Genomic DNA, 236829 nt, shown 5'->3' on the forward strand with positions numbered 1-236829 from the left:
ATTTTTAAAAATATTTAATTGCATATTAAAAAATTGGGGCTACAATAACATTAGCGTGCACCCATTTATTAAACAATTAATGTGCAACAGATATCTAATTATTAAGAAATAAAACTTTAAAAAAGTTGGTATTAAAACTTACATAGTAGCACACAAAATGTTCAAGGACAAAATTGAGATTTGTCTGCTGCAACCACCAAAGAATAGATATTTACATTTTAAATTTACAGATGTGTGTGTAAATATTTTCGTCCAAAATGAGTGGTTTCAAAAAGTTAAATCGGAGAATTTCTTCGAGAAAATTTCTGATACACACATACTAAATTATATTCACAAAATACAAAAAAATGAAATAAAAAAGATCAACATACACTATTATTTTTGTATTTGAATAAGTATTTTCTTGGATGCAGAACCTGAGGAATAATTTTTTTTGCACCGTTGGTATGATAAATTTCACAGAAACGAAGAAATTAGTTTTTTATTAACGAGAAGTATTTTAAACCCATATAGATTTTTTACGAAAATTGTCCGCAAAAAATTGACAACTAATATATTTTAGCTCGCGGGTCCCAAAAAAAAGGCTCCGAGGGACGGATGCGACCCCCGGGCCGCCAGTTGGAAACCACTGTTCTAGAGCAATAAAACTTTTTCTTGTGTTTGGTAGACGCAAACAAACCAATCAAAGTTTTGGAAAACAAAAGGAGTTTTTGAACTTGCCGAACAATATCTGAGTACTGTTTAATTACCATATTCCTAAATTCTCCAAATTGCATCAAACGTTTTTAGCTATCTATTTTTAAAGGATGACTTAAAAAAGTTTGATAAAAGGTGCTTTTAATTTCTGCAGTTATATTTCTCAACCATGTAGCTTTAAAGTTAAAGATACTATTCTATGAATAAATTAAACCTAATTTAAGAAAAATTTTCATTTCAAAAGAAAATTTTCTAAAAATATTAGAACAAGGAACATAATATCAACATTTTTAACCCTATATTTTAATTACTTACATAGAGGTTGTGTTTTTTTTTTTCTTCAATAGAATAAATAGTACATTTTATGTTATTTAATGTGAAGTTCAGTTTCTAAATGCAAGCTATTAATGTCAAATGAAATGTAAATGCTATTAATGTATTGTGATGTCAAATGAAACTTTATGATAAGATGGTTAAATGAAATACAGAAAGAAGAGAAAGGACCTCCACTGTGCGGAAAACAAGATACCAAAAAAAAAGATACCTAAGAGTCATGACCCAGGTTCATTGAAAGTAATAAAAGAAAAAATAATTAATCATAAAAATGAAAATAAAACTGGTATTAAAAAGGGATTAGAGTAATCAGGAAGCGTTAATAAAATAGAAAATTTTCCAGACCTACAAATCCTCTCCCCCCCCCCCTTTTTTTTTTTTTCTTTTCCTTAATTGGACTTGACTAATCTTTCTGATAATCGTTGATCTTAAAAAAAAATTTATAATTTAATAACAATTAATTTTTTTATCACTTGTTTTTCACGTAAATGTTGTTACCTCCAGTTTTCTAAAACATTTATTGATACTAAAGGTCGTTCGTAAATCAATCAGACTTCAGCAATTTCCTTCCGGAATCTTACATAGTTATGCGCTTTTCTCTTGTTCGGAAATCTCCTCCACTCATACATGTTTAATCTTTTTGGCCATAATTTCGTAGCAGTTTCATTGGCAGTAGTGAAACGATAGTAAAAGATCATGAAAAGAAATAAGAAAAGCACATTTTCTTTGTTTTTCTATTACTTAATCAGTATTCCCGTTTTTGAAATACTGTCCCTATTTTGAATTCAAGTTTCTTTTTTCCCCTGAATTCAAATCCCCGCTTTGCTTGTGTGTGTATTTCTTACTTCTTTTCCGGTGATTAAATTTCAACATATCAATTTACACAGAATTGGAGGCAAGATCAACGTTTACAAAAGAAGGTCAATAAAAAAATTTTTAAACAAAATCAAATAAAATCTTATTGATTTCAGGATTCTATTTTAAAAGAACAATAACAATCCCCACATTTTTGTTACTTCAATTCCTTAATTTTGTAATTATTTAAGTAGTTTGCAAAACTTTAAGAATTTTCCTCCTATGCTTGTTAACCGAACAAAGCTTTGTGTTATGTGAATGCAAACAGAAAATTAGTTTAAATTTATTAACCAAAAAGGACTCCATTCGATAATGAAAATCTTTGAAGATACTGGTGAAGGTAAAAACTGGTGATGATAATGGTCTGAAGATAACAGGACCTCTACTAAAAATTTGAGTTTCTTCTTAGTTTGATAGATGGCAGCACCAAGCCCTTTAAAAATATAGTGAAAAAATTTTTCGACCTCTCTGCATGCACTTTCATTATAGAAAAATATTTAAACTGAATTATTTTATCGATATCAAAGATTTTTTTAGTTTTTATAGTAGATAAACTGATTTTAAGTCATTCAATTCAATAGAAGTTCAATTAGATCATTGAAAACATTTTAAAATTACTATTCGCCACTTAACGCTAAAAACAAAAATAATAAATGTATTTAAATAACAGAAACTTTTTAGTCAGTTTGTTTCTAATTATAAAATAGTTCTAGTTTTATACATATAATGGCATGACATAATGACCTAATTATCCAGAATTCGAACGAATTAGCAATTTCTTCTAACGGTAATACAGATGGCAGCACCATAAAATAGTTTCACATTACATATTAATAAATATGTGAAAATAAGCAGTACTGCTTGTTTTTATAATTCAGATAAATTAAAAAAATAATTCGAAAAGACGAAGGCGCTCAACTACAATCCCATATGGTCACCAGCTAAACATATTTTTTTATATTTATTTTTAAATATTTTTATTCGACTTGAAATTTATGATTTTAATAGTTAGGTTATTTAAAACTTTATACTCAAATATCACATTTAAATTATTTCGGAAGTATATCAATTTTGATATATTTACAGAAAGATTAATATAAAACACTCTTTTAACTTCTCCTTATTAGCAAGCAAGTTTATATGCAATTTTTGAAAGGGAGAAATAAAAAGAAAAATTGAATATTTAGAAATTTTATTTTCCCTCTTTCTTTCCTCTCTTTTATATATATATATATATATATATATATATATATATATATATATATATATATATATATATATATATATATATATATATATATATATATATATATATATATATATATATATATATATATATATATATATATATATATATATATATATATATATATATATATATATATATATATATATATCATACTAATTTTTACTAATTTAATGCGTTAGTTATTACTTGTTAGTTTTATAAAAACAGGCAACATTGTTTCAATAAAACCTCAATTTTAAATTTAAATTAGCTATCGAAACGTTTTTTCGTCTTACTTTAATTTATTTTTCCTACAAAGAAAAGAAATAATTGAAAATTAATGATTTTATGGTACTTTCCGGTTATTTGGACGCAAGCAAAAAATCGTCAAAAAATGTAGACATCCACCAATTTTTTTTCCTTTTATTTATTTTTAAGCAAGTAAAATTAAATAAAATTAAAAAAGTATGTAAGTAAAATAAAAATAAAATAAAAATAAAATAAAAGATAGTTGAATTTTTTATCCCGCAACTAACCGAAAAGTATTTTTATTTATTTTTTTTACAGCTATGTCATTTATTATTTTATGATATAAAATCTAGCTTCGGATCTTATTGATTTTTTTTCCTTCAGAGAAGGAATCAGTTATCAAAATTAACTGAAAATTAAAATTTTTATCTTCACATTTCAAGGGAATAAATTAGTTTTTGCGAATTCGCCGTATATAATATGACACCCATTCATTTTAAATCAAGCGATTATAAATGGTTATCGTCTGCTTCAAGAAGATATTATTTTCCATTAAAATGACAACATTAAAACCTCTTCACCATGAAAAATTTTTTGAAATAGATTTTGAGCCAGAAAATTGGTTCCTTATTCATGCAATAAGACATGCTCAGATAGGATGGTACTGTAATCAATCTATTAACATAAGATATTGATTGCTGGCGCTATCTATTTTGGTTATAAATCACTAAATAAAAGTAGCCAGGAAAATGACAGATTTTCTTGTAACAAACAAATTATTGACAGAAAAAAATCTTTTCAACAAAATTTTTGCCTTTATTCTAGAAATGCTTACAATGGTTGAGATAAAAAAAATTAGATATTAAAAAATTTACGGGATGTTTTGAAGCTAGTTATTATTGGAAATATTGTTTATGACATATAAGGAAAATGACATTCTGAAATTCAATTAAATTTTTTAAATATACAAAACAGTCAATGTTAGTACAAGGTCATTTCAAAATACTAACAGCAATGCTATTTATGAAATTTTTTTTAAAAAAAAGTTCTTTTAGTAGTATAGTATTAGATCTTGAAGCAAGAGAGTGTAAATTGTCATATGTCGTGAAAATCACCCGTTATGTCATATCTGAGCAATGCAGAATTTTTTTACCCGCTTCGTATCATATTTGCATCATCGTCACTATTAGCAACATCTGAGCTTACTAAATAGAGAGACAAAGACAAATTTAAAATTTCTAAAAAAAAATTATTATTATTTTTTTGTATATGTATATGCTTTTAGAAATTTTTTTAATTTATGCATATGTTTTTAGAAAAACGGGATTATTTAGCGGAAAGATTAATGATTTTTTATAATATTTTGGTTCGAAACAGAACTTTAATATTAATATCAAGAAAAATGATGGGTGTCAAAATTTTTAAGAAGAGCTTATATTTACTGTTGTCTATATTGGTTATGGGTATTGTTCTTCTTTGTTTTCTAATTATTATTTACAGTTGTGTTTAAGGGGATTATTTGATGGAAAGTAAAATGATTTTTTACAATTTTTGGTTCAAAACAGAACTTTAATATTAATATCAAGTAAAAGGGTGGGTGTCAAAATTTCTAAAAACATATATATATATATGCTAAAAATATTTAATAAAAAATATTTTTATTATTTTTATTTATTTATTACTTTTTTTTGTCTCTTGATTTAATCACAGATGTCGATAAAACCGATATTTACTGTTGTCAATTTTGGTTATAGGCATTGCTCTTCTTTATTCTCTAATCATTATTAACTGTTGCTCTCAAGGGGATCATTTGGCTGACAGTTTAATGAATTTTTCTACTTTTTTGCTTCAAAACACAACTTTAATATTAATATCAAGTCAAAGGATATGTGTCAAAGTTTTTAAAAACATATGCATATCCTAAAAAGTACTATTAATTATATTTTCCGAAATTTTTATTTTGTTTTTGTCTCTCTATTTAGTAAACACAGATGTCGCTAAATCGTTGATCGATGTTGCAATTATGAAATAAAAGTAATAAAAAATTCCGTGTAGCCTACTAATACTCTACAGTATTGTCTATAAACCGATATTTACTGTTGTCAATTTTGGTTACAGGGATTGCTCTTCTTTATTTTCTAAATATTATTAACTGTTGCTCTCAAGGGGATCATTTGGCTGACACTTTAATGAATTTTTTTAATTTTTTGCTTCAAAACACAATTTTAGTATTCATATCAAGTCAAAGGATATGTGTCAAACTTTTTAAAAACATATGCATATCCTAAAAAGTATTATTAATGATTTTTTCCGAAATTTTTATTTTGTTTTTGTCTCTCTATTTAGTGAACACAGATGTCGCTAAATCGTTGATGTTGCAATTATAAAATAAAAGTAATAAAACATTCCGTGTAGCCTACTATTACTCTACAGTATTGTCTATAAACCGATATTTACTGTTATCAATTTTGGTTACAGGGATTGCTCTTCTTTATTTTCTAATTATTATTAACTGTTGCTCTCAAGGGGATCATTTGGCTGACAGTTTAATGAATTTTTCTACTTTTTTGCTTCAAAACACAACTTTAATATTAATATCAAGTCAAAGGATATGTGTCAAAGTTTTTAAAAACATATGCATATCCTAAAAAGTATTATTAATTATTTTTTCCGAAATTTTTATTTTGTTTTTGTCTCTCTATTTAGTAAACACAGATGTCGCTAAATCGTTGATGTTGCAATTATAAAATAAAAGTAATAAAAAATTCCGTGTAGCCTACTAATACTCTACAGTATTGTCTATAAACCGATATTTACTGTTGCCAATTTTGGTTACAGGCATTGCTCTTCTTTATTTTCTAATTATTATTAACTGTTGCTCTCAAGGGGATCATTTGGCTGACACTTTAATGAATTTTTTTTAATTTTTTGCTTCAAAACACAACTTTAGTATTAATATCAAGTCAAAGGATATGTGTCAAACTTTTTAAAAACATATGCATATCCTAAAAAGTATTATTAATTATTTTTTCTGAAATTTTTATTTTGTTTTTGTCTCTCTATTTAGTAAACACAGATGTCGCTAAATCGTAGATGTTGCAATTATGAAATAAAAGTAATAAAAAATTCCGTGTAGCCTACTATTACTCTACAGTAATGTCTATAAACCGATATTTACCGTTGTCAATTTTGGTTATAGGCATTGCTCTTCTTTATTTTCTAATTATTATTAACTGTTGCTCTCAAGGAGATCATTTGGCTGACACTTTAAAGAATTTCTTTAATTTTTTGCTTCAAAACACAACTTTAATATTAATAACAAGTCAAAGGATATGTGTCAAAGTTTTTAAAAACATATGCATATCCTAAAAAGTATTATTAATTATTTTTTCCGAAATTTTTATTTTGTTTTTGTCTTACAGATGTCACTAAATCGTTGATGTTACAATTATGAAATAAAAGTAATAAAAAATTCCGTGTAGCCTACTATTACTCTACAGTATTGTCTACTTTGGTTATAGTCACTGCTCTTTTTTTCTAATTAATATTAATAGCTGCATATGAATCTTTCATTTGATTGGCACTTTAATGATTTTTTTTATAATTTTTTGGTTCAAATGAGAATTTTTATATTAATATCAAGTCAAAGGATAGCTGTCAAAATATCTAAAAATATATACATATCCAAAAAATTATTTAAATTTTTTTTAAATTTTTAATTTTAAAAACTTATAATTTAAATTTTAAATTTTTTTTACTTAAAATTTTTTATTTAATTTTTTAAATTTTATTTAATTTTTTTAAGTTAAATTTTGTCCTTGTTGTTGCATATAATAAACACAGATGTCGCTAAAATTTATGATGATGCAAGTATGACACGAAGCTGTTAAAAAAATTCTGCGTTGCTCAGATTTAACGTATACTACTGTCTCATTCAGTTATTGGCATTGCTCCTTATTTTCCAATTATTATTAAGAGTGGAGGTGAAGGGAATAATTTTGCGGACATTTTAATGATTTTTTATAATGTTTTGGATCGAAACAGAACTTTAATATCAATCTTAAGTCAAAGGATTGGTGTCAAAATTTCTAAAAACGTATTCATATGCTAAAAAATATTTATAAATATTTATTTTGAAATTTTTCTTCTTCATCGCTCTATTTAGTAAACACAGAGGTCACTAAAATCGATGATACTGCTATTATGACATGAAGCGAGTGAGAAAATTATACTGAAAAAATTATACTAAAAAATTATACTGAAAAATTATACTAAAAAATTACTGTATTGTATTGTCTATTTTGGTTATAGACATTGCTTTTCTTCATTTTCTAATTATTATTAATAACTGCATTGTTGATGGACATTTGGAGGATACTTTAAAGATTTTTTACAAATTTTTACCTGAAATTAGAACTTTAATATTAATATTAAGTCAAAGGATAGGTGTCAAAATTTTTAAAAACATATACATATACCTAAAAAATATTGATAATTATTTTTTTTAAATTTTTTAATTTGTCTTTGTCTTTCCATTTAGTAATTCTCTATTAAGTTTTACTTAAAGTTAATAGGGCTTAAGTTAAATTTTAATACAGCTTTACCAATTCATTTAAATTCTAATACACAGAAATAATAACACAGAAAATTTCCGGAAAAAGTTTTTTTTCACCTGTCAACTTAAGAAAGGGGTTAGCATTACATTTCCTAAAACATATTGATTATCATGACTTATATCAGCTGTCAACATACAAGATAGACAGGTGATCAAGCTATAAAGGATTTGCTTTCTTTGATTATATAGGATAAATTCGGTTCTTTATATTGGAGGTCAACTTAGGTGGTCAACGCATACAAGAGTGCTTAACTTGACAGGTTTCACGGTATATGTAGGCTTCCATTCTAGCAAAAATTGCTTTTCTAACTTTAAAATTGAATACGTAATTGCTGTCTTCTTTCAGCTAACATAACTTTTTTAGCTGACTTCACAAAATGTAATGCTAACATTAAAATACTATTGAAAAACTCATACTTCAGCCTTAACACGACAATACTAAATTATTGATTAAACCATGAGCACGCAGATTTTCATACTGCAATGATGTGAAAAGCAATGTTATAAAAAGAGTGGTAGAACCTTAATATTTAAATAAATTTAGTAATTTCTTTTTAATAGATATCACCTAATTAAAAAAAACGCACAATCCCACTACTATGTTACTCTTGATTTGCTTATTTTGTATCTTAAATATAAAAACTTATAAAGCAATAATTATGCTACCAGTTTGTATCATTTTGAAGAAAGGAGCTGTCCACAAATAAGGTCACGGGGCGTTAACGGGTTGAATAAAATTCATTATAACATAAAAAAAAGTAATGCTTCGAAGTTCTTGGAGAAAAAACATTTACTTATGTTAAAACTACAGAAAATTTTAATGTAAATAGTAGAATTATAGTTACATTTTTAAACTATAGAAACTTTTAAATTCTCTCTCCATTTTGTGTTGTTGTTGTTGTAGTTAATTTGCGTCGCACTAGAGCTGCACAATGGGCTATTGGCGATGGTCTGGGAAACATCCCTGAGGATGATCCGAAGACATGCCATCACAATTTTGATCCTCTGCTGAGGGGATGGCATCCCAGCTTCGGTAGCCCGACGACCTGCATGCGAAGTCGAGCACTTCACGGTAGAACAGTTTAACGAGGACCAATACCGCACACCCTCGGTCCCTACGCAGACTAATCTAAGTGGTCACCCACCCGCACACTGGCCGCAGCCAGTGATGCTTGGCTTCGGTGATCTGTTGGGAACCGTGTCTTAACGATCAGTCCACTGCCATTAATTTTGTGTAATTTTTCAAAATGATAAAATCTGGAAACTCAATTATCTCATTTTTTAAATTTATTTCGATGAAACAAATACATTCGTGCTCCCCAAGATATATTAGTAATACAAATAGTCATATTTTTAACTGAAATTATGCATTCGCAATATTTTTTTTAAAGTGATCCCCTCACTAGATATTATGAACTTAGCTTAAATTCGCAACCATTTTTTTCAATGATCTTGCGCAAAAGCAAAATCATAAAGGAGTGGGTTAACAGAGTTGAAAGCAAAAGATATAGCAACTTCCGATAATTGCAAGTCAGATCGCATTTCCTCTTTGCTCTTACAAGGTAATCCCACATTGTCAAGTTTGAGGACATACTCTTTCCTCCGTAAAACAAATAAGAAATAGAAAGGATAGTTCCGACTTCCTGGTTTCACGCCCTTTTCAAGGCTTCCGTTTTTTATGTCTACTCAAAAAACACATCAACTTTAACTTCAACTCCAAAAATACAAAAGTAAAAATTGTTTACCCAAAGCCCCAGTGCCCTCTTCCAATCAGTCTCGTTTAATGGGAGTAGGATGGCGATGAATTGACGCTAGAGGCAAGTAGCCACTGGCTTCCTGGAAATGGATTGTGATAGAAAGTCTAATTAACGAGGTCAAATTCAACAACGCCCTTTATGTTGTTCTATGGCTAGTTGGCGACTTTCAGGATCAACATCGAAAGTTCAATCCACTCCGATGTCCTAAACGTGTTTGATCTTGTTTTTGGTTCAGTAGAACATCCAGAATATCGTTGTTTGGTAACTTGTGCTCTCACCGATTGCGTGACAAATTGCGTGATCGAGGTTCACCCCCGTGATCGATGGGTTAATTAAATTAGGTTGATTAAGAAAGCAATGGATGGGGTGATGCAACAGTATTAGCCAATATTGCTCTGTTAGATAATTTATTTTTGAATGGGAAAAAAATTGGAGCAATTATTGAGGTACTCTTTGAACTTTTGGGAAAGTGATTTCGTTGATCTTTGCTTTAAACTGAATCTGTTGACTTTCTGTTAATATTTTTCTGTCGTCAATTCGCTAAAATGATACTTTTAAGCAGAAATTGATGTGATATTTTCTATTCAATTGGTTAAAATAAAGTTACTTTACGTAAGTAATTTACAGTCAGTAGAAACAAAATCATGTTGTCCCTGTTTCGAAATGTCAAGAAAGTCTTTAATAGCGAAAATTGCAAAAAATACCTAAAAATTATTAGCTAGACATAGATGCCAAAAACTTAAAAACCTTTTGCTAGCTATGTCTTTCATAGAATGTATTCCTCACTCGCCTAATATGAGAACTACATTAATCAAATTATCAAATTTAAGTTCTAATATGAATTGAAAAAATAATATTTCTGAACTAACTTATTTATCATTCGGAGGCAAAAACGAAGTTTTGCCATTTTGTTACACTAATGCTTATGATAAGAGAATTTTATTTAAATAGGGCAAACTAACCAGTGAAGGAACACTTAAGGTCGCTTGCCTTTTAAAAAATCATTTTAATTTCAAAATTCGTAATTTTAGTTAAACGACAGTGTCAACATATTTGTTACTAATTGCAAATTATGTAAAAAAATTGTAGAGAACTTACATAATATTGTTTTAAAGTTTTGGAGGTTCAAATAACAAGTACTAAGAAGACCCAGTGAAGGAACAGCTATTACCAGTGAATGAACACCCAGTAAAGGAACACTTAATTTTGGTTATTTTTTAATGCTCTTTATGAATTTATAAGCCATACAAGTATTTAAAAACAAGCCTATTCTTGAAATTATAACATATAAATACTTGGAAAATGTTAACTTTTTTTTGAAATCATGAATTGAAAATTAAAGTGTCAACATATTAACACATACTGTTCATTCACTGGGAAATCTATGCCCAGTAAAGGAACATGCCTGTTCCATCGCTGGTTAGAAGTTGTTTTTCGTATTTTCAACATTCTTTTGATGCGGAACATCACTAAAGGTACAAGAAAACTAAAGTTTGTCTTTTATTTTCATTAACTTAGAAGAAATCCCAGTAAAGGAACACTTGCTCCTTTACTGGGTTTTCTAGCTAATAAACACCCCCTTATCTCAGTACTTTATTATGTTATGATGCTTAAAAAAATAAAACGTAACTTCAATAACTATATTTTGAATTCTCTTTTTCACAGTGAGAAAAATAAAACTATTACATGCAATTAATTCCACTTCAAGCATATAAATATAAACACTCACCTTATAATTTTTTCACAGAAGCAAGGTGTTGCAGAGATAATAACAAATTCAAAAATTTTTCCAGAGAAGTCTATTTGACCAGGTAATCCAAAACATTGCTAGATGACTTCCTATTGTTTGGCAGTAAGCTATTGTTACCAATCAATCGAAAGAAAAACTTTCAAATTCTTATTTTTAATCAATATATATGAAATGTTCCTTCACTGGTTGGTTTACCCTATATACGGTTAGAACACATTCAGTAGGACTGTCGGAATACGGTCAATTAAGTTTAAATGTAGAAAATATAGATTTCAATTTAAAATTTAGAAACTGATATTAATCGATTCAGGAAAGGGCACATTCACCAATGAGTAAATAAATAGGGATTTTTTTAATAAAAACGTTTTTGTCGTTATCATTTATGATTCCATCAATCACGGGTACTCTAAAAACACATATCACACATAAACACAATCAATCATGTTTCGAGGGGATTACCTCAAATATGCCAACTAGTTAGTGCAGACGATATTTTAAGTTACGAAATCAGACGCAAAAAAGTACTTTCTCTGAATAAACATACCTTTTTTATCAACGGATTTCGAATTTTATATCCCAAGCCGCAATCTGGGAAATATGGTTTCCATAGTTTGCTCAGGAGAGCGCTCCAAAGTTTAAGGACTTCTTAATGTTAATATTAATTTGTGCTTATTTCGCTATATCTCGAGAACTTTTTAAGCGAATTGAAAGAATTTTGTACACAATTATAAATTCGTTTACAGAAAGATAATTCCGTACAAAAAAAACTTTTAGTAAATATTCATTGTTTCTAATTATTTTATTTAATGATGGTCGAAAAATTTTTAATTGTAAGGTATATAATTTTTGCATTATTTTAGAATATAATTTCACATGGCATAATACAAAATTTGACCAAAACCAGTTAAATAGCCAAAAAAAGTCAGATAGTTAAAATTTGATTTCTCAGGAACTATTAAACCAATTTCACTCAAATTTTGAATTTTGCCATGTAAAATTTCCTACCCTAAAATGATGTAAAAAATTCCATAGCTTACCATTCGAAATTTTTCGGCAATTATTTATTAAAATAATAAAAAATGATGAATATTTACTAAAGCGTAGTTCTTGTATAGAATTATCTTGAGATATACAAATTTTATATCTTTGAGCTAAAATCTTTCAATTCTCTTAAAAAAGTTCTCGACATATAGAGAAATATGCAAAAAGTAAAATTAACATTAAGGGATCAAACTTTTGGAGCCATGTTTCCATGGAGCCATGCTATTGGGACCATGTTTCCCAGATTACCGCTAATCCCTATATTTTTGTGGTCAGAAATTCGAATCCGTCAAGAAAAGGTATGTTTCTTCAGAGAAAGTACGTTTCTGTGTTTGATTTCGTAACTTAAAATATCGTTGCACTTATTAATTAGCATATTTGAAGTCACCCCTTGGAATCATTAAGATTGCGTCCTTGAACATGAAGATCCGATTGATTACATCAAAAGTTATTCTGGGTGGTCCCTTTTTTATTTTACAAAAATTAAAATATGCAAAAAGTAAAATTAACAATAAGGGGTCCAAAGTTAGGAGCGCTCTCCTGACCAAACTATGAGGACCATATTTTCCAGAATGCGACTATCCCCTACATCTTGGAATTCAAAAATCCTAAGTCCGTTGAGTCCTAGAACTTGAAGATACGATAATTAGATCAAAAATCATTCAGGGTGATCAGTTGTTTTTTGTTGCATGGTACTTCACGATGGTGCAATTTTGGAGATACAACACTTACGAATCTTCAAACGTGCAATCACGTCTTCTTTGAAACTGTATTTAAAATTGGTTTATTGATGCTTTAAAAACTAAATTATCTATTTGAATTTTGTTATTGAAATTAAAAATAACTGACTTTCCTACAATGCAAAATAGGTTATTTTTGATAACTTTATTTTTTTAAATTGTTTTTGTCTTAAGTTCATTTTTTACGCAAAAATTGACTGTAGTACAGAAAACTTTCCCTTTTCCCCGATCCTCTGAACTCCTGCAGAAAATAAAAATTAGGAAAATGATTTAAGCACATTATTTTTCATAACTTTCATAAAATGGAAAACTAAATAAATAAAATAAATCTTTACAATATAAAATTTCGTAGTTCTATTCAGTCTAAAGAGTTCTGGGAGAAATTAAATTCAGCGGCATTTACGATATCTTATTCTTAAAATCTATTTCAAGCTCATCAAATATGAAAAAACAGCAATTTTTTAAAAAATAGATAATATATCAAAAACTGCTCATTTAATTATTACAAAAAACCATCCAAGTCTTTTTCAAAACACGAGAAGTGAAAGGAAGTTTAGTTTCAAACTAAGTTGTTTCAAACTAAAAGTATGGCAGAAATTTAAACTATATTAGTAGATTTCTATCTTGGTACATTAAATTAAGTTAGTTTTATGAAACAAATATATGCTCGAATCAATGAAAATGAAGCAATAGTGTGTTTAACGTATGTAGTACCATCATCATAATAGTAACAGAAAAATATACCGAAAACTCTGAAATAAATTATTAATTAAGAAACTAAGGAAATCTTCATTGTTTAATTTGTTTAATTTGTAAACAATGAAAATTTTATGCACGGTCGATGCAAAAATGTTTCATTATGCAAAGAAAGCAAATTATTCATTAATATAAAATCCTGCAGTAATCGTAAAGACTCGGTTCCGAATCGAACACTGAATTCATGCCTCTCTAGCAACGGTCAGTTAGTGGGAGGGTGGCCACTTTGATCAGCCGGCGTAGAGATCAAGGGTGCGTTAACTGTTGCTCATTAAACTGTTTCACCGTAAAGTGCTCGACGTCGCACTCAGATAATCGGGTACTAAAGCAGGGGAGCCATCCTTTCTGCAGAGGATCAGAATTGTGATTGCATGCTCTCAAATCATCCTGAGAGTTGTTTCCTAGACCGTTGCCTAGCCCATTGTGCAGCCTTTAGTGCAATGTAAATAAAATACCTATTTGCCACTCATATTAAATTCCTTAAGGAAATTAATGAAATTCTTGGCATTAGTTGGTATGTGCCGAGACTATAATTAGATCACGTTAGTTTGTGTACGAATCCGCATATTCCCAAAAAAATTATGGTCCAAGACAAAATATTGAAACCACAGAGAAGTTCTTAAAGAGATCCTACTCTAATGTACGTAAGAAAGTGACGCATTTTTTACTTCCGAAGCGACAAAATGACATTATTCTAACTTAGCTTGCAACATTATCCAACTTAGAGCTCATCTTAAAATTTGAGAATTCTAGCTAGTCCGGAAGTGGTCAAAAATTTGATTAACGATAAATTCCTTTGCTGATAACATAATCATAAATTCTGATTTTAGAGATCAGAAAATGAAACTTATTTTGCCATCCAGGGCAAAACTCCAGTTAAAATTTTAGCATTCTGGCTAATCTGAAAAAGATCAAAAAGTTGATTGACAATAAACTGTGTTTGGAGTGGTCCAGAAACGGTTGTAACTCTTGTTGTCTTCACGCACAACGCTCCTATAGAGACTTGACTGCTCTAATCGGACGGAAAATAATCGAACTTCTATCGCAAGATTATTTTATGATAAGAATGAAAACTACGTACATTTTACTTTCACTTTTGTTGTATACATCGAAATACATGAATTGCGATTATAGCAATGAATCTAAGAAACAATAATTTGAACTTATAAAAAAACAACTTTTAAAGTAACAAGTAACTTAAATAAAAGAATAAAAAACATCTATACTTAGTTCTGTTGTTAAAGCAATAGTCCGTCAAAATAAGCCAATAGCATCAGATGAAAATTTGATAGAAATTTGAGAATTCTAGCTAGTCCGAAAGTGGTCAAAAATTTGATTAACGATAAATTCCTTTGCTGATAACATAATCATAAATTCTGATTTTAGAGATCAGAAAATGAAACTTGCTTTGTCATCCAGGGCAAAACTCCAGTTAAAATTTGAGCATTCTGGCTAATCTGAAAAAGATCAAAATGTTGATTGACGATAAACTGTGTTTGGAGTGGTCCAGAAACGGTTGTAACTCTTGTTGTCTTCACGCACAACGCTCCTATAGAGACTTGACTGCTCTAATCGGACGGAAAATAATCGAACTTCTATCGTAAGATTATTTTATGATAAGAAGGAAAACTACGTACATTTTGCTTTCACTTTTGTTGTACACATCGAAATACATGAATTACGATTATAGTAATGAATCTAAGAAACAATAATCTGAACTTATAAAAAACAACTTCTAAAGTAACAAGTAACTTAAATAAAAGAATAAAAAACATCCATACTTAATTCTGTTGTTAAAGCAATAGTCCGTCAAAATAAGCCAATAGCATCAAATGAAAATTTGATAAAAAGGGAAAATATATATGGGTCATTCTCACGAAAACTGTCATTTTTCAGTTCATAAAATCCCGAAAAAGTAAAGTGAATAAAAAGCTCTGAAACTTTTTATATTAATAGAAATATGTAATGGCATTATAAAGAAAGTATATATCCTATAAAATATACTTAATATTTAAATTAATAAATTTTTTAAATAATTAATTTATAATTAATTAATTTATAATAATTAAATATTTAATAAATAAATTAATTGATTTAATAAATTAATTTATTTATTTTTTAATTTATTTTTCAAATTAATTAATAAGTAAATTAATTATTTTCACTATTTAAAAAGTGAGGGAATGACACTAATAGTGAGGGAATGATATTTTATTTTAATACATGTTTTTATCTAAGTTACATCTACCTAAAGTTTGAAAATGATAACATACTAAGTATATCTAATATTTATTATAATTTACTCTTATATATTTAATAGTTTTTACAGGTTTGGGAAATAAAATTGGCTGGCACGATTGAACAAAAAAAAAATTTAATAATATACTCATCTTGAATCATTCCCTCACTTCAGCGTCATTCCCTCACTTTATACACTAGTGAGGGAATGACGAATTCAATAAAATTTAAAAGTAGCAGTTAGGCCTAATTAATTTCTGAAGTCAATCACATACAATTATATTCATACAAGAAAGCAACATATAATTATCCACTTTCTCGATGAAGTTGTATTTTATTTTACTCTAAAAAATGACATGAGGGAATGACAAATGTAAAAAATTTTACCTGGTTTGATTCATTCAAATTTATTCCACAGCTAGGCTTCTTTAAGTTGAAGATGGAAACATACTGCAATTTTGTTCTATGATGCCAGTTGTTAACTTCTGAAGTTTTTATTAAAATATTTTTATTCTAAGAAGATTGCAGGTGAGAAGAACATTGTTGTGAGGGAATGACGCGAAACACTGGGGACAAAGTTTAAAATAGTGCTGTGTTAATATTTTTATCAGAAATTAAATTTAAAATTGATTTTCTGAATTCTATATTTTAGTATTCTGAAATAAAAAACACGAATTTGTAAAAAATGTAAAAAATGTGTTTTTTTTATTTCAGTAACAATTTTTTTCTTTTTTTAAATCAGCAGTGGGGACAAGTGAGGGAATGACATATTGGTATATTTTAATTACCTAAAATAAATAAAAAATAAAAATTGATAATTTTATTTTTATTCCTTTGTTAGCTTGCATTCCGAAGGACACTTTCCCTGAATTTTTTTTTTTCGTAAGCTGTAAAACAAACATAAAATATACTGGGGACATGAAAATGACTGTTTTTGTGAGAATGACCCATATATGCTACATCTATAACACTTATCATTACTATAATAACATTATATGCTGCGGCTGTAACAGCCAGTTTTATTTTTAATTACATTTTCAAGCTTAATAAAAATCTTAATAAGTGTAAAGGATATCTAAAGTCATTTAAGCGAAATGGAAATCCGATCCACTACGAATGTCGTATTTGCAAATTTTAAAACCATAAAACTCAGAATAAAAAAAATTCAAGCAATTCTAATAATTTTTGTAAACGTAAGCCTTGGCGTAATTTTCCCTTACAACAATATGTAAAACGTTTCGAGATTTAAACATTTTTAAAAATTTAAAACTAGCTGTTACAAACAAAATACCTAGCTTTTAGTTTTTTAATTTTTTTTAACCAATGAAAGTTACTCAAAATTGGAGCATGTTTAAATAACAACAATATTTATTTTCTCAAGATTGTCAGACCTGCTTGAACTTTTTTTAACAGAGTTATATGCTTTTAAAGTCAACTACGACATTCTTAAGTGGAATCACCCAAAATTTATTAGAACTGCTTACTTTTTATAAACTAAAAACATATATGGGTGATTCTCACGAAACATGACAATTCGGACCAAAAAATTTCGTCAAATTTAAAGTCTTCAAAATAATCTAAAATTTTTTTTGTATACTTCTTTAGTTACACTTATTAATATCTTACATACAGTAGTGTAGTTTATTGATATTTGTTCGAGAAAAAAGAATATAATAGAAATTCACCAAATCTTGAATACCAGAAAAATGACATTTTAGCTGAGAAATTCAAAAAACAGTCATTTTAAGTTAATAGTGAGTAACTTAACTTAAGCCTTTATGTTAGATGGATCATAAATTGCTTAAATTAATTCTTTTTGTCCACTGTAGAAGGAATCAAAAATTTTTTGCTGCTGATATGCACAGAATAAAATTTTGTATAACAATCAGTCATTAAATAAATAAATAACTTTGATTACATCCAAGCATATTACAATCATACATAAACTTGCTATTAGGTTAATATTTGCTTTCCCACCTTACAGTATTAGCAGTTTAAAAAAATTTCTTTTAACACTTCAATATCCTGGAATTCATAAGCCAGGAAAATGACGGCCAGGATAATGACAAATTCGCCATTTTATAGCATATAATTTTACTTTAATTTAATATTTTGGCCTAAGACGTTTATATTCTGCAGAAAACAACAGGATTTCTTAAAATAACTCAGATAAATTTATGTAGTTTATGTTATTAATGATTTCAAGAAGCCAGGAAAATGATAACACAAAAACCTACTCACCTTGAAAAATTTTTTGAAATAGATTTTGACCCAGAAAAATTGGCTCTTTATTCATGCAACAAGCATATAATTCATGCAACAAGCATTTTATAGCATTTCATGCAACAAGCATTTTATAGCAAATAATTTTACTTTAATTTAATATTTTGGCCTAAGACGTTTATATTCTGCAGAAAACAACAGGATTTCTTAAAATAACTCAGATAAATTTATGTAGTTTATGTTATTAATGATTTCAAGAAGCCAGGAAAATGATAACACAAAAACCTACTCACCTTGAAAAATTTTTTGAAATAGATTTTGACCCAGAAAAATTGGCTCTTTATTCATGCAACAAGCATATAATTCATGCAACAAGCATTTTATAGCATTTCATGCAACAAGCATTTTATAGCAAATAATTTTACTTTAATTTAATATTTTGGCCTAAGACGTTTATATTCTGCAGAAAACAACAGGATTTCTTAAAATAACTCAGATAAATTTATGTAGTTTATGTTATTAATGATTTCAAGAAGCCAGGAAAATGATAACACAAAAACCTACTCACCTTGAAAAATTTTTTGAAATAGATTTTGACCCAGAAAAATTGGCTCTTTATTCATGCAACAAGACATGCTCATATAGGAGGGTATCTAATCAATCTATTAACATAAGATGTTGATTCCTGGCTCTATCTATTTTGGTTATAAACCACAAAGTAAAAGTAGCCAAAGAAATGACAGATTTTCTTGGGACAAGCAAATTATTGACAGAAAAAATTAATTTAAAAGAAGTTTTTGTAAATAATATTCTCTGCGTATACTCTAGAAATGCTTACACCGGTTGAGATAAAAAAAAATTAGATATTGAAAAATTTATGGGAAGTTTTGAAGCTAGTTATTATTGGAAACATTGTTTGGTACATGCCAGTAAAATGACATTTTGATATTCAATTAAATTTTTTAAATATACAAAACAGTCAATGCTAGTGCAAAGTCATTTTAAAATGCTAACAGCAATGCTATTTATTGATTTTTGAAAGAAAAAGTTATTTTAGTATTATAGTATTAGATCTTGGAGCAAGGGACAGTGAATTGTCATGTTTCGCGAGAATCACCCATATATATATATATATATATATATATATATATATATATATATATATATATATATATATATATATATATATATATATATATATATATATATATATATATATATATATATATATATATATATATATATATATATATATATATTAATAGAAATATGTAATGGCATTATAAAGAAAGTATATATCCTATAAATTATACTTAATATTTAAATTAACTAACTTTTTAAATAATTAATTTATAATTAACTAATTTAATAAATAAATTAATTAATTTAATAAACTAATTTATAAATTTTTTAATTTATTTTTCAAATTAATTAATAAGTAAATTAATTATTTTCACTATTTAAAAAGTGAGGGAATGACACTAATAGTGAGGGAATGATATTTTATTTTAATACATGTTTTTATCTAAGTTACATCTACCTAAAGTTTGAAAATGATAACATACTAAGTATATCTAATATTTATTATAATTTAGTCTTATACATTTAATAGTTTTTACAGGTTTGGGAAATAAAATTGGCTGGCACGATAGAACAAAAAAATTTTTTATAATACACTCATCTTGAATCATTCCCTCACTTTATACACTAGTGAGGGAATGACGAATTCAATAAAATTTAAAAATAACATTTAGGCCTAATTAATTTCTGAAGTCAATCACATACAATTATATTCATACAAGAAAGCAACATATAATTATCCACTTTCTCGATGAGGTTGTATTTTATTTTACTCTAAAAAATGACATGAGGGAATGACAAATGAAAAAAATTTTACCTGGTTTGATTCATTCAAATTTATTCCACAGCAAAGCTTCTTTAAGTTGAAGATGGAAACATACTGCAATTTTGTTCTATGATGCCAGTTGTTAACTTCTGAAGTTTTTATTAAAATATTTCTATTCTAAGAAGATTGCTGGTGATAAGAACATTGTTGTGAGGGAATGACGCGAAACACTGGGGACAAAGTTTAAAATAGTGCTGTGTTAATATTTTTTTCAGAAATTAAATTTAAAATTGATTTTCTGAATTCTATATTTCAGTATTCTGAAATAAAAAGCACGAATTTGTAAAAAAAAAAAATTTATTTCAGAAACAATTTTTTTCTTTTTTTAAATCAGCAGTGGGGACAAGTGAGGGAATGACATATTGGTATATTTTAATTACCTAAAATAAATAAAAAATAAAAATTGATAATTTTATTTTTATTCTTTTGTTAGCTTGCATTCTGAAGGACACTTTCCTTGAATTTTTTTTTTCGTAAGCTGTAAAACAAACATAAAATATACTGGGGACATGTAAATGACTGTTTTTGTGAGAATGACCCATATATATAAATTGTTTGAGATTTTTTGCTTCCTCTTAGGGAATTATAATATTATGTTTCCGTAAAAATTTACTTGAAATACATCCAAGCGTTCAAACGTTAATACCTATACAGCATAAACTTCCAGAGAAAATTTTACAATCTTTTAACGTTACTATTTGATTCAAAGTGGCATAACCGAACGTGCTGCATATAAATAAAGTTTTGCGTCAACGTACCGTGTAAACATCTTATCCTTTCAAAACGACATACCAAGTTCAATTCAAGGGGAAAGACATGATTCATGCAGTTGATCAGATCTTATAGAGATCTGAATTAAATCTGATTATGGTTAGGTGGTATGCTGACTTTAATGATTTGAATCAGTTATACCAATCACTTGCAATAAATATCATTATTATTTTGAAAGTATAATCTTGTTATTGCGAAAAAAGTCTGGTTAGAACGATCAAGTGGTTGATACCTCTAATGATAATATAGAAACATCGTAATGAGCTTAATGAATAATAAAATGATCTGTAGCTGTAAGGGTATTAAAAGCTGGTATCATTATTAGCTCTAAGCTGTACAATTAAAATAGGTCTATCTTGAAACTCGTATGTGTTTATACCACCAAAACGGTTGTGTCAAATTTTCATTTGTAATCATTGGTTTTTCTTTTTTTTGCCCTTTATTTCTCCTTTCTTTGTACTCCATTAATGCTCGATTTTGTTTTCTTTAAAAGAGCTTTTTTTGTCAAATATATTTAACTCAGTATTTTACACCTAAAACTTTAATTGATCTTTTATTAAACTTTTTTTAACGAATCGTTTCATATGCTTTCATTTTTTGTTAAATTACACTAATAATCAGATATTTGTGAATGGCAAACTAAAGGTTGATTTATCAGCTCTCAAAAAGGTTGCAATAAGTATTTATTATGCCGGTTATTAGTTTAAATTGCCTAATTTCGTTCTATGAGTATTAAGTCAGAGCGAACAGAAAAACGCGCGACAAGAAAAACATAAACGTGAATGGAAAACCTAAGAATGACTTACGTAGTACCATTCTAAATTTTTTTGGCATGTTCATGAAATTAAATTGAATCAAAACTTTGCTCTGGAAATATCCATGAAAATTTTATTCTTTGGTTATAAAATATGTAAAATATAACAAGTTATAACAAAACAGTTTCAAACTATAAACAAATATAACAAATACTTGTCTTACAACAAGCTTATAAAGTACAAACGCATGAACCCAATGCATAAATTAACAAAAAAAAGACCAAATCACATTAAAATCAGTACAAATTAGAACCATAAATCGACTGATCTTCTCTGTAGGACTGAGGCTTATCTCCACGAGCTATATCATAAGTTTTTCCATAGCTAATTCCTCCCAGTAAACTGCTTTGATCATCGTGTAATGCTCTTCGTGCCAATCCAGTTCCGTATAATCCCGAAGAAGGCCCCAAGGAACCGTGTGGGTCTGAGCTGCTCCCATATGTTTCTATGGTTTTACTATATTCTTTTTTGGTAACTGTGCCATATGAATTTCCATATTGTTTAGGTGCTTGAGCACTCGAAGCGTAGCTGTTAGAACCTGATTGCCTTATGGCTCCATAATTTGCAGGTGCTGAAGGAGCAACATACCCACGGTGGTGCTGTGGGGAAGAATAACTGCTGGATGAATATTTGTTTGGTGAAGCGTAACTTGATTGTTGTCTTGAACTGTAAGCACTTGAGCTTGAATGTCCTGTATAAGAAGGAGCAGGACCGTACCCACTATGGGAAGAAGGAGCATATCCACTCTGAGAGGACGAAGCATATCCACTCTGAGACGATGGAGCATATCCACTCTGAGACGATGGAGCATATCCACTCTGAGACGATGGTGCATATCCACTCTGAGATGACGGGGCATATCCACTGTGGGCGGATGGAGCATACCCACTGTGGGCTGATGGAGCATATCCACTGTGGGAAGACGATGCATAACTGCTTGGTACTTTTGGAGCATATGCGCTGGATGATGAAGAACTTGGTGCTGCTGGCCGATATGGGCTAGGAGCTGGTTGAGAGTATCGACTTGGAGCGGGAGGAGGAGGGGCATATCCACTATGGCTTGAAGGAGCATATCCGCCTGATGGTGCGTATCCACTTGATGAAGCAGGAGCAGAATAGGAACTATGAACAGGGGCAGAATATCCACTTCCAGAAGCTGGTGGAGCATAACCACTATGTGATGGTGGGGGTGCATAACCACTGTTTGAAGAGGAATACCCGCTATAAGGTTTATGAGCTTGATGTGAAGATAGGGGTTTAGAATATCCAGAGGAACCATAACTGCTAATAGGAGCCGGATTGTATGAGCTACCATAGCTACTTGTTTGGGGCTTAGAGTATCTATGCCCTCCAATGGGTGATGGTTGAGAGTAAGAGCTTGGGTGTTTAGGAGCACTTCCATAACCACTTACAGGTTTAGGATATCCACTTGATAAAGAAGATGAGGGACTGTGGTGACCACTTCCATAGTTAGTAGCAGGCTTTGAATATGAACTAGATGAGTAACTGCTTGGGGGTGGTGGAGCTCCATATCCACTAGAATGCTGGGAGTAGCTACTAGGTGGTGGCGGTGGTGCACCATATCCACTTGACGGCTGAGAATAGCTACTAGGTGGTGGTGCTCCATATCCACTTGATGGTTGAGAATAGCTACTAGATGGCGGTGGTGCTCCATACCCACTTGATGGTTGAGAATAACTGCTAGATGGTGGTGGTGCTCCATATCCACCCGAAGATGGTGAGTAAGAACCACTGTAAGGACTAGATGCCCCACTGAAATAAACAAGTATTTCTATAGTGAATCGTTTCAAAATATGTATGCAAAATAAAATTATATAAAATATATGCTCCCCCATATATATATATATATATATATATATATATATATATATATATATATATATATATATATATATATATATATATATATATATATATATATATATATATATATATATATATATATATATATATATATATATATATATATATATATATATATATATATATATATATATATATATATATATATATATATATATATATATATATATATAGCAATACATCGAAAAGGCATTTCAATTTAGGGTTAAGCAAAGAATAGCCTTTGAAATTTTTACAACTTATTTATTTGAAAAGAAATACTCTAATAGGTGAAGCAACTTTCAAAAAAAAACCTATGGCATATCTATCTACGTGAACTGTTCACGACTTATAAACTTTAAAGCATCATTTTCATCTGTAACAATATTAGTATTCCTCGTTTCTAAAATTTAGTATTAGAAAAAAATTACTGAGCTTACCGAATTGAAATTTTTAGGAAAAGTTTATCAACAATTAAATTGTATGACAAACCAAGCATTTTTTTTTATTTCTAAACTCTCACACCATGTTCATTGAAACACTTAAACATATCACATTAATTTTTGCTTAAAATAAATCTTTATATAATTATAATTCTTCTTATTTATTTTTTGTAAATAATTATGTAATTATACATTTTTATTCAGACAAGATTAAATAAAACTATCTATTTTAACTCTTTCTATCTTTTAAATTTAGAAAAAATATTCGTAGCTGATATTTTTTAACTGCTGTTATATAGATTTATTATCCAAACATTGATACCCAGAACATAGTTGTTGATTATATATAGTTGTTGATATTATAATTATCCATAAAAGAATTCTAATTAAATTACTACCTAAATAAATGAAAGTATTTTAATGACCGAATTTAATTGTGTAACGTCGATAACATAAAAATTAATGCTCATTTACAGACGATATATTCTCCTGGATCTACTTCCTGAATAGAATATTGATCTAAATGGAAATATTCTGCACCTTCGCGTAGCATCTCACACACTTTCGTACGTAAATTCTACAAAGCGAAGTTGGAACAATGCTTTTCAAGTCCTCTTCAGACTTTGAACATGCAGGATGCTACTTAAAACTGCAAAATCTCTCTAACAATATTTTTCGGCTTACCTTTGTCCTCTGGGGGGCAAGAGGGGTCCTCGATTATCGTATCCTCCTCCATATCCGGACTGGTATCCAGAGGAGGGTTCTACTCCTTTTCTGTATCCTCCTGCATCGCTGGACGATTCGTCTCCAAGTTTGCCATAACCATTTGAAGGGTAGTCGTGTATTAATCCGTATTCAGCTTTCGCAGGGGCTGGAGGTGGTGGTGGAGGAGCTGAGTAGCTATCATATGGTCTAGCTTCTTCAGTGTCTAGATCACCCGATGTTTTCTTTTCAGCAACACTTTCCTTTTCATCTTTTTTCAGTTCGGCTGACACCAAAAAGGTGCATGCAGCCAATATCACAAAAAGTTTCTATAATGTTAAGTACAAAGCTGTTAGTTTGAAAGATTTATCAGCAATTAGAAAACAGAAAAATTGAGTAAAATTTTTCCTTAAATGTACAATTTTTTTATTTTGAAAATACTTGATTAGTATTCGTAATTTTGCCTGATGGTACAATTTTTACTCAATAATGATAAAGATACATAAAAAGATTTCAAACAAAAAATTATTCTTTTGCAAAATCGAATGATTGAGAATCTTAAATGCTGGCAGCTTTTCTGAACATTATTGAAAATATCTACAATTCTGAAATATTTTTAATATTGCTCATGTTAAATCGAACATTTCATCAAAATTTCAATCTGTACTAAAAAATTAATATAAAGCAAAATATGATCATCGTATTTTCAATAATGCTTGTATGATTATTATATCTAAGAACTTTTAAAATAATATTCAAAAATTTGTTTTAACTATTTTCTTTAATTTTCTCCATTGAATAAAAAAATACAATGAAATTTTTCTTAAAAAGTTTTAGTTCTTTTTGCTATTTTAACTTGGTATTAAAAATATATGAGTCACCTGTCGCATTACTTAAGTGCAATCCAGATATTTTCCATTAAGCAAAACTCATATTCTCTTACATGTTCTTGCAAAAAAGAAAGCCACTTCTTGCACATGAACTACTTTCACTTAAAGTGAAAATATCTGGATGACATTGAATTAGTTTGGAAACTTAAACTCATATCTTGTTTCCTTTAAAAACATATTCCAATCTCAATGAGTGTTTCTAAATATCTTTACCGAAAAAAGCTCAATACGTTAAAGGTAGTTGCAGCAAAAAAGTTTGAAGTTTGAATGAACGAGAAGACTATCGTTCAAAAATTAACGTAATAATATTCTAAAATTTATGTTTCGAATAATAAATCATTAAAAAAAATAATGAGTTATCATAATGCCATATCCAAATTTTCTAAAATTTTCTATTTTAAGTTATTATACATGGCATTGTAATTATTATGAAATTGGTTCGAATTGATTTAACAATCATGATTCAAATACGATAATATGGTTGCAGTAGCAGTTTCACGGTGTTCAGCTTTCTTAGTTGAAAATATTTGAGAAATTTTAAATGACTAAAATCTCCGAAAAAGTTTTTCTCTTAGCTTTTTCTGAGTGTGCTGTAAAAGTTTGGTCTTAATTTTTAGTTTTACCACAAATAGAGATCCATTGTAATATCTTATTCAATTTAAATCTAATTTAATAAAATAGAAATCCATTGTAAAATCTTGTAATATTTACAAAATATCGGAGATGTCATGAGCTAGTAATATAAGTAATTTTTAATATGAAAATAACTATATGATATTATTCCACAAAATATTTTCCATCTACTCTGCAAACATAGAAAATTCATCAAAATTCCTTTATGTATAATGTGAGAAACTGGTGATTACATTTCAAATTCATTTTATTCATTTATTAATTAAAAAAGAAAAAAAAAATTTGAGCTATCCTTAATAACATAAATTTATTTAATATTTATATTTTGATACAAATTTAGATTTTTAGGGACACATCAAACTTATTAAGAACTTGTGGAAATGAGTGAAGGAAAAACTTTTACATTAATCATTGATGCAATTCATTCATTTCAATCTCGCTCTCAACTAAAATTAAATTAATTTCCGATTCACGCGCTTAGGAAAAGAGTTTCCGAGATCAGTCATCTGTAAAATCAATTAACAAAAATGCAGATTCAAAGGTAAAAGACATCGTTTACTTTTCCTATTGCATAATAAAGTAATCAAATTTCATACTAATTTTATTTTAATTACTTTTAATATTAATTCTGCCCTATTTTATTCGCAATTGTTTTTATCCAGCACACTGTAAAAAATTCCAGATCAAATTACGCTAAATAGTACCGGCACTCAGATTACCTGTATTTTTTAACGGTACTTTTCATCATACTTTAATCATATAATCCATTTCTACCGGAACATGTTACGAAACAAAAAATCTGATGAACCGTAATTTTTACGGAAATAGTTACCGTTAAATCCCTGTATCAATCGAATGAAATAAATATTACTGTTCAAAATTGCGGTATACTATTTTATTGTAAAAATAAATTTTATTGTAAAAGGAATTTATTCCAGTGGGAAAGGAATTTTTTACAGTGAACTTATTCCGTACCTAATTTGCACTATTATGTACGTGCCACAATTTTCAATGCATTTCAACATTAAACAAAACTGTGACACATTCATATATCGTAATGTTAACCAATAATACATTTATTCAAGTATATTTTGCAAAACTTTGTTCATATTAATGAATAAGGAAAAACTCTACTTTTAATTACGCATGATTTTAAACATATGGTATTTTTTATGTTTCAATCGTTTTCAAAGACACACTTAGAAGAAGAAAATTGTAAACTGATATTTTTATCAAACGAATAAAATTCAAAAACATTTAATGCAAAGTTATTGGATTTATTTAAATGAGATTTTATTAAAAGAAAATCTAATGCGGTCATTCCGAGAAAAAGACGCTTTAAATTGTAAAAAATTACTTTATCTGTAAATAACTTACTGTAGGTTTTATTGTCTTTTTTTCATAAGATTTTTTTATTAAAAATATTGTTGCAATTAATTTATTTTCAAAAACTATAAATCAGCTTAATTGAAGTCTGGAATTATAATCAATTTAAAATTACTTGTTTTGTAATAAAATGAAGTTGAATTCGTAACTAATATCAAATTTTAATCGTATACTTTTTACGATTTACAGCCCTAGAAATATTCAGTATTAAATTTTATATTAAAGGCTAAATTATATATAAAAATTAAAGGTGCAAAACGGTGAAAAATACGAAAAAATTTATTAAAGTTTTAGCTAAATTACATTGAAAAAGAGCATTATAACCTAATAATAATAATAGTTCTTACTACTTATTTTATAGCTACAAATTCCTTTGAATCAAATGATTTTATTTATTCTTTGAAATTGAACGGTAAAAAATATAAAGCACATGCTATTCTTAATCTGGACCGGAATTTTTTTAAAAGAATAAATGCTAAATATATTTCCATAATATTGAAAAAGAATTATTATTTTAGCCATATTACTTATTCTAGAAAAAATATTCTTAACATTTCTATAAAATTGGTTTATTCTATAAAAGGAATGACAAATCCTTATGTACATAATTGCGAAAATAACAGGTATTAAGGATTAATCAATGTATTATTAACAATTTCTGAAACTAAAATTCAATAACTAATAGTGTAAAAATTTTTTGCATGATTTATTAAGTTTTTAAATTTTTTTTTTCAATTTTATTTGAGTAATTCTGAATTGAAAGTGCTTTCAAGTTGGTAATAACAATTAAATTAAATTAGGTCATAAACATGAATACTCTGACAAAAATAAATACCAAGTAAGGAAAAAAATAACAAATGTATCGATAATAGCGATGAATGTTACAATTTTAATGTTTTGCTTCTTTAAAAAAGATGTAATAGTTTGATAATTTACCTTTAATCAACAATTCATATGAAATTAAAAAAATTATTTAAATAAAACAATATTTAAAAACATATTTTTCTTCTTCGAGTTCAATTAACTTACAAATATGAAACTTATGCATAAGCAAAAATATTAGCTTCTTAGAATCGCTAAAAAAATGAGTAATAAACTTGTTGCATTCACTGCATTTATGAAAATATGACCTGTTTATTTTTTTATAAAGGAATAAGAACTAGAAAAGCTTATAATGTTTCTTAATATGAGGTTTTAAGAGCATTATTTGAGGAGATCAAAATTGTGTTTAAGATTATAAATAGGGATATAATGATTTGATTTACAAAAATGAAAGGGAAAGTAGATATAAGTCATTTTATACTTTTCTGCTACTTGTCTAATAATAAAATAAAACAAGCGTTTGTTGAACATTTTTAATGCAAGATTAAAGATTGATTTTTCATTATATACGAAAATAAACGGATTACAGCTTTTGGGTTTAAATAAAAATAGATGTTGAAAATGCTTTCTAGTGTAAGAATTACTCATTTTAAAATTTCCATGTTTAAAGAAAATATAAAATAACGTCGCAAATATCTCAGAAATTGTTGACTTGTTTAATGCTATTTTTTATGGAAGCAATTTTTGAGTATTTATCTTCCTTTCAATCGGATGATATATAGTTTTTTTCAAATTTTAAGATACATTCGTCTTTAAACTACTTAAATAATAAATTGTTTTATTTAATAAACTTGACTTTATAAATATTACGTTATTTGATAAATGTTACATTATAAGGAAATGCTGTCACACTGAGCTTCGATACTTTTTAACATAAAATTTAACAGAACAAAAAATGTCACAAACTGTACCTTTTATGGCAATATTTACTGCAAAATCAATAAATCATTCATTTTAAATAAATAAATATTGCTGAAAAAACTAAGGTATAAAAATTTTCAGTAAAAAGGTATTGTACGGTAAAATTAAATCTATGGATTTTGCACTCAGTGTGCCAGTGGTACTTTTTATCGTAATTTGATCCCGAATTTTTTTCAGTGTATATATTTGAAATATACATAGTGAAGTCAAAATGTAATGTGCTATAATTTTATTATTATAAAGAGATAGATAATTCAAAATTTTATGGAATTTTACTAAAACACAGTCGAGGATAAAAAATATTGCGCATTAATTGACAGCAAAGTCATGCAAATATTTAATGATTTTTTATACAATAAACTATTCGAAAATGGTTATTATTTAAGGTTATTTTTACATAAATAGATTCTCATTCTTATGACAAAACGCAAAATCCTATAATAAACCTAAAATTTACAGCACTTACAAAATTCTCCTGATCACGAGAAAAAAACACATTCATCTAAGAATCCAAATTTAGCCGAAAACCGAAATAGGATATGAAAGCTCCGAAATCGGATCTTCATTGTGTCGTAACTTTCAAAATAGGTCAATCACTTCCACCTGGGTGGAATCATATTGGTATTTTAAATGCTGCTGCACTGTTAAAGTAGGTTTTACATAAAAAAAATAAGTCAAATTTCTTTTAGTAATCATCAACACTGAGTTGTGTTGTACTTACAGCCTCCTACAACACGAAACATAAGTTCTGCCCTTATTTACATCTCAAATTGTTTTTCACGGATGTGCTATATATTGGAACAATAATAGAAACATAAGTATCCTGTTTGTTTCTTTCAATTAGTTGATATTTTAAAGGTTAAGCTTAAAATTTTTGCAGAAAATATAGTTTCATTTAGTAATTGAATTGTCATTCGCACTGTAAAAACCTTTGGTTTAATATTTTTCCAAATTTGATGCTAAACAATCCTAAAAGTTCTGGGACGGAACAATTTTTCTTCAAGCTAACATCAAATCGAGCTTTCATGTACAGTTAAAAGCGTGTATGAAATCTTTAAACACCGACAAGGCTAAAAGTTTACACCAAGATCCCTTTGAAATCCAAGATCACTCACCTTTACACCATACATTAAATATTTTTGTTTCCGAAAACTCCCATATCAGAACGTTTTGATTTCGTCTGTAATTCTTTACAATCATTAACGAGTTGGCAATAGCTTGCAGCTGTCTTCAATGTTGCCAGAAACTAACTGTGTCATTTCAAATATGTATGTATGTTTTTAGTTGTATAATAAGAATATTTGCATTTTAATTTTGAAGTCTCTGTAATTTTTTTCCCAATGTTCACTAGTGTTAACATCCGTCAATTCAGGCATATAAAGGGCGATACATATCTCTTTCAGGGCACCATATTAGGTGGGCCAACGTCGCTCCCACAGTGAGGACAGATAGTGCAGAGAAGGAAAAAACATCCCTGCCTTGCCCGGGATTCGAAACCAGAACCTTTCTAATGCAAGGACAGTTCCCTGCCCCCTACACAGGCCTGTCGGTAGTCTCTGTAAATTGTAATAAATAATTTTACTATGTCTAACTTCCATCCGCTCCTTCTCAGATAAGCTTAGTTCAAATTCTTCTCAATATAAATGCTACGCGTATATTTGATTTATGAACTCATTTCATTTACAGAAGTTGTTATATTATTGAATTGCTTTATTAGCTAGATTTAGTTTATAAATAAAGTCATTAGTTTATACAATATTATAGATTATAGATTTAGTTTATACAAGAATTGCATTGAAAACTTCGTTCTACGAAATTTCATTTCACAAATTAAAATTAAACAGTAGTAGTAAAAAATTAACAATTCAAAGCAAAAACAATTACAAAGCCGAAACCTCACTGATCCTCGAAAGCAATACAGTTATCGATGGAGTTCAATTTTAATTAGACTATCCCATTTTTATCGAGGTTATGAAACCGAAAGCTGGAGTGTTAATAAAAAAAGCATCTACAAGAGAAATAATTCTTTTTTATTTGGTGAAAGTATATAATTATTATTCATGCAAAGTGTTACTTTTTACAATACTTTCACCTCAGAACAAGAGGAAAAACCGCTATTCTTAATTGATATTTTCCTTATTCCTGTTCAAAAAACCATCTTCGAATATTTGAAGAAAAAAATATATTTCCTCTTTTGAATTTATGAAACCTTAAGTAGCAAAAGAACATCTTGCGTATTACATAAAATGAGTTGCAGACTCTATTCTCTATGTTTTTTTTTATCTCTTAATAGCTTTCTTCAGTTAAGTATTTCGTGACATTGTATAAAGTAACCTTAAGGAATTTCCCTTTTTTTATGACCCAGATTAGAAGCAAACAATACTCGCCATGATGCTTACATTATATATAGTTCGAGAGATGCTATCTATGGCTATTTTTTTATGTGTTTCACCCTTTCGTATTGTGTAATTTTCCGGTGAAAGTTAATTCATCGATTCTTTATTCTTTGGGCAGATGCGTATCGTATCATTTTCATATATATACGCATCACTATTCATATATATATTTTAAAAGGAATCGATTTAAGATGTTGCAGTTAAAAGTAAACTACTGCACAGTGCAATGAAATAATAAATATGAAATATTTTTACTGTCTAGTATTATTTATTAAAAATTGTTATAATGTTTAATTTTGAAAATTATGTTTGCGTATTTATTGTTACACTGAGAAAATACTATATTCAAAACTTCCAGAAAATGATAACTCTTACCATGTTTCTGGCTCTATAGGAACACCAAAAAAAAAAACGGTGATTGATACCAAAACACTTTGGTAATGATTTTGGTAAAATTAAAAACATAATATGGATATATAATAGGCGATAAAATTTTGTAAACGTGGTAAAATTTGGTAATTTTATCATAATACCAGAGAGAACGATATTAAAACAATTTATTCGATTAAATTAACTTTTCATTTTTGCATTTTTTACTAAATGTGTGGTAAAATTATAATTTTGAAAACTAGAATGTTTGTTAAATCGTTGCCATATGAGTGGGTCACGAATAAATGGTTTAAATATCTCATATTACTCACAGGAATTATTTTTCTTTTACCAGAAATGCCGTTACCATACGATACTGTAATTTTATCAGAATTTTGTCTCTGTTTAATACAATACTAGTTTCTAGTAAAACTAAAATCTTTTGTTACTTACAAAATTTTTAAAAAAAAGAGTTAAAAACTTTTTAAAATTTTTTTCGGTTTGTCGCTAAAATTCTTCCCCTTGACAATTTCAAACTTTTAATACTTTTAATAACTTAATTTGCTTTTAATATTTTTTCTAAATTTAAATCTGAAGTTTTGATAGATTTTAATCTTTAATGAAAAAAAAATATACCATGATACATCGGAAAAGTTAATTTTTGAGGTTTTAAATTAAATTAACGCAAAACACTTTATTTTAATTATTATTTTTATAAATCAGTAAATAAATTTTTATCAATGACTAATGCAATAAGGTAAGAAATAAGTGTCTCTTTTAAGCAACGCTGTGTTTAAAACATATTTCTTTTAGTTAATTAAATTTTTATAATCCAAAGAACCTTACATTATTGAATATTTAAAACTTCTATTTAAATAAATCTACCGATAATCACTAAATTTACCCTATAGTTTTTATATAAATACCAAAGTTTTGTAAACATAAAAAGTAAAATACTCAAATTGTAAAATCATGTTTTAAAATAAAATGTGCTTATTTTTAAACATTGAAAAATACTAACACAAAAAGTTAATAATAAATAATTGTAATTTTAATAAAAAAAATTAATTAATTATGATACGTACAATAATTTATTGAATTTTTATACTGTATATGAATTAACATGTTTTACTGATGAAAGCGCATCTTCATTACATTGTATCAGAAATAATTGATCCTGATTGGAAAATACTTATCTGTAATGTTTTAGTTAAAAATAAACCATTCAATATCGTTGTATAATTAATATTGAATTAAAAACCATTCATACAAATTTAGAGACAAACTGGTGAGTTTTCCTTATAGACGTCTTAATGATTGCGTTTATTTTAGTTATTCGAAGTAGGAAAACAACTTTATTTTTTAAATTAAAACGTTTAAATTTTTTGGCATAAATTTCATTAAGGAACTAAGTTTACATCTTCGTACTAATCGAAACTATAAAAAAGGAAATTTAATTTTCTATAAACTAAATCTTTGGTAAAAGGACGAAAAGAATATTTTAAACTATACAATCGTAACAACAATAAGATACTCAGAGTTCTTTGATGATTCGATTTGATCGAAACATAAAAAGGCTTAATAAGTTTTTCTCAAAACCAAAAGAAAAAATGGTTACATTAGCGAACAATGATATCTGGACTAGCGGTTGGAAAGTTAATAATGAGTTCAAAGCACGTCCATTTGATACTCGCGGCTATTTCTAAGATAGGATATCATCACGGAACCTTTAGATATATGTCAATAAGAATCATAATCACGTATCTCGGTATAGTTTTTAAAAATAAACATTGATGTCTTTAAAAAAAGCTTTTAACTATCACAAATGTTTCGATTTTTACACTGTTAGAAATTTCTTGGTGAAAATGGTTAAATAACAGTTTATTTAATTGTTATTTTACCTTATTCACACCGAGCTGCCGAATAACCATCAATATCAGTTAAAGTATTCAAACTGTTAACTGTAAGAAAAACCATTTATTAACTGTTTTCACCTAATATGGTTTAACAACCTAAATTTTATCGCACCAACTAAGCCCACCTAATGAAGCCACTTAGTTGACTCTTTTGTCCAACCGATAGAGGGTTCAAGTCCCAGCATTGACACCACTATATTTCCACTACACACGTTAATACAACATTCACGCATAGATGGCAGCACCAAAAAGCTGTTTAACACAAAAATGTTTAGTTCTTCCCATCTCTTACCAAAGGTGAAACAACCAGATAAACTAATTAAAACACATTCCATGGTTAATTTGATGAAAAAATAGTCAACCACGACCTAACTCCAATACCCTTTACCCAATTGGAAGCAGAGCTCCATTGTCCAGTTAAATTACTTTTTTACAGTTTTAAAATCATGTTAGTTGTAAATATTTAAAAAAAGTAAAGTTTTATGTTCATGGTTTTTTTAACCAGGCAAGTTGTAAGCGGTTTCAGAACCGTAAAGGTAAAAAATGTTCTTTACCATAAACTTACGACTAATGGGATAAACAGACTTCTGCCGGTTATGTTACCTTAATTTTAGAATGAAAATCCTAACAGTGTAACTAAGATAAAAATTGTGATAACCTTCAAACAAATTAGAAATTTTTTTAGGAATTTAATGATTAAAATTATTCTATAATGAAAATTATCAAATAATTAAAAGAAGGCTGTAGTAGTACATATTTTTTTTAGAAATTTAAAACAAAAAATATTTAAAACGTAGTGGACTCTTGATAATCTGAATCCTGATGGGAGGAAGAAACAGTTCCAGCATTGGAAGCTCGACTTAACAAAAATATGTATTGATTAACAAATAATAATCAATACTTTTACACTGAGTTTTATATAGGAAAAAGATTTAATAAGAATTAAAATTACATTAAAGTTACTTATTTTTAACAAAGATTTACAAGATGGATAGTATTATAATAAATTATAAATTCATAGACACACTGCAAACAGGGACACTTCTTCTGCACTCATACTATATTTATCCATTAAAAAAATTTTATGAAAACCATTTGCTTAAGTTGGTTTAAATTTTCGTTACTTATAAAATCTTTTGTTTTAAATTTATTTGCAAAGCAAATCAGACTTGGAAAATTTTAAATTAAGGAACTGATTAAAATATTAATATAAATCAAAAATTCAAAAGGAATTAATATCATTTTAAACTATCCACATTTGAATTTTAAGAAAAAGTCAGCTGTATTGAATTTTTTTTTCTGTTAAATCTTATAAGCAACAAAATGTAACAAAATTTTCTTTAAGTAAGCAGTAACTAAGGTTCTTTTTTAAATAATATTTATTTATCTTTTTTAAAGTTCATTGATGAAGTGTACAAATCGTAAGAAGCCAAAGCTAATGAAAGAAATAACAACAATAGATATTTCCCAAAAGAATTTTTCTTACAATAAACTTCTCAACTTTTTTCGAAAGACTTATCACCTTTTTTTTCTTCATTTTCTTTTGATAATCCAAAGAAGATGCGCACTTTACTTGAACTGATGTGTAACTATTACATTTATAACACTATAATAATTATAAATTATTAACTTAACGATTTATACACAAATTTTAAGGAAGCTTACGAGGTAATACTTTTGCTTCATAGTTGAGAGGAGATAGAGATGATCAACCAGGTGGGAAAGGAGATATTTGCCGAGATGAGCGTGAATATAATTATTCAGCTATGTATCGTGATATTTATTTACTAACACGTTCAAAATAATTCAACTGCACATGAACGACAAATTATGTTTGTTTTTAACAAGATGATCACCAATTCTTTCGCATACGTAATAAAATTACAAAGATATATCAGCTGGGATCATACACTGTATCCAGGTTGCCTATAGCTATGCACAAAATATCACTGTATTGCAATAGGCTATAGTAATGAACACAAAATGTCCCTAGTATTAGGTACCATAGATTACGGTTCCTGTCTTCAAGCTAACCGTGGGAAGTTTTAGTGTTTTTTAAACGCAGCACAAATTCTAGTTAGCTTTTACTCTAAAAATACTTCACGATAGCACATATGAACATGCTATAGATATAAGATAGATAGGTAAAATAGAGATAAATAAAATGGAGAAAGAGATATAAAATAGAGATAGAGATATAAGATAGAGTTATAGATATAAAATAGAGATATAAATATAAGATAGAGATAAAGATTCTGGTGTTACTTTTCCTTCCTAAATTTTTGTTCTAGAACACTAATATGCATTGTAAATATTTTCGAAATTTTGTGTATACTTAAATTACAATAAAACTACTAAAATTAATAAATGGGATTTAAAAAGTATATTAAACTTTCAAGTTACATGATTTCATCTATTTTTATAGTATTTTGTTTAATTTTCCTTCGACTTTTTAATACATTGTTATATATAGAAGCATTTAAATATTTCATTTTATAAATAAAATTGCTTAAAAATTCTTTAAAAATATTTTTTAAAAAACAAAACTATATTAGTGAGGATCTGAAAAACAACTTAACAAAAGTACTTAAATGCACTAAAAGAAACTCAAATATCTTTAAATTTCAGTGAAAGAAACTTTATGTTAATTTGAGTAAAATAAAACTAACTTGAAGTAATTCAAAAATTTAAAGTTTTCGTTGAAAAATATTTTTAATTCTACTTATTAAAACTGTTCAAATTTCCAAAGAAAAATATTTAAAAAAAAACTTAACATAATTTTAAAGCAAAAATTAAGTAATAGTTATGAAACTATAATCATTGTTTATTACTGAAAATCACTGTTTATCACTGTTTATTGCTATAATCATTGTTTACTACTTTAATTTTTTTTATACTCTTCAACAATTTTCAAGTTTATTGTATTTGAATTGAAATATTTTTTAACTACATTATTATTCTAATTAGCTGTTGCCCTCTCGGGAGAGCTTTTCAGCCAATTTCACGCTAACCAATTTAACTATTTTAAAAAATGCCCACGATTTTGCCAATGAATTGAAATTTAGTAATAATTTTAAATTTAAGTACAACTTTAATCATTCACTAAAATAAGCTCAATAATTTATTAAAATATAAAATTATCAATACATTTAACTCTTACGGGTTTTATAGTCTTAAGCAATTCACTTTCAAAGTTTCGAAAAGTTTTGAAACAACGGAAGTCACTCGTTTATAACAATACAATCTATTTTTAAAAGAATACAATCACAATAAAATTATTCATACTTTTAACTATTGAGGCGCACTTTTTTTAAGTTCCAGTTTATATTTTTTTGAAAATTGAAAACAATGTGTGTCATAGTTTAAACAGCACAGTAATCGTTTTTAAAATCATGTTTTATTGACAAAAAAAATATTATTAAACTTAATAATGTAGCCAGCGGTTCTCAAATTTTTTTTTGGTCCTGAAACGCCGTATGATCTACTTTCTTTCGGCAGAGTCCCGACTTTATTTATTACTACTTTATTTATAACTTTATTCTTTAGTGTATAAAAACAATTGCGAACGTAATCATCAATAAAAAACTACTTATTTTGAAAAAACTAAGTTAAAGGAATCGAAGTTTTTCTTCGTTTTAACATTAATATTCTAAAATGAAATAGGTTTTATGCTCGATGGTTGGCGATTAAAAGACGGTTGAATGTCCGACAGTTGATTTAATTTTCATTGCCTTGAAATGAAAACTAAAAAGTGCTATAAACGTTAAAAATTGCTATTTGGGAAATTCTAAGTTAACGGATTTAGTTATTTTATTTTTATTTTAAGAGCGCAATGTTTTATAAATTATTATGTTGGTTTATCATAATTTATTTAATAGAATATTATTAGAAAAGTTATATATATATTTTAAAAATATTGCCATTTCTTTTTTTATTCTAAGAAACTTAAGTACTAAGTAAATAATGGATAATTTTTTATATCTAAACATTATCAAAAATATTTAAAAAAAACTGCTTAAAGAAAAGAAAAAACTCTCGGAACCCCTTAACTCCTCCTCGGAGCCTTAGAGTTCCACGGAACATGTTTGGAAACCGTTGATCTAATCAATTAACTTACTATTAAATATCATATAATTCCACGAAAAGAATTTTTTCTAAGTTTAATTGCTGATGACTTTTGTCAGCCATTTAAATCAACACAATAATGTATAAAATACAATCAAGATATTCTTAAAACAATTAAGGATTTAAAAGATTTTTTAAAAGTAACTTTTAAATATACATATTTTTTTAAATTTGAAACATTTTGCGTCAGTACAATAATGCATTTTAAAAATAAAATTAAATCTAAATAAAATTAATATTAAATTTAATAATCTAACCAATTAACTTACCATGAAATATAGTATGGTATAACCCAACTGAAAGGCAAACTTGATCAAAAATGATCCGACTTCGGTAAAGAGGCGGCGTTTTTATACTCTTTCCCGTTAACTGTGAAAGGGGCGCGGTCATGCTACACTGATCCTGCTTCATGTTCTTTATTTCTAGTTTGTTTCTACTTTTAATGATTTTAATTCTTTATTTTTATTTTTTCCCCCTACGTGAGAGACTCTACGCTTTAGGGTTCAATGGAATAGTGAAAGTTGTTTCTTTAGTAGGCTTCCTCACTATCGTTTTACCAGATTTGTCAGTTAATCCCCAGTACAACTTAACGAACCGATATTCCTTCATTTGTAAAGCTTTTAGAAGTTTCGCAAATTTTAAATTCAAAAACAACTTTCAATTTCATTTATTTGTTTGAAAACTTTACGAGTAAACTTGCAGGATGCATTCAACTTTATTTAATCATAACTGATCAAGATGAGAAAGCAACTTAATGTTCTAATATTCCTTGATCTCAGGTTTTTATTTCAAAAATAACTTTTGATTTTATATAATTGTTTGAATCAAAGAAATATTTTCAGAGTAAATTTTTGCCGGATGCATGCAATTTTATTGAATAAGTGATTTAAGGAAGAAACTGTGTGAATATCGTAGTTTGGTTGCGTGAATATCAATGTTTAGTTGCTTAAAAATTGATTTTTGGTTACGTATATTCCATTATGATGTATCACGAAAAAGAATAGAAAATGTACTGATACACATGAGTGATACATACACATATTTTAATAACATAGATATTTTTAGATGCCAAAATTAATTCATGTTTTTTTTATTTACGTTAAATAAAAGGTGTCCTACAGTTATTCTGTTGATAATGAAACTAAATGCTAGGAACATTTAATGTGTTCAAGCAAAATATTAAGAGATAAGGAAAGTAAATAAAGGATAAGGAAAAAAATGCTGTTACACGTGATTTCAACTTAATTAAAACTACAAACCAACTACAAGACCTTACATTTGATTTTAGATAGTGTGTGGCTACCTACTCAAGTAAGTGAGCGATGTGTTTTTCTCATTTATGGTCAGGTGGCAGTATTTATTACTGTTTTAACGCATTTATACCAAACGCACCATTTTTCAGAAGATTATAAAAAATCATCAGAGTCCCCTGAAAATGAGTCTCTTAACATAAATTTAACACACATTATTCTGAAGTATTATATTTTCTTTAAATTTTATCAATGTATTTTCATCGAATTTCCAGTCGTACTCCTAAGTAGTATTTGTCAATGTCGAAAAAAAGAGTTAAGTTTGTTTAAATATTTTAATATATTACAGTGCAGAAAGTATTTCAGGAAAAGCATTTATGAGAATTCTATTTTTCTTGAAATAATACATAATTGTAAACATTGAAAAATTTTAGAATTTTTCATTATGAGCTTTAAAACTTTATGTGATTTTATTATGTGCTTTTTTTACTTCATAAAATTTAATAATTGTGCAGTTTTTTACAAGTATTTATAGTAAACGAATAATAATTTAAAACATGAAACTTGCAACATTGTTGGAAAATAATGGATAAAGAATTTAAATCTCACCTAATCTAGTATTAAGAAGATTATGTTTGTGTAAAATTAATGAGTATTCTTACATTACTCAAAATTACACTAATACCAAATCATTAAACTCTTCCTGAAGAGAAATTAAGGATTACACATGGAATGTATACCAATAAGAAGCTGCCGTTGGGGAAATTTTTGAGTCAGTTCTTGTAGACAAAGCAACCACGAAAGAGGATACAAATTAAATTGACTGAATTGAAATTCGAACTTCCTCAGCTCAAATAGAGAATTCGAAGTTTAAAACAGAATATTGCATATATAGAACAGTATATAATAAACTAGTTTACTATATCAGTAAGAGTTTTAAAAAACTGCTTTGGAAGTTGTTGTTTCTTGCATTCTAATAATACTTGACATTTTTATCAAGTTGTTTATGCTGTTATATGCTAAATAAAAAAAAATTGTTAAATTTGTTAAAATTTGATCTTTATTTCTGAGAAGTTGCTTCCTATGGAAATAAACTAAAAACAAAGTTTTATTTCTACTTTGAATGGGCTAAATCTGCAAATCAATAATTTACACAAATTTGAGTAGTATAAAATCAATATCCTTTGCTCGGTTTAAAAATTGAAATTAAATATAGATCAATAAAAAAGAAACCGATATTCGAATTCAAGGTAAACTTCATCAAGTGTGTTAACCCTAACGACTTCACTATTTTTCTTTTAGTGAATAATACTAATATGCTTATCATTACTAACTACGTTCGACATAGGAATTCTATATTTGCTATACTACTTATGAATTTTACGACAATGCTAAAAACTAGTATCTCTTGAACTAACAATTAAAATTTAAAATTTTTTCGACTAATAGTGCCTTCTTTAAAATTTTCTACAGAATACTTCAAAGCGGGGCATCCAAAACAGTGATAGCTGTGTGACTGTTACTTTTTTTTAGATAGAAAAACGATTCTGTTAGTTTGGAAAGATGCTCAGAACAAAATACAGTAAATAAAGATTTTCTGTTATAAATCAATGTTCTATGACATTATTTAGGACAGAAGTGATTTCCTTAACTTTATTTTTTAGTACTGTAACACATTTTCAAATCTATTGAAAGTATCATTTATCTTTATAAAAAGGATTTCGATATTTATTTTAACAAATTTTCATTGGAGTTGGAATATTACAAAACAGTATAAATTATATTGACACTATAAGTAATGCATCGAAATAAATAAAGTATAAATAAATTATGGGTCAGAAGTTTAGAATTTTACTTCTAACTATCTAAACTTTTTATTTGCCCACCTCCTATTTTGAAATAATTAAAGTTTTAATTGCATCATTATCCTCCAAACTTTTAATCTTCTGATTGTCCTCTTTCATAGAAGGTATGATGTTAGATCTTGTAGATATTTCACTTAGTAGAGCAAAAAAATAAAGAAATAACTTAATAATTTTTTTTCGCTATAACTGTAGGCTAAAAAAGATGAATTGATAAAAACCGATTGTGATTAAATAATGCGAATTAGTTTGACAAATTGCTCTCATTCTAGGTCTACAAAGCGATTTGCATTAACTATTGTCCATTCGAAATATATTATCGCCCGAAATGCTACATTCAGAAGCCATCAAGGTAATTTTATCGGTTTTAAGGCAACTAATTTACTCGTGGTAAATTAGTAAAAGATAAAATTTTTATTTTTCACTTATTTTTGCTTATGTTCTCTAGACAATAGTGAACTTTTGAAAAAAAAATAACATTGTTAAAAAGTTGCAATTTAAATCAAATTTTGCAAAAGTTGTCTTATTTTAAACCGATCTTTCTTTTTTTTCTCCCTCGCATACGGAGAAGATTCCAAGATGCTCAAAATCCAGAGACTCTCTGTATCTCTCAGCAAAAGTTACTGGTGAGCTTTTTATTCTTATCATAGCTCAAAATGCATGCATGTTTAAGAAAAGTCACATGGCTTAAAATGTATGAAAAAATGTCCATTTTCTTAAATACACTTTTGATTTCTTTCCATTTTCTTAAATACGCATTTTGAGCTCTCTCAGATTTATTGTTTATGCATTTTGACGTATGCCTAATTTACTAAATACGCCTTTGAGCTGTATCCATTTTTTTAAATATACATTTTGAGCTATGTATAGAATTAAAAAAAATCACAGACGAGCTATAAAATTTACGAAGTTGCTGTTTCGAAAATGCTGTAAACTTTGCAGTAGACATAGGACAATTTCACGAATTTCACTTAATCATGATGATGTGAATAATGTTGCTTTAACTTTCTCAATGTGTTGCTTTTGACAGAGCTATGAATATTACATTACACACTGCAACTAATGTTTCCCGGTGATGTTTCTGAATAACAGTGTTGAGCATTGTCAGCAAAAGCACTTTGTGAAATTTAAATCAATCTGCTGTAATATTTACAGAACTGTTCAAAACAAAGTTAAACTGTTCAAACAGTTGTAAATTGCAGCCGTGGTGCAAACAACTTTTGCTGTAAAATAAATAGTTTCATTTATTGTGTATATTCATGTCTTTTTATTTATTGGACAACAAATTATTATAATATGCCTCTTTTTTTCTCTGGGTTAAAACTTCAATAGTTCATATAAAATTTTAATTTTTTTACATTAAAAAGCATTGAGAGTTTGTTCAAACCTTATAAACATTATTTTAAAGGATTAAAAAATTTCAAAAAAGTCAAATACATATGCATACATTCATGTCATTTATTAGTCTTGTGTTTACTTCTTTCACATACTAAACTCATTTTTTGCATTTCTTCACATTTAACTCTTTTCAAAAACCAGAAAAATACTAAACGAACATACGCATTATTTGTTTGCAAAATGTTTATCATTTTTACAGTATATTTATTAACTCACTATCGTGTTTGCAAAGATAAAACCTTACTGTCAAAATTTTGACCACTTTCTGATTGATCGAGCTCTTAAATATCAACAGAGCTCTGTTCTGGATGCCAATGCAAGTTTCTGATCTTTTCTGATGGCTACAAGCAGATTTTATTGCAATTTCTTTTGTGGGAAGATATATAACGAAATATAACATTTTTGACTTAACTCCACAAGCTAGATTTATCAAATTATAATTAAATAATCCAAGTTTCGGCCGTTTTTTAACGTTTTGAAACGGAATTTATCGTCATATTATCGCCAAATAGAATTTATTGTCAATCAAGACTTTGACCACTACCCTAATATCTAAAGGGCTCAAATTGTAACTGCAACTCAAACATTATCCGACAGCTACAAATAGAATTTAATATCATATGGTAAAATATAAATTATCTACGATAGAAATATTGAACACTTCTCGAAGAGCTAAAGAATTTTAACTGGAGATCTACACCTGATGGTATTATAAGTTTCAATATTTTTCTGACAGCTACGAGAGCAGAAATTGTAGCAATATTATTGCTAAATAGAAATTATCATGTGTAAAAATTTCGACTTTTTCTCTACTAACATTAAAACTATCACACTTCAACTTCAGTTCTACGTCTGAAAATTTACACACTTATAAGAGATTTCCTGATCGATACAACATTGCAAACAGTATTTATCTCCATAATATCGCCCCAAGGAATTTTTGTCATTCCGGTTTTATCAACCTTATTTATTGTTTATTATACAAAATAAGCTGTACAGTCCACCGGAAAAAAACAGAACACAACACCCTAAATAACTTTTGATCTAATAATCGAATCTTCTAGGAATCGATCTTAATGGTTTGAATGGGTGATCTCAAATATGCTAATTAATTACTACAGACAATATTTTAAGTAACAAAATCAGACACAAAAATATACTTTCTCTGAATAAACATATCTTATTTCTTACGTATTCAGATCATTGACCCTTAAAATATAGGGGTAGCCGTAATTTTGGAAATATGGTTTCGTTAGTTTCAAAAGTTTGGACCCCTTAGTGCTAATTTCACTTTTTGCATAGTTCGCCACATCTTGAGAACTTTTTAGCGAATTGAAAATTTTTTCCACACAATTATAAAATTTGCTTATCCGAAGACAAATCCATGTAAAAAAATTAATTTCAGTAAATATTTATTATTTTTTATTATTGTATTAAACAATAACCGAAAAAACTTTTGAATTATAAGGCATATAATTTCTGCGTCATTTAATAGTATATAATTTTACATGGCAAAATACAAAATTTGTGCGAAGTCGGTTGAAAAGTTCTTGAGAAATCGAATTCTAAATATCTGACTTTTTCGAAAATCGAATTCTCAGGAACTATTAGACCGATTTTCAAATTATGTAGTTTGCCATAGAAAATTACGTTCTTTAAATTGATTAAATTATGCCTTTCTTTCAATTTTCTTCTTTTTTTTGCTATTGTAAAATAACGCAGTATTATTTAACAATATTCCGGTTGCCATCGATATTCTTTGGATCAGAAATCATAATCCAGCGAAAAAAGCGCATATTACTCAGAGGAAGTACTTTTTTATCTGCGATTTCGTAACCTAAAATATCGCTTGCGCTAATTAATTAGTATATTTGAGCTCCCCCCCCCCCGAACCATTCAGAAGAAGTCCTAGAACGTAAAGATTCGATCATTAGATCAAAAGTTATTAAAGGTAGTCCATTTTTTTTGTACTGTACAATTTTTGAACCGAAGTTTGTTATCAGTTTAAAAAATGCATCCGTGTGATGTTTTTCTCTCATTTTTGATATTTGTTGTTCAGCTGAAAAGGTATATAAGCCGCCTTCGCAATAAGAATGCAAGCCTGCACATGATTAACAAAGAATAAATTAATTAATAACAATGCAACCTTATAATTTGATGATTTAATTAGTGCTGAGAAGACAATTACAGACATGGCTGTATATTTTCATGCATTGATCTATTACATAAAAAAAAGTAGCGAATGTTTAAAAAAAATTCTACGGAAGTAAAAGTGTGAGGAAAAACAATAGTATTTTACAAGTATCGAAGTATGTACCAATTTATAGCACTCAGCAAAAGTAAAACAAAAAAAAACACTTAAATACATTTAACACCTCATCAGTAATCCATTTTTATGAATGTGTTCATTAAAAGTATTATCAGCTAATAAAGCATTTCGAAATAAAAGAGTTTAAAAAAATTCCATTCATTGGGAGGAGTACACCACATTGTGTTTGGGGTCGAAAGGTAGGTTATTTCTAAAACATTTATTTAGTCTGGTTATAAAAACTATTCATTTACGGTTGATTTGATATACACTGTCGGAAATGAACCTTAGGCGTTGTCTTTATAAAAACCTTTTAACTGTGTTAGAAAAATCCTTTCTCTGTTATGATACGCCTTAAAATTTATTTTGAAAATACTTGCTGAAAACTTTTAAGTGACGTTTATTCACGAGTAAGAAAAGTTACTTTTTTTAAAAGAATATGCAGTGAATAAACAGGAATGTTTAGTAAAGACTAAATACTGAATTTTAGCATCACATTTCAAATTGATTTAATATGATTAGTTAGTATGAGTTAATTAATTAACTAAGTATGAGTTAATTAATAGTTTTTGATATTATTAAAAGACTCCTCCCTCTGTTTTCTTCGCAAACCAACCCCCATAACTTCTTCCTAGTCTACACTAATTCTCCCTAATATACCAATAATTTTCCCGAAAAATAAACAAAATTTCGTTAATTCAATATTTTTAAGCAAAGATAATGTAATAATGTTAGTTAATGCTGATAATAATGCTAATTAAGCAAAGATAATTTTGTTTATAAAAAATTTTTAATATACATTTAATTCCAACTTTCATTTTATGTCATTTATCTTTCATATTTGTCACATCCTTTACGCAATTTCGTAAACGAAATAATAACATGTATTAAGACAAACTCAACTTCAGTGATAACAATTGGGAAGTTAAGCAGCATCTCTCCGTTACAAGGAGAGGAAAACCATTAAAATTCCCCCTCTTTTCCAGCGGTAACAAAACTCAAACCATCAACTTCAACGTTTTTGCAAAATACAAACTTCTTACACATCAAATAGTGCTTTAACATTAACTGAATGCAAAGTAACTTTATTGACCATGAATGTAACACAAAGCCGTTACACTTTCGGAAAATTAGAAGGATAAAAGCATGCTGAAGTAATTATTTAATTTTTATCTCTAGTAACATATTTATCCTGATAAAACTCTTCGTTATTGGGTAATAATTACTCACGCGTGATGTCTCAAAACTCACGATGAGCTTACGTTGACTTTCTTCCTCCGTTGTTTCATAACTTTTCATTTAAATTTAAGGAAGCGGTATTTGAGAGGAAATATATCTAATTACTTTTAATAAATGTTAATCGGTATTGCTTTGTTCACATTTGTCACATCCGCTTCTCACGCTACTTTATTTATTTTTAAACACTAATATTAAAAAAGATGGAAATCCATTTAAAGAGCAGTTGTCGTATTTTAACCATTAACTATTAGGATTTTGATAGTTAATGATAATAAAACACTATTAAGATTTTAATAGTTATCCAAGTTTTCTTTCAAACTGTAATTCTTTTACCTAAATTCCTAGCAAAAGGCAATGAACTCATCACTAGGTGGATAAACTAAGGATTGAGAATAATTTGAATTATTTTGAATACACTTGTGTGATTAAGAAATATATTAAATAAAATCACTCTATAAAAAAAAATCTCCGACTTTCGGAAGTTTGTCTTATAATCAATACAAAAATTATTGAAGAATTACCCATTTCAATACGACAGTAATCTACATGATTGTCATTTATGTACAGTGTGCAAAAAAATAAACAGACCACCTTGAATAACTTTTGATCTAATGATTAGACCTTCACGTTCTAGGACTCAATCTGAATGGTTCGAGGGGATGACCTCAAATGCGCTGTAGAATTAGTGCAAACGATAATTTAATTAGAGAACTTTGATACAAAAAGGTAGTTTCTCTGTATAAAAATATCTTTTTTTCGACAAATTCAGATTTCTGACCGCCTAAAATAAGGGAAATATGATTCCAATAGTTTCGTCAATACAGCGGTCCAAAGTTAATTTTAATTTCACTTTATACGTACTTCGCCATATCTACAGAAATTTTTAAGCGAATTAAAATAAAATTTTCATACAATTATAAAATTCGTTCATCTAAAGGTAATTCCATGCAAAATATAAATTTTAGCATATATTACTTATTTTTCATTGTTTTTAAACTATATTGTTATTTAAACTATAGTTTATATTGATATTAGATCGGTGCTTTCGTTTAATTATTTTTCCTCGTTGAGCAAAGTTGAAAAGTTAATTAAAGTTACACCAACCATTTTCCTTTAATTAATACTTGTCAAAACACTTCCTTGAAATAAATTATTTTATAGTCATAGCGTAACACATTGTAAAAAATAATAGATCAAATTATGGTAAAATTTTACGTAACAAATTATCTTATAATCCGAAATTTTTGCAGTAGTACTTACTGTAAAATCACTGTAATTAAATAAATATTATTGTAAAAATTTCGATTTAAAATTTTATGGTAAAAACTGATTTCACGGTAAAATGGATTTCACGTATGATGCAGTCAAAGTTCCGGTACTTTTCACTGTAAATTTATCCAGAATATTTTACAGTGCATGCGCAAATTTCAAACGCTAATTAAAACATATTTGTTTAACATTAAATATTTCGAACGTAGAGTTTACCCATTATTTGAGCTCAATTATTTATGCTTAAATAATAAGAAATAATTATATTTATTAATAATAAAGAATTTTTTATACTTAAAGTTGGACAAAATGTAACGAAATTTTAATTTTTTTGCGATCAAAACAAGAACAAAATATAATATTGTACTGAATTTTATATATTTCAGCATGTTATTTTTTTTACAAACTGATCAAAGCTCAATTTTTATTATTGGATTCTCAGAATTATTACCAGTTAATTTTTTTGTAATTGTCTCTTATCGTTTTTAAATAAAATAAAAATGTGTGATAATTGAATGTGATATCTGAATTAATGTGTAAAAATTGTTGAATAATATCGCTCCGAATTCAATGTTGAACAGTTGTAAATGTTGTGCGAAGGAACACTTTTCTCAAGTTAATACCAAATTGAGCTTTTATATACACTCTAGAAAGTTTTCGCGTATCTGAACTAATGTATAAGGTGATAACTACTGTGGTTTTCCAAAGTGGAGTGTGGTTTTCAAAACCCACTCACTTAAAATGAGCGAGTGAAAATAACTCAACTTGAGTGCTGTTTAACTCTTTCATCTAGAAAAAAGCGGACTTCTCTTCTTGAGTTAAAATCACTCAAGTGAAAGAGTTATATGGAAATAGCTCAAGTTTGAGTGGAAAAAAAATTCACTCAAACTTGAGTTATTTTAATTCGTGTTTGAGTGATTTTCAGTATTACTTGAGTGATTATGTGTATCACTTGATTGGATCCTTTTAACTTGAATTTGTGTGAACTTCAATCATTTTTTATTCAAAATTAGCATCATTTAAGTGAATATATTTTAATCATACTATCATTACTTATTCATTTGACTTGAATTTCACTTAAATTGCATTTGAATTAAATTGATCCTTTTCCGACTATTCAATGAATCTTTTAATGTTTATCATAAATAAGATTGTGAGGGGAGGAGTTGTCGACAATGCCCACCTTCATCTATCAAAAGGTATTGCAAGAGTGATTCAAGTTAGCACGTGTTATATACTAGTGAATTGATATTTAATTTTCGTAGTGGTAGTTACGCAATTAAATAATAAATTAATTACTCAAGTTTAAGCTAAAAGCACTCAAATATTTCTTAAATAAATACCACTCAAGTTTGAGTAAACGCAAAGTCTAGAATTTTGCTCAAATAAAAGTGTATTTCACTCAAGTTGAGTTAAAAAAATTTAACTCTTTTTTGAGTAGGGGAAATCACTCTTTCATTTTAAGAGAGCAAGGATAGTTTCTCATACTGAAAAACATTTAAAATGTTCTTTAGCGCTATTTGGCGTACAGTAATCGCCACCAAACATAATGTATTTGGTTTAGTAACGCACAGAGAACAAAGGTATGGCCAAAAATGCCAGACTATGTTAAAATTTACTCTGTTTCTGGCTCTGTGGAACCACCAAAACCAGTGATTTTTACAAAAGTTCTTAGGTAATGATTTTGGCAAACTTAACAATAAATTCATTTATCGGTTTTCTTATTTTAAATGGAAAACTCAAAGTTTGGAATTATTGTGTTGTATTTTAAATTAGAATACTTTTAATTACTATAGTGTACTTTGATTAAAATAGAATCACAAACTAAAAGACAAAAAGATCACTTTAAACATAAATGTAACTTCTATTCATAATCTCAAAATGATAGTTATTGAATCTTACAGCATGCTTTCCCAACAAATTTGAGCTTTCAAAACAGACTTATTGTTTTCCTATTGTATTGTCATCATATAAAATAAACTTATAATGCATGAAAACTAACAGTTTTCTCATTCTTAAATGCTATAAAAATTGCTTTCCAGAATTAAAAATATTTAAATGCAACGTTTTCATACATAATTAAAATCTTCTTTAGCATTGCTTTAAATTTTTGTTACACTGTATAATAAATAACGTTTTAAATGCTCTAAATACATCCTTTGTATTGGTTTATTTCTTATTTCTTTTTCCTTCGCAAATAAAGAGTTTTAAAGATTATTCAATGATTAAATATTTCTCATATATTTTTCCTGCTTCTTACTGATTAAAACGTTTATAAGCAATAATAAAAGAGCAATAATTAAAATACTTCCTACACGTTGAATAAAAAGCTCTGCTAATAGTGACCGCAATTCATAAGATGAATGTCTTCCTAATTTTCTTTATGTAAATATTTCTAAAGTTATGTAGTTAAAAAACTATGTAGCATTTATCTATGTAGCAAATCTTTTACTCAAGGTAATGCTTACAAGATGTATGTTATTATATGCTTAAACAATACTCTTCAATAAAAGAATGAAAACTAAGCATACTATCTTCACATTTTCCACTTTGAAGCCGAAGCGTTGAGGTATAACATTATAATTGAACGCAAGCGGTATATTCATTTTTTTCAACTATTGAATGAATTTACAATCACTTAAATATCTTGTTTATATAATTATTTCACGAATGAAGACATATTATTTAACAATGATCTTTAATTTAAAGTCAAGTTCTAATTTATAAATAACGTGTATTTGATTTCTCAATTCTTCTTGCTTTCGTATAACGTTATATTATAATTTTTTAAATAATTTTTAACTGCTTGAGAGAGGATATTTATTAAGTATATTTTTAAAAGTTCAACATTACTTTAAAATAAATTAGAATACATTTAGTATATCATAGGCTATGTATAGATTTTTAATAAGGATGTGTTATATATCAATATCTCACGCGCTTGACGGCAAACCTTTGAAATTTAGCCAATACGCCAAGGAGGTGAATGAAAAAATCCCCAATATTCTCAGTGTAATTTCCCTTTCCCTATTTTAACTCTTAGGCGAAACTCTAAGTTTTTAACATTATGGAATCGTCAGCCCCCTAGTCGCTTGTGCGTTGGACCGACTGCTGACGTTGAGCTAACTAGGGCCTGGTTTGTTAGGACAGGTTGGCGTCAGCGTCCCGCTGACGCCCAGATAAGGCGTTTGTCTTAAGAAACCAGACCTTTAAGTCATTTTGGTATCTTTCAAATTTGTTTTACTATTCTTATTAATTATAAAGAAATTGACAAAATACAAATATAATTTATGGCATGCAAAAAAAATGGGATAATATTTGAATATAAACGAATTCCAAATTTATTTTCAGATTTGGCGAAAATGATCGACGAAACCACCATTTTTTATGATAAGTATAGAATGCAAGATGGCTATAAACAACGATAATATCGTGATCATAATTAAAAGCAAGAAGTATCAAATATGATGGTGCAAGTATAACAATATATAGTGTATATAGTGTTTTATGAGTATATAGTGTTTTATGAATGTTAGGTTTTGTAAAAAATTTTGTTTTCGTTTTATAAATGTTAAAAATAATGATTTTAGTTGGTTTTTAAGGCGATGATAGAATTCATTTAAATTTAAACTAAATATTTTAAAATACTTTTATTTCTGGTAATTTGGTTAACATCCTTAATAGTTATGCATTATTTGTTTTTGACTTAAAAATATTTTAAACCCATATTTGAAAAAAAAAATCATAAATTTGAAAACTGTTACAACGATCTTAAGACTTGTGACGTTCTCGTGTTACTGAGTATAAAGCCTTATGCGCAAAAGCATGACCATATCAAATAATTGTATATATTTGACAAGTTTCATGTATCATTCGTTTTTCGGTTCATTCACAGATGCCCTTCAATTTCGATAAAGGTTATTTCGGACTCTTAATTCAGTATATTAAAGAAAAGGTCTATGAAAATCATTTGTGTTTACAAGGAGAAACATTATAAAACCTCAAACTGAAATATGAGTTTCGTGATTTCTTAAAAATTGAATGATGAAAATGACAAAATATAAAATGGTGGATAATTAATCACAATGAATGATAATAGAAGAATGTCATTACTATTGCCTTGATCTTGAAGATTTTATTGAAAGAAATTAATTGAGAAGAGCTACGCCCTTCCGATAGCTCTTCATTAAATCAGGTTGCTATTCATAGTTATTACTGCGCATTCTTAAGGTCATAAACATTTCAAGTGCGAAATAAATAAATAAATAAAAATGAAACATTTATTTAATGTTAAAAATTATTACGATACGTGCTTTTTTATTTCCGTTATTTTATTTATTTCATCTTAAATTATATAGGTTCTTTTTAGCCTTTTTTTAAAATTTGAAACTCGATGGAACGTAAAATCCGAACTCACAGAAAGTACAACCATTTTTAATTTTATTCTTAATTAAAATGACGTTTATTTGTTTTTCTTATGAATATTTAATTCCTATTTTGAATCTCAAGTTTACTATATAGAAAGAAAAAAGTATGAATAGAATAAGTATTTAAATAATTGTAATTTTTTTGAGGAGCTAAGTTTATAATTGACTTTTACTCATAATCCAGTTTAATAAAAGTACAGCTTTCAGAATTATTCTCTTTTAAGATAATTTCGCAAAACTGACGCATAATTATTGTAAATTTTTGTTCTAACGATCATTCTTCCTCACACAAAACTAACATTGGAATTTATTAACGACTTTTAACTTGAAGTGAAATATTCCCTAAATATTATTTAAAATTAAAACACTTTTCTTAATATTAATCTACGAAAAAATATGTAAGAAAAAAATACCCATTTTCAAACCACTAGTTGAATGCAATTGTTTACAACTTGTCAATAAATTATTGGCTAACGAACTACATCTAAATTAACTCATAAAATTTTGAAGAATTATAATAATACCTCTTTAGCTAAAACGTTTCTTTTTTTAACAGACTAGTATTCGGGTACACATTATAAATTATTTAAAGATGAATTTGGACAATTTGTAAATACAATGAATATAAAAGAAATAAAAGAATTTAGAAATATCTCTAATTTTAATTTCAAGTGAAATTTGCAACTTATATAATAATTACATTGTATAATATCAAACATTAATTATTATAGTCTTAGTTAATGGAAAATTAGTAACAAACACTTTTGATTAACTTTCATACCAAATTTTTAAAGCGTAAAAATAAACTTATCATCATATTAGTCCGTATTTCACTAAATCTAGAAAAATTAAATTTATTTTTAACTAATTGTACAATAGAGGCAATAAATTTTATAAATAATAAGTACTCTAAGTTATTTTTCCTACTCTGTTTCTTAGGTAACGAATTTGAAAGACAAATAAATATCCCTTTTAATGCGACTGAATTGCAAGAAATAATAAATGTTCTAAATAAGTTAAATATTTTCAAAGTAAGTAAAATTCTTCATTTAACATGCTTCTCCAAATTCTAATTTTTCAAAATTAAATAAATAATAATTAATGTAACTTTAATTTTGATTGATAATTACAAGTTTTAATTTTCGCTAACATTAAATATTTTAAGTTACATAATTTATCAATTATAAACAGGCATGAAACGTAGCAACATTAAAGGTAATTAATAATTATTAAGATTATTTAACACTGCAAGAATTAAATATTTCTCTTCAACAAATCTAGAGTAAGAATAACTTTTTCAACGGCTTGATGAAAAAGAAAGTAAAAACTATCGATTTATTTCACCGTGACATTTATATTTCTTACTATTTACCAAAATTTAATTGCAACCTTCCATATGACTAAAAGAGACAAATAGTCTGCACTAATGATAATAGTCATCAGTGTCATATGCAAATTAAAAGAGTCACCCATTAATCCACTTAAAATGTCTGTTATGAGAAAAAGCAATACTTAAAAGGCGAACTTATGAACTCTTTTAATTAAGCGTTAATGATGTCTTTCCATTTTTTTGAAAAAAAAGCACTTTTTAAATCAATTTTAGTCAAGGAGTCATTAAAATAACCTTTATTTTCGACCTGCCAGAGTTGATATTTTAAAGTCATAAAATGACGCTAATCATACAGAAATAGCTACCTGTCGAAGTTAAAACTTTTTTGCAAACCCTTCACGTTCGATGGAGGAAAAATAATGCCAAAAGGCCACCCAAAAGATGTGAAAAAAATATTAATTATGATAAATGTCGAATAAAATATAAACAGACTTTTAAAAAAAAGTGATCTATATTTGTGAACTTGTATTCGACAAATCAGCAAATTACGGAGTAAATTACAAGTAGTTGAAAAAAAGTAAACCACATCATTAAAAAAAGAGGAACATTGAACTTTATTATGGAAAAAAAACTTGCTGTTACGAGTAATAAAAATATGATAAATAGAGAATTAAAAAGAGAATTTGTATTTCTAGAAACCGTTAAATGACGAAGCCGTTTATAATGATTAACAGTAAACGTTTTAATAATTTTATCGAAGATATTTTTTTTAATAATTATATATATATATATATATATACACATATATATGTTAAGGTGAAACACCGAAATCTAGAGAATGTCGGTGTATGTCTGAAATATTTGTTATATCCAATTTCATATTAATTCACTCGTTAATATTATTATATTTATTTGTTATATCTATATTTATTCTATATTTTAATACTTACTGACGATAGATTAGAAGAAACATCAGTGTAGGGTATACCGGGCAATGGCACTTAACCTTAAAAAAGCATAAGTGTGGGGTTAAAATAACGAATAAATGTAATTATATCCACGAATAAATTCATATCAAATCGAATGTAATAAATATTTCGGACATTCACCAAAGCATATCTGTAATTTTCGACATACACCGGTGAGGGTCCGAATGTGCAAGAATGTAATGAAATATTCAATCTTTCACCGACGTATTTAGTGTTTGTCGACATTCATCGGTGAAAGTCAACACAACCACCGATTTCGGTCTTACGCTGTGACATACGTATATATATATATATATATATATATATATATATATATATATATATATATATATATATATATATATATATATATATATATATATATATATATATATATATATATATATATATATATATATATATATATATATATATATATATATATATATATATATATATATATATATATATATATTAATAACATAACAAAGACGAAAAGGATTTAAAAAAGAGAGAGTTTAAAGAAGAAAATTAAGTTACTGTCCGTAAGCAACAAGTACATAGAACTCATAAAATAAGATATAAAGATTTTTAACGGAGATGGAAAAAAAATTTAAAAATTTTTTTAAAAAGCATTTTTACATTTAAAAAAATTTTAAATGTAAAAAGAAAAACGGAAAAGTTATAATCTCGTCATTAGCTCACACGATAATATCCGAAAAAATAGTGCTTTCTAATATTGTTTTAATGTAGTCAAAACAAAACTTATCAATACCATAGTGGGGAGAGCACCAAAAAATTGAATAGAACTTATTAAGCAAAAAATTTGAAATAAAAATAAGAAATGCAAAATGAAACAATCAAACAAAAATAGAAAAAAATCAAGAAAATATAGAATAAAACTCAAAATGTAATATATAAAGCGAGTAGCAAATTTCTTTTTTCGGATATAATCGTGTGAGCTCATGACGAGATTATATATTTTCTTTCTTTATTTTATTTTCTAATTTTTTTTAAAAATTTGAAAAATTTTTAAATTGGTGAATATTTTTAAATGTATTTTTTACTAATTTTTTTTATTCTCCATTAAAAATCTTTATATCTTTTTTTTTCTTGTTTTCTCTATATTTTTAACTTTGAAATTGCTTTTTTTTCGTCCAATAGCATATGAATTATACCCTACTCAAGTTATGGCTCAAGACGTGAGTGTGGAAATGGTTCAGCACGTAATGGAGCGGTGGTGATCGCGGTGGTTTGCATGATTTAATGACTGCTTGGGAGATTTTAAATTATTACTAAAATTCAATACATAAAGATCCTTGACAATATCGCGTACTTCTCTTAAGAAAAATTAAAAATGAAATCAAAATGCTTCCGTGCTGTCAAAAGCTAAGCATTGAAAAGATTTGGTTTGTATATTGTTTAAAACGCATTAAATTATTAAGATTGGATGAGAGAATGAAGAATTAGAATATTTAAAGACAGTTGTGCTGTACATTCGGCTTAGTTTTTTCGATTTATTATAATAATTAAATACACGATTCCGTTTGTATTTCGAACAATGCCAAACGGAAATTTCATAGAAAATTATTATTATTGTTATCGGTCTCTAATGCTAATTGGTAAACATTTTTTATTGAAATTCTGTGAACTGAATCATAGAGTGTTGAAAAGAATCCCGAATATAAGAAATGCTAATCCGGATAATTTGTAGAGAAGGAGAAATATCCTAACAATGAAATTTCTATTCGACAAAAAAGCTACTTTGTTTTAATTCTGAAGTTAGTGAATAATAACAGTATGATTTGTAGTAATTTAGAACGAAAAATGAAAGAAACTTCTGAAAGGGAAAAAGTTGAATACATTAAGTAATACTCAAAAAAATACTAAACAAGTAAATGATATTTTTGTAAGATAGTCATAAACATATAATAATTAATGTGTTTAATGTTTCATTTTGTTTCGCTGCTCAAAACCTATAATATTTAGAAATTTGAAACTGCAAAGGTGTGTAGACAAATGTGCAAAATTTGATGAAATACAAAATTTAATATTGGATTATTCGTTCGAGAATGAATAAGTGTTAACTTGAAATTTAAAAAGAAACATGTAAGCAGCTGAAATGCAACAACAGAGTGTAAATTTGACGTGTTGAAAGAGACATTTTCAATTATAAACTTAACACAATGTTTCTTTTTTCGAAAGTTATTGCAATTTTAAGTGCTTATTTCCTAGTTTTTTCACCTCTTTTGTTTTAAATAAAGACTTTTTATCCATTGTTGTGGAAAACTTTATCTCTCTCGAGATTTTAATTTTAAAAGCTTGCGCTTGACTTGATGTCAAAAGTAACAAAAATATTAATAAATAAAATTTTAAAAAAATTTAAGAAAGAAAAAGACTAGATATTACCAAAGATAAATCATAACATTATCGAAATATTTTAAAAATATAAAAAAATCAAGTGACTGTTTCTGGTGTTAACTTCTATAGAAACGTCTATAGAACTGTTGGGCTGAGGAGTAGTTACCGACAATGTCAACTGTCATCTATGTAAAGGTGCCCCACCATAGAATCGAGTTAACATGCCTTATATACTAGTGAATTGTAGTTGTAATTTTGTAGTGGTAGATACGCTACAGTACTCCCCCACCAGAATTATATCTGTGATAGAATTCGATGACTGGATACCACTGGTTGATTCATAGCTGTTTTGTGAGAAACCGGGAGAGCTGTATTAAGATCACCGTACTTTTTGAGTGCTGAATGTGAGAGGTGTATTAACTTCACGGTCGTAGTCGCTCCTGTGTTGCCTTTAGCAGTCGAGTGTATGCAGGCCGACGTTTCGTTGAATCGAGACTGAGTAGCAACAGTGCGAGAAGGTAGATAAAGGGGCAGTCGCAAGTAGCAAGTCAACTGTTCAATGTGGACCATCCATCGAAGTTGGCTCTTCCAGATCAATGTGGGTGTTACTGTCAAGATAGGCGTGTTCATATCGAAGTGGGTGCTACTGCCAAGGTGGGCGTGTTCACATCACGTCCGGGTCACCAATGAGGGGCTGAGGAGTAGTTATCCACAATGTCAACTGTCATCTATGTAAAGATACCCCGACATAGAGTCGTGTTAACATGTCTTATATACTAGTGAATTGTAGTTGTAATTTTGTAGTGGTAGATACGCTACAGAACTATAGATTTATCGCTATAGACAGTTAACAATTAAAATTACTCCTCAATATTTTATTTTTTATTTTATCACACGTTCTACACTCCGAAGTTTGATTTTTTTTTTCAAAATGCAGTTGATTATTTTCCAAATTCAAAAGTAATAGCTCTTTTTATTACAATTAACATATATTTTACAATTATTATATATATTTCACAAACAATATCATCGCTTTTTTAAGTGAAAAAAATATGGATAATAAAGAACATGGGGGATAATGAATGAAGCGAACAGGGGGCAATCCTGTAAGTATTTCATAAAATCATCGTGCAATGTCGTGATATTTAACATAAAATGTGATTTTTCATATTCAGGTTTAAGGTTTGGTTAAGATTTTCGTGGGTGATTACGTGGATTTTTTTAAAGTTATCCTTAACATCTGTGACTGCAAGGCGGGATATCAGCTTAATAAAGCTCCATATACCATATATAGTAATGGAAACCATATTATTTTCACGCTGTGTATTACAAATCCAAAAATTTAATTATTTTATTTTATATCATCCACCAAACTTTTTAAGGGATCTTTTAAGATTTATAAGTAACATTATTATAAGCTAAAAATAGTATAACATTAAATCTCGAGTGTGCTAGCTATTAATTATTCAATCTAATATTTTAACTTTAGTACAAACGCATCCCATCCATGAGATTGTTTCCCGTTTTTGAAATAAAAAGTTGTTGGGAAATTATTACAGTTTTGGTAATAAGTATTACATAATTAGTTGATTTGTATTCAGGAAAAATATTTGTGGATGAAATAATTGAAAATCTTTTATCAGCAAGAGTATCGTGTTTTTGAAAAAAACTTGAAAATCAAAACAAAATCACTCAGGTGGAAAGTCACGTAAAGGCCTGTTAATTAAATTTTTAAAAGCTTGTGAGAAAAGAATGATTTTTTCAGTGCAAGTCTTAAAAGTCCAATCATCTTTTAAACTATATTTAAAACTCTAAAGTTGTGAAATAAGTTGTTTGAATGACATAAACCAACTATGTATGTGTACATTTTGTTCCTGAGCTATAATAAAATAAAACTACAATTTTTCAATAAAATAATGAAATTTCCAAATTTTTTCTTGGAAAACACAAAACCATTATTTAAGAAAAACATGTTAATATCTATTATGTTAATAAATATTTTTTTCTTTAATTTGAACTGACTTCGACTTAAGACAGGCACTATTATTTATCCAAAAGGTATTGATAAAAAATTAAGCAAAAACTATTATTATTACTGACATCCTATAATTATTTGATTAAACTACAATGCTAGACATTCATAATAATCATGCATTTAGCCGCTCCCATGAAGAAGAAAAAATATTTTATTTGTAAATTAAGCAAGTAAATTGCTTGCTCTGAAATCGCACCCAATAGTAAGTTTTCGTCTATGAAAATCCATTTAACAAATTATCGATACATTCCGTTAAAGATTTGCTCCAGATGTCGCGCATCTTATTAAAATTTAGACAAATCGCTTTGATAACTTTGACGCATCCACCACACCTGTGCCTCCAGGGAAACACGTTTTGTACTTGGGAGTTGATAGTCATTTGTTGGGATTTACTTCCGCTATTTGAGATCGAAAGTATATTACAGAACTGTCAAATTATTCAAAATACCCAAGGAATGAAAAATATTGGAGGTGGATGATTGAGCATTTTTGAATGGATGGAAATGGAGCAACGATTTTTATTATTGCTGTTATAATTATTGTTAGTTTTGTTTCTTTCTTAACTGTGGAAATGTATCCGTCTCAGGCTTCTTGGAAAATCCGCCTCCTTGTAAATGTCGCAGACATTTTACAGAGTGGCAGACTTATTGGAAAAGTGTGCAGTATTTTTTATTGAGTCAAGTATATTTTCGGCTGATTTCAATCAGTTCTACATATAGTCATACAACATACAACATTAACCAGACAACGATAATTAATGACGGTATAAATTCCATTTTAGGGTAGCCTTGATTTTAAAAAAAAGCCCTAAAATAATAAATTTTACTAATATACGGATAAAAGATTATGTATTTTCTTATTTTGGCGTTTGACGCTTTAAAAACTGATGTCTGTTTTTTTATAAATGAATGACTTATAATTATGGCTTAATATTTATTGCGGAATTTTGTTCTTCGTCTGTTTTAGTTTATTCTTGGCATTTAAATACTTTAATATGCAATGCCGTTCAGTATTGTACAGCAACCCATATAGAGAGATAACGAGATAAATGGGCCATGGAAGCCCAGTGGTTAAAAATCAAGCTCCGGACAGAAGGGGCCGGGGTTTGATTCTCGACCGAGACCCACCTAGTACGAGCTAATAAAATCACTGGAATCTTAAGTCCTGTGGTTGGTCACATAGCAGTACCATGGATATAGGAATCTGGAGAGAACTTCCCATTCAGATCTTTAAATTAAGGAAGTGGACTCACAAATGAGTGCTGCCATCTATTCGTGAGGTTCTGAACTAAGACTTTCTTTCACCCTTATTCTGTTCTCTTGTTAAACGAAAGGTGTACCTTCTTGACTTGCAAAAAACCAATAGCTGGCGAGTTTAGCTTGTCCAAGTGTCATTAGAGGCAACAACAACGTGGTAGATTCATAGCATGAACAACCATTTCACTGTTTTACTAACAGCATTTCGACACCATCGTAATCTTGTGAATGATGTCGAAATAATAATCTATCTTCTGAGTAATTATTATTTGTGAGAAAGAGACCCAAAACGTGTGTTCAAGAAAACAATACTCAGCCATTTCTTTTCTTGTCCTACGTTTATAACTTGCTTTTGAAAATTAAGCCCTATGTGTGTGTTAATCAATTTTTATACTTATCAAAATATTTCAGTTCTGGCAAACCCTGAGTAAGCGTTCATTTATGTCAAGTCAAACATGAGTAAGACTGATAATTAAGATATTCTCATCTTGTCTTTTCAGGTGCATGTTTTTATATTTGACTGAAATATTTTCCTTTGGATCACCAATTGACTCATTCATAATTTTGAAAAATTATAAAAGACAAAGCCAAAAAATTAAAAATGGTGATCGATGCAAAAAAAAAAAAATCGCTCATCTAGAGTTTTTTTTTTTTTCTTCTTTTTTTTTCGCCATTTTGTTTAGTTAAATGGGGGAGTAAATGTTTTACTCAAGTTTGCTAACAGCGAAGTTTTTTCGGTGGATATTAGACTCGCATAGTAAATAAAATCCAATGAATAATTTTTACCTTATTTTATGTTTCTAAACTTAAACTAATCAATAAAATAATATGAATAACTTAAATGAAACAAAATGTAGATACAGCCGATAACGGATTTCCTTAATGAAATTCGAATTTTATACTAAATTTACCAGCTTAAATAGCATCGATGTATTTTACCTTGCAATTACGACTTCTTTTTTTTTTTTTTTTAATTGAAAGACGTGACAAAGTGCAAAAAATGTCTTACAGGTCGAGGTTTGATATTTAATTAATAAAAACTAAAAAATTAAATCCAAGTAAACCTAAGTGAAATGGAACTAACATTAAAAAGTAGCAGATGTCTAAAATATTTTGAAATTATACTTTTCGTTCTTGTCTGGGCACATTATAGAAAAAAATTAAAGGTCGTTATTCAATAAAAATTTTCTTTATTTTAAAAACCTATTTTGCAAAAGTTATAAATTTCATTTTTTAAGCATTTCTAATGCAAATTTTACGAAATTTCTTTAAGCATACGCAATGATAATTGTTTTGATACAGAGTAATATTACTACATAAGTGTCAAAGTTCAGCTAGTTAGAAGAAAGTATTGACCTAGAAACTATCCCTTCATTCTATATTTTGTAATATTTACGCCCTGATTTGAGTGAAAATGAATCATGAATGAATAATAGGAAAAAAAATGAGAAGGTGTAGAATTTCTATTCATCCACCTTTCCCTAAAGGCAGGAAAGTTAAATGATTAGAAAATTTTTCATTGAAACGTTAATAGTTGATGAAATGGGCTTTATTTCTTGCCATGCGAATTACTTTAATTTATTGAGGAAAAACTTATGGTTGTGTAGTTTATTTTATTGTAATTATACTACCATGAAATCCAAATGAACATTATTTAACATCGATCAAGTCTTTTTTGCATTTGTGTTACACTGATATACTGTCAAGCAAAGGAAAAATCAACGCAAATGAACACAAAATTCAAAATTGCAATTTTTATAGATATGGCATATAGTATATGGCTTTAGCTACATACAGCAAAAATAATTTTTCTTAAAAAGTTAGATTTTGTCAATTTTATGAAATTTAATTTTAGCATTAAATACAGAAAAAAAATTGAGAAAAAAAAAAGGAAAAAAGCTGTCAAGACGTTTTCTTGAATATAAGAGATGAGTTATTTGAGTATAATCGGTGACTACAAAGCATGTTCGTAACCATGAAGTGTTTCTTTCATGCATTCTGAAGCGGGAATATTACGTCTTCGATTCCATAATGACCCTTGTCGCAGCTTGTGCATCAATTGTTTGCTCTTAACACAAATTACTGAAAGATGACGCAAATTATTCGCTCGTGGAAGTGTAAATAAGTTAATTCATAGATGAACAAAGCATCAACCGTTGATTTTCTCAGTTGCTAATGAAACCTTAGTAGCTGGACCTCATTATCTTAACTATTCAAGGGGAAAAAGTTAAAGGGGCCTCCCAGTCCGAGCAATATCGCAGTTCCTCCAAATGCTTTGAGGTAGCGGGTTCTAATCCCACCGTAACACTAGATATATCTTTGTGCTGTTCTCCTCTAAATTTTTCTGCATGTTCTTGGGGACCCCCTGGCCCAGCGTTATCGCAATACCACCTAACGCTCTTGTAATCTGTAGGTAGCGGGTTCGAATCCCACCCTGTTCCTGGATGTATCTTTGTGCGGAACATAATTTTGGATTTGCATACAAGTTTGTATGCATAGTTATGCTTATTAAAATAATAGCGTAATGTATTTAGGTTTATATAAAAATATATTATATAAATATAGATATTTGTTTTAAAAACAAATATAATTATATATATATATATATATATATATATATATATATATATATATATATATATATATATATATATATATATATATATATATATATATATATATATATATATATATATATATATATATATATATATATATATATATATATATATATATATATGTATATATATATATGGAACAATAACAGATATAGATGTATACATGTTTATTTTTAGAACAGTAACAAATATATATGCATGCATATTTTCAATTTTGGAGCAACAACAAATGCATAAGTATATTTATTTATTTTTCGAACAAGAGAAAATATATATGTATGTAAATTTATTTTTGTAAGAATAACAAATACATATATATACAATAACCATAAACATAAAACGTTCATAAATTCAAAATATAAAAATATAAATTCTTTTAATTATAAAAAAAATAATGTAATTTCAATTTTAATAAAATTTTTAACTTAAACTTACAATTAGCTAAATAGTTAATTCGTAGTCATAAAAGATTTAAAAATAGATTTCTTTTTTCCTTTTGGTAAAATTGAACTTTTGTAAAATTTTGGAAATTTTATAAATTGAAATTTTACTACAATGCAATATTTTACTTTTTTTTCAATTTAGATTCTAAAAAGATTGTAAAGCGAAATTATATCCCCGATACTCTTTCAAAATCTCAGCATAATTTTTATAATGCATTTATAATTGTTATGAACCTTATAATTATAAGATTTCCGATGTCCAGTACAGTGCACAAAAAATAAACGGAACAACCTGAATAACTTTTGATTTAATGATTGGATCTTCGTGTTCTAAGACTCCAGGATAAATGACTCAAGGAGTTGACTTTAAATATGTCGATTAATAAGAGCAGACGATATTTTAAGCTACGAAATCAGACACAAACCGTAATTTCTCTGAATAAAATACCTTCTTTTCGACGAATTTGGATATCTGTCTCACAAATTATTGGTAATAGCTTAAAGCCGCAATCTGGAAAATATGCTTCCAAATGCTGCGATTCCATATTGCGATCCAAAGCTTGAACCCATTAATGTTCATTTCCGACATATTTTGAGATTTTTTTTTAAGCGTATTGAAGCATTTTTGCGCACAATTATGAAATTCGTTTTTCCAGAGATACTTCCATAAAAAAATTTCAATAAATATTTATTACTTTAAAATTATTTTATTTAATAATAGTCGAAAAAATTTTGAATTGCAAGGTATACAATTTTTTACGTCAATTTAAAGCATGTAATCTGACATGGCAAAATACAAAATTTGAGTGAAATTGATGGAATAATTCCTGAGAAACTGAATTTTAAATATTCGACTTCTTTAAAATTTGATTTTTCAGGAACTATTAAATCGATTTTGCTCAAATTTTGTATTTTGCCATGTAAAATTGCATGTTAAAAAATTTAACCAAAAAAATTGTTAAAAATGTATATGCCATGTTAAAAAACGTAAAAATTTTATACATTACAACCCAAAATGTTTTCGGGTACTACTAAATAAAGTAATAAGAAATAATAAGTATTTACTAAATTTATTTTTTGAATGGATCTTTGGATCAGCGAATATTATAATTGTGAGCAAAATTTTTTCAATTGGGTTAAAAAAAATCTCGAAATACTGCGAAATATGCAAAAAGTAAAAATAACATTAAGGGGTCTAACCTTTGGATCGCTCTCCTGATCAAACTATGGGGACCATATTTCCCAAATTGCTGCTACCCCCTATATTTCGGGGGTCAGAAATTCGAATCCGTTGAAATAAAGGTATGTTTATTTAGAAAAAGTACGTATTGTGTCTGATTTCGTAACTTAAATCTGCTCTAAGTAATTCGCTTATTTGAAGTCACTCCCTCAAACCAATAAGATTGAGTACTAAAACGGGAAAATCCGAGTATTATATCAAAAACTATTCAAAGTGGGTTTTTTTCTTCTTACTGTACACTTGGCAAAAAAATAAATTTGAGATCATCCTGAATAATAGCTTTCGTTCTAGTGATCGGATTTTCACGAACTAAGTGTCAATCTTAATGGTTCCTGGGGGTGAACTCAAATCTGCATTTAATTAGTGATAACTATTAATTAAGTTATGAAATCAGACACAAAAACATACTTTCTCTGAATGAATATATTTTTTACATATTTGGAATCCTGATCCCTGAAGTAGACAAAATTTCGAAAACATTGGGTCGTAAATTGGGTAGTAACAAAAATTTATGTATATGTGCCGAAAGATTTTCAAAAAAATGCCAAATTACCTCGCTCGAGGGTGAAATAATTGAAAACTACCATAAAGAAACTGAATGAATGACAAGACTGCAAAACACTGTGTTTATCAGTTTCTAAGCAACCAAGAGAAGAATTTTTGGAGCGGTTTTCTTGGCAAAGAAAACAGATTGCTTTCTTTTTAATCTCATTTGAAAATAAAATTTGCATCGATTATTTATGATTTTCCAAGATTTTAAAATCCGAACATTGAACTTTCTATCTGGCATTATTTATTTTTTTAAAATTGTTCTAACGTCATTTGTATGAAATTTTGTACCGAAATCAAATTTCCATAAGTTATTATAAATTTATGAAGGGTTGTAAGGCTAATATTTATATATTTATTCTTATTTATGCACCACCTCTTTCATTTATAAAACGGTTCTTATAGGTCCCAGTACATTAGGTAGGAAAATAATGATAATCATCCTTCGTTTATGCGTCGCTCTAAAAGTAAATTTCTCAATTATGCGCCGAAATTTTAGGCTAAACATTTAAAAAAAAATTTCCTTAAAATATTTTTTTCTTTTTTAAAGAAAAAAAAGGAATAAAAGGTTTTAGATTAAAAATTGAAGCAAATAAGCAATCCTTGTTACAGATAAAAAGAAATATGTTGTTAGATCCTGTTGAATAGTTCACTTTTCTTCCACCTGCAACCTTCTCATTTTTGCTGTTTCTAGACAGACATTCTCTTTCTACAATTTTGAATAAGGTGCTATCAAGCACGTAGGTATAGTTTTTTCATGGGGGGTGTTTTGTGATTGAGGAATTTTTTATCTAGATGTAATTTAATTAAACCAGTTACATACACACAAGTAAACTCTTTTTGATTTTGATAAATTGATCTAATACAGAAGTTTTAAGTATAAGCTTCATTTAAAAGTTAAAAATCAAAACCTGTGATCTAAATGAAGATCAAAATAAAGACAAGCCATAAGCTTTGTTAATCGCTTCCCTTCGATTAGGACAAACCACCGTTATTGTCAAAAATTCAAGTATAAAATATCAATAAAAATTTATCTGTTCACCGCAAATTATAATGCGTTTAAGCAACCAAAATAATATATAAAAAATGAATTCTTTACGAAGTAGTTTTCGAAGTAGTCTTTACGAAGAAGTTACGAAGTTAATTTTCAGAAAATACGACACATAGGAAATTATTTTTTTAATTTCTAACCTTTTGGATTGGAATAATATATTTAAAAAAAAATAAACACTCGTTTATTAAAGTACCTCTAATAAATAGAAAGCAATGTACAAAAGGAAACCAGCATTTAGCAATTATTCCTTGGCATTTAAGTGCTAGAAAAATTACAATTTATAATTTTATAGATTTTACTTACATGTTCCATTTCAGTTTTAGTTAGTTTTTGTGTTATTAATCACAAGACTTTATTAAACAGCTCAGATTGAATAATATAGTTTATATTTATTATTTAGAAAACGCAGGAAAATGACAATGTGTAAAATCATTCCAAAAAGCTAATAATAATGGTGTTAAATAAACTTTTAAAAAAACTGTCATTTTATTCTATGATATCAGATTTCAATGGCAGTTACATTAAATTGTCGCATTTAACAAAAATTACACGTAGATTCAATCGTAGTACATTCGCAGAAGTCGGCAAATGAATATACCTTCGCACAAATTTTTCTTTTTGTTTTTTTCAATAATATCCTGTTAAACTACATTATTAAATAGAAGGTGTAAAACTTTAATAATGTAACAAAAAATTATAAATAAATGCAAACGATATACAGCGTAAGAAAGAAAAAATTAGATACAAAGTCTCAAAATATTTCGTAAATAAATATTGAATGAAAAAATCCGTGTTTCGTAAGGTCACGGGATATCAAATTTGGATTTTGATAGGGTGGCGGAGGGGATTTCAAGATTTAAAAAATTACTTATCACACTAAATTAAATTTAAATATCAGAGAAACAATTAATTCTTTTTTATTTGTTGACTTTAAAAAAAGTTTTCGTTACTTAATCAGTATAATGCATTATGTGTTTAAATGTTTTATACTCACACACACACATATATATATATATATATATATATATATATATATATATATATATATTGGAGTTAAGCAGGGTTATGATATCTATCTATCTATCTATCTATATATATATATATATATATATATATATATATATATATCTATATATATATATATATATATATATATATATATATATATATATATATATACATATATATATATATATATATATATATATATATATATATATATATATATATATATATATATATATATATATATATATATATATATATATATATATATATATATATATATATATATATATATATATATATATATATATATATATATATATATATATATATATATATATATATATTTATTTATATATGGGTGATTCTCCCAAAATATGACAATTCACTGTCCCTTTCTCCAAGATCTAATACTATAATACTAGAAGAACATTTAAAAAAAAATAGCATTGCTGTTAGCATTTTTGCTAACATTAGCTGACTTTGCACTAGCATTGACTGTTTTGTATAGTTACAAAATTTAATTGAACTTAACTCATGTTACTTCACTTAATTTCATGTCACAAACAATGTTTCCAATAATAGCTAACTTCAAAACTTCACATAAATTTTTCAATATCAATTTTTTTTTATCTCAACCGGTGTAAGTATTTCTAGAATATACGCAGAGGGTATTATTTACAAAAACTTCGTTTAAATTAATTTTTTGCGTTAATAATTTGTTTGTCCCAAGAAAATCTGTCATTTTTCTGGCTACTTTTATTTAGTGATTTATAACCAAAATAGATAGAGCCAGCAATCAATATCTTATGTTAATAGATTGATTAGATGCCTTCCTATATGAACATGTCTTATTGCATGAATAAAGAACCAATTTTCTGGTTCAAAATCTTTTTCAAACAATTTTTCAAGGTGAGTAGGGTTTTGTGTTGTCATTTTCCTCGCTTCTTGAAATCATTAATAACATAAACTATGTAGATTTATCTGAGTTATTTTAAGAAATCCTATTATTTTCTGCAGAATATAAACGTCTTAGGCCAAAATATTAAAGTAAAGTTCTATGCTATAAAATGGCGAATTTGTCATTATCCTGGCTGTCATTTTCCTGGCTTATGAATTCCAGGACATTGAAGTGTTACCAGAATTTTTTTTTAACTGCTAATACTGTAAGGAAGGAAAGCAAATATTAACCTAATACAAAGTTTATGTATGATTGTAATATGCTTGGATGTAATCAAAGTTATTTATTTAATGATTGATTATTATACGCAATTTTATTCTGTACATATCAGCAACAAAATATTTTTTTATTCTTTCTTCAGTGGATAAAAAGAACTAATTTGAGCAATTTATGGTCCATCTAACATAAAGGCTTAAGTTGAGTTACTTACTATTAACTTAAAATGACTGTTTTTTTATCTTCTAAGCTAATATCTCATTTTCCTGCCATTCAAAATTTGGTGAATTTCTATTTTCATTTTTTTTTCTACATTGCTGTCTGTAAGATATTAATAAGTGTAACTAAAGAAGTATACAAAAAAAGATTTTAGACTATTTTGAAGACTTTAAATTTGAAGAAATTTTTCGGTCCGAATTATCATGTTTAAAAATTAACATTAAATGCATAATTTTTATTTAGTTCAGAACATGTTGTCACAATCTTAATTATACGGAAAATTTATGAATTACGCTGAATTTATTATTACGAAAAATTTATTATTATGAAAAATTTATTATTACGAAAAATTTATTATTGGTAAATAATTTTTTTTATTACAGATTAGAAACTCCTCGATACTATTCTCATATTTTGTAATTTAAACTGATATTATTTAATAAGTGGATGTAAAGGTTTCCTGTTAATCTGTTGCGTTAGGATAAAATATTCATTATTTACTAAATTTCAGTTGGCGTATATTTTTTTTAAAGATTTCTTCACAAGGTCTATGCATATAATAGCTAACGAAAAAGGGGTCTCGACTTTGCTATAAATATATATAAAATTAAGTAGACAAAAAAAAAAAAAAAAAAAAAAAAAAGCATTTGAGCTGATTCAAATTATTCTTAGAAAGTATTGAATTATTCTTTTAATTAACAATTCCAGTAATTTTTATGATAATTTAAAGTTTTGTTGACATTTGTTTTAATTTTATAAAACTGTTACATATATCGCTGCTTAATTCAGGGCTTAATCCAGATCGATTTTGGTACCGTTTTTGGGTACCTTCACAAAATGTAAATAAAAAAATAAAAAAATCGGTACCTTCACAAAATAAAATAAAAAAATCAGTATTTCAACAAACTTTGAAAAAAAACGAAAAAAAACGCATCTTCACAAAAATAAAAATAAAAAGTTCGAAGGAATTAAAGTGCTGAATAGTTGTCCGAGCGGTTATTATTAGAGGTTATTATAATTTTATCTATGTATTCTGTATTTCTATTATTTTTCAACCATTAATTCAAAAGTAAAAGTTAGCACAATATCAAAATAAAAATTTCTTAATCATAATAAGTTCAATAAATTTTCTGAGTAAGTAAGCTAAAAAAATTTTTTTAACTTTATATAAATCTAATTTTTAACCTTAATATTAATCTGTATAGTAAATTCCATAATTTCTATACTGGCTGGCTGTATAATTTACATTGAATTAATAAATAGAATTAATCTGCAAGCTGTCTTATTAGCAATTCCTTGCGCAATATGTGAATGTTTTTTATAGTATTGTACTTTTCGTATACATATGTAGTTTTTTTTTTTAACAATACTAAATTTTCACAAAAAAAAATTTTTTTTTCACAAAAATAATTTTTTTTTCTCACAAAAATAGGTACTAGGATGGAAATCCTGGATTAAGCCCTGTTTATGATTATGCAATGAAGTATTATCGTTAAAAATTTGTCAATATCATAAGTAACTTCTCTTGCAATAAGATCCCAAGAAGGGAAAGTTAGTAGTAGAAAGTATTTTCAATTTTCTAAAAAATAGTTAAACTTTAAGTTACATTTACACATTTATACTAAGATAGTTTGAACGATTAACTACTCTCAGCTATTCATTCATGAAATTTTCGTGTTTTATTTTAAAATTAAATGTAATATAGATATTTCAATTCTGACTGAATTATAATAAAGTTATTTCAATTTTCAGTTTAAAATTTCAAAAATTTTTAAATTTGATTTCATAATCGTAAAATAAAACCAAAAAAGGGAAATAAAACTATGCATGAATAATCAACTTTACTAAATAAATCTATTTGTTGTACAGTTTAAATGTCACCTATATGCGGAAAGATTGATTTAATACAAATATTTGCTTACCTCCAATATTTTCGATTCAAGCTCTTTTTATAGCCAATAAAATACCCCATTTTATTTACAGGAACAGAATTACACAATACAAATTAAAAATTAACGGACGAGATTAACAAATAAAAATTAATCCGAAAGAAAAAAAAATTTTTTAAATAAAATGCTACATTAAACAAAAGGAAAAATTTAAAACTAAGAGCTTTTAGGATGAGTGTCTAAGACAAAGTTCCCAGACAGAATGACCGAAAAAATTGCCAAGGAAGTTTTATGTCCTGAAAAGGTTAACATATATATGCAGTTCTAGAAATCCAAGAGAATTCTTAGTGTGAAGCATGCATTTTATGACCGTAAATAGGATCTGTGTATAGCCGATATTTTAAAAAGTAGATGAGATAAGATAGAACCCATTGGAAGAAAGGAAGAACATTTTCTCTTAGAGTAATATGAGCTGGGCTGGCTATTTTTCTGAGGGGAGAAACTTTGTGGGTGGTAAATCAGTGAGGAAAGGGATGCTATCCAATTTAATCACTGAAGAGAAGCGTTTATTGCTCTCTTGATGAATGGGTAGAAAAGAGGCAGCAGTGACTATTTTATTTATGTTACAGACTGATAAAAGTCTCAAAATAAAATGTCCTGGGAATTCTCCATTTTATTCAGTAAATAAAATATTTACAAATTTTCTAAAATTAAGGAAAAATTATCTACAGTATAAAGAAAAAATAATAATAAAAAAAAACTGCTTTGTACAATGGGGGGTGTTTGAACACCCTGAACACCCCCTTTACCTACGTCGCTGGGTGCTATGAATATGGTATGCACTGCATGGAGAAGCATTGGACAGGGAACAGCATAAGGAATTGCTTCAAAAAAGCTGGATTTATATTTTCAGATGAAAATGAATTTATAGATCGAGTTAAAGAAGTTGAAGAAGATTGGGATATCGATCTTAGTGATAACGAATGGAAGTTGTATCTAATGGACTTGTTTCTTTTAATGAATTTATTATCCTCGGTGATAATCTGTTAGCAACTGAAGTAAGAGACATTGAGGATATCGCTAATGAAATTGGCAATGAGAACGTGAAAGATGATATTGACGAGGATGATAAAATTCCTCTAAATCACACAGCAGTATTAGAAGCTTCAGACACTATTCATGGCTATTTACAATTTAATTCTGCTTCTGAAACTCCCTCATCCAATTTATATGATCTGGAAAAAACTGTCTTTGAAAAACACTCTATAACAAAAAAATCGACGCAACAAGAAGAAGTTGTCCGATTGAAACGAAAATTGGTGGATAGGAAGACAATGTACAGAATAGTAAACGATTAAAATTTCAGAACAATTGAATAATTTATTGCAGAGTTACAGTAACAAGTTCAATAAGGTGTTGACCCGCCTCTAGCCTGGATACAAGCTGCCACACGGCGTGGCGTAGACCGATAAATCTCCCGGATGGTCTCTTGCGGTATTTCCTGCCAAATTCGATCCAATTGTCGAACGAGGTCATCAACATTCTGTGCCAGATGCAATCGCCTTCCCATCATATCCCAGACATGCTCCATGGGAGAGAGATCTGGTGATCTGGCAGGCCAAGGAAGAGTTTGACAAGCTTGCGGACAGTTCATAGCAACACGTGCCGTATGTGGTCTGGCATTGCCTGCTGAAAAACCAGCCCAGTGCACTGCAAAAGGAACAGTAGCAAAACAGGTCTTAGGATGTCGTCGACGTACCGCTGTGCAGTAAGTGTACCTCGACCAAAGGGTCGACTGTCAAAGGAAATGGCACCCCAGACCATAATGCCTTGTTGAGGGCCGGTGTGGAGTGCAATAGTGAAGGCAGGATCCCCCCTCTGCCCTGTGCGTCTCCAAACACGTCTTGGATGATCGTCAGGACACAGTTGGAAGCGGGATTCGTCGCTAAGGACTGTACGTCCCCAGTCGGCATCATTCCAGTCAAAACTGTTCAAAACATTCATGCATACGAAATTTCAAAGCAATCGGATGATTGCTTCTTGGTGCAACGATTTTTTTGTTATAGAGTGTATGTCGGCGAAAACAAATACAAACGTGTATTAAGGATTATTTTGTAAGAAAATATATTGTCGCTAGGTATGTTAAGTTTTTTCTTTGTATAATTATAGTAAATACCAAAAACAGTACAAATATTAACATCCAATCTTCAGAAACATATTTATTCATTATGTTACTGCAATTAAGTTGCGTTAGAATTTTGAAGTTTTTTACTTATGCGTCTCTTTCACTTAAGCGTTTTTTTCTGTTGGCCCCTTAATATATATATATACTTATACCTATAGTTTACTTATACCTATACTTATACTTATACCTATACTTATACTTATACCTATACTTATACTATATATATATATATACTTATACCTATAGTAAGGAATTGATCATTCGGTGCTTATAAATAAACGAATTTATAAATTTTGTTTGTAACTAGAAATAAACTCTTTGGAAAGAGATGAATTGAAGGAACACTTAATGCAAAAGACAAAATATTTCCCCAGCTTTGACTTCCCTTAACTATTTGTTGTTGTTGACGTATGCCATTAAGGCAGAGGGGGTGTGATTGTTCTTGTTTTCCAGTGGCGTCATCTATGGCCAAGAATTCGACTTCTGCCACACCCATACGTCACACCCGTTTATAGGGTGGACCAATTCATACATCCATTCATTTATCCACGAATCGTAATTTTGACCTGAATCAGAGAACCCACCACCACTTGGACATGGGCCCACTGCCCTACCAATCAGGCTATCCCGGCCCCTCAACTATTTCCAGCATTTATATAAACAAATCCTTTATTTCGTTTTTTTTTTTATAATCTGAAATTATGATTTTGAAGCTATGATCATTTTTTGAAGACCACAGAAATTATAGGTGAAAAAATATCTTAGCAATAATATTTAAAAATTAATGCTGTTGTTAAAAACTATTCTTCCCATCGCGTTATATAATGCTGAATTAAAATAAATCATCTGAAACTAAATGCGTATGTGGTAGATAACTTTTTTAAGTTTTACTGAGTTGAATTAACAATTTAACTTCTCGATCAATAAATCAGTGACACTCATTAATTAAATAATCTGTGGCTTAAAATAATAGAAAACTATAAATGGAATCAGAATGTTTGAATTTCTTCTTGTAGTATTTAAGTGGATGCCTTTTAAGTATTTTGGACATTACAAATATTGTAAAACATAAATTAGCTAAATGCATTGAAACTTTCGCAAAGCTTGAACTTGTACTTCAAGAACGGAGCGTTCGGTCTAACTATCTCTAACCTAGACGCTTGTTAATTGCAAATAAACTGCCTAATCTTTCGTGAAAATCATGCATAGAAATAAAAAATTCAAACATAGGTTGTTATTTAACTGCGGAATTGTTAGAAAAAGCGTTTAAAAAATACACAACAAAAAACTAACTCCATTCCTATGTCTTGGGATACTGCAGCTGACCTTAATTTGGGAAACAAAATGATCAACTCTTAAGAAAAAAGACTGAATTATATTGCTGGTTACGTAGCATTTCGCCTTAATATTGATCCAAAATTAGAAATAACATCTTCTCAGTACATCCAACAACAGGAGAGCAATACGGAATGGATAAATTTTTCTAAGGTATGATTAATTATTCCGTCAGCAGCATGGATGGGAATGCGTCAGGAAAAGTGTCATCAAAGAACTTATAAATGAATTATAGGGATGATATCCTGCAGTGAATAAAACAGCAATACGCTTATTTTGTCGTCAAAGAACTTTTATAAGAATTCGTCATCTAAATAAAAACCGCCGCGTTACATCAAAAAAAAAGAAAGGCAGGCGAAGAAATTAAAAAATGGAAAAAGTCAAAAACGATAAGAACTTAAATAAAAAGTGTAAATAATTTATAGTTAAAATTCTCCTAAATTCCTAACATAGTTTTTAATGTAGTTATTCTAAATATTTATGATTTTTTTTTAAAAAATTTATATTCTCTTAAGTTTAAATATCTATAAGCAATTGTAAAATTTCTAATATTATTATGAACCTAAATTATTATTTTGTTTTAGTAATTAGCGTTTAAGGTTGTTGTTTCTTAATGATGAAGTATAAACAAATTACCATTAACAGCATATTTTAAAATCAAGATTCTAAATTTAACCCAACTTTGCAAACTATTATTATCGAACAATATGTAGCTAAAAAAGTGTCGATATATGCTTTAATTTCTTTGAATAATAAAAATTAAAACTGAAAATTTTAAAATAAAGTATTTATAGCGTCATTTACTACAACAAGTAAAAGATCTTTATTATTTTAAAATGGTATTTATTTTAATTTTATGGCCAAGAAAATTTTTTGAAATATGTTTTTGAACGGAAATAATGTGTTAATTGTGTAAAGTTTGAAAGCTAATATCAAGAAAAAGTCGAATTTATTTTTACAGAGAGAATGATGCAAAGTTTTCATTATATCTATGCTTGCGATCTCAGAGATCTGTGTGCGGCGTGACGTCATAAGGAGGGAAATCATAGCTTCAGCTCTAAGAGAGGAATGAACTAGCCCTTCTATTTTCTCTTTAGCCCTGAAATGGATTAGCTAAATAAATATAAATAATTTATTTAGTGTAGTGTATCAAACTTTTATGTATCTTTTCCTATCAGTTCCTTTATTTTAGTTGGTTTGTAACAGTTTCTTTTCACAAAAACTCACCAATTTTAACATCGAATTTTAAATTGCGTGGGGGTATGTAGAGGATAAATTAACTCATAAATTGTACTAAATTATTTTTTTATTATTCACCGAAGTATTGTTAGAGATACGCTCTTTGAAAAAATGATTTTAAATCCTTAAAAATGCTAATTTCTTCAACTACGTTGATGTATGTGAATTGTAAAAAATAAAAAATGTCAATATTTTGGCTCAAACAAAAACATATTGCAGCGGATGATAGTGTTTAAATAGCAAGGTTAGAGAATTTTTTAAAAAAGTTAAAAGATAATAATTCATAATGATTTAGTTTTCGGCTGCTTATTAGGGTCAAGGTTTTTGCTTCATCAAGGGAAAACTGATGGCCAAAGTGAGAATTATATGATAAACTATTTCAAAAAAATACACATGCTTTGTAACATTTGTAAAATAACAAGAAGTTTTTCAAATTAAAATATTTAAAGAAGTTAGCTACCTACTAATATAAGAGTCCACTCTTGAAACAAGCAATCATGCATGAAATATCCTACTCTCCTACACAGGGGCTCAAGAATTTGCAATTCATAAGATTTGCGCATGATAATAAGTAAACTTGACTTATATAAAGATATACTTGATTATATAAAAAGAATGGATATTATTTAAATACTCATTTCGGTAGTTAATTAAAAAATATAATTTAAAAAAAATAAAAGTAAGCAAATTTAGGTTTGTAATACTCCTAATTAAACAAGAGTAACAATTGTTACAATTTTACCAATACTTTTTTAACTCTTACATTCTTCTCCTAAGATAACTTCTGTCGCCGACGATTTTGTCCCTTTTTATTACTATTAGTTAAAGCCAGCTTACACATTCTTGTAATTTTTGCATTTTATATTTGAAATTTCAAAGTCGAATGACATGCAGGAAATGACCCCTAGTCCAAAGAATCAAAGTTAAAAAGTTGCAAGGTAGATTATTTTGAAAAAAATTAACTACTCCGGTTCAATGAAACAATTATCAATGTATTATTAATATTCTTGTTTCCTTATTACGAAATATTAGAAGAAATTTGTATTCATAATTTCTTCAAAACGTGTGTTAAGACTATAATTATAGGTTATTTATATAGAAAAAAGCCTAATGTTGGAAAAAGAAGAATTTTTGAAATGATGATTCTGAAAATAGCACGATTTTGAAATTTTCTATTTTAACAGCTGTTTAAGAAAATAAGGCATATCGAGCATTTTCCTGATAAAGCAATATTTTTTTAATTGTTCTTAAGTTTAGAAATAATATTAACAAAATTTTAAGCAAATTTTTTCACCATTATCCTTTTTAAAAGGGCAACTTTCTTAAAGTTAGCCGGTAAGAATTACTTTGAACGTCAAAATAATATTGTATGTCCATAATTTTTTGTTCATTTAAAAAACAAAGCAAGCTTTTGTATTTTTTTCTTTACACGCATTTACTTTTCATTGCTCAAATAAATAAGAAACAACAAAAGAAGAGAATCAATAATTTATCTTCATTTTTCGAAAAGAATAATATGTTTATTAAATAGTCAGCTGTCCTGCAGCGAATAATATAATTTTGATCAACAGAATATTTTTAATTTCTTAACAAGATTTAATTTTCAGCTATCTGGCAATAATTCTAAGTTTTCTTTCAATAAAAACTTGACAATAATTTTAAAAGGAATTTTACTTTATAAATTAAAGTACTAAAACAATTGATTAGTATATTAATGGAAAAATAATATATGCGGAACATATAAAATAATATACATAAAGAGTAAGCTTTTAAAAATGTGACTAAAGACACAAAAAGTAAAATTAACAATATGGGGTCCGAAATTTGGATCTCTCTCCTGACCAAACTATGGGGACCATATTTCCCAGATTGCACTACCCCCTATATTTTGAAGGTCAGGAATCCAAATATGTAAGAAAAAAAAGATATTTATTCATTGAAAGTACGTTATTGTGGTCAATTTCGTAATTTAATTAACAGTTAGCACTAAATGATTTGTATATTTGAGGGTACTCCCAGCATGAACAATTGAGATTGACACTCAGTACATGAAAGCCCGATAATTAGAACAAAAGTTATTCAGGGTGATATCTTTTTTGCCCACTGTACATCACTTTAACGTTTACTATTGAAATTCGAGTGTTAACTCTCCGTCATAAGAAATAATAAAAAATACATATTTCACCTCTAAGGGTCGCATCTTCGATTCCTCAGGCGGGAATTTGCTGCAAGTAGTGAAAACGGTTCTATAGAGCGGAGCCATTCTGAAATATACATCCTTTCCTTTAGCTGTAACTGTACTGTTATACAATCCAAAACAAAAACATCGGCAGAAACTTTTGGTGTCATGGTGACAGGAGTGTTACTATAAATGGATAAATATAAAAATAGTCTTTATCCCGGCTGAATTTTTGGCTGACATAGTTGTGCACATGGCTTCTTGATCATTCTGGAATAAACGTTGCTTTTATATATATCACACTTCTTGAACTGTAAGTTAATATTATTTGCGTTTCATGTTCATTATTTCAAATAGTTTTTTTTTCTTTCTATAACGTGTTGAAAAATACTATGTAAAATATTAATCACGTCATTTTTATTCACTCATCTATAATTTCACTTTGTTTTATATTGTTAATTGTTTAAGATATTATCAAAATAATTCGTATGAAGTTTGTATTATGATATGAATTTTTGTATTGCTGTATGCTGTGGGAAAATTACATGGTTTTTTCATAATAAGTAGGTTTATTATGAAACTGACTTTAATGCTCGATTAAAAGGATTAAAAACAGTATCTGATATAATTTTTATTTATTTTTTAGCTTATTTATGTCTTATTTATTTCTAATTGTGCTTTATAATGATAGTTAGGAGTGTAATATTTAGATTTTATTACGATGGTTAGGAAAATAATGGATATTTATTAATGCATTTTAATTGCTATCTAAATTTTAGTATTTGAATTTGTAACTTCAGCTCTGTTGTTTAAGATATTATGTAAACATTGTTTTAATATCTTTAGATGCCTGATACAATTCAACTAACAGAGAAAGCGATGATTTCTACGGAGTCTTCGAAAGATGTAGAAAAAGATTTCACTGAAATTAAGAATGAAGGCAATGCTCTATTTTCTTCTGGGGATTATAGGGGTGCTGTTAAACTGTACACCGAAGGCCTGAAACTTTGCTCTGTAAAATCAATTGATGAGGCAACTCTTTTTAAAAATAGAGCTGCTGCTTACTTGAAACTAGAAAAATATGAAAATGCCATCATTGACTGTACTTCAGGTTTGTAAACATTTTTAGTTTAATTCTTGTTTTCGATAAAATGTGCGATCTTTTTCCAACATAAAGTTAACATTTTGTTTAAATTTTATTGCAATTCCATGTGTACTTGACCCAGATTTGTTAATTTTTTTTAATGTAGCATTAGCTGTAGTGAGAAGAATTCTGCGTTGTGATCTGCATCAGAATAACCGCCAAGTCTTGGCAACTTCTGGACATTGTCAATTCAATGGGTATAGCTTAAGTTACCCCATGGCAAACCTCAACATGTTTTTTTTTTAAAAAAAAGAAAGAAACTTTTTCAAGTTTAAAATCCATTTAGCACTTTCAGATCGTGATATGAAAATATTCCCATCTTTTTGGTGCCTTGGCGATGGTAGTTGACATAAAAATGTACCAATACGGAAATATTCCCTTTGTTTTAAATTAATGAAGTAACATAGTAAAGTTAATAAAGTGAAATCAAATTGTTATCTGATGTAAAGTTTTTGATTGTGTCAGTTTTAACAGTTGCATAACTAAATTCTCTGACACATATATAGTGTAGAAAACAAAGTATCAGATTGAAAAGAAAAAAAAGATTCTTGGAAATTTTCAGAATTTGCATTTTGATATATTTCATCATTTAATGCAAATTTTTGCAGAAACAGTTTATAATTTATTTTAAAATAATAAGTCAATTTTTTTTCTTAGCAAATTTTATTTTGATTGAAGAATTCTATAGTTATGTTGCCCATGATATTTTCAGATGATTACTCTAGTCAATAATTGAACATTTACTTGGTTATTAACTAATTTCATTTCCATTACATCATTCTAATAAATTGATTATTAACTTACAAAATTTATTTTTTCAAAATCACTTGTATGAGCACTATAAAGCTCTTACCTTTATCTCAAATCTACTTTTATAATCAGACACATTCAAGTAGCTAAAGGCAAACAGACTGTATTACTTTTCAAAGACGATTTTAAGTCAGATAACATGCGGAATTATTCACGCTACTCCATTGCTTTTCAAATTGTTTCATTCTTAATTCGGACCTTCCCTTACCAAACTGGTTTAAAAACAATTTAATAAATACAATTTTATTTTGAAATCGACAGCATTTCATTAATTTTTATTATTCTTACAGCATTGGAAATTACACCTGCTGATGTAAAAGCTCTATTTCGAAGATGTCAAGCATATGAAAAACAGGAACAATACAGTGATGCTTTTAAAGATGCAAGAGCAGTTAATCATTTAGATCCAAATAATAGTGCTGTTCAACCAATATTGACTAGATTGAATGTAAAACTTCAAGAACTGGTAATTTATTAGTGGTTTCGATCTAATTATAAATTAGAAAATTTATAATTAGATTCACTTTCAACAATTAATCATTTCAAACATATTTTCAAAAGCAAATTCAACTGTATTTAGAATTTTTTACACCAGATTGATCAACGGTTTGTTTGCCTTTTCGAAAATCTGCTATATATTTGAAAAAATCTTGATTTCATGATAATTTTCAAATTATAGATATTTTTAAATAACCTAATATGTTTTGATTAAAGGCACACTAAATTAATTTGATTTATCTTCTCATACTTTTTTTTATTTCATTTTTAGCTTTAATTTTTTTTCTTTATCCAGATTACTCATCATTATCTGAAACATTGAAAGGATATCATCGCATATTATTATTTCATTATTCAATGGTTAGAAATAGTGTGTTACAAATAGTGAAACTACTATAGTGCGATACTTTTTGTTGCTAGCAAAGTTTTTAGAAAGGTTGAAATGCAGCCAATTTTTCTAATTTGATTTGTAGAGATCTTACAGGGGTCTGTCAATAAATGTGATGATCTCAACATTCATAAGAATTACCTCTGGTGCTCTAGTGCAGCAAGTTTTTTTTCCATAAAGGTTGGCAGCAGTGTTTTCTGGAAATCTTTTAATCAAATATATAAGATTTCTCAATAATTTATTTGTATTTATAAAACTGCAGGTACTTTAAAGAATTTTTTTTTTAGTTATCAGAAGCATACAGCTAATCATCATAGTATATTTGAATCTCTTAACAATTAATTTTATTACGCCTTTAATCTTATTACACTCAAATATTGAACAACTCACTGTCTTTTTAGTTGTCAAGTAAGTAGGACAAACTTAATGGCTTTATGATCATGTTTATGCAGCATCCAAATTCAGTTTTTGGGCTTTAATATATATATTTATAGATATATATATATTAAATTTTCATTTGGTAAATAAAATTAGTCAACTTTTGAAAATTTTGTCATTATGCTGTGTTATTAATTTTTTTTCTCATTTTATATAGGCTAAAGAACAGGCTACTACTACTAATAAAGTAAAAACTATGTTTGAATATCTTCTAGGAGAAGAAACATCAGCTGAAACAAGGTTACAGGTAATTTGAATTAATATTATGAAATAAATTTTATATCTTTAAATAAATAATGAAGCTGAAAATTTTTTAATCATTCTTTATGCAGTGCAACTTCTACCATGACAATCAGAATAGGAATATAGCATTTTCCTTTAATTAAGACACATTAGGTAATGAATTGAGACTGCTTAGAGAAATTATAGAACTGATAACTTATTTAAAAATGCCACACTGAAATGTGCTCTACCAAAATATGTATGTAAAACTAGTTCAAATAAATGAGAAGAGCAATACTCTGGTTGCTTAATTTTTACATTGATTTTCAAGAATACATAACTTTTTTAAAAAAAATTTGAAAAACAGATAAATAGAATAATTGCTATGATCAATTCACACAGATTATAATTGAGTTTGTATGAATAAAAATTTTAAATTGAAGGTAAGAAGACTTTTGTTGCATAGTATTGTTATTTACTAAGTTATTTTATCTTTACTGATTCATGTATACATAAAATGCAAATTACTAATAGAACTATTTCAGAAAGTTGTTAGTTGAAATTAATGGGATTTATTTATTTTCTTTTGTTGAGTTAAATGCTGAAATTACTGCAAGATTATAGTTAATTATATTAATTGCAAGTTTAAAAAATCCCGTCAGAACCAGTTTCGTAGTTTCTATATTTTAAATTGTATTAACTATTGATTTGCATGCATTTTTCAACTTTATTTAAACACACACACATATATATATATATAATATATATCATAGATGATTGTGCTCTGGAAAAAATTCGGATTTTTCACTAATCGTGATCTGGAAGTTTCTTGAAATCCAAGTTTCAGTAGTTCCAAGTAATCATCGATCGCATTTATGTATAAAAATTCTTGTATATTTTATTTAAGAATATTAGAACTAGAATTTATACTTGGTATCTCTCATTTGTAAATTTTTTTTTTCTGGTGGAATAATAAATGTGATTAGAGATAAAAGTAAACTTATGCATAATTATTTAATTATGCTGCACATAATTTATTTAGGTTTCATGTTTTGAAACTATCAATGATTTAAATTTATAACATTAATTTTTTGAAATGCGTCATTAATGATTTTACTCAAGAAATTTTCAGGATTTTTGAGTTGGGCTCACAATAACCTTGTATACATATATATTATATAATTTTTATTTGTAATTTCTTTCTATTCTTTTGCGATAATCGTAGTTCCTAACCTACTTAGAATAATAAGTGACATTACTTATTGCAGTAATGTAGGAAACATATTTATTTTAATGTTTGCAGAAAAATATTTTTTAGTACTTAGATTTTCTTTTATTTATATTTATGAAAATTAATCTTATATTTTACAAACTTGAGCTGTTATATGATTTTAAATTTTTTTATTTGTTCCTGTATATTTATACCATATACACATTTTGGGCAGATTTTGTGTTGAGAGACACAAAACGTATGGTACTTAATTATCTTGACAACGATATTTAATGACCTATCTTGTTATATGAATAATTTTCTTTAATTTTTTAGGACAATTCTAATTTGTAAGATATTTTTTGCATAAAAAAGTTGTTGAACTGGAATAACACTAATTTTATTCAAAATGATTTATATCTTAACACTGATTTTTTATTAAGTAGTTTCTCTCTTATACTTGTGTCTGATACTTATTATATATAGCCGAGTTTTCTATTTTTCTTCTTCTCTCTACAAGTAAAAGGTTGGTGTTATCAGTATAGCTGTATGTTTAAGTTGGTGCATTGTTATTGCATTAATTGTAATAAACATATTCAATTATGCAGTAAGCCACATAATTTTTTTTTCTTTTTTTTAGTTTTTATATTGCTTTAGCATGTTTTATTGAAAAAGATAATATTGCATTGGGGGTGTAATTAGCTTCATGCTATAAGCTTGTGGCTCTGTATTTCCTGCATTTAAAGGTATTGCTCTTCAACAGTTTGCTTATAAATGGTTGGTTAATCAGAGGAATGTAGAGATAGAAGCATTAATGCATTAATTTAGACTGTTATTATTAGCAAACTTCTGATCAAATGCTTCTGGTTTAGTGCATTATCAAATTTATTATATTATATAAATCGTGATATTGTAAATATTTGATATTTTATATTCAAATATTTACAATATCACGTAAATATTTGAATAACAATATATTTTATAATGTTATTCAAATATTTCAAATCAAATAAATCACAATATATTTTAAATTTATTTATTATACAAAATATCCATATTTATATTATATAAATATAGATATTTTATGTGACATAAAATATGAAATATTATCAAAGTTTTTTCAGCATAATGCTAAAAATGTAAAGTAACACAGACAAAGAAAATTGAACAATATTTTATAGGTTAATGTAATAAGTTAAATTTTTTTCGAGCAATATTTATCTAAACTTTTTTATTTTTTAGGCAGCAAATAATATTGTTGTGCTTGCCAAAGAAAAAGCTGGTAGTGAATTAATTATGAAAGAAAGTGGCATTACCAAGCTGTTGGCTGCAAAGAAACTTGAAAAAAATGAAGAGATTTCAACTGCTGTCATTAGAACCTTTGGTGAGCTTTGTAGGAACAATTGCAAAAGGGTTTGTATTTCAGGATATTTAAATTAAAAACATTTTAAATTTATATAATTTTTAAATTAATATTGATGTTCATATTTTTTTGTTTGCAAAAATTATTTGTAGCTCTACAACATTTCCATCATGGTTATGTAAAAAAGTCTTTATTTTTACATTTGAGATAGGCTTTTTTTTTAATACCATACAGGTTATTTAGATCAATTTTTCTTTTCATTGTAGTTTACTAATCTGCTTATCTAAATTTAAAAGATGCAGAAAATTCCTGCTTAGTTTAACTTCCTGTGTTATAATTATTATTATTATTTTTTTTTAAACTTCATTTTTATAAAAAATGAGAGAGAAAAACTTGAAATCATTCGAATTATTACTTATCTTGTCAATTATGAAGGAGTTTAAGAAGCAGACGTGTAAAGTTAGAGTAAAATTGTTAGAGTTAGAGTAATGTGTAAAGTTAGAGAGGGTATACAAAATTATAAACAGAATTTATTATATCAAGGATTGACTGTAACTGTATTTTTATTTATTGAATATAACATATAAAATATGATTAATTGCCAGAGGAGGAAGGTATGACTACTTAAACGGTTAAATGAAATAAATAATTAAATTTAAAATTATTCTCATATGCATTTATAAAAATTAACAGCTTTTGTCTCATAATAATATTACATTGCCTGTTGTTTTACATTAATACTATACACTGACATATAATTAACGTTAATTTCATTGAATGTTATTAAAAAAAATTTGATCATTTAAAAGTTAGCTTAAAAAGTTTCACTGGATGTTTTTTGCATTGCAATATATTTTTAGAATTTTTATTCAAAATCTTATGTCAGGTAGAGAAGTTTTTTATTTTGGTTTATTTAAAAGCTTATGTGAGGTTTGGAAGATTTTTTTTATTTTGGTTTATTCAATAGATTATGTGAGGTATATCTCACTCTTATAATTGTGTATATAATTATTTTGCTAAACTTTTTATTTTATTTTATTTTATAGACACTAGAGATACTTCAAATTATTGGTGTTCCATTTTTAATTGAGAATTTGAATTCTGACTCAGAAAACTATGTTAACGCTGTTGAATACTTCATTCAACTTATTTTGAACACTCTAGCAGGCATGGATGTCAAAGAAGGAAAAAAAGCTGATAAACAACTTATGAAAGGTGATGACAAGGATATACAGAGAATTTTTTCTTACTGTGTAAAATTTAAATGCAGAATGTTATTTTTTTAACTTTTTATTTGTTGCAGATTATAAAAAATAGTATTTTAATTTAATGTAGTGTAAATTGTAATAGGTTAATTCTTTGTAATATTTTAAGAAGAGTGAATTATTGTACATTTTTTCATGAAATGTGTTACGTTAAAAAAAATAGAAATTAAACTTCTATAAATATATGTTTTCTGTATGTTGTTAACCTCATCAGGTATGCATTCACGGCAAGATAAGCATTTTTCATTTTGCTTTAAAAAAAATTTCAAGACTATCATCAGAGCAAGAAAAAAAATTTATTGAATTTTTTAAATATTTTGATAGGCATTAATTTTTAATAATTAAAAACTATTGCTAAGAAGTATTATTACATACTTCTATTCAATTTTGATGACAAATAAAGCAACAAAAAAAATGTTCATGTGTTTTCATAAAATCTATTCTACTAAATACCAAATGATTGAAGAGATTGAAAATGTAATGTAATCTAGTTTATAAAAAGCGAAATAAAATCTAAGTAAATGAAATTTTGATAAGTTAGGAAGAATTTTAGAATGTACCTCATTAGTAAAAGCCTGGAAGATGTAATGTAATTCATTCGTTAAAAAAATGCATGTATAATTGAAATTATTATTTTCTTAAGATATTTAAAATTACTCTTAAGTAAAATAAATTGTAAATCCTTGCCAATTCAACTAGTTAAGTTTATTTTTGCTGCTACTCATCGCTCGAATTTCCGAAGGATAGCAATGATGGTTTTTCAATTAATAACATTGAAAAGCATGTAATAAACATATAAGTGCATTTTCCACTAAATGCTGTGATTAACTTTATTTTTTTTTTAACCAAACACAACTTGATTATTTCCTATTAAATATAGTATTTTCGATAGTCTCTGTTTAATAATCTTATCATATATTTTAGACAATGAATTAGTTATTGATACTATAATGAAGACCCTCTGCAAAAGTGTTTCTAGTAGAGTAATGTCTGCAACTGGCCGTGATGCTATATTGGAACTTATAATGAAAAATGTTGAATTTGAAGCTTTAAGTTGGGGACATAAACTTGTGAAGAGTGATGGTAAGAAGCGCTTTAATATGATTTTGCATTGTTTATTTGCATTAAATTATTCTTTTAATGTAATAAAAATGGTTCATAAATTCCTCTGACATTGCACATTCTGTTCTTTCCTTAAGCAGACTATATATTTTTATTTTCTTATTGTTTGATATCCTGAACACTTGCTGTCAAGTTAAATAAGCATCTTGGAAAAAAAGTTATGTAAAAAGCAGACTTTTTTTTTCTTTGATAAATAATGTTTTTTTTTTCCTCAAAGTATTTTTCACAATGTTAGTAAATCTGAAAAATTATTGAATTTATTTAGTTGAAATAATGTTTTCTATTCTGGGATAAAACGAATTCCCCAAATTCTTTTTAAAAAAAATTAAGATATATGATTTTACTTCTAAATTAACCTTTATAAACTTATTGCAGGATTGCCACAGGCCACTAAAATGCAATTATTTTTGGCACGAGGCGAATATTGCAACTTTTTTTGCCTGAAAAGGTTGAAAAAGCCACTATTTTCAGGAAAAGGACACTATTGGGAGACTTTTCTGTACTCCTAGCGACATTTTTTCTTTCTTTTCTTTTTTTTAAAGCATAAATTGGGTGGAAATGCAACACCCCACAAGATAGTTTCTGAACACACTGAACTTTTTTTTTTCTTAAAAAATATAAAATTTAGCAAATTCGAGTCTTCACTTTTTAGATCGTTCAATTTGCACAGACACCATTGTAAGTCTATTTCATTTCTCGATCGCCTTTTCAATGATTATTGCTACGAAATTCTGCATGCTTTTAAAAAAAACAAATTTATACAATATTACGATATGCAAATTTTGAATTTGAGTAATCACTTTTCATATAAATATATATATATATATATACATGGTATATGACAACTAAGTCATTAACAAAATTTTAGTCAAATTTTTGATTCATTTTTGTTCTTATTTAAGCAACTATTTTCATGTTTTAGGCTACTAAAAGCAACTATTTTGTTCATTTTTTTCTGTGGCAACCCTGTTATTGTTTAATAACAGATATAAAAACCATGTAAGATATAGATACCATGTAGGATAGACACTTGAAGCATGGAGGAGAAGGAAATTTATATTTGAAATAAATATTTGCAGTGTACTCATAGAATGCAGTTATTGTTTGATTTCGCTGTAATCTTTTTGACCCTAACGTGACAGAATTGGAAGTAGTAAAAAATATAACAGTGCACCTTGAAAAATAGGTCTTAGTTATTTCGTAATTTTAAATAGTAAATGCATATGGAGTTGTATATGAATGTCATAAATTACAAAAATTTTGTTTAAAAATACTCATTGAAAGTTTTTCTACATTAAATGCATATAATTTATAAATGTCTGCTAAAAAAGTGAACACATGAAGATGAAACAAAAGCATTTTGATTTTTTACATTGACTATGAATGCAGTTATGCAGACTTTTTTATTCCTCTTGGGTTAAAGTGGAACCAAATATACTTAACGCAGTAATCAAAACATATTTTTAGCGAAAGGAATATTACTGAAAATAAATATTTATTATTTGACTTAACATTTATTATACAGTGTAACGTCCCATATCCGGACGCCCCTTTTCCGGAAGGGTCGATTTCCCGGACACTTTTTAACAATCAAAATAAACAAACATTTCTTCATCTTCCCTTCTCCTTTAAAAAAAAAAAAAAAAAAAAAAAAAAAAACGAAGTCTTGTGGTCTTGTGACAGGTTTTTTCCCTTCTCAGCTTCTAGAGATCTATGCATTGAACCCATAAATCAACAGAAAACAGAAGATCTACTAAGACCATGACGCTCCTCCTCTGGAATGCAGGAAGGGGGGGGGGTTGTTTTCAAAAGAGCACTACTGAGTCCCCTTCTTTCCTATGCAGCTGGCTAGTAAAAGAGGCATTTCCTGGAACCTTTTTAATGTTAAAGTGGAGGGGGAATCCCCTTTAGTCACACAAGAAAAAATAAAGAGAACCCAATTAGCATGCCACGCCTTTATGCTTGATTGATAGCCAATGATGGGAGAGAAAATAAGAATTTGTCACTACCCCGCCCTCAACTTGAATGACAAGTAAGGAGGAAATGAATTTTTCTTCTCCACCTACCCACCTTATTGAATGACGGGAATTTCCCCTTCTTGCTTGAATCGTTCTAGTTCAAAATGGTGGAGAGAGCAATTAATATTTTCATAACTGGGATTTTTTTTCGTTTTCTATATTTATTTTTAGAATAGCAATAATTATTTTTTTTCTAATATTTTGTTTATGATTGATTAGATATCATTCTAATACTAAAACATTATTGCCCGAAAAAATAATGTTTATTTATTTTCTGCTTCTTAGATTCAGATCATTTTAAGCTTTGTTTACCTTGGAGGTCAATTATACGGAAAAATCAAATATACGGACTTCGGAAAGTCCCGCCGATTCCGGATACGCGACTTTCCACTGTATATATATATATTTATACAGATGGGTGACAAAATAATATGAACACCTCTGAAATATGAGAAAATCTTTATTAATAGGGAGTTGGACCACCCTTTGACTGAATTACAGATTTAATACGACGTGGGATCGATGCATAAAGGTCCTGGACAACGTTTAAAGGAATATTAAGCCATTTCTCTTGCAAAACGGCCTCTAATTCCAAAAGATTTGATGGAGGTGGGAATCGGGAACGAAGTTTAGTCTCCGAATATTGCCACATATGTTCAATAATATTTAAGTCCGAAGACTGAGGGGGCCAGGCGAGATGCTCAACTTCATTGTTATGCTCTTCGAACCATGTTTGAACGCACCTAGCGGTGTGGAAAGGGGCGTTGTCGTCTTGAAAAATCAGTCACTCTCCAGGGAATACAGTCTGTACAAAAGGATGAACATGATCCGCTAGAACGCTTAGATAGTCATTAGATTTGATTGTCCCATGCAGACGTACTAGTGGCCCAAACCATGATGGAGCCACCTCCATGTTTCACAGTTGGTAAGAGGCATTCAGGATCAAACGCTTCTTTGGGTGATCTCCAGACATAAATGCGTCCGGTGGTCTGAAATAAGGTGAAGGATGATTCATCGGACCATATTACCTGCTGCCACTGCTGTGGGGACCAGCCTTTGTGACCTCTACACCAATGACGGTGCTTGAAAGCATTGGTTACTGTCACCAAGGGTTTGCGAATTGCCACTCTCCATAAATGTTCGCTGCATGAAGTTCTCTTTGAACAGTTCTTGTTGAAACGGGGTCCTGAAGATGACTGTTCATGTCCGGTGTTATCTGGGATAACGATTGCTTGTGTTTTTGTGCTACTATGCGCTGCAAGACACGTCTATCCCTATCATCAAGCTTTGACTTTCGGCCACTGTTTTGCTTTGACGACTTCGTCTTACCTTCTTTCATGTATGCTGTCATAACGGCTGATACAGCACTTCTTGCAAACCCTAAAAGGTTTGCTGTTTCTGTCACCGATGCTCCACTTAAACACGCCCCAACAATCATCCCTCTTTGGAATTCTGGCAGGTCAGACATTTCACCTTATAAAAGCTAGTTAGATAAACTCATGCAATGCAAGTGACTAATGTTGAGAGACTGATAGCTTTCTCTTCACGTTCACTAGGTGGCAGACTTCTGTCGCAGGTGGGGCGGCTGTACTGCAGGTGTGAAATAAGTCACACTTTTTCACAGGTGTTCGTATTATTTTGTCATCCATCTGTACAGGTGGACAAAATTAAGAGATGGAAGACATTTGGATATAGCTTATTCCATGTAATAAAGTATACAAAACAAAAATGAAAGTGCCATTCACTGGCAAGACCTATTGCCAATAAATCCAATGTAGTCTGAACTTAAGGATAAAAGATGACAATAAAAGTGAGGCTTGTACAGTGTATGTTGCCTCTAGTATGGTGTATGGTCACCCCTGACAGACAGACAGCATGCACAACGAGTATGCATGCTGTTAATAAGGGAGTTAAGGAGGACTTGTGGAAGACCCCTCCCCCCATTCTTCCACCAGAGCAATTTTTAACTCCAGAATGGTTCTGGGGTGAGGTTGGCGCATCGCAATAGCTCTCCCAAGAGCATCCCAAGCATGCTCAATAGGATTCAGGTCAGGGGATTTGGCTGGCCAATCCATTTGTTGAATATCCTCTCTTTCCAGATACTCATCAACCATGAGAGTACCCTATGTGGTCACGCATTGTCGTCCATAAAAATGAACTCAGGGCCAACAGTGCCCCTGTAAAGACGCTCATAGGACTCTAGGACCTCCTGCCTGTACCTCTGGGCATTCACGGAACCATCGTCAAACACATGGAGCGGTGTGCGGGTATCTTGCATGTGCGAATGAATGTGCAAAAATGCTTTCCATCTCTTATTTTTGTCCACCAGTGTATATATATATATATATATATATATATATATATATATATATATATATATATATATATATATATATATATATATATATATATATATATATACTTTATTTTTTCTTTGATGTGTTTTTTATTCATCATTTTACTCATATGTTCATACTCATATGTACATACATCCTTAAATTAAATGTATTATTTTTAGGGTTATATTGTCTTCTTGAAGTTAGCAGTGAGTTACCAGAAATGAAACATGAAAGTGGCATGAATATAACAGGTCGTACTTTAACTCATGTTGCTGTAACCTTAGAGCGCATTTATTATTGCATGGATTCTGATAAAAGCAGAGAAGAGTACAGAAACAAAGTAATGGAATTCATTAAGTGAGTATTTTAGTTATGTGTGCTAGTTTTTGCCTTTATTATAGTTTTAATTCTAATGATTATCGTATAACTTATTGAAAAAATAGTAAAATACCTACTGTCATAATGTGTATTGGTGTTATAATTTTACCATTATTTGATAAAAATTATATCTTTCAGTGATAAATTAAGAGCGCCAGATATTGAAAGCAAAGTTCGTGCTACAACCACTATAACTGTTCTTCTTCAGGTACATTATTATTTCTTCTTGAATTTTGATTTAGTTGATGATATTCCATTTTTTTAATAAAAATATTTCTCTGTTAAATGTTAAAAGTAGTTATTTTAATCATTATAATTTTTTGAAGATCCCAATTCTTTGTTATTAAATGCACAGTAGAAGTATGATAATTTTAATGATTGTTTTCAGTTGTTTAACTAAAATATGTGATCTAATTAATTTTATATGAATTTTAGAAACTTGAGTATTCATTTTCAGTAATTTTAAATATGTTTTAGGGGCCCTTAGAGGTAGGGAATTTTTGTCTAGCTCAAAAAGGCATTGTTGAAATGATGCTTGTTATGGCTTCATGTGATGATGAGCTTCAACAGGTATGTTGCCATACTCTTACGTAGCTTGTTACTATTTTGATTAAAATAGTACACCGGTTAAAACAATTTAACTTTTTAATAGTTAAAAATAAATATTTTCTTTTTCTTTTAATATTTTTTATAAAATAAAATGTAATCTGTTTTCTGAAAAATTTTCTCAATTTTAAAGTTATGTATCTTTTAATCAGTTAAGCTCGGTGTGTGTGAGTGTATAACATTACTTTGTGTATCCTTAGTTATAAAAAGGTAGAGAACTTAAAAACCTGTTGATTATCATTTTGAGACTATACCATATTATTTTTTTAACAATTAAGAATATTTGTCACTTATAGGTATTTGTCACTTATAGGTATAAATTTAAGAAAAATAGTAAAATTGCATTTTAAATTTTGTATTACATAACGTACATTAAGTTGAATATATATATATATATATATATATATATATATATATATATATATATATATATATATATATATATATATATATATGTGTGTGTGTGTGTGTGTGTGTGTGTGTAAATGCCTTGGTTACCATTAATAAAGTCAATCAACACAATTAATTATTATGCTTATTCTTTAATAATAACATGAGTCACACAGACTCTTAAGCAATTAAGAGCAAACCACACAGGTTCCCAGTTTCACATTGAAACATACTTTAATTAACAAATAACATATTCACTCAGAATCTTAACCACTAAGGTTACCAGTTTCCTCTAGAAACAATATCAACTGACTAACTCTTCCTTTACATCGAGAAAGTTCGTTACAATTCGTTAAGGCGAGCGATATCTGGCGTGATAACAGAGAGACTGTTGTCTCGCATGTTACATATATATATATGTAATACAAAAATTAAATACTTTTGTATTAATAAAAGAATTAAATCTTTCGTTTTCATAAAATGTCTTTGTTAAAGAATAAGCGTAGAGAGATTCTATTTTGGGAATTCAAGGCTGAAAACATACCATTGAAATATAAATAGATTTATATTTCAAGGGAAGAGTTATTTTTAGAATCGTTTCCTTTTTCACTTCCATATAAGGAAGCAGAAATGATTTTCCTTAATGCGTAAGGTTACAAGGAATGTACGACAGCGTGCCTTTTTACCTCAAATCTGTGTTGGTATAAAATGTAAGAACGCATAGTTTTGCGTGTCCTTTTCATCATTATGTGATCCTGATAAGCTGTTCCGGAATTGTCCGGAGTCTTGTACACGCCCCCTCCTTTGCAGGAGTGGGGACGTGAACTGTTAGCAATACCAGCCTACCTTTAAATAAACCTGTTTAGAACGTCTGATGGCTTAAGACTGCAATTATTTCAAGCTAAATACAACACTGATAACAGGGTTGTAGCCCTGTTATTACATATATATATATATATATATATATATATATATATATATATATATATATTCTTTTTTTAAAAAAAAAAACCCTAGCAGAACTATAAAAAATGGTCAAGTCAGAATTATTCTGATTAAGACTAATATAGAACTTTTGACTAAGCACATGAAGAAGTCGTTCAATCATTATGTCTATATCATGCAATCAATAAGCTTGTATGGTGCGTGCTGACAGGTTATACATATCACCTAACTACTTATTGCTTCTCTACATTTTAATAAAAAAATGCATTAAAAGTTTAATGTACTTGTAAAAGAGTATTACCATGCGTAACTCTTTCTACAAAACAGTAAAATGTGTATCGTAAAGTAACAAAGTAGAAATTTATATCACAATGAAAATAAATGCATCTTTTGTGAGTAAGGAGTGATGAAAAAAGTGTAGTAAAAATCATAAATGTGTTTCTTTTTAAGTATAGAAGATGTAATAAAATTGCTCAAATTTAGTAACTGAAAATGTTCAGCAAGCCTCTACAAATACAAAAACTTGTTAAACATTTCGCTTTGTTAAAATATTTATCCATCCATGATTATTTTATGTTTACATGTAAAATTATATGTGTATAAAATATTGTAAAAAAATAATTTGAAAGTAAAAATGAATAAATGTATTGTCAATCTAACATAGTGCATTTCTGTAGCAACTTGTATTAATTTATACAATAAAATTGTTTGTTTAAATAACTTATGAATTATGCTATTTTTTTATTTCAGAGAGTTTCAGCGGAAGCTATAATTGCTGCTGCTTCTAAAAAAGACAAATGTACTGCAATTGTCTCCATGGGTACTGATATTTTGAAAAAATTATATCAGTCCAAAAATGACAATATCAAAGTTCGAGCTCTTGTAGTAAGTAAAAGAGTTATTTTTTTTATAACTATTTATAACAATATATGTAACAATATTTTTTTATAACAATAATTAATCACAATAAAATGCAAATCAATTAATTAAGTATAAAAATCATGGCACATCTTTTTATTATGCTTTATAATGTTCATATTGATTGCTTTTTTATTGCCTCATTTTTTTTTAAATAAAAAAAATATTTAAAATTAGTGTTTAAACATTTTTAGAATTTTTTTGATGAATTGTATTTATCGTAATTAAAATTATTTAATATGAATAACACTTTTTCCTTTTAGGCTAATAACGATAAATTGTTTTTTGTATTTGTGACTAATTAATATTTAATACATTCATAGGGTCTTTGCAAAGTTGGATCTGTTGGTGGTTTTGATGCTTCTATAAAAATGTTTAGTGAAGGTTCTGCATTAAAACTTGCCCATGCTTGTCGCAAGTAATATACTTGATTATTTTTCTTTAAATTGTCAATTTTTATTGCTTTATTTATAAGAAGTTGAAACAGAATTGTTTCATGAATGGTGTTTTCTATACTAGAGTGACTCCAAGCTCTTTACTGCCTATTTTTTCGGGTAAATGTTTCTGGTGTTTTTGTAAACAATTTGACTCACAACGTGATCATTGTGTTTTGAGACTATCTTGAGTGTTATTTCATCTATACCTGTATTTGTTACCTGGTTTATTATTTGTGTTTAAAAAAAGAAACATCATTTGAAACATAAGATTTGTCATTTGAAAAAAAGAAACGTTATAAGACACTTCTTACCTTATCAACAATATATCAATTTCAAAATTTAAACCTAAATGATAATTTGTAAAATGAACTCAATCTCACTGCTTGAACAATATGCTAAAACTAGATGGTGCATGGCTTGCAACAAGAACAAACAATAATAAACAAGTAAGAAGAAGCCAAATCGGGACTGCCAAAAAAGCGAGTTCTTCCTAAATCAAGCAACCGTGTCTCCTTTTTTAATAATTTTTAATAATGCATCTTATTTTCTTTTTTTTTTAAATCTACTGTTAAAATTTTTTGACTTTCTAAAACTACATAACTATTTTCTTTGCTTTTCTGCATTCTTCAAATTATATTTCCTGGTTATTAGCTACAACAAACTGATTAACTGGTTTTATTGCAGTACCTAATGCTTCTAGGAGTGTCTAATACCTATATAGCATATTAAAAAACCATTAAAGTTAAAATTAACAGGTCTGTTTAAATTTTATAAGAAAAATAATTATAATTTACTTTCTATAATTTTATTTATTTAATTTTTTTTTATATTTAAATCATTAATCATTATAAGTCATGCATTATATCATAAAAGAATTAAATAAAATTTTACCCTTAATGTACACTTTGAGTGTAAACATTGTACAATGTAAGTATTATAAAATTAAAATTATTATTCAAAATAGTGAAGTATCACATTCTTAAAGTAAAGTTATGTATATTTAATACAGACACTTGCTCTTAATGTCGAAATAGTTTAATTTTCAACCATCAACATACTATAACAACATTTTACAGTTGAAGTGTAGCTATATTTTTAACATGTTTTGATTATTAGAATAAAAGGCTTTTTCATATATATTTGTCATTTTAATACTCTTTTTATTTGTCTGGAATTTCAAACCAGGTTTCTTATCAATCCTAAAAAAGATAAAGATCTACGAAAATGGGCAGTGGAAGGGCTTTCATATTTAACTTTAGATGCTGATGTCAAAGAAGAACTCATCGAAGACCACCAAGCTATACAAGCCCTGATAGAACTTGCAAAAGTTAGTAAACTGATTACTGACTTTTTGTGTGTCTTTCTTTTATTATGTTTGATGTTAATAGTTTCACTTTGTTTTAACAGACCGGAGACTTATCTGTAGTATATGGTTGTGTTACTACTTTAGTGAATCTTACCAATAGTTATGACTCTGAAGAAATGATACCAGAGCTTGTTGAGTTAGCTAAATTTGCCAAACAACATGTACCTGAGACTCATATTAAGGTAAAGTAATTTAATTTTGAACACAGTTTGATAATGCTTAATTTGTTAAATTGCAGAATTGATGTGGAGTAATTTACTATTTTTTTAATAATAAAATGATTAATCTGTTTAAATAAATTTGTAGCTGTATAGATGTTCTGCCTAAGTGTTTTTTGATGGACAGCCTACCCTACTTACCCTTTGATCCCAATAAATGCTTCCGTTTTGTTAAAGTAAGCCGCCATCCCTTAAAAACACTGCATTTTTATTCAGATTCCGTTTTGAAAAAATTTATTTTCTTAAAATAATAATTACACATTAGTAAAATTATTAGTGTTTGTGGGTTTAAATCTGATTACTATTACAAATATTTACCTTTTATGATTATTTTAACTATATAAATTTTTACAAGTATCTTTTTTTCTGAGGAGCTGAAAATATTACTAAATTTTTAATTGATTTTAAATTTTAAAACTATTTTTCCAAATAACTACCTTTTTTATTTTATTTTTTTTAAAAATCCATCTTTAAATGTTCATTTTCTCATAATTTTCAGTTTAAAGTATTGAGTTCAAGTTGTTTATCAATTAATAATTTATTCCTAGTTTACTTTTTTTTAAAAAAAAATATGCACCATTTAACGTGCCTTTAATTATTTTTATACTACAAATTTTTCTCTTATTTTGATAATGAGAAAGAATTACCGTTTGAAATATACTCTTAAAATAGTATGAGAGGATAATTTAAAAATTGTTGAGCAGAAAATTCAGTTATTGCATATATTACACATTTTGATAAATATTTACAATGTTAAGTGAGTGTCCTTGCAAAACCCTTTTACAGAGAGGTACCTTTTCCCATCAAGTACCCTTTTTCAGAGAGAAAGCGCTCTTCTCTTTTTTATTCCTAATGAGAACTCTGGTTGCCATCAAACAATATCATGTCCATTTAAAGTTGTGATTATAAGCAAATAATTGTTTTTTTAATCTATTTTCAACTACTGTATGTAAACTAAGGAATTTTTTCTGTAGATCTTAACTTTATTAAACTTTTTGTAATTATAGAATTGCTTCTAATTGTAAAAACTAAACTAATATTAAATATTCCAGTTATAATATATTTTTTAACAAAACAACTATATAAAGCAAAAGATTCTGTACAATATCTAGAGGATTTCTTATAAAATAATATTTTTAATTTCTTTTAAAATAATTTATTTTTATTAATTTCTTTAAATTTTTATTACTTATAATTAAGGCCCGGATTTTGATGACATTTGCATTTTTGGACATTTTTTGTCCTTCAGAGCATTTTTTGAGATTTATAGGGCATTTTCTTTAAATTTTGGGGCGTATTTTGCATTTTAAAGCATTTTTTAAATTTTTTGTTAATTTTTTGTTAATTTTTTTCTAATTTTTATTATTTTTTATAATTTTTTATTATTACACTGGCTTTCAAACAATGAAGAAAATCTCTAGGATATTAAAAGGTGAAGCAACATCTTTTCAAATTGAAGAAGAATTGTTAGTAAGTGTGACCGTCCTTTTCAAGTACGCACCAATAACATCAGTAGATGTTGAAAGAAGCTTCTCCTGGTATAAAAATTTGCTTTCAGACAAGAGACGCTCATTTACATTTCAAAGTATTAAAAAAAAATTTATAATCCACTGTAATTCTGATATTTAGTAATATTAAGAGATGGAAGTTGTTATATTCATTTAAGTTTCTATACAAAATGAAAATGTTTTGGAGTCAATATATTTTCCTTTTTTTTGCTATTTTAGGATATTAAACATATTTTTCAAACTTTAATGAACGTAGAACAAGTATTGCATTGCTTTATATTTTTGAAACGACTCATAATAATTTTAAAGAGTAAAACATTGTTTTAGTTCAATATTTTTACTTCTATTTAAGTCATGTCATAAGGCATTTTTAGCTCAATTTTCGCATTTTAAGGGCATTTTTTGCAGTTTGTAAGGGCATTTTTTGCACTTTTTAAGGGCATTGATTGAGATTTTTTAGGTCATCAAAATCCGGGCTCTGCTTATAATTAAAAAGTAAAATTGCTGAAAAGAATGTTTTACCTCACCTTCACTATAATTTCAATAAGTTTCGTGAAGTTATGCTTTTCCCATTATTTTTCATAATTAAAAGAGTCGAAAAATTTATTCCCTCTCAATTTTCAGTTTCTATTAATATTGATCTTTGAAATCAATCAATATTCTTCATATTGATTGATTTCAAAGTTAATTTGAACACCTTATAACAACTCTTTATTTATTTAAAATTATCAATTTCACTTTGAAGTGAAATTGATAATTTTAAATAATTTTTTTTATTCTTTAATTATTCTTTATTTTTTTTTATTCTTTAATTACTTACTTTCAAGTAAAATATGAGATAATTAAGTAGATAAAACACATAAATAAATTAATATTCCTTTGTTTTAGGATGCTAAAGAGTTTGTTGACAAACGAGTAAAAACCTTGTGTGATTTGGGTATCACAACAGCTCTTGTTGCTTTATCAAAATCTGAAAGCAAAAATAGCAAAGAATTAATTTCGAGGTAAGGTGGAACCATTTCTTTTCCTTTTGAGTTCTTTAGTGCAGTCGAACTTAATGGTGCAACATTTATTTTATCTGTATTAGTGATGTTGTTTGACACTCGTTTCATCATTATTGAGATATTGTAACAATGATTCTGATTCAAAAATTTAGATTTCAGAAAAACAAACCAAAAAATTATTTTTTTATGAAATGGTATGGTTATTTCTGAGGGAAAAGTAAAATGCTAGTAAATAAGAGGTTTTTTTATCGTACTTACTCATTAAATAATTTTACTTCATCTTTAAGTTCAAGGTACAGATTTAAGAAAATTGGTAACTTAAGAGAAATCTGTTTGAAAAAGATCCCCCGATTTTCTGAGTATTTTGATTTTCCAACATAAATTCTGTTTTATAATTTAACCCTTTGACGGTTATGATCAAGTTCGGCTCGCAATGGAATCGTGCTTCATAATATGAGCAAACGAGTTCCGCTCTGGAGCAAGATTTTGACCGTAATTGTTAGTAACGAGCATTACTCACTTGTGAAATTTCCCCCCAATCCGCGCTGACAAGCTGAGCTCGTTCGCCATTATTATTCTTCATTGATTATGTTAAAAACGAATCCTACTCGCAAAACGTAGTTAGTTTTACTGCCTAGAGATGTCAGTACGGGTTCCCTGAATTTTTTTTCATAATGATGGGGAATTAATTTTTTTACCTTGTTCTTTTTATGCGTATTTTGGCGCGTTTTTTAGGGTGTTTGTAAAGTAAAATGACTGAAAAGTGAAAGTTAGATGATTATGATTGTGATGCAGAAAGCTTATCAAGTTTTGAGTCTGATGTTTTAGGTAATTACTGTATTTAAATGCTTCACAAAGTTTTACATTAGTTGTATTTATTTAGTCTTTCAATTTAATATTTGTCTTATATTTATAATTAACAATTATTTATATAATTGATTATAATAATTTATAATTTACTATTAATAATTATTATTTATTAATTATTTTAAAGCACGTAGAAACTGTTATTTATGTACTACAAATACTTTAAGAAATTTTTAAAATTCGTGAGGCGAGCTATCTACAGCATCGCCAGAGAAGGGTGACATTTTCGGAATAACGGCGGGGGAAAACATCTGCCCCTTTCGACTACTGTTTGCTCGTAATACTGTGCGAATTAATGAAATGACAACTGCCCATTTCCCTAACCTGTCAAAGGGTTAAAGGGTGTCATATAATCAAAATTTTACTGTATTTTAACTATTTGCCAGAACCGTACATTCAGAAATTATAACATTAAATATTAATTTTTGCAGAGTTTTTAATGCAATATGTGAGCAGCAAGATTTAAGAGGTTCTGTAGTGCAACAAGGTGGTGCCAAAGTGAGAATTTTCATTTATTAATTTTTTTAAATTTTAAAATTAATGCAGTTTTGTTGTATTAAAATGTTTCTGTATAATTTTAATTTTTCATGTATTGTTTTTATTAAATGCTTCAGATTGAATGTATGACTCGAAGCTGAGAAAATATTGAAAAATAAAATATATGCTCAAAATATTTTCTTGTGCAATATTTTTTCTCATATCAGTGAGTTTTTATAGTAATCTACCAAACTTGTAAATAAATGTTTTGTTTTTCTATTTTCCAGGCGCTGGTAAACTTGGCATTAGATGGAACCGATAAAGGAAAGTTGACTGCTGCTCAAGCACTATCCAGAATAGCCATTACTATCAATCCTGAAGTAGCTTTTCCTGGGCAAAGAGTAAGTAGCCTCAATATTTCTAACAAATATTTTGATGCAATTTTATGTTTCTCTCATGAATTTATACTCTTTTAGCAACCAAAAAGCTGCATATTGTGTGCATTCCTGTAATTTGTAATTTTAATTATTTTCTCCAATTCTATTAGTTGTCAATGATGTTGAAATTATAACTAAAAATAATTCTAAAATTAACAATCAGAACTTTTATAATTTCTATGCGATATTTGTGGAATAAATATTATCTTAAAAGTGTCTTAATGTGTGTTATTTTAATAAAAATAATAATTATCATTATTTTAGATTAACAAATGGCAATATAAGAAACTGATTTTAAAAATAATTTCATTTACTAATTTATTGGAACAAAAAAAAATAGTATTCTTAACTTACCTCAGATTTGATTACTGAGATTTATCATTACTCCTTTATTCCTCTTTTGCGTGCTTTCTTAAATTCTGTCTTCTTTTCCATTGATTTTTTATTATTAAATATGTTTGATTGTTTTAAATAAAAATTGAAAAGCACAACTATATAATTTAAATAAAATCTCGTTTTATGTTGAAACTTCATCTTGTATCATATTAATTTTTTTTCTCATTTATGTTTTAATTTAATTATGAACTAAAATTTGTTTTACATCCAACAGTGTGCTGAAGTAGTACGTCCAATAATGGCACTTCTTCATCCTGATTGTAAAGGACTTCAGAATTTTGAAGCTTTAATGGCTCTAACAAATTTGGCACAAGTTAGCAAAAGTGTAAGGTAATTATGACTTCCTACATCTTTTTAAAAAAATTTTTATTTTATTTCCCATTCCAGTTTTAAATCTTGTTTGCTAGCACATCCAGTTTCATGAATGATACACAAACACATTAACAATAAATTATTTGTGAATATTGTTTTGAAATTATGTTGTAGCTAATAAATTAAGTTCAATATTTCTAATTTGAAATTATGTTCAATACTTCTAAAGTGCTATTATTATTTTATAAAAATAAGTATCTCTAAGTATTATATAATCACAATTAATATTACACTATTGGACATATTTATTGCGAAAGTAAAATCTGACTAATTAATGCAAATTTATGCATGCCTATATTCTTCAATAATTGAGCAATGATTTTCAAAGCTATTAATAACTAAACAATTTATTTAATCTCTTAAATTTTACTTTAACCCCAACTTCCTCTTATATGCTTTTTTTATTTAAGCCTTATTGTTTATTGGACTGTCACAATGTGGTAATCACTGTTGTATTGTTTTAACCAAATATGTTCCTGATGCTGTATTAGATGATATTTTAGTTCCTTAAATATCCATTGAATAAGTACTTTGTACTTTTTTTATTACTGGATACAGCGTTACAATATAGCCCTCAGTGTAGTATTGTCTGCACTGCACTAGGTTCGTCCGTGATACTGTAATAGTCAATATTTTAGTTACTTAAATATTTTTTTAAATTTTTTATGAAATGTTGTAAAACTAAGGATTTTTATATAGTTTTGAAATTAATTCACTATCAAGAGGTGTAGTAAATATATTAAAACATATTTTGTAAATGTTCATATTTTGCAGTTTTTTTTTTTTTTTTTGTAGTTTCCCTTAATACAATTGGCATCAATAGCTATGAACCAAATCTGTATATTTTGAAACAATAAAAACTTAGTGTTTTTTTAATGTCAATAACAATTAGTAAATAAAATAATATGAAGCAATTTATTGTATTCTATTAATTATTCTATTAATTAATCATAGTATAAGTTAATTTTTTTATAAATTAACCATTGATTCTGTTGTTTTAGCACGTTAATTTAATTTTTTAGTTTTATTAGTTATTAGTCAAAAAAGCTGCAATCAATGGTTGTTTTTTATCTTTTCTTTTGACTCATTAAAAGCAATATACACTAATTGACCTCAGTAACAACAAATAAAAACGGAATTGTAGCCATTTGCATATATATATATATTTTTTTCAATTTGCAATTGTAGTCATCTATATAATTCAAACTTAATCTTGTTGTTGATTTTAGGCAGCGCATTCTTAAAGATTCGGGTATCACAAAAATTGAAGAATACATGTATCAAGATCATGAAATGCTGAGAAGAGCTGGTGTGCAGTGTGTATCTAATCTTGTATTATGTGAAGATGTATGTATGACTTCAGTTTAAACCTTCACAAGAATTAGTTTATATATTGTTCTTATAAATTGGAAAGTTGTTAAAATAGTCTTAAAAATACCATCAGGAATAAGTTACATCTAGTAACATTTATTTACAAGTTTTATTTTCTTCTTTGGAATTGTCCTTTGAAAGACATTATGATTTGAATGAGTTCCTAAATCTATATTGATTAAATTATTTCTTTTATCATTACTGTAACAAAATTCAATAATTTAAACTTGGGTGGAATTTACTTTTTATGTTCATTGTTCAGACAAGTAGCATTATCTGAAGGATTTAATATTTTTATTTTTTGTATGAAAATGAAACTTAATTAAAAATTTTACTTAATAAAATTTTTATGTTAATAAATTCAGATGTCGTAAGTTTTTTTTTTTTTTTTAATTTTAGCAAATGCAGTTAAAATACTTGTGGGGTTAAGTTTTGTTGTTTCCCAATTTATATCTTTCGTCTGATTTTTTAAAGGATAGATCCCAAACAAGGATTAACATAGCTGCCAACACTCCCAAGAAAATCGGATTTTCCTGATTTTAGGAGAAATTACCTCGACTCCCAAAACAAATTTAAATCTCCGAAATGTTACCAAAATATCAAAAAGCCTTACATTTTTGCAGTTGAAAGTTTTCTTAAAACATTCACACACATGATTGTTATTCTCATGCAAAGTGAGAGAAAAGCAAAAAAAAAAAAAAAAACTAGCATGGTGCATCTATTATTAGAATATCATGTTCCAGAAAGACTAGAATAACAAATATGATGAAACTAATTTATAGTGAACAGTATACTTTTCTTGTATAGTAATTCAAAATCAGCCCTTTTCAGTTGCTATGAATCTAAAATATATCCTATTGCAGTGGCCTATGAAATAAATTCTCAAATTGAAAATAGATTGTTATAAGCTTCAATTTCAATTAGTTTTTTTTATTTAAGCCTTAGTCTTATGAATAAATTTTTGGAGCAACAGATTTAGAATAGTTTATTAAGATAAGTAAAAATTTAAGGTTCTTAAAGCTTGAAAAAAAAATTGCATGCGTATTTCCTAATGTTTGCAGCTATGTATTGATTTACGCATTCAAGCTGTTATGAATTGTTCTATGTATTAGTAAAATTATTCTGGAAACTGGTAAAAACTTTCTGTTTTGAAAAAAGTAACTCTTAAATTAAGTACAGTGAGACCTGTTTTTGTGCGGTCCTTTTTTATGCGATTCTGTTTTTGTGCGATTGGTTTTATGCGATTTTATTTTTGTGCGATTTTTTTTGTGCGAATTATTTTTATGCGGTATATGAATCTTACGGCGTTAGCACCAGTTTAATGTTTCCTATCAATGTGCATATGCATGTTGTGGACGAAATCTGATTACGTGGTCTCCTTGACAACGATGTATCTGAACTTCGCGATGCTCTGTTTAATTACTTTCATTAGTTCATTTATTATCGTCAACTCCATTTTCTCTTCTGTTTAAAATTTATTCTGCGCTAAACAAGTTGAAGTAAATCAGTAAAAAATCGTTTGCTGTGTTAAAATACTTAGTATTTTAAAATTAAACCGTTATTTTTATTTTGTAAATTCTCGTCTGCGTGTATCTCAAATACTATACGCTTCGTATTCAGAGTTTTATACATGATTCATTAGATTAAGGATTCATTTTATAGTGAGATTAAAGATAAAAAAATTAATTACTTTTGTTTCTATTTATATGTAGTTTTTATGATTTTTATTTTATTTTATCTGATCACTGACTTTATGGTACCAAAAAACAAATCATTGAAATCCTATCTTCAAGCGATTTTCAACCAATTCATTCCAAGAAGATGCGCGTTTTGGATTACGACGATTAGCAGCAAACTATTTAATGTATAATTTGAAAACTTCTACATGTATATGTACAATGAAGAATTAAATATTTTTAAAATTTCTTTAGGTCTAATTTAATTATTTAATTTTATTGAAAGCATTCTCTTATCTATTTCATAAATCATTGATGTATTTTCTGAGTCCGACTTTTTTTATGCGGTCCCTATCAACCGCATAAAAAAAGTTTTTGGTGGTATATGGTACAAACTTGTTTATTACATGTCAGAATTTATAAAATTTTTGAATTTTTTTTTTGTGCGATTTCTTTTATGCGGTCCCTATCCACCGCACAAAAAAAGGTTTTACTGTATAGTATATTTATTATTCTTTGCCAATGATATACGCCTTTGTTTTATTTAAGTAGAACAAATTATTTTCTTTTACTTTGTCGTTTGCCCTTTTTAAAAGTAGTCTGTATTATATACTTTACGAAAAATTTTACTATTTTTTTCTTTAAGTATTGTCCTTATTATTTCTGTCCACTATTAAGCCTAGTGTTATAATGTAGCCATTTTTTTAGATCATCCATTTATATGAAGCAGAAAATGATAGGGTAAAGTTTATGTTATTAGTATCTGATGATGAAGATTTAGAAACATCTAAAGCAGCATCAGGTGCTATAGCAATGCTGACAAGTGTTAGTAAGAAAGTCTGCAAAAAAGTACTAGAAGTAAGTATATTTTTGAGTAAATATTTTATACAATTCCTTCTAATATCAGCAAAGATTTAATGGCATACTTTTTATAATTAATTTATTAAAAGATTTGAGACTCTTGTATTTTTTGTTTTATAATATATTTAAGAAAAAATTAAAATGCAGTATTAATTTTTAATCTATAAAACCTATTAACTGAATCAAAGTCTATTTTCATATGCTAAATTATTGCATTAAAGTGTTAGTTTTTTGAAAGAAGGGAAAAATAGGATTTTTTTCTGACTAATGAAAAATGCCCTTTTGTAATGGTGTTTATTTTTAGAAAGTATCTGAAGTAGCTTTTTTTAAAAAAATAATAAAAAAAAGTTGTTTTTAATTTTTACACAATATTGAGTATAACATATATATATATATATATATATATATATATATATATAAATACAAGAAAACATGAAGAAAGTTAAGAAAAACAATAAGTTTCATTTATTGCGCTTAAGCTGCAAGTAAACAGAACTCATTAGATAAGTTCAAAATGAGGATAAAACAATAATTTTATATAATAAACTATAATTTTTCTTTGTTTTATCCTCATTTTGAACTTATCTAATGAGTTCTGTTTACTTGTAGCTTATGCACAATAAATGAAACTTATTGTTTTTCTTAATATTCTTCGTGCTTTTTTGTATTTATTTATTTTGTTAAATATATACACTTCAGTTGTTATTATAATAATCTGCATAATATTATATATCTGTTTTAATATTATTGTAATAATATTAAAACAGATTTAAATTTAAGTCTTGCAAATAAGTGTTATCCAAATTATATACACATCCATACCATTATAGATATACTAGGAGGCTCCGCCCCCAGCTCGCTAACCCCCGAGAATTGCTACGCAATCCTATGTGGTTCACGCCGTGAACCATGGCTCGCTGCGCTCGCTAGCCAATGAACACAATGTTCTAGCACAAAGACATAATATATTATCATCAAAGACATAGTATTTTATCATCAAAGACATAGTATTGTACTTATGTAGAAGAATTCTATCAATGTTCTTATTGGCTATTAAAAAGTATATTAGCTATTTAGATTGTACATGGTGAAACAATCAAAACATTAGCTAAATGAGAATCATATTAGCAAAATGAATTATCAAATATTGCAGTTACTCACCTAAATTCAACATAATGTGTATAATAAATTCATTCATAAATCAAAAAATTCAATTCATTCAATACAAACATTTAGACGTTTAGGTAGCTCCCAGTAGAAAAATATCAATTCAACAGCGGCCTTTTAAAGCATTCTTACTTTAATTAATTCCTAATTGAGTTTAAATTAAATATTATCATGTTTTTAGGGCATGAATCTGAATTGAACAACCTGATAATGCTACCTCTGGTTATTGTTTCCGTTTTTAAAAGCGCTATATGTTGAGCCAGTTTAAATTAAATATTATCATGTTTTTAGGGCATGAATCTGAATTGAACAACCTGATAATGCTCACTCTGGTTATTGTTTCCGTTTTTAAAAGCGCTACATGTTGAGCCACCTCATATAGATTTGCCATGTGACATTTTTAGCAGCAATCATTGGTCGATTTTCTAACGTTGCCATTTGGGGAGTTGTAATGAGGCTTTTTTTTGGTGCCGTGTAAGAGAAATATATATATAGATTTTTCATTAATAATCAAAATGCAGTACATTAACAGTTCTATACTTTTGAAACAATCATATCATTCTACCCGAAATTTTAATCAGGCATTTAATTTTTTCCGTGTAATTTAAATAATTTGTCATTGATACTTATAAACTAAATTATAACAATTAAAACACAATAGTTGTGGCAAAATAGTACATACAAAAAATTAGTAAGCTGAGTTAAAATTTGTTTCTAGTTCCAAAAGTTAAGGAATTTTGCCTTACCTGCATAAGAAAATGCTATCTTTTTTATCATTAAATTTTTTTTTAATTTTCTAATTTTCCATACAATATACGTAGTTGAATTAAATTTTGAGTTATTTTAATTTTTTTAATAAAGCTTTACTAACGTAACCATTGTTAAACAATTACTTTTATTTTTAAATTTTGATGTGCATCTATAATTTTCAAATTTTAGAAAATAATAGTTTTTGTTTAAAACTCCATTATGAATTTTCATTTACTTTGGTATTGTTATATATCAATTTGTAATAGATGAAATTGAATTTCCTTTTAGAAAATAAACAATTTTTATGTGTTTGATAATAGGTAAAAGATTGGTTAGAAATATTGTGCAAACTTACTGCTAGTGCTGATAAAGACATCTGTCATCGAGGTGTTGCCATTGTTCACAACCTTATTCACTCAAATCGTGCTTGTGCAGAGAAAATCATAGAAACTAATCTTCTTGAAATTTTGATGGCTCTAACAAGGCCAGAAGTAGATGATGTTCCTCAAAAAGTGAAGGACTTGGTTCAAGATGCACTTAAAAAAGCCGAAGAATGGAAATTGATAAAAACAAATAATGAAGAGCCACAAGAAGATTCTGACTGATAGTAAGCTGCATTAAATTAAAATATTGCAGAGAATGTTTATTTATTTATTTTTGATAAATGCTTTCTATGTAACGCTTTTTGTTATGAGTTATTCATTCCAGTTTTGCAATACAATTTTCTATTTATTGTGTTCACTCCTTTTTTGCTGTTGCAAAAAAGCTTCCATAAAATTACATCAATCAACTTTTACTTTCATACTTTTGGTTAATGTTTTATTTTTTCTCAAAAAAATTCCAATGCTTAATTTATAATAACTGTCATTAATATTTAAATAAAATAATAGGCGATAAAAAATTTTTAGAAAATATTTAAGTTGAAATAATTTTTTCAGATAACCATTTTTTTAAAACAAATTTTGGTATATAATTTTTTCAGCTTTGTGACAATCACATACTAAATTCTGCAAATTAAAAATAAATTTTTAAATATGCTGCATTTAAATTTAGTGACATATAAATTTAAGCTTCTATTTAATTGTAAATAGTCAATATGCATTAATTTTTACCTATAATATATTTTTTTAATCTCAAAAATGAAGGAGGAAACTGTGACTATTGCCCTGTGTGCTAAAATTAGACAGCCCAATATTTAAAAGTTTCCATTCTAAAGAGTTATAAAACTTCCAAGGACTCCCAAAAATTATTATACACTGCTCAAAACAATTAAAGGATATTGTAAGTCTTGTATAAAATAACGGTAAAAGCAAATTTTTTGTGTCCATAAAATGGAAGAAGAGAGTTACAAATGCAATTTGTTCTTATTTTCAAATTTTGCAGTATGAAAATGTTGAGTTTGACGTTGAAGACAACGCTTTAGTGGCAGCGAATTTGATTTCGCTTTCAACTTAATGTAGTATAAAGCAGAAAATAATGATCGACATTCAGTAAGCTTGTTGTTTTGATGAGTGTAATTACTCAAGAGTTTCATTTCCAGGATCTGGAATCATTTTTTGGAGATTGGAAATGCATGTGGAAGATCAGGGCTAGGACGTAGGTCTGCAACAATGCCCAATGAAGACCGTTATTTAATGCTAACGACTCGGAGACACCGAAATATAAATTTCAACACAAACTGTCCAAAGCTGCCTACACGCTGTATGCTCGCCGCCTGTAGGGAGTGGGCAACAGAACATGTGAAATTGAGGAGAAATGATTGGCGCAATATTCTTTTCTCTGACAAGTCCCGGTTTTCTGTTCATCCTGATAATATTCGTTTTTTCATCTGGAGGGAACATGGCAATAGAAACAATCCTCCATTCGTGCACAAAAGTGAATGATTTGGCATTGGGGGAGTGATGATCTATGGTGGCATCTTCATTGATGGAAGCACTGATCTCCATATTATTTGAAATGGAGCTTATGCTGAATTTTCCGGTCACCCATATAAGGACGATATCCTGTCATCCTTTAAGCTGCAGCAATTGGAGATGACTTCATGCTAATGGACAATTGCTGGCCACATAGTGCTAACTTGGTGAATGATTATCTTTTGGAGGAAGGAATCATACGAATGGATTGGCCAGCGTGTTTACCATACACGAGCCAAATCGAGCATGTTAGGGACATTATAGGTTAGGCAGACTAATTGCTGGACGGGTATCACCCCCACTAACTCTCCAATAACTGGAAAGTGCTCTTCTGGAGAAGTGGGACAGAATATCCCAGCCCCTCATTGATTCGATGCCTCAAAGGTGTCTAACGTTGTTGGCTGTCGGGGAAACCATACCCCCTATTGGAAACGATTTTCTTTTAAGGAAACACCTTTTTTTATTGGTTTTTCTTGTATACACAAATTGTGTTCGATTCCTTTTGCACCTCCAAATGCTGAATAAAGTGCATTTTTTCATGCCCAACAAATGTAATTTTTATCTCATATAGCCTACTACTTATGTAGATAATGTATCAATCATTCAAATAAATCTCCAGGTGCAAGATCGACCCGCAACCTGAATATCCTTCAATTGTTTTGAGAAGTGTATATTAATTTCACTATTGATTATATTGCATTTTTATTGGGTTCACTCAAAAACCAATGTGGTTATTTTTTGAAGTTGTAAATTATAATTGGATAAATAATACAAGGTGCTGGTCTTTATTTCCAGGACTAATCAATAAAATATTATGTGAATTACATGCTTATTTTATATGTTTCAAAGTAACTTCCACTGGTTATTTAAGTTTTAGAAACAACACTAATCCTCTAACAGTGGTTTCCCTATTTTTTTCAGCTGTTAAACCCTAAACTATCAACCTTCTTTCGGCAGAACCCCCGAGATTTTATTCATAATTGCGAATGAAATTTATTCATTAATTAATGAAAGACTATTAATTAATTTAAAAATATGTAATAATCTAAATTTTATTAATTATTTTGAAAATATTTAATGAATGAATCCTATTTTTTTTAAATCTATATTTTAAAAAAATTTCTAACTATCAGAACCCTAGGTTCTATAACAGCCGCTGCTATAACAGATTGTTTAACATTCTTAATATCTTTGACACCCTTAAAAACAATGTTCCTTTATCGAATTTTTAAGCTTTACAAACCAACAAAGAATTCAGTTCATCTACTTAGCCTTTGATACCCAAAAATTTCTTTAAAATGATAAGATTTAAAGAAGTTTGAAGACTCAATTACGACTTAAATATTTTTGTTTTTGAAATTTTTACATTCATGGCAAGTGGTTACTTTAAAACATAAAAAAGGGTATGCCATGTTTTTAGGAGCTAAGTCCTATATATTGCAATTCCTATATATTGCAATCCTACCTACTAATGCAATTGCAAATTAATCAAAACAGTCCATTTACATGCACCATGTATTATATAGAATTACAGAATTAGAATTAATTACTACTAGGCCCTATTAACAATGGTTTTTATGAAAGATTTATGATGTAAATCAATTGTTTTGTGAAATTCACTTTAATTTATTAGGTTGGCAAAATATACTATCAATTTTTAACTAATTTGTTTACAAATTTGAAAAACCGTTTTTTTGTTAAAATATTAAAAAAAAATTATTATATGAAGGTAATATAATTTTAAAATGCTCTCAATTATATGTTATTTAAATTTTATTTTAGGTGGAGACTGTGTGGAGAGAAACTTAACTACCCAGCAACAGTTAGACTAAGACATACAGTTTAAAATTGTGTATAATATCAAATATTTTTAACTCGGATCAATTACTATTTTGATGAGCATGGTTTTTATATCAATAAAGAAACTAATATTTAAAAAAGATAACATTGAGTAGAATTATTTACTCTAAATGCAAATTTGGTAAAAAAGTTTTACCTAATTGTTTATGTTTCTGATTGTAACTTGTACAGTTGTATTTTATATAAAAAATATTCATTAAAGAGTAGAAATAATGCATAACATCAGTACATTTCAAATAATTTTATTTTACATTTCTTTACTTGTATAGATAAAACAATATTCCAAACAAAATATTCAGTATTTCAATAATCATACATAAATCAATAAGTATAAATGTGGCCAGCACACTAAAAAATATAATAAAAAAATGACTTATAAATTATACAATACTTTGTGACTTAATTCAATTGATAACCTTTATGTACAATTTATTTATATATATTCATAAAATTAAATACGGAGAAAAAATCTGACCTTGATATTCAACAGAAGATAAAAAGCTCTAACTCCTTGGAATACTTTATTAAAATATAAGGAACTTCATCAATGCCCATTTCAGAGTAAAATAACAAACAAAAAAAATATTATCCAAGTTTAATTATATTTGTAACTTAATTTTATTGCATATACTTATGCATTTCAAAACTTTTAATTTCAAATTTATTGAAATAGAAAACTAAATTAGTGGGGGGTAAGCCATTTACATAAAAAAAACGTATTGCTAGTTGTACTATAAATTTTAAAAAGGCATTATGCGATAGAATATTTATATGTAGTTATATATTTATTTTATGTTAAATATATATAATTTTCTATTTTAAGAATCTATAGAATTAGTCCTCATGAGTTCTTTATAACAATGACGACAAACTGGAACAGGCCTGCGATGATGGTGACCCTTGAGAGGTATTCGCTTATCAATACACCGGATACAAAAAACCTCTCCACAACTCCAACAGTGAAACTGAAATAAAAAGAAAGTAATTCTCAATATAGATTTGCAGCAATTATAATTTCATAGGTACAAATAATATTATCTGAATTCAAATATCAGTATCAAGAGCTTTGTTAACATATTGAAACTTTGGTAGTAAATGTTTTGAAATGAAACTAGTTAAAATTTGTTACTTGAAAAAGTTTTTTAACCATCTTTTCACACAAACATAAAAAACCTTTTCTGTAAATTTAAAACTACTTTGCTTTCTATAGGTCATAATTTTTCGTAAACAGCAGACATATCAAATCTCATAACTTGAATAATGGTTTTAAAAAACATAACTGGAACAACAAAATATTTTTGGAATCACTCTGTAACTTAAGTTGGATCTGACTGCAGCCCACTCACTCAATGTACAGTCAGCTTTGATGTATACAATTGCTGTCATACTGAGAATAACTTAAGGTAATTCTTTTTTTATGAACAGTGTACTACAAAATATTTTTTTATCTACTGATTGAATCTTCACTTGCTAGAGGGAGTAGCCTCAAATATTCTAATTAATTAGTGGAAACGATATTTTAAGTTATGAAATCAGACACAAAAACATATTTTCTGGATAAACATACTTTTTTTTGACAACCTCAATCTGGGAAATACGGTCCTAATAGTTTGGTCAAAAGAGAGGTCCAAAGTTTGGACCCCTCATGTTAATTTTACTTTTCGTGTACTTCGCCATATCAAGAATCAAAAAATGTTTGCACACGATTATAAAATTTAATTATAAATAATTTAATTTTATAAGGCAAAATACAAACAGAAGATTGGTCAAACAGTTTCTGTCTGAGAAATTGAATTTTAAAGAAATCTCATTATAAAATTTGATTCCCCAGGAACTTTTTGACCGACTTGTTTTTTAGACTAATATTAAATAAACTGTTAAAAATAATTTTTGTCATGGCATTATCTTTTGATAAACAAATTTTATAATAAAGTACAAATTTTTTTTAATTCGCTTAAAAAATTCTTGAGATATGACAAAAAACACGAAAAGTAAAATAAACGTTAAGAGGTCCAAACTTTGGACTGCTCTCCAGACCAAACTATCAGGACCATATTTCCCAGATTGTGGCTACCCCCAATATTTTGAGGATAAAGAATCCTGATCTGTCAAAAAGGTATGTTTATTCAAAGAAAGTAGATTTTTGTGAGTGATTTCGTAGCATAAAATATCATCTGCACTATTTAATTAGCATATTTGAATTTACCACCTCAAACCATTAAATCCAAGTACATGAAGATCCAATCATTAGATCTAAAGTTTTTCGGGGTGATTATTTTTCTGCACACTATACCGCTTTCAGTTTATTATAGCTTGCACAGAAACAATACACGCATAATAAACGTAATAGAGCGGGATTAAGAAAATTTGTGTTCTTTTTAAAGAAGGCTTTTGGATAATGAGTTAATGAAAATTCAGCATGACACATAAAATAAATAAACTTTTTTTTTTGCTGATATAACACCTTTTTTATAACGAAATGAAATACAAACCTTTCTACTAAAATGGTCAAAGGGTGTGGAACATATACATTCTTTGACATTTCTTAGAGTTTTCCACTCTATTGCTACAGATTCTATTTCTTCCTGAAGTTGATAAAATAGAGAATTTCCTAACTCATCTTCTGGAGTATCTATAATTGAAATGTTTGAATTTAGCATTTTTTCGATGCTTTGTGCAATTTTATACTTATTTAGCATCAGAACTTGAGTAACATTTTTATACAAAATTTTAATCATTCATTGAGTCACATACTTAAAAAGAAGCATTTCAACCGACTTTTTTGCTCTGAAGGGCATAACCAGTTTTCCCACATTATTAGATATGCAACAATGTGTAAAGGCTAAACATTTTTCACAAATTAGTATGAAAATTATGATTCACAACCGAAATAAAAAAAATATTTCAATTCATGTAAGGAATTTATTTCGCATTATTTCATTAAAGATTATTGTATTACCACGACCCATTGGCAAAATGGGTCGTGGTTTGGAATTGATGGCGTCCTCACACTTTTCAACTACAATAATCAAGAGTAATAGTAAACAGTGTGCATGCGTTGTTATTGCATGCATTGCAATGGCGACCGCTGCTGTTTGATAATTTTTTAAAACTGCGGCGATGCTTAACACTTTTTGAATGCGATTTTTTATCACTTTTTCTGTTTGAAAGCATTGTTTAATTTTTTTTTCCGTCTTTGATATCAAAATTCAGATATACATAAATGTAACTCTAAAGTTAAAATTGAAAAATTCTGAATTCACATTACAAATTATATATCTTTGCTGCAGTGGAGCCATTCAAAATGTGTACATCTATATTTGTTGAAATTCATTTAAAAGAACTTTAAATCTATACCAGTTAAGTTTACAACATGAAGTTCTATCTGCAATTTAAGAAAACATGTAATTAAAAGTTGTATTATCAAAAACAATGAACATTAAAATGTTAATTAAAGTAAACTGCTGACGAATGAAAAACAAAAATGTGACTTTTTAAAGTAAAATTATGTGCATCTTTCTTTGAAATGCAACTTAAAGAAATGAGTTTTATGCTTTCACATACATTTTTAAAAAATTTGTGGCAAGGTTTGCATTGATATATAAGGTATGAAATTGCTTTTAAAATATACATTACCATTGATTTCTAATATATTTCCATTTTCAAATCCCGAATCTGTAGTATCACCTGCAGCATGATCTGCTTTTGTCATATTCAATTTTTGGGCAAAATCATCAGCCACTCCACTATCAGTCATCGAGCAATCAATACTTTTGCTAGGTGTTTCAGCTCGACCAAGAATCTTCTTTAGTTGGCCAATTCTCTGAAGGAATTTTTAAAATTATATTTGTATTTTACAAATATTCAGTTATAAATCAATAATGCAATTAAGTTTTTAAGCGTGATTATGCCATTTTAATAATGAAATCTTAAAGGCTTCACTCATAACTTAAATTGAAACATGTTAACAACAAAAAAATAAGAATTAATGTGTATTACAAGCATGGACAAACATTTTTTTTTATTTACTACATATTTATTTTACTACTGAAAGTGACATAGTTGAGCCAAGTCATTTCATAATTATAATGCATTTGGCTTAATCTCCCAATTTATTTTAAGCGTAGTTCTATGTATAAGCCAAACAATATTTTTTTCGACAATTCATGGCGATTTGCCTATTTATACATGTATAAATACATGATATGATTCAGATTTATACATGTATAATACATGATGAATTCAGATCGAAACTGTCTGATTTTATATCACTAAAATCTACCATTGTTATTAAAAAAATTAAATCTCTTGGCTGAAATTTTTTTTTAGAGATTTCATTTTGGGATAAAAAAGTCATTTTAGAGGATCAAAACACCCATTAACAATTCTAACAGGATAACGTTAAAACATACTTTGTTATTAAAATTATGAAACACTTTACTCATTTAAAGAAATTCTATTTAATATAAGCTTTGAGTGATAAAAAACATACCTAACATTATTTGACATGAGGATAAATTATCGAATTTTTATAAATATATAAAAGTTGATACAACAGAATCAAGAAAAATAATAATACTTAAAAATTGAGTATGCCATAGACTTCATGCAGACATTTTAATTTTTCTTTATTTATTTTAATACACAAGATTTATTTCTACTTTTTAGTAAAATAAACTAAATTAGTGCTAAACATTGGGTGGGATTCATCAATTTCACTTTAAACATTTTTTAAACTGTGCTTACTATTTTATATAAAATGAGTTTATATTGGCTTATAAAATTAATATCAAGAACAAGCATTTGTAACAAATATGTTTTTAAGAAGATAAATTTAGCATAATAAACAGAGCAAAAAATAAATTTTCTAAACCAACAAACAAAATATGATTTCCTCCATTTATATATTAACTTCAAAAATATATGTCTTCTTTTTTTATCAAAGTAAAATGACAGGAGAGATAATTATAAATATCTTTTTATTTTCACTTACTTTTTGGAGCAATAAAACATGATCTTCTAAACTAGAAATATGATCTTTTGCAGCAACAAGCATATCTCCTAATGGTTCTCTTGGATGAACACCATTATCGAATCTGTTATACATACCCCTCCAAAATCTACAAATTTAAGCAATAATTTTTTTTAATCTCGTAAAATTAAAATTTAAAAGCTTTAAAAAAAAAAAGAAATTACTTTATAGTCTGTGGAGCAGCATTTAAGTGTAGTGCATCATCAACATCTCTTCTATAAAGAGGATTTAGAAACTCTGATAAATGGTTCATTAAATATCCCCATAAGGAGTAAGTTCTTTCACTTAGCCTATAATTTTAAAATATATCAAAATTAGTGTATTTTACAATACACTAAATACAAAAGCAATACACACAATACAAAGCAAAATAGCTTTGAATTATGAATTCAAAAACAGAATTATTTCATTACAGAAAAAATATTTAAAAAGTGTGTTAAGTTCTCAAAACATAGATTGGATAGAGCCTAGAATATTATTTTGCACTAGAAAAATCATTTTGTTGAAAATACTAACTTAGTTAGTTATACATTATGATTAAAAGTAAAAAAAAGATAAAATGAAGATTGAGGTAAAGGATTTTTTTAAAACCTTTTTTAACAAGTGTAATAATATACTAATGCTTATATTTTCCTAATTAAATTGAATTATAAATTGTATTATTTATTATAAAATAAATAATAATTAGGTTAGTTCATTAAAAAAATTTTAATTACAAAAATTCTTTAAACAGTTTAAGCGAAATATTTTTTATATATATAATTCCATATGAAACAAGTCATAATCTTTGATTTTACTATTCTCTTTCAGTAGAAATATAACAAAATTTTATGATTTTAAATATGTTTTTAAATAATAGATTAAAGTGTGGGGGGGAAAAAAAGACTTTCAAAATTTACATAAAAATTTTAAAATAGACATTTAAAATACTGCTTGACTGATAAATAATTAACTCATCACTAATTTGCATTCGAAAGACCACGGAAATTAAAAAATTAACACAATGTAATATAAGAATTCAACACACTTACCTAAGATCCATTCTTTCTTTCTCACAATTCCCTAAGAAAGTGCCAAACTGACAAGAATAAACATGATCATGAATAGTTAACAAAAACCGTTCGTTAAACTGGAATGATGTAGGAAACTGTTGAGTCAATTGCCAAACAGCATCAATGAATTGTGTAAATACTGGAGCCACTTCTTTTGGATCGCCCTGAATAAGACCACACCGTTCAGTAAATTTGTGACCAAATGCCAACCATTCCTTTTCAATTAGAGCCTGAAAAGGAAAATAATACATTTAAATCGTGTTGTGCTTAGTAAATGTGTACAAATTTTTCTTATAAATGCATTCCACATACATATCAAATTAAAATAAAAAGATATGTCTCTAAAATTTATGAAAGAAACATTTTATTCCCCAACACTAAATTAAGTTTTAATTTATAAGTAGACAAAAAAGAATATGCTGAAAAAGATAGGAGTGAGAACATTTATTATAACAAAAATAATACTTTCATAGCAATTAACATTTTTTAACAGAAACACTTATGACAGAGATCAATAGTGTAATTGAAAATTGAATAGTCTGCATATGTTTTTTTAATCAAATGACTAGGATCGAATTTTATAAGCAAACAAGACATGGCTAATTTGTGGACAATAATGGACAAGCAAATTTTGACGCTTAATCTTTTTTTCTTTTAGTGCATGGAATGGAATAACTAAAATACTGTAGAAAGATTCTAAATTTATATATATATATTATGTTTTAGTCATTTGTGAATATTAGTATCAAAAAGTCATCTTTTTAGAAAAAAATTGAAAAAGACACTTTACTGGCAAGACCATTAATTATTGCGATAAAAAATACCTTAACTATTTTGAATACTGTATATCCCAGTATATAACCACTTATTTTTGATAATGAGATAGCAATTTTCTTGAATGTTTTATGTATAAGTTAACCGCAGAAAAAACAAACTATGAAAATATCTAAAATTTAAAAAAAAAGAAGTGATAATTAAGATGAGAATGAAGTAGGAACATAGGTACACGGTCTAATGATAGTGAGTTCATAGTGCATCAGTATTTCACAATGAAAAAAGTCTGACTTTATTACAAGCGAATAAGTCGGCCCCCTGATTTCTGTAAAGGTTTTGGGATTTGAAAACTCAACTTATACACTGGAATATACGGTAGTTAATAAATAAAAAAAAAGTTTATATCTTAGTTTAATAACTTATTTACACTTAATAGTTATTTAGATTAGGTAAAATATTTAATAAAAATTGTTATTTTTAGAAAAATTTATACCCTTAACATTTATTTTCAACTGTTATATAGAGTAGACTTCTAAAGCGTTTAGGAAGCGTGGAAATTTCCGAACTTTAGATTTATTATTTAAACAGAAATGTCAAAGTTACAGGCTCAAAATAAAAAAATGCATTAGATCCAAAAGCACACAGTTTTTCAATTGTTTTATCATCAGTTACTTTCCAATTTGATTTAAAATCTGGATATTTCAATATCTTTTGACACACAAATTTTTGCAGAGCATTGCTACTATTCAATTATAAATTCACATAGTATAGATAGTTTTTTTGGCAGTAATTACAAGGACAGTTTCCACAATTGAACAAATTTTTAGTTTCTAAATGGTTTTAAAAAACTTAATATTTTTATCATATTATTACAACATGGAAACTCAAACTGCACATTCGAGTACAAAAACAATCTTGATGTATATGGTGTACAGATTACTTTTGATGTGCGATGAGCTGTAAATTCATGTGGTCTTGTTGATCAGTTTTTGCAAAGAATATTTTAACATTGCAATTTTTTTAATAATAGAATAACGCTACCATTCGGACAGTTGAATAGTCAGTATTTGAAATGCTTGATTTGCAATGCTTTTATTTTAAATCTATATAGTTTTGTCGACCATTTTTTAGTTATTGCTACAGGTTTCCACATGAATTTTTAAATCAAATTTTTTTCAATTCCATGTTATTGAGACACAAATTTCCATGTAACGACTCTAAAAACTAGAAAAAACACTTTAAAACTAGAGTTTAAATTAACTTAGCCAATTATCTGAATTTCAGAAAAAATAATTTCAATTTTAGAGGTTTGAAGATTTTAAAAGTTATACTTTCCTAGAGAAATGCCTGAAAGCAAAATTTCATTATATATATATTTTCCAATTAGACTTTCAATAACATTAGTAAACTCAAATAATTTTATTGTTTGAAAATAAATATTCATTTTTAAAAACATAGTTGTGTCATTTTTTAAAAATTTTACGACAGAAAAAGAAATACAATTACTATTACTTTCCTATTTTAAAATAGCTAAACATCTTAATATTAACAAGCTCAATCAATGAGATTAAGTCTGTTTTTCGAAGGCTCTGTCATAATATGAAATGATGTTTTTTATGCGAATAATATGCTATTTTCATAATTGTTGTGAGTTTGTAACTGTTACTCATGACTGTTAGGCTAAGATAAACCTATCTAAAGCCAGGACTGTCTGCGCTTATTTAGAAAATAGCGCAAAACGTCAATATGGAGAAAAGCCACAGTCAGGGTTGCCGCTCAAATCTGGGAAAAAAATTCCCTGTGTTTTCCCTGTACATGTTATATGCAATATATTAAGAGGAAACAACAATTACTCTGCTCTTGTGTGAGCTATATTAGGCTACCTATATTTATTAGTTTCAATTGCTGGAAAAACAGCTGAACATACTTAAATAATGCTATGGTAAATGAAATAGTTTAGTATAGCTCAAATATCATGGTTAAATACCCCATAGATTACGCTTTAAGTGGTCACCATATTTTAAAAGACCAAAATAAAAAAACAAAATTCCCTGTATTTTTCCAGTTTGTAAAGAAAAAATCAAAATTCCCTGCATTTTCCCTGTTATTTTAGGTGAATTTTAAATTCCCTGTATTTTCCAGGTTTTCCCTGTGGAGTGGCAACCCTGACAGTTTTGTGAAAAGGAAAGGAGTTTGTGGTCGAATTTTTTAATATTTAAAGACTTACTCCTATGCTGCATTACCTGGGCTCATTAAAATTTGAAAAAACTGAGAGTACAGCAGTGAGTTTGCAATTTTCATCTAAGTGGGAAAATGTTGCCAAATTGGCAATTTTAAAAAAAGTTTAATAACATTAAAAATCTTTTAGTTATTTGTCTGTCCTAAAGCCCAGATAATTCTTCACTGCAAGATTATACATATAAATTAAAATCATTGCATTGCTACAAGTGTAAGGCACTTAAACTACGTTTTTTTTATTTTTATTTTACTTGGCGAAAAAGCTTCAAAAAACAGCTTTAAGTACAATGTTCTAAAAATTTCAATTAAAAAGGAAATTACTGACTTGGAAACCAGTAATAGTTCTGTAATATGGATCTTGTAAAAGGGCTGCAAGAGAGCATGTTTGAGCTGTTCTATCCCATCCATCAGAACAATGAACTAAAACAGATGTTCCTTTCTCAAGAGCCTTAAACATGAAAACAACAAATCTCAATACAATAATAAGCAAATGGTTATTGAAAAACTTCTGATAAATAATGGAAATATTTGGATGGACAAACTCATAAATAGGAATTCATTCAAATATGTAATGGTTACAGAACAAAGAATTACTGTACATCTCGGTGTATAAGTTGACCCCTGATTTTTGGTCACGAAATTACAAATTTCTGACATGTATAAATAGACCGCTGAAAAAGCCAAAAATGAAAATTTCTAGTTTCTTGTAAAATCTTTAAAATAAAGGTGAGGAACTTTATATTCTTTGTTATGAGGTGAAGAGGTTTTTTTTTTTTTTTTTGTAGAAATTTATGACAACACTGCTAACATTGAATCCGACACAGATAATTTTCTGGAATTTTTAAATTTTTAGCACAATGATGTGATTTTAAAAGTTTTCATAGTGTTATATTTTTTGAAATACATTTTAATAAAGTAGCTTAACTTTTCTTATTCTTAATTTTCATCTAAAAGTAACTTAAAGAACTTTCTCAAAAAAAATTTCGTATATAAAGAAGTTATGAGAGAAAATGCAAAATAGTATGTAACATATTAAAAATAGTTTTTGAAAAGGATAAACTGATACAGAGTTATTCATATCTATCTCATAGTTTATATTGAATCAATATTTCATGATCAACGCATGTTTTTTACTTTATAACTCTTCGGTAATAAATCGACTTCCTGTTTTTCGTAAAATTATAGGGGTTTGAAAAGTTGAATTAGACACCAAGGTACATAGTAATTTTTTTTTGTCCGGTTAGGTATGATAATTGAAAATACGAAGTTTGTTCAATAAAAAACTTATAGACGATGTTATAGAAATTACCATAGACTGAATTTTTTATGTTCCGCAATCAATCAATTACAAAATATTACAAAAAAATTAAAGAAAATGGACATACTATTCATACTGACCAAATAGATATTTTGTCAGCTCTTTGAATGAGCAAAAGCTGCCTACTTTCGAGTTTCATAAAAACAAACTTTAAAGTAGGAAAAAATAAATAAGAAAATAATCAGTATAATTATTTAATCTATATTTCGTTACAAACATTTATAGAATAAATACAGATAGTTAATAATAACTAAATTACTAATAAATTAACTACTAATTAAATATAAAATTATTAAAATATAATTTAAGCTTGGATATTTTAGTTTAAAACTAGCGAAAAATATTTCAATATTACAATTGCTAATTTTAGTTAATATAACACTAGGGATTCTGAGTACCTGAATTTTCCAAGATAAAGAGATAAATTTCAAAGCAGTAATTTAAAATATCACATTTAATTAGTGTTTTCCTAAATATCTGAGAAATCAATTTTTCTATGATTTACAATTTTTTTCAACATAATTTAATATGTATGTTTCAATAAAAATCATACTCACTTCAGCAATAAAAGCAGATGCTTCTAAGACACTTTTTACATGACGTAGCCATGCACAATTTTCCAAGCCACTTAAAAAGGCATTCATAGTAGGAACTTTTAGTTCACATGCTATTAAAAAAAATAAGACACTATGTTTTACAACACAATAAAACAATAACACCACACAAATTATATAATTTGAACTGGACGTAAGCATGCAAAATCACTTTGCGATTTTAAATTTTTTTTCCCTTTCAAAATTGTCTTTTTTTAATATCATATTAAAGCTCTAAAACACTAATGTCATTTCTTGTGATTAAGATTTGCTACCAAGAGAAATTGACAACTATAGAATTATATATAGCAGTAATAGTTATATGAAAAACCCATGTATAAAAAATTATAACATTAAAAAAAAACCTTCAAACAAGTTGCTTAACATTTTCTTTTAAAATTAGAATTTAAAAATACTTTTAAAATATTACAGGTGTTAGTTCTTTCAATATGCTAACAGATATTCCTAGTTTGTGAATTCTATGTAATTTTTAACTTTTAATAATTTTGGTTATTAATTGTAGTACAAATTTCTGTTATATAGTATATATATATATTAGCTACAATGGCTATTTGTTGATTCAAACAACTTTAATAAATTTTTCCCTTCCTTCCTTCCTCACTGGCTCGACAGCCCAGGATGGGCCTTGGCCTTCTCCAGTAGTTTTTTCCAAGCTGTCCTTCTTTTGGCAATGGACTTCCAATTCTTTATTTTTAATATAGATAAATCTTTCTCCAGGGTATCTAGCCATCTGAGATTTGGCCTGCCCCTTCTACGTGTTCCTGTCGGCCGGGCATCAAAAATCTTTTTCACAATACGGTCTTCTTCCATTCTTACTAAGTGGCCTGCCCATTTTATCTTTTGGACCTTAATGAATCTTATGATGTCTGGTTCATTATATGATCGATAGAGTTCTAAATTTGATCTTCTTAACCACAGACCGTTTTTATTAATTCCTCCAAAAATGCACCGTAATATCTTTCTCTCAAATATGCTCAGCATTTCTTCATCTGCACGAGTCAATGTCCATGTTTCACAAGCATATGTTAAAACTGACCTAATGAGGCCTTTAAATAATAACAGCTTTGTTTTTCTCTTGATTACATTTGATCTTAAAAACTTTCTTAATCCATAAAGGCACCTATTTGCTGCTGTGATTCTCTTTCGTATTTCTGCAGTTACATCGTTCCTGTTATTTATTTCAGAGCCTAAATACGTGAAGCTGTCCACTACCTCGAATGAATGTCCCCCAATTTTTAGATGGGTACTCCTGTGGGCTGTTTTAGTACAAGGCATATATTTAGTTTTATTTTCATTTATTTTTAGACCCATCTTCAGGGCCTCTTTCTCTAAAGAAATAAAGGCCTCTTCAAGTGCTCTTGGTGTTCGAGCAATAATTCCTATATCGTCAGCAAAAGCCAACAATTGTATTGACTTATTAAATATAGTTCCTCTGTTATTGATTTTTGAATCTCTTATTACCTTTTCTAATGCTAGATTAAAGAGGAGACAGGCTAAAGAATCTCCCTGTCGCACACCATTTTTTATTTCTAATGGCTCTGATAAACAATTCTGTATTTTTACCATGATTTTAGTTTCACTTAGTGTTAGGTTAATCAATCTCACCAATTTTTCTGGTATTTTAAATTCTCTCATTGCCATGATCAGAGCTTTTCTGTTAATACTATCATAGGCGGTTTTAAAGTCAATGAACAGGTTGTGCAAATCAATTCCAAATTCTCTCGTTTTCTCCAATATCTGCCGAATGGTAAAAATTTGCTCAGTAGTTGATCTTCCCCTTCTAAAACCACTTTGATACTCTCCTATTATTCCCTCTGAAAACATAGTAAGTCTATTGAATAAAATATTTGAAAATACCTTATAGCTCGTGCAAAGTAAGTTAATTCCTCGATAGTTTGAGCATTCAAGAACATCTCCCTTTTTATGAATTACACAAGTCAAACTAATTTTCCAATCCTCTGGGATTACTTCCCGTTCCCATATAATTAGTAATAGATCATATATTTTCTTCGCAACTTCCATTCCCCCACCTTTTATTAATTCAGATGGTATGGTGTCAGGGCCAGGAGCTTTATTGTTTTTTAATTTGTCAATTCCCATGATGACCTCTTCCAACGTTGGAGGTGTAACCATTTCTTGGTTATGCATCTGTAAATTGTCTATTGCTATCTCGTCTTCTTCCTCATCACCATTCAACAGATGGTCAAAGTGTTCATTCCATCTGTTCAGCACCTCTTCTCTATCGCTTAAGATCGTTCCTTCCCTGCTTCTGCAAGAGTTTGTTCTTGGCTTGAATTCCTTGCGACCCAAGTTTATTTCTCGAAAGAAAGCTCTGCTTTCCCTTGATCCCCTTAAATGTTCAACATTTTCAAAAAGATCTTCGAAAAATAATCTCTTTTTTTCTTTATGGATCTTCTTCTCTTCTCTTCTTGCTTCTTTATAAGCATTTTCAGCATTTCTTGCATGCCTTGAACTTATCATTCTTTTATAAGCCTCATTCTTTTTATAAGTTGCCATAAAACAATCATTGTCAAACCAGTCCTTTCTTCCGGTTCTCTCGATCTTTTCCACAACCTGGTCTCCTGTTTCGATAAGAGCTAAATTTTTCCCTAAGACAATTTAATAAAAAAAAATCTCCAAATCCCTTATCTTTTTAAAACACAAGGGTTTAGTTTGAAAATTTATCTAAACTATTATTTAAGTATCAAAAATCACAATGAGCAAAGTAATTTCTCACAGCAAAGACTATTAACTTTCCTAGCTTGCTTAAAATCAACAATTGAAGAACAAAAAAAATTAAGTGAATAAAAAAAATAGAAATAAGTGTAAAATGCTTTTTTTTTCCATGATGTATTAAAGACATAAAATAACATAACTAGCCTCCAAATTAAAATATACTTTTTTTTTATAGAATTAATACATACTATCAACTAGTTTTTGAAGACTATTTCTCATTACATGTATATTTTCAATTCCAAAAAACTGGAACTTGATACTCTTATAGAAATCTTCATTCTCATATCCTTTTCCAGCTGCTTTATTAGCCATAGCATTAATCTAAAATATAAGAGATAAATTTTAAACTACAATTACTTGCAAGTTTTTTTAAAGCATAAAATAAAGATGGCTGAAATAATACCTTAGGGCGTGTATCAACAACGTACATAAAATCTTTATTGGGACTTGATTTTAATATATAATGCAACAACTGCTCATCTTCAACACACCGAGCACTGAAACCTGATAGTGGTTGACTGCATCGACAAATCGCAGCCTAAAAAAAAAAAAATTCTATTATACAAAACTAAAAATATTTTAACGATTTTCTTTGTAAATCTAGTATTGTGAATAATAAATTATATTGTTAACTCTCGATATAATGCAAAGAATTTAGAGATACTATCACAAATATGCAGATAGACTAACGTAAAAATAAAATATATCAACCTGATTCTTGTGCAAATATGAAAGCACAGGTAATCTTCCACGACTACGAAATCTACTGCTTCCAAGTAGTACACCATTAGAAGCAGAGGCAGGCACATATAAAATCTTTGGATAAGTATCACAAATCTGAAACAGAAAGAATATAAAATGTTACGTTATTATAATTTCCCAAAATAATTTATATATAAACTTTTATTAATTAAGCATATAAATTCTAAGAAAACTACTGCAATATTTATTGTCGCATTAGAAAAAACTATATGCCGATCAAAAAGTTTTTGAAAATTATCAAATTCTTCAGAAATGGTATTTTTGTATAAACCATAAATTATAGAAAACAAAATAGTTTTTCTTGGGCTTCTTTAAAAAATTATTTGATCAACTTTATTACTTAATATCTGCACTAATTTTAAAAAGTTTTTGTTGCATTACAACAAAAAAATTAAACCTCAAAAACTGTTTTAAGCCTTCATGTTTATTTATATGAAGTTTGTTTAAAAGTTGATATGAAATCAATGAGAGATTAGATTAGTTAAAAGACCATTTTAATGAGGATTTTTACCATTTTCACTTTAATAAGCTAAATTAGTTACTATGGTATTTTGATAAGTAAATTCTAAAAATATTTTTAAGGCTCTTTGATAAAAAAAAAAACATATTTAGTATGTGTAAGAATATATTTAAACATAACTAAGAAATTAGACTTTGTTACAATTTTCATCTACATTTGAACATTTGTAAGTGCTGTCTATATTTCTAAATTCTTAACTGTTTTGTCCACATTTTGTTAATATTTCTTGTGTTTCTTGTATTCAGGTAGAAAATTTTATTTTATGGCCTATTATATAGTGATTAAAAGAACAATATCGGGAAACTAAATAGTTTATTATAACTTTTAAAAAATAAAATTTTATTATATTTTGTTTAGAATTATTTTTCATGTTTAAATAGTTATGACATTTTCATTAAAGTTTCTTTTTCCACATGTATATTATTCAACTGCAGAGTAAAAAATTTCAAATAATCCATGTTTTTTTCTTTTCTTTTTTTTAATTCTTATGTCAATTTTTGATGATTAGCTTGAATAATCAAAATCATTGTCAACATTACAAAAATAAATAGATACTTACTTTATAATCTTTATTGAGAGAAGTTAGAGCCCAATTTTGATTTGGGAGTCCCATTCGTGAAAATTCAGCCTGTAAATCAAATTTATTCCAACCAGATCTCTTAGGTAAATCTTCATTTGATGCAGTATAGTGAAAGCAATATAAATCTTGAATATTGACTGTGAGAAAAATATTGAAGAGTTTAGTAAACAGATAACTAAATAAAAGATACAAAGAGGAAATAAAGACTGAAAAATAAATCTTTAAAAATACATTGAAATTAATAAATAAGCCTTTTTTTTTAAACTTTGATTTGAAGAAACTATCAAAGAATGAAAAAATATTGAAAACAAAATTAGCAATTTTCACTATTATTCACTGAAGGAACCAATAAAATGTTATTGTTTCTAGTATAATACAAGAATTTATAATTTTTGTTCTAGAAATTATTCATACATGTCCTTTATAAGAAAATATGATAAGAAGTAAGGAAAATTTAGAATTGATTTTTACAGATTTTTTAAAATTATTTCTCTAAAAAAAAAAAATATGAAAAAAAAAAACAACACAATGATTTGAAATTTACTACTAATGAAAACACATTTTACCAGTAATGAAATTTACTACTAAAGAAAACACATGTTACACACTGATAAAATAATATGTGTTTATAGGTTTAATTCTGATTACTATTAAGAACATTTACTTTGTTAGGATTATTCTCAACTAGTTCAATTTGTATAAGTTTCTATCTTTTTTTTTTTAAAGGAAAGGAAAGTATATCAATTAATTTTTTATGTGATTTTAAATTTACTTCTAAAATAATTACCTGTTTTTTTTTTTAAAAAAATGCACTTTCAAATGATCATTTTTTTATAATTTTCAGTTTAATTATAGAAAAAAGCTGTCAAGTTATTTATTTTTTTAAAGTTTGCTTAAAAAAATGCACAGAGATTGTTTTTTAACATACCATTAATTATTTTTTACAAACTGCAAATATATGTTCTTATTTTGACAATAAGTGAGAATTACTTTTTGAAATATAAACATAAAATTGTATAAGAGGGTAATTTAAAAATTGTTTAGGATCAAATTCAGTTATTACATAATATTACACATTTTAATAAATTTTTTCGTTGTTAAATGAGTGCCTTTTCAAAACCAAAGTGCCCTTTTCTGTGAAGAAGCTGTGAAGTGTTTCACACAGAAGTGCCCTTTTCTGTGTGAAACTCTGCTTCTCCCTCTCCATGGGACCTGAATTCAAGATATTTCTAAATTATTATGTTATTTAATAAACAATTTAAATGACTTTGATTTACCTTTAGAAAATTAGTATGTATATTTATTAACAATTTCACATCTAGCTTTTTTTTCTTTTGTAGACAAAGTAAAATGTTACAGAATTGTTTGTCTAAATCAAACTTACATGCACTTCAATTATATACAAATCTTATAAATACATGAATGATACATACTGGGTTGTGAAAATTTAAGTAAAGATGTAAATATATCATGACTGTCTCTTTCTTTTGGAATAACAAAGGTCACAGATAAGAAATTTTTACATCTTATTTGCAAGGGAGAACCAATAGTGGATATGGGTAGTTTAATGACAGCAGCAATATGTGTATGTAAAATCTGAAACAATAAAGGTAATACAAATTAAAGTGATGTTATTAAAATCAAACATAAAAGTCAAGTGATGTTTAATGCTTACCCAGAAAGCACAGTTTTTAGACATGGTGTGGGTTGAAGCACCATTACTTTATTTTTAAATTAAAGGAATTTTTTAAACAGTTTCATTAGAAATTTTTTCAATATAATCTTAATTTATGTACTTTGACAAAGGATTAATAATTTATATTCTTAATTATTATTTTTACATACATATAATATATGCATAATTTTACATACATAATTTTTACATACTATTTTTAATGTGAGAAATTTTATGACACAATAAGTTAGCAAATTATGATAATTGTTTTTTCATGCAAATTATTCTCTTTTATATAGCTTTCATTTTTTTTAAATATGATACCACATTCTAATTACATACTAAAGAGAAAATATGTACTAACAGTTAATGGAGAAATGGCATCTTGTTTAAGAGAAAAGCAAAAAATTTGCAATACATATTTTGTATTAAATGATGAATAGCATATTCTGTTCTTTATCTCATTTCCCAATTGAGAATATAACATTTAAGTTGTAAAGGGTAGAGATTCAATTTGATTGTTCCTGTATACAAGTCATGAATACAAAAATTATCTTTATAACAAATTGATTACCATTTTTCATTGCCAAAAATTTTGCACTTTAATTTAAAGTTGGATTAGATTATAATCTACTTAAAATTTAAAGGTTAATTAAAAAATAAGCAGAATTTGAAAAAAAAATTTCTTAAACAAAAACTATAAATAGTGTTCAGTGCAGCAAGATTTTTGATAATTATAAATGTTCTGCAGGAATTTGTCAATAATAACCCTTACTAATCAAATTTTCACCTTTTTAAATTACTATTTTTTGGCAAACCAGAATTCAATAAAAAGAGAATATTAATTGGTTTAAGATAAAATCAATAACTAAATAAAATACAATTATAAAAGGGAAATGCTAATGTTGTATGAACTTTTCAAGTAAAGATAAAGGCACTATGATGGCATAGTCATGAATTTTAATGTAAATGGTCAATTAAATTGCATGTATTAAAATTGTTATTTTTATCTGTTATTTAGTACAAAATTCAGAATTTTAAATTAATGTTGAAAAAGCAGAGAAAATAATAAACCTAAAAAAATAAACAATAAACCTAAGAATAAAAAAATACATATCAAAAAGTAATCGTTAAGGTTTCTCTGAAAAAAATATTTTTCCGAAAAAGAATCTTATCCTGAAACAAACAAAAAAAATGCAGATTCTGAAATAAAAAACCAAGGTTGCCACTCAAATCTGGAGGGGAAAAAATTCCCTGTGTTTTCCCTGCACACATTATATGCGATATATTAAGAGGAAACACAATTAATGTCCTCTTGTGTGAGCTATATTGAGCTAACTATATTATTTTTAATTGTTGAAAAAACTTAGAAAGAAAAAGGAACAGCTGAACTTACTTAATATCCTTAATAAAAATCCTGAAATATCACATAGATTGCACTTTGAATAATCACCATTTTCAAAAGACTAACACAAGAAACAAAATTTCCTGTATTTTCTAGGTTTTTCCTATTTTCCTTGTGGAGTGGCAACCATGAAAACAAATAATTTTTCCTAATAGAAACTAAGCTTTACACAATTTTTTTATTAAGCTCCTTTTTAATACCCATGTCAATAAAAAAAGTTTTTATATTCTCAATTTTCGGATGTTTCTTTCAGAATAATTAATTTATGAGCATTGTCAATTCCATTATAAAAGTATAGACCAGAGAACTTATGAAGTTACTAATGAATTTATTGCAAATGAAAAAGCTTGAATTTTCAAACTTGTGTAAAACATAAAACTCATACATACCCATGCTTCCTTTTTTCCATCTGGGTCAATAAATATCAGATGGGTGGCAGTAAGGTGAAGAGTTCCAATATTTGGTTTTTTGCTGTTAAATCGATCAAGCATTCGAACTTTCTCTACCTAAATATAGAAACCAGTTAGCATTTCTTTTAAAATGAATAAAATTTCTAAGACAAAAAATGTACCAAAAAAAAAAAAAAAAAATTAGGCAACAAAAATAATAATAGGCTGAAATTAAGACTTAAATTTTCTAGCAAAAAATATAAATTAAAAAAGCAAAATTAAGCTTATTTAAAAAAGCCAGCTACTGCATTAATCAATACAAATATAAATTGATACAATGGAATGACTGAAAAAGTGATAAAATATCCATACTTGTCCAGTTATATGAATGAAAAAAGTGAAATTTTAAGCATTTTATAAGTATTAATTTAATATGCATAGTTAAAATAAAAATAATATTAAGATTAAACAATTTTTAACAAATAAACTATTTTAAAATAATTTTAATGTAAAACTTATAAAGTTATGTTTATAAGAGAAAAAAAATGCACTAAAAATAATTACTTAAAATAATGTAATGTTAAATAAAAAAAAATAACTGATTTTAATTACCTTATTTTATATATTTTTGATAAAATGGAAAGAAATCATAGTAACAAAAATTTTACACTTTAAAAGGGAAAAAACTGTTTAAATCATTCATTAACAAAATTCAAAAACTAATTATTACCAGGAAACATATAAATTTAATAATAACACTTAAGAGTGAAACTCTCTCACAGCTAGAAAAAATGCAAAAAGTTTAAATCAATTAAGTTAAAAGTTCATATTTATCCAGAAAAGCCAAAATACTTAAAACAAATTTCAAACTTTTCTCCATTTTTGTAACTGGCGGCATGAATTTTATTATTAATTTTTCAGTTATGCTTTATTCTAATATATAGCAGATATAACAACACTTACACTTACAATTTTAGTTTTAAAAAGAATTTTTGTTTTTAATTATTACAATATCAGTTTCTTTTTCTTTTTTGAAAAAAATATCAGACTTTTATGTATCTCAAACCTAAATTAATTCATTTTGCATAACGTATTAGGTATTTTAGTTAAAATCTCTGTTATTTCTTCGATTTTACCTTATTAAATAAATTTTCTGACTGTTTGCTGATATCCCATTTCTTCATTCTAGCCACCCTGCTATTGTTTTTAAGTTAAACCCCCATACAAATTAATATTAGTTTTTCGATTCAATAAGTAACCTTTACCAAAAGATTTTATAATATAGGGAAAGGGATCAACAGAAAAAGTAGTCAGATTCCATGTCAATAAAAAATCTGAGCCTGTTTATTTAAGAAGCTAAAAAAAAAAAAAATAAATAAATAAAAAAAAACGGTCCAAATCTGTTCTTTTAAAATATAAAATAGATTTCCTTATCTAAACAGAGTTTTAAAAAAATATAAAATTACAAATATATAGTAAATACTGTACAAAAATATAATAAAATATTAAACCAACACATACATTTATTCAATTTCATATGAAAGTTACCTTACATATTAGCATGATTCTTCGCTTCACTGAGACACATATACATGAAATATAATTCAAAAAATTTTGGATTTCAAAACAAGTAAAACAGATTCAATTATTATTAACTCATAATTACAACATATTGCTAATCTCATAGAAATATCTAAATTTTGAAATATTTAGCTTGCATTATGGTTTTTGATCTTATAAACATAAATTTGTACCAGTTATCTAAACAAAGTAAAGGATAATACTTTGTGATATGTAGACGAAAGCATAAAACTCAAATTATATACTTTCATTTGTGCTTTATTCACATCGTTCTTTGCTTTAGTGTATCAAAAATGTTTAAAATGAAATAATGTTTATAGTTCTTAACTAAAACATAAATAATTACAAGAAAAAATACACAATAAACACATAAGTAACTTTACCTAAATAAAGTACTTAACTTTACAGTACTTTATTTAGGTACTTATACGTAGAAGTAGAAAATATATTACAATAGCACCTATATTAAATATTACTTCCTATTAACAAAATACGAGAGTACCATACTTAAGGAACACCTTACATCACATGGTTATTTTTAAAAACCCCTCATAAAGAATAAGTGTCACAATTTTTTTCAGAGTTATGAGCTGCATCACTAAAATTATGGAAGTAAATAAAACTTGTTTTGTTTCCTTTTGATAAATTTTAGATCACAACCGTTCAGAAATTGTTACCTGTATGCCATAGAAAGAGGGATTGTATTAGAAAGAGCGACATTAAAAATTAAGGATAATATTACATTTACTAACTGTACATTAGAAAGAGGAACTCTATTATAAGTCCTCAAACCAGTACGGTGAATGCAAATCAGTGGTCAGAAGCAGAATGGTACAAGTAGCAAAACTACTTTAGTTGCTTCTTTTTATTGTAGTTTGTAGTGTTTATCGTAGTTTGTGGTTAGAAAATTGCAAATATTTAATTATTTCCCAGCACTTCTTAAATTGATTATTCACTATCAAGAAAGGCATAAAAAGTTACGGTTAAAAGGACAAATAAAGAAAAAGGGTTTAGAATCTGCAAACATTAAAAAATATTTCTTAATTCCTCATAATTAAATAAGAAAATTGCTTTTATTCAAAATCATTTTGACCATGGATGTAAATGTAGTTCTCCGGAAAAGTTCTTCTCTTAAAAGTACGGAAGTAGTGAGCACATTCCAAAAGTAGTTTGTAGTCTCTACATATAAAAAAATAGTTGTTGTATTTGTTGTTAACTACATTTGTTATAATGTAGTTGAAGTTAGTTTTTTGCAAAAAGAAAGTAGTTTTTCCTACCACTGATTCAAGCCCTGTGGAAGAATTTTTTGAAGCTCTCTGCGCCAAACTTTCCTAGCACCAATATCTCTCTGCAAGATACTTTTAATAATAACAATTACTAATTTAAACTAACAGAAGCATTGTGTTTACAAAAAAAAGAAAAACCCTACTCATATACAGTAGAACTGTAATTTATTTTTTACTTGTCAATGTAATATGTCTCTTATTCTAATATTATGGGCAATATTTTGGCATTTTTTAGGTCGAAAAACACACTAATTATTTTTTTTTCTTTAACTTCGTAAACCATCATCACTTTAAACAAAAATAATTAAAAAATTATTAAAACTTGGCAAGAACACCCAAAAAAATATTGACGACAAAATCACACATATCGGATTCTTTAAAATGGGTGTACTAAAATGCCTGTTTCATTTCAAGATTCGGTTGCCGTAAAAAATAATATCATATTATTTTGCTTTTCATATTACTTAGATTTGTAAATTTTTTTGCTTTTTTTTAACTCTACTTCTTAATTGTCCCCTTTTGGGCACGAGAGATTTTTGTATTGGCATCTAAGCTAAAATGATAACCAAGTTTTGATAACAACTAGGTAGTGGCAGGTAAGAACCCAAGAAAAATGTCTGTTAAAGGGAGAAGATAGAATAAAACTTGGAATTCTCTCAGAGCAAACAACTATACACATTTTCATGAATTTATCCCAGTATAAAAAACAGGCAGTGGTTCATGGTGACTTCAAACACCATAAACAGCCACCCATATGCAAATATCCCTTAATTATAGGTCCCAAAAAAGAAATTGAATTTAAATAAATTGCCAAATACTACTTCACTGGCTCTGAATCATTATTCCAAATGCTTCCATAAATATTTGGCACTGTCCTCCGATTCTTTAAAAGTGATACAATTTCCTTGTACTACTATTTTTGCTTTCAGGTAAGCATTAAAAAAAAATCACCAAAAAATGACAATTAAACATCAAATCTGCACCAAATATATTTCATTTAGTTGATTTTCACACAGAAGGGCATTTATGCAGTTGGTTATTTCATTTCTTAAAAAAAATTATCTAAGATGAAAAAAAAATATTTAGCAATTAAACAAAACTGTTCAAAATTAATAGTTTATTCAGAAGGCACTGACAGAAAATGCAAACTAAAATAAGAATTCTAAGCTAATAAAAAGCCAAGCAAAACTTTAGCTAAAAATGCATAAAATACTTTCAAATAAATTAATTAAAAAATTTAAAAGTCTCTCTTACAATTCTGACATTGCCATATGTAAAACATGCATAACATCAATATATTTATTAAGATCTAACTTACTTTCAACTCACACGAGCATTTTGTTCCATTTAGATTACTTGATAAAACACCCTAAAATAAAATAACCAGGAGCCAGACAAACTATTAAGATGTTTTTAAAACAACGAAATCTTTGGCAAAGTGATTATAAAAAATAAAATGAAAATATTTCAAAGAACTTAATTGTGAACATCCGTAACTGTTCAGAAACTTTTTCTGTTATTCATGAATGAATTACTTTTAAAAGATTTGTAAGAGTTAATTATGTAGTATCAATTTGGTAACAAATACTTCGAATATAATATCATTAAGGAAAATTTTTTGCCAAATCAGTATAACCCAATTTGGAATCCTAAGATCATAAAAGTGGAAGTGAGCATTAAAATTAAGTATTAAAAGTGAGTATTAAATTTCATTTAAATCCTTTACATGCTTAATTAACGTAGAAAAGTACGTAAATATAATAGCATAGTTAATAATTGCACACTTAATTACAAAATAATCTAAAGGATAACAAGAAATAAAGAACTCTGAATGTACTCTTGTTAACAGCTGTTTTCAATGGTTCATACATATCCGAAACATTACATAAAATATTTAATCGGACAGCAAGCACTGAATCAAAAAAGAAAACTAATTGTAAAGTTATAATTAAAAGCAATCATTACCTTAGTTTTCCTTATCAAGTCCATGATCTTAACACTGAATCTATTTTGACGGTACGTCTTTAAATGATTATCAGAAAACTGCAAATAATTAAAAATAAGTTATGAAAAACTATTTCCAAACTTTATTATTACAAATATTGCAAAAGTTTGCAATGGAAATTTCATTTTTAGCAGATTTTTTAGAGGGGATAAATAAAAATTTGCAATTCGAAATTATCGTCTGCCTCTTTAGCAGTCAACAAACTATTTTTGAGTTTTCTCCTAGAATCGAGTAAGCAAACCGCACCACAATTTGATTCGTAAAATCAAAGAAGAGAATAAACAAATGAAACGCAAAAGTTCAAAAGAATTGGTGCACTATTATGAATTTTATTTTTTTAGAATGCATCGTTTGTATAACAAATGCCATATTTGAGTTATTTTAATGTTTTTATAAATATTTGCAATTTTTTTCTCCAAATTATGATTAGAATTGAATTTAAATAAAATAATCAATTCAGCGAAATTTTATAATTTGATTGATTAAAAAGTCTACAAGCTAACAAAAAGTTTGATCTTAACATTATTATGACTGTAATTGTAACGGTAAACAATTAAATTTTATTTACATTTTCAAATATGTAAACAAAGTATAAATAAAACTTCAGACAAACTTAAACACTTGAATTAAAACTTATTTTATGATATTTATATGCTAGATGCATCATTCTTTTAATTTATCAAAGTATTTAATTTCGTATCATTCATATATTTACTATTTTATTGTGTATTTTTTGTGCAGTTATTCTTGCAATGTTTACATTTAAATTTTGAACATATTGTGTGATCTTTATAAAAATGTATTGGATAAATAAACACACATTTAAGGGTTGTTAAAAAATGAATTTTCTTACACCCTTCAGAATTCCTTTTCAATGACAAATAATGGCTAAATTTTAAAATACTATGATGCGATCATAAAGAGTTAAAGGAGTTTTTGCGTCCACACCACAAGCTGAATGCATGTACCATATGTTCATCAAATAGATTTTTTAGTAGTAGTAAAAAAAATCTGAAATTGAAGTAGCTAAATCTTAAATCATACTAAACGGGGATATTTCCTCCATATCGTGATCTGTCGCGCCAACTACTATCGCGAAGGTGCCAAATAGATTTTAAACTTGCAAATTTTTTTTTAAAAAAAAAAGCACGTAAATGTTTACCCGGGAGTAGCTGCAAATTTTTAACTTGTAATCTTCTAAGGAGAGAAAAAAATGTAATATTAAATAAATTAATATTAATAATGAAATAGAGTTTTTAATATTTATCAGTTATATCTGTATCGTTACTACCTTCCCTAGTGCGCCCAAATTAAAAAAAAAAAAAAAAGGTTTTGGTGCACCAAAAATGTTTTTTTTTTGTTTGTTTTTTAAAAGAAAAGTTTAATTATATGTATGGAGGTGACTCTGTGAGTTATTACCTTCAAGTCAGTTCCCTTCTGTGATTTTTTAAAATTTCTTGCATACCACTGTCCTGTTATTGCCAAAATTTAGAAAAGATACCAGTACAAAATGAAATGTTAATAAATTTTTTCACGTTTTTTTTAAAGAAGATATTACTGTTTATTTATTTATTTTTTTGTTGTTGTTGCAAAAATCCTACTAATTCTAGTTTTAAAGCATATTTGTCAATATCAAATTTTATTTTAACATTGTTAATTTATTATATTAAATATATATTTTATTGTAAATATATTTCTGGATTTTAATGTGTATAATTCAAATTTTCGTCATTATTAAAATAATAATTATCATATCGCATGGAAAAAACAAGCTGTCTAAAGATAAAATCAGATTCTTTTTGTGTAAACGTGTTTTTTTTTTTTTAGTAGATGATTAAGTAATTCCAAATCAAAAAAATTATTAACCTACAGTCAAGGAAAGGTATAAAACAAAACAATTTATTTTATTATTTCAAGAAATTTTTAAAAAAAATAACCTTGATTCTAATTTTATGAATTGTTTATTTTACACATGTTTTTCAGTAGTTAATAATAATACATACATTTCTCTTCTTTTTGTATCAAATTTAAATCATGTTTTTGACTGAATGAGTTACTATGAGAATTTTATGTTGAAATGTATTGTTATGCTACTTTTAATAGGATTTCTATTATAATTGTATTTATAAAATTTAACTAACTATAAACTGTTGAAGTTCGCAGTGGCCTCTTAAAAGTTTTTTCTTTTCCTTTTTTTTTTTTTTTTTAGTCTTTTTCTGAAAAGATTATTGTGCATGGTTAATTTAAAGTTTCTAAGTTAAGTTTTCAAAACATTTTTTTTCTTGATATTTTAGCTAATAGAATAGAAATTTTATATAGTGATAATGCTTAAAAATGATATTTTAAAACTTTTTTGCTGGCTCAATTGCCTTTAAATAGTTAAGCATTGTGCATATTATATTTATTTCATAATTACATATCTTCAAAAGAAATTAAAGCTTATTATTTAAAATCAAGATTCCGCATTTTAAAACAGTTTTAATAGTTTAAAAGGATCTCAAATTCTGCATTTAAAATAAATCTGAACTTGAATAATGTTAAATTTTTAAATTTAATAATTAATACTAAATCATTTTTAAGCAATACTGGACTATTATTTGGTACTATTCCATTTTTCAAGACGATGTCGATATTTGAAAATAGATGATAAAGATAGATGAAAAACCTATAATCACAGTACCAGTAACACATATTACCGCAATCAATTAAGCATCACTGGCATCATTAATAGCTTGATGATTTTTTATGATTCTTTGAAGTGGAGTAGTACCCAATGTATTTTTTAATAATTGTTTCTTTCTTCTATTGATACATTTGAATGTTATTTTAATATCTTTAGCTTAATTTATCCTCCAAACTAATAATTACCATGCTAACTTTGTCAAATGAAGTAAAAAAATATGTGTAGTGAATTTAATGATTTGTGATATTCTATATCTCTTGTTAAATATACTACCTTAAGTGTTCTGGCCCAACTTTCTGGGAATTGTTATCCAATTATTTGTGAAAGCATGAAAATAATATTCACTGTTCTAATTTGACATTTCAGATGAGTACCTATGCTTTGAAGCCTCCTAAACTTCGAAGGTATCACATATTGGAAAGTATTAGTTCAAAGACATTCATTCCTCGAGAATATCAGGTTAATTTCAATTAGTTACTTTTATTAATTATCTATGCCAGTATTTGTTGTATTGAAAAATTGGTAATAACATAAAATTTATTTTATATTTATGCACATGCATTAAACTATCCTTATACTTTGTGTCGCTCTACCTTCATTTAATAGGGATCAGAGGTGTTTTACTTTTTTTTTTATGGTACCATTAAATGAAATAATGGTTCAAATAATGCAATTCGGAATCAAATGATTAAATTTTGTCCCCGATATTGGAATGAATGGTTCAGTGTGGATGTTCTAAAATGAAATTACATCTCAAGAAATAGCAAACAAGACTTTATGCATCGGTCATTTTATTGCAACGGTTGCTGTAATAGGGGTCATGCTAAAGAGCATAGACTATATGTACAGTGTGCAAAAAAATTAGCGGACTATCCTAAATAGCTTTAGATCTAATGATTGGATCTTCACATTTTAAGTCTCAATCTTAATGGTTCAAGAGGGTGACCTCAAATATGCTAATTAATTTGTGCAAACAGTATTTTAAGTTATGATATTGTACACAAAAATGTACTTTTTTTGAATAAACATACCATTTTTTAACGTATTCGGACTGACTTCCAAAATCTAGAGAGTATCCACTATCTGGAAATTATGATCCCAATAGTTTGGCAGGAGAATGGCCTGAAGCTTATAGCCTGTATAGTTAATTTTATTTTTTGCATATTTCACCATATCTCGAGAACTTTTTAAGTGAATTGAAAAATGCTTGCATATAATTATAAAACTCATTTATCCAAAGATTTTGCATTCCATGCGAAAAATAACTTTTAGTAAATATTTATCACTTTTGATTATTTTATTTAATAATAGTTGGAAAAGTGTTGAGTCAGAAAGTATAAAATTTTTACACCATTTTAAAGAATGCCATTTTATATGGCAAAATATAAAATTTGAACGAAATCATTCAAATAGTTTCTGAGATATCGAATTTTAGAAAGTCGTAATTATAAAATTCGACCTCAAGTACACCCCCTTGGTATAACTTGAATGAAAATGTGCATGATTATTAAAACAGAATCACATACCCGTCACATTTATTCCAGTGAAGTTTTGAAATCATATTGGGAAGAATCAAAACATGAAAGATGACACTGTATGTTACGATAAGTGAAGTTGTCACAGCAGTCTTATGCTTCATGTTAAACAGTTTAAAATAATGATTGTGAAATCAAATGTGCCTACTTTTTTTCTGTAATATTAATACTTGTTCAGTTGCTGAGTTAACTGATTGGAATAAAAATAACTTTATGTTAAAAATTTTATTTATTTTTTTCAAATTTTATCTGGTTTTACTACTATTAAATACCTCAAAAATTTATATCAGATATTTTAAAATCTATGTTTTTACAATTTAGGTAAAATTTAAGGTTGGTGCAGTGAAACTGATTCCTGCTATTGTGCTTTTAAACATCAATCCAATCAAACAAACAAAAATACTTTATTCAATCAACTTTATTCAATCTAATCAAACTTATCTATATGCTTTAACACTTAAGAGAGTATTTATTTAATTTTCATTTTAATAAGTTTTAATTATGTTTAGAATGTTTTCATTGAAACTAATGTTAGAGGGAAAATTATATTAATCTAATTCTACCAAAAATAATAGACTAACATCTACATGTCATTGTATTTTTCTAATGTGTTGGAAATTTGTCATTTACAATAGGTTGAGCTATTAGATTCTGCAAGAAAAAAGAACACAATAATATGCCTTGGTACAGGTACTGGGAAAACATTTATTGCTGTTATGCTGATAAAGGAATTTTCGCATTTGGTTCGAGATTCTTTATCAAATGGAGGGAAAAGAACTATTTTCCTGGCCCCAACAGGTTCGATTGCAGTTTTATTTTTCTAATCTTATTAATTCAGTACTTTTCTTAAGTATTAAAATTTTTTGTTACTAATAACTTCCTTAAATTATATACTTTCTAAATTTAAATTTGTAAATTGGATATAAATTTACGCATTATGAAAACTATCCTTGAAATAGTTTTTTGACTTTCTTTTATATTTCCTATGGATTGGATCTTTTTTGTTAATTATATGTAAGGAATTTAGAAAATTATATTGAGAATGTTTTTTCTGGAAATTTGAAATAATAATTAGTATAGCTAATATGTAAATTAAGACAGATAATTCAATTCAATTTATTTGTTAAAAAAATATAGCTGATCCTTTTTTGCAGCATGTCATAATTTTCTAAAAAAAAAAAAATTCAATAAACAGTCAACTTTCATTTTGTCCTCTTAACACCCTGAACTAAAGCGTCTTATTAGTCAATAAAGTCTGATATAGTGTTAGCGGACTAATTTTTAGGTAATCAATATAAGATTATTGAAAATGCATTATATATGCATTCTTTGTATGATTGTTATTATTTTTTTTTATGTTATGGGTATTTTTTAAAGAAAAAATATATGTTGCTTTTCAAACAATTACAGAATTCCATTGAAAAATTTTATTTTTAATTTAAATTTCATTTTTTATTTTCTCTTTCTTTAGTCCCACTGGTCATACAGCAAGCCAAATTTGTCAGAGACTGTACTGACTTAAGAGTTGGGCAGTATTTTGGACTAGACCTTGAAAAGTGGCCCAAAGAAAAATGGCTTAAAGAAGTTGAAACTCATCAAGTTCTAGCAATGACTCCTGACCTTTTCTGCGTTATTCTTTATCATGGCTTTTTACCACTTTCATCAGTTAATTTAATTATATTTGATGAATGTCATAATGCTGTGAGAAATCATCCATACTGTAAAATCATGAATTATTTTGATGTATGCGAGGCTGGGAAAGAGCCACGAATTTTGGGAATGAGTGCCTCTTTAATAAATAACAAATGTAGACCATCAGCTATAGATCAACAAATAAAACAACTTGAAGCAGTATTAAAATCACATGTAGAGACAGCTACCGAATTGACTTCACTAAGTAAATATGGATCAAAACCTAAAGAATTCATTGTTCTGTATAATTCATACTCTGATGATGATCCTATTTTAACCACTGTGATAAGCAAAATTAAAGCTGCCCTAGAGTTTTTAAATTTCGTAAATGTTCCGTATGATGAAGATGATCCATACCCCCATCCTTGCCACCAACCTAAACGGTACTTAGTGGAACTTTCATATGTAATTTCGTCACTTGGTCTTTGGTGCAGTTTAAGAGCCATTAAATTATTTCTTGAAGAAATCGATATGTTTTTGGATTCATCACATTGGAGTTATTTACCGGCACATAAAGTTTATATTGTTCTTACTAGGACTGTTTTAGTAATGGCGGAAAAAGAAATTCATTCTCTTCTAGGCAAAAACAATATTTTGTCAAATTTGGTTGAAAGGATTCCGCCTAAAATGAAAAGATTATTAGAGGTTTTAAAACCATATAAGCCTGAACCTGTGACACCTTGTAATGCTGAGTTAATTAATGGCACTTGCATTAACAATTCATGTGATATTGAAGCACGAAACTCTAGTATCAACAATCAGAATGGACAGGCACTTCAAAACAACCAAAAAACTAGTGACACTCATAGTGAGCTGGAAGCTAACAAGTGCAATACTTATAAGAGAAAATATAAATCAAACAATTTTTCTGATGATAGTAAAGTGTTATGTTGTTTAATCTTTGTAAGACAGCGCATAGCAGCTTATCTCTTAAGTGAATGGCTTGCAAAAGTAAAAGAAAATGATCCTGACTTTAGTTTTTTATCACCGAGTTATATTATAGGCCATGGAAAAAACACGAGTGGTTTAAAAAATGCTGCTATGAAATTTCAAAAACAAGAGGAAGTGCTGCAAAAATTCAGGACTAAATTATATAATATTGTGGTTGCTACGTCTGTTATAGAAGAAGGGATGGACATTCCAAAATGTAACCTTGTTATCCGTTTTGATAGGCCTGAAAACTTTCGTGCTTATGTGCAGTCTAAAGGAAGAGCTAGAGTTAATGATTCTCATTATATTATGATGGTTAAATCTCCAGAAAAAGAAACATTTGAAGAAATTATATCTGATTATAAAACTGTAGAAGAGGTAGGATGGTTTTTTATATTTTCATATAATACTTTAGCACAAATTTTATTTTATTCATTAGTATATAACCATCTCTATACAGTGCTCACCGCATATTAAAATTATGTTGATAGCATTTGATTTTATAAACAGGAATACCTATACTTCGGAGAGAAAAAATTTCAAATTTAAACTTTACAAATACTTTGAAAGTTAAATTCATATTTATATTACACATTTCTATTAAACATCAACTACAAGTTGTATTTAACGGAAAGATTTTTAAATCCTAGAAATGCTTGATTAGCAATATTTGAAGTTAAAGATTCAACATGGTTTAAAAGTTTTTCTAACTTTCAATATTTATTTTGTTGACCTCAAATATGCTAATTAATAAGTGCTGATAATATTTTTAAGTTACGAAATCACACACAATGCCATACTTTCTCTGAATAAACATAATTATTTTTTAATAGTTTGAATTTATGAACCCCAAAATATAGGGCATAGCTGCAATCTGGGAAATATGGTCTCAATAGTTTGGCCAGGAGAGCACTCTAAAGTTTGGACCCCTTAATGTTAATTTACTTTTTGCATGTCTCGCTATATCTCAAGAATTTTTTAAGCCAATAAAAAAAATTTCTGTTCAATTATAAAATTCAGTTATCCAAAGATAATTCCTTGCAAAAAATAACTTTTAGTAAATATTTACTATTTTATTTAGGAATGGTAAAGAAAATTTGAATTGTAAAGTATAAGATTGTTTGCACCATTTTAAAGAATACAATTTTACATGGTAAAATACAAAACTTGAGCGAAATCAGTCGAATAGTTCCCGAGAAAATTTTAAATATGCAATTTTCTCAAAATTCGATTTTTCAGGAGCTATGCTACCAATTTTGCTCAAATTTCGCATTTTGCCTTGTAAAATTACATTCTTTCAAAAGATGCAAAAAATTGCAAATCTTACAATTCAAAATTTTTTCGTCCATTCTTAAATAAAATAGTAAAAAATAATAAATGCTTACTAAAAGTTTTTTTTTCTTCATAAAATTAACTTTAGGTAAACAAATTTTATAATTGAGTATAAAAAGTTTTCAATTTGCTTAAAAAGTTCTCAAGATATGACGCAATACGCAAAAAGTAAAATTAACATTGAGGGGTCCAAACTGCTTTTCCTGACCAAACTATTGGGACCATATTTCCCAGATTATGACTGTTCCCTATATTTTGGGGGTCAGAGAAAGTACGCTTTGTGTCTGATTTCATAACTTAAAATATCGTCTACACTAATTAATTAGCATATTTGAAGCCACCTCTTCAAGCCATTAAGACTGAGTCCTAAAGCGTGACGATCCAATCAATAGATCCAAAGTTATTCAGGGTAGTCCTTTGTTTTGTGCATTGTACATTTGTACAACTGTGTAAATAAATTTTTTTTAATGATTAATAGAATACAAAATTTATGAAAATGATTTTTCATTTGTTATATTTATTATCTCTCCTGTATTTAAATTTTAAATATACTTATAATTCAACTTCATTTTAAATATACTTATAAGTAATTAATTCAGTAATTAAATCAATTTTTGAAATCATTTATTAGTAATAGTAATTAGTATTAAGCTAATCATATCCATTTTAGTATTTTAAAATACTATTGAATCACTGTTTCATATTTTAGTTGCTATTGATGAAATGTCATAAAGCTGACCAAGACATGGAAGAAACAGTGTTAGAAAATTCTATTGATAACCTAATTGAACCATACATGCCAGTAAAGCAAGATGGTTACCCTCGTGTTACACTCTCAACTGCTATTGCTCTTGTAAATAGGTTAGTACTGTTACATAGTTATTTGTATATGCATTACTAAGAATTTATATATTTTTTACTCCTCTTTAGATAAAATTATAAGACCTCTTTAGACACAAAGATAAAATTTGTGTTGCATAAAAGTATTATCTAATAAAGAAGATATAAAACGCTAGAATAAATATATCTAATGAAGATTGCATAAAATGCTGTAATAGAAATATAATCAAATAAAAGAGATATAAAGTGCATCAAAATTCTATTGATGACCTGATTAAACCATACATGCCAGTAAAGCAAGATGGTTCCCTCTATTTTTACTACTTTTGTAAATTATTTAGTGCTATAACATTGTTCTTTATATATGAATATCTAAGTATCGTTATTATTTTTATATTTTGTTATCTATTAGAGCAAGAATAACTTTATTGCTAAATTAAAACTATGTTAAATGATATAAAGAAAAAACTAATTATTTTTCAATCTGATGATATTTCCCTAGAAAATGTTTGTAAGGGTATAATAGCTTTTTAATGTTAATAAATTTAATTATTAACTTATTTAAATGTACGGGACCACAATTATTAAGCTATGTAAAAAGCGAACTGTTATACTGTTAAAAATTATAAAAACTTAACCTTTCGATGTAGGGCATTTTAAGGAATATTTTTTATTTACCCACTCTTATTGTCTTCATTTTTGGAAAGAAAATGTTAAGCCACTGATGGTTCTGCTCATAGAAAGTTATCTGTTGTGATGGTTCTTATTTTATTCCCCCAAATAGTCATGCAGGTAAAAAATCTCACTTCATTTTCAACCTACAAATGGTTCTACACTTAGAAAAAGCCTCTTATTTCTTCGCACCAAACAACCACTTACCTTGAATTCAATGAGTGAAAAACAATCCATCATACTACAGATTGGAGGGGAGAGGAGGAATTAGCCTGAATCTAGTTTGTATAAGAAAAGTGTGAGCAATTTAGAATAAGTAAATATAAAAGTGTAAAAATTGCCAACAGATTAAAAAGCAGCATGTCAGAGCATACTCTAAAGTATTTATGCCTCATCACTTTTGTGATTTTTTGAGAGTTATGCTGTTAGGTTGCTCCCGGGGATTGGTTGGGCACACTGCAAAACTCCATTTTGTTCTTTCATTCTATTTCAAACTATGCTAACAGATATAATCAGGCTGGATAGGATAAAATAATTCTCAATGAAATATTTTAGTAAATGGTACAATAAGGTTAATAACTAGTGCAAAGTTACAGCACTAAATCAAATGAGCATATTAATTAGATAAAGAAATAGAGAATTATTCGTCTGCTCAATATCACTGATCGTTTATATCTTCTTTTTCTTATTCCTTTAATTTTTGGAGACTTCTTCCTTTCTTTACATTTTAATTTTTAGAACATTATTTAAATTCACATTCTATATTTTATTTATAAAGATTTAAAAGGCTTTAAAATTTAATTTTTAGTAAAAATAGCATTTAAAAAATTGAAACATAAAATATTTATTCTGCCTGTGTATGTTTGAAATTAGGATCTATACTGTTTTTAATTAAAATCCAGAAATTTGAAAGTTCTGTGTTGTTAGGATATATAGTTTTCAAAATCTAGCTGAATCACTTTATAGTAATTTCATGTATTTGTTTAAGTTCATGAGACGGAACTGATTTTTTAAACTTAAAATATTTGGAACATATAATGGGCTAGTCTTATCTGTATTGCTTAAGAAGGCCTCTCATTATAACCTAGTATAATTAGCTCACAATATGTGTGAATATTTTTTTGAACTATGACTCTGAAAATATTAAATATGTAATTATGGAAAATTTATTTGTTTTCATAATATTCTTATCATTATTTAGTTGATGACTATAATAATTTGATAAAAAGTTTTTGTAAGAATTAATTTATAACTATATTAACTGTTTTATAAAAACTTAAACTATGGCAATGTTTTAATATAATTATTGTAATTAGTTTTCATAAAAATATGTTTGTCTCATATTTTTCTAATTTTGTCTTTTAAATGTTACTAAATAATTATTTTAGCTTCAATTTTGTAGGTATTGTGCAAAACTTCCAAGTGATACTTTCACAAGGCTTACTCCAAAGTGGAAGATAATAGAAGACAGAAGTCTTACATCACCATTTCAATGTGTCCTAAAATTACCCATTAACTCACCATTAAAAAAACCGATTGAAGTAAGAGTTACGATTTTTTTCTGCTTATTGCTATTAAAATTAAAACAGAGGGTTTGCTCTATTACGCTCAACATGATTCAGTTATCTATGGTTATAAAATGAAGAGTTTGCCAATTTATCTCTCTTATAACTTTAGAACCATTTGTGCAAGCATCCTAAAATTTAGACAGTGAGTAAAAGGGGCAAATTTAGAGCCCAATCCTGAAAACCGCTTGAAATTTATTGTTTACATTTGCTTGTAATTTTAGATATTGTGATAATTCATCTAACTCATATGTTTAAATGATAAAAAAAAAAAAAGTACGCATTTTTATAATGATTAATAAGTGCATGATTTTAGGGTTGTGCATCTAATTTTGTTGCCAATAATTGTAGAATTTATCAGAAAGATTGTCTTTTTATACTTTTTTTTCTGTAAAGTAGCATAAGAGAAATTAGTTTATTCTTCTGGATTGTATACATGTTAGAAAACATAAAGTTCTATATCCAGAACCATCATTAAGTTAGTGTTTGTACTTAAATATCATAACACATTTTTTTTTATTTGATATTACCATAGAGTTTTTATTTTTAAAAAAAAAAGAAAAAGTATGAATAAGAATAGAAATAGGACATTTTCATAGTTATTTAATTTTTTATTGCTTTTTATGAATTTTCTTAATTAATTCCTTTGTAAATGTTGAAATTTTCAGAAATATCCAAATTGATTTGTCTTACAGATTAAAATAATATTTATTTAACTTGTTAATTTAATTAAAATTCAGTTAATTCTCAATATTTATGGTTTTATACAAAATTAATAAATTGTACTGTTATAGAATGCTTTTTTACGTTTTTACTTAAAGTCCATCTTATGTGTATATATTTTTAGGGGCAATGGATGCAAAGTAAACAGCTCGCAAAAATGGCTGTAGCATTGAAAACTTGTGAAGAACTGCACAAAGCTGGTTTGTATTTTAATAATAAATACTCATTGTAAAGTCTCCATTCTTTTTTTCAAAATGTATTTTAAATGAGTTTTATTTATTAATCATAAATAATTAACGTCATCAAATTTAAAGTAACATCCAAAAAGTAATATGTTTTTTTTTTAAAAAAAACAACTCTTTAGTGGTATTGTAGTTAACCCTTGGATGCTACAAGTTTTGTTTTCTTACCTGATTGCTTTATTGTTAAGAGTGTTGGAGAAATTATTTCATTTCTCTCAACAACTTAAAGCCTAACTGCTGAATATTTTATATTAGTAAATAGATCTCATTCAAAATAGGCAACCTGAAACTAAGTATTATTTTTAAACACTATTAATAATTTTTAAAACAATTTTGAATGTGTTTTTAGAGCATTTTTTATAATGTTTACAAAGGGTAATAAATACATGCTTTAGAAATGTTTTCAAAGTTACATTCAAATACTTCGTTTTATATAAGTTATAAGTGAGCAAATGATATTTATAACTAACAATATGGAAATATGTAAAAAGAAGTGTTATCAAAAAACATTTTTCCCCGAGGTTAGAAAATATTTTCTGCATCGAAATCCTTCTTCAATTCCCCCTCTTATTCACATGTAGCTACAAGTGTAAATCACCCATAAGATTTGGATAAAAAGTATAGTTAAATTTTGGCGAATTTTAAATTTCAATCTCTTTCTTTCTCTGAAATTTTTTCTTAGGAGCTTTCAAATAATTTTGGAAACATAGAGCATTTGCTGCTTAATGTTTTTGTAGAAAAACTATTTATTGAATGATCTCTCAATTTGCCATTTAAAAACTATTATATGATTACTAAATTATTGTATATGATTGATATCAATCATTTTTAAAATCAAATCAAGGAGGTGAATCAATAATTATGATAACTATTAGTTACTGTTTTGAGAAAGTAAAGTAGAGTAGTAGTAAATGCCGAAAAAAACTTAAGAACTGAACTGAAAAACCTATTGTCCTCTCCTTGTAATAAATCAATCCTCAAAAAACTTTTGCGTAAATTTTTACCATGCCCTCCACTCTTCTTCTCTGTATACGTTTGACTTTTGTTCTGAGATGCCAGAAATTTTTTAACAAATTAGGGGGAAAATATTTATAATGGTGTCATAGTTAACATTCTACACACAAAGCTACTGCTGTACACAGAGTTTTGCATTCTGACCCGCACGCTTCCTCATGAAAAAATCAATTTGTGTTTTATGTTATTCTATATTAGTTTTTGGAAGAAAATTAATCCTCAGAAAATTGTCCTTAAACGAACTTAGTGACGTCAAATACAAGTAGTTTTTCTTTAAGGTATCTTTAATATCTAACTTGACAATTGAAATTTAAAACTTAATTAGAAAAATCTTCATAGTTTAAGAGTTTTATTTTAATTTGTGATGGATGTAAAATGTAAAAAATTTTCTTATTTGTGAATTGTTTATTTTAATTTTATCAGTTATATTTTAATGATAATGGTGATAGTATTTTAATGTTCTATGTTTTAGGTGAATTGGATGATAATCTATTACCTACTGGAAAAGAAGCTGTGAAGGCAGAAGATTTTATGTTTGATGATAAAGAGGATTATTTTAAGAAAGATGAGGATGCAAGAAAAGATCCTGCTCGACCTGGCACAACTAAAAGAAGACTATATTATTTTAAAAGAGTAAGGTTGTTTTTTTTTTTTTTTAAAAAAGAAAGAAAGAAAAACAAATTGTCTATTGCAATGAAAAACATATTTTTTAATCATCTTATATATTTGATTAAAGTTTCCTTTCAGGAAAAAATTTATATGTACATGTACACAGAGGTGTAGCAGTGTACGTTAATTAGCCTTCTATGCCAATTCGCTGAAGGCAGTTACAATTTGAATGTCAACCTTCATACATATATTTTCCCCGTGAAATAAAGATGAAACCACGCTGCTGAATTAATTGTAATAAATTAGTTATCTTACTGTTAGTTTATAATACGAGAACACAAGACCTGGTGTTCAAAAGGTTAACTGTTTAATTATAAGCATTTAAATTCTTACATTTTCTATAATCAATCTATACCCAATGGTTTTCCCTTTAAAAAAATCTCAGAAAAAAAAACAAAAAAACTTGAATTTTTCCACATCTAAACTTTTATTTTTTCAAAAACTCCCTCTAACTTTTGGGCTAAAAAAGTTTCCCTCTCTTAATTGTTTCTCTTTAAAAAAATTTCTTTATCAAAAACTGCTAATTTATGGGTTAAAAGTAATATTTTTTTATAGAGAAGAAAAGAGAATTCACATATTAATCATTTTTGCTCACTAATCTGCATAGAAATTTATTTTGGGTGGTATTTTAGTTTGAAGTGCATGTAATCAAAAAAATTTTTTATTACCAGCAATGTTTTACTGAATTTGTATGTTTCCTCACTTTTTATTGTTAAAATCCTTCTTTGCCCTTTTAAGATTTATTTGTATTTGTAACATGGATTTAACTGAAAACTTGCATTTTTTATTAGGTTGCAGATGCACTTAAGAACAGTGCACCTTCTCCTAGTTCACCTTGTTACTTGTACGTTTTTGATATGAAACTGACATGCCCCATACCTGAAGAACAAAATACAAGAGGTCGAAAAATACATGATCCATCAGATACAGCGAGGGGATTCGGAATCTTAACAGGCAAGATTATACCGCCTGTAATTATATTTTTTTCCTATTAAAAATCTAAATTTTTGTATTTTAAATTAGTAATTATAAGTGGTATTTTCTTTTCAACACTTCATATAAACTTATAATGGTAATACAAAGCAATAAAATTTTCCTTTAAAAATACTTCTACCTCTGTCATAAACAATTGTTAGCGCCAATTGTCAGAGATGCCAACTGCTCCGGACATGCCAAAATAATTTTAAAAAACGGTAAATAACTGCAAAGTAAATTTTGCAAATATTTTACTGCTTTTGCTTGCTTTTTATAAAGTGTAGCATCACATAAGTGCTGTAAAGTGGTGAATTATATAGGCCTACAAATTATTTAGAAATAGTGGTGGATAAAAATCTACTAAATTGAATTTATTAAACCAAGAATCACAATTGATAAAGTTGGCATCTCTGAATTGTTTTTGTTTATTTTTTATGTAGCATTATTTGACTTTGTTTTTTATAAGTTTCAAAAAGTTGATATTCTTATAATTTGAAAGTTTTTTAGTTGCAAGAGAAAAATATTTTCCTTAAAATATCTATAAGAGCCTGTTCACAGCAAAATGTAATTATTAAAAAGAATTGAAAATTGTTTGAAATGGTAAAATTATTAAAAGAAAATGCTTACTTAGTTCATTAATATCTAAATATAATTTAGTGTTCATATTTAGAGCACTGCATTCATTTTTCAATGGATAATTATTCCTCCACTAAGCATTAAGCAAATTCATTAATTTACTCATAAAAAAATTCATTGTTTTTCCAGTTATTGACAACAAACTCTTAGTTGTATTACAAGTGCTAAAATTAGCGTATTCAACACTATCCAAATAGACTATAGGAAAAATTACAACTCATAACTTAAATTTCCTAAATTTATAATCATTTATTATTATCTAAATAGGAAAGAGAATTTTTGTATGCAATAAAAAAAATACAGGATCAGAAATCTTTTTTTTTTTTTTTTCATTCTGCTGTGCAAAAATGTTGAAAAACTGGAGAGAAAAAATCAAAAAAGGATTATCGAGAAAAAGTATCTACATACTTTTTTATTGATTACTGGTTCAAATAGAAGTTGCGAGTATTTAATAATGATAAAAAATTTACATATGGTATCTGGATTATCTTTCATAAATTAAACCAGCACTCATAAATGTCTCGTTTTTCATAACTATCTTAATTTAAATATTACCAAACCTTAAAGAAACTGCTAAATTTCTAAATTTATTGAATACGAAAAACAAAGAAATGTTGTTTTGCTAATGCTAATGTATCACACTATTACAAATCAGTTTCTATTTTTCGTTTAAACAAAAATAAAAATTGTTTCTTCATCATATACTGTCCAACATTAATATATATGTATGTAAAAAAGTTAAAGAAATTTTAGGTTTTCAGAAAAAAATTTTAAGAAAAAAAGCAAGTCACTGAACAAAAAATAAGACACCCCTAGAGGAATTATGAAAAGTGTAATTTAATAGTATTAAAACTTTGTGTCTGGATTTGATAACCTCCTGAATTCACTGTGTCTTTGCTGGTATTTAACATTCAGTTTAAGTTACACACTGAGAATTTCTGCATACATATTCACCAAATTGCAAGGATGCTGATATCAACATTTTACCCCAGTTACAAATTGTCCCACAATTTTTGTATGAGGCTTATGCCAGTTGACTGATGTGAATTATGATAGGGTGTGTGAGAGTTTATAAAACCATTTACATATTTTCCCTGCCTAATAAATTTTGTTATGATCATGTTGACAATAGATGTATCAGCAGCCTAGTCATGACACCAGAAAAATATTGACTGAAAGACAATACTTGATAATTTGAATTGTTAAAATAAGCATGCAGATTCGTGCTAGTGGTCACCTTAATGTGATTTTTCAATCCATATTAAGAAAAACATCCCCAAAACAACACAGATCCACCTACAGCTTAATGAGGCTTGTCATAATTTCTTTAGGGTTGAGTAGTTTTTAGAGTTTTCTACCTTAGATTTTTTTATTGATCATCGTTAAAAATTGTTGTCGTTTATTTTTGTGTGAAATCTTTTTTTTTTTTTTCAATGGCAATTTCTAATTGTGAATGGTTTTAAATTAATCGTTCGACATGTTTGAAGGAAATTAAATATATTGTCGAAAAATATCTAAGAATGTTAATGTTTTTTGACCTTGAAAACTATATTTTTAAGTTACTTTTTAAATCTTTCTTTTTAACTCTTATTTGATGCATCAAAATATTTAATTTAAGACAGATTTTATTTCTGCAAAGGACTAAAGATTAAAAAGAAAAAGCAATGATTAAATTCCATAAAGTTTTAATTATTTACTATTATTTAGCAGCTAAATGGTTTCTCATATTCAACTTTTAATAAAAAAGGAATTTTGTACAAAAAATAATTTAAGGTCTTTGATTCTACTTATCAAAGATTACAATTTTAATTTTTGAATCTTAAATTACTTTTGAATCTCTGTACTATTGTTATATGTATGTTAGAATGAAATATTATGTCTTTGTAATTCGATGTTTTGTAGCAAAAACTATATATTTCTAGATTTTCTTTCATTGTCTACTTAATGATGTATCTTCACTGAATATATTTTTTTCAAATGTAGATTTGCAGTTTTCCGGTTTTTACAAGATCTGGTGAAGTTACTGTGAGTCTCAAACCTATATCTTATAACTTCACTTTAGAAGAGGAAAAACTTGATGCTCTTGCTTTCTTTCATCGATATACATTCTCTGATGTTTTAAGACTTGAAAAATACCCAATGAGTTACAAACCATCTGAATCTGAAGCCTCCTATTATGTAGTTCCCATTACATTAAGTAAGTACATTAATTTTCCGATATATTGATATTTTAATTTCATGGTATTAAGTTACTGTATTTTTTTTTCTATTTTTTTATAGACAATGCTGGAAATTGTGTGATTGATTGGCCATTTGTAGATTTGATATTTGAACAAAACACCAAGAAACCACAAAAAGCTTCTGAGAATGAAAGAAAAAACTTTAAATTCATAACTGATGATTATCAAGATGCAGTGGTGATGCCCTGGTATCGTAATTTAGACAAACCACAATTTTTTTATGTTGCTGAGATTTGCACCAGTTTAACGCCTTTAAGTGAATTTCCTGATAACGAATATGATACATTTGCAACTTACTATCAAAAAAAATATGACATCATGATAATGAATCATAATCAGCCTTTACTAGATGTTGATCATACTTCTGCAAGGCTGAATCTTTTAACGCCAAGGTATGTGAATCGGAAAGGAGTTACTCTGCCCACTAGTAGTGAACAAACTAAACGTACAAAGAGAGAAAACCTACAACAAAAACAAATCTTGATTCCTGAACTTTGTACTGTTCATCCTTTTCCTGCATATCTTTGGAGAAAGACTGTATGCTTACCGTGTATATTGTATCGACTAAATTCATTGTTACTCGCTGAACAGTTACGTTTGGTAGTTGCTAACAGTATACCAATAGGTGTACAAAACTTACCCTCCGATTTTCAGTGGCCTCCCCTAGATTTTGGTTGGACTCTTGCTGATATTCTAAATTCCCAGTCAACTAACAAAGAAAACGAGACTGAACAGCAACTAACTAAATATGTAAAGAATGAGAATGTAAAAAATGGTTATTTTACTCCTAAGCCTACAAATTTTTCTAATGAATCCAACTCAGTGAATAATTTTGAAAATACTTATAATAATGACTTGATGGACTTTGAAATTGATGTATTTGATCCAACTAAAGTAGTGATACCTGATGATGACAAGATGAGTGAATATCTCTTAGATCAAGAAATACAAGAGGCATTTGGTATGGATAACTCTTTAGGTAACATAGATAATATGTTTTCTTCTAATCCAGTTTTTCCAGTTCCTTTGTGGCAACCTATTTCAGAAGAGTGTGAAAATGATGAAAGATCAGTTGTTAGATACGGTTCACCAAGCAACTTTGAAGATTCAAATTGGGATTCAGAATGGGATACTGAAATTAACGACAATCCATTTTTAGCTGTGAATTTTCGTGGCTTAGGCTATATATCTGCACCTGGGGTAAATATGCAAAGTTTAACAATGGATTTAGCTACGTGTAAGGATGATGAAATGTGGGATAGTATGGATGAATCATCTGTGATAAGTGATGATGATGAAAATTTTCCAATAATTACACATTTTGAAACAAATGAGCAGACAGAAAAAGAATTAAAAGCTTTGCCTAAAAGTACTAAAACTTATGAAGAAATGTCTGAATGTAGCTGGCTCACTTTTCATACTTTGAAAGATGAATCCCCTGAAATGCTCTGCAGTTCTGATGCTGCCAGCTGTGTTCCAACTTCTATTACAACAGTAAAAAATAACAAAAAGAAAGACATTAATTATTTAAATTCTGCAGTTGACTCTAAAGATACAGTTGAAAATTTATCCCTAGAAAACCTGCTTCAAACAGCTTTCCAAGCTGAAAGTTCGTGGCTATCTGATGCCAATATTAATAATAATGACACTGAATCTGATTGTGACAATTTTATTTTGAATGGAAGAAACACAACTAGTGGCACAAATTCTGAACATACCCTAGCTTTTGGTGAGCTTCTTCCAAATAGGGAAAATCATCAATTGTATGATAATATGAACCGTGTGAGTTTTGATGACAATCCTGATTTATCTAAGCACCCTGGTCCAAGTCCAAGCATTATCCTTCAAGCTCTCACCATGTCTAATGCTAATGATGGTATTAATCTTGAACGTTTAGAAACTGTGGGAGACTCCTTTTTGAAATATGCTATTACAGTTTATTTATTTTGCACCTATCCAAATATCCACGAAGGAAAATTGTCTTATTTAAGAAGCAAGCAAATTAGTAATTACAATTTATACAAGTTAGGCAAGCGTAAAGGACTTGGAGAGTTAATGGTTGCTTCCAAATTTGAACCATATGATAACTGGCTGCCACCTAATTATGTAGTTCCAAAAGGCTTAGAAGAAGCCTTAATTGAATCAGGGATTTCATCAGGATCCTATAATCTGGGAAACTTGAAAGATCTAACTCAAATGAGTGAGGAAGAAGTTAGGCAAACTGTCCTTGAGAAAACTGACAAAAGATCGTTAGAAAATGCATGTGACTTTCCTCTTGAAGTTCCAAATGGATCTTCTATGGTGCCATACAATTTACTTACTCAGCATAGTATACCAGACAAGAGTATTGCAGATTGCGTAGAAGCGTTAATTGGAGCGTATTTAGTGTCATGTGGATCCAGAGGTGCCTTGTTATTCATGTCATGGTTAGGACTCAAAGTTTTACCTGTGATCAAAGTCATGGATGATAATAGTTCAAACGAGTATGGTTTTTTAACACCCCCTCCATCTCCCATTTTAACTAGAGAACCCAAATCAGATCTGAAGTTAATGAAACTGTTGAATGGTTATTCTGCTTTTGAGGATAAAATTGACTATTCTTTCAATGACAAATCATATTTACTTCAAGCTTTTACTCATGCCTCTTATCGTTATAATACTCTTACTGATTGTTACCAAAGACTTGAGTTTTTAGGTGATGCTGTGCTTGACTATCTTATTACTAGACATTTATATGAAGATCCCAAGAAGCATTCTCCTGGTACACTGACTGATTTGAGATCAGCTCTTGTAAACAACACTTTTTTTGCATCATTGGCTGTAAAATATGACTTCCACAAGTTTTTTAAGTCTATTTCCCCTGCATTGTTTAATGTAATCAACAAGTTTGTCCAACTAAAGGAAAACAATGCTCGAATGGAAGATTATTTGGTAGGCAATTTTCTTTACATACAATTTTCATCAATGTTATTATGTTATATTTAGCTGAAGTCATTTTTGTTTTAAAAAATTGGGTTTTAAAATAGTTATTTATTTTTTAATATTGCACTTGTGACAGAAAAATATACAAAAATAATTCTAAAATAAAAAATTAATTCAAAAATTTCCATTATAGGAACAACCCTGAACATAAATTGACCATATTGTATAACCACATCAAAAAACTGATCAAACTTTTGCTTTTTAATTTCATGTTGCATGAAAAAAATCTATTTTCTCCTTAACTTATTTATTCTAAGCTGTTTGTTGATGCCTATATATTTTTCCTTAAGTCAATTTTAATGTACTTTTTAGGGTTTGTCTGAATTTTTCCAAACTTTTTTATATAATGGAGGAGAAACATGAGAATTAAATGTACAGACAAAAATTTTTTAAAACTTTAATATTTTTTTGAAATTAAAAAAAAAAAAAAAATTCTTATCTACAAGAACAAGTATTCAAAAAAAAAAAAGAATTTTATTTGGAAAAGCATTAGGTTTTAAAATTGCTATGCATTTATATATTTTTTAATATTTCACGGAAAAAGTTGACATTTTTTACATTGTGATTTTTATTTCCTTCTTAACTTGATACTTTAGGATGCATATTACTTAGAGGAAGATGAATGTGAAGAAATGGAAGATGTTGAAGTTCCTAAGGCATTAGGTGATATTTTTGAGTCAGTTGCTGGTGCAATTTATTTAGATAGTAACATGTCATTAGATACTGTATGGAGGGTTTATTACACTATGATGAAACCAGAAATAGGTATGTATTATGGTTTCTATTTTTTTTAATAAATGTTTTTGAGAGAAGTAATCCTTTGTAAAGTAATAGCCATTTTATTTTAGAGTTTTGAACTTTACCATATTTTATAAATATTAGAAATGGTAGAGATAAATCTAAAAATAGGCTTCCTTAATCTTGTGCAATCTATAATTAAATTAATTTTTTCTTTAATTAATTACTATTTTTTGAGCAATTACTTAAATTAACATTATAAAATGTTTTGTCTTTCAAAATAGCAAATTCGTTGTAAGTTATTATTTTTCTCTGGGATCTACCATGCTATATTTTAAACATAAATAATATATAAATGTTATACAGAAACTTTTATAATCTGAGTGCACCTGTTTTGCTATCACAAAATTCTCCATTGATTTTCTATTTAGATATATCTTTCTGTATTAGTCTAATATAATGAGACCGTAAAAATATCTTTTACGCATCTGAAACCTGGACCTTGTCCCAAGCTGTTGAGAAGACCATCGCTGCTTTCGAGAGGAAGATACTCCGATCCATTTTTGGTGGTGTGTGTGACAAGGGAGTGTGGAGAAGGAGAACCAACTCTGAACTCTACAGGATATTCAGAGAACCGGACATTCTGAAGTACCATAAGATCCAGCGCATGAAATGGGCCGGACACATTGTAAGAATGAGAGATGACAGAACAACTAAAAGAATCTTTTTGGCAAGGCCAACTGGAGTTAGAAAGAGAGGCAGACCTCGACTGAGATGGGCGGATTGCCTCTAAAGGGACTTTACCACAATCAAGGTCAGAGACTGGAAAGCCGTGGCACGCAGAGGAAAGGACTGGTGCAGTCTTCTTGAGAAAGCCAGGGTCCACCCAGGACTGTCGAGCTACTAATGATGATGATGATGAAAAATATCTTTATTTAGTTCAAAGTTATCTAATCTAATATTTATTCTATTTATATTTTATAAATGTAACTTCCAACCTTATATATATATGTATTTAATTTGTCATTAACATGAGAGCAGTAAAATTAGTCGCAAACTTCTTAGTCATTTTCAAATAATTAATGGATTTTGGAGGGGAAAAAACATTTGTTATTAGTTTTTTTTTTTTTTTTTTTTTTTTTTTTAATAAAAAAATTTAGTTTCCAATATGTAAGTTAACTTTTTGCAACTGTTAATTACAGCGAGAAATGAGAGGACACACAAGCTATAAAATTTCTCTTGAAGATTTTTTTCCTGAAACAAAATGATTGAGATTTAGTTTAAAAATTTACCTGATCTATAATGGAATACTGTTAGTGAACAATCAGGCTACTGGATACTGCTATTTAATAACTTTATATTACTTTTGATCATTGAATTATGGTTTACTAAAATGCATCATTTAATGCTTTTTAAAAAGTATGTAATGCTTTATAAAATTTCTTTTATAAAAATGATTATACTATTGAACAGAATTTATATGTATTCATAAAGCATTTGTTTCGCATATGATAAGTTTGAATGCTTTAAAAAAAGTTATATTTATACATAAGTTTTACTTATTTTTTATAAATCTCTCACAACCAAAAGTAGTTCATTGTTATTGTTTGCTTCAACTTTTATCAATCTCATAAACACTTAGAACAATTTAATACTATTTAAAACAGTGTATGAAAGCAAAACTTTTTTCTTCATTTTTATTCCTACCAACATTTTCCTAATATTGTTACATGCAATAAGAATGTATTTGCTGTCATTCATAATATATTTGTAAAGTTTAAATTATGTTTTTAGCCTGTTATTTATTTATCTTGTGTCTAAATCTTTATTTCTAAAGGCATTTTTTAATTATTATCTGTTTTGTTACTTTATAGAATATTTTAGTAATCATGTTCCTAAGTCACCCATCAGAGAACTTTTAGAACTTGAACCTCAAACTGCAAAATTTGAGTAAGTGCTTTTATTGAATTTTTTGTTAAGACTACTTACAGATTAAAATAATGATCAAAATTTGTATTACTTTAATTAAACACTAGAAAATAGACCATTAAAAGCAAAAAGAGTAGTAAAGGTTTTAATGATTGAACAAAATTAACAATGAATGATGTATTAAATAACGTTACTCACTGTAACAGCTACCATTTAAAATTCAGCTCCTAAACCAGAGAAGAGAAATGTAGTACTCTCTTCTTTTTGATGTTAAAAAAGATGTTCTAATATGCTCATATTAATTTGGGTATTATTATTAAGAAATTAAGGTGAAAAATATTCTTATTGAATTCCAGGCTTCCCACAGACAAGTAAAACCTAAACAAACCATAAAATTTGATTTTGACAACAACAAAAATCAAGGGTTCAATTAAAAAAAAATCAAAGTGAAAATTTTGTTCATCTGCTACATTTATATATTGTATGAATATCACTATAATGTAGTTAAAATTATTTTATATTAAATCGAATTAATATGATTGTTCAAAAAAACTATGGGAAAATCACAATCAACTCCGGAAATTCTTAAAATATTAACGATTTATAAAATGACCCCTCAAAATTTTAACTCGAGTGTGTTTATATCCATTATTAGACAAAACTGATTTAGATAATCAAATCTTAATGAGTGAATTAGCATAATTTTTTTCATGTCATTGGTACTATTTAAATAAATAATTTTAGTTAATAATTTTGTTTTTTAAAAGAAGATAATTATCAACATTTTTAAAATCATCTTGAACTTGAAATAAGAATTAATAACAAATTAAATAAATTAGTATTAGTATACACATAAATATTTTGCTTATTTATTCAATTTTGTTTAATATAACAAAAAAATTTTAGTGTGAAAAAAACTTAAATTAAGATGCAAAAATTCAACAGTTTTGAAACAATTTTCTGCATTCTTCATAAATTATTTTTTTATATTAATATAATATGCGAATTTAAATTATTTTACAATTAGAAGCTAGCTAATATAAATCATTAGAATTTAAAAAAATTTGAAATTTTACTCTGGAAATCTCAGGGAATTTTTTTTTTTTCTGGGGAGTTTCGGCCATGATAATCTGAACTTTAAAACATAATAGTACGTAGTTTGAATTTTTTCTTAAAAACTGCCCCATATGGTATCTTGTTAACATTCAGTGAGTTGAAATTCTAAATTAAAGAAGTCTAGAACAACAGTATTTTATTAAATTTACTGTAATTCTACATAAATAAGAGACTACTGAGTCTAGTACAAATGTCTAAAAAGAAATCTAATAAATTTTGAAACCTAAGGTTTTTTTCAAGTTTTAAACAATGAAGGAGTATAAACTTAATCTTTATAAGTTCTCTTGGAACTCTGTCATTTTTATAGTTTTCTAATAAATATTTTTACCTCATAAAAAATTTAAAGTTTTTTTTAATTTTACAAACGAATTTAATTTTTTTAAAATTTAATATATAATTAGATTTATAAATTTGGGGAAAAGAAATCTGAACAGGTAAAGGAATCATCAGTTTTAGTTGAAATATTACTGCATTGTTATAACTTACGACATAAAAAAAAATTCTGTTGAGATTTTATTCTTTAATTTTTGTCTAAAGCAACATAAATAATTTCTAATTCTATATTAATTTATAGAATTAGGAACTGTAATGTAGTTGGCAATGTAAATTATTATTTCCTTTCAACGTGCTAATTGATTTTGTACATACTTGTAAAATAAGTTCTTAATTAATTAAATTTCCAGGCGTGCAGAAATGACTGTAAGTGGAAAAGTTAGAGTTTGTGTTGATGTATTTGGAAAAGGAAAATTTGTTGGTGTAGGCCGCAATAAGCGCATAGCTAAGTCCACAGCTGCCAAGCATGCTTTGAGAGAACTCAAAAAGCATAAAAAATCATGAGGTAAGTTGAAGTAGTAGTTATTACAATTTTGCAAGTCTGTATTGAATATAATCTATAGGTTTTATGATACACCATTTAGTCATTTATGAAATTTAATATTTTTTTAAATGAAAAATTTTTAAGTACTGAATAGTTTGGAAATCATTAACTCAAAATTTTGTTCATTTTTTTAAAAATGTGTATCTAAATTTATTTTAAATAAATGAAAATTTCCTGAAACTAAAAATTTCGACTAAAGCATGAGTGTAACCTGTATAATGTTAAAAAGGACAATAAAATTGATTACTGTTAGAAATCAGGCATTCTGTTTTCTTTTTCTTATCTTTATAAGTTAACTTTTTATCATGTTATTTCTTGAAAAGCTGAATTTAGATAAAAATTTTATTTCTTAAGCATATCTAAGTCTAATTTTTTTTTTTTTTTTACATTATAAGGGTTCAAACTAACTCCCCCCCCCCCAAAAAAAAAATATATAGTGGAAATATAGAGAAAAAAATTTTTATTTATAAATTCTGAAAGAATCAGTAGTAATTTAAATTAAATTTTTTACATTAAACAAGAGTCAGTATTTCTAAAACTAACTGCAAATTAATTCAAATAGCAACTGATTTGAGTGTAAAAAAATTTAAACTTTTTGCAAACAGGCACCTAAAGCTTGCTTAGTCAAGCATGTTTTTCTTACTTTTTTAATTCATTAAGGATCAAAAAGCGTTTAAATTGTAATACAGTACCACTCTCATTATAAAGGACGATCTATTTCTTAGTTATATTATAGTTTTAATGCCCAATGAGTTAGACTGAGAAGTTTTCTGATCATTTATCATTAAGCGAAAATAGTTTGTTAAAATATGCTATATTTTACATAATGTGTTATTTTCAATTATTTTGTTAGTTTCCTAGTTCTTTTTTCAATAATCTTAGATTCATAACTAAAATTTGACTTATTATTTGATGGTTTTTTTTTTTCTAACCTCTTGTCTTTTTTCCACAGGAATTTTTATACTAAATGCAGATGCTTAAATTTGAAAAATATCTACTCTAATAAATACTAAAATACTACGAAATAAGTGTGATAAATCATAATAATTTGCTCGTTTGTACAAATAGTTGTTTTTATTTTTAATGTTTGTTACTATTTAAATACTTATTTATAATGTTTATAATGTAACCATACTATTATTATATATTTTAAAAGTTTTCAACTTGAATGAATTGTTTATTTTATCTTTCTTCCCGAGTTTTGATGAATGTATTATCATTAATGAATTATCCATATTATTTTAATTAAGTTTTATTTTCTTATCACCTAAATTCCTTATAATATTTTAAATGTTATTGTTTAGAGAAACCAAAATTTATATCATAAGACTGTTTTCATCTAATATGTTAAAATATATGAAATTGTTCATATTATATTAGAGAAATATGTTAAAACTATTGGCTTCTTAAATTTGAAAAACTTATTAATTATTACTATAAGTATGTAACTAAAAGGTAGTTAAATGTATGATTTTAAAAATCGAAAAAAAAGCTGTTAATCATGATAATAATAGTAAAAAAAGACTTGGTTTAAACAATTTTAAAAGTAGTACATTTTAAATTTTTTCCCTCTAAATTTTCAATATTATAACTTTTCTTTAAAATAAGTTAAGACCATAACACTTATTAGACTGGTAATCTTTGAAATGAAATCTTTCATAAGTTGTTCAAAATTTTATTGCTAATTTCAGCATATTTTTCTTAAAAGAAAATAATTTAATTCAGAATTTGCTTTAATTTTAACAGTAAGATGCAAAAGCTTTAATGTATTTAAAATAATGAATTTCTTAAATGACAGCTTGTATTGCCTACTAGTTTGTACAATATGATTTAAAAATTTTTTAAATATATATCGTATTATACTTCACATTGATATAAAATTAACATATTACACTCAATAAGTATTAGGGGAATGGTTTATATGGTTTGTACATGAGGGATTAACTACACTTTTCTAAGTCTTGTCATATCCTTTACATTAAAATACATGAAGCTCTAGTTAAATAATTATTAATTGCAATTAATTCTTGAATAGAAGATCCGAAATCGCCCATAAAAGGTGATTAGGAGTTACAAAAACATTTTTTTATATCTTGAACTATCATATAAGAGTTCTTCATTATATCAGAACCTTATTTAACACATAAGAGTGTTTTTTGGAAGAATCTAAACAACCAAGTTGGGCCCTTTATTCCAGAGAAAGTAAGAATGCAGGAAATGGTTTTTTTTATACGTAACTCAGGAGAATGGAATAATTTTAACAGCTGTGCTGTTCAGCTGATTTTATTAACTTGGTCCTTTGGTTCCAGGGAAAGGGAAAATGCAGAGAATGGTTTTTCTTATACATAATTCAGGAGACTAGGGTAATTTTAACAATAGTGATTTTTTTTCTTCTGTTCACTTAATTTTATCAATCAAATTTGGCCCTTTATTCCAGAAACAGTGAAAATATAGAGAATATTTTTTTTATACATAACTTAGGAGAATGGGATAATTTTAACAGCTGAGAATCTTCTGTTCAGCTGATTTTTATCAATTAAGTTTGATCCTTCATTCCAGAGAAAGTGAGAATGCACAAAAAAAAATTTCTTTTGCTTAACTCAAAAGACTGGAGAGATTTTAAATCATTCCTGCAACTGCCTGTTGAGGACCAGGAAGTTGTGGAGGTTGAGACTCTACAATTTAGTGACCAAAGTTCATAAGGGTGATAATGTGGTCACCATTGCATACAGACGGCATTTACTTCCCAGACAAGCTAATAACTATTGATCTGAAGGAAGTGCTTCAAGTCGCCGCTGTGAATCGAATCCCAGTCCTTCACAATCTAGAATATTTTAGCAATAAAAAATATGTTTCTGTTCATCTGATTTTTTTCAATCAAGTTTAGCTCTTATTTACAGTAAAAAGGGGATACGGGGAATGGTTTTTCTTTCGCATAACTAAGAAGAGGGGCAATTTTAGCAGTAGTGAATTTGTTTCTGTTTCACTGATTTGATCAATCAAGTTGGGTCATTCCAGGAAAAACGAGAGTATAATGAATGGTTATTGTTATACTTAACAACTCTGGCAGCTAGGTTAATTTTAGCAGTAGTAAATCTGTTTCTATATGGTTGTTTTTAGAGGAAAATGAAAGTTGTGTATTTAATTATTGGAATGATAGTTATTAGTACTTAATTTACATGAAATTATATTTATATAGATCAAAGATACATATTAGTATTAAATTCTAAAAACAGTTGTAAAATTTTAAATGCCTCTCAATTTTACCAAAAAATATTTAAATAAATTCTAAAAATAACATATTTCCCTGCCTTTTTATTTTATCATGTATATATATGTATATATATTAAATAATGCATAACACATTTTCGAAATAAGAAAAGGGTATTGATATTTTTATTATTCTTCATAGTTTAAAACTGTTTTCCTTTTCGACTCTAACAATGTTTAAAATTTTTCCCCATTGAAATCAAAAATAAATTACTTTTGGGCCAGTTTTTTAAGTCAATGACAGAAATTTACCATTTGTAAACACCTTTATGCTTTTTGAAATAGATTATATGTATTTTTTTTGTAAAATTCATACCATATTTCTTACTACTAGTTAATATTAGTTTAATAGTTATTTATTTTTAACGCTACATCATTTACTTAATGATTGTATAGTTACTTTATACCATTTATTAAGAATTTTCTGTTATTTTTTAAAAATACTTTAATGTGGCAGAACTTTTTTGCTTCTTGTTAACAAGATTTGATTTACTAATTGAGAAATGATTTTGCTACTGACCAATGCTTATATGGTACTGCAATACTAATTGCAGAATATTGGCAACATTGATTCGTTTTTGAGAGGTTAACTTGAAATATAAATTATTCCTTACATTTTTGAGCAAACTAGTAGAAAATTGCAGTATTCATAATGGATTAATGTAATTAAAAAATCGTTCCTTATAATAATTTTATGCAAATTTCATATTGTTTAACAATAATTGAAATTATATATAATAACACTGAGTAAATGAAAATAATTTTTCTTACATGTTAATAAATATTATTGAACGTTTTCATGCTTGCATTTATCATTGAGTGTGTGAATGTGTTATATTTTATCCTTTCTAAACATTTTGACAAATATTGAAGGTAGTTAATGTGTTAATTTTATTATAAATCAAACAAATAATACTTTTTATTTATGAATGTCAATGAATAAATTAATAAATATTATTGAAAACTTTTTATTTTAAAATTGTTTATGTAATGTGATTTATTTTGGAACATATTACGTAAAACGGCTTACAAATCACATTTATTATAGCCAAGTTAATAGATTTTATGGTACTTTACTATTGAAATGCCTTTTATGAGCTTATTTTTAGTTTTTTACTACCTGGTTTAAGTGACTTTTTAGTTAGGGTTTCATTAAGGTTCAATTATTTGGTTTTTATTAATTCGGAAATATTTGCAATAAAGTGTGTAATAAATAAAATGTGTGGTTAAAGTTTCCCATGCTATAAAATAGTCTTATTTATTAACTGTTATTTAATTTATATCATGTTGTGGAAATATTTTTATTGTGCTCAAAATACATAAAACTTGCTCATTGCTGATGAAATCACTGATTTAATATTTCATCACCTTATGCTCAGCCATTGACTTATTACCTATTAATATATTCAATTATTTGTACATATTTATGACAGCAATAAAATCTTTTTCTACTGTTACCTTTTAGTATTATTTATTTTCTTTAATATACTTAATTTTTTGTCATGAAACAATATGAGACTGCTTCAAACCTCTATTTCTAATTTTTTTAAAAAATCCTCAAGTTTTTCCTGGCTATCTAAGTCCAATATTTTTTTCTAAATCGAGTTTTAAAATAATTAGAAAAGTGATTCATCAAATTTGTAATTGAAAATTTGTTAAACTAATTAATATTGCATTAAAAAATAAAGATTTTGCAAATCATTTGAAACTCTGTAGTATTAACTACTGACTGAATTTACAGTAGCATAGCTAGGATTTATAGTGCCTGAGAACAAACTCAGGTTTTGCTCCCTTTACAGACATAAAAAGGTGCGCCCTGGTGTCAGACATAAAAAGGGGCTTAACCGAATCATTTTAAGTTATAGGTAATGTAAAAACTTAAATTGATTGCAAATTACATAATGCTGTCATTTTTCTCTGGTTATTAAAAATTTTATTCAGAAAATCTGCCATGACAAATGAATTTACTTATCAATCATTAGTCAAAAATTTGCATAATGAATAATGACTAAATATGCAATTTGAATAATCATTCTGAATAAATTTATTTTGACTAAATTTAGTCATAAATATAATTTCGTTAAATGATGTCCATCTCTGATTCTTACTCAAACTTTATGATCCATCTATATCACATAGGGCGACAAATAATAATTTAAATCATGACATTCATAAAAAAAATCATAGAAATATGAAAATTCAAATAGATTTTGCAATAGACGAAATTCAAAGTTCCCTCTGGAATAGAACTACACTTCTGTTATTCATAATAGCAGTGTATTTCTTTATTAAAATCCACACGAAACATATGTAATTTATATGGATATTAAGGTTGGTAGGCCGTTGAACTCGTGTTCGTGACAACCGAAATTCGAATCCAGCTGGCCGAAGAATTGTATTATTGTGTCTTAAATGGTGACTAGTGCACATTAAATTTGTCGGGGTCAGAAAGTCCTCCAGGTTCCCATAACAAATCAGTGCCTCTGGAGGTACTGAATTGGAGATAGACTTAGACTTAGAGGTTGGGCAGCTCTGACGAGCAGGGCACATCGACCAGAGGTCTATTGTACCCAAACCCTAAAATCATGATTAGCATGAAAGCCCTATGGCTGAAATAAAATTCAGCAAGCACCTTACAGGAACATCTTGCAGTTCCCAGGCATTGACGATACGCTGCCCTAAATGCTCAAATCTTTGAGCAGAATAGACCTCACAATCACAGAGTATGTGTCGTGATGTCTCTTCTTCTAGATGACATCCCCGACAAAGAGAATTGGATTCTATTCCCATAATGTTTAGGTGTCTCCTGAGGATACAGTGACCAGTAAGAAGACCTATGATCTTCCTTATACTGTTTCTATTAAGCTTTAAGAGCTCGTGTTCGTGACAACCGAAATTCGAATCCAGCTGGCCGAAGAATTGTATTATTGTATCTTAAATGGTGACTGGTGCACGTTAAATTTGTCGGGGTCAAAAAGTCCTCCAGATTCCCATAACAAATCAGTGCCTCTAGAGGTACTGAATTGGAGATAGATCGCTATCAGTATCAAGTCAAAATTACGATCTGCGGATAAATGAAATGTGTGAATGAATGTGAAACGGACTGTAACGGAACATAATGTGTGTGACAAAATCGTATTCTTGGTCATAGATGAAGCTATTAAAAAAAACAAGAAGCCCACCCTCTGCCTCAAAAATTCGCTTGATTTCAAGTAGGGGTTCTTATATTTGCAAGTCGCGTATGTAAAGACAACACACATGAATATTAAGGCTAAATATGAAGAGATGATATTTTCCCACATTAAATTACTATACGATGAAATTTTTATAAATGCTCAACTTTCATAATTAACGGAAAAAGAAGTCAATATAGAGTAAAGTGCCTTGATCGTGTAACCTGAATACAAGTTCATTGGAATATTACTCCATCAACTGAGCAAAAATGTTGAATCATGCAGAATTATCACTTAATACAGCGTAAAATGATCACACAAAATTAATTCGTAATTTTGGATCATTCTTGAAAAATACGTCAGGAACAAGGATTACGCAAACTGATTGACTTATATGTGTAGTTACTTTACAGATCGATAGATGACACCACTATAATTCCAGTCTATGATCCTTTTTTCAAATATAAATGTTTTATTAACAACGCAATTGCTTTATATAATTGAAAATTGCGTATTTCGCACTAAATAAATCTATTTAAAAAATATTTTTCAAGTATTTTTAGAAATACATTGGTATTTTCGAAAATAGGACGCCCGATTTTTTTATGAAGCAATTTTTTTAAAAATCCCACAATTTAAAAAATTAACAGTGACCATTTCAGTGTTACTTTGATAAATACTTTCTTTTGAAATTTCGTGTTACAGACTAAATAAAAACTATTTTAATTATATTATTTAACGATTTTTAGGCATATATAGGTATTTTCGGAGATAATGGCGCATACATATTATTATGAAAGCCAGTTTTTAAAAACTCCTGACATTCAAAACTATTTAAAAAAAATTCACGTAATGCAATACTATAAACTTAAAATTGCGTGTTCCGGACGAAGAAAACATTTTAACAATATTTCTTAAGTATTTTTAGAGAAATATGGATATTTTCAGAGAATATGACGAACATATTTTAATATGAAACCTGTTTTATAAGAATTTCACAATTCAAAAATGATATACTTTGATATTAAAATATGTGTGTCATTATCCAAAATATCTATACATGCCTAAAAACTGTGAAATAATATTTTTAAAACAGTTTTATTCGTTCCGAAGCCCGCAATTTCAAGATATTTATCAAAGTAATACTAAAATGGACACTTAATTTTTTAAATTTTTTGACTAGCGGGATTTCCTAAAAAATGTTTTCATATTAAAATATGTGCGCCATATTCTTCGCAAATAACCATATGTGTCTAAAAAAATTAAAAGTAAATTTTTAAATTTTTTTTTTATTTAAACCGAAATAAGCAATTTACATGGCATATATTAAACTGATCCTTCAACTGTATTCCCTTTATGCTCTGAAATGAGGGCGGGACAGGGTAAAGCCGAACTATATCAAAGTAACACTAAATTGGACACTATTAATTTTTTTAATCATTTGAAATTGGGGGATTTTTTTAAAACTGGTTTCATATTAAAATATGGGCTTTAATTCTCCGAAAATACCCATATATCTCTAAAAGTACTTGAATTACGTTTCTAAAATAGATTTATTTAATGCGAAAGACTCAATTTTAAACGCATATATCAAAGTAACAATATAATGGAAACTTTGATAATTTCTTAAGATTTTTTGAATTGAGGGATATTTTATTAAAACTGATTTCATATTAAAATATGGGTGGCAAAGATTACCCATTTGTGTTTAAATGTACTGTAAGAATATTTTGAAATAGTTTTCTTTTAGTCCAAAACACGCAATTTTCAACTTATATTGGGCATTAAAATGGACACTCCTCAATTTTGTTTTTTTAATTGAGAAATTTTTTTTAAAAACAGTTTCATATTAAAATATGTGTGTCATATTCTTTGAAAATACCCATATATGTCTAAAAAGCTTTAAGGAATATTTTTTAAATAATTTAATTTATAACGAAAGATGCAATTTACAGAGTACGAATTATTAATTTATGAATTTTTTTTGAACAGCGGGACACTTTTATAACTTGATTCACATAAAACGTGAGCGTCATATTCTCCGAATATACCAATATGTGTCTAAAAATACATAAAAATTATTTTTAAAATATTTTTAATTAATATGAAAGACGCAATTTTAAGTCTATTTTTCAAATTAACATTATAGTGGATAGTTAGCGATTTTTTTAAAATTCTTTTCAATAGTGTGATTCTTGTGAAACTGGTCTCATATTAAAATATGTGTGTCATATTATTTGAAAATATCCTTATGTGTCTAAAAATCTGTAAAAATATTTTTAAAATAGTTTTATTTAGTCCGAAAACAGCAATTTCAAAAGTATATATCAAAGTAACACTGAAATGGACAATTTAGGAATTTTTTTAATTTATTTGAATAGCGGAATTTTTAAAAAAAACTGGTTTCATATTAAAATATGCGCGTCATATTCTCCAAAAATATCCATATATGTCTAAAAATACTTGTAAAATATTTTAAACTGATTTTTTTATTAAAATATGAGCAGCATATTCTTGGAAAATTCTGCATCTAAAATTGATATAAGAATGTTTGTAAAATAGTTATATTCAGTCCGAAGCACTGAAGTGGATACTTTGTTATTTTTGAAATTATTTATTCATTTATTTATTTATTTTGAATTGCGAGTTTCTTGTTAAACCTCACCATATTAAAATATTTATGTAATATTCTTTGAAAATACACATTTATGGCTAAAATAATTTTGTTAGAAACATGCAATTTCCAGCGTACATACATGGAAATAACATTAAGATGGACACTTAACAAATTTTTTAATATTTTTTTGAATTGACAGTTTTTTGTAAAAAACCTGTTTCATATTAAGATATGTGTGTCATCTTCTCTGAAAATACCCATTTATGTCTAAAAAATCTTTAAAGAATATTTTAAGTTTATTTAGTCCGAATCCTGCGATTTCAAGTACAATGGTACCAAAATAACCCTAAAATGGACAATTTGTTAATATTCAAAATTTTTTTGATTTGCGATATTTTTTTGAAACCAATTTCATATTAAAATTTTTTGTCATATTCTCTGAAAATATCAATATGTGTCTAAAAATATTTCAAGAATATTTTTAAAATAGTTTTATTTAGTCTGAAACACGCAATTTTCATCTTATACATCGATATTTTCATCTTATAATTGTTTAAAAATCTTTAAAGAATATATTTAAAATCATTTTAGTTAGTCCGAAACACGTTACTTCCAGTCGGGTATACATCAAAATACCCCTGAAATGGAAAATTTGTTAATTTTTTTGAATTGCGAGTATGATAAAAACCAGTTTTTAAAAACTCCTGACATTTAAAAATTTTTAAGGAATCCACGTCCATTAAAATGTTACTTCGATATATACACTAATAATTGCGTGTTCCGGACTAAATAAAACTATTTTAACAATATTACTCGCCTCCGTGACTTTGGTTCACAGGTGCCCACTGGGTAACGCGAAATGAGTAGCAAGTCTGGCATCGTCTAAGGCGAAACGAATAAAGTTCAGTGCGAAACGAAACGAATAAAGTTCAGGAAAAGAAAATTAACAATATTCCTTAAGTATTTTTAGACATACATCGGTATTTTCAGAGAATATGACGCACATATTTTAATATGAAACTTGTTTTATAAGAATATCGCAATTAAAAAAAATCTAAAAAATTCATAAACTGTCCATTTTATTGTTGTTTTGATATATGCCCTTGAAATTGCGTCTTTAGTTTTAAATAAAACAATTTTAAAAATATTTTTCCAAGTGTTTTTAGACATCGAAATTTAAAAAATTAACAAATTATTCATTTCAGCGTTAATTTGATATTATATACACTACTGGAAATAGCGTGTTTCGGACTAAATAAAACTATTTTAAATATATTCTGTAAAGATTTTTAACATGTATGAGTATTTTTAGAGAATCTGACGCATATATTTTAATATGAAACTGGTTTTAAAAAAATCCTTCGAGTCAAAAATATTTTAAAAATTCTGAAATTATCCATTGTAATGTTACTTCGATATATAGGCTGAAAATTATGTGTTTCATACTAAATGGAGCTTTTTAAAAAAATATTCTTAAAGTATTTCTAGGCACACATGGGTATTTTCGAAAAATATCCCTGAATATGAAATTAGTTTTAAAAGAAATAAATTAAAAAATTTAGCAAACTATCCATTATGTTGCTTTGATATATGCATTTGGCATTGCGTCTTTCGCACTAAATAAAATTATTTTAATAATGTTTTTCAAGTTTTTTTAAACATATATCGGTATTTTCAGAGAATATGAAACCATTTTTACAAAATTCCGCTATTCAAAAAAATTAGAAAAACTAACAAATTGTCCATTTCAGTGTTACTTTGATACTTACCCTTGAAATTGCGGGTTTCGGACTAAATAAATGTCATTTAACGATTTTTTGGAATATATAGATATTTTCGGAGATAAGAACACACATACATAATATAAAACCAGTTTTTAAAATATCCTGACATTCCAAAATATTTAAAAAATTCATGTCCATTGTAATGTTTCTTCGATACATACACAGAATTGCGTACTACGAACTAAATAAAACTATTTCAACAATATTCCTTAAGTATTTTTAAACATATATGGAAATTTATACAGAATATGAAGCATATATTTTAGTATAAAACCAGTTTTAAAAGAATCCCGCTATACAAAAAAATTTAAATTTTCAGAAATTGTCCATTTCCGTAACATTTTCTTAGATATCATATAAATTGCTTGTTTCGGACAAAATAAAGCAATTTTTAAAATACTCTGATTTTTAGACATATATGGGTATTTTAGAAGAATATAACGCTCTTTTTTTTAATATGAAACTATTTTTTAAAAATTCCAGTTCAAAAACTTTAAAAATTTCACTAAGTGTCCATTGTAATGTTACTTCGATATATACACTTGAAGTTGCTTGTTCCGTAATAATTAAAATTATTCTAAAAAAATATTTTAAAATTATTGTTAGACACATATGAGCATTTTCGGAGAATATGACTCGCATATTTTAATAAGAGACCATTTTTAAAAGAATTCCGGTATTCAAAATCCTGTAAATAATGCACAAATGCCCATTTTAATGTTACTTCAACACGTTGAATGCCACGCTAATTTTACATGGCTTGCCCGTCTGGTCAAACGGTAAATAACTACAAATTAAATTTGCAAATATTAGACAGATTTTGCTAGTTTTTAAAAGGTTTAGCATGACATATCTGAAAAAGTGGTGAATTATACAAGACTACTAATTGTTTCGTATAATTCACCGAATAATTGTCTCGTATAATTGTCTCGTAAAAATCAACATGTTTCGAAATCCAAAGAAGTAAATGCCGGACTGCCTTCATGTAATTTGACCAGGAAACGTTCAAAGGAAATGAGATTTGGGTACTGGAATATACGCACTCTCTATCAGAGTAAAAATCTGCAACTACTGATCGAGCAAATGGACTCATATAGATTGGACTTGTTGGCTATACAAGAAATGCGCTGGACTGGTAGTGGAGTCTTGGAAAAGAGAAGACACACGCTTTTTTACAGTTGTCATAAGACAAAACATTTATATGGAACTGGCTTCATCTTAAATAAAAGACTCAGCCATCTGGTTATTGATTTTCAAGCTATCTCCCCTAGACTATGTCTATTACGCTTAAAAGGAAGTTTTGCCAACTATTCCATCATTAATGTATATGCACCAACTGAAGAAGGAGATGATGAGGAAAAAGATAATTTTTATGACGAGTTAGATCGCCTCTGGGGCTTATGCCCAAGACATGACGTGAAGATCATCATGGGTGATTTCAACTCTAAAGTTGGTCATGAGGAAGAATTTCGACCAGTTTTGGGAAACTATAGTTTACACGATGTCTCAAATGATAATGGAGTCAGGCTTATTACACTGGTTATCATAAATTAAGGAAAAATCACAAAAATAGCGATAACTCTTTCAAAAGTAAGCCAAACCGTGCAAAATTTGCATATGTTGTCCACTAAGAGTAGCTGAGTAAAATTGCAATATGCAAATTAGTGGCGCTGCACTCGGCTTACGTCATCTGCCTGGAGCATAAAAGTCCAAGTTTGAGAGAAAGCACACAAATTTTACTGTGATTGCGACATTGAAAATCTGAGATAGCCAATTCGTAATAATGACCTCTAGGCATCATTTGCCTGAAGAACTACGATGGAGAGCCATCGGGAGACTAGAGGCAGGGCAGAGTCAATCAGAAGTGGCCAGATGGCTAAATGTGAGTCCATCTGTGGTTCATAGACTTTGGAGGCAATTTCAAACCACAGATTCGGCATCTAGGAGGTTCAGTCAAGGACGGCCAACTGTTACGACCAGTGCCGATGACCGATATTTGACATTAAGTGCACGCAGGAATAGAACCGCTACTCCGACACATCTTAGATCCTCTCTTGCTGCAGCCACCGGAAGGTTGGTGTCAACGTCAACTGTGCGCAGAAGGCTCCACGAAGGTGGTCTGTATGCGAGACGACCAGCCATTTGCGTGCCGCTCACATCACGCCATAGGAGAGACCGTTTGCAGTGGGCCCGACAACATGTCCACTGGACGTCAGATCAATGGAGGCCTGTTCTCTTTACGGATGAGTCCAGGTTTAGTCTAGAAAGTGACAGTAGACGTTATTTGATATGGAGAGAACCTGGGACCCGTTATCATCCATCAAACATCCGTGAAAGAGATGCATACGGAAGAGGCAGTGTCTGTGTTTGGGGAGGCATATCCTTAGGAGGGCGCACATACCTCCATGTCTTTCCAAGGGGAACCGTGAATGCTCAGGTTTATCGAGACAACATCCTTGATGCTTATGTGCGCCCATATGCCGGGGCAATTGGTGATTGCTTCCTGTTACAGGACGATAATGCAAGACCACACAGAGCTCGCATTGTTGATGATTATCTTCAACAGGAAACAATTACTCGCATGGAGTGGCCAGCTCGATCCCCGGACTTGAATCCTATCGAGCACGTTTGGGATGCTCTAGGGAGGCGTGTATCTGCCATCAATCCGCCCCCTCAGACCCTTGCCACGCTTGCAACTGCTTTACAAGAGCAATGGCTCTCACTTCCTATTGAACTGATAGACCGCATAATTGAAAGCATCACACATCGCTGTTTGTGCTGTATTGCTTCTAGAGGCAATCATATTCCATATTAAAGGTACTTTTTCTATTGCAAACCGATACTTCCAATTTGTTTATTTTATACATGTGCTAATTTCTATACTACTATTAATGTCTGATAATTTCTTTTTATGTTGTTTAATACCTTACTATGTGTTGTATATTGTGGGTAAGTTTCATAAAATTCCATGTGTAATTTCTTGAGTTATCGCGATTTTTGTGAATTTTCCTTAATTTATGATAACCAGTGTAGTTTCGCTGCATCTCATGATATGATAATTGGAAGCACTTTCTTTCAACATAAGAACATTCATAAGGTAACGTGGAGATCCCCTGATGGATCATACAGAAATCAGATTGACCATATACTAATTAGCTCTAGATATCGTACAAATCTTTTAGATGTAAAAACTCACAGAGGAGCTAACTTAGACTCTGATCACTATTTAGTGATCTGTAAGCTAAGGGAAAGAATCTCAATGGTGAGAAAAGCAAGAAGAGTCAATTCTGTAAGATTTAATTGTGAAAAGTTGAGCAATCCTGAGGTTCGCAGGGAATTTCAAACTCAACTCTCAACTGAGCTTAATGCGAAAGAGGATTGCGATGAATTAAATAGGGAATGGCAACAAGTAAAAGATTCTATACTCTCAACAGCACATGAGCTGCTGGACAGGAAAAAAAGATCAATAAGAACTGACTGGTTTGATGAAGAGTGTAGAATGGTCAATGAAAGAAAAAATAAAGCTTATAAAAATATGCTTAACAGAAAATTCACGAGAGGATCAATTGATGAATATAGGAGTGCACGTAGAGAGGAAAAGAAAGTACACAAAGGAAAAAAGAAAGCTTACAGGGAGAACCAATTTAAAGAAGTCGAATCTCTCAGGACCAACCATGAAAGCAGAGCTTTTTATCGGGTCATCAATGAGGGAAGAAGAGACTTTAAACCTAGGATCTCTCTTTGTAAAGATGAAAATGGAACTATTGTTAATGAGAGAAATAAAATTATGGACAGATGGGTTGAACACTTTGACCATTTACTTAACTCCAATGAGTCAAGTGAATTAAATTTTACGGTCAACAATATCAATGATACACTGGTTGACACTCCGACCCTGGAAGAGGTACAACACGCTATCAACAAGCTGAAATGTAATAAAGCGGCAGGACCAGATGATATCCCAGCTGAAATTCTAAAATATGGTGGGAACGCTATTGTAAACAACATCTGGAAAATTATTCTATCTAGTTGGGAGAGAGAGATATTACCTACTGAATGGAAGTTGAGTATTTTATGTCCAATACATAAAAAAGGGGATGTATTGGACTGTCACAACTATAGAGGAATAAGTCTGTTATGCGTTGCCTATAAGGTCTTCTCAAATATCCTATTTGAACGTCTGTCTCCCATTGTAGACAGCGTCATAGGTGACTATCAGTGTGGCTTCCGCAAAGGAAGGTCCACAGTTGACCAAATCTTCACCCTACGACAAACTTTGGAGAAATGTAGAGAATTTGGAATAGAGACCCATCATTTATTTGTGGATTTTAAGGCGACATATGATAGTATTAATAGGACTGAGCTATTAAGGACCCTATATGATTTTAATATTCCATCAAAATTAATCAGACTTGTAATGCTCACACTCACTGAAACCATTTCAACAGTACGAATTCAAGGGGAACTATCCACTTCTTTTGAAATTCATAATGGAGTTAGACAGGGAGATGCATTAGCATGTCTTCTGTTCAACATAGCCTTAGAAAAAGTTATTAGAGATGCTGGCATAAATACTACAGGTACTATATTTAATAAATCAGTGCAGATTTTGGCATACGCCGATGATGTAGATATCATCGCAAGATCTAGGACAGCACTGAGTGAAAATTTTTTGGCACTGGAAAAATCAGCTAGAAAAATTAACTTAAGAGTGAATGTAGAGAAAACAAAATATATGTATTGTGGTACAAAGGAAACCATCCCTAAATTGTTTAAAATAGATTCTTTTAAATTTGAATCTGTAAAAATTTTTACTTATCTAGGATCAGAAATAAATTATCAAAATGACATCAATCCTGAAATTAGAAAAAGAATATTCGCAGCCAATCGCTGTTTCTATGGTTTAAGATCATTATTGAAATCTCACTTAATAAAAAGAAAGACTAAGATCTTACTTTATAAGGTATTAATCAAGTCAGTTTTGACTTATGCTTCAGAGACATGGACTTTAACAAAAAGGGAAGAAAAGTTATTAGCAACCTTCGAAAGGAAGGTCCTACGAACCATCTTTGGCCCTATACTCGATAACGACAACTGGAGGAAAAGATATAATTTTGAAATATATAGGATCTTTGATGGCGATGATATCATTAAATCTATTAAATTAAGTAGAATGAGATGGGCCGGGCATGTAACCTTCGAAAGGAAGGTCCTACGAACAGTACCGTCTTTACGCATGGGCACACCCGGGCAGTGCCCAGGGGCCCCAGGCACTCAGGGGGCCCTTGAGAATCTTACTTTTAATAAATTGTATTAAAAAAAAACTAAGAATAAACAACTTTGCATTATATAATTTTTAAAATAAATCCCAAATAGCAAAATATGGTTAATTTTCACTCAGCAGAAACATTTTAATGTAAACATAAAAAGGTTGGTTATGCGGCTTACGTGTAAATCTTCTAACCTTAAAACGAGATTAGTGGCCATCTGCTCTATTCTACGCACATTACCCTCATCCAAAACCTTGGATAACAACCTTCCATATAAAAACCTTAAATCGAGGTTGACTTAGAGTTTTCAAGCTTGAAAAAAATCCTTTAATAAAGCTAGTCTCAAAGTGAAAATACTCTTAAACCTAGGTCATTATAAGGTTTCTTTGCACAAAGTCTTGCATGCTCAGCTAAAATCCACCTTGTCATGAAATTTTAATGAGCAATGCAGTTTGATCTTATCGTTAGTGTGTGACGTCAGCTAAACAGTCATTATGGACCTAAGTGACCTTATTTAAAAAAAAAAGTCTTAAAAAACAGTTTGTAATCCTTTTAGGATGAAAGGTTTAAAAACTGCAATATTTTTGCCCTATTAAAAAAAGCTTTTTAGTACAAACACTTTCGTTCGACAATAAGAAGAAAATTCTGACAGAAGGTAGCCGTAAGGTTGCATGCTTTTTGGGATATATACTAGTGTAAAAAGTGCGCATTTTTTTTCTAAGAATAGTGATTGATTACCATGCAAACACCAATAGTTTGAATAGTTTATCACTAGGAAAAATAAAAAGTCAGCCGAAATCTATTTTTCTTCGTTAAAATGAAGTTTTTAGGTGCTCAACTCCCTAAGCGATAATGTCTCTTAATATGCTTGAGATCACCGAAGTCAAGCATCACTGGCTACGGTCACTGTGAGGGTGGGTAACCACTTGGAATCTGCATCCGGCTTGCACAGACCACAGTTCTGACGTGAAATATCCTCAGTGGCAGACGGATCATGGGTTAGAGTCCCTTTGCCGTCAGACTAACCGTGGGAGGCTCTCGTGGTCTTCATCTCCATGTAATGCAAATACGGGTTAGTTCCACTGAAAAAGTACTCCACGAATGCAAAATTTCTCCCGATACTTGATACAAGAGCTCCTTTGTTTTCTATATTGAGTTCAAAAGTAAAAGGCTACAGAGTTGAACATTAGAAGTCGTAAACCCAAAAATTGGGTCGGCTGTTCAATGACGGTTATAATAAAAATGAAACAACTGTTTAACCCTTGGCCGGGATAGCCTGGTTTGTAGGGCACTGAGCCCATGTACGTGGGTTCGATCTCTGCCGGCGAAAACTCCCTGTGTAGTAAATGGTGACTGATGCACGTTAAGTCTGTCGAGTCACAAAGTCCTCCATGTTCCCATAACAAGTCATACCTCTGGGGGTACTGATCCAGGAGTTTCCTTGTCTTCTGGATTGGTTAAAAATTACAAGGCTGCGGAATTGAACATTGGTAGACGTAAACACAAAAATTGGGTTGGCTGTTCAGAGACGGTTACAAAATAAAATACAATACTTTTTTTTATATCCCTATGCTTTTTAATTTACTTATTTTAATTAGCTTCTTCGTTTTGAAAATTACTTACTATTTGAGGATTGCAATTTGTTAGCATCTCATTTATTTAAGAAAAATTATGCCTAGTTTAAAAATGCTTTATTTTATGTGTATTGAGTTTTTGGGGCTATAAAAATGTGTTTTATCTTTGTTAAAATTATTGCATATCTTAAAAATGCTTAATTTTATGCATGTGAAGTTTTTTAGTTCTATTTTAAACAGTATGAAATGTAATAGGGGCCTAAAACATTTCTGTGCCCGGGGGCCCTGCTTGCTATTAAGACGGCCCTGCCTACGAACCATCTTTGGCCCTATACTCGATAACGACAACTGGAGGAGAAGATATAATTTTGAAATATATAGGATCTTTGATGGCGATGATATCATTAAATCTATTAAATTAAGTAGAATGAGATGGGCCGGGCATGTAGTGAGAATGAGCCCAGAACGAACAGCATTGAGTCTCTAATGCAACCCCCTCCAATAAAAGGCCAAGAGGAAGGCCCAAAAAGAGATGGAAGGACTGTGTAGATGAGGATTTTGCCATCCTAAAAGTAAAGAACTGGAAAACAATTGCTGGGAGAAGGACAGAATGGGAAAAGCTTCTGAGGAAGGCCCAGGCTCACAAAGGGCTGTCGTGCCAATGCTGATGATGACTACTTGTTTAGAAATAGTGGTGGATAAAAATCAACTAAATTGAATTTATTAAACCGAGAATCACAATTAATAAACTACCATTTGAAAATATTTATTCGCTGTCCGGAGCAAGGTGGCATCTCTGTAGTTAGTATATGAATAAAACTATTTTTCTGTGTTCTATACTGCATTAATTTCTTCAAACCATTTTAGTAACGATAATATAAAAAGAAATTGAAAATTTACTCGAATTATGTGTTTTGAATAATCTTGGCTTCGCCGGTCACCGGTGACCCCCATGGCATTCAACGAGTTAATATATACATTTACTATAATATGAATAATTTCTCAAATTGTGTCTTAATAAGCATATTTGAATTGCAAGTTCCAGTATATATATATATACTGGAACTTGCGTGTTTTCTACTAAATACTATCTATTCTAAGCAATGCGCCGCATAGACGTTTGTGTTACAATATATTTAGAGTAGCGAGACAAAGTCTATTTTCTATATTTTACATTTAAATTTCGAATTAAGTATGCTGTTGACAAGGTAATTTAAATGTTTTATTAAGATTTTAATTCTAATATTAATTTTCTTACTTCTTTAACCGCATGTTTACCATCTTTTCACCATTTATGTTTATTTCTATGTAACTTGAACTATCTGGTCTATTTTTTCTAGATTTTCAGTATTCATTGTTACCATAGTGAACACATTTAGCCAAATGACCTCGAAATACACCAGATACAGTATCCTGAAAATACAGGAGGTAAAGAACCTGCAGCGCTCCCTAGTGTAGAATACACCATCTATAGTCAAGTATGCTTTTGAATCGAATCAAGTATGCTTTTTGAACGAAGAATGTATCAAGAGAGAATCCACTATATAAGTATTTGATGTTATAAAAATTTATGCATTAATTAAAAATGCAGAGAAAAAGTTTAGAGTTGCTCACAAGAATCAATTGAAACATAAAGACAAAAATATTTATTTAACAAAATGAAAACTGTACAAAACATACATATTTGTTCATCTTCATGTTACATAACTACAATGAATTGATATGAATATTTACATGATGAATAACGTATTATTTCAAATATTCGTTGTTGTTATATTGAAATTAATATTGCATCACATAAAAGTTATGTGTGATATTGGCGAGGATTAACTAATTCGTTGCTCATTCTTACTAATAAAGATATTTATAGAAAAATATTGATTTCCTCCTTAATCTATGTAACTAAATAAATACTACATCATAAGGGCTATTTTTAAAAGAATACAATATGAATAATTTCTCAAATTGTGTCTTAATAAGCATATTTGAATTTTCAAAAGAGAAAATTAGATTTTCTTTGTGCGCTAACAGCTAAATAACATTTAATATATGTAATCCTTAATAAAAATCATATTCGATATGCTCAGCATTCTAACTTATTTTTAAGAAAGATATCACTATTAAGCTCTTATTAAAACAAAATGCGTCATAACATCATTAGAAATATATTTGAACTACATGTTATTCGAGTGTTAGCAAAGTTGAAAATCTAGCAGCATATAATGTTATGCTATCATGATTAGTTTCTTACAGGGTGTTTAAAGATATCACTTTAAGCTTGTTTCAAAAATGAAATTAAAAACATAAACATTAGGGGTCTTAAAAATGTTATTTAAGCGTAAAATGTGCGAGGACAAACATCAAAACCAATTTCTTTGCCTGATGGAACTTCGAGGTTCGTATAATAATCACATTTTAATTATTTTCGATTTCCTAAGCAAGCAAACAGGTTTTTGTGTTTTTAGTACTGCCCATTCTCAGAGTCGACTTTTTAAACTTCTATTAAGTTATTTTCTCTTTTTATTATCAACTTCTGACCACTAATGTGTGTACTCTTTTTGTCTAGATAACAAGAACTCTAAAAATGTACATTAATTGCGGTGAATACGTAGCACCCGGTATAAATTTAAAATATTTAAAGAAAAAAGTTTGAAGATAGCTGCTTGAAAAATAATGATTATAAAAATATAAGTTTCCCTCTAAGAAACTTCAAACTAATATTGAAAATATAAATTTTTCCCATTATCGTTTTAAAAGGAAGCCTCAATTAAAAAAAAAAACATTTAACATTTGTCTTTAAAAATAATAGTATTCAACTTATTTTTAAAAATTTACTTATTCAAAGTGTTAATAGAAATAAATTGTTTTAACAGTTCTGGATTGAAAACTATATACAGATTCATGATCAGAATTCAGATGGCTCAGCTAGAAGACGCAGAAGCCATGTCGTCATCCGAGCTAGATGAAGTGTCAGATGAAGGTTCAGATGTTGACTCGTAACTATCAGTTTTTTCTTCGACTTCCGTAAGAACTTCATCCAATTTATCTACTAACGTCTTGACATTTTCTTCGTTAAAAACCATAGGTGGTTTGAATTTCAGGACATTACTATATTTGCCTTCAGCGCTGAGAAGTATTCGCTCCTGTTTCATCCTAGAAGTTGAAATATTTAAAATTTGAATTAAGAACTCAATATGGAGAACAAAGCAATGGTTACTAAAAACTAAAATGAAAATTATGAATAAATTTTTAAAAATGCATTAAACTAGCTGTAGTTTTTATATTTCATCCTTTACTTACATTGGCATTTTTGCAGAGTGATAAAAAATGAAGAAAACTTGTAAACCATGTGATTATAAATCCCGATGATTAATTTTAAAATTGCATGAATATATAAATATGAATCACATGCATGATTTTAAATTAAAAGAATATGAATCACATGCATGATTTTAAATTAAGAGAATATGAATCCCGAAATGAGGCTTTTAAATCACGTGAATATGAAACTCTATATCGAATTTAAAAAATGCGAAAATACAAATCATGATGCGTAATTTTTAGATCATGTAAAAACGAATCACGATGCATAATTTTTAAATAGCGCGAATACGAATCCCACTGTCTAGTTTTTAAAGCATGTATAAATAGGAAAATCGATGTTTGATATTACAACCGCAAAAACGAATCACAACATTGGATTTTAAGCTCGCGTGAATACGAATCGCTACATAGGGTTTTAAAAGTGCGTAGTTACAAATCGCGATATTGGATTTTTAAATCTCGTAAATAAGAATCGCAATGTACGATTCTTATCGCAATGTACGCAATTTACAGGCCCTCAGCAAAGGTACCTCAAGCCTTGTCCTGAATATCATAGAACAACTTGGACAACTTCAGCGTCTCCGGAAAAATTGCTTCTTGCAGTGGATTCCCGCCCATGTGAACCTAGAGTTCAATGAAATAGCTGATTCCTTGGCTAAAAATGCCAGAGATCTAAATCAAAATTCAATCCCAACCACGTTGGCAGATGCAAATGCTTATGCAAAGTCAAGACTATTCACCCCTTTAAAAATCAAAGCCCACGATCAAATAACTAATCTTGACATCGATAGGAAGACAGCCACTACTCTCATCAGACTAAGAACAAAACATCATAAAAACATGAAAATTTCTACAGATAAGACTAGAAAATATCAAAACTGTGGCAACTGTCTTAATGTGGAACTGACACCATATCATGTTTTTAACTGCCCTGCAGTCGCTGCAGGCCTTCACCTCTTAAACTACCCCACAGAAGAGGATTTGTATTCTTTTAATGCCATAGAAATAACAAAAACTATTCAAGCACACCATGAAATATGATTCTATAGAGGATACGACACCAACCAACCAATGTACGACATTTAAATCGCCTGATTAAGAATCGCAAACGTTCAACTTTTAAATCAGGTAAATACGAAAATCAATGCTTGAGGGAGGAATGAGGACTTCAATACTTTCACTTCGCGGAAAATTTAATTCCTCATAAAATATTTTAACTTGTGCAAAAAAAAATTTCAGCGAAAATTAGCGGAAAAAATGGAAAGATCTGAAAAAAAAAAGCGGAAATCCGCGGAAGAATCACATCCCTGAATAAAAGAAATGCACAAATTTATTTTCTTGTTTCATCTTTCCCGCTTAGAATGAGCTATTAGAAAGAAAAAAAAACTTGGACAAAAAAATAAATAAATAAAATAAAACTATTTAACTGGAGGAGAAGGACATTCGTACCTTGATACATATTTTAAACTGAAAATCAGAAATGCTTTAAATCTTAGAGAGTGGTATTCAATAACGATAATGTGATTAGATATTCATATTTGCACATTTTGCCTCACTATGAGGTAAGCCCGGGATCGAATCCCGGCTTTGGAGGAACGTTACGAATTCCGCACAGACCACAGTGCTGACATAAAATATACTCAATGATAGACAGATCATGGGTTAGAGTCCCCTTGCTGGCAGATGAACCGAGGGTGGTTTACCTCTCCATGTAACGCGATTATCAAAAAAGTCCTCTACAAAAGCAATTGTTTCCTAATATTTAATCCAGGTGTTCCCCTTGTCTTTTAGATTGTGTTCAAAATTACAGAGTTGAAAATTGATACTCGTAAACTCGAAATCGGGTCGGCTGTCTAACGACGGTTATAAAATATGTGCATTTGAACAGTGGTGGCTTAGGGCAGTGTTTCCCAAAGTGTGGTACGCGTACCCCCAGGGGTACGGGAACAATTTAGCGGGGGTACGCGTTCTTATGCAAAATATCTTGCAACAAACGAAAATTTCAAAAAATTTTATTTAAAAACAAAGCTAGCCATGAAAATTAACTATTACGTATTTTTCCATTGGCTATTTTTTGCTGAGTTAACAGTTAATAATTAGTGGGGCCAACAGCCAGTTGCGATTTTTGACTTTTGTGCAATTTTTTTATAGTATTCATTTTTTTATTAGTGGTACACAGCGTTATGAAAAATTTGGAAAGGGTACACAAGAGTCATAAGTTTGGGAAACACTGGCTTAGGGGATAGAGCACTCGCCGCCTAATGAGGTCCTGTTCGATTTCTATCGATGACTTTTCGATAGGAATCCTGATCCCGGTTACAGTCTTTAGGTAAAACATACTCCGTGATAGAGGGTTAGAATCCTTTTATCATCAGGCTAACCGTTGGAGATTTTCGTTAGTTGCATCAAAAAGTCTTCCACGAAGGTTAGTTTGTCCTTACGCGTAATTAAAAAGTTCAATTGTCTAAAGGGTTGAGTTCAAAATTGCACTCTAAATTGGGTCGACTGTTTAACGCCAGATATAAAATAAAATAGGTACATTTAGGATTTATCGATTTCGTTGGTGCAGGGGATAAAGCCGCCAATAAAAAAAAACAGTAAATTCAACTTTTATTTTAATTCTTTTGTTTCGCATTTAAATAAATAAAATAGCTGAATTTAATTGCGCCGGCAGAATGAATAAAAGCTGTGAAATTTGCTGAAAACAGAAAAAAAAACAGAAAAAACAGACATGCAGGAGAAATGAAGGTTCATCAGTTCAAAGAACGATTTTTCTCAAGTAGGCGTGATTAATACTAAGTTACGTTGAGGAGGAAGAACAGAGGCATTTAATTTAGAAAATTGCTTATAAAAAATTTCGAATTTTAATATATTGCCTTAAATACCATGAAATTATTCTTTTACCTTCCAATAGAACATGAATTTTAATAATTTAGAAATTACTCTACCTTGCAATTGTATAAGCTGCTTCTTCTGTTGCTGGAGCTTTCGTAATGCGGTCTTTTACTAAATCTATTCCAACAAACAAACCAGCTCCCCTAAAAAATAAATTGAAAAAAAATTAATCCGTTATTAGATAAAAACACACAAAAAAACATTCAAATTTCCTTTTATATTTAAAAAAAAATTAGCGAAATTTTATTTACCTAATATCGCCAATAATTGAATGCCGTTTCTTAAGTTCGTGAAGGTCATCTAAAAGTTTATTTCCAGTTTTTTCAGCTTTTGAAAGCAAATCTTCATCCTCGATTATATCCAAAACTGAGTTAGCTATTGCCATGGACACCGGGTTTCCACCATACTGTAAAAGACAGAAAAACTTTTAAAACTGTTATGATACGTACAGAAAAAAAATTGGCAAAATAGTGAGTTTTTTGATTTATATAAGCTTTAACTAATATAGTTTCTAAAATTTCAAAATTCTGTTAATGGTTTATAGAAATTTGTTTGCCAATGATATGACTCATAGTCACCTTATAAACTGTTAAACATTATGAAAAAACCTTAACCATTTCGTGTTAGTTCGTGTTCAGTCATATAAAAAGTTTATTGCATTTTATAAATTTATGTCATTAGTTCATTATGGTATTTATTTATTCAAGTCATTAATTTGTTCTATTGTTTTACAATTTCATATTATTAGAATACAGAGTTTCGTGCAACTAGAGTTGCATAAACGTAGATTGTTTAATAACTATTTACTGATTCTTGACAGTTATGATTTCACAGAATTGTATCCCTGCAAGTAATGTCATCGATGCGTGACGTCCCTTATACAGGGTGCGTAACCATTAACCAAATTATTAAAAAAAATAAGCACTTTTTAAGCATTCAAAAAATATTTTTAAGCACTTAAAAAAAATATAATTAGGCAGGGGAGGAAAGTTTTTGACAATCAACGGTTTTATCTTCTTTTAACCGTCATGTCAAAAAAAACAAACCTTTTGGCATTGTTTTTGACAATTGTCAAAAATCATGACATTTGGAATCATGTAATACGAATGGCGTTTTCATACGCCACTGACTGACTATACGCCAAAATAGATTTGGGTTGAATTAATCATAAAAACGTTAAATAGAATAATGTGAACTGTGACCTTTTGCATAATTCGAAGCGAAAATCAACATAGTAAAGGAAAAATCTCATTTTGAAAAAGGGAAAATTAAGCACTTTTTAAAAATACCCAATGAAAAAAGCACCTCTATAGGGTTTTAAAAAACAAAAAGAAGCATCTTTTAGCACTTTTTAAAAACGCTACGCACCCTGCTTACAGTTATCAAATTAAATCTGATTTAAATCACATGGTTCGACATAATAGCTTCACTTCTAGAGTTGCAAGAACCAAATTGCGCGCAATATATATGAAGAAATTTTTCACATTTACTCAATTGTGATGGATGAGCAATTTTACGAAACATTCAATATGAAACAATATAAATTACTCACTCATCACAATTCAAAATATTCATGTTGAAGTTAACATTTATGAATCAGGGGTCTGTTTAGAAGAAATTTGGGTCCGTTAACGGACCCTTCACAAAATATCTTTTCATAAAAACGGACCCTTTACAAAATATTTTAACTTAAAAACGGACCCTTCACAAAATAATTTTTCTTTTAATCGGACCCTTCACAAATTTGTTTATCTTCATTATTATTTTGCTAATTGAATAAACCCTTTCCAGGGCAGAAAACAAGAAAGACAAATGCAAACGAATTAAGTTTTGTCTTCGGCAGACGATTCTTCCATTATTCGTCAAAAATTAATATTCTGCGTTCAGCAGTATAGGCAAAATACCAAATATTTGCATGTTGCATCTCTAATTTAGAAGGAGCAATTGTTGTTTATTTTTTAAAATTTAGTTTTTTTAATTATAATTTTACAGTGTTGAGCATAATCTTGTATATCTTTACAATTTAAAAACTCCTTAAAAAAGTTTTTTTTTGCAATAACGGACCCTATTTGCACAAATTCATAAAAGCGGACCCTGTTTGAAAGAATGTGAGTAATTTTTTCACAATTTCACGAAAAACGGACCTTTCACAAAATGTCTGGACAGACCCCTGTGAATGTTAAGTACAAATATTTTTTTCAACTTACAGTGTTAAAATAAGATACTCCGAGATCTTTAAAGCTTCGAGCGATTTCTTTCGTAGTTATAACTGCAGAAACAGGATGCCCGTTACCCATGGGTTTGCCAATAGTAACTATATCCGGGCAAACATCTGAAAATAAAAGTTTAAAAAGGTTATGCATGTTTCAAAATATTTTATTTTAAATAATAAAATCATCCATAGCTATGAGACTGGAAAAGATAAAGCTAGCAACTTTTGTGTTTGATACATAAATGCAAATACTTAACTTGCCAAACTTGCAATCGGTTTAGATTGAATTGTTATACGTAAAAAGCTAAAAAAGATTGTGTGCATTTAATTTGAAAATATTATGCTAATTTCTGCGTCATAAATTATAGTTAATATAGTTATAATACACAAATAAAAAAAACTTGTTTCTTCCTATTTTTTATTTGTTAAAGTTAGAGAAATCTATCAAAATACCTATAAATAGGTAAAGAATACCTCTCTTTAAGTTTTAACTCTTAATGTATATTTTTTTAAAAAAAGTTACAATTGCTTACCCTCTCCTTGTAATTCAAAGGCCCACATATGTTTTCCAACTCTGCCAAATCCAGTTTGAACTTCATCGGCAACACATATACCACCAGCTTGTCGAACATAGCTGCATTAAAAAAAAAAAAAAAAAATTGTAGCATAAAGTTATGATATATTTCTTAAACTTAAGGGGTCACAGTACCTTTGCAACAATTTTTTAAAATAAAGGTATAATCATTCATTTTGAGGATGCGTTACATGCTCATTTAAGTTATAATCAATAATTTATCTTCAAAAAGCAATTAAACTGTTTAATTTTTTTTAAATTTTAAAAAAAGTTGAAAAAATTCTAAATTTTTAAATCCCTAAAGCTTTTTTATTTTAACATATTTTCAAAAAAAGTTTTTTTCATAGTGCTTGAAATATTTATCTTAATAATTTTGTGCATTCATTTGTTGATATATCAATTAGAATATTTTTTATAGATTATTTTGTAAAAAAGTAGAAAAAAAAAGGGTAAAAATTCCTGTTAGGTATATATAACATGCCGTAAAAATTGTAATACCTCATAAAATGCTTATTCCATGCACAGTTTAAATAAGTGTATTATGCTCAAGATAAAAAAGTTTACTTCAAAGCTTTATCTTAAATAGAAAAAATTCCTTAGGGATTTAATTAAGATTAAGACACAAAATTATCATCTATGCGAAAAAGCACTTTAAAGTCAGACTGCTGAGCAAGTTTCTGTATTAGAACAATTTAAAATCATTCATAACTTTTTTAAAAATGTAGATAGAGAGATGAATTTTTTTCTGTACATTTGAAATACTTTGAAGTTTTATTATAAGCAATAAAAAAAAATTTGGTATTTTTGTCATTTTTTGGGTACTGTGACCCCTTAAGCGAAATAAATCTTATATAAAGTCTTTAGATATTGTTCCAAGGATATTTAACAAGAGTTAAAAATTAAAACAAGTGTCATCGACTGAATGTATTAATGACAAAATGTTAATAAATTGAGGGATCATTAAAACAAATACTTTTGTAAATAGTTAAAAAATGAAAATATTTTTTTTTACATATTAGAATAGTTTGCATCTTTTCAATTTGTATCTTAGTATGACAAGATTTGCCATTTGCCGATTTGTTTTTCTGCTAAATCAGCCCAGCAGAACAATATTTCGTTGACTTGATGAAGATTTATGCATGGAACTTAAAATGAAAAACATTACACTTAAAGCTACTTTTATCCTCGTGGTTGAATTGCCTTTACTAAGAAGCAATCTTCATGATTTTAGGGATTTTACCCAAAATATGTTTAAGTTACGATTGTGAGATACAAAAGCGTACGTTCTCTGAATAAACATAACTTATTCAAATCAGTAACATACTGAGAAAAAAAGAAACTAGTAAATTTATATCATTTCTAGATTACTTTGATCATCACGTTTTTTTTTTTTTATTATAACATCTCTACTACTACTTATGAAAAGTTTTCTAGTATGTGTCTTGAAACTATTAATATTGGCATGGATATTTTATTTTTTCCTAAATCAGGCGGAAAAAAAGAACGAAATTATCAGTTTGTTTCCTTATGTTAGGAAACTTATAACTCGTTACAATTAATAAAACTAGCTTATAAAAAAATAATTTCATGAAAATATTCTTAATAATACTTTGCATATTATTCATTTATTTTATTATGAATTACAACTTATTGGAGTTATACTATATTATAAATTAAACTTATTGAAATTTTAGATATTTTCATTACTAATATTCATCACTGAAGAAACTCACTTGTATACTTTTGAAAGATAACCCTTTGGTAGTACAACTTGACCCCCACAACTGACCATTGACTCAGCGTAGAATGCTGCAATTTGCCGACCTTTGGAATGTGCTTTGTTGATAACATTTTGCACATTTTCAGCATACTTTTCGCCAATGACGTCACTGTCGTATTCGTCAGATGTGTATTCTCCACGATAACTACATGGTAAAGCAGCCTAAGAAACAAAAAAAATAAATATAAGATAAAGCATTTTTGTAATTTTATCTATCAAGTATTTCAGATAATCAAATGAGATTAATTGCTTACGAATATGGTTATCAATCAAGGCGAAAGTTTCAACTTACCACATGCACATAATCCTTTTTACCGCCAGTAATTTTTTCAAATTTCATCGGACTCATATCCGTAGATGTCGATAGATTTCCATGATATGCACTGTAAGAAACACAAATTTTTAAAACCTTCCGTCAAAATGTCCTCAAAACATAAAAATACATCCACAATTATCAACTTTAACTTCCTTTACGGTAAAGCTTTCCCAGATGTAAAATAAAATTTTAAAACATTAGCATTTTTACAAATCATTAAAATCCTGACAGCATGCATATTTATACAAGATGATGTATGAGTGAAAAAAAAAGCTATATTTTGAAACGCTTACAAAGTAGGTACAGTTAAAACTTGTAGGCGAAATTACAGGACACATTGAGATTTTTTTTTTCTGTATGCCCATTCTAATTATTGTTCATTTTTCGGAAATGTCGAATTATAGTGTTTTCGAGAACAAATCTCAAGCATACATAGTACACAACACCTCCTAAAGAAGAACATAATTGACGAATAACACAACTGACAAACGCTTGTTTTAGATATGGAAACCATCTGCTGTTGTCAGAACTATTTATTAAAGAAGAGAGTTGTAAGGCTTTCTTTTCTAGGTGTTGCTCTAAATCGTCGTAGTCCATTCTAAGCTGTCGGCGGTTTTATAAGACTTTACTATTCGTCTATTTACTATGTTTGGCACCATAGCCATTGGTGGCAAACATAGTGAACAAGCCATACAAAATTCGAATAACTGCAGAAAGGTTTAAAGTTTACAAAAAGTTTTGAACTCAGTAGTTCTTTTTTTTTTTTTAAATTTTCTTTTTTCTTTTATACAACTCAAACACTTTCTAAATGCATTAATGTTTCCATTGTTTACATCTCAGAGTGATAAAAATCATTTTAAATAAGAATTAAACAAAATCAAATATTTAAACTGTCCTTTATGCTACTAGTGGGAAAACCTTTCAGCAAAGAGTTATAAAATTTGCGCAAAGATCATGTTTTATTCATTCCCCTGATCTAAACAAAAATACGAAAAATTAGCTTAAAAAGTGATTTTTCAAAAAAAAACTATTTTTTTGCATTTAATTTTGTTTCTACTTAAAAGAAATAAAAAGGAATGTCAAAAGCAATGTATCAAAATGAAATATTTAATTAAAAAATATAAATTTATCTCCATTGAACAAAATATTAAATAAATAAAACGTTTAAAAAAATAAAGAATTCAAATAAATAATCCGCAGATAAAAAATTTAATTTTAAAATTTAAACTATAGACTTGCAAAATAGAAATAAAAAAAAACATTTCATATTTTATTTTATTCTAAAAGTTGAGAAAAATATATAAAAATTGTAAGAATAAATGAAAAATGAACAAAAATTATTGTATTTTCAATTTTTTAAGTGAAATTGAGCATTTGGATAAAGAGTCCTCGAATCTGCGATTTTTGTTGGCAGAATTGGAATTATGTAATAGAATCATTTCATCCTTTACAAGTCATATAATACTCACCCGTCTAAAACAATGACGTCTTCGTGACCAGTATGGGCTCTGGCTAATCTTAAAGCTAAGTCATTCGCTTCTGACCTGCAAAAATAAAAATAAAACTTAATTATTGAGAAATTGAGCAGAGTGTTTTAAAATATTTTTGTTGTGTTAATATGCCCACAATTAGAATACATTTTTAAAAAAATGTGTGTTAATTATTATATAACCTAATGAATCCGGTAAATCTTACTTTAATAATTGATTATTCTACTATCTAGAAAAATAGTAAACAAGTTGCAAATGTTTCAGAAAAATTGCGATTTGAATATCATTTCCTACATATCAAATCAACTAATTTCTCCAGTGGTCCTATTTTTGACAAAAAATAGTTTGAATTTTTATTAAGTCTGCGACGAATGTGAGCTTCCTTTAAACATAACTTTAAATTTCTTCTTAGAAATTAAATATATAGTTACAAACATTTTTTTTTTTTTTGGTCAGGATTTTATTGATTGTTTGTAAATACAACTTTTCTCCAACTTACACCCTTCATTGTGATTCCATCTTGTACACATTGATTTCTCGGAATCTTTCCACATTTTTAATGTTGATGACTATTCCAATATTTCTAATTTTTTGTTTCATTTTAGATCTTTATAACAGCCAATTTTTACCTTATCTTTGCTCTTTTTCATCTCTGATTTAGTCTCGTTCGTCACTTCCTTCAATGGTCAATTTGTCTCGCAATTATCTCGTGTTGTAATTAAGATTGATTAATTGACTGACAGCTATAAAATAGCTGTATGCGTTGTTGCTTCTTTTCGTCGTCAATTAATTCAGCCTAAACACGATCATTTCATTCTTTATACAACATATGGATTCAAGAAAAGAAATGTCAAATACTAATCAACTGATAAACTTCATTAGCTGCAAAACTTCAGGAGACTTTAATACATCGTGTTTTGGAGTGTTCTAAATAGGCGTTATTATATTGACAAGTAGATCTTGCTACTTCAGTTCTTTGGGATTATTCTTACCATAAAATGCTCATAATCTATGAGAGATACGTATCAAGTCATGTTTTGACCATAGATATGTAAAAACAGAATTACAATAGTAACGTTTTGAATAAATAGCAATGAAAATAAACCTCAGCCTGAGTTGCTTCATTTAGTTTTTTCAGCTATACAAAATCCCAGAAATCTGAAGTAGAACTCAAAAAGTTACAGAGTTTAAAAAATAGTATTTAGTCATTTATTTCAGCAGTTTAGTTTATTTAGTAGCTTAAATAGTATGAATAAGACTAAATACCCAGAATTGACGAAATAGCAAACATTCAATTTCGGTGGAAATGTAGCTAATAGTTTTTGAGCATAGATGACTATGTTGTCGTGTAAGTAACGGCTGTTGGTGCATAGAAGACTCATCTGCTCTGCACAAGCCCTTGTCACACGAGGATTACTATGTCCAACTAAAAAAGAAATGTATACGTAAAAATCAAAACTATTATAAAACAAAAATAAATTTTTACTAACTTATATTGTAATAACAATTTACAATACAAAAATATCTTAAAGCATTACATTATTGTCTTTAAAAAAAACAACAATTGAAGCTTAAAAGTGGTGAAACTTATGCAAATATCTTAAAATATCACATTGTCTTAAAAAAAAATTAAAGCTTAAAAGTGGTCAAACGTTTTGCACCTGGGCATGTCTTCTATAAAAAATTTCCCCGAATACACAACTTGATTATTAAATAAGAGGAAGACTTTCCATCGGTAAAAATAAAAAAGGATGTTTTTAGACGTCAAATGTTCAGTCAATAATCATTGAAAACTAATTAGTCCAAAAAAAGGGGCTATTTTTGTGCAAAGATTTATGAAAAAGGAATAAGCACAAATGTTACAATTCCATGAACAAGGCCTAATCCAGGTAACCAAAGACTGTCTAAGAACTTAATTTTTCACAAAAACGATTATTTAAATGGCGGCCTATCAGAATAGTTTTCAAATTTCTATTTCTTTGTTGAATAAAATATGGAGGTTAAAAATGTTTACGAATATGTATAAATTATGCGAAATAGTTCAATTATTGTATTATAGTTTTGATTACTTGGAGGGAAAAGCTTTATTTTGATCATGTAAGATTAATTAATCTCACGAGAATTTCTGCAAAAAAAAAAATTTAGAAAATTTGTACAGACCCTTTAATAAAATAATTTCCTTCATATTTTTAAGGCTGTTGTTAGACCAGTTTCAATGAAAAGTTTGCTTCATATTCTTCATATGAAACTATAGATAAGAAAGACTAAGAGAAAATGTTTGATTGTTACATTATTTAATAAATTTTGCAATCTCAAAAATATAATTGTGGAATAATTTTTAGTCCAAAAACTGTCTCGATGGCCATACTTTGTGCAAAAAAGTAAATATGTTTAAGATTTTAATGCGCCATTTTTCTTATCATTTGCTTTAAAATTGCTTCCTTTTTTTTCTTCAATATTATAAATATAAAAAAAAATAATGAAGCACATCTAGATAATGAGCTCGGAGCTATTCAGACGTAGCGGAATCTTCCAAAGCTTCTTTCCCTTCATGCAAAGCAATAATGAATCTCTAACTTTCCTAAGCTTCCGTAAGATTTTTTTTTTTTGGAATATATTTATGAAATGTAATTATTTTCTCAATTTATGGAGTTTTTTTTTAAATAGTTGTAAGAAATACAGTGCTTTACGTAATTATTAATCATATTAAAAAATAAACTTTTAGTAAACTTTTATAGATATAAAAATAGCAAACTTTTTTCCCATATAGATTCTTATGCAATATTGGAACACCCCATAAACTAGCAAATTTTTCTACACTAATAATTGAAGTTATGGATAATTAAAAACTTAATTTCACCAGGGAAAAAAAAGGAGTATCCTGTTTTAAAGTTTCTTGACAACTGTCTGTTAAATTTTATTCATTTACGATTTCACAGTATAATTTAACGAATTTCCTTCATTTTGTATGAAATTTCCCAGAAAAGATACAAAAATCATGTGACAAAAATAAATCTTTGCGAAAAGCTATTATTTGGCAACAAATGTAAACACAACAAAGCTTGCGAGGCGATGACGCAACACGCTTTTCCGTTCAATGAAAATGACTGTTTACCTGTTCGCCAAATGTCTCTGCATTTGGCTCAGTTTCAAACTTAACGCAGGCGGAGGAGATCTAGCCAAGACCGCGAACACATTGCGCAATGCTGCGTTTCTCACCCGCAGTTCACGAAATCGATATATTCAGGAGAAAAGTTCCAGTTTCAGATATGAAGTTTAAAGGAATGCAATTGAACAATTGACTTATAAGAACTTTTTAAATTGTCTTGTTTTTCTTTGTTGTTGGCGAACGGGATTTAGAATTAAGGTCAAGCTTTCTATTTTTAGCAAAAGTCATCAACCCTTTGCTAGAGACGAATGAGTTGGTAGAATTAATTACGAGAGAAAAACATTGCGACTTGGTTTTTAAATACTTATAAATAGCTTGGGGCTTCTTAAAGTTTGATTTTAACTTCAATTCTGAGAATAAATTTCAGTTAAGTAATTTTGTCGATTTAATTTCAAATATATATTAAATTTTGTTTCTAAATTTAATAAAAACATTTATAAAAAGAATTATTTTCTACTGTGTTTTCTTTTTTATTGAAGTAAATAAAATTAATATTTCTTTGACATAAAAACGAAGGGTTTCGGTAGAATATATGAAGTTGAAATAATGGGTGAAGGCTAAAGTTCGTGCTCGCTGAGACTTTTAGAAAATCAAAAAATACAACTAAAAGTTAAGATTAAATGAAAATTTTATTTATAATTCAATAAATTTTATTTTATGATACAAAATTACCATTATTTGTCAATAATTAATTCTAATATTAAAAATTTTTAACGAGTAAAAATTATTCAAAAGGGGGAAAATAACATTTTCTGATAAAATGAAAATGAATCAATCAAGCTATTAAAATACAATTCTTAGTAAAAAAAATTGCAGAGAGTCTCATAAAAATAAATAGTCATATTTTCAATAAAAAAATTAGTCTTTAAAAAGTAATGTTAATATAAAAGACCTTGTTACTAAAATTCTATGCAATGGGAATGGGCAAGTATGACAGGGAAATTTCAGTACAGTTTTTCCAACGGGCTCAACTTTTAAAAGGGTTAAAAATCAAATACAGCTAGTTACAAAAAACAAAAACAATGTAACCAATGTTGTGAGCCCTCAACCAAGTATATAACTTTTCCAAAATGACTGAAAAGTGAATTGCTTTAAAAATAACAAAATTATTTTCTTTTAAAACTAACAGTTATTTCTCGTAAAAAAAGAATAAAAGCTGCGTCTAATCTTACCATGAGCAACATTATTGATACAATCAAGATAACGTCTGCCGCATTCATCGAACATGTACTGCCCTTCACCCCGTACAATTTTTAGAGGATCCTGTTCGAAAAAAAGAGTGCAAGACTCCCTAAAAAAATACAAAAAAACATTAGGAAATTTTAACAGCTTACCTACGCATAAAATACTGGTCAATAAATTTCAAAAGGTGTCAAACGCACAGTTTAAAAAAAAATTCCATTGCTTAAAATGATGTAGTAACCATTTAATTATAAAAAAAAAATCGAATAAATTTTTCTATTATTTAATGTAATTTACTATAAATTTTATAGATTGAAATTTCCTTGTATTTATATTATTATATGAATATGAATACAGTGAATATAGTTTGACACCTTCATTGCAATATTTTAAAATAAAAGATCAAATAACAGTATATAAACAACGATTTTCTCGTATTGACACTACTAAAATGTAATTAAATATTTATATGGAAGGTTGGGTCTCAAAATCCACGCAGATCGTGCATAATTGAAAAAATGTTAAGTTTTTCCAAAAAAGAAAAGATAAGTAGACTTCAGTAGAGGAAACAAATACTGAATATTCATACCTATACTTAAGAAGTATGAATTGTAATAAATTCTAAAAATAACAGATTGAAAGAAGATTAGATGAGTTATAAGATGAATGTTAATAATCACAAACAATTTTAATAATCACAAGTTAAATATGACAAACCAGAATCTTTGAAACAGTAAAAAATTTGCGACGAAGGAATGAGACAGCATATCGATAAAAAAAAATGGCAATCTAATCAAAATGCACGATGAGTTGAAACAAAAATACAAGAACTATGTTATGACTTAGATATTCAATGAAATGTAAGTAACTTCAACCGTAATACCAAATAAAAATATGAACATGGTCCTCAACCGCTGCTCAATGGAATGCGTTAGTGGGTTAAGGAAGCTTTCGCTAAAAGTGAAATAGATTCGGAAAGGAAAAATAGCTTCAAGAAAACAGAAATTCAAAACAATTTTGCCAGCTATGAGAGAAAAAAATATTAATAGACATTTTTAAAAAGAATTTAAGGTGAGTCACAATAAAAGAAGATAGAACAGAAAATATTACCTCCCCCTCAAAGTTTTTTTTTAAAGTTGAAGGGTGACGTCTATGGGAAAATAATTTAAGAGGGGAAGGAAGAAGTCTATGTGTTGCTGTAAATAACTATCAAAAGTTCATGTCTGTAAATCTGTCTTCACTGCATAGCATCATTAAAACAGCTATGCAACATAGCCATCATCTCCAACTCTGGAGATGAAAGCTATTCTTTTTTTTTTCCAAACTGTTCAGCTCATGTCGAAGATTCGTCGATTGTTCTGGAAAGAATTGAGGTGAGGGTGTCTTCAGGGTCAGCTCACAACTTCTTTTAAGTCTAGAAAAAGGACTGAAAAAAGTTTTTTGGCATTAGTAATGTTTCACAAGGGATCAGCCATCCATTCGGTGGCTAAAAAAGCTAGGACAATAAACATAACTAGCACACACATGATTACAAGCATGCAGCAAGTTGTGACATGTTTGTTCGTAAGACTAAAATTATAAAAAAAATAAAAATAAATTTTCATCAACAAATGTACAACAAACAATGACGAAATGACACTATATAGTCACCCTATGATAGTTTTTGTAAATACTCGTTAGTATAAGAAGCCGATTTCTAATTTCAGGAGGTTTTAAGTCGAAATTCGGAAGCGTGGGGTGGTGTTAATGTGGCTTAAATCAAGATTTTGTCGATAATTTTTTAATTTAATTTTTTTGCGATGATATTTAATTTTAATTTAAAAAAAATTAACATGCTTAAAAAATTGAAATTCTGAAAGATTAGAATGAAACATACGAAACACGTAAAAGGCTCTTTATATTCCGTAATCACCACCCTTAATGTACATTTCAGAAATGAAGTAAAATGACACATTGGAATGTCAAATATTTTAAAATCTTTATGTAAGCCCCTACGAATTATGAATAAAAAAGATTTAATTATTAAAGCCAGCATGCTTGATCCAAGAGCTCCCTTGCCCTCTGGATTAGGTTCAAAATTATAAGGCATGAAAAATTATAATTATTGAGTTGAACATCAATAACTGTAAAAACAGATGTAACCAAACAAAACTCTTTCAAGCATTCAATTTTCGGCTTATTATTATTTAGAACTTCTATTTAACTTATCATTTCATCGTATAAAGATAGTTATTTAAATGTAGCTTTACTGTATGACGCCATTCTTTGCAGGAAAAGAAAGCAGCCAAGAGAAAACAGCCCGTTTTTAATAGAGAAATTCCATAAATATACCATTTTCGAAGGAAAGAGGATCACGTTTTGAAATAAATTGTTGATTCGTGCAATTATGCCATTTATTTCATACAAAGGAAGAAAAATTTCTTAATATAGCAAATATTCTGAAAGTAATAAAAAAAGAAATGAAATTTTTGAATTTGAATGTTCGATTTCATAATTTAAGTAAGAGAAAATACTAAAATATTAAAATTAATATTTCGCTTTTGAAAAGGTCATCGCAATATTCATGCCGCGTAATAATTCTGCCAGACAGCTGAAAACGTCGTTTGAATTTTAATTATTGAAGGCTATTCGGTACGATTCATTTGAAGGTGACCTTGATTTTGACAAAATCGAAAAGTTACATTAAAAAGAAGTGTCAGCGGTTTTGTTGTGATGCAGTTTTGTTGTGAAAATTTTACTGATGACTTGATAGTAAACATTAAAAATGCAGAAAAAGTTTATTGTTATGGTTCAATGAAATATACTAAATTCTAAAAATTTTACTGCGCAATTGCATAGAAAGTAAAAACAATAAGATAGTAAATTATAATTTATGTGTCATAAAACTGAAGCAAACTTCAGAGTTAAACTCCTTTATTTAATTTGTACAAAGGACGGATGAAGAGAATATTGTCAAATAAAGTTACGCACAAAAATAAATTTTTAAGCAAATAAACAAGAATGATAAATTAATTAATTTAAGAATTAGATTCTAAGAATAAAGATTCTTTGTAATTAGCTATTAATTTCGTCAATCAAATCTGCCTTCAATAACAAGTAAACAATACTTAAAAAAAAGCGGAAGTGAAGCAGGTTTAATCTAAATATAATGTAACCTTTAATGAGCGGATATTTTAAGTAATTTTTTTTATTTATCTTAATAGAAATTATTGAATTTTTGAATTAAATAAAATATTCAAAGTAACGCAACAGCTAATACTTCTCTCCTAATTTTTAGTATTAATAACACCCTCAAATCAAACAAATGATTGCGGTTATTTATTAAAAAAATGTTTTTTATTAACGCAAATAAAAAATAATTGCATCTTTTTATTTCTTTAAAAAGTAAATGTTTTGCAACAAAGCAAATAAAAATGATAGAACCTTTTTTTTTTATTATTATTAAGGTCAATGTTTTATACCAAAGTGAATAAAAATAAATGCAATTTTCTTATTAAAAGGTGAATGTTTTGTATTCTCCATCAATAATGATAAAAATTTTCTCCTAGAACACTACATAACAAAGAGAAAAAGGAGATTTTTCTCTTTTCTCACTTCCAAGGACAAGGTTAAAAAGTGAAGTAACGAAGTATGAGCTAAGTATATTGCATAACATATAGCTCTAAAATTTGTTCTCTAATCGAAATCTTATTTGGTGCATTAAAAAACTAAGCAATTTTATATTTATAGCTCGCTTAGATAAAAGGAAACAATAAAGAATATTACTGAATTTCAAAGATATTGGTTTAAAATTAAAAAATATTCTCCAAAACATATTTAAAGATGTCTAATCTTCAGAAAATTTAAAATGATATGCTTGACGCAGTTTTTAGTTTCAACAATTTGGCAAAATATATAAATTAAATTTAATAAAAATGCTTAAAAAAATAGATATGAATTAGCTGATGGATTTTGATAATTTCGTCAGAAGTATTAGAGAAAATGTATGCAAATGAATATAAAATTTTACTTACATCTTTTAACTATTTATACGGCATTTAACAACTAAATTTTTTGACAATATCTTAATAAACTATAAAAAATATACAACATTTCTAACTTTAATTTTATATTATTGCCCATTATTCATATAATTGCCATTAATATAGAATTTAAAAAATAAAATATCATCAACAATTAAAAATTCTCTGAATACAAATAAATATGTGAATATACTATCATTAAAAAATGAACTTAAATTTTGGTTTAATTTAAATAACTATTCCTTGAAAGAAAAGCAATTAAATTGACCTGTTAAGATATTAATAATCTTTCATTGATAACATTTCTAATTGAGTTCAATAAAATTTCAGTTTCCCTTAAGTATTTATATCATCGTTGACATTTTAACTCGAATCTAAATAGTTTGAAATAAGATTTTATAATGTATCAATCAAAGCTATTAATTAGTTTTTTTTAAATATTTTTTTATCTTTGATAAATCATGTTAAGTCATGTCACAGCTTACTGATTTATAACTACAGGTATAAATTTCTAATTTAAGCTTTAAAACTAGTTATTTTTTTCGTTATTTTAGGCATCTTGAATTTAACAATTTATTCTAATAATAAATTTAATACAATATGAAATAATTGAAAAAATTTCTATACTTCAATTTTATTTTACACATATTTTTTTAGTTTTTAAAATATTAATCGAGCTGAGAAGCCCAGATGCAAAAACTGCTTACATAGTTTTGATAAAGTTTGAGAAAATATGATTGACTATAATACAAAACGTGTTAACTAAGATCTTCTTAAAATTGAAATATGAAGACATTGAAAATTGAAACTATAATATGTTAACTTTGAAACTCAGAAAGAAATGTGTACAATGATTTAATTAATTTTTTTCCATCCTAAGTACACTTATGAAACTTGCCTTGTTATTTCATAAATAGTCAGCGATATTTTTATTTTGAAAAATATATTCATATTTATAAATTCAGTGTTAAGGGAAACAAAATGTTTCTGCAGTTGTCAATTTTGTTGATCAAATTTTTCTTTAGTTAATAGATAATTTCGAATTTAGATCATATTAAGCTTCTATAAAATAACCTAATGCACTAGTAAGAAATTAAAAATTTTAACTTTCAAATATTCAAAAACTTTTTAGTAAAAAACAAAAAAGTCCTGCACACAATGCATGTCACAACTTATATTTAAGACTCATGCATATAATTTCATGCAAAACTCTACACTTTCAAATAACAAATTCTAAATACATTTTCATAAACACAAATGCAAAATAAAACATTCAAAATCCATTCAATAGAACATTCAAAATTCATATAGTTTTGTTAAAAACTTAAGGCAATTAACATATATCAATTAGAAAAATAGAATAAACTTTATTAAATTATAAATAAAAGAAATAAATATTTACCCGACATAAGTTTTACGAAGACGGAGAGTTTCCTCTCGGGGCATTTTTTCCAAAGGACCAACTGACATTTTCCCGTTTTTTAGACGAGAACGATACTTGAAAATGAATAAATTAAGAGTAAAGAAAACTATTTCTACAAGTTCTGTAACTGCCGTATATTTATACTGCAAGCGCGGAAAGAGGAACGTAGGGTTGCAGAGATAAACTTGGCGATCAAAAGAAGGGTTGAAAGGGCAATAAAATCAGCCAAAGCGGAATTCATTCGAAATCTCTGAGAACAATAAACAGCTCGAACTCCATTGACTCTCAAGAGTAACTCGAACTTTTTGATTTATTTGTTCTAATTTTCTTAAGTTCTAGGTGCGGTTGAAAGTTCACAGTTATTCTTTTCTAATTGCGACATAAATTCCGAAAAGATCATTTACCGGTATTAGTTTGCGAGTTTCCGAAAACAATCGCTCCAAGCTTCTTCGAGTAATAATGCCTGAGAATTTAAGGAAACTTAGTGTAATTTTTATCTTCTTGCTTTATTATTTGATAATTTGAGCAATTGAAAAGCGATTGAAATAGTTATCAAAATTTAGGAAATTAACTGTGAACAAAATAAAAATTTCTAAAAGAAGAAAAAACTGATTTTAAAAAATACTTTCTTTATTTAATTTTTTAAAAATTTAAATTTAATTAATTTAATATTTGTTAATTATTTTTAAAAGAAATAATCATAAGGATTCAAATGCTATAATTTGTAATAATTAAGTGAAATATAAAGCAATTGTAATTTCATTTTAAATGCAAGCAAACATACAAGTTTTAAAACACACGTACTCAGCATTAATGTATTTGAAAGAAATTTGAACTCTCATTAAAATGAAAGTTGTTTTTATAACACTTTAAAATTTTATTTAGAGCAATTAAGGTTTTCAATTTTTCTTATCAAAATAATTATAAAAAGCTTTTTAATTTTTATAACGATTCACAAATTATAATTATAATTTAGTTTCAATTAACATCGCAAAATGCAAAAATAACTCATTTTCATTACTGAATCGAATGTATAGTGTAATTTGTAATGTAAGGTTCAATTCTAAATATGAAACATTTAGGTATATTTTACAGGAATATGGAATTCTTTTTAAAAAGGTAAATATATTCAGTAACAAACAATAATTTATTTTCATAACACACTTGTACCATTGCATTACATTAATAAAGCTATCAACATAATTATTATTTTTTATTCTTGCGCAGAAATTTTTTAAATAAAAATATGTCATACTTTTTAAAATAATAGTTATTTTCAATACAAATTCATGAATTATTTTTCTAATGTAACTGTGTAATTGCATCGCATCAAATGTATTATGCAATGGTATTATCTTTGCAGATAATTTGTCTGTATCTTATTAATGTATTTAAGAAATTATTTAATAAGTTTATGGAACATTTTTCAAAACTGTGGCTACTTTTAGTAAAAATTCACATATTATTAATTTATTTTGATTACTGATTACTATTAATTTACATTACTATTGACATTACATTACATTGCATTGAATATTGCAATTTATTGCTTAATATTGGAATTCAATATTTTATTTATTTTAAAGCAACTGTAGACGAATTTCAAAATACGAGACTCTCCTTAAAATAAATAATTACTCATAAATAGGTGGTCGCTGATGTGAATAATGTTTCTTGCTTTTTCTAGTTCATCAGAAGTTTTCATGCAGGAATTGGGAAAATGTTTAAAGATGATGTTTATTTTCAGTAATAATTCGCAATTCAATTTTGTTCTTCATTTATATTACTGTATTGAATGTACAATTTAATACAATTATCATTTCAATTGTTTTTTTAAAACTAATTTAAGACATATGTCGGCATGATTTGAAATACAATGATCTCTTTAAAATAACGACTGTTTTTATTAACAATCCAATCATATTTTCTTAAAAAAATTTTCAACCTTTATTTATTGATTTTAATATTATTAATAAATTTTTCCTTATGATGCCAAAGGTAATCCTCAATTTTAAATACGTAAAGAAAAAAAATGGAAAAAATATTTTAAAAAAATTGGAAAAATATTTTACTTTAAGAGTAACTGCTTATAACTGCTTATACACTCATCTTCAATTATACGAATTTTAATTTTTATGTTAAATTTTCTATAATAAATCAATTCTGTTCTCCTACTATAGCCAAAAAAAATCCCTAATCTAATTTTTTTGTGTCAAAAATATGTCTTATGGTATATGAACTAGCTAATTACTCAAAATGCATAAAAAACTGATAAAATTTTTTTTTGAATACTAAAAGTTTTTTTTTAAAGATATTGGCTTGTAAAATAATTTTAACACTCATCTTCACTTATATATGTTCTAATTTGCGTATGTTGAATTTTGTATAATAAATTGATTGTTTTCCAATAATAAAATTAATCTATGTGTCAAAAAATCCCTAATCTATCCGTAAAAAATATGTCAAGTAGTTTGTCCTCTAGAGATCCAGCGTCCAATATTATTGGGCAACATCTGATACAATTTTATCCTTTAAAAATTAATATTTTAAATTTTTTCTGTTTACAAAGCGATTGTCTATGGAAAAATAGCATTGAATAGTTGAATTTTGTATAATAAAACTTTTTTTAATTAACTTAGTATAATAATAAACTTTGTATAATAAAACTCATACCAACTTCGTTGGTTGGAGTTTTTAATTACTATGAAAAATTATAAGAAGGGTAAGAAATTTGATTTGAGTAATCTTTTGGCATATAAATGTTCATTATTCGAGTTTTACGGATTTTTTTTACCTGACTAAAATATGAAGAAATACAGAAATGCACTATAAAATATCCTACAGTTTATATATATATATACATTAAAAATAAAAAAAAGTTATTATTTTTTTGTGCAAAAATTATTTAAAATAGTTAAAAAAATCAAGTTCCATTAATTATTTCTTAAATTTTTTTTCTTAAATCGCATTTGTGAGTTTACTTTTGTTTAAACTGCATATTTCTAGGTAAATATCGCATTTTTTTGCTAGTATTTAAATCTCGGGTCTAATTAGGATATGCATATTGAAACATTTCTCACGCAAACTATATTAAACAAAGTAAAATGCCTTCTTTTTTAATTCAAAGATATCTTTCCTAAGAGAAACTTCTTATAAAACCATTATAACACTCATCTCAAATGCACCATCCATCAATGTTCACTGATAAATATATCACATTTTATTTTCTTCAAGAGCAAAAGGGGAATACCAAATGCGTTCTTATAATTCTTCAAGGACAATTTTTCAATACATCAAATTGATACCTTTTCTCCCATCGTAGATCTTATTACAATTCGAATTTGATAAAAGAATATGAAGAAGATAAAATAAAACGTATCAGTTGCCTTAATGCATAATTCACGTCAAAGATAAGCTAAAATTGTCTTTATCTCGATGGTTTTCGTGAACATCAATAAAGATAATTCTAGATCTTATATTCCTTGAGCAAAGCTAAGCACTGAAAATTATGACGTTACCGATTATAAGCGTCATACGATGTCATTATCTTAACAATAAATAGAAGATATCATTTTATTGCTTTAATTACTTTTAAATGAGATAAAATTTTCGTGTAGATGGGATAAAGTGCTTACATAGTCCTTTCAACAAGCCAAAAAATTCATAGATTCCATCAAAAATGTTTTTATTGTTCTCTTTATATAATAAAATAAAATTTTAAAATCTACGGAGGCAGACGTAAAAAGTGATAATAATTTAATATTTTTAAGATTTCAAAGGAAATGCTCTGCTGCATCACTTTTGAAAGACGAGGATTGTAGGTCATGATAGTTTGGATTGGGTATAAACTTTTATTATCACATTTAAATAACAACTGTACTTGTGTGTTGGTAAGCTCCAGTTGAAGTTGAAGTACTCTAGCTAGCCGGTAGGAGGTTGAAGTCCTGACTGACGATAAATTATATTTGTTAATAAAGATTTTGTTTGTACCATTCAGAAAAAGACTTAGACTGTTCTAGTTATTCTATAATTAGTCTAAATTTTGATTGACGATAAATTACCATTGGATCTAATATGAAGATAAATTCTTTTTATAACGATTGAAACTTCCCTTGTCATTAAGCTCGGAGCTCCAATTAAAATTGTTTAATTTTGTGGGTGACGTATTCCATTTTTCAATAACTTCTGTTTAATAGTTATCAGAAAAAGGGAGAAATTTGCGTTACCATTTTCTACACGAGCTCATAGTTAAAGGTAAACATAATTTTATAGCTGCTTCATTTGAGGAATTACTTCCGATTATTTCCAATTTGGTCGCTTCACTTACGAAACTTTCGAAAATTTTATTCCTCATAATTGATGAGATACAAGTTAAGGTGATTTTTTTTCTCTTACTTTATTGCATTCTACAGGGAGGAAAAATTCTGGTAAGATAACCATAATGTATAGTAATTACATTTCTGGTAAAATAAACAAAATTCTGTATAATAAAAACAAAATATACGATAGTTTAAACCATTCATTTGGTAAATTTTCTGTTCATATAGTAGCAGTATACCCGAAATTAAGATGGTTTTCTAAGTTATAGTTCTTATTACTACGCATTTAGTAAAATATACAAAACTGAAGAGTAATTTTAGCCGAATAAATAATTTTTATGCCATGCTCTGAAGTATCACAATAAAATAACTGAAATTTATCACATTTACCAAATTTTATCACAAATCATTAAACCATATTTTATTGATAATTTTATCAAAATCATTTCCTGAGTATTTGGCTAAAAATTACCGAGCTTCTTGGTGTTCCCATAAAGCCAGAAATGCGGTAGATTTTACAGAATTATAATAGTTTTTACCCTATTTTTTTCAGTGTAGACGGTCGACAATATAGATGCTTTGATTAGAGTAAAAACCTAGCATAAATGTAAAAATTAGTCTCCTCCTGAGTGATAAATAGAGCTGTATAAAAAAGTAAAACTATTGACTTTTTAAATATCATTTTATTTTTATTTTATAACCGTCGTTGAACAGCCGACGAATACTAATGTTCAAAACCGTAGCCTTGCAATTTTGAACCCAATCCAGAAGACAAGGGAACTCCTGGATCGAGTATTGGGGAGAAATGTGCCTTCGTGGAGGAATTTTTGATGGAACTAACCCGCATTTACGTTACATGTAGGGGAAGACCACGAGAACCTCTCACGGTTGGCCTGACGGCAAGGGGACTCTAACCTAAGTTCCGTCTACCACTGAAGATATTTCAAGTCAGCACTGTGGTCGGTGCAAGCCGGATGCGGAATTCGTATCGACTGGGATTCGAACCCGGTTCGCTGCATTGGAAGGCGAATGCTCTATCCCCTGAGCCATCGCAGCTCTTTTAAATATCATTTGGCAAAGGCCAACTATTTATGAATCTATAGACAGTTACCTCAGGGAAGCTCATCAAAAAATAAGCACCTTTTAAGTATTTTTTAAACACTCAAAAAAATATTTTTAAGCACAATATTCATTAACAAAATGCAAAATAATTTTCAAAGACTTTATATGATCGTGATAAAACAACTAGTTTCTGACAAAAAACTCTTTTCTTGATTATATAAGCCATTATAAACTGATCAAGAGATTTTTCGCTTCTATATCAACGGGTGGAATTGAGAATATCTTGCTAAATGCAGCGGAGTCGCACATGAGAGTGCAATAATCTCACAGAACCCAGCTCAGTAGACGCACATGTAGACTCGCAAGTATTTCATCAAACATGTAATATGATTGGCGCTTTCATACGCTATGAACCGACGGTGTACCGAGATAGATTGTGGTTGAGTGAATTGTGAAAAATGTTGAATAGAATAAATTGAAAAGCACATTTTTGCACAATACGTGGCGAAAATAGACATGGCAAAAAAAAGAATCTCATTTTCATAAAAGGAAAATTAGGCACTTTTTAAAAACACCCAATGAAAAAATCCCCTTAAAGGACTTTTAAAAAACGAAAATCGGGAATAAGCACTTTTAAGCACTTCTTGAAAACGCTAAGCACCATGTACCTTGTTATAACACCTAGCTCTCAATAATAATTAAAGAACTCATTCTTGTAGAACAATAGTAGAATAATTGTAGAACTCATTCTGTACCAATTTGAAAAACACATGAATTTTTTAAAGAAATTGTCAGAATTAATGTTTTTATGTGTTTTATATCATTTATCTACGATTCATTTTCAAGTAAAATAGATCAAAAGAAATTTCGAACATTACAAATATATAAGTTTCTTGGAAGTGGTATTAATATATCAATCAAACTGACTCTATGTCACCCTTAATTATTGATGATTAAATTATACTAACATAGCTATCTCGTGTAAATATTTTTTGTTATATTTTATGAATAAAAATTGAAGAATTTTAAAAATATTTTCAGAGGATGCAAGTAATTTTCTTATCGAACACTTGTATATTGGTATCAGTATTCTTACCGGATACCGATATTTACCTTCATGATACATAGAATAAGAAGTTTATAAGAATATAGTTTTTCTTTAACTGATTAAGCATTAACTTCACCATATTGCAAGGGTTTTTTTTTTTAAAAAAAAAAGGATTTTTCTTTCAATTTATTTTAATAATGTTTAAAAATTTTTATTAAACATTTAATTGCATAAAACACAACACTTTAACAATTTTATATAAAATTTTCCTCTAAAAAATTTATGAAGTTTAACTATTGAGAAGATATTTTTGGGGACTCCTTAAAAATTCCTTTTGAAGATCACGATTTCTTAGATACGCATGGACTGATCATATTGAGATTTTGCACACTTCTAGACGAGATTATATCTTTTTCTAATTTTTTTATCCGGCTTTTGAATTTTGAATTTTTTTGAAAATATTTTATTTTAATAATTTTTTTCCTCCTCTCATTTTAACAAAATTCTTTGCATTTTTTTTAATATTTTCTCTCTATATGTAGCCTTTTAGGTATTATAACCTTATATATAGCCTTTGATTGAATCATTGCGGTTCATAAGATTGGCGACATAATTTGGCGAATTCCTTAACTATTGTAACCTTAATTGTATGACACTATAGTAGTATATATTTTTTTTTCTGTCTATGGCAAGGAGTTGATATTATAATTGAATGGGATTTTACTTTACCTGCTCTGGATAAATAGAAATAAACAATTCGAAATTCTAGTTTTTTCTTCACTTTTGCTGAGCACATTCGCAATATGTTATTTCCTAGAATTTATTCTTACATATACAACACTTATTCAAACTCTGAGGTAGAGCTGATGGATGAGAAATAAGTACACGTACAATAAAGAGGTTATTTATTTTTATCCTCCTTTACAATAAAAAAAGAAAAGCCTTTTATTATGTATATTTAGTAAGAAAAATATCCTTTTCATCTGTCGAAGACTAGATTTTTAGCGTAGAATAGCCAAGTCTTATGAAAATCTTAAAATAAGGAAAAGATGAAAAAATGAAACTGAAGAGATTAGTTTAAAAAATTGTTAAATCGCTCACGATAACATTGAAAATTTTCTTTATTTTAAAACAAAGTTTAGTCGGTCGTAATTATTGAATAAGAATTTATTCAGTCAAAATCTTATCTCTTCATTTTATCTCATTTCTTCATTAATGTATTGAAGAGTTAAAAATTGAAAATGTTAACATTCCAAAAAATTATAAATAATTTGAAAAGCTATTCATAAAAAATAAGTGATCAAAATCAAACTTAAAACCAGAAAACATGACTCATTGAATTGAAGAGATTTCTTAGAAAAATCCTTAAATAATAATTTTCTATATTTTGAACTTCATGGTTTAATGACCTATCATATTCAGCTGTAAATACAGAAAATAAATTTATTCAGTGAAGTCTATTTACACATTTTAAAGCTGATTTGCATAATTTCACTAAAATGTTACTTAACATGTTCTTCAACTAAGCTTTTCTGTCAATTGTAAACAATTGAAGAGATAAAAATTTTGAACACCAAAACTATTAACGAATGAAAAGCCATTCATCAAAAATTAACTCATAAACTAAACTAGTGGTTCCTAAATGGCGTTCAGCGGAGCCCTAGGGTTCCGGGGAGAAGCAAAGGGGTTACGATAACTAAGAATTTTTTTGAACTCGTAATGAATTTTGAAATCTGTATTTATATTCAGTTCCATATCAACAATAGCCTATTATTTATTTAGTATTTTGGTTATCTTCATGAAATTACTTGAAGTAAAATGCCAATAAAAATACAAATATTAATAAAATATAAGAAAGCAATTTTTAAAAAAAAATAAATTGTTTTTTGAGTTATAATATCTTGAATAAAGTACGAAAAGGGCAGACATTTATAGAGAATAGTATTAATATTTCCCATGGCGATTTTCAAATCAAAATAAAATAATGTAGTTCGTTAATGAACTCTCTGCTAACCATTTTCAACTTTTTGGCTTATTCGTTTCGTTTTTAGCTTACACCAAAAACAATTCTAAATTAAACTAAGAGTTCGAATTCAACTGTCGGATGTAAAACCTAATTTAAGATCACCAATTCGGCATTTTTTTTTCAACATTCATTTTCATCTAAAAAATTCATGGATAAAAATCGATTAGTGTAAAAGCTCTAATAATCGAATAATATTGATTTGAAAAACGAAAAAAAATGCACATAAATTTGATTTTTTTTTTCTGAAGAAGAAAGACTGTTTAGAAAGACTTTATTAGAAAAAAAAATTATCCAGGAAAATGAGTTACAAATATTACGATAAGTTTGCGCTGATTTTTCAATTATTTTATATTATAAAAATATTATTTTCGTCTTGCCTTTTCATGAACCTTGATTGAACAGATAAATCACATGATGGAGTCATTAATATGCAAAGATATCTTAAGCAATTTTCAGCTTTAAATTAATAAAAGTTATTACAATAATTTTGGGATCCGCAAACTATTTGTTCCTCCTTCATTTCGCAATTGTCGCTAAATAATCTCACTAGCGAAAAATATCTAACAAGTTTTTGAAGCGGAGCCCTCCTGTTTCAAACTAATAATTTAACAAAAAATTATTTACAAATACGACTATTATGTTTTTTATTAATTTCCTAAGCTTTAAGCCTTCAAACGTAACAGTCTGCATTCAAATGTATGCTAAGTAAATATAACTTATTGAATTAAATATAACGTTTGAAGTGAATATTGAAATAAGTATAACGTTTGAAGTAAAAGAAAATGTAACACAATAATAAACTTTCGGAACTGGTGGCACTAACATGCTAAAAAACAATAGTTTTTATATAAACATTTTATTTATTTAAAAAAAAAATACTATTTCTTATTGAGTTTTTTTCCCGTAACTTTTTTCTCGTATTGAAGGGCATATTTTTTTTTCGGTTTATTTATTATTATCATTTTATTTAAAGAAATATTAGGCGAAATGTTTGCTTATCCACAAACTGATAAACATATTTTTAAGTTGAAATGAATAAATCATTATTATGTTGACTATCTACTTAAATGGTATTTAGGTCAAGTTGTTTAGATTAAAACGAAAGACTTTCTTTTCTTTTCTTCTTCATTTTTATAAAAAAAAAGTGAAAGAAAAATGAACATTTTTTTTTCAGTTAATTATATATAAAGGATTTTTTTAATATAATTTAAAACGAATAAGTAATTTTCTTTGTAGGAAATTTGAATTTGAATTACAGAATGTATAAAACATTTATTTTTCGAATTACATTTCATAGAATTAAAAGCCATTTACATCTGCTAGATAATTCCGCATGTATTTTTTATTTTTAATAAATATCTTAAATTTTTAAAATTCTGTTTCTGTACTTGCATTCATAAAATTTCATGAAGAAAAGATGACGTTAGTTAATGACGATATATGACGTTGTTTACTTTAGATAAGTTTATATGCATATCAATTATCTTTTTTGGGCTATATATTCTTATTCTTCCTTCGAGACCTATGAGATAAACGTAAAATCTGAAGAACCTTTTAAAATATTATCATTATCTTCCATCCTTATCACTCAATTGTTGGAAGAAAAAATTTTGTGAGAATTTTTCCAAGAATTTTGATCAGCTGTCAATGTTTGCTGTATTACAATTTCATTAGATCACCCTGCATCGTATAAGAATGTAACAATTGTATAAGCTAAGCTCAGGTGGCGTTAGTGATTAAATTTTGTAATAAAACTTTCAAGTTACTACTTCTAATTAATTTTTACGCCTAAGCCAAGCAAACACGCACATCTGATAATGCTAGTGCATGTACACTGTTTACAATATGACTTGTGATATTTACAATTAAATTTATACACCCATTTAACTTTAAATGAGGTAATAAAAAACTAAAGGAAACACTCAAAGCATACTATGTGTCGCGCCCTTTTAGAATTTGCGAAATTCAGAAAAAAATTATGAACGGCAAAATAATGTACAAACTTAAATGCAAATTTCAATAATAATTTTCCTGAAACATGAAGGATATTTAACACAACTTCTCCTAACATACGCGAAGGGATTCACCGGTTTTAGAATTCAGTTATTGTTTATATATTTTAATTATTGTTTCCCTCTGTGATAATGGAAAACTTTTACTTTTCGTGTAACGATTTGAGATGAGAAGTAGTATTACATTGTGTGTTATGAAAAACTACAAAACTACTCACTACTAAACTTCTTCAGTTTGGCAGTGTATAAGATAAAAGTTGCCTCTTGAATTTCTTTAAAAATATGTGTTATATATATCCCAGGAGAATATTCATTAAATGCTCGTTGTTTTCAGTTCTCAATGCAGTAAAATTTCGACTCATGTTCAAAGATAAAACAGCGAGTTCGGCACTACATTGAAACACAAAAGTGACGGATTCGCTACCGGTGGTTCGTTAGTGGACCACAGTCCTAATATTTTAAAGAGAAAATTAAGTTTCCGATCTGAAACTAAAACTGTGAGTTCGGCACTTAATTGATACACAGAAGTAACACAGTTTAATTTACTTCCAGTCGTTTGTCTGTGGATTACAATCTCGACCGATTGCTATTACTGAAACAAAATACTTGAATCAATAAAAAATTATTAGATTCAGTAAAACTAACAGTATTGTGATTCTAAATAGTTCAAGTTAAAAAAAAAAAAGCAATTAGTTTAGGATGAGGATTCAATAGATATAAATATTTTGTCAATTTAATACCATCGTTAACTTTAATTTAAAAAAATAAAATGTCATGTAGATATTGGATTCAAACTTGAGTATTGTAACTTCTTTTTTGACTTCCTGCGAGTAACTATAGGCATTAGTGAAATATTTATTATAATATATCGCCATATTGGTAAGACCACCAGTTAAAGCCATTAACAATAATGAAAAGGTCAGTTGCGCAATTCCTGATGAATGTTACCTAATTTATCAGTCAAAATGAAGAAAAGCACTCTTGACAGATATAAACAATCCTCGTGCAGTTGAACTGGATCTTTCTTTCTTATCGTTTGCATGACAACAGCTTCGGAAATCACGTGATTGTCTCGAGATCTGATCACGTTCTTGGCATATGGTTGAAGGTGACATTTTTACTCAGGCATATGGCAAATAAAAGTGACAAACATATTTGAACTTCCCTTTTATTTTGTTCGATTCGTCATTTCATAGGTGATACACCCTTACACGCCTTCAAGGAATTCTTTGTTGATTGGTTAATCGTTAGTATAACAGTTCCAGTTAAGGCTAGTTTCCAGTTCTTAGATTCTATAGATCATTCCTTAATACCTTTGTTTTTCAATTGAGTAAATGCTTTTATTACTCACTATTCAACCAAAGTAAAGAAAACATTTTTAAAGGATTTTGAATGTCGATGTTACACTTTTTTTATTGTTTTCAAAACAAAGTACTTTATCTGTAGATGGAATGTCTTCAAACATTTGATTCTTTTTTTTTTCGAACTATCCATTTTCTTCGAATTCGTGGAATTTCTCCGACCCCAATTTTCTTCGAATGACATATCTTTTTTATTATGTGTCTTAAATATTTTTATATTCGATTAGAAAACTTTCGGTGAATTGAAAAATATTTACTTGTCATTTCTATATTAAATGTTGTCGAAATCTTTTGAATTTCCATCTTTGAATCGAGATTTTTTGAATTTTATTTTATTTTAATTTTATCTGACATATACAATGCACGATGTTCTGTAATGAACACCCGTAATATATATTTTAATTTTTTAAAGAAAATAACTGTTCAAATATTAATATTTAAGTTGGAAAGCACTCTATAAGCCTTTAAGCATAATCACCTCTAATGAGCCAAATATTAACTTAGCTAACTAATGAATGAATTTTTGAATTAATTAAAATTAATTAAATTTAAAAGAGAACCTTCAAGTAAAATATGAAAGGAAAATTTTTTTTTTGTAAAACATGCTTATCTTGAAAGAGACTTTTCAGTAAGTACATATTTCTTTCAGCAAAAGTGTGTTCTAAATTTGCCTTTATGCACTTTACCGAACTTTGCGAAACATTGTGTGTGATTGACAACAGAACCGTGCCTAACATGATTTATTTTGACCTTACAAACAAAAATAAACCAGACATGACAAAATTGCGTTAGATATAAAATAATATCTCACTTTAACTAACAGCTTATCCTTCATCTTAAGTTCTCCAATTAAGTTTCAGTTAATTGTCTTTAGTACTTTCTTTTATTAAGTGCAGTTAATTTATCATGCATTGTAGTACTAGGCATTCTTCCCTTTTAAGACTTATGAACCTTCCAAGTGCAATAGAATATAAATCATGCTCCTCGGTAAAATATTCACATTCAGCAGATAAATTTAAAAAAATTTCCAAGGTGTTGCGCATGCGTACAGAAGTTTTGCTACTGGTATTAAAAGTTGTTAATTCTTTTTATGTAAGCTAAAAGCTAACTTTTGTTTTCTGTTAAAACTGCCGAGTTGACATGACAACGCTTTTTATTCTTCTTTTTGTGGAACAAGAAATGATCGTCTGAAAATTATTATGTAAAGAAAATGTTGTTCTTTTTTTACTAGAAGTTTTATTATTTAGTCAGATTTATTAATTAGAGAAGTAGAGAACGACAGAATATTTTACTTTCTGATAGAGTTTCGTAACAACTGGGCATACCTAACTCTGCTACTAAACCCAACTGGAACAAATAAGAATTCAAACTATCTAGTACAATAAATATTAAAAATAAATAAAAAGAATAAAACAAATTTAAAAAATGGATAAGACAAAAATAAATAAATGTTATATTTGTGCCAATAATAATAATAATAATGTCGCCAAAATTCGACATTGTAGGGCACAAAATTGATCTTTTCTGTTAGAAAACCAATATCTGCTATATCAAATCTCAAGCTCAATCTAAATCTGATAATATAGACACATATTTCTTTTTTATTTCATTCCTTTTCACCGAAAGATATTTAACCCTTTGAAGCACAGTGGTACGACAGCGAAACCGCACTTTTTAAAAAATTATTCCTAGCGGCACAAAGGTCAATCTCCGAAACCAATAATATTAAAGTATTATTTTAACTTTACTAAACATCACCAGATAGCAGCACTACACTTAGATTATATCTTCCTTTGAAAAAAATAAAAAGTTTTCAAGGCCCTTTTTCATTACTACAAGTTTTTTTTTTTTTTACTCAATAAAATACAAAAAAAGTTTGAAGTATATCACTCAGATTTGTTGTTTATGAGCTTCTTTTGACACACAAATTTTTCCCAATAAAGATTCCTCAGAAAAGTATTTAATTATTACCTTTATATTTTTTGGTTTCAGAGTGAAGCCACTGTGCCCCTAGAACATTATATCCACCAACACGAGTCTTTTTCCCCCTTCCTTCACTCAGATAGTGAAGTGGGTAAAAATTTATTAGGGTTTTTTCTTCATGGGGCTTATAAATGGGGAGCAATGTGTCTCTTATCTATTTCTATTGAAAATAAAGTCTATTACTGAATTAAATACACAAGATAATACAGAAGAATAAGATTACATTATTACATATCACAGTAAATGCTGAGTAACATATTTACTTTTTATTACATTTTATTATACATTTCATTTTATATTTTATTTTTATTATTATACATTTTATTTTTATTATTATATATTTCTGTACTATTTATTTTATCCTGATATTGTATAATATATATTATATTTTACTTAGAATATTTTTTGTGTTTGAAATTCATGCGTTTTATTTTTCACTAATATATATTTTATTATATACTATTTTTGTATTATATTATATTTGTTAAAGCCTTTTTTGGTCTTTAAAATTATATAAATAGTTTTAGTACTTTAAGTTTATTGTTTGATTTCTGAAAAGTGAAAATTTATTGTAAAAAAAGTTAAAAAAGATAATATTTTTTTTTCACATGAAAATGTTCTATGTGGACACTGGTTAACCACCGAAACCACCACCCCCTGTGTGGTGCAATGAATCAGAATTTTTTTTTAATGTCATTTTCCCATTCTTAGATCCTAAGCATCATAATTAGTTTCTCAATTTTAAAAAAATATGAAAATTTATGTTCGTGTGCCTCAAAGGGTTAATTAGCAAAATATTATCGATTAAGTGTTTTGTTTTCCAAACTGTGATTGAAGTTGAATATTAACAGATAAATATTATTCATGCGCATGTAACCTTTCATAAAGGTTATCGAAGATTATTATAAGATAGTCATTTATCAATAAGTTGAGCGAATTCATTCCTCCAAAAATGTTCTGATCATCCTAAATCAAAAGGAGGTGTCATTAAAATATGTCTCTTTTACATACCGGCCTTCAAACGGGCAAAAGGATGCTTGAAAGGATTTTTGAAAGGAGAAAACAAAATTCGTGTCCAGTCAGGAATAAGGATGGGAAAAAAATAATGATGGTGATTATAACAATATAATTTTGCTAGTTGCCAAAGAGATTTTAATGAAGCTGTATCATCACAGTAAAAATATTAAAAATTCCTTTGATTTTACATAATTCAAAATTATGAAGCATAAGTTGAAACTCATTGAAATGATAAAGATACAGAGCCTAGCACGAACGCGTAAATGACTGTCATACGTATTCAAATTAAATAATAATAATAATAATAATATTGATAATAATAATAATAATAACAATAATAATAGTAGTATTTTGCTAGTAGGAATGTCATGAGTATTCAGATTAAATAATAATAATAATAAAAATTGTGATGATAATAATAATAATAATGATTATTATTATGATAATAATTATTATGATAATAATAGTAATAATAACAATAAAAATAATAATGAAAATATTGCGAATAAAGTTTTGTCATTTGCTTACTCGTAAAACTGATTTAGATAAAACCATACATACAACTTTAAAAAAAAGCGTTTTTTATGGTTGTGGACACCATTACTACTTCGATTTTCTTTCCTTGGAATTATATCTTTCTATTGCTTTTTTTCACACATTTATAGTTTTTTTAGAAGATGTACATAATTTTGAAATAAACGTTGCTAGATTTCGTTCATAACAGCATAGTTTTAGGTTTTTTAGGAGAAAATATTTGTAACATTTTTTTATGCAGTCAAATTAGCGAAAATATTATTCAGGGCATAATTTTCGAAAGCGACACTATTACATGATCATTAATAAAAATCAGCCTACAACAGTAACCACAGTCCTAAAATTGAATCTTTAACTAGCAAAAATTATTATTTTCGAGGTAAACTTAATATAAATTGTTTTTAAGTATTCATTTCTCATACTTTTTTCTCAGTGTATGATATTACCTTTTTACGCCACATTTTGTGATAAACATGTTTAAACGTTTTTAATTTTTTAACCTGCATGTAATTATTAGATAATAAAAAGATATATCTACTTTTGTAACAAGTTGTATTAAAAACATGTCCTGTTAGGGATCAATTTAAGTAATGATTGCCAAATTATAAAATAGCATTAGAAATTAACTTTCCCCATTAGTACCGAATAAGAATTTTCACAGAAAAATGTCTTACTAGTCTTTATTACTCGATAGTATTACCATGCCTATGCAATGTAAACAAAATGATTAGGCTTAAATTTTGTCACCAATAAAATCAGGAACGAAATCTGTGAAACCAAATTTGTGTAAAAACAATAAAACCTTTAAAAATCTCTCAAACAAACGCTTTTTCAATTTCGATACAGCACTCAGTTGATCGCTAAGAAAAATAAAATGATTGCGTATCAATAGTGGGGGTGGCAGAGAGCAAGCAGAGGGCAAAACTCCCTAGTCAAAAATATTTTATCATTTTCTGCACTTATCAAGCTATCAGTTGATAATTTATAGCGTTTTGTTTATTTTCCAGTCTGATTCAAAAGTAGATTTTCAAACCCTGTCCAGATGAAAGTTGTTTAATTTCTTTGAAAGATCTTTTTTTTTTTCATAAGGAACAAAATTATATATATTAAAAAAAAGAGAAACATGAGTATTGGATTTTTTTTTCTTGATAATATAAAAATTGGCAAGTATTAAAGTTGTATTCAAATTCGATAATATTAAGATTTAACACTATCCGAAATTTATTACAAGGAAAAGTTTAATAATCTTTGATCTAGAACTCGGGTTTTCTTGTACAAAGATGCAATTTTAATGGCTTAAAGGATTTACCTTAAATCAGGGGTCACCAAACTTTTTTGATCATCGACCACTATATAATTTTTCGAAATCTCCATCGACCCCCCACAAAAGTAATTTTTTGTTAATTAAAATAAAACTCTATTAGATACTGTGTTTGTACATTTATTTTATGATTTTAAACATTTATTAAAGTAATAGTACATTGTGTAACAATAGTTTTATAAAAAATATATTAATATTGAAATTTAAATACCTTATTATTAAATAATAAGTAATTATGCATAAGTAGATACAATAAGTAAAGTAACTAAAGGTTTACTGCTTCTTGATTAATGAGATGGGTGTGCCTGGTGTTTTTTTGCAAGGTTCGCTATATTGGGTTCAACATTGGTGAATTTTGTTAATTTTCGTAAAAAAATACAAAGTGTGCTATAGTTTTGTCGCGGGCTGTACTAATCCATATTATTAATGCTTACCTTCTTTTTTGTGCACTGATAATTAAAATTGATATCTAAACCAAACGAATGGTTTTATCGAAACAATAACTAATTATTCAAAACTACAAAAGTTTTAATAATGACACTGCAAATATTCAACATAGTTTGCAAAGATAGCTGAAACTGCGTATGATATTTGCATTTGTAACGTCAATGCTCGTCACACGTGACATTTGGACAAGCGCACATATGCATATGACTTATAAACTGCGCTGAGTTCGTGCCACTGCGCGGTGGTACGTAAATACTTGTTTCACCCCAATAAATATACGTTTATTAATTTATGTTTTATTAAGAAACTGATATTGAGTCAATTATAAAAAAAAATACACAAACTTTACATACTTAATTAGGTATGTGTGATTTGCGTATTGAGAACTGTTTTTTTTTTTCGACCCACAATCGACCCTTCCGATTCGGATCGACCCCCATTCGACCCCCTGTCTCAGATCGACCCCCGCTTTTGTTAAATAGACCCCTGGGGGGTCTATATAGACCACTTTGGCGACCTCTGCCTTAAATATTCTATGGAAAAAAAATTGTACAAACTGGCACGCATTTTCGTTTCTCTAATTGGCAATGTAAAAATCAATTTTAGAAAGTTGCAGTATCGAATATGTAGTTTTATGCGATAAATAGCTTCGACTTTTAATCTCAAATTCATACCATACACTTTGTTTTCGAACATTAACTTTTTTTTAAACTGATGTCAAAATAGGTTGATGGGTAGAAACCAAAGAAAGAGAAACACTCTGATCGTCAAGATTGGGGGTTAAGCTTGTGGCTGACAACCAGCCTCCTTATAAAAAAACTCACATTTCGAAATCCACTATAGAAGGCCAAGGCCCACCATGGACTGTCATGCCACCAATGAGGATAATGATGTCAAAGTAGTTTCAGCTTTGGTAAAAATGTGACTGAAATTGTTATAATACAGTGAAAATTAATAAATTTATTTCATAAATTTGCATTTAAGTACTTTAGTTTTATGGTATAAATAAAATAGCGTCCTACACTTTGCATTAGACTTTTAATTATTTTTTAAAAAATGGCAACACTACTTAGGGTATAATTGATTACGGCTCATTTACACTACTTGGTGTAAAAAAACTGTAATCATTTTTGTTATTTAGTAACATTATAATTTTTATTTATAGTTTCTGAAAAATATAACATACGTAATAGTCGGCAAAGTTATTTTTGCATTGCAATATAAAGTATGAATGCAAAACATACATAGAATGCATATGTACAGTATTTCTAAAAATAGAATTTGCTTGTTAGCAAAATATACACACAGCGCAAAGAGTGAGTAGGAATACGAATTCGGACTAGGCTAAATAAAACGAAAATTAATTAAAGTTAAATATTGTAAAATTGTTTAACACAATTGACAGATTTATGTGAATCTTATAAAAACATAAATGTCTTCATTGTACAACTAAAAACATACATGCTTTTTTTAACAGTTTAGATGAGTTGTTTCTCAAATCAATTCTACAAGAAATTTGGAATTACTTGGCAAATTATTGACATTCTCAACATTCATGATCATAACATTTAATAATCAACATTCTCGATCAAGCAGTTAAGAAATTTATCTATTACTTGAGATTAAATAGGATATGACTTGTTAGTCAACTCCATCCGACAAAAAGATTGAAATAATCGACTATGACCTTGGAACTTGCTCTCCCGTAGGTACTGGGGACGATAGCTGAGATTGAAGGGGCTTCGAGGAATCCATCATGGAAATTAAAAAAATTCGTTCTCTTAGAAAAAATTTTGATAATTTAGAAAGTGTAGCTGTAGTCTTCTGTCGTCTATTATATCATTTCTAACACAAATAAAATCTTAATTTACCTTTATTTTCCAGACTCAAAAACGACTGCAGTGTAACCTCCGGCCTATTGCCAACCATGAATGGAGTAAAAACTTTTAAGTATGGCGTTAGCTTCATCAATTATTCATGTAATTAAGATTTCTATTTTATTTTTTAACTGGTATTGAACAGCCGACCCATTTCTGAGTTTATGACTATCAATGTTCAACTTCGTGGCCTTGTCATTCAAAACCTAATCGAGAAGACAAGGGAACACCTGGATCAAGCATTGGGACTAACTAGCCTTCATGGAGAACTTTTTGATGGAAATAACTCGTATTTGTGTTACATGGAGAGGAAAACCACGAAATCCTTCCACGGTTAGACCGACGGTAAAGGAAATTCTTAATCACGATCCATCTTTATGTCAGCACTGTGGTCAGTGATGGTTCTAAGATTGATGCTTGAAAATTATTTCTTTCTTTATCAACCATTTCTTCATATCGTTACGATTTAACCAAATACTTTTAACTCTGTCTATTGATTTGAAATAAGATAATCATTCACTCAATTTCTAGAACTCTTCATCACCAGATTTGGATGGGTATCACATCACAGTTTTTACAGTATAGGTTTCTTTGGGATCAATAGGTTCGATTTGTGTCCATACTTAATATCATCATTCACTGGGAAACTGAGTTGTAATTTTTTTCTTAAAAAAAATGGTTGAAAAAAGGAATTAATACTGCTATGAAAGAGTGATCGAAATTATAAATATACAGTGAACAATTTAAAGTTTATTCCATAAATTTGCATCGCTGAGCAATTTTTTCTAATAAATAAATAGTTGATATTTTTGGCCTTCTTTAAAATAATGCCGTACACTAGGCATTTTTTTTCCAAACTTTTTCAAAAAATGGCAGAAAAAATTTGTTTTTATTTTAGTGAAAAAGGAATAAAAATTAAATTGATAAATTCACTTCAAACTATTTTTGTCCTAAAAATAAAGTTCCCCAGTTTAAATTTTTTAAATTTTTTTGTGCTCATTGTATCATTACAAATTAATATGATCCTTAAAAGTTTTAAATTTATTTATTTAATTTTTAATGCACAATAAATCTTAATATAATTTTTATCTTCCTTATTTCACTTCTTAATCATTCATTTCATTCAAATATTCATTGCTGGAAGTAGTAGATAAACTTACAAAACTATTTTGGGGTGCAAATATTTCCTTCGAATTGTGGAAGGTTGATAAAACCGATGCAAAACAAATGCAAATGGAATTTAAGCGTGTGAAAATGCAATCTTTATCATGAGCACTGCGGTAGAAAATAGTTGACATTGTTAAATTATCGTTTTCTCCAGTGACAAAGATACTCAAAAGCTTTATTTATTTACTCATAGTATTGAAAATAGAGTAAATACGTAGAAACGGTTTTAATTCATGATGAATTAGTCACTTTCTTGCCTTACTGTACTGTACTGTAGTACATATTTATTGCTTAGTGTCGCTAGCATGTATCCCATTACCTAATGAGAAAAAAACAGCCTCAGTTTGAGAGCTTTTAATTTATAGTAAAAGCACTTATTTTAATTTCCATATGTTATTATTACATATCAATATATTGCGGACATATTTAACGCTGTTTTCCGAAGGGTCTGTCGTAGGAAATGATGCTATTTTGCGAATAATAGGCTATTTAATAACTGCTGTCAGTTTGTAACTGTTACTCTTGACTTACATCAAGTTTAACCTATCTAAAGCCAGTGTCAAGATGGAGAAAAGTCACAGATTTATGAGAGTGAAAAGCGTTTATGGTGTACTTTTTTACTATTTAAAAACTTACTCCAGTGCTGCATTACCCGGGCTTATAAACATTTGCAGAAACTGAGAATAAGTCAGTGATTTTGATAATTTTCATTTGGGTGGGAAAATGTTTTTAAATTGAAGATTTTTGAAAAAGATTAATAATTTAGATAATTCTTCGCGACAAGATTATATATATATGTACTTTTAAAATCATCGCATTGCTATAAGTGTAAGGAACTTGAATTACAGCTTTTTTATTTTCCTTGGTGACAGAGCTTCGAAAAACAGCGTTAAAGAGTTATTTAACTTCTGGAGAAATCGCCGGTTTGGCGAGATTATTTTATGTAGATAAAAACGCTTTTCATTTTCGTAAATTGTGGATTTTCTGCTTGCTATTTGTCGTCCTTTGCCTAATTGTTTAGGGTAGAATAAGCAGGTCAGATTTAATAACAATCAAATTTAATAAACGCAAACAATAACGATGGTGTGATATTTGTTAGGCTTCACAGTAAGCCTTCGATTTCAATCCCACAAATCCTACATAATCAGAATTGTTGTGAATGATCACACCGCCCTCTGCTGGTTAGGCAGAAATACGTAATATGGCCATTTTCATAATTATTTAATAGCTAAAGGTGAACAAAAATTATCATTGCGGATGTGACTTGTTACTCTCTTAGATATGTTATGAAAACTGCCTGTTATTTGCTAGAAAGAGTCAAAACAGCATTTTGTATGATGAAATAGCCTTCGAAGAACAACCTAAAGCCCATGGAGGAAAGAATGTACTTTTTTTTATAGTTTAGTTGCAACAGTATTGGTACTATAAAACTGTCTGTTGTATGTTTATTGTGCAGTTTTATGATACGTAATTAAATTTAAGTGTAAAATGCGTGTTACTTTTATGCTGTATTAAACAATAAAGTGAAAAAAAACATGTGTATTACGTGCTTTTTATTTTTTATTAAGTTGTTAAGCTAGAAAAATCACATCCACAAAAAAAAAAAAAAAAAAATTATTGAGTCTAAATTGAAAACAGAATTAGTTTTTTTTCCTCCAGTTTTTCTGAATAAAATGAAATGGAATGGGGAACAGAACAATGATATTGAGTTGAGAAAAGGAGAGGAAATGAAATAGAAAGAGAAGCACTGAAATGGAACAAAAATTTTTTTAGAGAGAAACAATGGAACATAATTGAAAAAAATTGAAATGAAATGGCAAAACAACGGAGGGTTATTGAGAAAAAAATTGAAATGAAATGGAATCGGAAAACAATGGAATAGAATATATTAAATACGAATTGAAATAGAATGGGAGAACGAATTAACGGAATTAAGAGAGAAATTGAATTAAATTGAGGAATTGAATTGAAAGAGTGGAAAAAATTAAATGGGGGAAAAATAAAATAAAAATTAAAAAAATTGATTTATGTTCATTTTGATTCAAACCAAACAAAAACTTTTTAAAAAATAAACTCTCTTTAAAAAATTTACAAGTTCAGTTGCTAAGAAGGTTGAAATGTTAGGCATGAAATATCTTCTGTTCAATAAAAAAAAAGTATTTTCACACACATTAAAAAAATTTTGTGTTTAAATTTATTAGATAGTATAACGCAAATAGTTATCTATCAAATAAGGATAGGTACATTTATCTTTTATGTGCATACATTCTTATCTAAAAACGATTCGGATGAAAGATCTGTGAATGCTTTACCGTTTATTTACTGATACGTTTTTACTAAGCAGATACACAGAAGCCGAAAAGAATAAAATAATTAAAAAGCTTCCACGTGTTAGGGATAATAGCCAAAATCGGACGTCATTCAACTATGCATATGAAATCCTTCTAGATTTTTAAAGTTATTTTTAACTTCGAATACGTCATTAAATTGGTAGAATTGGTTCAAAAAGAATTTTCATATCTGTGACACTGCTTTATTTTTTGCTGATTCGAATTATTTTAAGAATTTCAGTGACTTTAGAAGCAGTTTCGAGCAAGAAAAAATTATTTTAAGTCTTGTTATAATGAATGAATAAGCGCTTGAAGACTTTTGTAAAGTGATACACAAATGCAAAGTGTGTTTTCGAAGTAATGTATAATGTTTTTAAATACACAGTCGAATTCGTTTTTTACGAGCTCAGATATTACAGAATGGTCGATTTCAAAATTCTTTTTTAAATCCGTTGCTGCTACTGTAACTTGAAAATTATTTTTTCTCCGTTATCAGGAAAAAAAGCATTCAATTTTTTTGTGGAAATTTTATTCCCTTAAAAATAGTTGAAATTCCCCTTGAGAAATTGAAAAAACAATGTGAATTCCATCCTATATTTCCGCGATGAACACGCAATTGTAATATGTAACAGAAAATGTTACTTAGCGAAGCATCGAAAAGATTCTTTTTCTTAATGTTACATGTGTCTGTATGCATGGTCCTGACCAAATGTTTGAAAAACTAAGGATCTTGACACTAATGCATCTACATCCGAAGACATGAAGAATTCCAATCAATCGCAAGCTTTTTTAATTTCTTTCTTTTTGTTTTGTTCTTTAAATTAACTGGCATGAATGATAATGTATTTCGTGCTGTGTATGTTCTGTGACTGACAATTGCCAAATCTAGATTAAATAGCAATAAATACACACAATAATACATACATTCTAATTAATAAATTATAATATAACCTGAAATAGACTATAAAAAATGCTACTAAGCCGAGTAATTTTAAAAATACACTGCTGGACAATTGCTAAGGACGGTTAACACTATCATCCATAGCAACCACAAAATGAAAGGAAGCAAAATGTGGAAAATTAGAATAAGTGCGGGATATAGTAAGAAGAGGAATGCGTATGCAAATTTTTTTTTCCACGTCTGTTCATCACGTGATAGGGCTGATAAGAGCTTTAAAGGTTTTGACGCGTGTGGAGAGTTGTTGCTTCAAGTCAAAGTTTTACAAGCAAGATTTAGTTGACGAACTTGAAATTTTCGGCATGTCTTCCCGATATCACTTAGATGATTTTAAGCGTGGTTGAGTTATTGGAAAGATCGAAGAAGGGCGAAAAATATCAGATGTTGTTAGTGAGTTCGACATCGCTCACAGCGTTGTTTCACGGCTATGGAAATCATTTAAAATTATTGGAATGTGTAGCAGGCGGCACGGGGGAGGTCGTGTTGGAAGTACGACGCCTGCAGAAGACAGATACATCGTCCTATCAGCAAAAAGGAACAGGCGCTCCACAGCTCAGCAGGTGGCAAATCAGTTTCTTGCTGCCACAGGAAAGCAGATCTCCCGAAAAACTGTTGCCAGACGTTTGAGGAGAGGAGGACTATACGCCCGCCGACCTGTCGTGTGTGTTCCATTGACCAGACAGCACCGTACTGCCCGTTTGCAATGGTGTCGCGAGCATCACAATTGGACTGAACAGTACTGGGCATGCGTACCATTCTCAGATGAGAGTAGGTTCAGTCTGTCATCGGATTGTAGACGCCAACTGATCTGGCACGAGAGTGGTACAGGTTATCGTCCAGAAAATATCCTGGAAAGGGACCGATATCCGACATACAATGTCATGGTGTGGGCCGACATCATGATCAATGGTCGCACGCTCCTACATGTGGTTGCGAATGGGACTATGACGGGCCAACGATACATTGATAAAGTTCTACTTCCTCATGTTCGTCTTTTCCGTGGTGCTGTCGGTGATAAATTTGTTTTTTTATGGACGACAACGCAACATGTCATCGAACACTCGCTGTTCAGGATTATCTAGACAGCGAGAGTATTCAACGCCTCGTATGGCCATCGTGTTCTCCAGATCTAAACCCCATTCAAAATGTTTAGGATGCTTTGGGGAGTCAACTTGCTGGTCGAAACTATCCTCCGACAAACAAGAACATCCTCATCCATTAACTGACAGAGGAATGGGATAAATTCCCTCAACAGATGCTGGATAATGTTGTGCAAAGTATGATACGGCATGTAGAATGTTGCATCACACTCCACGGTGGACATATCCCGTACTGACACCTTTCTTAAAGTTGCCTGCTGACATTTAGATGCATTGTTCCATTTTTCCGTACGCAGCATCAAATGGAAATTATTTTTCTTTCAGATGTTTCATAGCTTTTGTACTTTCCAGAACAATGAATGTTCTTTATTCTAATGTCTGAACAGTGTGGCAACTATATTTTATCCTACTAGGCCTCATGTCTCACTTAATGTTATGCTACATTGCAATTTGTGATCCGTCCTTAGCAATTGTCCAGCAGTGTATAAAAAATAAGCCAATTTCAAACATTATCTAATTTGTTTTTGTATATTCTAAAAAAAATTCACTGCTAGTTTACAGCCTTACCGGCAAAAAGTGTTTCACTCACTAACCTAAAAAATAAATTCCTAAATGTGTCCTAAAAGCTATCATAGCATCAAAATACAGGTCTTCCTCTAAATATTTTCTCTTAAAATATATGACCACTGATCGTAAATTTACTTTATGATTTATTTTTTGGTTTTAAAAAAATTATGCTTGCCTGAAAGAAGAAGAAACAAAGAATTTTACAAATTTAATCTGATATTTCTTCGACAGATAATTAATTGATTGATTAATTGAAGTAATTGATTTAGTAAATGAATGAGATGGAACATTAAAATTTAAGAAATGAATCAGCTATTAGTGAGTGGGCGAATCAGTGTGACTGGATGAAATAGTAAATTTTACAACCAGTATCCGCGAATACATGTACTTATCACTAAATAAACGAATCAACTAGTAAAAAAAAGAAGAAGAAAGAGAAAAAAAACTATAAATCCATAATTAGTTGTACACTGTTTGACGAGATAAAGTTTTTTTTAAAATGTAATTTATCATTTTTATTTTTAAGATTCCTTCTCCCCATTTATTTGAAACATGTGAAGGAAAAGTAAATAATCTAGAAAATTTATTTACGACATGCGCAAGATTATAGATTCATAGATGGCTTTAAATTCTTTCAGTCATAACCATTACTAAATAAATTAATTCATTCTTTATTCAACCAGCTTCCTTTTATTAAAATTCAGTTTTTTTATGTTTTATTTTCGTATGGTGTCATTAACATTCTTAAAAATAAAGCTGAAATGTGATTTTGAAATATGATAAATGAGAATCAATGTCCTTGAAAGAAAACTAATCTTCAATTTTAAATTCTATGCAAATTTTAACAGGTGGTTAATGGCACATTTACATAAAATTTATGAGGTTAGACAAAAGAAATAAAATAAAATTCTATATCTAATACCGCCTTTTAAAAAAAGCAGGACACGTGAATTGTGGCCACGTTTTATAGCCAGTCTCATGAGAGTGTGATTTTTATATTGATATATTAATTACTTTACCACCTGTCAATAGTTTTCATGTGTTTTTGTCATTATGATTTCTTTAGTTCTTTTTTGCTTCAAACCAAGAACAGAATGGATATCATTACTTTAATAATATAGTGTAATTAATAATATATTTTAAACTTATCCCACTCGCGAATTTTCACCTTAGAGGCCGTCCTTCTGGAGGGGAGGGAAGGGGTTCATGAAATTGCGACGATTTGTAACAAGGGGCAGGGAGTGGTTGACCAGACGTTTAACAAGTCGCATTTTTGTTTAAAATATTCCGTCAGATTAAATACAGTTTCAAATGTTAGTAATGTCCTTAAAAAAAAATAATAATCCACGAAGGCTGGTTTGCCCAAATGCTAGATCAAGAAGTTCTCTTGACTTCTGGGATGGATTCACAATTACAAAGTTACGTAGTTGAACATTGATAGTCGAAAACTCAGAATTGGGTCGGTATTGGTCTTCGTTGAACAGCCGACCCAATTTCGAGTTTACAACTGCTAATGTTCAACTCCGTAGACTTATAGTTTTGAACCCAATCCAGAAGACAAGGGAACTCCTTGATCAAGTATTGGGAGAAATTTCTCTTCGTGAAGGACTTTTTGATGGAACTTACCCGCATTTGCGTTACATGGAGAGAAAGACCACGCGAACCTCTCACGGTTTGCCTGACGGCAAGGGGACTCTAACCAATGATCCGTCTACCAGTGAGGATATTTCACGTCACCACTGTGGTCGGTGCAAGCCGGAAGCGGAATTTATATCGCTTTATCCCCTGAGGAACTAATGAGGAACGTGAAAGAAGAAAAAAAAAAAACTAGCTGGATTTCCTGACGAAATGTTGGTGTTACTAATTAATCACCTTTTAATTTCTCTGCTATCTTCCATGGTAGAAATTTGTTCACATTATACATGACATATCCTTTTACATGACATTTAACAAGGGTTTAAAAAATAATTGTGAAAGCTGGACATTACGGTTTAATTGGTCTGAAAGCAAGAAATTGATTGCCACAATTATCTTGCAAATAAGTGCATTTATATAAAAATAACATTTCAAAAGAAAAATAAATTTAAAAAAAAAATAAAAGTTCAATAATAATAATAATAAAATTCCAAAAAATCATTTTGAAAGATTGTGTTAAATGAATTTTAATTATTATTTTTTCTATGAATACGCTATCAAATCATAATTTTGGTTGTTCAATTTATTTATTTCAAGGAAATGCCACTACGCAGATGTTTGTGTTTTATTCTCATAAAGAGTTAAAACGCGAAATGTATAATAGAATTTGCATTGGTTTTAGATTCTTTTTTATTTATTTATTTTACTTAAACAAAATTTTGTTTGACATTACGTTTTAAATTCAACGTATTTTACGTGTTCTAGTGCTTGCTTTTAATCAAACTGCAACTCGGAAACTCATTCCCCAATATTGCACGCATTGAGTGCTTTAACTTTTCAGTGTAACAAACATTTCTGTCTCTTTCGCTCTTATAATAAGAAAAAGAAAATAATAAAAAAATTTCTGTAAATTTTTTTCAGTTTAGTTTAGTTTAAAAAGGTTTTTGTTTCACTGTGAACATTTCCAGTTGACGCTATAACGGTAATTAAGGCAATTAAAGTTTCCATTTTCATAATTCAGTATTTATAAGTGCCGATGTTATATAATTCTAAAATATTCAGCTATCAAATCATAAGTTATGAATGACACATTTTTATTATGATAATTGCGAAGAAAAACATGAAAACCAGTAACGAAGTGTTATGGCGCGTATGTTGTGGTATAATACCTCTCACTAAATATTTATATCGTGCAAATTTGTGCAATTAATTTTCAAACTATCTTCAGAATTTCATTAAAAATCTGTAGATGGAAAAAGTTGAAAATATTAAGTCACGTTCAAAGGCGATGGATTTCCTCTCACTTGATTAGGCTTCATAGATGGCAGCACTGTTCTAATTCTTTTTAACGCAATATCTACGCAAAATATTTCTTATTTATATTTAGTTATTTTTTATGCTTTTCCTTTCTGTCTTTTGTTAAATTTACACCATACATTTTTTTAAAATCTTAATATAATTTCTTAGTTTTTTTCATATTTTTGAGAAATAAGATAAAGGGAAAGGCCGACTTAACTTCGTAAATTTTTTAACTTGACTACAGTAGTTTAAAATCAAAAATTTTAAAAGATTTTATAATGATCAGACATATTTCACTACAAATTACTTTCTTTTTTTTAAAAATATTTTATATGAAGCACCAAACATCTGCGCGTAACTCAGAGAACTATATTACGTATTAGTACAATTCCAAATTTTTATTTGAAAGCTAGATATAAAAAATGTGGAATTAAATATAACGATTTTTATATCATTTTTAAATGTTCCCGGCTCTGTTGAATTGGAATGACTATTTCTTAAATTTGTTTCTAATGGTGCTGCCATCTACTGAATTACTCACATTATTCAAGACCGATGCTTTATGCATCAGTTGACATACACATAAAATGTTAAAATATTTTTCATAACTCATAATATTATTATACAGATTTTTTAATTTAAAACTAATCATACAATTATCAAATACTCTGCCATACTTTTCAAAATTTATGAATCAAATCAAATGTTATTGTTAAAGATTAAATTTAATTGTAAAACATATTATGCATAATGAACGTTCTCAATACAGTAATGCGCACTGAATATTTTCCATTCATTATTATGAACAACATTCATCAGCTCAATTTATGTTAAATTTCATTATTCCTATGAATCTTGTTAAATATTCCTAATTAAATGAAATTTTTAAAAGTTCTACGAAAAATATAGGGTTTATTCCTATGCCTAAGTTTTATCTCATTAATGTGTTTAGGTGGTATCGACTTAAATGCAATATAGATGGCAGCAGTAAATCCGTACAGAAAAATTTTCTTTTTCTTTTCAGTTCAACGGCTTAATTTTGGAAAAAGATTCAAATTTTTAATTTATAGTTACGGCTTTTTTTCTCTAAAAACATTTTAAGGGCTAATCCTGACATATGTTTACTACAATTTTTTTTTATCCTCTAATTAGTTAGCAACTCTTTCACTTCTGTAAAGTAATTATTAGGCATTTATGTTTTAAAATCTTAAGGTATTTAAAAAAAACTTTGAATCTTAAAATATTTTTAAAAAACTTAGTCTTAAGACATTTAAAACTTAAAATTCAGAAACGATCGATTTAATTCTTCAAATGTAACTAACAAACCATAACTAACTATCATTTATGAAATTAAGGACATGTATGCATACGTCTATATTTTTTTGACAAAATAATTTAAGATTATAACTATTATGGATACATTTATTTTATTTGAATTAAATGCAGCCTTTGTTGTAAATAGACGATAGATGGCAGCAGTAAAAGTATTCCTCTTTTTTCTCTACATATTGGTGAAAAGAAACAAAAAGATTAAAGATAAAATTTCATGTACATTTATTTTTATTTCTTTGTTTTTTCTGTAATTTTATTATTGTTATTCATTTGTTTATGAATAAATGCATTTAAATTACAATATAGTTTTAAGTATGCATAACAAAAACTACTCACAGAATTTTTATTTAAATTAATTTTATTTAAATTAACGAGTTCAACCTTTTTAATTTCAATTTCAATGATTTAACTTTTACAACTCTTAACAAACAACGTTTGGTCAAAACATTGTTTGTTAAGACTTATAACGATAGACTTCGAAAACTTTGTAATAAAGAACAGAAAATTTAGCATTTTTAAACTACCTGGAAGTAATTATTACTAGAAAAGATAACCGGACACTACCTCTCGGCGGATATAGCATTCTGATCCAAAACTCTAATTGCTCTCTTCTATTTCACTAACGATTTAAATCTTTCATGACACGCATCGGTTTCCCATCTTAAGTCATATTTTATCTCTTCCATATTGAAAAATGACTGGTTTAAATGATGTTTAAAAGTCCAGACCAAAAATCGCATTCTTTCCCCTCCCTTAAAAACGCAAATGAATTATTTAATACAAATGTCTCTTCCGAACGCGAATGTTCTCTTTTTTCCTTGCATATTTTGAAACTATTTCACTTTTTAAATTAAAATGGTATTTTCAGTTCAATCAAAGTAAATACGATTTGTTCAACACCCAATGCTGCTTCAGGAAAAAAATGAAATCATATTTTGTTCCAGCGATTAGTTTAACTGACACAACACCCAACTACTCTGAATCGCATTTGACTTTTTGGCTATTTCAACATTCTTCTTAACCTTAATCTTAAGCTTCTGAATCCTAACATGCATTTCGTAGGCTGATTCAGTTTCACAGTCGAAAACTTTTTTCCGGATGGAGTTTGAAAATGGTGAGATTTAATATCCATTAATTTTCAATATACGACAAATTAAATGGTCAATAAGGTGACCCTGGTTCGAAATCCAGTAATGGCCTATTGATAAGAATTCCGCACCCTGCTCGCATCGACCACCAAGTTGACGTAAAAATATTCTCAGTGGTAGACGGATCATGGGTTAGAGTCTTCTTTCCATCAAGCTAACCGTGTGAGGCTTTCATGGTTTTCTTCTCCATGTAACACAAATGCGGGTTAGTTCAATCAAAAAATCAACCACGACGGCAAAATGTCTCTCAATACTTGTGTTAATAATATTTCTCCATATTAATTAATTAATATGGAGAAATATTATTAACACATGTGTTAATAATATTTCTCCATATTAATTATATAATATTTCTCCATATTAATTAATTAATATGGAGAAATATTATTAACAACTTGATCCAGGAGTACCCTTGTCTTCTGGATTGGGTTCAATATTACAAGGCTATGGAGTTGAATATTAAGTAGTAGTAAACTCAAACTTGGGTCAACTGGATTGTTCAACAATTTTTATTAAATAAAATTTAAATAGTCTAACTATAAACTACTTTTGAATATAATTGTAGTAAACATCGCTAAATAATTGATTAGGGGTGACAAAATTTGTTGAAAAGTTTACTAAGCATAATATCAATTTTACTAAGAACATTATAATTTTTTTTTTTTAAATTTGAAATTTTATCTTCTTTTTGAATAGCACACAACCAGGCCTAGAATGTTGGTGATAAATGCATTTCTTGTTGCACATTTTGCTTTTTTGGTTGTTTTTAAAGAGGGTTTGATTGTTTTTAATGTTATTCATGTTTTTTTTAATTTTTTTTTTATCATTTTTCCTCACTTTTTAGATTTTTTTCCCTTTTTAATCATTTTTATGAATATTCAATAGTATTTTTCATTTTAAGAGCATTTTGTTTGTGAATAAATTTTTCTTTAAAATAGTGTACATTTTTCATTGAATCTTGTTAATTTAAATATCTTCCAATAGGAGAAGTGTTGATGAACATATTTTATAAGATCAAAGTACTCGCATTTGGAATGTTAACAATCTTTCAATATATATATATATATATACTCTACCTTGTTTATATCTCATGAAAATGAATTTTTCAAAAATATCACAATCTTTAAAATGTTTAAAACGTAAGTACACAAAAAAGGAAAAAAAAAAATTTAATAAAAGTATTTAAAGATAATTATGAAAAATGTTTCGAGTTTCGTCAGCATATCCTGTTTAGTATTTCAGCCCCGTATCTTCAGAGATTGTCAGTAGTTACTGCAAATTAATGGTTTGTCACGTCATCGTTGGGGGTGGACTAACAGCTGATATGATAAGCGTTCCTCGAATTTCCAGGGCTAAAGAGAATACAAGGGCTAGTTCACTCCGCTCTTAGAGCTGAAGCTACGATTTCCCTCCTCATGACGTCACTGTGTCTACAGATCTCGGAGATCGCAAGCAAAGATATGATAACTTTGCATCTTTCTCTTGTAAAAATAAGTTAGACTTCTTCTGGTTATTAGCCTTCAAACTTTACGTAATTAACACATTATTTCCGTTCAATAACATAGTTCAAAAGAAACTTTCTTGGTTATTATATTAAAAAAATACCATTTTAAACTTATAAAAATGTTTTGCTAGTTGGTGAAAATGACACGATAAATACTTTATTTTAAAAAGTTCAGTTTTAACTTTAACTATTAAGAAAAATGAAGGCATATATCGACACTTTTTTTATCTACATATTCTTTTATAAAGATAAGTTAAGTTAAATTTAGAATCCCTGATTTTAAAATATGTCGTTAATAGCAATTTGTTCATACTTAATCATTAGGAAACATCAACCTTAAACGCTAATTACTGAAACAAAATAATAATTTAGGTTCATAATGACATCAGAAATTTTACAATTGTTTATAGACATTTAAATTTACGATGATATAATATATTTAAATTGAAGAGAATATAATTTTTAAAAAAAATCATAAATATTTAGAATAACTACATTAAAAAATATGTTATGAAATTAGGAGAATTTCAACTATATACTATATATTTTATTTATACTTTTTACTTACATTTTAATTTTCTTTGACTTTATCTATTTTTTAATTCTCTTCACCTGCCTTTCTTTATGAAGTAGCGAGGCGGTTTCTATTTAGATAATGAATTTTTATAAAAGTTCTTTACGACAGAATAAACGTATTGCGGTTTTATATTAACTGTGTCATTTCGGAATCCATTCTTTACATAGTTGTTCATTTACTTTAGGGAACACGCGAAAAATTATACTTTTTCCTTTTGTTTTTATATCAGAGTTTTTGCAACTTGCAATCGCGCAAACTGGCATTTCGATAATAGTTTTAAATTCTTGTAAATTCACTGCAAAAACTGAGGAAAGTCATTATAGAAAATAACAAATGTCTTAGAATATCTCGCAAAAAGAAATGATCCAATATTAGTTAGAGCTAGTAAGGCCAAACGCTCCGTTCTTGAAGTAAAAGTGCGAGCTTTGCGCCAAAGTGACGTCACTAGAGTGACGTCAGAGGATCGGCGCGGCAAGAGATACTTCAAAGGAGTGAACCAGCCCTTCTATTCTCTTTAGCCCTGCGAATTTCATGCTTTACGATCAAGAAATCGGGCATTTAATTTGCGCATTATTTTTTGGCACAATACGCGCATGTGTATTAGTTTCTTATCAAGTTATTTAAATTGCAATGAACAGACTTGGTCCTGATGTAGTTGTTTATAATAATATTGATTTAATGCTGTCCTCAAAATGCTACTACAAATTCAAAATGAATGCTCTCTAAAATGAAAAATATAAGAAATCCAAAAATAAAGAAAAAAAAATCAAGTTATTTATTTAGAATTTGAACTAAATGTCTTGAACTTTTCTCTTTTTGGAAATTACGATAATGTATAATTTAATGCGATGTGCAAAATTAAAATTTGCTATTGAGCCATCTCAGTGCTGTGCATGACACGCAAATGATGGACAGAGTATCCTTGCAATCTTGACAAAAAACAAACTCTTTTCTAGTTTTTTAAAAACTGTTTTAGTTTAGAAAATATAAATGGAATTGGTGTATAACGCAAGTCTGCAACCTTAATGTTTTTTTTTTCATATATAACATGCCTTAATAGTCAACTACAGTGGAGCATCGTTTATACGACGATCACTTATACGACGTTTACATTTATACGACGTTTTAGTGTGGTCCCAAAAGATTCCTATTCATTTTAATGTAAAAATATATCGTTTATACGACGCGCAGAATCGGTTATACGTCGGTTTTTAGATTTTGTTCACGTTTATTTAATTTTTTCTTGTGTATTTTAAAAAAGGGCGGAATTTGCCAACATGAATGATACGGAAAAGGGTGTCAACAAGAATGCTTGGATGACGACCGTAATTTTTACTAGATGACTGAAAAAACTAGACAATGTTATGAAGAGGCAAAAACGAAAAGTTTTGCTATTCATCGACCAATGTCCAACGCACCCATCGATACTAATTATTTTGGATAATGTAAAAGCTCTCTTTTTTCCTGCAAATTGCACAAGTGCGCTTCAGCCATTAGATTTGGCCGTGATTAGAAATTTAAAATTGCATCATAGAAAGCAGTAAGTTCAACTCGCTATTCAAAGCATTGTAGAGACTAATAGCAAGAAAATATAATTAAAGGTAACATACATTCAAATTGCTCACTGCAAATTTTCTTCTTTGGTCATTTGTTTGTTTTGTCTAATTTAGAAATTTATGTAAATCAACACGTTAAACATTAAAATTAACTGAAAACAGAGTTAGTTTCAGTTTTAGAAGTAAAAATCGATTATACGACGTTATCGTTTATACGACGTTTTTCGGTGGTCCCTTCGGCGTCGTATAAACGATGCTCCACTGTATTTGAAATAGTGCCAATTTTCAATTCTTTATTTAGGTGCAAACACAGTGAAATAGGTTTTTCATTTCATTTCTTTAAAACTACAGTCTTTTATCATAAGTGTCTAGTATTTAATGGAAGGATACAATATCTGTGAAGATACTTTCTAGAAAATTTCACCTCTAATAACGTTTAGAGCAGTGATTCTCAACCTTTTTTTTGTTGCGGCACACTTTTGACGATTTCGAAATTTGACGGTACACTATGAAAAAAATTAGATTAAAAGTTGTTTAATTACCTATTTTACACTGTGTTAAATAGTTTGCAATAATAATTTCGAATGTGAAATAAAATAATGTGTACTACAAAAGCACATTCATTAAGGGATTCATTATTTCTTTCGACCCATTTTTTATTAGTTAGTAACAGTTATTTGTTTATTTTTGCTAGTTATTAATTGTTAGCTTGTTTTCTATAGCTATTAACTGTTATTTTTTTTTACATTAACTGTTATTTTTTTGTGATTTCTTGTTAAGTAGTTTTTTTTTTGCTAATTATTAATTGTTAGCTTAATTTTTGATAGTTATCCTTTGTTAATTTGTTTATTAATTGCATAGCTTACTTTAATGATTAGTTCTTACAACATTTTTTAAATTTGTGCGTCATATACAATTTAAACAACCAGCTTATTTTAAGACAACCCTTTTATTATCAGAGACAGGACAATCGCCCACAAAGAGATGTTCACGCGGTTAAAGCGGGGAAAAATTATAAAAAGTATATATATGCACTTTTCTTTAATTTAAACTTCACTCATAATAAAAAAAAGCATTATAATTTTTATTGTATCATTTCTTTTATTTGGCGGCACATTTTAAGAATTTAGCGGCACACAAAAGTGCCGCGGCACAGTGGTTGAGAATCACTGGTTTAGAGTATAGACGGTAAAAATAAAATTATGCCTGTAAGGCTAATATGATTATAAAAATGTAGGCCTGGCCGTAATTTTCTCTCGTAAAATATACGACCACTGACCGTAAATTAACATATTTAACATTATTTTTGTCTAAAGATCTTTGAAGAATCCACCAGCGAAAAATGTATCATGTTTAATTTAGATGATAAAATGCAAACTGGGGAAGCAATGCAAAATGTAAAACATCCAAAATTGTGCATATTTGCACAACTTAGTAAAGATTTATTAATGTATTAAAAATCTTTACTAACATGCATTCCATTTTAAACAAACAAGTTCCCAAAATATTTTCTGCAATATTTTCTTTTCTTTTATATTATATTATGTATTTAATTTACATTTAATATATATGATATTATTTATATAATGTAAATTAAACATTTAATTATATTATATTAATTTTTAATTTTAGTTGATTTTTTTAAGACTTAATTATTTTTTTTAAATTTTAATTGTTTTTCTAAATTTTTCATTATTTTTCTGAATTTCACTTTTTGGTATTAATTTTTTGATTATTGTATTAATAGTTGTATTTCAACCTCATTTAGGCAGTAGTTTTAGGTCTATGTATTTTAAATAATTCTCCTCAAACACACACAAAAAAAAAAAAAAATTATCAATTTAATATTAAGAAAATATTATGTTTGAGTGAGATGGCGACAAGTTGATTTGTTCTTATATTTCAACACTGAATGCTGATGGTATGTAGGAAAACTTATTCCTGTCTATTAAAAGGCCACGTGGCATTATCAACGAGGTTCAAAATAAAAATTATATCTCCCACGTGGGGTATCACTCACTATGAACCAAAGCTTCAACCTGTTCTCACAGTACACCATCTCTTGAAGAAGCGCGCGTTCTCTACCAAAACATACTTTTTTTTTTTCTGAATTAAAAGGCAGAAAGCTAAAAAACTGGGGGGAGGGGTAAATGAAGATAAAATAGAAGGGGTGGCGTTTCCCCTTGGGGGTAGAGTCTCTGAAAAAAAAGTGCCTTTGGAAGAATGGAGTGAAGGTGTCCTGATATTTGCCAGAACATCTTGAAAAAAAAATAGACCTCCCTGGAACTTAACTAGGATAAAGTTATTTCTTCGTCCCTAAAACTATAAAAACGTAAAAGATGAAAATACTTCATTGTACAGAGGGATCGTAAAGAAGTAAGATACGTACTGAGTAATAGATATAGTGTTTCATTCCAAATCTTGGAAAAATTCCTTTTTCCATCGTATGGAACAGGGGTCTCTTAAACCTTCACTGGTCGGATGTTTTTTCGTACAGTAATTTTTTAAGCAATCTAGTGGATATGAAGGGAGTATTTTGAGATAATTTATTTTTAGAAAAATCCATTCATTCATAATACATTTCCGTGAATTTTTATTGGTATTTATCTCAGTTCGATTGAATTTTTGGCCTTAATTAACAAATTACTCTCTAAAACTCAGCATTTGAGAAGTCACACACATGTTCCTACTCACCACTTTTCCGTGAATTTTTCTCAGTTTGAACGAATTTTTGGCCCTAATTAACAAATTACTCTCTAAAACTCAGCATTTGAGAAGTCATAGACACGTTTCGTCACATAACTTTTCCGTGAATTTTTATAGGAATTTTTCTCAGTTTGATTGAATTTTTGGCCCTAATTAACAAATTATTCCCTAAAATTCAGCATTTGAGAAGTCACAGACTCATTCATCCACGCCACATTTCCATGAATTTTGTTACGAGTTTTTCTCAGTTGATCGATTCTCTAGCCCTAATTAGCAAATTATGCTCTAAAACTCAGGATTTGATGAGTCACAGAACTTCTCGGAACATTTTTGTCAAAAAATAAGTAAATCGAGTTGCACTAATATTAAAAACTTCTTTAAACAAAAAGTAAAATAAAATAAATAAATAAATATATGTCTTAAGGAAATGGATGAATTTCGTG

General features: G+C 28.0%; 5 protein-coding genes across 8 annotated transcripts; 2 read left to right on the forward strand and 3 right to left on the reverse strand.

Moving 5' to 3' along the window:
• Window positions 1–22024: 22024 nt before the first annotated feature.
• On the reverse strand, window positions 22025–38889 carry LOC107437582 (uncharacterized). The gene is made up of 3 exons (XM_016049638.5): window positions 38769–38889; window positions 24964–25310; window positions 22025–23746 (listed from the first exon to the last, which is right to left on the reverse strand). Exons 1-3 carry the CDS (start codon window positions 38769–38771, stop codon window positions 22210–22212), a joined length of 1887 nt encoding a protein of 628 aa, XP_015905124.3. The 5' UTR covers window positions 38772–38889; the 3' UTR covers window positions 22025–22209.
• Window positions 38890–77454: 38565 nt separating this feature from the next.
• unc-45 (unc-45 myosin chaperone) lies at window positions 77455–110148 on the forward strand. Its single transcript, XM_087165700.1, has 22 exons — window positions 77455–77647; window positions 78181–78445; window positions 79579–79754; window positions 80770–80859; window positions 83287–83457; window positions 84454–84622; window positions 85597–85755; window positions 90331–90508; window positions 90668–90737; window positions 91007–91099; window positions 93221–93355; window positions 93712–93806; window positions 95011–95152; window positions 95233–95373; window positions 97806–97921; window positions 99220–99286; window positions 99553–99666; window positions 100313–100428; window positions 101700–101817; window positions 104226–104375; window positions 106616–106902; window positions 109991–110148. The coding sequence occupies exons 2-21, from the start codon at window positions 78181–78183 to the stop codon at window positions 106898–106900; spliced, it is 2850 nt and encodes a 949-aa protein (XP_087021826.1). The 5' UTR covers window positions 77455–77647; the 3' UTR covers window positions 106901–106902; window positions 109991–110148.
• Window positions 110149–110294: 146 nt separating this feature from the next.
• On the reverse strand, window positions 110295–134259 carry Mtmr6 (Myotubularin related protein 6). Of its 2 annotated transcripts, XM_043039257.2 has the most exons (16): window positions 133996–134257; window positions 133349–133399; window positions 129164–129280; window positions 127128–127290; window positions 125674–125831; window positions 124544–124669; window positions 124236–124370; window positions 124021–124153; window positions 121040–121149; window positions 119490–119612; window positions 116132–116382; window positions 115265–115390; window positions 115062–115188; window positions 113705–113891; window positions 112561–112700; window positions 110295–111033 (listed from the first exon to the last, which is right to left on the reverse strand). In XM_043039257.2, the coding sequence occupies exons 1-16, from the start codon at window positions 134017–134019 to the stop codon at window positions 110887–110889; spliced, it is 2118 nt and encodes a 705-aa protein (XP_042895191.2). In that variant the 5' UTR covers window positions 134020–134257; the 3' UTR covers window positions 110295–110886. The 2 variants fall into 2 exon arrangements, with proteins under 2 accessions (XP_042895191.2, XP_042895193.2); XM_043039259.2 differs by lacking the exon at window positions 133349–133399 and having other exon boundaries at window positions 133996–134259.
• Window positions 134260–134568: 309 nt separating this feature from the next.
• Window positions 134569–179199, forward strand: Dcr-1 (Endoribonuclease Dcr-1). 2 transcript variants are annotated; one of them, XM_087165723.1, is made up of 15 exons: window positions 134569–134719; window positions 137085–137177; window positions 138889–139051; window positions 139725–141253; window positions 142917–143068; window positions 145122–145260; window positions 146132–146207; window positions 147736–147896; window positions 148724–148903; window positions 151527–151740; window positions 151824–154714; window positions 155362–155530; window positions 157378–157453; window positions 159232–159386; window positions 178454–179199. In XM_087165723.1, exons 2-14 carry the CDS (start codon window positions 137085–137087, stop codon window positions 159383–159385), a joined length of 5997 nt encoding a protein of 1998 aa, XP_087021849.1. In that variant the 5' UTR covers window positions 134569–134719; the 3' UTR covers window position 159386; window positions 178454–179199. The 2 variants fall into 2 exon arrangements, with proteins under 2 accessions (XP_087021849.1, XP_087021843.1); XM_087165717.1 differs by lacking the exon at window positions 178454–179199 and adding an exon at window positions 160378–161367.
• LOC107456533 (ethanolamine-phosphate phospho-lyase) lies at window positions 178745–199793 on the reverse strand. 2 transcript variants are annotated; one of them, XM_016074415.4, is made up of 12 exons: window positions 199480–199675; window positions 195166–195481; window positions 194046–194164; window positions 190971–191130; window positions 189684–189758; window positions 188191–188281; window positions 187852–188060; window positions 186078–186178; window positions 185540–185664; window positions 183584–183738; window positions 183386–183475; window positions 178745–180266 (listed from the first exon to the last, which is right to left on the reverse strand). In XM_016074415.4, the coding sequence occupies exons 3-12, from the start codon at window positions 194098–194100 to the stop codon at window positions 180035–180037; spliced, it is 1293 nt and encodes a 430-aa protein (XP_015929901.1). In that variant the 5' UTR covers window positions 194101–194164; window positions 195166–195481; window positions 199480–199675; the 3' UTR covers window positions 178745–180034. The 2 variants fall into 2 exon arrangements, with proteins under 2 accessions (XP_015929901.1, XP_015929900.1); XM_016074414.4 differs by lacking the exon at window positions 195166–195481 and having other exon boundaries at window positions 199480–199793.
• Window positions 199794–236829: the final 37036 nt, after the last annotated feature.

This window comes from Parasteatoda tepidariorum, chromosome 1, assembly GCF_982258835.1.
Source record: "Parasteatoda tepidariorum strain Cologne lab strain chromosome 1, Ptep-v5.0, whole genome shotgun sequence".
Taxonomy (NCBI): domain Eukaryota; kingdom Metazoa; phylum Arthropoda; class Arachnida; order Araneae; family Theridiidae; genus Parasteatoda; species Parasteatoda tepidariorum.

Bases quoted from the DNA above. Each gene is read 5' to 3' on its own strand.
- LOC107437582 (XM_016049638.5), bottom strand. The intron at 23,747-24,963 runs GTAAGCCGAAAA...TGTTTATTTCAG, and splicing joins TTGCCCCCCAGAGGACAAAG to TGGGGCATCTAGTCCTTACA.
- unc-45 (XM_087165700.1), top strand. From the start codon at position 78,181: ATGCCTGATACAATTCAACTAACAGAGAAAGCGATGATTTCTACGGAG. The intron at 95,374-97,805 runs GTAAAGTAATTT...CCTTTGTTTTAG, and splicing joins TACCTGAGACTCATATTAAG to GATGCTAAAGAGTTTGTTGA. The intron at 101,818-104,225 runs GTATGTATGACT...CCATTTTTTTAG, and splicing joins ATCTTGTATTATGTGAAGAT to ATCATCCATTTATATGAAGC.
- Mtmr6 (XM_043039257.2), bottom strand. From the start codon at position 134,019: ATGGACTTGATAAGGAAAACTAAG. The intron at 133,400-133,995 runs GTAATGATTGCT...ATTTTATTTTAG, and splicing joins ACTTGATAAGGAAAACTAAG to GGTGTTTTATCAAGTAATCT. The intron at 124,371-124,543 runs GTTGATATATTT...TTTTTTTTTTAG, and splicing joins CATATTTGCACAAGAATCAG to GCTGCGATTTGTCGATGCAG.
- Dcr-1 (XM_087165723.1), top strand. From the start codon at position 137,085: ATGAGTACCTATGCTTTGAAGCCTCCTAAACTTCGAAGGTATCACATA. The intron at 137,178-138,888 runs GTTAATTTCAAT...CATTTACAATAG, and splicing joins TCATTCCTCGAGAATATCAG to GTTGAGCTATTAGATTCTGC. The intron at 155,531-157,377 runs GTATGTATTATG...GTTACTTTATAG, and splicing joins TATGATGAAACCAGAAATAG to AATATTTTAGTAATCATGTT.
- LOC107456533 (XM_016074414.4), bottom strand. From the start codon at position 199,547: ATGTCAGTTGGTCCTTTGGAAAAAATGCCCCGAGAGGAAACTCTCCGT. The intron at 188,282-189,683 runs GTGAGTATTATA...TGTTTCTTACAG, and splicing joins GACGTCATTGTTTTAGACGG to TGCATATCATGGAAATCTAT. The intron at 185,665-186,077 runs GTAAGCAATTGT...TTTTATTTTCAG, and splicing joins CTTTGAATTACAAGGAGAGG to ATGTTTGCCCGGATATAGTT.